General features: G+C 44.5%; 6 protein-coding genes, 1 long non-coding RNA gene and 2 pseudogenes across 25 annotated transcripts in view; 6 read left to right on the top strand and 3 right to left on the bottom strand.

Annotated features, from left to right (window-relative positions):
• Positions 1-467: 467 nt before the first annotated feature.
• On the bottom strand, positions 468-38,230 carry CCP110 (centriolar coiled-coil protein 110). 9 transcript variants are annotated; one of them, XM_075899388.2, is made up of 15 exons: positions 38,130-38,230; positions 33,560-33,709; positions 28,636-28,764; positions 25,481-27,107; positions 21,927-22,054; positions 20,025-20,223; positions 16,677-16,813; positions 16,450-16,566; positions 14,937-15,038; positions 14,559-14,675; positions 12,398-12,477; positions 11,778-11,840; positions 9,656-9,715; positions 8,975-9,057; positions 468-1,527 (listed from the first exon to the last, which is right to left on the bottom strand). In XM_075899388.2, exons 2-15 carry the CDS (start codon positions 33,695-33,697, stop codon positions 1,475-1,477), a joined length of 3,033 nt encoding a protein of 1,010 aa, XP_075755503.1. In that variant the 5' UTR covers positions 33,698-33,709; positions 38,130-38,230; the 3' UTR covers positions 468-1,474. The 9 variants fall into 9 exon arrangements, with proteins under 9 accessions (XP_075755503.1, XP_075755501.1, XP_075755505.1 ...); XM_075899386.2 differs by lacking the exon at positions 38,130-38,230 and adding an exon at positions 37,378-38,101; XM_075899390.2 differs by lacking the exon at positions 38,130-38,230 and adding an exon at positions 37,378-38,101 and having other exon boundaries at positions 20,025-20,208.
• A 2,043-nt stretch (positions 38,231-40,273) lies between these two features.
• GDE1 (glycerophosphodiester phosphodiesterase 1) lies at positions 40,274-79,017 on the top strand. Of its 4 annotated transcripts, XR_012896147.2 has the most exons (9): positions 40,274-40,611; positions 49,778-49,953; positions 50,681-50,786; positions 51,338-51,430; positions 53,609-53,820; positions 54,832-55,079; positions 62,554-62,778; positions 77,960-78,075; positions 78,785-79,017. XR_012896147.2 is itself a non-coding variant. In XM_075899400.2 (6 exons), the coding sequence occupies exons 1-6, from the start codon at positions 40,378-40,380 to the stop codon at positions 54,977-54,979; spliced, it is 969 nt and encodes a 322-aa protein (XP_075755515.2). In that variant the 5' UTR covers positions 40,274-40,377; the 3' UTR covers positions 54,980-58,948. The 4 variants fall into 4 exon arrangements, 1 of the variants encoding a protein (XP_075755515.2); XR_012896145.2 differs by lacking the exon at positions 77,960-78,075; XR_012896146.2 differs by lacking the exon at positions 77,960-78,075 and having other exon boundaries at positions 62,554-62,792.
• On the bottom strand, positions 62,624-115,123 carry TMC5 (transmembrane channel like 5). 3 transcript variants are annotated; one of them, XM_075899394.2, is made up of 23 exons: positions 114,984-115,123; positions 114,237-114,347; positions 102,655-102,819; positions 101,564-101,769; positions 99,085-99,192; positions 95,333-95,432; positions 93,515-93,605; positions 92,299-92,547; positions 90,808-90,950; positions 90,030-90,174; positions 87,922-88,077; positions 86,619-86,779; positions 86,022-86,100; positions 85,398-85,495; positions 84,930-85,025; positions 82,199-82,274; positions 80,871-81,004; positions 77,980-78,153; positions 75,171-75,249; positions 71,376-71,468; positions 65,857-65,970; positions 64,970-65,012; positions 62,624-62,760 (listed from the first exon to the last, which is right to left on the bottom strand). In XM_075899394.2, exons 3-23 carry the CDS (start codon positions 102,726-102,728, stop codon positions 62,639-62,641), a joined length of 2,541 nt encoding a protein of 846 aa, XP_075755509.2. In that variant the 5' UTR covers positions 102,729-102,819; positions 114,237-114,347; positions 114,984-115,123; the 3' UTR covers positions 62,624-62,638. The 3 variants fall into 3 exon arrangements, with proteins under 3 accessions (XP_075755509.2, XP_075755511.2, XP_075755510.2); XM_075899396.2 differs by lacking the exon at positions 114,984-115,123 and adding an exon at positions 114,817-114,952; XM_075899395.2 differs by lacking the exon at positions 114,984-115,123 and adding an exon at positions 114,729-114,874.
• Positions 115,124-115,181: 58 nt separating this feature from the next.
• Positions 115,182-125,055, top strand: LOC112545817 (uncharacterized). The gene is made up of 3 exons (XR_012896150.2): positions 115,182-115,323; positions 119,455-119,636; positions 123,578-125,055. It is a non-coding gene; the product is annotated as an uncharacterized LOC112545817 (long non-coding RNA).
• Positions 125,056-126,726: 1,671 nt separating this feature from the next.
• TMC7 (transmembrane channel like 7) lies at positions 126,727-154,124 on the top strand. Of its 3 annotated transcripts, none has more exons than XR_016350717.1 (16): positions 126,728-127,030; positions 130,138-130,390; positions 134,817-134,965; positions 138,356-138,523; positions 138,686-138,771; positions 139,327-139,472; positions 140,414-140,561; positions 142,810-142,983; positions 143,793-143,944; positions 144,803-144,917; positions 145,526-145,623; positions 145,941-146,124; positions 147,051-147,181; positions 149,325-149,480; positions 149,686-149,792; positions 151,434-151,498. XR_016350717.1 is itself a non-coding variant. In XM_089782300.1 (16 exons), the coding sequence occupies exons 1-16, from the start codon at positions 126,904-126,906 to the stop codon at positions 152,751-152,753; spliced, it is 2,226 nt and encodes a 741-aa protein (XP_089638426.1). In that variant the 5' UTR covers positions 126,731-126,903; the 3' UTR covers positions 152,754-154,124. The 3 variants fall into 3 exon arrangements, 1 of the variants encoding a protein (XP_089638426.1); XM_089782300.1 differs by lacking the exon at positions 149,686-149,792 and adding an exon at positions 152,694-154,124 and having other exon boundaries at positions 126,731-127,030; positions 151,434-151,512; XR_016350718.1 differs by lacking the exons at positions 149,686-149,792; positions 151,434-151,498 and having other exon boundaries at positions 126,727-127,030; positions 145,941-146,140; positions 149,325-149,465.
• A 3,202-nt stretch (positions 154,125-157,326) lies between these two features.
• Positions 157,327-175,014, bottom strand: LOC102449685 (uncharacterized; annotated as a pseudogene). Its single transcript, XR_016350708.1, has 5 exons — positions 174,991-175,014; positions 173,355-173,468; positions 162,453-162,610; positions 159,170-159,274; positions 157,327-157,504 (listed from the first exon to the last, which is right to left on the bottom strand). The product of XR_016350708.1 is annotated as an uncharacterized LOC102449685 (transcript).
• A 3,831-nt stretch (positions 175,015-178,845) lies between these two features.
• On the top strand, positions 178,846-185,420 carry COQ7 (coenzyme Q7, hydroxylase). 3 transcript variants are annotated; one of them, XM_075899402.2, is made up of 7 exons: positions 178,915-179,000; positions 179,702-179,741; positions 180,408-180,607; positions 181,596-181,710; positions 181,785-181,924; positions 183,604-183,672; positions 184,818-185,420. In XM_075899402.2, the coding sequence occupies exons 2-7, from the start codon at positions 179,738-179,740 to the stop codon at positions 184,893-184,895; spliced, it is 606 nt and encodes a 201-aa protein (XP_075755517.1). In that variant the 5' UTR covers positions 178,915-179,000; positions 179,702-179,737; the 3' UTR covers positions 184,896-185,420. The 3 variants fall into 3 exon arrangements, with proteins under 3 accessions (XP_006123215.2, XP_075755518.1, XP_075755517.1); XM_006123153.5 differs by lacking the exon at positions 179,702-179,741 and having other exon boundaries at positions 178,846-179,000; XM_075899403.2 differs by lacking the exon at positions 179,702-179,741 and having other exon boundaries at positions 178,870-178,996.
• Positions 185,421-214,620: 29,200 nt separating this feature from the next.
• LOC142818610 (palmitoleoyl-protein carboxylesterase notum2-like) lies at positions 214,621-220,214 on the top strand (annotated as a pseudogene).
• A 16,905-nt stretch (positions 220,215-237,119) lies between these two features.
• ITPRIPL2 (ITPRIP like 2) overlaps positions 237,120-243,793 on the top strand; it is a 6,827-nt gene continuing 153 nt past the window's right edge. Inside the window, exon 1 of the mRNA XM_006123160.5 lies at positions 237,120-243,793. This exon is cut by the window's right edge and continues 153 nt beyond it. Coding sequence (XP_006123222.3) covers positions 237,805-239,352 — 1,548 coding nt within the window. The 5' untranslated portion in view covers positions 237,120-237,804 and the 3' untranslated portion in view covers positions 239,353-243,793.

Raw genomic sequence — 243,793 nt, 5'->3', positions numbered from 1 at the left:
TAAAGTCTGCTGTTACACTAATGCCAACCTGGATTAAGGTACTGAAGTTAGGAGTTACAGCAAATGTATACTAGTGAAACAGCACAATTTGACATTTTTTCATTAAATACGTAGCGTTTATTTTTGTTTAAAAAGTCCCCCTCTACCACTCTTTAAGCTGTGGGGATACAGAAGTATGCTACTGACTGAATAATATCCATCTCAAAGGATGGGTATACACAGGCCCAAGATTTTTTCTATTTGAAAACCAAGGAAAGATTCAGGAAGCTCATTATCAAGATTAAAAGTACTAAGCAGCCTCTCCTTAAAGAATCATGTTCTTAATGGCTGAAACAACCATAAAAAACAGAGGCAAACAGGAGCATGTTTTGGAGAGTAAGTTTTGCAAAGTTTTAGGGACACAGAACTTGGAAGCATGGCTTCAGTGCTTGAGTCTGTTACTGATGACAGAAAAGAATTTGGGGGGCGGGGGGGCAAAACTGTTCCAAGTTACTTGTTTAGACAACAAAGTAGGTCGAGAAATGTCCAAACAGTAAGAAACATAATGGTGTGAAACAGTCATCTATAGGATTGCCGAGGACAATTTGTCTGAAGTGGCAAACAAAATCTTTCCTTCTGGAAATTGCTACATCTTCACAGAATTGATACATCTTAATTCATCTTCATCAAAAATGTACTTTGGATTTAGAAAATGCAGTAAACAGTAGGGAGGGAAAATTGCTTGGAATGTTTCATCATAGAGGCCTAAATTCACCATCTATGTGAACAAGTACAACTTCACTAATGTAAATAAAATTGCACATTTATGCCAGCAATTAATTGTCTGCAGAGTCAACAAAACTGAGCCTAACAATATCAGTCATTAGTATTTAAATTGAGAGGTTAGCACATTCATATATAATGATACACTCTGCAATGCTGCTCTCAAACGGAGGAAAAAAGCATAGTACTGTTACAGTTTAATAAGTTATCTTTTCTATGTGTAATTGCTCTAATTTCAGGGCAAATGGCTAAAATATGTACACAAAGGAAATCTATTATTCAAACTAATGTGTATGAACTGCAATTTTAAATATACATTTCCTATAGTACAAAAAGTGCATGATATATACAATAAGTCAGAAAGATGGTAAGATACACAAATAGACAATGTTGCACTATATTAGTCTTCTCTACAGCAGAGCATTTTGAACATGCTTGTTATGTATGCAGTAATGTGAATACCTAACAAGTTTTTCACATGCAATTTGTTTTCATGTGAGTGTAAAAATTGAACTTATTTGTAAGCCCTCTCCATTATTTTAACATCATTCCATAAAAACCTATGGTATGTCCTTAAAGTATGAAAAAAATGTTAAATGTGTACATTTGTCAATTCAAAGCATACATATAGGAGATGCAAGATCTGAACCAATGCCGAAAAGACAATTTCATTTAAATAGCCATTATTGTTATCCAAGCGAGTGCTGTCGTCTTAAATTGTCGCAACATTTGGCTTCTTTCTTTGGGTTCTTCCTGCATATACTCCTAAAAGTAAAGCAGAAATAAAATTAACATTCTGTGATTAACTTTACTGTTCTTTTTACAGAAAACTTGTCCAATAAAAAACTGAAAAATGTAGGGAGAAATACACAAACTTGTTCAAATATGCTTTTAATATATGTATTTTTAAATCAATATTTTCATAACTTAATATCTAAAATACTTAAAATGTATGAATAAAAACAGGTTATTTGAGTTGTAAAAAGGCTTATCAATAACTATACATTATAGCATTTTCTTTCTTAGTAAAAGCTCCCCTCCCTTTCCTGCTACTCCAAAACACCTATAACTGCAATATATACATTTTTAAAAGATTAGAACACTTAACATTTTCTATATTGTAGTATTACACTTGATTAAATAAAACTGGCTAAACATTTTAAGCTACTATGGATCTTTTAATTACTATTAACTGCCTAACTCTCAATTATTATACAATGAATATTATCTACCAGCATTTCAATACATTACATTGCTATAAGTCAAATATAAAACAAACTCCTTCCTCCTCACCACCGCCCAACCTCAAGGTAGAAGAATCTTAAGAACCACCCAAGAAAGAAAGACTGAGCAAGAACAAAGCAAGGCATAAATACACAGCCTAACTATATTAGCATTTTAAATTTTAATTATAGTATTTCAGTAAATTATGTGCCTGATCTTCCCCACTGTAACAGGGTGTGACTCACCACCCGGGCGCCTTCTGCTGCTCACTCTGGGAATTAGCTTCTTGAAGCTGGAGCACCCTATTCTGGCTGGTGTCTCCCCATGTCTCTGCACTCTGGGGTTCTCCCCCTCTTAGAACCCCAAACCCTCTATGCCCTCCTTGCCTCAGTGACCCACTCTCAGTCTTCATCTAGTTCCTTATCTCAGGGGCAAACTGCAGTCTGAAATGGACTCTCATCACGGACAAGGGGGTATGGACCTGCTGCCTTTGCCTATCCTCACTGCTTCTCTGCAGCCTTAGTATGCTCAGGTCTAACTTCAGGCCTGAAGCCTGGGAGCTTGCCTGGCTGGAGCTGTGCCAACTCTGCCTGCCTCTCCCAGCCCTGCTCTAACTACAGCCCTAGTATTCTCAGGCCTTGTCTCTGGAAGCCTTCGGCTTCCCCTGACAATCAGGTCCCTCCTGCTCCCCAGCCAGAACAAGAGTGTGTCTGTTTCCACCCTGCCAGGAGCCTTTATTTATATAGCCCTCAGCTGGGCCCAAATGAGCTCATACTAATCACAGCTGCTGGCTCCATAGCTCCAGCCCTCTCCCCAGGCCAGGTTTTAACCCTTAAAGGGCCAGTGTAGGGCTGATGCCCCATCACCCCCACCCCCAAATATCCATGTACTGAGGAAATTCTCTGCATGTAAAAGGAAATGCCCCTCAACAGCACCCCTTCATTCCATTACATGGAGTGGGGCTCATTATTCTCCTGATAGCTCTATTTTAGTTTCCACAAATCAACTCTCCCCTCTACTTCACCCTTTTCACCAAGGCAGCTGCAGATAAGTGGTCACCCCAGTAAAGCAGCTCCAATAGAGATGAGGGATGGGATGGAAAAAGACGCTTCATGAAGATGGCCCTGTTCTTCCTGAAATGTCATCCAGTTTATTTTAAGGGGTGAGGCAGCAAACTCTGCTCTCACCAATATTTCCAAACAGGAGAAGGATGTCTGTGATGCTAGAAAACTGCAAAAAATAAACAATACTATAAAAAGTTTCTCCTTTTCTAGTATTTCTATACATTTCCTTAAGGCTTTGGGTTTTAGTCTATAGTCCCAATCTAGATTAGGGTTGCCAGATGGTCGAAACAAAAATACTGAACACCAGCCCCTCCCCACCCCACCCCCCAAAAAAAACCACACCAGGAAAAAATTCTGTTGAAGGAAAAAAAGAGGGGGATGCCAAAGTTGCTGAGAAAAAAAAATTAAAATAAAACAGCATGTCCCCTTTAAGAATGAGTGCAGGAATAGGAACAGGGGAGCAGTTGAGCACTAAGACCCAGGGGAGTCATTGCTTCCCCTTGGTCTTTTTGCCAGCAGCCATTTTGTGCCCACAGCTTTGTGGAACCAGGTAAGCCTGGGATCGGGGGGCTGTGGGTGTGGAGGTGGGGGGAGAAGAGGCCAGGCGCTGAGTGCTTGTAGGGTTGCCAGGTGCCCGGCATTTTCACCTCCTGGCCAGAGGGGAAAAGAAAAAAAATCAGAAAATACCGGACATCTTAGGTGTCCAGTATTTTCTGAATTTTTTTTTTTTTTTTTACCAGACAGGAGGCGAAAATACCAGACTGTCCAGGTGAATACCGGACACCTGGCAACCCTAACCTAGGTAGTTGATAGAAAAATAGAAAGCTATTTATTGTTCCTCTTCTGTCAAGTGTACCAGTTATGTTTAGCAGAAGTGCAACTCTAGATTTCAAAACATACCCAGTACGTTTAGATATTCCAGTTTAAAAAACCCACACTTTTCTCTTAATTAAGACAGAAGCAGAGACATAAATCCCCTTAGAGGAGTTAAACTCACTACCAGAAGACATGGCACTTAATTTGAAATTCACCTTTGTTCCAAAGCTCAATATTAAAAACAAAATGAAGACAATAAAACAGCAGTGTTCAATTAGTGGTCCTGAATGAAAAATTATTATAGGGGAGATGATGTTTAATCAATGGTTGCATTTAAGAATGGAAGACCAAGCTTTGGGGATGGAATTTCAAATGACAAAGTCAGAAAAAAGGAAAGAGTAGATAGGCTAGTGCATAAGCATTTCACTTCTAGTGACATGCATTCAAGTTCCAATTGGGTCAGAAGTAAGATTAAGTCTAACTGTCACATCCTACACCCAACAAAGCCACCGCATCATTTGCAGTCTGTGCTAAACAGAGGTCAAAGACTGAAACAGCAAGTGTGTTGTAAGTCAGTACAGAGATGCACAAGCAGAGATATAGGAAGAAATATGCCTATGCCCTGCCTAGACCAGGGTGAGCAATAGGGGGCCATTCCAAAAATTTGGTAAGTGGTCAAGAGTTGCACTCTTGCATGATATTAATGGAGGAGATGTGAGGTCTGAGATGGAGGTTGGGATCTGGGAGGAAGTTTGAGTGAAAGAGGCCACTATGCGCTTTCTTGTGGACTGGGATGTTGGAGGGTGGGTAGGGATTTGGGTTGTGACCTTGGGCAGGAGATTGGGATACTGGGCTGGGAGGGGGTATGGCTGCAGCAGAGGAGGCAGAGAATTTGGGTTTTGTGGATTAAGGGAGCAGAAGTGGGAGGGGGCAGAGGGTTAGAGGTAGGGAAGGGCTGGGGTGCCAGAGACAGGCTGCGGTCTAAAAACGCTTACCTGGGCAACTCCTGTCCAGCAGCCCAGCAAGATCCCTGACTTCCATGCCCTGGCAGTCAGCTCAGAGCAGCCAGCTGCAGAGCCCTTTGCTTCTGTGAGCAGCTGCAAGCCCGAGAAGAGAGAGGATGGGGTACTTCAAACAGGCAGATCTATTGGCCAGAAACCACTGTTCACAGAAAAATGGGACCTGCAGCTGGCTTTTCTGAGCAATGTGCGGGGGTGGGGCACTGGGCCGGCTAGCCTGAGTCAGCCCCGGGGCTATATTTTGTCTGGTCCTGGCCTAGCTTAGGCCAGTGCTGAGCCTTCAATATACAGAGCACATTCATATTAAATAGAAGAATGAACAGGGATTTCTTTAGCTTGCAATATAAGCTAATTTAAAATCAAAGGTTTTAAGTTTATGTAGGCATGACTTCTCCCTGAAACAATTTGTTGCCTCACCCACATTAAATTGCTTACAGCTAATCTTTTCAAAAGAGTTGGTTATTTTCCAAATCCTAGTAGTGTTTTTTTTATAAGTGAATAATTATTCTGTTAGCAATCTGGTACATCTTTTCACTTTTCTATTTAGTTGGAGCATGTACATAAGGAAAGTTTCATTTACACGTATTAGTTTAAGATTTTTTTAATACTGCACAATTATTCATATTACTTCTTTTACATTTGTTAGGCCTTCTTCCAAATAGTTACTTCACAATGCACTGTTCTTAATTAAGTACAGATGGATATTGCTTGATTTATTATTTGTATTTGGAAGAACACAGAAATGCTGGCACTATAAATAACATGGAAACACACGTAATGAACTAACACGTTAGCTGAAATAAGGAGATAGTTATGCTACATTACTAAAACCACACCTCAGTATAGACAATTAGGAACAAATGTCAGAAGTTCAAAATGGCTTTTATGAGACATTCAGTAATTTTACAGCAATTCACCAAAGGGCCATAAAGGCAGGAGAGACTAAATTTGGAGCCATTGTCAAAAGTGGGATGATTTTCATCGCTGAGTATCAAAATGTCATGATATCCAAGCTTAGCTAAGTCAAGGAGGCCAGAATACATTAATGCCTCAGAACAAAGCTTCTGTAATTTTAACTGAGTGACATTACACGTCTAAACAATTCCTGCCTACCTTTGCTTGTGTTTTTGTCAGCTCTTCTTAGCTAAATAGGTAGTACAGGCAGTCCCCGGGTTACGTACAAGATAGGGACTGTAGGTTTGTTCTTAAGTTGAATCTGTATGTAAGTCGGAACTGGCATCCAGATTCAGCCGCTGCTGAAACTGACCAGCGGCTGACTACAGGAAGCCCGAGGCAGAGTTGCTGAGCCGCTGGTCAGTTTCAGCAGCAGCAGCAGCAGACTTGGGGAAGCGGCACGGAACAACTCCAATTGTCGGGCATCCAGAGGTCAATTTTAGTATTTACAGAGTTTTCTTTAGGTACATTTAGTTTACTCATTTTATCTACGTCTATCAACAATTCTCTTGAAATTTCGAGCTATTATGGAAAATGAGGTTTGCCCACATGACTGCGTGCATATTAGTGACAAGTTGAAGTAAGCAGCGTGAATGCTCTATGTAGGCTTGCCAATACCCTCCATTACTTCTAACCCTCATGGCAGGACCACATCAGACAGCAGGAAAAGGCACTTTGTATCTGTACTGGGTGGGGAGTATAAACTTGAATTTGCCCCCATACGCAATAAGCAAGGCTGGAAAGGAAAATCATACAAAGTACTATGGCTCACTTGTTGCATCCCAAAAAATTATGGTTGCTCTTTCTAAATAGGTTCCCAGATCTTCCTCATTTTAATAGGAATCTTACAAATGCATCACTTTTAGAATGAATTGAGTTCCTAAATCATATTTCCGTAGGAGATGACAAAGACCAAAGATTTTGTTCCAACTCATTTGAACTGTTTACATTCAGGCTACGTCTGCACTGCTCTGTTTTGCGCAAGAAATATGCAAATGAAGCAAAGTGTGGAACCGTCAAGCCTCATTTGCATAATTAATGAGCGCCCGCTTTTTGCACAAGAGGCTCTTGCGCAAAAAGGAGCCATCTACACAGCTCCTTTTTGTGCAAAACCCCCCTCTTGCGCAAGAGTCGTTCTTCCTGGAAAAAAAGGGACCACTAAATAATTATGCAAATGAGGAACAGCGATATTCCACGCTTTGCCTCATTTGCATATTTCTTGTGCAAAACAGTGCAGTGTAGACGTAGCCTCACTTTTAAAGTGGAAAAAGTATCAGAAAATGTTTACTTCAACTAATGTTTTAAGGCATGGAATGGATAAAACCACACCTATGAATAACTGGGCAGTCTGTCCAAACCCCTTCTTAATTTTTTTTTAAGTCAACTACTAGACTCCATGGCTATGTCTAGACTGCAAGCCTCTTTCGAAAGAGCCTCTTTCGAAAGAGAGCGTCTAGACTGCACGTTGAACTTTCGAAAAAGCGGCTTGCTTTTTCGAAAGAAAGCATCCAGTGAGTCTGGATGCTCTCTTTCGAAGAAGCCCTATTTACATTCAAGAACGCCTTCTTTCGAAAGAGGAACTTTCGAAAGAAGGCGTTCTTCCTCGTAAATTGAGGTTTACCGCCATCGAAAGAAAAGCCGCGTTCTTTCGATTTAATTTCGAAAGAACGCAGCTGCAGTCTAGACGCAGGTGAGGTTTTTTCGAAAAAAGGCTACTTTTTTCGAAAAACCCCTGAGTCTGGACACAGCCCATATGTGGACCTTGGTCTGCCCCTCATCTAAAATTGGGATGTACAGCATTGCGTGTATCAGAGGAAAAAGGGTCATAAATCTTCCTTATTAATATCTAATATACAGCATCATTCATATATATATATATATATATATATATATATATATATATATATATAGTAGCCCAATATCTGTCAGTCTATAACACTGACATACACGACCCCGCCCCCTGGCCGTGTACATCAGCGCCCTGCCCCTTTCCCATCCCTCCGTGGTGGCTCAGCTGAGTGCTGCGCCGCTCAGCTGGGCCGCGGTGGGGTAGCAAGCAACGGCAAGCGGCCGTTTGGGGTCCCCTGCAGCGGCCCAGCTGAGCGCACAGCATTCAGCTGAGCGCCACAGCAGGAGGGAAAGGTGGGCGGGGCACTGACGTGATGTACACAGCCAGGGGGCAGGGCCGTGTACGTCACCGCCCCCACCTTTCCCTCCCGCTGTGGCGCTTGGCTGAGTGCTGCGCCCCTCTGCCGGGCCGCCGCGGGGGAGGAGGGGCAGGGCGGTGACATACGTGGCCCCGCCCCCTGGCCGTGTATGTCACCGCCCCGCCCCCCTCCCTCACGGTGGCCCAGCTGAGCAGGCAGCACTCAGCAGAGCACCACAGTGGGAGGGGAAGGGGAAGGGAAAGGGGAAGGGGAGAGACGGACGGGAGGGAGAGGCAGGAGGGGGAGAAGAGAAAGAAAGAGACGGAGAGAGAGGCAGAAGGCGAAGGAGAGCTGAGAGAGAGAGGGGAAGGCAGTAGGAAGGGGAAGAGAGACCAGAGGCTCAGGAGAGAAGACCAATGTGGAGGAGAGACCTGAAAATCCCATCTTATGACGTGCTAATTGGCTAGTATACAGCATAGAATCCTAACAAGATATTTTAAAGCAATGAAGTCATGTAATATTACTGCAGGTAAATCTTCTGATCCATGTCATGTCCTCTGAGTTTTTCTTTCTTGAGGACAAGTCTTACATAGCTTAAAAAAATAGGAATGACATAAAAGAATAAGTGTCCTGGTTAGAATCTAGGTCAAGCTATTTTACCCCTGAAGAAATTATGACTGGTGTTTTTTTACATATGCTACTAAAATTGGGTCTTTTTGGCTATTGGGCATTTGGTCAGAGAAGGAATTTAAGCACTAATCTTAAACTGTACAAGCCTTTTACAGAATGTATTTGGAAAATGAACTATTAAGTTACCCATATTTTTATGTTTATAAACATATATAGGAAGATAGTTAATTTAGTGTATTATAGCAAAGCTACTGCAGCAAGAAAAGGAAAACAAGATCCCATTTCAATTTTCTTGATACTAGTAACTCACTCATATCTTCATTATAAAAAAAGATTCAAGAACCCATTTTCTACACACCTGAAATTGCCTTGTTAGGCATTCTGCTTTCTGAGGACTTCTTTCTATTTTGCTCAACCCCCTTCATTGAGGTCTTAGGGGTTCTAATTAAATATAAAAGAATTAATAAGTCACTTGCATCAAAAACCAAAGATTGTATCCAATTAAAAACACTACTAAACTGTTCTTGGTATGAAAAACATCTGTATGTGACACACTAGAGTCCCCTCAAGAATGTGCACTGAAACTGCTATTAACATTAGCAGAAGTTATGCATATATATTAAAAGGAGACTCTCTCCATGCACACTTTTTTCCTTACTACTCTATTCAAGAGATGGATCGAATGCACATGTTGCATTATTTAGGACATATGTGTCCTGTATAATGATATTTCATTTTCATGGAGTGAAAGCAAAACAAGGGAATGAATGTAGCAAATGCAGATGTCAGAAAACAATGTAAATGAAAAATGGTACACAACAGGGTAAGAGACCACTGCATTTTTTCCCTTGTAGTATAAGATTTTTAAAAAGCTAGGAAATTTAAGACTTGTCTCATAATGAATTGTAAGTTAGCCATTTTGCATTTGAACAGTATTTGCACTGTTGCATATAGATCTTACTTGGAAATTATTTGACTCAATCATTGCATTTGCTTGTAACCTTTAAGTTGTGCATTAAAGTGCATATTATATTCTTACCCTTGCCTGCAAAAAAGCCTATGGAATGGAGTATTTTGTCCTTGATTTGGCTGAAGTACTCTGTTAAAAACAAAATCTGTATTAGTTTGATTTTTATATTCCTTCTATAGCCCAAGTATCCCAAAAAAGTAAGCACAGTGTTTGATTATATTATTGTTAATGAGGAGAGCATTCAGATATTCGTTGCAATCATTAAAACCTCAAGAAAAGCATTGAAAGAGCCTTAGAGACAGAAAGAAGGAATCTATTTTGCAAGTGTCTGTATGAAAGGACTGAACTACAGGCTGGACCTCCCTCGTCCCAGATGAGGGATTTGCTGGACCAGGGGAGGTTATTTCCGGGCCCCCCTGCTGCCAGCCCCATCCCCTGCCCTGCCACTCCACCAGGCTTCCCAGCTTCCCCAGCAGTTCAGCTGGGTTGTGCAAGAGGCTTCCTGCTCCCTTCCCCGAATCTCCTCCCAGCCCAGCTGGGTCACATACCAGCAGTCCCAGCCCTCTCCCCCAAACCCAGCAACTCAGCTGAACCGAGCACCGGGCCCCTCTCTCCCGTCCCCCCATACATTGCGCCAGGCCCCACCACCCACTGCAGCACGCTGGGACACTCTGATCCTGGAACATCCATGGCCCTGTTGGACCACGGATGTTGCCAGACCAGAGAGTTCCAGTTTATAGAGGTGCAACCTATATTCAATTTAGAGACATAGCAGGTATGCAATTCTCGTGCCAATTGTTACTGCAACAGTTGGCTGTGCGTACACTTTATTACCCTGGTACAATGGATCAACACACAGCACTTCCTCCAACTTTTGCTATGGCTCCAGAGTTGTGGTACTTATCCCAAGGCTTGCAGTAAGAAACTTGGAACAGGTTTACAGAAGTAATAAACATTTTCACCTTTTACTATTATGGTGACCTGCCCCTACTAGGGATGTGAATGGTTAACCAGTAAGCTTATGTTATCCAGTGGTCCAGTTAACCGCGCCAACACGCCCCCATTTAAGAGATTAAACATAACGTTTAACTTGTTAACAGATTAAACAGAATTTTAAATTGCTAACCCCCCACAGTATTTATTTTGATTATTCGGTTCTGCCTATAGATTAACATCCATGCAATGAAGGCAGGATTACACAGAGACCATAATTTGCCCTGGAACCTGCTGCTCAACAGACTCTGGCCTGAGGTTCACAATAAATAGCATCACCAACTTCATATATTGGTACTTGGGAGACAGATCTCGCTTTTATCATTTTTATAATTTTTTTAATGAAATTTGTTGTATAATTATTTTTGTTTGGGAATGACAGGCCCAAGGGCTCTTAAATTGTCATCATGGGATTTTACTTTGAAGCTAAAATGAAACAGTGTGGCTGCAGTGCTTCAGGTTTCTGATCATACTAACACTGACAGGCACTGTTTGAAATTAAGAGAGCAGAGCTATTTATAAGATTTGGTCAGAAATGATGAAATCATGCCAGTAGAGGGCATACATGTGAAATGTTTTGTGTACTGATGTATGCACACTATTTTACAAACATTCAAGGCATATGAGCTGTAATAGCCGATATGGTCTAGCGTAGACTGGCCTCATCAGAAAGGCAGCACCACTAACAGTTTATTATTAGAGAGTGTAAGATAGTGGCCAGGTGTGAGGTGCAAGGCATGAATCTCTTTTTCCGATGTAGAGAAAAGAATGCTACTGAAGTTTGAGGATCTCTTTAAATGACACCCAAGTGGACAAATTTCTACAGATTGTTACATGAAGGATCATGTCTGGAGAAGAGGAGGGGTCATCATTATACTGTTTTAAAAACAGCATCAAGCCATTTGCTTAAACTACACTTAACACTTGAGAAACTTGGGAAGTGAGTGAAACACACACAGACAGGAAGGATCATGTTTGAGGATATTAATCTTGGGAAACTGAAGCAGTACTATTTATTAACTATACACAAGTTAATAACTTTTCATGTACTAGTTTAGCCCTCTGCATTCTTCATTACCTAGGAGCAATACATAGATGAGTAGTTGATGGCAATCAAGCAAATCAGTCAACAGGCCTAGCATTATAAAATGGTTAAGAACAGTTTAATGTAAATTACAAGCGTGTAATTTTCACTGACCTTGTTTCAGGAGTATTTTGTTTTACAATAATTTTTTTATTTGGCATTCCCATTTCTGAAGCCCTAATGAAACAAAAAAGTGTAAGTATCTGAATTCATTTTTAAACCTTTCTCAAAAATAAAATAAAATTGTCAGAAAGGAATGGGGAGGGAGCCTCCTGAACAGTATTTATTGCCATTATTCTGGCAAAATGATTTATAGTACAGACTTCACTATCCAAATGCAACACAAACAGAAGCAATGGTCTCTATTATGCCATTCGGCACTTCTACTAATATGCATGTATCTCTTATCATTAGGGATGTTAACAGATTACAGCCATGGTATGGCATTAGGTCATTACTACTAACTTAGCAGGAATTAGGGATGTGACTGTTTTCTGGTTAAGGTTAACTGGTGGGGGCTGGAGCAGTTCCCTGCCTGCCACAGAGCTGTTCCAGCCCTGTCAGGCCCCTCCGCAGACAGGAAACCTCACATATAAAATCTTCCTAGTAAAGATAATCATCTTCCAAAATCCGTAAGAAGCTATTTTGCTAAAAGATTAAGATGTGCATGACAAAGTAATAAACTTCCTTTCTTTCTTTCCAATTTTCTCTACCAAGAAATATTAAATACACACTTCAAATACTTCTTCCTATCCAGAGACTTCTGTGTAGCTGTCGAAAGTGTCACCCTCTCTCGTGGAGTCTTTATTTTATCCTACAAAAACACAGAAGTAGATATTAATATTTGCTACTATTTTTTATTACAGCTGTCCCATTTGACCCACTTTAATTAACAGATTTGTCCCTTTTCATTACAAAATTCCCTTTTAAAGATTTAATTCAACTTTAAGTTTATATGGTGATATAATTTCGTATTTATAACAACAAAAACAAAGAAAGAAGTTAGTTTTATTTGCACTTTTTTTCTTGCTGTCAAAATAATTCCATAATTTTTCTCCTCCCACTCACACACACACACAAAGTATCCAGGTACCTAGTTCCTACTGTACATTGGAGTCTATCTGAACACGTTTAATTTCTGGAGCCACAAAATTATCAGGAAGATAACTTTTGAAAACAAGCTTTTTATTATTTTACTGGGTCAGGAAAAAAATAGTATCTTACTCCAATCATTAGCAAAAGATACTGAACTACAGGGTGACCAAATTTCCCTATGCTGCATATGGGAAGTCTGATAAAATTACACACATTCAAGTGAGTTCAACTACAGTCAAAACTATGCAATACAAATGTTCAAATGAAATGTTCAAGCTGACTGAGCCCCTGATAAAAATAAATACCGTGTCATTAGATTTATTTACCTGCTTATCTTTAATACTTTAAGGTTTATGTGGGGAGAGGTGACACACACTCCCGTACTCCACCCTGACACAGGGAGGTGACCAACCAATCCTCCCTTGTAGTCACTCTCCATGCTTGGCTGGGCTCCTCAGATGGATTCACCTCTCCCAGTACCTGGTGCTAGGACTTCCCAAGGCAACATATATGGGGGGAAGAAGTGCAAGGTAACATACCTCACCCCTAAATTTCTTCCAGGGTTCACACACTAATGTGGCCAGAAGCCGGCTTTTGGCACCATGCAGGAGGGAAGAGAACTGCTTCCAGCCACAGAGAAGGAGTGACCTAGCCTTTGTCTTTGCAGAGCTCATCTCTTCCTTTCTACTCAGTGTCAAAAGGCAGCTAACACCTCCTGGCTGCTGCTGGCCACTGACATTATCCAGCTGCCTCTCCTCTCCTGACTACAGTAGGGTTTAACCCCTTCCTGCCCACAAGGTTATATTATGCATCAGGGCTCAGGGAGCCTGATTGCAAGGATTTCAGCAGCCACAGAGCCTGACCAAAGAAATATCAGGGGAGGTTCCTAGGGGATGTAGCAGTCCCATGCTCCCTATGGGAGAACCCCATGATTATGGATGGGAGGGCAAAGAGGGTGGGTACTAAGCCCCTGCCCAGGGCTGCTGTGGAGCCTGCAGGTCTGGGGTGGGAACAGACTGGAAATCACTTTTCCAATCCACTCCAGAGTTTAGCTGAGCGGCACAGAGGCTTCCCTGTGGCCAGTGCTACTTGGGGTTTTGGCATATGCAACGCTCAGCTCCTCCTGACCAACACCTTGGGCTGGTGGGTCTTTAGCTGTGCTGGTGCCCTGGGAAAGCCAGAGGCAGTAGAGGAAGGAACGAGTCTGCTGGTGAGCTGAACACTCTGACGAGGGGCTAATTCTCTGCACAGTGCTGGGAGTGTGACACTTCCACCAGAGGGAATATAAAGCAGCAGCAGAGATGGAGGGAGGAGCAAAGCAAGGAGGGGACAGCAAGACAGGGAGCACATAAAGGGCAGATGAATGTGCAACAGAGGAGACACGTAATCAGCCACTGCCTAGCACCTGCCACTGTAGCTCACAGCCAGTGCTGGCCCAAAGTAAGATGGAGCCCTGCTGGCGGAGAGTTGGCACGCAGTGGGAGCTGCGCTGATGGACCAGCTGGTCCCATATGCTGCATCTTTGCCCCATCACTAGACTTGCACAACCATCTCCGTTGTCAGCCATTGGACTCACCTCACTCACTGCTGATAAGTTTTGCTGCTGGCCAGCTACCTGCCTAACAGTACTGATGGGGGGGGACAGAGAGTTGGTGGAGGGGGGGAGAAGGGAGAGACAGAAAATATAAAGTTGGGACACCTGCATGAGGACTTAAATACAGGACCGAACTAACTAGTAACAGTAGCATACATATTCCTAGTTTTAAGTGTTTCTTTACTAGATAAAAGCTGGGAACATACCATTTGCCTGAGCATTTTTTCTTTGCGAACTTCACGATCATGACGCAGGATATTCATTCTTTCAGATACTTCCATTATAAAGAATATGTCATGGATGTCATACAGCGCAGCTCGCAGCTGAAATAAAAAATTTCATGAAGTATTCACAGTTAATGTTTTCATACTTTCAGCAATATAGTGCAGTGTGTTTTGCAAAGACAGAGTGAAAGTATCTTGGTGAAACTTTAAAACCCTCCAATATTAGCAGAAAATGGTCATAGTTAAAATTTTCATTTCAAATATTGCCCTTCTGAATTTTTTGGATATTTCTGCTAAGAATAAAATACATTTGCTTTAGAGTGATGAAGTAATAGAGTAAAAGCCTGGCATATACATTACTTGAGCTATCACTCTTTCTTGTAGGGATGCATCTTGGGCTGAAACAGTTCCTTTCTTTAAGGGAGCTTCAGATTGAAAATTTGTTATGAACTCCATAGTATCCTAAAAAATAAAAAGAAAGATTAAGCATTGTACATTCTATTTCACATTCAGTGGAAGTAAATCTCAAACCATTAATACATCTGATCTCGGCCATCCTTTTCCTTGAAACTTGAGAGATTATGAGACGAGGAGTAACTAAACTGATATGTGTTTAACTATAATCCTCTAGACAATCTCTTCCTTAGTCTTACTCCTGTAGCTAAGCAGAAGTAATTTAGCATTCTTTATTGTAAGATCAGGTTTCATCATCTTTCCTATTGCTGCCTTCTCAAGCAACAAGCATGACAATGATAAATCATTCCTCTCTCTTTTCCATTCTCCCTTCCCATGTTCTTAGAATCCTCTCCTCATATGAAATTAATCAGACACAGAAGGGATATCGCAAACATTAATAGAATATTGTAGATGATGCCTCTAACTTTAGCATCTAACTATATGAATATTTAGGAAGCCACCAAATCACAGCATAAATTTGACACAGGAAACCTCAGTACTAAATCAGGATCCAGAAAAAATACCATTAGATTAAAAAAAAAAAAAAAAAAAAAAAAAAAAGAGAACAGATTTCCAAATTTCATAAGGTATATTCTGCCATGCAAGGTTCATTTCAACTAGAAACCTGACTCTAAACAATTAGTAACAGTTTAAAAAATTATCCAGCTTCACAGTCTGTAAGTCACTTCAAAAAAGCACAGAAAGAGGTACTGTTGGGATACTATAAAGTGGTGTGTGCACAAAGCATGCAATAATGAACACAACTATGTTTTGAAGTAAAATCATACTCTGAATAGGACAAAACTATATTACTTATGGGCTGTGTCTACATTGGCACCCCTTTCCGGAAAAGGGATGCTAATGAGACACTTCGGAATTGCAAATTCCACAGGGGATTTAAATATCCCCCGCGACGTTTGCATTTACATGGCTGCCGCTTTTTTCCGGCTCGGGGTTATGCCGGAAAAAAGCGCCAGTCTAGACGCGATTTTCCGGAAAATAAACCCTTTTCCAGAAGATCCCTTATTCCTACTTTCAAGGAATAAGGGATCTTCTGGAAAAGGGTTTATTTTCCGGAAAATCGCGTCTAGACTGGCGCTTTTCTCCGGCATAACCCCGAGCCGGAAAAAAGCGGCAGCCATGTAAATGCAAACGCCGCGGGGGATATTTAAATACCCCGTGGAATTTGCAATTCCGAAGTGTCTCATTAGCATCCCTTTTCCGGAAAGGGGTGCCAATGTAGACACAGCTATGCAGTAAACCTAATTAATTAACACTGAAAGTAAAATGAGTTTTGTGCTCAGGAGAAAAGTCTACATCTTTTTTGTCAGTTAAAAGAGGGTGGCAGAAACCAACAAGAGGATGGGAGGGAGGGGAAATGTACAATACAAATACATCTTTACACTTATTTCCTTACTTTCACAGTTTGCCTAAGATATTTCAGTTTTTCTGTTTGCATGAGCCTACGAGTAAGAAATCCCTTTGCCAAGGCAGTGATCTTACTGAACTTCATTTGCATCTCTGGTCCAAAGACCTTTTAAGAGAAAAAAAAGAAGAAGATATTTTTCTATGCTTTACTACAAAATCCAACAAAAGTTATGATTTTAAGTTATCAAAATAAACTAAGTCAATTTATTTTCATACCTGAGACAACCTGGTTTTGGCCCTAATAGATCTGGCTGTTGATATTTTTGACATCCCACTAACTGATGGTCCCCAGAGGTAGAACGGAGCTTCATTTGTTGAACCAAAACTATCGGGCATGGTAGTGTTGTCAAAATCTATACAAAAACAGAACGTATCATTAAACAAATGAGAATTAAACAGGAACCCTATGTACTACTATTCAAATACTTACATGTCATTGACCACAAACAAACATATTTTATGACAACATCTGCAGTGTTTTTGTTGCTTTTTTAAAATGTACAGACAGCTGAAACATTGGTTTTAAAATAAAAGTTAGGGCTGTCAATTACTTGAACTTTAACTCACGACCAAAAAAAAGTAATCTCACTGCTAAACAATTGACATTACATATTTTTGGATGGTTTTCTACACTTTCAAATGCAATTGAATCAATTGCAACACAATGCAAAGTGCACAGTGCTCCCTTTATATTTTTAAATTAAAATATTTACACTGTAAAAAGGTTTTTTCAATTCACCTTATGCAAATACTGTAGCAATCTCTTTATAGTTAAAGTGCAACTTAGAAATGAAGACTTTTTGGTTACATAACTGAAATCAAAGGCAAAACAATGCAAAACCGTAGTAGGGATAGAGAACTTTTTTTGGATCAGGGCCAATAATGCATAGAAAAATCAGTAGGGGGTTACGCAAGTGAGAAGCAAAACACAAACACAAAACCCTGCAGTCCTCACTGACCTGGCACCTGGGGAGAAGAAGGGAAAAAAACCAAAAAACCTTCATAGATGTGGCCCTCAACTGAGAAGCATGAAAAAAAAAAAAAAAAAAAAGACGACACTCCCCTCAAGTTCCAACCCCATTGGGAGGGAGGTGTTGCTGAGGCTCAGGGCTTCCCCCAAGTCTGAATTAATTTTTCTGGAAGCTCAAAGCTAGTGGATGTTTTGGGAATACCAGGCTCCGGAGTGGGGACAAAAAGAAGGGGTTCAGTGTGTGGGAGGGGTTTGCCAGGGAACGGGCTGGGAGGATAAGGGTGTGGGCTCTAGGCGGGAGGTAAAGTGCAGGAGCAGGCTGGGGATGTGGGGTCTGGGCAGGAGGGAGGTATAGGAGCAGGCTGGGGGTGGAGATACAGGCTCTGGGCAGGAGGACGACGCTAGAGCATGGTGTGGGGTCTAGCTAGGGAGGGCACAGAAGATAGGGTCACCTACACCTGGTGCAGCTCCGGGGAGGGAGAACACAGGATTTCCACACATCTCCACACACTGCTGGGAAGCACTCTCTGCAGGCATCACCCACTTGCCGCTCCCACTGGCCGTGATTCCCTGCCAATGGGAGAGACAGGGTGGCGATGACTGCTGAGAGCATTTCTCTGACATGCACAGAGCAGCTTCCTTCCCCTGCTGGGCAAGGTTCACAGACTTGATGCTATCTGCATTTTGCCTTGATCAGTACTACAAGGCTCAAGGCTCTCCTATCCCTGCTGCAGAAAGCCGGTGCTGATACTCCAGCCACAGTGCCCTCCACATGACTGGAGGGCCAGCTCACACCACTGGGGGGACCCAATCCCTGAATCTCAGGCTAGATCAAGGCAAGATATGGGTCTTCCGTGCCCTGTTTTAGAACCTACAAGTCCACTCAGTCCTACTTGTTGTTCAACCAATTGCTAAGAGAAACACATTTGCTTACATTTACAGGAGATAATGCTATTTGCTTCTTATTTACAATGTCATCTGAAAACGAGAACAAGTATTTGCATGGCTTTTGTAGCCTACCCTGCAAGATACTAACGTGTCAGATATGCTAAACATTCATAGGCCCCTTTATGCTTTGACCATCATTCCAGAGGACATGTGTCCATGCTGATTACATTTGTTTAAAAAAAAAAAAAAAAGTGTGTGTTAATTAAATACTCCTTAGGGGAGAATTTTATGTTTCTTATTCTGTTTTACCCACATTCTGCCATATATTTCATGTTATAGTAGTCTTGGATGATGACCCAGCATGTGTTGTTCATTTTAAGAACACTTACACTACAAATCTGACAAAATGCAAAGAAGGTACTAATGTGAGATTTCTCAAGCTAGCTACAGCATTTGACCCAGTACTTCAGGTTCTGAAAGTACCTTCTAAAATCTGAGAGGTACAGGGTGTGCAGCATCTTTTCGGAAGTCTTAAAAGAGCAACACTCCAACATGTAAACTTCTGAACCCAAACCACCAAAAATCAACCTGCTGGTGGGATACAACTCAGATGATGAAAAAGAATTTGTTCTTGTCTGCACTGCTTTGGATCATTATCAAGTGGAACCTGTCAGCATGGACACATATCCTCTTGAATGGTAGTTGAAACATGAAGGAACATATGAATATGCATCTTGCAACACCATCTAAACAATGCCATATGAATGCCTGGCCTTTACTTTCAGAGGACGTTGTAAACAAGAAGAAGGCAGTATTATTTCCTGCAAATGTAACCAAACGTATTTGTCTGAGCAACTGTCTGAACTACAACAAGGCCTAAGTGGATTTGTATGCTCTGAAGTTTTGCACTGTTTTATTCTTGAATACAATTATTTTTTGTACATCATTCTACATTTCTAAGTTCAACTTTCATGATAAAGAGACTGCACCATAGTACTTGTATAACTGAATTAAAAATTTTATTTATTTTTAGTGAAAATATTTATAATAAGATATAAAGTGGCCACTGCAAACTTTGTATTCTGTATTGTAACTGAAATTAATATATTTGAAAATGTGAAAAATAACCCAACATATTTATATAAACAGTATTGTTATTAAGAGCACAATTAATTGCAATTAACTTTAACGGCTTGACGGCTCTAATAGAAATCTTTCTTGGTTTTACTATATATATGCCCATGTATAGTAAAATTGACTAAAATTGCTGCCAGCACTTTCCTTTTGGTTACATACACTATTTTCTACATTCTGAACAAATATAGGTGACATAAGAAATATCATAATCTAAGTGAAAAAAGGTCTACTACTGTGTGAAAAAGTCCCTAGTAGAAGACATGTCAGATAGTAAAGTTATACCTATACCAGGTCTTAGCTAAAAGACATATGATCAAGGAAGGTACTTTCAGAATTTTATTACAGTAGTATTTCTGCAAAGTGGATGCAAGTCTGCTAAGACCACTGATGAATTTTACTTAGACTGCCAAACAGCTGTAAGGTGCTAACTTTCAGTACTACTGGCTTCCAATCAGTGAATATACAGAAATGTTGCCATTACCGTCATCATGAGCCAGACAGTACATTTAGTATATCCTGTTTTAAAGTGGTCAGTAAACTTTTAATAAACAGTTGCCCCCAACTTTTACCAGTGCTGTTTGAGTTTGTGTTATAGATTTTCTCCACTTGAGTCAGCATTGTTTCTAACAAGCCACTTTCGCTTATTTTTCTCCACTCCAGTTCCATCCCACTGCTAATGGTCATTTTGGGTATTTCTCTTTCTGCTGTAGAGCTCTTCTTTCCTTTTAACCTTCTCTCCTGCTCTTCAATCTCCTGCAGATTAAAAGTCTGAAATAAAACCAGATCTTTGATTCTATGTAATGGAATTTAAATACATTTTGATAAGCAATCATATCTTGGCATGAACTTCAATGCAACACATGCAGTCTATTTACCGCTGAAAGCAGAAGTTTCCAACTTTTTGCCATTTGTGGACCCTAAAAATTGCATATGAAGGAGCAAACCTTTTTGGAAATCTTAGGCATAGTCTGTAGACATCCCCACCAGAAAGCCATGAACCACAGATTGAAAAAAAAAAAAAATCACTGATCTAAAATTAATCTTAATTTCCACTAATCTCCATGTAAAAAGCAATATATTTACTCTTAAAACACATGTGCTGGAAAAAATATACTATAAGAAACCCAGCAGCTCAGCCTTTTCAAAATAATATATACAGGCAGTCCCCAGGTTATGTGGATCCGACTTATGTCGGATCCCTACTTACGAATGGGGCTTTTCTCGCCACAGAGGACGCGGGCGGCAGGACCGCGGCGCGTCTCGGCGTCCTCCGCGGCTTTGCTCTGCGTCTCCCTGGTCTGCTGGGGGCCCCCCCCAGCAGACCAGGAAGACGCAGAGCAAAGCCGCGGAGGACGCGGGCAGCGGGACTGGGGCGCGTCTCGGCGGTCCCGCTGCCCACCCGCCCGTGTCTCCCTGGTCTGCTGGGGGCATGCACCTAGTGCACGCCCCCCCCCCCAAGCAGACCAGGCTTTTCTCGCCGCTGGTCAGTTTCAGCAGCAGCTGAATCAGGACGCCTGGGTTAGAGCAGCTGGGGGGCTGCCGGGTTGGTTCCACAGTGCCGAGGAGCGGCGCTACTGGATCAACCCAGCAGCACCCCAGCTGCTCTGCCCCGGGCTTCCTGGAATCAGCCACTGATCAGTTTCAGCAGCAGCTGACTTGGGGACACCTGGGGTAGAGCAGCTGGGGTGCTGCCGGGTTGGTCCCGCCGCGCCAAGGGTCGGTGCTACCAGACCAACCCAGCAGCACTCCAGCTGCTCTACCCCAGGTGTCCTCAAGACAGCTGCTGCTGAAACTGATCAGCAGCTGATTCCAGGAAGCCCCGGGGCAAAGCAGCTCTGCCTCAGGCTTCCTGTAGTCAGCCGCTGGTCAGTTTCAGCAACAGCTGAATGGGGACACCTGGGGTACAATATGTACCAGTTCCGACTTACATACAAATTCAACTTAAGAACAAACCTACAGTCCCTATCTTGTACGTAACCCGGGGACTGCCTGTACACCTCGCTCCTTCTCTCTTTTGGGTATTTTAATAGCTCCAAGATGCTATGCAAGCTAATACCTGTGGACTGGGCAGTAACTGTCTAGTTTTTCCAGGATGTCTAATTCCACATTGCATCTCTTGTCTTTTGAAATCTGATATGAAAGCATGCATTAATTATACATCTCCCTCCTGGGAATACCCTTTCATCTCTACGCTAAAACAGAGTAGTTCTAGTCTCCTGTTTTTGTTTTAGGAGGGTTTTTTTGGCTGTTAGCCAAACCGAAATGGAAACTCAACTGAGGTTTTGCACAACATATTCTTCAAAGAGCTCCCACAAATTCAGCCAGTTTTATTACAAATATTCGTCTTGAGTAGGATATGCAGAGAAAGAACATATTGCTTCAGTCTCTTTTGCTAACTTTTACTTAAATAGCAAGTTGAGCAGTTAACCCTAAACACCTCATTTTAGTATTTTCCTATTTTATTCCCTCACCTTCTGCAACTTTTCCTGTTCCCTCTCTTGTTCAGCTATCAGTACTGATAGCTGTTGTGCATGCTGTTCTTCAAGTCTCTTCCTCATTTCTTCAAAAGCCAACAATTTATTTTTCAAAATGTCATCTTCTGGAAAGAAAAAAAAATACATGCATCACAAAGCAGTAGTCATATATTCTTACTTTTTTAAAGTATCCTGCACACTAGACAAACAGACCTCTATATTTTCAATACAGCTTCCACTGGCATTATCCAGCACTGTTGATATAGCCACAAAACATGAAGTAAAATATTTTTCTTTTATTTCTGATGCCCATTACGTATTTAGATATTGTTTAATTGAATAATCATGTAACCGCAACATGATTATTGGATGGTCCCCCAGGGGTGAGGCCAGCAGCCAGTGCACTCCTGGCACCACTTGTGGGGAGCCCCCTGCCACCTTATGCAGCTGTCTATCAGAGGCAGCAGTGCAGAGCAGGAGCAGAACTTTGTCTGTGGGGGGGGGGGAATGGACAAGGTCCCTGCAGACACAGGCTATGCCAGCATCCTGCTTGCCCCCCTCACCCACGCTGCTGCCTCCTTCTGAGCACCGGCTCCCATCTGCCCCCTTGCTGCCTCTGTGGGAGAGAACAAAGGGGGAGGGGGAACAGGTGGCTCCACGGCTTTCTGCATGTACCAGCTCCTGCCTGCCCCCCTCACATTCCATGTTGCTGCCTCTCTATCAGAGGCAACAGCCCAGGAATGGTGGGGGGGCAGGCAGCTCCACAGAGCCAGTGCTTGTGGGAGGCATCTTAAAAGCTGGCTTTCCATGGGCACCAGCTCCCGCCTCCCCACCTCCTTGCTGCCTTTACATCAAAGGCATTAAGGGGGGGAAGGAAGTGCATGTTGGTACCAGTCTTATTGGTTAATCACTTTACATGACTATACGCCAGCATCGCTAATGCCCAATAATGTACTACAGGTTGAACCTCTCTAGTCTGGTGTCTTTGGGACCTGACCAGTGCCAAACCAGAGAATCTGTCCAACCATAGGAGGTCAATATTGTCTAGCACCATTACCCACACTTACACTGCTTATTAGGCTCTTAGTTGACATTTAGAATACTGAGAGCCAGTACTGGTGTCTGTAAACATACTTTATGGGACCATGGGAAACTTGGGCACACCCATGGTAAGTGGATATTTGGCTAACTAATCTCATGCCGGACCATAGATATTGCCAGACAAGAGAGTGCTGGATTAGAGAAGTTCAACCTGTACAAAGAATAATTGCTTTTATGGAATTGCAGTTACTCGTAAGTGCTTTATGTTTGCATTCACATTTGTGAGATCAGTATATCCATGGATGGGATGGCATAAACAGCACTGACCAATCCCAGATTCAAGAGGTAACATGCAGTCTAGCTGAGAAAAACATGACTAGATGCTTGAGTGAACAAAACATTTATTCTGCTCAGTCTGATAGTTTTCTCTAATGAACTCTGTAAAAAACTAAGCAGACATACATGATACTATTCTTGAATTGGAAGAACACCAATCATAGTAATAATGAAGTTACTTGCAGCTTATATTTTAATGCATTTAAATTTTTATTTGTAGTGTGCATTTGTTCGCTTACATTTTAAGGACTCAAAACTGCTCTACCTTAATTTTGTCACCTCACTCACGCTAGAAGTCCCATAAAGTTAGGAATTCACTAGGTTTTCCTTGTGTTATTAAAAATGCCTCAGGTGTGTCCCCCTACAGCAGAGATGGGCAATAATTTTTAATGGAGATGTACTCCAAGATTCTGTTAAGTGGTCACGGGCCATTTTTCTATAGAAGGAGTACAGTGTTTAGGATGGAGATTGGGTGCAGAAGGGAGTTCGGGTAGAGGACTGTGGTGCAGGAGAGGGTGTGAGGTCTGAGAGAATTTGGGTGAATGAGGTTGTGATCTCAGGCAGGAGATTGTGGTGCAGAGTTTGGGAGGGGGCATGGGTGCAGGAGAGGATTCTTACCTGGTAGAGGAGTGTAGGAAGGGATTCAGCATCTGGCGGGGCGGGGGGGGGGGGAGATGCAGAGGGTTGGAGCAAGAGAGGGTGGTGATCTGAGACAGGGAGTTGGGGTATGGGAGGAGATGGGGGGGTGCCAGATGGAGGCTCTGGCCAGGAGGCACTTGCTTGCATAGGCAGTTCACAGCCAGCAGCCCAACGGGACTCTCAGGCAGGCTCACTGCCTGACGCAGCCCCAGACTATTCAAAGCATCTGGCTGCTGAGGCCATGAGCCTCTCCGTACCATGTGCTCTGTGGTAAGGAGGGTACACTGTGTGCGCTGCCCCCACGCCTCGCACAATCATTGCAGTTCCCATTGGAATGGATTATGAGCTGTAATGATTGTGCTGGCGCAGCGCACAAAGTCTCTCCCCCACTGCAAGGAACGTGCGAGGTCTAGAGGCACGTGACCCCAGCAGCTGACCGCTATGTGCAGTTTGGGGCTGTGATGGACAGGGAGCCATACCTGAGGGACTGCAGGCTGAATCAAAAAGCTAGGTGGACCAGATCCAGCCCATAGGCTGTAAAGTGCCCGCCCCTGCTCTACAGGCACAGTGAGTCTGTACTGCTAGAATCTCTCCAGTTTCTTTGGAGGTTTCAGATTAAAACTGGGTGAATGTTTAACACACAGCCCACAAACCCATGCATGCTCTTATGAAAATGTCTTTGCATTATTTTTCAACTAAGTTTTCCTCCTTATGTTCCACCAGGAACATGTTTATTGACATGATTGTTTCATTTCTGTTCATTGGCTTTTCATTTTTTTACTCTCTCTGATCTAATTAGAGACTGCTCTATGGAAAACAGTTGTATTAAAACTTCGTAATACAAATAGGAAAGACCGGTTAAAGCAGCAAATGGTGATTCTGAGCAATTGGATTAGATACAAAATGTTTTATATAACAGGAAAACGAATACCTTTACTGGTATGACAGTGTCTTCGCTTACGGGAAGACTGACACTATGGCAGTTGATCTTCCGGCATTCGATTTAGTAGGTCTAATGAAGACCTGCTAAATCGAACTCTGAGGGCATCCTCATTGGCACCAGTACTCCTAATCTTCATGAGGAGTAAGGGAAGTTGATGGAAATGTTGACTCCAGTTACCTTTTCACATAGCTGGAAATGTAAATCTTAAAGCCAACCTTCCCTCATAGTGTGGACTTGGCCTATATGCTATATGAAAATGTTTAAGCATATACTCCTTTATTATTCAACAAATAAGAGGTATAAGGTTTTTGTCTCTAAATGAGGCAATTTTCAAATACAGAAGATCTCTTTGATCATTCTGTAGCAGCTTTCAGAAACTTGGTTTGTTATTTACTTAATGTTCAGTAGATTAAAAATACAGAAGTGTATCCTGCCATTTTAGCATAAATGATGAATAAACTAGGGGAATAATCCTAAAACTAAGGTGCCGATAAAAGACAGTGGCCTATCTTCTAAAACTGAAATTTCTAACTAAAAATAACTTTGACTTCCAACTCTGAAAAAGGATGACCAGAGAAAAATGTTCTCTCACCATTTGTACCACTGCCTGAGGTTTCATTCTTGTTACCATCAACAGATCCTATGGGGCACTTTCGGTCTTGCAACTTCCACTTCTCTTGTTCTTCTGTTCCAACTGATAAAATATATGGATTGTTCTCTTTCTGTGAACTAGCACTATCCAAATCAAGCCTACGTTTCACTTTTTCAAAACCATTTTCTACAAACTGTTCATTTCCAGAAGAAACATTTGGAGTATCCAGCTGCTGATGCTTATTCTGGCTTTGCATCAGTAATGGAGATGGATTTTCTACATCATAAGATTTATTGAGTTCCACTGGTGAATTACTTTTGGTCTTTTCTACTAAACTAACTGCCTTGTTTCCATTTATAGTTACTAGCTTTTGAGTCACCACTGACTGATTGGCTGCACATGACTCAAGCAATTTTGGAGTTGCAGTACAAGTAGTACTATCCATTTTGTATGGCCTTCTACCATCCAACTTTGGGTCCATTACAGAAGATACCACTGCTCCTTTGCTCTCTAGTTGACTAATGGAACGCTGGCACACATGATCTGAAGTCTCTGAAGAATTGTGGTTGACAACATGAGCTTTGCTAGAACAAGCTGTGGTGAAGTCAGCAGTGAATTTTGGCACAGGTTCAGATGCATTGGTTTGGTCAGTGACATCTTGTATGATCAAGTCAATTGCTCCTCCCTTGTTTTTAGGACTTAATTCATAGGCATTCACAGGGTTATTGATAACTATATGTCCCATTGATGAAGGTCTTGGACGTCTTCGGTGCATTTTAGGGCTCATACTTGGTTCTGGGCTAGGTAATTTGGCATAAGAACCAGTAAGGCTTCTGACACGACTACTGTCATGATCAAAGGTACAAGTGTTTTTAAATTCTTCATCTGAATCCAAATCCAAAACTGGGGATGTTCCAGCTCTTGTAGGTATATCCACTTTAGAGAAACTGGGTGAAGCTGGTGTACTTATGCTATTTATTTGGGCAGAGGCACCTTGGAGTAGAATATTTGATTTATTAAGACTTGGTTTATCAAGTGTCACAGCAGTACAACTCCTGCCTGTAAACCTTACTCTCTCTTTCCCAGAGACATCTGATTTAACTGCATCATTTTCTTTATCTGAATTACTTTCATTAAAACTTCTTTTTGAATTACCTCTCATGCTACGTCTGGTTTGCTCTCTCTCTATGTACTCCCTGGACTTTTTCAGAAGATTCTGAAGACTCATTACATAAGGATCAGGTACTTCCTCAGCAGCTGGTGGCATCTCCATATGCTCTTTATTTACATGTGCACCTGTAGTAGTCATATTTTGTGTTTTATCAGGAAACGTAACCTCAAGGCAAGAAATATTTTCTGAGAGGTTGTTCTCACTTTGTTCAGGAGGAATATGTTCTTCTGTGCCCCTAACTGAGTCTATTCCACTTGATTTAACTTGGATATCAGTGTCTGCTGGCATAATCTCCAATGTTTTCCCAAGGTCTGTAGTACCACTGCATGCAGTTGAACTTGGCAAATCGATGTCTGACAGCATTGTGAAATCATTTGAGGCTTTTGATTCTGAATTAGAATGACTGCTCTCAGCCTCCCTCTGATTCAAATCACTCTGATTGGACACTTTTCTGACCTGCAAAGAAAAATTGAAAATTATCTTATCATTTCAGTGAAATAATCTTAATTAGAAAACAGAAGAGTTGTAAGTACATATGCTATCTGTTCTATAAAGTTAGATTGCTCTCTAATCCAACATGAATTTTCCAGTTTATACAGAATGGACCTACGGCACCCACACTAATCTACAATGCAGAAGACCTTTACAACTAGCAAAGATTATCTGAGGAGAATGCATCTTAAATATATTTTAAGATTTGATAAAAACTTCTGACTAAGCCAAACATGTGATAAAATTGTATTAAAAGGAAAAGGGATATTTGAACATATATTCTTAAAGTAATTCCGTGACTGACAGTTGTCCTGAATACTGTTTTTTAATAGTTTCATAAATTCAATATCAGCATTTAGACAAGTAATTCAAATAACTTTAATGTTAATGCTAAATATACAGTACTTCAACTCAGATTAATCCAATGCCAATTGAGATGCATTACACACACAAAAGAAAGCATACAATTCCCGATGATGTTTACAGCATAAAGAAAACCTTTTTGATTTTCATTATTATATAAAAAGAGCTAAGAAATATCAACTCTTCTGTGTCAAGCAACTGTCAAAAAAAGGCATAGAACACTCAGTTTTATCTGCCACTTTGTATGAATTCTTAGTCCTTGTTAGATATAGGCAACAGAACAGCTATTGACAAGGGGGCATTTACCTAATAGAACAAAAGTTGCCAATTTTATTAACCAGCCCAGTAATTGCAGGGGGTCTAGAAGAAAACAAACCATTATTTTTGTATTCCCAACATATCCTCCTGGTCTGCCTATCAAATCCCAAGTCAGGTGATGGTCTCCATGCACACACTAGTAAACAGTGCAAGAAGCTGAATAGATTACATATGCCACCTTAGTGATGAAACTTAATGAGCACAATGCAAACAGTATTCATTTAGCTGGTGGGTTAGTTCAAGGGCTTTATTATTTCCTACTAAAAATGCAAACTATGATGTTCTTAATAATAAGCCTATTTAACTGTTTTGCCTGTCTAACCCCTGAGGACAGTCCCATCATTGCACAAGAAAACAACAGAATTACAATCTAAATTCCAAAGCATACACCAGCACTGTTATTTATTTCGCAAAGTTTACTTACTGGCCTACAGTTTTGGGGCAGGAAAGGGATGGGGGGAGAATGCTAACAGTTTTTATTGTAGAAGTCAGTTTCAATGAAATCTAGCTAGCTATTTTAAATGGCATTATGAAAACAATAGTGTATCACAAAAACTGACATCTACAAATGCCAAAGTGTGCATTGCCCACAATTGAAAACTAAATACCGATATCTAAAACTATTGCATTTATTCTATGTAATTGTTCAGCAGCTCATAAAATATAAATTACTAGCAAATGTTGGCCTAAAGAGTGTAAACTGCTAATAATTGCAAGTTTACATTAGGAAACTTGCTAGCCTTCAATGAACCTCAGAATGTTCATGAAAATGTCTTCTCTATAACAATTAAGAAACCTTGCACCAACTTGCCTGCATGTTTTCCAGGATCTCCTGAACACGATTCAGTAAAGTTCTTTTCCTGGAATTCTGTCTCCAGATCTCTACATCAAGTGCTTTTTGTTTATCCTGCTGCATTTCCTTTTTTCTCTCAAGACTCAGCTGCAAATCAAAGTATGGGTGATTTATTTTCTTTATCAAAGAGCAAAATTAAATAAGAAATATTTTTAAAACATGATCTGTAATGGGATAGTATGTTTGTTGAGATCTTATGCAGTTTGAAGTAGGGATGGGAAAGTGTAAACAAACGGTTAACAATAAGCCCAAGCTTATCTGTTAATGTTAACAGGTACATGCAGGCTTCTGCCCCGCTCCTGGGGAGCTGGCTGCCACCCATGGGGGCAGCAGGCAGAAGCCAGTGTGCCAATTACCTCCTTTTTAATATCCCTACATCAAAGATTAGCCTCTTTTTAATGGTAAGCTTTTTGAACACAACAGGGAACATTTGCTCAACTCACATGAAGCCCCAGAATTGGAGCATATGTATATGAAGTTCAGAGAATTAGCTTTACAGGGTCCAATTAACAGTGGATCATATGGACCTACTGCTGAGTAGCCTTCCATACCAAACTGTGTAGAGTTTGAATAGTGTATACAAAGTGCACAAATACCCTATATGGCTACTCTCACCCCAGTTTCCTACTTGTAAGTATTGGCTAATTGCTGTGATGTCAGATCTTCACAATGACTCTTCATACAGTAGGTGAATTTCAGATCCAAATATAAAAGTCCCTTCCAATGCCCTATAAACCACTCATCCTGCTCTTATTTACTGTCTTCTGGCTCTTTTCATTGGCCTAAAAACAGCATTTGCTGAAGTAAAAGAAGTTACTAGGCTAAATTCTATTTATACTACATCATCACATAATACAGAGGTGGGCAATAACACACAACTGGTTCGCTAGGGTTAGTCCCTGACAGGCCATTGCCACTTTAGTTACCTGCAACAGGTACAGCTACTTAACGCTCCTGTTGGCCATGGATTGCCTTCCCTGGCCAATGGGAGCTGCAAGAAGTGGTGTCCCGGTATGTGTTGCTTCTTGCCGCTCCGACTGGTTGGGAACAGCGATCCGCAGCCAATGGAAGCTTCCAGAAGCCATGTCTGTGGAGGCATAAGCAAATAAAGTGGTGGCAGCTCTCCAGGGGATAACCCTGGTGAACTGTGTCTAGCCAATAAGTCGGTAATTGCCCACCGCTGCAATAATACTGTCTTTACATTAACTCACATAAAAACGTTGATGCTGTTTTTGCAAACACTTTGTGTAATCTCATGGCTACACACACCTATATTTCTTCAAATGATCAGGGCATATCTAATCTAAGATGCTAGATAAAATAAAGATATGGTGCTATAAAAGAATGATTTAATCTCTTATGCTGAGTTACAACCAGGCATTTTAATTCCTTTTTCTAATTACATGAATTTCAAACAGAATATAAAAAAAAAAAATCTGCAAAAACTGGTCTCAAGCCAAATCAAATAAAACAAACAGATCTGAACTCAGCCTCATGTTTAAGCTATAACATTTATATTGCTTTTCATATTTCCACATATTTTTTTTAAAAAATGTACAAACTGTCACACATACATAACGTTTTCAACTGTTAAAAAGCTTCTTGTTTTATTTTAGACGTGGACAAAATATTTCAGAATAGTAGGTCTTATTCCCTTCCAAAATGCTGGAATAGGTACATTTTATACCTCACTTAAATAGATATTACATTCATATTTCAAACTACAAAAGCGAGGACGTAAGGCAAAAAACTGTCTCCCTCTTTTCCCGCTCCAACCCCGCAGGAAGCTGGTGCTGGCTCCAATTTTGCAAGAGATGGAAGGCTGTAGCGTTAGTGCAGGCTCCTCATTAAAGATTGAGGAGAGCTGGGAACACTGCCTCGAAATCAACTGTCAGTGACAATTGACTGGTTGGTGTCCCCTGGTCTAAAACATGTCACCCCAAGTATTTTCTAGAGTTGGTTGGAAATGGGTTTTCTTCTGTGGCAAATTGACAGAATTTAAATTTTCCATGCAAAATTTAAATTTTCCATCTGAAAATTTTTATTTAGAAACAAAAATTTTGATTCAGAAATAATGTCCCAGTAGTCTGTACGAATTGTAGTTCAAGTGTTATATGCCCCCATTAGCTCCTGGGCTGCACTGCTACAGTCTCCACTCTAACTGAGGCACCAGGGTAGCATTTGAAAACAAAATTCTTCAATTTTTTGATGGTTCATTTTTCCAAGATCAAAACTTACTGCTGAAAGCAAATGCTTTTAGTGAAAAAATGTGTTTATTTTTAAGAGAAAATGGGGTTTTCCAGTAGTTGACTAAAAATGTTCAATTATTCCTAGTGTTTTCCTAGAGTGTTATTTCTTATTATCCAGTTATATTTTAAATAAACCCAAATAATGTTAAATAACTGGCAAATAAGCATTTTTAATTGAAATTAAAGTGCTGTTGTAGTAATATATATTTATATGTATAGATATAGATATAGATATTAGAGATTTGTGCATCTACCTGAGTCAATTTATTCAAGAAGTTATTAATAAATATCTTATAAACCTCTCCCTTTTCCCCTCTGCTACCATGTCTCCTCCCCTCCCCTCCCCCCATCTGCTCCCCTGGTGCTTGCTGTTGCTTTCCACCTCTCACCCTCCCCTGCTGTCCTGGCTCCTGTCCCTCTTACTCCCCTCAGCCCTTTGGGGACCTGCCCTCCTCCTCATCCTCCTTGACCTCAGCACCCGCCCTTTTCTTCCCCCTGTGCCCACTCCTCCTCTAGCCCCACTCTGATCACCTGTAGCTACCCCTCCCAACACTCCCTCCTAACATCTCCTCCTATCCATCTGCCCTGCCTCTCTCCTCTGGTGCCCGTCCCTCCCCTCCACGTGTTTGCCCTTCTGCTTCACCACCACAATCCCCTTGGCACCTGCACCTTCCCAATGCCTTCCCCTTCCCTCACTGCTCCTGCCCTCATTCTCCCTAGTGCCCACCACCTCACCATCCTCTGCTCTAGTTCTCCTCATGTCCCTCTGTGCCTTCACACATGACTTGCTCCATCCCTTGCATTTCTCATGCCCATCCCTCCTTTCAATCCCTCTTCTCCTGGCACCTACTCCTCCTCTCTCCTCTTCCTCCCTCTTGCTGAGAGAGGAAAGGGGAGGCATAATGGGGGCATCACACTGTCCCCTTCCTCCCCTTCTTCCTCCTGCCCTTTTCCTGATTGTGTCCTCCTGGCCTTTGTTTCTCCTCCACCCTGCCCCTCTCCTCTTCCCTCAGCACAAGCCCCTTCCTCTCCTCACCCCCACCTTCCCTTTTGTTCTTCCTCTGTCCCTTCCCTAACTTTCTACCTTTGATGTGGAAAGCAGCTTGTGTGGGCTGAAGCCGGGGCCATAGTGCTATTTTTAGTATCATGGTCCCTGGCCCTGCGAGACTTCGATACTAAAAACAGCATCACAGGCAGTCCCAGTTCCGGCTGCAGTAAAGTGGCAGCCACATGAAGTCCATTCCAGGTAGGGCAGCCTCACCGGAATGGGCCTTGTGGGGCTGCTACTTTACTCTTGCTGGAGCAGAGGCATGAGAGGTGCGGCTGGTCCAGCTGGGGCAGCCTTACCAGAACAGCCTCATCTCATGCACCCTGGCTCCAGGTGGAGCAAAAGGGCAGCTGCCCGCCACCAGGAAACCACCAGACCACCAGCTGCTGCTGCCACCAAGCACCTTCTATTCCAGTAGGAAAGCGACTGGTGAGTGCTGCTGCACGACTCTTAAAATAACATGGGCAGTGTGACGAACCCTCTGTCCTTTATGAAATGGACTTATCGACATGAATATACATAACAGAAAAATGCTCAGAGCAAATTATTTCATGTAACCTTCAATCTTCATGTCATGATCTGCTGTTTCTGTTTATTTTACATTGTATGTATCATTTTTGTGTGCAAAATGAGACATGGAGTGGGGAATATTTGTGGGTTTTAAATATGTGAATGAGAGGCCTCGAGGGTATTACCCTTGATGAGCAACTGTTAATCTCTTTCATCCTTACGTTTGAGCAGTGGTTGGTAGGGAGTGGCCTCAATTCTTTAAATTCAATTTTTTTGGGGGTTTTCCATTTAAATTATTGCCCCGGGGTCGGACTAGGAGTCAGAGGTTCAGTAAGCAGGCTGCAACAAGCTGGGGAGGGAGGACTACCTCAGCCCTCTCTCAATGCAGCAGTTTGGTGATAGGCGAGAAGCTGGGCACAGCCGGGAGTGTGGTGCATGTCCCCCAGCTGGGGCAGGTCCAGGTGTGTCTGTCCCCTGCGCTCCCCAGTCAGATTCAGGAATGCAGCCAACTGTGCACTTTCCCCTTGATCCCTGACAAAGTGGAACAGCCAGCAATGTTCCCATACGAATAGCCCCTTTCACCTGCCTGGTGAGTCTGTCTCTTTTCTGTATGGTTTCCATGTGTCCCCATATTAACTGGCAGGTAGGAGGGGCGCTTCAGCTACACCTCCCTCCCCATTATGCACAACAAACCCTGACCTTGCTTTAAGTTTTGTAAGAGGAGGCTGCATACCAAATTTGGTGGTCCTAGCTTTTACTGTTTAGGAGTTCTTGAACAAACAGATGGACAAACAGACATACTTGTTCATTTGCTCACAAACTCACTCTCTCAAATATATAGTAGATATACTAGGATAGATATGGTAAAGAAGTAGAAAACGATTAAGTGAGGAAAGACATCAGTTAGAGAAATTAGATCAATGGGCATAGCAGGAATGGAAGAAAAAATTATCCATCCGCCAGGCATTTCCTGTGCTACGCAAAGTTGGTCGTATCAAATCTAGACAGAAATAACTAAACAAAAATGGTTGTCCTCTCCTTTTCTGAATACACTTAAACAACAAGGAAATCTTACCAGAGGCGGCAACACAGGAATGCCATGGAATTCAATAAATGATATATTCTGCTGAGAAGATGAAGAGGTTTTTCCCTGAATCAACTCTCCTTGGATCCTGGCAAGATGCTTTTCACAGAACTTCTCATAGTCCTCCATCTTAATATTGTGCTGTACAGAGAGAAATATTACTGTTAAGAATAAGAAACACAGCAATATGCATAACAATCTTGGCTTGCAGAATTAGAAAAAAATGTGTTTTCTAACGAGTTATGTTTTTGTCTCTCCTACCAAAAACAACCCCCCTCATACATATTGTTTGTCAATCTGTGCTACAGTCAACCCCAAATTATATTGTCCCTAAGAAACTGCTGTCTCATAAAAGGCTTGAAGTTAATAGCAAAACTCTGAGTCTGTAGCCATGTTTATGCAAATGAAGCAGGGGGATTTAAATCCACATTTCATTTGCAATTGGGATGTGTCTAATTTGCATCCCTTTTACGAAAAAGGGATGCAGTCTAGACACAACCTTACTGATTTCAGCGGGAGCAGGACTGGCACCGTAAGCTGCCAAAGAAGACGCTTTGAAGTACCAAGTCATTTGTAACCCTGGTTACCCTAAACTAGTGATGGGGAACCTACAGCCTGCAAGCTTAACAAGTTTAAACATGATCTGGCCTGCAGCAAGTCTTCATGTTGCAGGCTAAAAGCCGCAAGTTTCAGCAACAGTGTTCCCTCAAATTTCTCCCACTCCTGAGCAAAACGAATTTTCTTGTGTGTACCAATGTGGAGGTGACATGCAGCATGGAGCTGATGTGTCACACATCACCTTCAGACCACTGCATATGGCAAAACTATGTGATAGGCAGTCCTGAGTGTGGGAGGGCAATCACAGCTGAGGCAGAAGTTTGCTGTGCAGGAGTACGAGGGCTCTAGCTGGGAATACAGGCTCTAGGATGGAGCTGAGGGGCTCAGGATAGAGACAGAAGGTTGTGGTGCATGGGCTTTGGCTGGGGAGTGCAGGGTCTGAGTAGTTTGGGGTGCAGGATGGGCACTCTGAGTTTGGGGAGGTGCTCAGGACTGGGAGTTAACGTGCAGGAGGGTATATAGGCTCTGGGCTGAGGGCATGGGCTTCAGGATGGAGCCAGGGATGAGGGCTTTGGGGTGCAGGAGGGATTCACGGTGGGGCAGGGTGGGGGAGGTTAAGGCTCATGCTTAGATGGGTGGCTCCCTCCAGCTGCTAAGTGATCGGGCCAGTGGGGAGGGGTTCCTCCCCACCATCCCCAACAGCTTCAGGGCTTGGGAAGAAATATCCTGTGGGGCTTAATGGCAAGCTGCACAGCTGGGCAGCTTAGGGGGAACTTTGCTCAGTGTGCCCTTTCCCCCACAGGACTGAAAGGCAACACGCACCCAGTGTAAGTGAGGGGTTTTTACTGTGGGTTTTCTTGGGTTTGTTTATTTATTTTCCACCTTGGGAGCAGATTAGTAGTGAGCCGGGTTTTTTTCCATTTGTTTGTGCTTCTCACTTGGGAGCAGGTGAGTACAGTAGTGAGGTCATTTTTTTCCTTTTGTGTGGTCCCTGACTGATTTTTCTGCAGGTGAGTAGTTCCTGATTGAAAACAAGTTTCCTATCCCTGCCCTACACAGTTCTCCATTGACAGAGCCATGCTTTACAACCTTAGCAGTGCAATATAAAAAAAAAGACTAGTGCCTAAAATATGTGGGAGGCAGTGCTGTTGTTACTTGGTGAGGGTGAAGGGTCAGAAAAGAGATTCTCTCTCAAGTAATGTGGGAAAACAAATTAACATTGTAAATATGGTTTGGCTCAAACTATCTTTGCTATAAGATGATAGTTTGCATCAACTACCCTGAAGTTTTTAAAAACTAATAATTTAGAAAATTAACAAGATTTATACAAGCAGTCCCCGGGTTACATGGATCCAACTTACATCAGATCCCTACTTACAAACGGGGTGAGACAACCTCGCACTAGCTGCTTCCCCCCAGCAGACCAGGGAGACACGAAGCTAGCGCCCGCCGCCCTCTCCCCCCAGCAGACCAGGGAGACGCAGAGTGGCTTTTCTCAGCAGACACCTCAGCTTGAGAATAAAGGACTGAGGGAAGTGAGGTGCGGGAGAATAAAACTGAGCTCTGGAGAAATGTTTGGCTAGAGTTTCCCCTACAATATGTACCAGTTCCGACTTACATACAAATTCAACTTAAGAACAAACCTACAGTCCCTATCTTGTACATAACTTGGGGACTGCCTGTATTGTTTTCACCTTCAATGAGTGCAAGATGAATGCAGTAGTATTGTTTTACAAAAAAAATCACCCTCCATTGAATGCTTTTTCGAGTGAGTAAAGAAACAGGCAGCTCAATATAAATCATAATGATTTCATCACAAGAATATATGGTTCCCTTCAATTATGATGTACCATGATAAAGATTTACAGTACAGAATGCACTGTTATAAATAAGTCACTTAAGTTAACAATAGAAGGCAAAGACATATTTGCAGGTGCTGTAGTTAATCAAACACCTGTAACAATCATTTTCACTACAGGTGACTGAGAAGCACTAGTGAGGACAGAAGGGCACTTAATTACATGCCCTGATATTTACATTTGGAATTGATATAATTATTCCATTGGTGAAACCTGAAGACACCCTAAGCCCATGAAAATTAGTTCCTGAAGAATTTTTAACACCATGGCAGATTTAAAACTTGCAAAAGTCTATATACCTTGTTTAACTGAACACAAGGTTAAACAAATAAAGAATGGGGGCAATACATCTTTGATGATCTTTTTAAAATTACTTTTTATCCCATCTCTCCACTAATACACAAAATCCTCCTTCCAAACCCATGAGTACATTTATTTGACTTGTGTTCTCACAGATATTAAATATGGTTATTAAAAATCCCCACAGATTACTAGAATTCTAAAATGGCATTATAACCAACAGGTGCAATTTACTCCAGCATCCTGATGATAATGTTATCACTGCTGGAATTACAGCTTTACTGGGGGGGAGGAGGAGATACAAATCACAAAGTGTATTCTTAATCTTCTGTACAACAATTTGTGCAATTCTGAGACTGAAGGGAAAAGCCACACCAAAGTTTGGAAGTTGTGGACAGAAATAGTGTTACATTACTGTAAATTACTGATGATGTACCTAAAATTAGCAAACACATTCCTGGGTTGGTAAGTTATTAACCTTGAAGACAGTGGGGCTCTGCTTAAGACCCCCCAGCTCAACAATCTGAGCTCAGAACAAAGGAAAAGATAAGAAAATTCTGCTACTAATAGCAAAACTGCTTATTCCCCATCTTTACAGAATTGCTTTTTTCCACAGTATAAATTCACTGCCCTTCTGCACTAAGTGATAGGAAGAACTGCTATAAAAATAACCCAATCTGAAGAATGTGGGCTTTTCAGCAAAAGCCCCCAAACCATGTGCAGGAGGAAATTAAGATTTGAGTCACTGAATCTGATTGTTTTTGGAGTCTCCATAACATTCTACTTGTACTAAAAATTACTGAGCCAAGCAAAAAATCTCAGCTGGTGACGGTCTTGTGTGCTGATTTGCTTTCAGGATGGTTAGGGGTCAAGAAGTTATTGGGGGCCAGCTGTCTATCACCTCTCTCTTCTACCAGATCAGCTCTCCTTGCAGAACCCAAATGCCTATGTTCAATTTCAGGCTCTCTTGCAAACTGGATGGAAACTGGAAATTCCCTACAAATGATAAAACTGGTTCAACCTGCAAACCACCAATGTTGATATGGCAGCCCCCGTCCAAATTAAAAATTCACAGCCACGCAAGAAACTCACAAGACATGTTAGTCCTCTCTCTCCTTTGGGTTGTCTCGTTCTTGTTACTGCCTTCGTCCAAGAAGCCCCTCCCTGAAGCTTCAGTCTCCTGATTTCTACGCAGCCCCCACCCTCTCTTCATTCAAACCCCTCACTCTGGGAAGTCCACCTGCTCTAACCCCCCGCCCCAGAAGGCAGCTGCCTTCCCCGCCCCCCAAAAGAACAGCACTCAGCTCCTCCCACCCTCAACTCAAACCTTCCCCCGGAGCCTGGGCTCCGCTACAGCCGCCTCTTGGGACTGGGCCCCGTTTTATCCAGCGCCGAACACCTCACAGCTGACACCGAGGGGCAGCGGGCGGGGGGGGGGGTTTGGAGGGGGGATGGGGAGAAAGTCAGACGCCGGCGGCTTCCCCCCCCCCCCCCACACGCCGGTGAGGCAGAGGGAGTTCTGGAGGGTTCCCGCCTACGGAGGTGGCGGCCCCTCAGGTCCAGGCGGGGGGAGGAGACGCGGAATCAGCCGCAGGCCCCGGCGCGCGCGCACACTCCGCTCCGCGGCCGGGGCAGACCCCGGTACCTGCTACGGGCCCCCACGGTGGCGGATCCGTTGCTGGCGGGCCCAGCGCACCCAGGTTCCCTGCACAGAGCGCGCTGCAGCGCTCCCCGCCAGGCAGCAGCGGGCTCCTGGCAACCGCAAATCCCGCCGCACCCCGCCCCTCTCCCCAGCGCCAGCCTTCCCACTACCCCCTCAGAGCTTCCGGCTGCAGGCGACTCACCGAGCCGTTCGGCCCAAGGGCGGGACGGAGATACTACAAATCCCAGCATGCAGTGCTTCTCCGCGACCACTTCCTCTCGCCATTTGAGGGTTGCATGCTGGGAATGGTAGTCCTATTGAGCCCTAAGCAGCTTGCCTCAATAGGGAGCATTGTGCGCAAGGTTCTGTAGTTTGAGCCGGGGTGCACTGTACTGCACTTCTCAATTGAATGTGAAGATGACTTCGATTTTATATCGGGTGTAGGGAGTTTTGCTTCCCATGCTAATATTCCCAGAATCATCCCAATTCATAGGTGCTACCACACGCCTTCACTTGATGTAGTTTTCATCATACATGGGGTTTGCAGTTTGGGTCAGTGATTCTCAGCACTCCGACTGTACACATTGTTCCAGCACCTGTGCTGATTTTCAGTGGAATATATGCACCCGTCCTAATATCATTTCAAGGACCCTGAAATCAGTACCATCTTTACACTGCATCACCATAACCTTCTAGGAGAGGTGTCACCACACCACATTTCAGAGGTGATGATAGTTTGATGGACTGTAATATGTCAATGCAGCCCTAGGACAGAGGCATCACTCACACTCCAGCTTTATTCTTTTACACGAGTCATCAGACTCAAGCTTTCAGACTTTCTCAAGAATTCATCACTCCTGTCTCTTCAGCAGCCTTGGGTACACCAGCTACTAAAGTGTTCATCAAGTAGGCATTGTGGCAGGTTGGAAGAAGACACCGCTACCGCACTAAGCTCAGGCTATGTCATCTTAAAGTTGTAGAAACACTTAGTTTGGGGGGTAGGCATTAAAGTCAGGCTAATAGTTATCATCAGTAGCATGATCTTTACACCAATTATCAGTTTAAATCTTATGAGCCTGCCTTTTGTTATCTTAAAATAACACAGAACTTGTCAAAAGATTTTAAAATACTTTTCTGACTCACTTAATCATTATAAATTATTTCAGACCTATATATGTTGGACTGGTTTTCTCAGGATACAGCCAGCCAGACTTATGACCAAAACTACTCTTATTACATTGTGGGTTCAGTGAGGCAGGCATTACTTGAACTAAGCACCTTTCACACTACTTATTACTTAGAATTCCTGTGATATTACCAATGTCTGTTGATGCAGGAGAAAAAAAGATGAAAATTTAGCACAAAATCAGTTATAATCTGAGAAAAACTGTACCACTATCTGCAACATCATTGCAAAATACCTGCATCATCCAGGCTGCCAAATGCAGAATTATTATAGGCACTGTGACCAAAGTTACAAAGTTCAAATAGTACAAGCCACAATACAATTAGCCTACAATACACTGAATTGGTGGCCAAATTCTAAGAATACCAGACAGACATAATTAAACAGAATTTTATCATAGTTCTCTGGATACTTTATGGCAACAAAGGGAAGATTTTCAAAGGCATAACTAAGCATTGCTACTGCTCAGCCAAATGATTGTACAATAATCTGTTTTCGAGGAAAGCTTGATAACAAGAACAGGGTGGCCCCTTATATGTGTAGGAAACAGAAGACCAAAACAACTCTAAGTGCGTTTGAAGCTGTGATTTTAACACTAGGACAGTGTTTTCTTTTTGCGTGCTCGATTCATGGTCTATTGAACATCAGGAATTAGCTGCAAGATCCCCGGTTGCCGTTGCACCTTTGAACGTCCCCTTCTAGACACTTCCAGGAGTCAGAGCAGACTCAAAAGACAGGACTATGCATCACTTTAAAGACTAACAAGATGGTTTATTATGTGATGAGCTTTCGTGGGTCAGACCCACGAAATAAACCATCACTTAATAAACCATCTTGTTAGTCTTTAAAGTGCTGCATAGTCCTGTCTTTTGTTTCAGCAAGACCAGACTCACAGGGCTGCATCTCTATTACTACTGAACAGACTCAGGCTCTGCCAGTGCTGCTGGAGCGTCGAGACAAGCCACTACACCGAGCCACGTTGCGCCCCAGATCCTGTCAAGCGGTACTTGAGGATTGGCTGACGGATAGAGGTGCGGCGAGCGCTGGATGGTGATTGGCTGGCGATTGCCAGTGATCGATGTTGACTGGCTGGTGGCAGAGATTCGGTGGCGGCTCACTGGTCGTTGGAAATCGATTGCCGGCTTCTGATTGGCCGGTGGGTCTAAGTGAGGATCATTGTGTGATCACGGTGCAAAGGCTCTGGCTCGGCCTAGCAACTAGTGGAGGGGGGGGGTTCCCCGGCCCTCTCCCCCAGCTGGCTGCCATGTTGGGCACCTTCACGACCCTGCTGGGGGCGCTGCTGGTGCTGAGCCGCAGCCCGGCGCTCTCCTGCCTGCTCACCGCCGGCCTCTACTTGGCGCTGCGGCTCTTCAGCCTGGAGCCCGTCTCCCTGCCGCGAGCCCAGCACATCCTGCAGCCCCGCGGCACCGCCGCCCGCATCGCCCACCGCGGCGGCGGGCACGACGCGCCCGAGAACACACTGGCGGCCATCAGACAGGTCAGCCACCGGGGACCCCCCCCCCCACACACACACATTTCCCCCGGGACCCTCTGGGACTCTCCCGCTGCCCTTCCCCCGGGACCCTCTGGGACAGCCCCCCCCCCCCGAGCCTCTCCCCCCGGACAGTCCCTCCCGAGTCCTCCCTTTCCCGGCTGCCCTTCCCCCGGGACCCTCTGGGACTCTCCCCCTGCCCTTCCCCAGGGACCCTCTGGGACAGCCTCCCCCCCCCCCCTCCCCCCCCCGCCCCCCCCAGCCTCTCCCCCCGCACAGTTCCTCCCGAGTCCTCCCTTTCCCGACTGCCCTTCCGCAGGGACCCTCTGGGTCAGCCCCTCCCCCCTCGAACTTCTCCTTTGGGCTGCCCTGCCCTCCGGGACAGTCCCTCTTGAGTCCCCCCTCCAAGCTGCCCTTCCGCAGGGACCCTCTGGGACAGCCCCTCCTCCCCCCCCCCCGCGTTCTCCTTGCTGAGCCTAGGATTATTTGCGAATTGTACAAAACCAAACAGCTTTGCCACGCCCCTTTCCCTAAGGCCCCTCCCTTGCTCCCCCCTCCCTCACTGGCTTTCCCTGGGCTGCCGCAGGGGGCTGGGATGTAGGAGGGCTCCAGCTGGCTGGGTGCGCTGCTGGTGCCCACAGGGGCTGCCCCTGCCGCTCCCATTGGCTGTGGTTACAGGTCAGTAGTGGGAGCTGTGCAGGTGGAGCTGGAGGCAGAGGGCATGTAGGAGCCAGAGAGAAATGCTTCCAGGAGCTATGCGGAGTCAGGGCAGGTGCCTTAGCCCTGCTGTGCTACTGACTGGACTTTTAACAGCTGGATCAACAATGCTGACTACAGCCGTGTCAGTCCCTTTCTGACTGGGTGTTCCAGTCGAAAACTGGACACTTGGCAATCCCAACTGAGCCTGATTTACCCCACACTCTGCTTGCTGTTCCCAGGAACCCTCTGGGACAGCCTCCCTTCCTAGCACACTCTCTCCTTACTGAGCCAAGGGTTACTTGCCAATTTTCTAATTGTACAAAACCAAACAACCTTGCCACACCCCCTTCACTGAGCCCACTTCTCTTGCTTTCCCCCACCCTCATTCACTTTCACTGGGCTGGGGTAAGGGGTTTGGATGCCAGGAGGGCCCCAGTTGGAGCTGCGGGCTCTGGGATGGAGCCAGAAACATGGCATGGGTTGAGGTCCAGCCTTTGGGGTGGTGCTGAGGGATTTGGGATGCATGAGGCGGCTCTGCTCTGGGACTGAGGGATGGGGGGTTTTGGTTCAGGAGAGGGTTCAGGGTTTGGGTTGTAGAAGGGAGTTTGGGTGAGGAGAGGGGCTCAGGGCTGGGCAGGGATTGGAATGTGGGGTAGGCTCTGGGAGGGAGTTTGGGTGCTTGAAAAGATTCTGACCTGGGGCAGAGGGTTCATGGTGTAGGCTCTGAGTGAGTGGGCCATTCCCAGTTGGCAGCACAATGGGGCTGGCTCCATGCTGTTCCCAGAACCAGCTGCCATGTGCCTAGGTGGTGGTGTGGCTAGGCAGCACTGCACATCATACACTGCTGGTGCCCACAGATGCTGCCCCTGCAGCTCCCATTGGCTGTGGTTACAGGCTAGTGGGAGCTGTGAAGGTGGTGCTGGGGGCAGGGGCAGCACATGGAGTTTCCCTGGCCATCTCTCCATGTAGGAGCTGGAGAGCAATGCTTCTTGGAGGTATGTGGAACTAGGGCAGGCAGGGTGGATGCCTTATCCCTGTTGTACTGCTGACTGGACTTTTAACACCCAATCAATGATGCTGACTAGAGCCACCTAAGTCCCTTTTTGACTGGATGTTCTGGTCGAAAATTGGAAGCCTCGCAACCCTATCTGAGCCTGATTTACCCCACACTCTGTCATTGTGAGTCGTGCCAACTTTGTGCAAATAGCCAACACAACAGACTGCAAGAGAGCCCCCAAAGACCACAAAATCAGATAAGGATAGTTTATTAAATGAAATACAGTAATAGTTGTCAGTAGACTCTACCAAACCACTACATATATGCTGTACCCATGACAATGGACTCAGCTCTGACAGTGAGGGCATGTCTACACAGCATCACTATTTCAGAATAATGTCAGTTATTCTGAAATAATGTATTGCATGTCTACGCAGAAAGCCTATTATTTCAAAATAAATTCAAAATAACAGGCTTCTTACTCCAACTTCTGTGAACCTCATTGTACGAGGAGTAAGGGAAGTCAAAGGAGGAGTGCTCTGTTTTGAAATAAGTGCTGTGTAGACAAGCCCAAATTCGAAATAAGCTATTTTGACTTAAGGTATGCAATTGATGTAGCTCAAGTTGCGTAGCTTATTTTGAGTTTAGCCCTGCTGTGTAGACATGCCTTGAGAGATCTCACTGCCCCCCAGGTTGGACAAAGACAGCCCCTCCAAGACACGTCTTTATACACAGGTACAAACAAATTGAAGTATTCAGTGGTGGGGACAATATGACACTAGCACATCAGGGCTGTCCCAGCTGCTGTCAGGAGGGTACTGGGGATGGCTTTCTGCTACTCTGCTGGTCCCACAAACACCAATTTTGAATCATATTTGGTTAAATAATGCTACTTCGTTCCTCACTTTCAAAGCAGCAGCAAATTAAATGCAACCAAATTCTTGTCAGTTTCAGTGCTTCCCACGGGGGTCTGACTAATAGAAACGGAAAGAATGGTCTGTTTTCACTTCTTGAGAAAGCTCTAAGCAGCAGAAATAGGTGTGTGAAGGGTGTGCTTTCTCCTATTGTCTATTGCTCTTGTTGTTTGAAATCATCTTGGCACCGTAGCAAACAGAATAATCCAACTTTTGTTGTGAATTGGATGAGACAAAACATTCTAATCCAAAGATAATTTTATAACAACTTGTTAACCTCTTTGGTAAAGAACAACTTCACTTATCAGATCATGAAAGGGAGGGAAGTGATAGTGGCAGGCACATGTGGGCTGCGTCTAGACTGGCATGATTTTCCGGAAATGCTTTTAACAGAAAAGTTTTCCGTTAAAAGCATTTTCGGAACAGAGCGTCTAGATTGGCACGGACGCTTTTCCACAAAAGCACTTTTTGCAGAAAAGCGTCTGTGGCCAATCTAGACACGCTTTTGCGCAAAAAAGCCCCGATCGCCATTTTCGCGATCAGGGCTTTTTTGCGTAAAACAAATCTCAGCTGTCTACACTGGCCCTTTTGCGCAAAAGTTTTGCACAAAAGGGACTTTTGCCCCAACGGGAGCAGCATAGTATTTCCGCAAAAAGCACTGATTTCTTACAGTAGGAAGTCAGTGCTTTTGCGGAAATTCAAGCGGCCAGTGTAAACAGCTGGCAAGTTTTTCCGGAAAAGCGGCTGATTTTCCGGAAAAACTGGCCAGTCTAGACACAGCCTTGATGTTCCTAAAGCTCAAGCTTTGGGGCTTCAGCCAGCCACGACTGGTGGTTAGGATAGAATTTTTTCCCTCCTAGTGTACTCTAGGGATGTAGGCGACTAGCAGCTATCCGATAAGCATACACTTACAGGATAGCTGAGTAGTGACTCAACTAGTCACTTACCCTCCAGCAAGGTTGGGGAGCAGGAGTCGGTGCTGCGGAGAGCTGGCTTAAAAGCCAGTTCCCCCCAGCACTGTCTCCATGGGGGGCAGGGGAGGTAGAGACACAGTGGGGAAACGCTGAGCCACAGTGTGGGTGGCTTCCGGAGCCGGCATGAGCCAGCTCCTGGAGCTACTTCTGCTGCAACTTTGCAGAGCGGTGCTGTCAACTAATCATATAGTTGATACAAATTGTATCTATACCAGTGTTTCTCAACCTTTTTTTATAATGTACCCCTTTAAAAAAATTATAACTACCCCCAGTACCTACAGTTTTCAGATACACATTTTTTTTCTACCATTGCAACATATTTGTTTAAACAACTTAATTGTAGCAGGGCAGGCGATGAAATTTTTGGGTGTAAGAAGTACCAAAAAAAAAAAACCTGCTGTAAAACTTAAAACAAAAATTCAGTTTTTTCCAAATTGCAGTTGTGTTGATGTAGAATCATAGAATCATAGAACCATAGAGCTGAAAAAGACCTCAGAAGGTCATCAAGTCCAGCCACCTGCTCTAGGCAGGATCAATCCCAACTAAGTGGGGGGCCCAGAACTGGACACAATACTCCAGATGTGGCCTCACCAGAGCCGAATAAAGGGGAATAATGACATCTCTGGATCTGCTGGCAATGCTCCTCTTAATGCAACCTAATATGCCATTAGCCTTCTTGGCTACAAGGGCACACGTACCCCCCCCAGACTTCTCTCAGGTACCCCAAGGGTACTCGTACCACTGGTTGAGAAACACTGATCAATACAATTATAACTAGGTAACCACCATTTAACATCCTTAGTGTATTCTGGGAGGTTTGTCTCCTTCCTCTGAAGTATCAGGCATGGCTGCAGCAGTTGATAGGACACTGGGCAGGGTAGATCGGGCAGGGTGGTACTGAGCATTCTGTGTGTCTCAGATGCCTGGCTGGCTGGTTCTTGCTTTCGTGCCTCAGGTCTAACTGGTTGGTAATATCGGATCAGGAAGGAATTTCCCCCAGGTCAAATCTGCAGTGACCAGGGTGAGATTTTGCCTTCCCTGGCAAGATTATCTGGGTGTACCTCATTTAATTACTTCTGTGCTACTGCTGTGGCTTCCAGCACTGATGCACCTCATTTCCATTGCTGAGTTTAGTGTGTGGCTGCTGTTGGTGGGCTGTGTTAAAAAGGTGGTCAGAGTAGATGATCCTTTCTGGCCATAAGCTATATCACTGATTATAATTTTGTTTTGTTAAATGTTAACAGCACAAATTAATTGTATAGGAGTATTTGCAGGGAGTACACATCACCAGAAATCAAATCATAGTAGTAAAATTGCACATCAACCAACATTTCAACACTTCTGTAACCATTTAAAAAAATCATAAACAAACTGTTGCCTACAATCAAGCAAAAGATTGCAATTAAAGGTGTGATAAACAAAGAAAAGACTGCAGGCTTTACAAATGGGAGTAATTAGTGCAAACTAATCAACAAACCATAGGGATTAAGTCGAGCCGCTAAAACGAAACAAAGACAACAGGGGGGTTATACACACTTGTGAATCATTAAGTGTAAATGTAGTAACTATCTATTTCCCAAGATAATCCAGAGCAAACTTGGTATATGACAGAATGAATTTGGAAATTACAAAGTAGATGCTGTTTACTATTTTAACATCTGTGTTATTGAGCTACTCAGACTATACTTCTATCCAAGGGATAAAAGGAAGGAAATTCTAGAAATGTCAGTAGTCAAACTCCTCTCTCTAAATATCTCAAAACGTCTCCTTGTGACTGAGCTACCATGTCTTGTAAATACACCCAGCACCATTGTGCGGAAAACAGGAGATCTGTACAGGCATAGCTTTCTGGGAAAGAGGAAAAGGAGGGGTGAGAAAAAGAAGGGAAGATGGACTAGTCAAGAGGAAATGCTATGCAGCCTTCCACCCCCTGCATGGTTAAATTCAGTCTTCTGATGACTTGGGCTAGTTATTCTCTTAGGGTATGTCTACACTACCCCGCTAGTTCGAACTAGGAAGGTAATGTAGGCATACCGCACTTGCAAAGAAGCCCGGGATTTGAATTTCCCGGGCTTCATTTGCATAAGCGGGGACCCGCCATTTTTAAAACCCCGCTGGTTCGAACTCCGTGCAGCGCGGCTACACGGGGCAGAACTAGGTAGTTCGAACTAGGCTTCCTAGTTCGAACTACCGTTACTCCTCGTGAAATGAGGGGTATGCCTACATTACCCCGCTAGTTCGAACTAGTGGGGTAGTGTAGACATATCCTTACTCTTCATGGGCTGTCCTAAGACTGGGCAAGTAATAAAACAAAGAGATAAAACACGGTCATTCTAGACCAGTGGTCTCCAACCTTTTTACACCCAAGATTACTTTTTAAATGACAGAACAAGCCAAGCTCTACTGTCCCAATCCTTCCTGGAAGCCCCACCCTCTCTATTCTCCTCATCTCCATCACTTGCTATCCCCAACCCTTATACTGCTGCTTTTTCCCCCCCAATTCTTCTGTAAGAAGAGGTTTTTCCAACATTTGGCCTGTCTAGACTGGACCAAATGTCAGAAAAAACCCTTCTTTTGGAAGCTCCCTTATTCTTCATGAAAAGAGGAATACAGGGGTGACCAAAAGAGCATGTTTGCTCTTCCACTAAAAAAAGCAGAAGAACAACGCATCCCTGGATGAAGAAGAGTTTTTCTGAGATATCTCTGGAATCCTGAAAAACTCCTGCAGTCTAGCCATACCCTTGCTGGGTTGAGATAGGATGTGTAGGTTCTGGGGTAGGAATGAGGGATTTGGGTGTGAGAAGGGGTGAGAGATGCAAGCTCTGGGAGGAAATCTGAATGCAGGAAGAGGTGGAGAAGGGGACGCTGGCTTGGGGAAGGGGCTCCAGGCCGGGCAGTGTTGGGTTCAGATGTAGGGTTGGGCTGCTAAGCAAGCCACAGGCTTGTGGATGTGAGGGTTCAGGAATTTGGGTTGGGGTATGTGAGGGCAGGGGGTTTCAGTGTATGATCTAGGCTCAGATCTAGGGCCTGGGGGAAGGGAGAATGCAGGAGTGTTATGATGCCATGGCCAGATGGGGGCTTGGCCCCAATTGGGGGTTTGTTGGCCAGGCTTCATTTTTAAATAAAAAACTGTCAAACACAAAAAGTTTCTGCATTGTCTTTATTTCTGAGAAGGGCAGGGAACCTGTTTTGAGTCAGGGGTCACTGACCCACAGAAAAGTCAGTTGGAGCCACACAAGTGAGATGCAAAAAAAACCCTCCTCCAACCCCTGCCCCAAGCCTCACTAATGTGGCCCCAACTGTGCTGGTGGGAGCAGGGGACATGGTACTGGGGAAGGATGCTAGTGGATGCTGGGGCAGGGGACAGGGTGCCAGTGGGGGCAGGGTTCTGTGGCTGGAGGCAGGGGAGAGGGAACAGGGTGCTCGGAGGGCAGGGGACAGGGTTCTGTGGCAGGGTGCCAGTGGGGACAGAGAGTCCCCTGCACCAGCCTCCTCCCAGGATTCCCCCCCCCCCCAGAGGCGGGAAGCCCTGTCGCACGTCTCCTCTGGGCCTGACTCCCCCCTCCCGCGGAGCAGGGAAGCCCACGCACGCGCCCTCTCGGGGCCGACCCGCCCTCTCGCAGAGCAGGGAAGCCTGCACACATGCCCCCTCGGGGCTGCCCCCCCCCCCCCCCCGCAAAGGAAGGAAGCCCCGTCGTGCGCCTCCGCCGGGGCTTGTGTGAGCCTCTCGCAGCCCCGTCGTGTACCCCCTTCGGGCCCAACTCCCTGCTCCCACAGAACAGGGAAGCCCGCGCATGCGCCCTGTCTGGGCCTGATTCCCCCCTCCCGCAGAGAAGGGAAGCCCCAGTGTGCGCCTCGGGGGACTCACCCAGTAAGTTCCTGGCACGCCACAGAATTGGGGTAAAGAAGCAGCCAGCCCGTTTCCGGAACCCCCGAAAGAGACGCGCAGCTGCAGGACTTCTGTCCACCCCGCAGGAAGCTGCCACTACCTCCATTGTCGCTCGACGTAGGTAGTGGGGCTTCTTGGGGGTGGGGAGAAATGGGAGGCCTGGAATGGGTCAATTGCGATCGACTGGTTGGTGACCACGGTTCTAGAGCAAGGATATTCAAACTTTTTATTGTGTGGACCACCTTCCTGATCAGTCATACTCTGGCTTCCTCTCCTTAGTAACTATTGCATACAAGTTGTTTATGTGCACACTTAACATAAAGATCAAGATATCTCTCTGATGTTATGAACTTGGAAGTGTACAGTAAAAACTGATCCCAGTATTGTGGAAGAGGACACAAATTCTTATCACTTAGCCATAGGCAGCTAAAACTTGCAATCTAGTAGTCTATCTTGAAAACAATGTCCTGATTTTCTAGTTTTTATCTTGTTTCAGTTAAAATAATTTTCTTGCAGATATGATTATTTGAATTTTCTATTATTACTTCTGTTTTGGACTATTGTGTTAGACTCTTATTTCTATTCTTTTGCTTTCATAAAATGAAGTGAGAATCAGCAAATGTTTATTTTGCCTTTGTGTCCATGAGCGCCAGAACTGAAATTTATGTATTTATTTAAAATTCAAATAAATTACCAGCTGCCACAAAGCTTATTCACAAAGTTGTTTCCCCCCTTCTACCTCCCGATAAGTTTTTTTTCACTTCAATTTATAATAGAAATGTCATAAGATCTTGTATACTGTATTGGATAAAGAGAGCAGTTCAGGTTATATCATTAGGGTACGTCTACACTGTATGGCTATTTCATGGTATCCCAAAATAGCTACCCCATGTCTACACAAGCTGCCCGTTATTTCAAAATATGTTTCAATATAACAGGCATGCTATTTCGCCATCCCGGGAAACCTAATTGAAAGAGGGATAAGGAATGGCTCAGAATAACGCATTATTACAAAATTTGGCAGGGTAGACACGCCAAAATTCAAAATAAGCTATTTTGAAATAGATTCAAAATAAGATACGCAATTTACATGGTGTAAATTGCGTATCTTATTTCAAGTTTAGGGTGCTGTGTAGACACACCCTCAGAGAAGAAATAGTGTATGAAGTTTATACTTAAAATACCTGGTATTTGATAGAGTAGGATTTTTTTAGGTGAGAAAAAAAGCCACAGTGAGGTATCCTTTTCCTACCCTGTCATACCTGCTATGCATGGTGGAAAAATAAACTGCCAGAGTCTTCTCTATTACATGCCTTGGTTACTTGGCCCCAGATAATTGGTTTCCACCTTAATTCATGCAGATTCCCCCAAGTCTGGATTGCCTCCCAATTAAGATCTATTCCCCTGATTAATTTATCCATTGTCTACAACGGCTAGGCCATGATCAACCCAGACATCGCTCCATTCTTCACATGTACTTTTGCTCAGCAATTTACTATTTGGTGTATGGGACATATCTCCATATTAGATCTACAAATATAGGCCTCATAAGAATTAAGCTAAAGCCCATCGTGTTCTGTGGGCTGACAAATCTTAGAGAATATTAGTAGCTTAGCCTCTGTAATACAAAGTAAGCATTGCAGCACGCACCTTTATATTTAAATAGCTTTTGTCTTTCTTTTTTTTTTTTAAAAAAAAGGCAGCTGAGAATGGAGCCACAGGTGTGGAGCTGGATGTTGAGTTCACTGCAGATGGCATTCCCATTCTAATGCATGATGATACAGTCGAAAGGACAACTGATGGGTTTGGGAGTTTACGTGACTTGACATTTGAAGAAGTTAAGAAGCTGAATCCTTCTGCAAAACATAGACTATGGTAAATAATCAGCCATAGTCTACTAATACTTTCTACAGTGCCAAAACATCCATCATAAATAAAATTGTGACTTTGACCTAGCCATGACTAAATAATCTTTGAAACTTTCCAGACTTTCACATTCATTTGATGCCCCTTGTGGTATGGTGAGGCAGATAAGAATCTGTCTCCTTGCCCCTTGTTGGAGTAGGAACCATAAAGCCAAATATTGGGTTTAAAGAAGAGATTCTCAAATGTGTAAGCAGTGCTAACCTCAACTTAATCTTGATTAAATGCTTTTTAAGATAGGGTTTGGTCTGAAAAACATTTGATTTGAATTAGCTATTTCTAACATGAATTTTATTGACATATCTCTTGATTAAATTATTTAAGTGATCATGTCTGAATGGTGGGAAGAATAATTTTTTTTCTAGAACATACGGATTATGCTATTGGAAAGGAATTAGGTAGTATCAAGAAGATCTCAGATGAGACTTTTGACCTGGACATAAGATGTTAATTATCTCCATTCTTGCAAGATCTAGGAAAAGAAACTCACTGGGATATTTACACTGTCTCCTAAAATGTTACTGTGAATGTATCTATTTTTTTGCAAAGATGGAGCTCCATTGGTTTATATGTTTGATGTTTTTAACTACACCTAGGCAAAGTTCAAATGAAATCTTTCCTTCCTCTTTGTTCTCCTGTATTGTGTGCATTTCACTGAACTCTTCATACCTTTCTGTAGGAGAGATTTCCGGGGTGAAAAAGTGCCAACGTTGAGACAAGCTGTTATGGAATGTATGCATCATAACCTCATAATCTACTTCGATGTCAAAGGCCATGCAAATCAGGTATTCTTGCTAAGAGCGCTTCACTCACCATTTGGCTGGATTGCTCACATTGAAGTCCATGGTACTATTCCCTTTTGCTTCAACGAGAGAAGTTTTGGGCCTGTTTTTGCAGAATGTTAAGTTCAGATTAATAAAACTGAGACAAGGCTTTCATGCTTCGTTCTTTCCATTCGATTGCACAAGGACACCACCAACCATAATTAGAACGTGGTTCATTAGCATATTGGGCTTTGGTAATGTCACAAAATGCACTGACTCTTAAGTGCATGAATAACTGAGACTCCTTACCTTCTACTTGTGTGGGAGAAATCATGATGGGCTATCCTGTTTGTCATAGTTGTTAGCACCACGATCTGGGGTACTTTTGATAGGTAATGGTTTGCTTTCCTCCTTTCCAATTTAAATGTTGCTTTCCTTCTTCCACTTTCTAATTCCACCCCCCTACCTCCAGAAAAAAGCACTAAAGTGGGGTCTTTCTATTTCCTAATGTACTTCTAAAATGTTATCCATGACTACAGCATACATTCTACATATGTATCTTTCATCAACAGGCAGTTGATGCCCTAAAACTCCTCTACCTGGAATTTCCTCGTTTGTACAACAGTAGCATTGTCTGTTCTTTCATGCCAGATGTCGTCTATAAGGTAAAACTTCCTAAATGTGGGGTTTTTTTAGTATTATGTACACCACATCACAGTCATGGTAATGTGTTTAGTTTACTCTTGTGGAGACGTGCAACCCCAGAGTATGTGGGAATCATTCTTACATAATTAAAAACACACTTAAAAGTAGATGTCAAAATGAGGGGAGGATTGGGGTATTGGACTTTCAATCCTCATATACCCCCTTTCACCATTACCACCTCATCAGACCCTTCCATATAGATTAGATATGCATGTTATGAATCCTGAATAACTCTTCCCTCATAAAAATTACCCTGATAAAGGCTCATTAGCTTAAAATTGACACCTCATGATATTGACACCGAGGTACCTATTTAACAGTTTCTAAGGTGTCTATTAACAGATTGCATTCATGTCATCTTATTATGAAATTTTAGAATATGTTCAGATTATCTCCTAATGTCCATTATCTGTCAGCCCTTTCATCCATGTGCAGGGTTCCCTTGTTCAACTTCTATTTCTCTTCTCCTCTCACCTTACAGAATCATAGACATTCCTGAATTTGTTTCTTTAGCTTTGTCCTCTTCCACTGAGTCTTTCCCTTTTGGTTATCTCTTTCCAATTTCCTTTCTTCTTTCTTTGCTATCTCCTCTCTCATGTCTTGTTTTCTCAACTGCTTCTCTGTCGCAGTCAGTTGTAGCATTACTGCCCTTCTGTTCATCTTTTTGCTTCAAGTGATAAAATGAAATTAACAACACACTTGAAGTAAGCTACTAATGCTGCTTTGTGTATTGTTAATTTCCATTTTACTACTTGCTTTGCAACAGGATGGGGTAGAGCTAAAATTAAACATATCTGCCCTAATGAATAAATCCCTGACTAAAAGATTGGTAATGATGGTGACCTGTGTGCAGTCTGAGGATCAATACTTTTCAATAATGATATGGGATATTAAGATAAAATTTGTTATTAAAGCTTTGCATTTCATCTGTGTGTATAATAAAATAATTACACTACACAGACCAATTAGAATTATATATCAATCTGTAGGTCTTAGTTATTACAAAAGTTGAAGACACTAGATTTAATAAACTGCCCTTTGGAGCTCTGTATTTCATAGTGTTAAATTGGCATTTCCTGAAGTGGTCTTCAGTCTGATTAAATTAAACATAGCTTAGTCATTGAAAACACACTGCTCAAACAACCTTTCTGTAGAGAATTTACAAACGGCTCTAAATGTATTTTTACAGAGACTAAACTTGTACACTAATCAGTATCAGCAAATCAACCATTAACTTCTATCAAGCCGAAGTGTGAGACTAAAGAGCATATCTCATCTTCCTTGCACACGCATAACTACCATCGGGACAACTGCTGAAGGGGGACACAGAGGTCCACCGGTCACATGACACAAAGGAGCTGGGACAGCCTGCCCCCTTCCAGCTTCACACCCTCCCTGCTCTTGCTCCGTCCCCACCTCGCCTCCTCGCCCTCCCCAGAGTGATGGGGTTGGGAGTCTGGCACTGGCTGGTAGTGATGGTCCAGCTCCCTGCACTCGCTGGCAGTGCAGGAGAAGCAGAGCAACACAGCCCCAGCTTGCTCTGCTCCCCTGGCTGTGTCACTTCGCTTCCCATCAGTGAGTTCTGCCCCCACCCCTGAGTGACATGCCAGGAAAGAAGATTGAGCAGAGCTGCGTTGCTTCATTTCCCCTTCCGCTGTTGGTGCATGCAGGGTGGCTGGAGTCCTGCTGTGGGTGCCAGGCCCTCTGATATGCCCTGGGCCATGCAGAGGCTCTGGCCTTGCTGGCGCTAACCAGCTCTTACCCCCTTTCACCTATGACACTGTGGGGGGGAAGGCATATGCTCCCTCATGCTCCCATGCATAGCCTAGGACTCCTTTTGATTTAAATGGGAGTCTTGTGTGCACAAACAATACAGGATTCAGATCTTAACGTAAGTGTCATTCAATAAAGAGATTATTGAGGGAAACAATACAAGCAGCTGCAATAAATACTTTCAAAATAGGGTTAAAGAACATCTTGGAGGGAAAGGAACTCTGCTAGAACTGCAAATTCACAGACTAGTGCCTCTCATGTCTTCATCTTCAGAGGTTCCTTTGTTCAAATCGTATAATTTATAATATAGCCCTGGAATCTTGGCATTATCTGCTACTTACAGTTTTCTTACCTTGGTCTTCCAGATTAGGCAGTTGGATAGGAATGTCGTAACTGCGTTAACACATAGACCATGGAGCCTTAGTCATTTGGGAGATGGGAAGCCTCGTTTTGATTCTTTCTGGAAGCATTATGGGTATATAATAATGGACATCATTCTGGACTGGAGTCTACACCACTTCTTGTGGTACCTGTGTGGGGTGTCAGCTTTCCTCATGCAGAAAAATTATATTTCACAGTAAGTGATCTAGCATACATTTTCTAGATATGTTAGCTCCTCCTGAGGTAATTGTGAAATAAAATATGGAGGAAGAGGCAAGGTAGGACCATGTTTTAGAAGAGGATGATGTACGCTAACATTAAAATCTCTAGGGAGTGTACCGTAATGCCATTTTAAACAGGTCTCATTCAATAACATTCACTATTTATTTATTTTTTCATATGTATAATGTCTTGGTCTTCCCAGTGCATATTTTTACCTCCATTGCTACACCCTAAGCTAAAATGAAGAATGGAAATGTGTTGCTGTTGCCTGTTTGTAAAGGGATATTGTAGAAGCATGGCATGTGGTCACTGCAGAGCAGAGGTAGTAATAGGCAGACCGTGGGCCAAATGTGGACCTCTAGCCACGTTTGAACAGACCCAGAAATCTTTATACGGGTTGGACATCCCTGTTCCAGCATCCTCAGGGCCTGCCCAGTCCCAGATAAGGGATTTTGCCATACCAGAGGAGGTCATTTTTGGCCCTGTGCCACAGCCCTCAACCCCAAGCCAGATCCCTCTCTTTTGCCAGCCCTGCTTCCCTGCCAACCCCACCAGATTTACCATCTCCACTGAGCAGCTCCATTGCCCTGCTGGTCCCACCAGGCTTCCCAGCCCCACTGAGCAGCACTGCTGCGACATGCTGGACTTCGTCCCACAGGGCATCTCTGCTGCTGGCAGCCCACTGTCCTGCTGGCTCACAGTCTCCCAGCCACCAGCCCTCCACCGGGACTCTCTGGTCCTGGAACATTCTCTTGCTGGACCAGAGAATCCCAATTTAGAGAGGTTCAGTTATACCTACTTACAATTATTATTACGATTTTATTATTTTCTCTGGTGTCTGGACCTTGATCTAGAAATCTCAACCTTCACACAAAAATAGACTACCCATGCCGAGGAGAATGTATATTTTATAGGAAAGCTCTTTGTTTTGTCCTTGTTCATGGTAGTCTTTGTCTTCTCCTTACAGTATCTTTGTTCTTTACAGAGAGTATGTGAGGCAGTGGTCTTCACGAGGAGTTCAAGTGGTTGGCTGGACAGTGAACACGTTTACAGAAAAAATGTATTACGAGACCGTCCTTGAGACCAGTTACATCACAGACAGCTTGCTGGAGGACTGTGATCCTCACTATTAGACTTATGCTGTGCGGACTCTTAAATGTGCCATCGTGGGTCAGGGAGGTCTGAGCTCATCACCAAAGGGCTCCACAAAGGGCATATGAGGCTGCCACACAGGTTGGGTTTTTTGCTTTATGATTGTATGATTTAAACTTAAATCACAGCAGGCCTCTCTGTGACGGTACTAGACTGGCTGAGGCACTATCAGAGTGAGTGATGGGAGAAGTGTTCTGTGCCTCCGCCAGCAGAGGAAGTTGTTGTATGGTCTAAAGAGATCAGTTGATTTAGTAGTACAGGTACATGACTTATAACTCATCTAATCAAACGGTTTCTTTACTTCATTTAACTCTTCATTATAAGTCATCAGCTGCTTTGAAGGCCACATTTTAAGCTGTACATGAAACAGCCTGCTCCTCAAATAAGAAAGTTTGGGGTGCTTCTATGGCAATGTTAAGAGCATATGGTAGGTGTTTCTCCATAGCTTAAGTTTGAATACAATATGGTCAGTAAATTTTAGAGGATGAATATACTTCACTGCTGCAACTGGAAAGATGGATATTCTGTACTCTTACAGCATGGAGAGGGACTCTAGCTGTCCTTGTTCTGTGCAAATACTTTACTAAAAACTTGATGGCTGGTGGTTAAACTTGAATATCTCCTTTTATTTCGTTCTTAAACCTGACTTTAAAAGGGGTGAGGGAATATAGAAAGGTTCTTCCCCTCTTATCATTCTTCATAATAAGAGGCTGTTAGCCAGAGGCTAGCCAGTAGATGAAACACTTGTGCTGCTGCTGAGTTGTTTGCACAGCTAGAAGGGCCCTGGGTTAGAGTTCCTGTACTGCTCACGGCACCTCCTCCTGGCTACCTGGGGGATTAGTTCTGTCAGATGCTGCACCCTCCTCAGTGTTCTCTCTACCCCTCTTCTTCTCCTGCTCTTAAAGCAGCAGCTTCTGGTATGGCCCTTTGGCCAAGTCACTTAGGCTATGTCTACACTGCAGACAATAGTCAGAAAAAGATACGCAAATTGCAAACCGCAAGTTGCGTATCTTTTTCCACAAAAGGCTTTTCCGAAATTTGGCCTGTCTACACGGGGCCTAATTTCGAAAAAAACTTCTCTTTCAGAACATGCCTTATTCCTCTCACCAAGAGGAATACAGGGATGCTGAAAGAACATGTCTGCTTTTTCGGAAACCTTCCACTCGTATCCTGGAAAAGCTCTGCCGTCTAGACATAGCCTAAGTTCCTCCTCTTCTGGGGAAATTACAGTCCTCTTAGTTCAGCTGTCCAGCTGATCTCTCCAACATCCTGTGCCACTCCCTAGTGGCTGGCTCAGGCCTGCCTGTACTGTCCTGGTCCTTGCTGCTGCTGCTGCTTCCCTGGACTTCTTCCTACAACAGCCCACCACACAGGGAGTGACAGCAGACTTCCTCCCTGAAGCCCTCTTCTGCCCTCAGTGCCTAGGCTTTATACTGGCCACTTGTATTTCTGCCCAGCTGGGCCTCATTTATTCAGCTCCTGCTCCCTAGCTCTTTTCCAAGTGCAGCCTGGGGAGTTAACTGGTCCTCCATGGCATCCCTAAACTTTTCCTTTTGGAACTCCAGGTCTTCTTCAGCTCTTCACATGGCTTGCTCTACAGCTCTTTCACTTGCTCCACAAGATCCTCAAGCACCCTTTCACTAAGGACTTGAGTTCCCACCACAGCTTGCTCTGCTTCATTATTCCTATGTATGTCTGGGCCTTCTCCAGCCCAGTCACCTTACCTGTTACCTTGGTTTTACGTCCGACTGGGTGTATGGAACAACCACCTGCCAGGTTCATGATCATTGCTGCTGCGTCTGTCCTAACGTCTCCAGCATGATCTGATCCCAGCTCCCCTTCCTTATTTCCTGTTGCACTTGGACCCACACCAGGGGTGGCCTATGACTATAGGCCGAGTCGGCCGTCGCCTAGGGGGCTGTCTTCAGCGGGGCACCCAATGATGACGTCATGCCATTGACGGCAGTGCAGGCGGGGGCGCCGATCGCGCATTCCACCTGGGGCGCCAGCTGCTGCCGCCCGCCTCCAGCCACCCCTGACCCACAGCTTTCTGAAGAGGGCACTGCCTCCTTACATGGTCAGCCTCACGCACCCACAGCAAACTCTTTGCTTTGAGTCAGCAGTAGTCTTCTCATTGGGCTTCTCATCCAATGTGTTCTCCTGGGCTAGCCTTCACCTCATAGCTCATACATGCACCTCCCTCCTGTAGCCATGCAAAACATGCCCCTTCTTTTCATGTCACCCCACCCCACCCCCATTACGGCTCTTTTGGGCTTTATTTGCTGCCATGAGCTTGTGTGGTACTTCACAGCCCACTGCAGTCTCTCAACCTTATCTTGTCTTAGGGTCAGGCATCGCACAGGTCTTCACGCAGGGCCTGTGGCTGTCCTAGAGATTAGCTCTGCTGGTTGCTGGGTGCTTCTCAGCACACTCTCTACCTAGTATCTTCTCTCAGTCTGCAGCCTCTCTCCCTCTCCGAGTGGCAGCTTCCAGTTTGTGGCTTGGTCCTCCAGCCAGGTCACTAAGTTCTTCCCCTTCCAGGGAAGTCAAGAGTCCTGGACCACCTGGCTGGCTGCCATCTCCAGTGCCTTGTGACTGGTTGGAGAACTCAGGCCTGTGCTCTACACTGAGTTCCAGCCTAGGGGACCTATAACATAGCCCACAGCTGTATTGTCTTACCCCGCCTTGCTCTTTCCCTGCTCTTCTTTCTACTTATCTGGCTCAACGCTTCCAGTAATAAACAAGTCAGACTGTTCGGGCTAGTTTATAATATGGGAAATGTGCATCATGAATTCTGAATGTATCCATGAGAGTAGGTTTGATACCCTTCCTAATAGATCAAGACCTACTTTAATATTGCTCTGATTATGAATACCACTCAATGATCCAACTGTTGTAGCAGTCTCTTGGGTGGAACCTGGAGCTAGATGAGAGAATTCATGAATGGCACAGTTCTGCAAGGAAACGTGTGGGGATAGAGCTACTGTAAAATAAAGACGGTCTGATTTAAATTAGAGACAGCCCAGGGGAAATTAACCAAGTGTCTATTTTATCCCATACCTCCTGCACAAAACATCTTTTCCATGTCATTTAAAAGTAGAATCTTAAAACCAGTTGTCTACCTGCTGTTACCACTGAGCTGTAGCTGACCATCCTAACTTTTAACCAATAGATGTGTGACTCTGTATTTTCAGATCAAATGGGTAATTGCAGGCTTTAGCATGCAGGATAGCCTCTTGCATTAGTTAGGTATGAATTGCCACATCCCATGCCCTCTGTCAGGCCAGATACAGCATTGCACAAGTGGCTAGTTTTTTTGTTTGTTTTGTTTTTTTGAGACTGGGAATTGAGTAGCTAGGATAGCAGATGAAGTGGCTCAACTATCCAGTCTCTCCGTTTTGTATTTAAATGATGCCTGATATTCATATGCCACATCTCACTATTGGGTGAAATCACCATCTTCATGGTCTAAGGCACATCTCCTCTGATGAATCAGGAATTAAAATCTATCTCCATGCATTAAGTAAAGTCAGCATTTTGGGCCCACTAATGTTAGTTGAGAGTATGGTTCTATAGCATCACTTGGCTCAGATGAAAGCTGAATGAAACATAGGAACTAACAAGTAGATCAAAGGAACGATGGGCTCTGATGTGGGGGATTAATTAGAGCAGCAGAAAATAGTAGCTAATTATGTGTAATAGGGCAACAGATGTCAAACACCGCCCCCTACTGGGGAATGTCCATAGACTGATAAAGGCTGCTTATTTTCAAGAGCTGTTCTTTCTGTCTTACCAGCCTGTCTTCAACCTAGTCCTTTTTCAAACAGCCTTTGCACGGTGAGCCGAAGGCTGAAGTTGTAAGATGTATCCCAAAGAGTAGTGTGGCCGGTGGCAATACTGACATGTATGCACTAAATCTACTTTTAATAAAATATCCTCGTCAAATGGCATTGTCCTGATGTGTCTTTCATTCAGAAGGCTGTAAAATATTTATGCAGCAAGCTTCCTTCCCCCATTCAAGTTACTTCTGTGTAGCTGCTTTTAAATGGAATCTCTTGTAACACTTGACCCTTCATGAACTACTCCTAGATGGAGAATAAAGAATCTGTACTAATCTTATCTTGCAAGGTGCATTGACATGAGTTAATTCATGCACTGCTTTCTAATCAAGTCACAGAACTGAATGGCATTAACTGGAAAAAGACTAATAGTCTTTTCTTCTGCCATTATAACTAATGAGCTTCCAACTACAGCTTGCCCTACTCAAGATTGTCAGATGCTTTCTTCCGGAAGAAGTGCTTTGAAACCCTACCCTGGCTGTATACCAGGGGTGGGCAAATAGCAGGCAGAGAGTCAAATCCGGTCCTCCACGGTTAGCCCCTGGTGGACCCCCACAGCACTGTATTTAACTGTGCTTCCTCTGCTTCCATTGGCCATGAATCACTGTTCCCAGCCAATGGGAGTTACAATCACCTGTACTTGCAGAAGTGTCGGTAAATATAGCACTTCAGGTGAACTGCTGATGTTTTATTGCCTACCCTGGCCCTCCACTATGCCATTACTGTAGTGGACAAGATGATGATTCCTATACCAGCTGTACCTCAGGTAAGACATTGATGACAGCAGATCATTTGTACAACAGTCTCTTAACACAGCAGTAGCCTGGCACGGTGAAATATGCTGCCAGTTGAAATGCTAGGAACATTGTACATACTCATCATGGGGCGTTTGGCATCTTTTTGTAAATGGACCTGTGCTCAGATGAGCAAAGAGGTACAGTAGAATGAAAATAGTTCTTTCCATTAAGGCTTCTTAAACTTTGATCAAGTAAAGCACACACAGGCATGCTACTGAGAAGTTATTTTAAAGGGGACAAGCCTACTTAGTTTTGTAGTGTTAATGGTGGAGGAATAAAAGCATCTTTCCTAGTGGGCATTAAGGTCACGTACATGCATGGATTTAGCATTTGTATCTCAACTTGTACTGTAGTCAGACAGGAGACGGGTCCCTCCTCGCATCAGAACTCCAGCTGTGCGTCTTGGCTCAGGATTTTTATATTTGTTTTAATTCCAAAAACATCGTTCCATTGTGGAGGAGCAAATATAAGAATTGTAAAGTGATCTAGAAAACGCTTAGGAGAGGGTCACTAATGTTGGGAAGAGGGCTGAAAAGTTTTACGCAAAAGGGACTTTTGCCCGAACTGGATCAGCATCGTATTTCCACAAAAAGCACTGATTTTTTACAATAGGAAGTCAGTGCTTTTGCAGAAATTCAAGCGGCCACTGTAGACAGCTGGCAAGCTTTTCCGGAAAAGTGGCTGATTTTCCAGAAAAACTGGCCAGTCTAGACACAGCCCTTGTTTTGCCACTTGGATCTGAGCCATTACATGCCACCTGCTGAAACTGTTCTCCCTTGCTTGTTTCTGGAATGAACTATAAGCACAGGGTACAGAGAAAAAATATATACAATGCTGGGCCAACAGAACTGAGTTTGCGCCACAGGTTTGGTATTCTTCCCCCCTAGACTTTTCCAGTCTCTTTCTTTCTGGCTAAGTTCATCTCTCTCGAGCCAGTTGGCATCTGCCTTGGCTTTCAAACCCACAGCCTTCACTCTCTCATACTGTGAAGCTACCCACCTAGGCTACGTCTAGACTGGCATGATTTTCCGCAAATGCTTTTAACGGAAAAAGTTTTCTGTTAAAAGCATTTGCGGAAAAGAGCGTCTAGATTGGCACGGACGCTTTTCCACAAAAGCACTTTTTGCAGAAAAGCGTCCATGCCAATCTAGACGCGGTTTTGCGCAAGAAAGCCCCGATCGACATTTTCACCATTGAGGCTTTTTTGCGCAAAACAGTTTTTAGCTGTCTACACTGGCCGTCTTGCGCAAAAACATTTTAGGAAAAGGGCTTTTGCTCAAACGGGAATGTCAAAGCATTTGCGCAAGAAGCACTGATTTCGGACGGTAGAACGTCAGTGCTTTTGAGCAAAATCAAGCGGCCAGTGTAGACAGCTGGCAAATTTGTGCGCAAAAGCGGCTGCTTTTGTGGAAAAACTTGCCAGTCTAGACGCAGCCCTACTCTTTGTACTTTCTGACAAAGGTCTGTCCCTACAGCTCCTCTGAAGCCATATCCTATGTTCCAGCATTAGCCCTTGCCTTAATGTTGCAGCTTTCCAGAACTACCTTAGCAGCCCCTCGACCCGAAGCAATTTTTATCTCGTGCCATGCAGCCCGTACTTCCCATCTCTCCTCAGAAGCCCCATTCTTTTGAATAGCCTTCTATTGCTGACCCTACACCTGAGTTAACTTCCTCCACTGCACAGCAAAGCCTAGATTTAATATGTATGTATCAGATGTACTTTAATAATGCAACACTTCAGTCTTACATTGTGTAAACCTTCTCTTCCATCTCTCCAGCACTAGCTTAGAGTGTAAGCTCCTTGAGGCAGGTATTGGTCTTTTTTTCTAAAGCCTCGGGCACATTTGTGGTATTGTATTAGGTAGGGGAGGAAATATCAAGAAAAGGCCAAAAATGTAATATAGGGAAATGAATTAAGAGGAGACAGAGGAGGAGATGTGAAATGACAACAGGGGAAGAAGGAATTCCCAGAGAAACAGATGCAACAGTAACCCCACTGAAGGCTAATTCTTAAATTAGGAAAGCAGTTGGAAAACTAGAGGACAAAAGGGAGATATTTAAGAATATCTAAGAAGTGAGAACCAAGATAAGTGGAAGAAGTTAAGATGCACAGTGTAACCAGGGTAGGACTCTGCAGGTGGCAAAGACTGCTGCAATAAAAGAAGCAGTGCAGCATGCTGCCCAAAATTACAGGGATAAAATCCCCAACAGATGTTACCTATGCATGCTGGAGTAGCTAGGTGCTAGTGACCCTTTGTTTTCAATTTGGGCTTGTGACTTGACATGTCCCAGGTGGCAGCTGGAACTGCCGCAAATACGGAGAAAAAGACCTTCTGTGGCAGTTGGTGTAAGTGGTAAAATCTGCACTTGTGAAGTCATAACAAAAAAAAAAAACCCCCACAACTTACATTACAAGATTGAGTTTATTGCATTACATACAGCCATTCAAAAATGACACTGTTAAATGCTGAAAAAGTGCATAAGCGTAATTGTGAAGAGAGAGACAGAGAAGTAGGATTCACTTAGTTTTACAGTGAACTGGTTTTAAATAGGTTAGAATCCTTTATTTTATAATACTTCATTTACACTTTTAAAAAATACACCTGAGAACCACCTGATCAAAGCATGTTCATATACAAGAATACCATCAAGGATTGCAGAATCGTAATTTGCATTTGCCATCAGGCACAAATTACACTGATATAATAAACATTTCTCCCTAACTGGATGAATGGTGATCATTTGCTGTATTCCAGCAAAGAGTTCACATCAGATGCTAGAGAGATGTAATATTACCAAGCTTTCATTTAAAAAAAACAAAAACAAAATAGTACAGTGCATATACTATGAAATTAAAAAATGTAAGCTGCAACTGATAAAGTGCATTTTCTGATATGTTCTTGCTTCATTTTTCCTTAGCTTCTTATTAGAGTCATTTCCAATGGATTTCCAACCATTAGTGCAAAACAGTGAAGTTCTACCAGAAGTACTTCTAGCAATTAGTTCATGATCTATAGTGATCATCATCATCGTCGTCGTCATCTTCCATTTCCAATTCAGCCTGTTGTCTGGCTCTCAGAGCCAGTGCCAGAGTCTCCGAAATCCCTGGTCGGTGTTCCTCTGCATCTGCATGTAGCAAAGCAAGTAAGATGGCTCTAGTGAGTACATGTATAACGATGTTAGCTGGCCATTTGTAACAAAGTGCCTATGTTTTAAACCATCTCAAGTACAAGGTGTAAAGATACGTGTGTGCAGGCCAAATCAAGCTTATTAATGAGATTCTATGGCTTTATGAAGACTCTAGGCCACTATACACACTTAATAGCCCTCTTTGCATCAAATGCTAAGTGAAATTACATCCCTTAATGGGATGCAGTATTCCCTCCAGACTCCCCAAAGAGGACATAGTTTCATTTGTTGCAAGGAATTCACTTCTTGGGTACGCAGAAGTCTGCTGCCAAATTTCCAAAGAAGCCTCCGAGTTGGACACAGCTTGAGCCTGATTTTCAGTAGCACTAAGCTCACACAGAGGTGGCTTAAAGGTTTGTGGGGCCCTGGGCCAGAGAAAGCAGGGGCTGGTCCCCACCCCTTCCACGTGCAGTCCCCTTCCAACACCCCTCCCCCACTCCACAGCAGGTGGGTTGCGGAGAGGTGCCGCAAACATAGGCCCGGTTGGCTAATCCACCACTGCACACAGCTCCAAGTAGAGCTAAGAGTGTACGTCAGTCAGTGGAGCCCAAGATGTCTAGCTAAGCACGTTAAAAACTGAGGCTGTTAAGATAAGGCCTTTTCCTGTAGCCATGGTGTAAAGCTGGGGCGGGGAACCTTTTTTGGCTCAGGGGTTACTGACCCACAGAAAAAAAAAATCAGTCAGGGGCACACAAAAGTGAAAAGGAAAACACAAAAATAAAAAACCTTCATACACCATAGTCTAGGAGGGCCCCACGTTAGTAGATTTTGTGGGGCTCCTACACTCTAGGGTGGAGCCAAAAATGAAAAGTTCAGTATGCAGGAGGAGGCTGCCAGGAAGGGGGGTGGGGGCTTGCAGGACTGGAGCGCCAGCTCCACAATGCTGGGGGGATGCCCCGAGCCTCGGGGCCAGATCCAAAGAAGCTGGGGGCCAGATCCAGCCCCTGGGCTGCAGGTTCCCCACTCCTCGTGTAAAGCCTTCGTCTGAAGCCATCTTAGGAGAGCAGCAGCTGCCATTTGCTAAGAAGCAGAAAGTCATATCCTCACATTCCATCAAAATTACATTAAAACAATGTAATAGTGGGCTGTGAAAGAGATCCTGTCCTAACAGCACACACCATCAGCAGATAAAGAAACAGACCTTAAGTTGGTTAAGGAAAACTTAGAGAGCATTCTGCCAGGCAAAGAATCACTTTTCAATAGCTGTGGTTGTGAAATCCTCATTTATTTGCTTTTTTGTATTTAATGGTCCCCACTTCTCTGTTATCTGTATGATCGCTATCTGGTTCTTTGTTTCTCTCTGTTGCATAACTATTTTTTCTAGATGTAAATTAATTAGGTGGTGAGGTATGACAGGTTAGACTAGAGAATTGTGTGACAATATTTTAGGATTGGCTAGTAAAATGATTAGTTACAATATTGCTCAAAGTTTCACTATATAAAAGGAACTCCCCAAAGGAAGTTCTTGGAAACAATTCCAGGATACAGGCCCACGATCATAGCTGCCAGACGTCAACATGCTACCAAGGACACTGTGCAGAAGCTGGAGTCCCCCAGATGATCTGATTTTGATAGGCATCAAGACCAGTTCACCTGCTTTATAGGAAGTGATGAGCACTGGATGTTTAGCATGTGCACTATTGTTAATAAATAGAAGGTAAGTAGAGTATTACTGAGTAGGACTCTCTCACTGGTAAAAGACCCCACAAACCTTCAGAGTGTAAGGTTACACCAGAGCCAATAGAAAGTGAGGGTGAGTGTCTAAACTGACAAGCTTATGCCTGAACATTAGGAACAGGGTAAGGTTGTATGCCCTAGAGTGTAAAATTACATCTGAGCCCCAGTAAAAGGGTAAAGGTGGGTGCCTAAATTAACAGAGTTATGCCCTGAGTCCTAGGAAGTGGGTTAATGTGGGTGCCCCTAGAGTGTGGGAATAACAGAATTTTGTGCAAGTAATAAAGCAGGAGACACCATGGTCTCCACTTCTGGAGATACTGGCTTTAATGACTTAATCTGATTATCTATTCCTGATCTTTGGAAGACCAAAATCTGTTGCCATTACTGTACTTTGATCTTTGCATTTCAAAATCTTATGAAGCTAAACTTCTATGAGTTGTTTTCTCTGTGTTGAGCATTTATTGCTTACCAGGAGAGAAGCCAATCCCTTCTGATATCCCAGCAGAGGACAACTGAAAACAAAATTCACAGTAAATCAGAATATTTGCTTCCATATTTTCCCACCAATATGCTTGTTGCCTTATATGTAAAACAGAACTTTGTTCACAAACAAGTGTATCTTTTGCTTTTAACAATCTTATGTGGCTTTGTGAAGAACTGGCTAGGATTTTGTTCAGAAAGACTCATAGAATCCTAGAACTGGTAGGAACCTCAAAAGGTCATCAAGTCCAGTCCTCTGCCCTCAAGGCAGGACCAAGCACTGTCTAGACCAGGGTGGGCAATCATTTTTGAAAGGGAGCCACTTCCCAAGTTTGGGAAGTGGTTACGGGCTGGTGCAGAAGGGGTGGGGCCTCAGGCAGAAAGGGTGGGGCCTTCAATCACAGGAGCTGAAAGGGCTTGCACCTCCCGCACGGTTCTCAGGCAATGCATTAGCGACTGGGCTGGGAATTGAGAGCCCTTTCAGCTGTTTCTATTTAAAGGGCTTGTGCCTTAGCTGTTGCCCAGAAGGCACGAGCCCTTTAAATAGCAGGAGTTGAAAGGGCTCATGCCTCCTGGGCGGGCGGCTCCCAGGCAATGTGTTAGGGGACGAGAGCTGCCACAGGCCAGATGAAAGTGCTAGACAGGCCCGATGCAGCCCAGTGACAGCCTCTTGCCCAGCCCCGTTCTAGACCATCCCTGACAGATGTTTGTCTTTTCTTGTTACATTTTTATATCAGAAATAGTTTCTGATGGGGGTGGGGGGTGGGAGGTGTCTGCAAACTGTGGTGGTCCTGTCATCACGATCTCCAAATGAAAACTCCAGTCTTCCATACAATTACACTTTAAACCGACCCTTTTCAGGGGGGCTTATCATACCTCAGTATCGAAGTCTCTTTCATTTCTCCCAAATGGCCTTTCTAGGGAGGCTGTCACGGATACCCGCATTTGCAGAGCAGCTTGTCCAGACGGCGGGTACGAAGATGAACTCCTCTGTGGAAGAGGGCATGTCAGATGAGCAGTAATGTGAATACCCACGACTGTAGCTGCTCTGTGGATGTTGTTCCTCCCACTCCCAAATCCCATCCCCAGGCACATTAGCAAAATGTGCCACTTCTCCGTGCGCTTTGCTCCGTCTCTCCCTCACAGCTCCACATGCAGTGGGTTTTGATACCTACATTTGAAAGGGGGACTTGCTAGGCCACAGAAAAATGCACGCTTTAAAAGCTATTACATTTTTCTAGATGTTAGGGAGGGCTATAGGCTCACATCCTCACTCCAGAACTGCTCTCTCAGACAAGTCTCTGCTTATTCCCTGCAATTGCTCACTTAACCCTGAAATGCCCACATTTTGCTCTCAAATAGAGAGCATTAACTTACAGCCAGTCAGCACAAGATTTTAACAGAGTTCCTGGCTAGATTTCTACATGCCCTGAGTTCAGCTTGGCTGGAAATTCTAGAAGAATTAGCATCAAAGATGTGATTTAATAAACAAACAAACAAGCATCTTCCAAATCTCCAAAAAGCCTTAGGTTCAATTTGACTTTGGTGTGTCATCTATTCTTGTTCTTATCCAAAGAGGTTCATGCAACTCCCAGGTTGCCTATACATCCCTGTGGGCTGAGAAAGGTTCCCATGACAGTGCTCTTAGAGCTGATCAAAACAGGAAGAGCATATATCCTAGAAGAGGGAAAGCAGCTCTGAGGGAGTCAAAATGTGAGCTTACCCATCTCAGCATCCCAGGGGGGTAGCCAGAAGGGGCCCTGACTTTGGGTGGGTGGGAAAGAATGGGGGGAGAGGAGTGGGACAGGAGGAAGAAGCCCTGACCCCACTCCCAGCCAGAGTGCCAGGGCGCAACAGGCCAAGCTCTGGTCCTGCTCTCCAGCTGGAGCACTGGGCAAGATGCCATGTGGACCTGGATACAAAGTGGGTGGGCCAAAGCCCACTCAGGCCCATCCCGTGGCCTGTACCTGTCATCTACTATATATCTGAGAGAGATGGTCTGTGAGTGAGCGAGTGAGTCTGTGTGCCTGTTCCAGGACTCCTCTTAAGTGGGAAGAGCTAGGACCACTACAGTTGGTATGTGGCTTCCTTTAACCTAACTTAATGCAAGGTAAAGGTTGGTTATGTGGGGGGCAGGGAGGGGAGTGGGCTGAAGCTCTCTCCCCCTCCCCCATGCATACGTGGATGCCTAAAACCAGAAAGAAAAGAGACGGGCAGGTGAAAGGGGCTGGCTGGGGTGCAACCTTCCCATGTGGGACTACCCCAGACACAAATCTTTCTTCCCTCCTCCCCACACCCTTTAGGGAGGGCTGGGGGCACGGCAGCTCACTCCCCCATTCATACAGGAACGCTGCTGGCTGTTCCCCTACGTCAGGGAGTCAGGGGGAGGTGCACATTTTGTTCCATTCCTCACTCTGTCTGGGAAGTAGGGATGTAAAATTCTGTTTAACTAGTTAAACCCTAACCATATTGTTTAACCAGTTAACTGATTAAAAGGAGGGGGTGTGAGCAGGCCCAGCCTTTGGGCAAGGAGAGCAGGGCGGTTAGCTTGGGCCCTGCGCATTCAGGGCCCCATGCTGCCCAGCTCCCAGCTCCCAGCCCTGCCCACTCGCTGCCCTGACTGGGAGCTGCACGGCCCAGCCAAACACAACATGCTGCCTGGGGCCCCATGAACTCTTTGGCCGGGCCTGGGCATGAGGGCTGGAGCAGTTCCCCCACCGCAGGCAGGTTCTGCTCTAGATGCTGGAGCAGCCCCTGCCTGTGGGGCACCCAGGCCTGCCACAGACAGAGGCTGCTGCAGATGTCCGTGGACAGGGGCTTCTCCCTGTCTGCAGAGTCCCTCGTGGGCCTGGAGCAGCCCCTTCCCATGGCAGGTGTGGAGGGGGGGCTGCTCTAGCCTTCACTGTTAACCTTAACCGGTAAGCCTCACCTGTTAACTGGTTAACCGCTTAACCGGTCACATCCCTATTGGGAAGCGCAGGGGGCACACAAGCCTGGACATGTTCTAGCTGCAGAAGCCACGGAAAGGAGCTTCTCACCTGGCCCCAAATTGATGCAGAGAGAGAGAGAGGGCAGGGGTTGTCCTTTCTCCCCAAAGCAATCTGCACTTGAACCCCTCATCCCCACTCCCACCCCAGAACAATGATTTAAATGAAGAAAAACAAAAATTAATTGAGCAATGCCGGGTAAATCTCTAGCATATGAATAATAATAAAGCATGTGAGCAAAAGCACGTGCACTGCTGTCAGGGACAGGACTATCCAGTTCAGGCAGATGTACATGTTTTCAGAAGATCTAAAATCAATCTTGGTAGAGTCACGATTTAGCCCTAATCTAAACATGGAGGTAGATTAGATACTGAAAGCACAGCGCAGCCCCAACAGAGAATTCAATCCTACCCCAAAGTAATCTGTAGAAGTTTTACTATTTGACTTTAATGGGAACAAAGAGCACTGGGGATTAAAAAGAAAAACAATCCGTTTCTGGGTATGTCTACACTACAGAGTTTTTTTTTTTTTAAAATGGCAATTAAAAAAAAAAAAAAAAAAAACCTCACGTCCACACTGCAACTGTGTTCTTTTGAGAGAAAAAAAATGGAAAGAACAGAGGGGTTTTTCCGACATTTTGTACTAGGGATATGGATATAAACTGTTTAAGTGGTTTAAATGGTTAACTGATAAGCCTGGGTTTATTGGTTACCGTAACAGTTACATGCTGGCTCCCAGCCCTGCTCCCAGGGAGCCGGCTGCCACCCTACGCTTAGTTGCCAGGTGTCCAGTTTTGAACCGGACAGTCCCGTATTTGAGCTTTCTGTTTGGGAAACAAATTGAGAAAATATAAATGTCCGGTGTTTTCTAAACAAGATGTAATGTAGATTGTGATGTAATATCGTGTGTCCAGTATTTTTGTTGAAACCATCTGGCAACCGCTACCTTCGCTGCTGGCTCAGTATCAGAGCCTGCAGTGCAGGGCAGCAACCAGCTCCCTGGGAGTAGAGCTGGGTTACCTACTGAATTACTTTTTAGATTATTTTAGAATTAATAGATTTTTTCCTTCCTAGCTGTAATACTTTGCACTTGTCTTTATTGAATTTAATCAGTTGACTTCAAACATATTCTGAAGTTTAACAAGTTAATTTAAAACTCTAACCCCAACCTCCGAAGTGCTCAGAGTTCATTAGGGCAGGGAGAGGTACCTCCATCTGACTCGACAACATGAATACACCTGCTTAGGCCTGTTATTCAGTTGTATGTGGCTCCTTCCTCCATCTTGTGGACATACTGAGAAATAACATTAGTGCTTTTTGGCAAGCATGGCACAAAGCCTTTTGTTAAATAAGCTCAAAGACAGGTGAATCTCATAACTCCCAATTTGCAGATAGGAAAACTGAGGGGTGGATGTAAATTAGTTGCCCAACGCTACCTAGCCAGTAAGAAATACAATTTGGATCTCAGCCCCCAGTCCCTTGCTCTTACCCCTCTGATATTCTGGTGGTCTGCCTCTCGTTGTTGGATTGGCATACTTGGCCCTGTAGCATTACACTGACCATTCATCGGTTACTACAAAACTCTTTTATTGCTTTTGATACAAAATAATTAAGCGGAAGAGAAGAGCACTGTGCATTGTAGAGGAAAGATATCAGAGTGTGGGCAGCTGTGCTGAAAGCTGTAGTAAGTAGCCTGCTCTGTCTATGCTACTTGAGAATCTGGATGCACGGAGCTTCCTGAGATAAAAAGTTTATTTTCTTCTTTTTGTCTTTGGGCTCTTTTCCTTTGTTTGAGTTTTTACTATTTTTTTAGCTTTCTTCCCTTTCTTTTTGGTGGCTTTGTGGGATGTGACGTTGGAAGAAAGGGGACTCTGAAAAGAAAAGCAGAATAACTGAAATGGAGAAAGAAGTGGTCTTAGCATGAAAGCCCTTGTCCCCACTCACTGGGAGATTGATGCTGGGGAGATCAATCTCCTGGGGTTCGATTTAGTGGGTCTAGTAAGGACCCACTAACTCAACTGCTAATTGCACCCCTGTCAACTCCAATACTCTACTGGGTCATGAGGAGTAAGGGAAGTTAATGGGAGAATTTCTCCTGTCGACCTCCTGCAGTGGGAACACAGCAGAAATGTAACTTAAAGCACACTGACTCCAGCTATGCTATTCATGTAGCTGGAGTTGCGTATCTTAGGTTGATTTTCTCCCCTAGTGTAAATCTGACCAAAGAGCCCAGAAGAAAGATGTGAAGGTAGGGGGAGAATACAGCTGATTATCCAGCTCAGAACTCCATCCATCTATCCCAACAGGATACTGAGGGACAGTACGCAACTAGCAGAACACAGGACATAAACATTTTAACTCACACGGCTGAATACATTCCATGGACGGACTTATCTCAGCCTCATCTAGACTAGGAACAGGGTCCTTTTTTCAAGTCAAATTAGTTCAAATGAGCTCATTTAAAAGGTCAAAAACCTCACTTCAGGCTAATCTTGACCTGTTAATTTCAAGCCAAAAAGGTATTAAGAACTATCGGTGTTCGTGTTAATGGGGTTCTCTGTGACGTAACAGACTTGGGGGCGAAGGGGAAAGATCCTTTCCCCCTAATCTACGGGAGGCTTAAGAGTAGATGAATCCTTTGTGGCTGTCACAACACACCTATGTTAGGAAGGTTTCCTATGGCTTTGTAAACACCAGCAGGGAGGTTTGTCTTTACTGGAGGTTTTTACCTTAGGCACATCCCCTCAGTACGGTACTGCCTGGAACCAGGGCTGGATTAAGGCATGGGCTAGCCGGGCAGCTGCCCAGGGCGCCAACCTATGGAGGGCGCCTGATGGCAAGTGTAAGGGGCACACAGTGCCCCTTACAGCTGCCATCAGGTGCCACGCGCCTAGCTCCCAGCGGCCACCCTGCAGCGGCTGCCCGGGTCATGGGCCGCGTTAACCCCCTCAGCGCCAGCCAGCAGCGCCCCTCTCCCACGGGGCCCTGCACGGCCAGGCTCGGCCCATCCCGGGCGGCCCCAGGCTGTGCGCCAGCGGCAGTAGCCGGTCTGGGCCAGGCTGGGCATGTGCGTCCTGCTGTCTCCAGCTCCGAGCGCCCTCCCCCACGTGCCGGGCGGGGCTGCGCATGTGTCCTCTCCCTTGTGCTGGCGTGGGGGCGGGGCCGCACATGCACCCTCCCCCAACTCTGGGAGCAATTAAACTGTTTGCCCGGGGTGCCGGAATGGCTCGGTCCAGCCCTGCCTGGAACAAACAGTGGCATTGTTTCAGTCTAGCCTTTGCAAAGATGTTAATGAGTGTGGATGTACCCAAAAATGGTGCCTGATTTATAAAATCAGCAGTCTGTAGATAAGGCCAGAAGGGATCACTGTGCACATTTATCTAAAGAATTCAAACATGCAAACACCCACCTTTGCACTGACCACTTGTTCTTCTGGTGCATCTCGTTTCGATGTTTGCAGATGCTGTAGTTTATTAAGTAAAAACATTTTATCCTTTCCTTCCTGCAATAAAGAAGAAAAAATTAAATGTTATTAATTTGAATGTGCACATATTTCCTAATGAAATTGCAGTGTTTGTGTACACAGGGAAACTGACCAGGACAGCAATTACAATCAAAGTGGAATAAAATCACATTTATTCCAGAATATCACACAAAAGAGAGTTAATCTGGCACAGCTATAACAGAAACTGACTGGCATATGAAGAGCAAAATAATTTTCCAGAGCAGATAAGACCCAAGTTATTCTAACTCCATTAGTCAAAACTCTGCTGTCTCCAGTCGGGCTGTACCCCCAAGGTTCACAGAGGAAACAGGGAGAGAAGCAGCTTGAAGCACTAGCTTTACCAAAGCCAGCTGAAGGGATGCAGAAGAGTGACGCGCCTAGTTATATTCTCAGACCCTGCAGGAAGCTGACTAATCAGACTACATACCTACCCTGCCCCTGGAGGAGTGGGGGAGACTCTAGAGAGAGGAGAGATGAATTCATCTCCAGCAGCAGGCAGGCAGACTGGAAGCCTATAGTACTGCCAGGCCTGTGGACAGGAGGAGAGAGAGGGGCAAAGGAGGCAGTTGCCCTGTGGCCCAGCAATTATAAGGGGCCTGGGGCCGAGCCCCTTTGAATCGCTGCTAGAGTGCCACGCTGGGCGTGCCACAGGGCTCTGAGGGGAAGAGGGAGGGGCAGTGCTGCACTGAGAGTTGGCTGCCCAGCTCTGCCCCTTCTGCCAGAGGTCCCACCGCTTCCAAGGGCATGGAGTAGGCCCCCCACTGCTGAGTACAGCCCCTCTGCAGTCACTAGTCTAGCCCACAAGCTGGCTCTTTCTGTCTCCATTTGGGTGATCTTGGCCACTAAAGCAGATTCACACATCAGTAGTATGGATGTTAGCTACTGTGTAACTGAACAGGCATATAACCATGTGAAATTTTAGTGGTTAGACAGCTATTTGATAATCCGCAATGGAGGGGCTGGCAGCCAGTGTGCTCCCAGGCCCACTCCTGGTGAGCCCCTTGCCCTCACACTGCTGCCTCTCTATCAGAGGCAGCAGCAGGGGGTGGCATGTGGGAGCTGGTCTGAGAGGGGTGCTGGTTTAAAAACCAGTTCCCCTTCTGGACCAGCTGCCTGCTGCCCTGTGCTGCTGCCTCTGATACAGAGGCAGTAGCGTGGGGTGGCAGCAGCCCCTGTTTATGAGGGGTCCAAACTCCCCATGGAGAGAGGCTGCTCCGCATTCCACAGAGCCTCAGACCCCTTCTGCAGACAGAGGCTGCTGCCACAAAGTAGCCTCTGTCCAGGGTGGGCCCAGGCTCACTGCAGAGAGTCTGCTCTGTGGAATGCAGAGCAGCTTCACTAGCCCACTCCCCAGCATGGTGAGAGGCAGGTGCCACCACAGAGATGGTTTTCCCTGCTCTAGGAACACAGCAGCAGGCAGACTGCTGCTGCATGGGGAAGGCTGGAGAGACTGCTGTGCTGCTTTGACATTGCTCAGAACAGAGAGCTCATAGAGCTACTCATGATGCCTCTCACAGCAGCTGAGGAGGTTGTGGGAGAACTCAGAGGGAATCTTGGCCTTCCCACAATGCTGCACTATGGGATAAATACCCACAGTGCATTGCGCTCATTGTCAAACATGGTGCTCCCAGTGTAGATATAATCAGAGGCAGCAAGTGTGAACACCCACTGGTGATTTTTGTTTTGTTGACTTTGGGATATCGACATAAGCATTATTGACAAAACTTGGTAGTGCAGACATAGCCTGTCTTTATTGTCACAAAAGCCTTTGGGAGGATGTACTTCAGACCTCTCCTCACCCAAGCAAAAAGCATAACAATGTTAATGAAAGTTAGACTGATTCTATTTTTATTTTCACAAACAAAGCAATTGCTCAGTGGTATTTTTTGTAACATCCAGGCTTCGCTGTCAACTTAGGTCAGGAGCAGGCAAGATATGTCCAGACCACATACTGCCCTGCCAGCACCATGAGGTGTAGAGCATAAAGATATGTGATAACCTGCTTTTAGCACTGGTCTGCTCCCAGTGGCTCTCTGTTCCGGAGGCTGGAGGGGGAGGTTTTGTGTGCTGCCAAACTCCTCGCTCCCGTTGGCCAGAAATAGGAGTGGAGAGATTGGGCTTGGGGCGGGGACAGTGAGCAAAGCCTCTATCTCCCCCAACCCCCAGCACCCGGACCAGAAAGCCAAATGGAGCAGCCAGCAGTTTTGAGCAGACTGAGGCTGTGGCAGGCAGAGAGCCTACCTTGGGGTCCTGCGTAGCTGCTGGCCAGGAGCCACCTAGGTAAGTGCCTCCTGGCCACAGCCTGCCTCTAACACTTCAGCCCCATCCCACACACCATCTCCCTGCCTCAGGACACTCCCAAACCTTCTGTAGCCCCCTTTCCCCAGGTCAGAACTCCCTTCTAGAATCTGCAACCTTCCCTGCCCATGGCAGAATCCTCTCCTGCACCCCAATCCCTTGCTCCAGATCACAACTCCTTCCTTCATCCAAACTCTCTCTCAGACCCCACACTCTCTCCTGTACCACAGGGCCCTACCCCAAGCATCCTTTTGCACCCAGCCTCTGTCCCAGACCCTGCACTCTCTCCATAGAAAAGTAGCCTTTGACTACTTATCAAAATCTTGGAGTGGCCCCTCATCAAATATTATTGCCCACTGCTGTCTTCGGTATTATTAACATTAATGGGAATGGTGTTTGCACTGAGTAGACTATATCCACCAATGCAACTTCTGTCTACTTAGAAAACAAATCTAACAAAGACACACACGATTCACAGAGCCAGATCAGACTACTAATCTCAAAGGGTATGTCTAGACTACATGGCTCCATTGATGGAGCCATGTAGATGAGGTTTCTAGACATAGGGGGTATGTCTAAACTACATGGCTCCGTCGACGGAGCCATGTAGATTTGTTGTTTTGGCAAAGGCAAACGAGGAATAACGGGGCTGCCGACAAAGGGCTTTGATGTCGGCAGGGGAGCATCCAGACTAGCGCGCTGAGCCGACAAACAGCTGATCAGCTGTTTGTCGGCTCAGCGCGGCAGCCATGTAAATGTAAATGAAGCCGCGATCATTTAAATTGCGGCTTCATTTGCCTTTGCCTATGTGTCTAATCTACATGCCTCTGACGACAGAGGCATGTAGTCTAGACACAGCCAGGGAAATGAAGCGGCGATTTAAATAATCGCTTCCCTTGTCGACCATGGAGCATCCAGACTACTGCGCTGTGCCGCCAAACAGCTGATCGGCACAGCGCGGCAGCCATTTTGATGTAAATGAAGCGGCGATTATTTAAATCGCCGCTTCATTTCCCTATGTCTAGAAACCTCATCTACATAGCTCCGTCGACGGAGCCATGTAGTCTAGACATACCCAAAGAGTACAGTATTCTGGCACATATGGCAAACACTGGATACCACATCTCTGTGAAAAGCCAACCACTCTCCTCCTTACTTCAGATAATGCATCTGACCAATTGTGTGCTGCCCTGTAAAACCTTAAAACAAACTGCATAAAGGGTTGATTAGTCACGTGTACTTAGGAAGAGTTTTCTGTTCTCACTTATGCCAAATTAGAAACCTGTTTGTATGCAAGCATCCTATGCAACAGACATAAGGAAATCAGCTATCATGTTTTAAAAAAACAAAACAAAACAAAAACCAGGAAGCAAACAACAGACAGCTGAAAAACAAACTTACGTTAACAATTTGCTCACGCAGCAATTTGACCATTATCTTTCTCCCTTCTATTATCTGCCAGTAAAGATATGTGATAATTCTGAAAGGAAAAGAAAATTCAACACATGAGTATTTATATTCAGATGATGCTTTTCCTCTAAATTGCTGCCCAACGAGAAAAAAGCTTTTGTTCATTTTACACAGTTTTTACTTAAGAAGTAAAATGCAGTGTTGCTATAAAGAATAACAGCCACTTCACCCACTGTGTCTCACGTATGAGTAATGGCTGACAAACACTAAATGGATCAGAAGTTCAACTGGGAAAAACCCAAAGCTGTACGGGCTCTTACACAAATACAAGGCAGCCAGGTCAACGCCACAGTATTCTTTATAGTTTTAGACAGGAATCCATTGTTTTCAACCAACCTTGTACCACTTGTTGGCACTGACCCTCCCCTGCCAATTAATGAATCTTAGGCTATGTCTAGACTGCTCTTTTCCAGGATACTGGAAGTATCCCAGAAAAGCTATGCCGCGTCCAAAGAATGAATCCGCTTTTCCGAAAAAAAATGTGAAAAAGCAGATGCATTCTTTCGCCATTCCTGTAAACCTCATTTAAGGGATGTGTCGAAAGAGGAGGTTTTTCCAAAATTTGGCGCCGTGTAGACGTGCCCAATTTCAGAAAAGCCTCTTTCAAAAGAAAAGCGGGAAAAAATACGCATATAGCGAACTGCAATTTTCGTATCTTTTTCAGACTTTTCTTCATAGTGTAGACATAACATTAGTGACTATCACAGAGACAAATCCTAGTTCCACTGGAATCTCTTGGAGTTTTGTTACTGATTTTTAAAAGATCAGGATTTGATCCTTAGAAGGGAATGTGATTGGGCTGCGACACAGGAAGCAATGACTCCCTAATTCTATTCCCAATTTTCCTACAGACTTATGCTGTCTTGGACAAAACCCATAACTGCTTTGGGAGAAACTTAAACAACGAATGGTCCTGCAGCACCTTAGAGACTAACAAAACATGTAGATGGTACCATGAGCTTTCACGGGCACAACCCACTCCTTCAGATGAAAGAAAGCTTTGGGATTGCTTTTCAAAGTCACAAATGACAGTTGGGTGCCCATGGGAATTATGTGCCAAAGTCAGGTCTATACTCGGGCCACTTCTACATTAGAAGAGCTTTACAGGTATAAAACAGTAAAGGGCTCCTACTGCAGATGCAGCTGTACCAGCCTCACTGTGCTTTGGTCTGATACAGCAGTTACCCATGCTTTTCAGCTAAAAAGCGCAGTGTTGCAGGCACTGGAGTGGGGAGAAATGCACCGCCAACTGGCATAGCTCAACCAGAAAAACCCAATGTTAGAGGCATCTTATATTAGCAAAAGAATATAGTTAGTATCAGCTGTTGTTAGTATCAGCTGCATCTCTGGCACTAAAGGGCTTTGCAGTGCTGGGTAGCCCAGGGCCTAGGAAAGGGCTTAAGGGGTCAGCTACCTCCACAAACTCTCTCAGCATAGACACAGTGTGTACTGGCTACTCAACACGCAGCCCATGGGCCCAGAGCCAGCCTGAGCCATTTTGGCGCCCTGGGCTCGGGCGCATGGCACCGCCCCCGGGCACACGGCGCATGCACAGGCCCGCCCCTGGGGCGCACAGCGCATGTGCTGCCCAGCCTGGCCCGGCCACGGCTGCTAGCGTGCAGCCTGGGGTGGGCCGTGCGTGGGAAGGTCGCTGCTGGCCAGCGCCGCGGGAATGGAGGGGGGCTGGCGCTGCAGGAGCCAGGGACACCATGCGCCTCTTACAGCTGCCATCAGGTGCTCCCCATCAGTTGGCACCCTGGGCAGCTGCCCAGCTCACCCACCCCTTAGTCCGGCCCTGCATGGGCCACACGTGGCCTGCAGCCCGTTTGTTTGCAGCCCCTGGTGCAGTTTGGGTTTAACGCCGGGCTCAACACGTGGCCCGTGGGTGGGAGCCAAAACAAAAAAATAGTCAGTATAATGGTCTTCTGTTGCTATGCATTTTAGTAGATAAATTCCTAGACTGTCATTAGTCATTAAAAGTGCTGTCCTATGGGTGAAAATTGGGCAAATATATCAGCAGAACTGACTTACATGGAGCCTGTGTGTTGTATAGCCTTAATCTTTGTATTCATGCCCATCAGTCTGAAAGAATCTATTTGCACATATATATGCATATATATTTGGATATATATGCAACCACACTTACGCTGTGGCCATTGGCATGAGCTGTGAGTATCATTGTAGCCACTGGGGCTTCAAAAGTTGAGTAGCCCTGCTCTCACCTAAACAAAGGAAACTAGCAAAAGGATTCCACCTCCCACTCCCACCCCCACCCTAAACTGCATCTACATTTGGGCTTTTCTGGTATAAAATGGTCATAAAAATAAATCAGCCGCTAATTAACACAACTATACGGGAAAGGTTCCTAGTGTGGCTCATCTTACACCGGATGTTCTGAGTTGTTAATATTGGTTATGTAGTAAGTTGTAAGTGGACTCATGGGAAGAGGCTTTATAAACCTGGATACCAGTAAAGTGAGTGTACTTGAAGAACGGTCCCTCATTGGGCTATTGGGAGGCTGCTTTGTAAAGAGATCTGAGCTTCTCAGATAAAATGTAGCAAATTGTCTTTGTTTCTCTATTCACTTTACCATAAATTCTTTCTAAATTACAATATATGTATGTTCCCAACACTGAAGCTTTAAAGTTTTGTTTACATTTTCTTCACGGAGAATGAGAACATCATAGCGAAGTTTCCCTCACTTTCTCCATCTCCCCTAGTTTCATTCATGGACACTTACAGGACGATGATGGTGAGGATGAAGAAGAAATGCACGCTCCCAATTAAGTTGCGATAAATCCACCCCACCCATTTTGAGCCAGAATAGCTGTCCAATGTGTGTATCCACCCAGAAACGGCATCAATTACGGAGGGCAAGCCTTGGAAGGGGCCACACTGTTTTGAAGGCGTCCGCCTGGAAAAATAAAGAGAAAGTGTATGTGTGTGTGTGTATATATAGAAAGGTCTAGTTCATTTCCTCTGGGCCCCTCTACCCCCATCTGTGCAACAGTTACACCCATTGCCATACAATACTAGGTCTTCTTGGGAGACAGCATGCAGTTCAACTCACAGAAGTATAACTGACAGAGGGCTTGCTGCATGTCTGTATTTGAGCTTTTATACCGGTGACTCCTCGGTCAATAGTATGGACCTAGCTGACTATGTGAGCTGAGACACACAAGACCTTCCTACAGTAGATCGGTGACCACACTGCCTTTCTGGTGCCAATCTCCAGCTAGTTATAACAAGTCAATTGTCATGGCAGAGGCTACACAGATGTTGCAGTAAATATACAAAGTGCAAGAAACCATTGCTGTCATAGATGGATCATGCACGCTTAATGAAAACCACAACATGCACACACTTTGCTATCCCACCCCATTGTTGTATCAGAATATTCACTTAACATTTTTGGTAAAAACAGGATGTGGCTCAGCTTCTAGCAGAAGCAATAATTTCCAGACTAGAAAAACCGAAGTCTTAGCATTCATAAGGTAGGTTAATAAACTTTTATGTTAGTAATTATGTGCTTATTTGGTTGGCAGGGGTCAGAATGGAATCAAGCCATGCAAGTCAAGTTCAGTGAACCCTTCTGGTGTTTATGAAGATCTACTAGGAAACAACCCACTTGAACTCAGCTTTCTGAACCTGCCCTTGATCTTAAGGAAAAAAGAAATGGGATTGCCCCAGAAACTTTTGACAGAAAGAGAGGTGAGAGAGCCAAATTGTCACAGCAAATTCTTCACTGAATAAACAAACCAAACTCTTAACTGCCAAGTATAGGTGTGGAACTGATTTTTCTTTAAGACTTTTCTGCCTCCATACATCTTGCATTGTTTCTTGTGCCTCCTTTTGATCCTTTGGGTGGGACAGCAAGAAGTGGATGTCCATTTTGCCTACAAACAGGCATTGCAGCTTCTATCTATCATACCTACACAGCCCTCATTTCCTTGGTATCCGAGTGCCACACATGTTCTGTAGTGCATTTATCCTCACACTACTCTGAGAGACAGGGAAATTCTACTACCGTAAAATTGGGAGTATAATGCGCACCTATGTATAATGCACACCCTACCTTTTCAATGTCAGAATCATGGAAAAAACTGAACTCCTATATATAATGCACACCTATATATCTACACTCCTGCCTATATATCTACACTTGGTCCACCAGCACCAAGCCCAGCCTTGCCTGCTTCCCGGAGCCGGCCCCGGGCTGCCTGTGCACCGCGCCACGCTCGCGCCTGCCGCTGGGGCCTCCTGTCCACCTGCCCGTGTGCCGCGCCCAGCTTGCGCCGTCCGCGGGGGCTCCTGGGCATAGGTACCTCCTCCAAGAGCCTCTCCAAGCGGAGAGCAGGGGGACAGCCCATCCAGGACACCCCGGGCCAGGGAAGTTGGTGGCCCCTCGGCAGAGTGCCTCACTGCCTTCTCCTGCCATGCCCTGCTGCGCCCGGGGGACGGTGCGCTCGCTCTCCACTACCAGCCTGCCGCAGGGGCCCCCAGGTGCAGCCTGAAGGAGCCACGGCACTGCAGCCTGGCAGCCCCGCCGGCTCCTTGCCTTGTCCGGGAGCCAAAATAAAACTTTAAAAAAATAAGTGCTATGTATAAGGCGCACCCCGACTTTGACCCAGAAAAAAAAAATCAGAAAAAAGTGTGCATTATACCTGAGATTTTACAGTATTCCCTAAATGAGGAACTAAGGCAAAGAGGCACTATGTGACTTGCCTAAAATCACACAGGAAGTCTGTGGCAGAGGAGGGAAATGAATCTGGGTCTCTTATATCACAGGTCTGTGCCGGCTCTCCTTCCTTCTCATCCCTCAGTCACAGGGTGTCAACAACTCCACTCTCTTTCAGTAGCCGGCCATGGGTTTCAAGCTATTAACTTAAATTCCAGGAGTTTGTAGCAGGGATGTGATAGTGTAGTTGATTAACCGATAAGCAAAAGCTTATAGGTTAATGCTATAGACTATATGCATTCCTCCCCCCGCCTCCCTGCCAGTACATTTTTTAGCAGGATAGCTCAGTCCTGGCTTGAAACAGGTCCGGGACCTCCCCCTGCTGCAGCTTTGCATTTAAAGTGTATTAGGAGCAGACAGCCCGGTTCAGTTCTGGCTTGCACTGGATCCAGGAGCTCAGATTCACCTTAGACAGGGGCTGCTGCCACCCTATGCTGCTGTCTCTTTATCAGAGGCAGCAGCACAGGGCGACAGGCAGACAGTCCATGAGGCGAACTGGTTTTTAAACTGGCTCTCCTCGCAAACCAGCTGCCGCCTGGCACCCTGCACTGCTGCCTCTGATACAAAGGCAGCGGCATGGAGTGGCAGGGAGATCCTCAGGAATGAGGATGGAGCACACTGGCTGCGAGCCCTGCTCCCAGGGGCTACAGAATCGTTGACTAACCGATAAGAATTCTTGAGGTTACTCGATTATTCAATTAACCGATATTTAACATCCCTAGTTTGCAGTAATGTCCTTCAGAGTCCCAAACAGTTTATGAGCAACCCTCGAAACCTTTCAGTGGAAGCAATGCAGAATTCTCTTTAGGTATTAAAATATCTCCATCCTGTTTGGTTTCTGATCAAAGGTGTAATTCAATTTAGAGATAGTGAATACTGAATGCTGAGGTTACCTCCAGATAGTGACTGCCATTACAGACAGGACTCCAGAAAAGGAAGGGAAAAACAGCAGAAAAATGAAGAGTGTTGTCATCTGAGAAGCTCTCCAGACTTTGCGAGGTGGCTGACAGTTCCTCATCAGACTGACCTTTAAAAAAAGATGTGCGAACACACACAGATGGAGATGTGTTGTATGCCACTTAAATAACTGCACCTCAGTCAGTCCAACTGAAATTGCTAGCAAATTCATGGGAATCACATTCATCAACTGTTTCCAAACTACGTCCAGTAACAAACATCATTATCAAGTACAGTCTTTCAAACAGGGAGAGGAAAAACTGGATTCTGTTGGTCAGGAATTGCAGCTAGGTCAATAGAACTGTTCTTACACTGATCTAGCTACTACTGGTTGGGGAGGTGGATTACCCACCAATCAACAGAAAAACTCTGTCGATATAGATAGTGTCACAGCTGCAGTGGTAGCACCCACAGTGTGGACACAAGTGAGTGTCACAGCTGCAGTGGTAGCACCCACAGTGTGGACACAAGTGAGTGTCACAGCTGCAGTGGTAGCACCCACAGTGTGGACACAAGTGAGTGTTAAATTACTGAAAATAATACAGTCATTCATACTACAAGTGGAGGGGGGTGGGTTCTGGTTTTGGCTGGCATGTGCACATCACACCCACCTACCAAAGCTTTCATTTCATTACTTCATCCTCTCCACCTGACAGACTTTGCTCATCACCCAAAAGATGAAAGTAGGCCCAAGTGGGCACACTCGTAAGAGGCTGGATGGCTGGGTTGGGGATTTGGATGCTGCTGGCACCCTGGGACGTGGAGCCACAACATACCCAGGCTCCAATCCCAGTGATCGGGTGACTGGGCAGTGTGGTGACTGCACTCCCAGTCCTGAGCTCCATCGCCCCACATCCCAACTCCCTGCCCTGACTCCTGCACTACCTGCTCTGAGCCTCCCGTACCTCCTAATACCCTACCCTGATTCCTGCACCCTCCTGCTCGTCCCTGAGTCTCCCACACCCCCTGCCCTAAGGCTCCCCTTAGGGCTTTGCAATAGGACAATACCTGTAAGAAATGTAAGCTATTTTTCACCTCTTCCCTCCCCATCTCTTTTTGCCCCCTGACAAACTTTTTCTGCAGAGGCAAGATACAGATATAGTATCTATCATTCAGGGCTCCTGACAGTAATGATCCATATTTTAAGAAGCTGAAAGCTCCCACTTTGCTTCTAAAAATTCAGGTAAGACTATAGTCTTGCTGAGATGTAGGACTAGTCAGGGATCATGGTTATTGAAGAAAAGACCATATAAAAGTTCCTTACCTTTTTTACACAAAATATTATAAAAAATGATATAATCTGCATGGCTGGCATTAAAGGTGCAAAGAAGATGCCAATCCTAGAGGAAAAAATATAGGGGAGAAAGTATGAGAACTGAATCTTCAGTGTTTACAACTTGAAAACTGAAAGGAGACTATATCGGACTATGTGGATACAATTATTAAAATATTAATTCTGTTAAATATACCAAGAAGTAAAAACACATTCCTAGGGTAAAAATTACACTTTTAAAAATTACACTTAAAATTAAATATTCTGCTGCGCCTCGACCCTTGCAATATTAATTTAGAATCTAGAAAATGATTTCCTTTCTTATTCTGTCACTTATTGGACAGATGCCTTCCCTCCTTACTGCTACACCATTTGATATTAGAAGAGCTTCAATAGCAGTGCTACTTCAGTAGGACAGTTAAGACATAATATAAAAATTCCAGGATGCTCCTTCTACAACCTTCTGTTACCTAGCTGAAGGAAGAAAGAAGAAAACTTTGTGCAGGTCCTGCGTAAAGTCACAGTTACTAGTTTTATTTCAATTTTGCAGAGTGAGCAAAGACAAAAACAGGGGAGAGAAGTACCTTTAAGTTACAATTATAACAAAAGGTAGGTAAAATGTCTGTAAAGGCTTTTAAACCATTCTTACCATTGTGTTAGCCAAGCTCTTTTAAATGTGATCACAGTTCAGAGCAAATGCATCTGTATTCCTTAGCGCTGTCATGTCCATAGAACAAATCAGGGCAGCAGCCCCAGATCCTGCGCTTTTGGGGGGCCACACAATGGCTGCCCCAATCATCCTATAGATAGGAGGGACCTGGGAGATTACCTGGCCTGGTATGGAGTGACCCCTGCTGCCGCTCCCCTCCACCACTACGTGGGCACTACATGGAGCCTGCTCTGCTCCCCTCCACACTGCCCACTCCTGGCCCACTGAGTGTGGCTTCTCAGCGGTAGCAGGAAGCAGAGAGCTCCAGCCCCAGGGAGTGGTGGAGCGGATGGAGCAGAGCAGGTTGTCAGGCCTCTCTGGCTCCTGCTGCCCACGTGGTGAGGGTGGGGGCATCCCCTGCTGCTGCTGCACCAGGTTCCCTACAATCCCTCTTGGCCACATTGCTTGGGGAGAGAGAGAGAAAGGCTGGGGTGGGGCTTGGACAAGGAGCAGGGTGGGGCTGTCCCAGACCCTGTGCCCTCCTCCGGAAGGCCCCGGTATTCCCCTTTCATGGTTCACCAACTAAAGGACCCCCTCTAGGCTCCCAGCTCCGAACCAGTGTTCCCTGTAAGGTGAGCGGTTGGCCAGCCACCCAGGAAAGATTCAAAAGGTTGCCCAGTTGATTAGCAGAGCACCACAGCTGATATTTCTATGATGGTGCACATTTGCACATGCCTCAGTGCACATACCAAAATGTATTCTGCACATGTATGGAAAAAGTGTGAAGAAACATTATTCCTAACCACCAACTCTTTTGGGCAGAGACCCATGTGTCTCTCCCTCCTGACTGCCCCTGACACCTTCCCTCAGGCCTCACCACCATCTTGCTTCTCTCCAGGCCATGCCCCTACCACCCCACACCCTACCCCCAAAGCCCCATCCTTACCCTGCCTTCCAAAGCTTTCTGCACATTGCAAAATAACTGACTGTGGAGGGCTGGAGTCACTGGGAGGAGAGGGGAGGGGAGAGGGCTGCCAGTAGGTGCTAAGCACCCACTAATTTTTTTCCATGAGTGCTCCAGCTTCAGATTCCTCATGGAACACCTACTTCCTAGCAGCCTGGCTGTCTGAACGGGCCTCTGCCTGTGCTTTGCCTTCCTGCTGAAGGCTATGGCCAGTGTATAGCCAGCAGTTATGGGTCACCACACAGCTCTTTGTAAGCAAAGATGTTCATTCTTTAAGTGAAAGCATTACAGAGAAGACATATCAAAATAATAAAGACATTTAGACACATGCAAATAAGCTTTAACATCCTCCCTCCCCAGAGATCACTCCCAGCTTTAAGGAGGGCTCTGCTGAGAGTTAGTCATTCAAACCCCACCAGGGTGGCTGACAAAATTGCCGGGCTCCTGGGCAAGATGTGTGGGGGGGAACTTCGCTCCTAGAAGGGAGGGGGCTGGAGCAGCCATTTCTCACGGCTGCACCGTGCCTCTCCCCTCAGCCAGCCCTCAGAGCTGCCTGTAGCGTGCGGGATTGTCATTTAAAGGGCCCAATAGCAATAGCAGCCAGGACCCCCCAAGCACTTCTTAATTGCCGGGGCCTGGGGCAGTTGCCCCCTTTGCCCCGCTCCCTTCCCATCAGCAGGCATGGACCCCCATAACGGGGTTTTCCTATGCACAAGTTCATAACAGCCTCAGCTCGACACTAGCTCACCCAGGAATGAGTCAATCCTTCCCTTATACAGCTCTGACCTTGGCTCATGAGACTCAGGGAAGAGGTAATCAGCAGATGGGGCATAGTTTACAAATACTGGGTTCCATCATAATAAGAGGTGGAGAATTGGCATTCACTTCCCTTTCACGAGGTTATATACCGGCCCACATAATACATCAACCATTCATTTCATACCATGAACCATAAGCTACTTAATCTTAATTCAAAGAGTTCTGCCAGGGCAATTCCCTGCCATATCTTTATCTGTCACAAATGTCATCACTAGGCTGCCTCAGAGTGCCTCTGTAGAAATAAACACTAAATATCTCACAGCGCGTCTGAATGAAATTTCATCACTTACCAGGCCAAAGTCTGTGTGTAGATCAAGTCTAAAACATTTCGTGCAATATCAAATTCTGGCACTCCAAGCTTTTTGCAACATTTAGTTCCAATGATTCTGAAAATGACACAAAATCATTAACTACAGAACCATTCACCATCTGTAAGGGAAACTCCTGCATACAAGTAACAATAACTATACGCTGATCTACATTAATGGTGTAGTATACAAAAATGTGCACCATTTATCAGTTAGGCAGCAAATGGAAGAACAAGCACATGTCTGTGTTTGGCAAAATACTGATGTTCGTGAATATGCTGCATGTATGGCAGAAGCCATAGAACATTTTTCATTTCAGCCAAGAATACAATGAAGCAGCTGAAATCTAAATGTAAATGTACTTCTTCATCAGATAATGATTGAAACTGTGCATCAATTCAAAATGTTGACATCACATCAGTAAGTATGTAATCTAGAAATCACATTCACCTTCGTACAAATTCTCCAAAGAAAGATCCAAGCAAACAAAATATGAAGTCAACCACAATGAGACGGTAGATATCTTGGCCAATGATATTTTCCCAGCACTTTTGAGAGAGAAAAATAAAGAATGTTTAATTCAAATATCTCTGTCTAGCCTCTAGCGTATGAACTTCCAGAACCTGATCCAAAGCTCATTGAAAGACAGTTTTCTTCCCCCTCAGATAAAAAGCTCCCCCAAAAAACCCAGTGAGGATAGAACTCAAAAATGTGCTCAAACGCAGTACAACAGAGTTCATCATTGTCTGTCTATATAGCAAGTTTTGACCTAAGCTGGATGAATAAAGCCGTATGGTGATTCTCCTATCACCCCTCACAATATTTGTTTCTCTAAAGATTCCTGGATGTAACCAAAGAATGTCTAGGCCACAAGCCCTTCCCTCTCTTAAGAGGTCCCATGTAGCCCTCTGTACTGGTGAAAATTTTATCCCAACAGTCTGTCACCTTTCATATAGCTTTTCCTACACATATCTCTTGATTTTTAGGCAAAATATTATGAAAGTAGTTTAAGGCTAATTCCTGACCTCATGTTTTATGGCAGAGATTTGTACACACACGTGATTAAAACTTTACCTCTTTTTCTGATGTCGCCACATCGTTAAGCCAATAGTAGCAGAGGATTCCAATTATTGATATTTTCAGAAAAATATTTCTGCAGAGAAGAAGTAACTATATTGAGTTCTATTAATTAAAGGGGGCAGGGACATCAGTTGCACATCACTCTTTTCTAATGCACTTGATTCTGTGTAAAACGTTGCAAGTGAGATGTGTGAAATTCCATGTGGGAGAAGGCAACAGTACTTGCACATGGTCCCACATTAGGGATGTCAGCTTTAAACTACCTTGTGGCTCCATTTGGCCAGTTCTAGCAGAAACTGCTAGTGGAGTGGGGATGTTGGTACCTTGTATTGCTGTAACAACACTCCCTCCATTTTCCATCTTTCCCTCACTGTGATCTGCATCACAGGCTGAGCAATGCCCTGGGTATCAGGATACGGACGGAAGAGGGGGAAATAATATGCTTGCTTCTACTGAGGCTGTGAATGGGGCAACTGCCCTGATGCACAGCAGGCTGCTGTTTTCCATACTATTTAGTCATGGGCCTTACCATTGGCAGAAAAAGTGCAGCCAACTGCAGGCAGCTAACTAGGAGAGGATGGCTCCGGATACCTGATAACAGTGACGTAGAGCTGATGTCTGGGATACTGGAATTTCTCTAAGAGTCCAAACAAGGCAAAGCAGAAGGGGATGCAGAGGTTGAGCAGAGACACAACAACGGGCAGCACTAGGGCAGCAGCCTCATTTTCCAGCTCACTTTTACCTTCCAAAGGCTGAAAAGGAAGAGAAAAATAAAGTGCAAGGGAGACGCCCCTCGGACATCTCTGTGGAACAATCTGTACATGCCTGTGTTCTCTTGAAGAGTCACAGCTCGGTCTTTAACCAACGCAGTTACACTTGCATATGCCGATTCTGCAGTGCAATCTGCTAGGATGGATCCCTGAACCTACACAGGCAAAGGGTGGCACTTGCAGATCCAAGTAGAGCATTAGGGCCTTAGAGTGCACCAAAGAAAGGTAAAGGAAACAGACTTTTCTGTCTTTTCATTGTTTTTCTTTGTAGTACCTAGAAGAATAAGGCAACTAGAATCCAAACAAAGGAATCCTTTCTGCCTTCTCAGCATTGATTGTTACAGCAGTGAAAGTAACTTACATTTCTTACAGATGCTGTCATACCATAGACGATCATAGAATCCTAGGGCTGGAAGAGACCTCAGGAGGTCATCAAGTCCAGCCCCCTGCCCAAAGAAGGACCAACAGCAAGTGATCCTTTAGTTAAAGGATCCTTTAACTATACCTGTGTTAGCTCAAGACTCTATCCCCTGACCTGAGCTCACCACCATTCTCAATCCCCTGCCCTCACTCCTGCATCTCTACACCCCTGACCTGAGCTCCCCACCCGTCTTGACTCCATGCTGTCCTTCCTCTGCCCGTAATGTGAAGGGCAGGGGCCTGGAGTGTGTGGGGGGAAGCTCAGGGCTGGGAATGCGGCCACCACGCTGCCAGACCCTCAAGGCTGCAGGGACTGTACTTCCCAGCCACCAGATCCCCAGGTTGGCTGGGGTGGCAGGGACCACACTGCCGGATCCCCAGGGTGGTGGGGATCGTGCTGTCTGGCTTCCTGAGCATCAGAGCGAGACCCTGGGTGCACTATGGCAGCACAGTCTGAAGTGCCAGCAGCATCCAGAGCCCCATCCGTCAGTCTCCACACTGGGCCATGCCAGCTTGTTTCACCTTTGGTTATTAACTAAGTATTAGGTTATCGCAGGTTACACGAGCGTATTGGCAGAAGCAACACCTATTGCTGCCTTATTGTCTTTCAAGCCTCAATCGTGCACACTCTTAATCAAGAGTCCGGCATGCCAATGCTGAAGCCTGTGTGTTCAGGATAGCAGTTTACCAAACCTGGTCCTTACCCGTAGGTTATTTCTTGAGAGGAAGTAAACACCGGCACAACAAGCAGCTGTTGTTCCTAAGGAAGCCACCCAAACAATCAGATGAACAGCAATACGAGCAAGTTTCTGCTTCAGTGAGAGGTGCAGTACCTCAAAGGTCACTTCAGACAGGGATTCCTGCAATCAAACAATTGCTAATTAGGCATAGGCCTTAGTCAGTAGTGTAACAACATCTAGCTCCTATCTAGCGCTACCATTTTATAGCTGGGGAAACTGAAGTATAGGGAGTGGAAGTGTCTTGTCCAGCATCTCCCAGCAGACCAGTGGATAAGCTAAGAATAGAACCCAGATGTGGCACATGGCCAGAGCAGGTTACGCAGCTCAGGGGCTAACTGACCCGGATTCAACCTTTAGAGACCTGCTAGAAAAGTGAGTTAACGGTAATTCGGGTTGGGTTTCCATAAGGGAATTGTGTTCTTACTTCTGTGAAACCAGTAAGACAGCATAGAAGCTGTTTTGTGTTGGTTTGGTAAATCTGAGTATTGGAATATTCACAAGATTTGGGAATGGTCTGTCCCATTCTCTTGCAGTTTACCCTAACAGAGTAACCTCAGTGTGACCCTCGAGACCCCACTCACACCAAGTCTCCCAAATCCCAGGCCAGTGCTCTCTAAGGCTATGTCTACACTGCAGGAATTTGTCGGCAGAGGCAATGCAAATGAGGTGCTCATTAGCATTTCTCGTGCTTTCATTTGCATAGTCTCTTCCGATCCACTTTGCGGAAGAGGTTTTTGCGGGGAAAAAACCACAGTGTAGACAGGGCAAAAACCCCTTTTGAGCAAGATCCTGTATACATGCTTTTTTGAGGAATAAGGGTTCTTGTGCAAAAGGGTTTTTTGCGCAAAATGGCCCAGTCTACACTGCGTTTTTTTGCACAAAAACCTCTTCCACAAAATGGATAGGAAGAGACTATGCAAATGAGAGCATGAGAGATGCTAATGAGCGCTTCATTTGCATTGCCTCTTCCGACAAATTCCTGCAGCGTAGACGTAGCCTAAGTGACTTCTCAAAGGAGAGAATAGAGATGATCTCTTAGGGTATGTCTAGACTGCATGCCTCTGCCGACAGAGGCATATAAAATTTACTATCCGACATAGTCAATGAAGTGGGGATTTAAATATCCCCAGCTTCATTAAAATAAAAATGGCCGCCACGCTGTTCCGGCTCAGCTGATTGTCGGCACAGCACGGCAGTCAAGACGCGGATCTGTCGACGGGGCAGCCTTTGTCGACTGCTCCTGTAAACCTTGTTTCATGAGGCATAAGGAAGCGATCGACAAAGGCGTTCCCTGTCAACCGATCCACGTCTTGACTGCCGCGCTGTGCTGACAATCAGCTGAGCCAGCACAGCGCGGCGGCCATTTTTATTTTAATGAAGCCGGGGATATTTAAATCCCCACTTCATTGACTACGTCGGATAGCCAATTTTACATGCCTCTGTCAGCAAAGGCATGTAGTCTAGACATACCCCAAGTGAAGGCAGCGCAATTGTACTCACTATGTACGGGGCAGTCTCTTGTACAAGTTTCATCATACTTTGTACTTAGGATTACACCTCCCCATGGATCCTTTCCATGTAAGTGATCCACAACCAAGAAAACCAACCCCACAACGATAAAAAAGGCCAAAAATAAAGAGGAACCCCACCCCATGAACTAGGTGCAAGGGACAGAAGCATGTAATATGGAAACAATTTGTTAATTCAGCAGTGTACACGAAAATATGCCAGGCAAAGAGCTGTGTGTTCTCCCCACCTTCTAACTAAAGGACACCATTTGGTTAGAGGTCTGGAAAAAAATTAGAGCTAGGCAAATATTTGTGCCAGTTGTACAGATTCAATTGCCAGAAAAAAAAAGAAAGTAGCTAGAAAAATTGCTTTAAAAAACAACATGTTACTAAGTCAAGGACAGGTAAGTAAATGGCTCATAATAGAAAACCTGCACACAGTCCATTAGTGGGGCAGGAAGAAGTATCAGATGGCATTTTTCTTGAACAAGTTACACAGTCAAACCAAGAGTTAGATCTACTCATGTGGGGGGAGATTGCTTTCTGACCCATTTCATGCCGTACCTTTATTTGCGTACTGAGGTTGCTTTGCTTCAGTTTCACAGGTTTCTCATTGGTTATATTGAAGTCCCAGATGCAGAGAAGCTTGGCAGCACTTCCAGAGTACATCTGGGGATTAATGAAGTTCTTACGGAAGGACTCAGCCATGCTGCAGTAGAAGTTACATGCAAGGGATCAGTCTTAGCAATGCAGGGAGTCTTTGAGCCGAAAAAACCCAGCTGGTGTGGAAAAGAAATCAGGCTTGCAAAATACAGAAATCTCCCATCCTTGATTAGTGAATGTAGAGTTCAGTTACAGTCACTCTCCTTTCCCTTTATGGTCAGGTGTCCTTATATACATTGCTACTTCCTGCCTTCTTTTCTCCAGTTCCATGTCAGCAATGGCTGCGTCTGAAGGGCCATTTCAACACAGCAAATCATTCGTAGAAGTCATGGACAGTAGCATTCCTAACAGGATTACACTTAACTGACTGAGCCTGAATTCTTCTGCGGGACATAAGTGACTCTGCAGGGATTCTGCACCCCATCTGGTGGATCTGGCAGCAACTTGGACACCAAATAGCTCTAAACTGGGGAAACTTGCTGACAGCACATTTAATGTCACCAGATTCCTTTATTACCATCAGTGACTAGACACAGAGATTTGTTGTTAGCAGCATGTCTAAACTAGTGGCCGAGGATATTATTACTACTCCTAGTAGATTCTTGAAATGTTAATACTTTTTTTTTCATACAAATATATCAATTTTAAAGTGCAAAGGAGGAATATATAGTTACTGTACCTGTACACCAAGCTAAAGAAGCAGATGATGAAATAAATCCCAATAGTGAAAATATAGGCCAGCTGCATGTTATAGGAAGAGTTGTTTGTGATTGTAGAGTTGGTATAAAAACCGTAGTAGAGCACAGTTTTTCTAAAATAACCCTAAAATGATACAGAAATTGAGTTAGCTCTCAAAAGACATGCTGTTGACTGAATATGGTGGCGCACGCAAGGGTCTGATCCAGCAAATCTTGATTGTCAGGAATAGTTCTGTTCACCCCAATGAGATAAACTCTTGCTAGTAAGGTTTTTGTAGGCTTAGGCTCTCCCTTCCCACCATATTTGGTCACAATTTTATAAGTGCTTCTTGTGGCCAATGGAGCACCCCTCCTTCTGCTAGGAATCAACATGAGGAGCTGCAACTGCACCACACTTTGCAGGATGGGATTTAGTTAAGATTATTTCAACCGGGATTAGACCAAAAGTTATTTGGCCATCTTTCCCAGGAAGCACTCTGCAAATACTTGAATCCCTTATCCCAGTACTTTTACTTTGCACCCAGAAATTTAGGAGCACAACAATTTTACAATGGAAGCCTGAGAACCATTAGCTGAAATGCACAAATGTGACACTGCAAAAGAATTCCAGCAGGGATACTCAGATTTACCCTTCTTTTAAACAACATGGTATCCGCACATCGAGAAGGGTTGTTAAGATTCAGATTGGGTTGTTATTATAGACCTCCTTTGCTGTACAGTGAAAATGAGTCAACTGTCTTGTAAAGATCAGATCTGAAAAAAAAATGAACCTACCCAAAAGGGAACAGCTCCTCCTCTCTGACCAAAGAAACCAACCAAAGGTAGCTTAGTATCAGTAAAATTTTAGTACAGTATAGGATACTGAGATGTTTTCCTTTAGATTTAATCTTCTCTTAAAAAATACTTAGGTGTTTAGGCCCTGATGGTGTAGAGATTTCAGCACAAATTTAAAGGTCCACTCAAACTAAGCCCCATTGACTTCAAAAAAATTGCCAGATCCTTGTTTAAAAAAAAAAAAAAAATCAAGAATTCAGTGTTTAGGAAAAGTGCCAGATTCACAGCATTAGAAACTGAAGTCCTTATCTGCAGAGGAAGGATAGCAAGGGATAGTGTCTTGGGCTAATGCAGGAATGGTTAAAGGATAATTCATTCTTCATGTCTTTCAATCACTTTCTGAGAGGCTGTTAAACAGGCACCAGTTTTTTAATAGGACACAAATGCTCTAGGAATTACAGTAAGATCAATTAATATCATATAGGCTATTGGGCAAGCTGTTAGTTGGTTCTGAGTTTTGTTCAATAAAGAACAATAGGTCAAATGAAAAATTTTACTGTGACCCGAAGAAATTAAGAGCACAATTAAAACTTCCACCACTGTGACTAGAAAAGACTTGTGGCCGTTTTTGCCACATTAGGATGATTTTATAAATTCTCATATGCAGCACTAGTTTGGGTCCTCCTCTATATACTTACAGCCCCAGTGAGAAGCTCCAGACCGTTGAACGAAAGGTTATTTGGTCCTGGTGCTATAAGCTGTGGGATTGTTATGAAGCTGAAGTTCACAAGGAAGGAGAAGATGTTGAAAGTCAGTAACCACTTCAGAAAAACAAAATAGGAAAGAACACTGGTCCCAAACTTGCCACCGATGACTTTCAGAGTCTTCTGCCACAGTTGCAATGAGGACAAAAATCCTGACAGGACATTTTTAAATCGCCGATAGGACTAACATTAGAAGGAGATAAAAATATGAGTCTTAATAGCAATCTGATACTGTACTTCTTATATAGGAACCAAGTTAGAATCACACAAAACACAACTCCACATTTCTAGTATTTCTATTTTTAAGTTACAAACAGTTCCTTCAATTTCTTCTCATTTGTAGGATGTCTTTCCTCATTTTGAGCTCTTAAGTACTACCATAATCCAAATTCAACAAACAAACCATACAAAATGCATTGTTTCTTTGGCCTATTGGCACATGAAGGTAACATAAGGGAATATAAAATACAGGTCTATGTAGCACTTTAAAGACTAACAAGATGGTTTATTAGATGATGAGCTTTCGTGGGCCAGACCCACTTCCTCAGATCAAATAATGGGAGAAAATAGTCACAACCATATATACCAAAGGATACAATTTAAAAAAATGAACACAGATGAAAAGGACAAATCACATTACAGAACAGAAGGGGGATGTGGGGGGGGGGGGAAAGGAGGTGAATGCCAGTGAGTTAATGATATTAGAGGTGGGGAAGGGGAGATGTCTGTGAGTTAATAGAATTAGAGGTGATAATGGGGGAAGCACCCACCTCTAATATCATTAACTCACTGGCATTCACCTCCCTCCCTCCCCTACATCCCCCCCTTCTGTTCTGTAATGTGATTTGTCCTTTTCATGTGTGTTCATTTTTTAAATTGTATCCTTTGGTATATACGGTTGTGACTATTTTCTCCCATTATTTGATCTGAGGAAGTGGGTCTGGCCCACGAAAGCTCATCATCTAATAAACCATCTTGTTAGTCTTTAAAGTGCTACATAGACCTGTATTTTGTTTCAGCTACACCAGACTAACACGGCTACATTTCTACCACTATAAGGGAATATGTTATTTAATACTGGCGTTAGCAATGAGATCTTAGTTTAAAGGTGTTTAACTCAATTTGTGTGAACAAAGCAGGGTGCACTTACCAATGATGTTTTGTAGAGACACTGTGTACAACAGTTAATTTGAGTAGTGTAGCTCCCTGATTTCTTCATTTTCTCCATGAGAACTTTATTCCTGTGGAATAGCAGGGAAGATTAAAACAAAAACAATGAAGAACTTCTCATTTAATGTACCATATTCTGTTTAATGGTCGGCTGCAAACACAAATGCTATGCACATGCTCAAAGAGCACAACTGGGTAAAATATTTCTAGCATTTGCTTTTGAGAGTTTGACAATTTTTACCAATCAAAATCAGGACAAAAGTTCCATATTGCAAAAATTTTGCTAGCTGAAAAACAAACAAACAAAAAAAACAACCTTACAATTTTCAGTATGGGTCAATACAAACATTTCATTTTAACATTTTCAACAACGAAATTTGCAATATAATTAATTTCACATTTCAAAACAGAAAGCAGTTTCAAAATCAGAATTTTTCATATTAAAATAGTCAAAAAAATATTTTGCTATCTTAAAAGCGTTTTTTTAAAAAAAACTCAAGTTGGAAAATGCATCTAAAAATCAACCTGGTTCTGGAAACAGTTTTAGTTTTGACAAACCAGCATTTTTCAGGAAAAAAAAAAGATCACTGAAAAATTCCTACCCAGATTTACTCAGTAGCAGACAAAAAGTTACTTAAAATGTGGAGTTTAGGGAGAGAGATTTGCTGTTTGTCTTTCTGTTAGCTAGCAACCTGCCACAGGTCAGACGCTCTAGCCTCCTTGCATCTAACTCCAACTCATTGTTGGTGATGGGCTTTGGATATCTTCTGTAATAACACTGTGATCAGGATAAGTCAGCCATTACCTTCAAACTCTTTTGCCTAGCTTTTTCTCCATTCTCGTTGCTGAACACTCTTTAGAAAATCTTAAACACATCCACATTAAGTTGACATTTCTTATAGGAACAAAGCAGGATACTGATGTCAACGAGATGAAACCTTGCTTTCCATTCAACAAATATGCACACTGTGTCATTCATAAGAGGCAAATTAGCGTTCAATAAGATGCTACTTTAAAACAAGTTATTTTCCAGTTGCTTTGTTCCATAATTGATCAAGACTCTAGCAAGGAAATATGCTATGCAGACATCTGCATTTAAGTAGGTGCCAGAAAAAGTATGAACATTCACATCAGGGGATAAAAATTGTTCTCCTTGGCTTTTGATGACAGGACAAGAAACAATGGGCTTAAATTGCAGCAATTTAGGTTGGACATTAGGAAAAACTTCCTAACTGTCAGGCTGATTAAACCCTGGAATAAATTGCCTAAGGAGGTTGTGGAATCTCTATCACTGGAAATATTTAACAGCAGGTTGGACCAATATCTATCAGGGATGATCTAGAGATCGATGTTTCTGAAAGTGCTCCACGGAATCACTCTCAGAAACACATTAACTGACCACTCTGGTCTGTTTATTTACCAGCGCCGTGGTCACGGAGTCTCGCAGCTCTCATTGGCTCAGTTTCATCCTTTGCAGCCAATGGGAGTCACAGGAAATGGCTGGGCCGGGCCACCGCTTCCCACGGCTCCTCTTGCCTGCAAAGGATGAAACTGAGCCAATGGGAGCCATGAGGCTCTGTGAGCTGCAGCACCGGTAAACAAACAAACTGGGGCAGCCAGTTAATGCGTTTCTGAGAGTGATTCCGCGGAACACTTTCAGAAACACTGATCTAGATAGTGTTTAGTCCTGCTGTCAGGGCAGGGGACTGGACTTGATGACCTCTTGAGGTCCCTTCCAGTTCTAATATTCTGTGATTCTATTATTAGTACTAAGCTGTAATAAACATTCTGCTTTTACCTGATCTCTCTCTTTTCTTTCATGGTCTTTGGTGTCTTCTGGATTGCTTTCATTCTCTCTTTGCTGGACATGTTTGCAAGGTTTTTGATCAACTTTGCTTCTGTAGATGGGATGTACAAAAAAATTATATCTATCCAGAACTTTAAATAACATTCCAAACTTCATACAAAGAATGAGAGGAGGAAGACTGGAAATAAGACATCCAATATACATAGCTACCAAGATTTAGCTAACCAACAAGAAATTGAGAGGTAATGATAGCTAGCAGTGATATTGCATTAAATATTCTTAGTTTTTTGGAATGAATGTTTGTGTAACACAGCATCACTGGGAGAATAGAGTTTTTAATGCTTCTGAAAAATCATTCATACCCAGTGATGGTTAACTGTTAGTACAATGGTCTATAATACAAAATAAGCGCACACACTGACTTCAAGACTTCCAAAAAGGTTCTGACTTGCTGTTTTTTCTAGTGAGGTTTTGGTTGCTACATTTTTATAAAATACAAACATAGTGTACAGAAAATTAATTTTTAAAAGATTTTTAGTTAATAAAAGCGTGTATATTTAATGCCAATAGAAATAAATTGTTCTTTTGCTGAAAAAATTATATACAATCCTCATATCTGTTATTTTGAGGTTATGTTTTAATCAACTTGAGAGACACACTCAAATGTAAAATAGCATCAGCTAGGGCCATAAAAACAATGTCTACACTAAGAAAACCGCTGCTGTCTCCCTTTTAAAAATGCAGAGTGAGAATTGTCCTGAGACCCTGCGGGGGACCAGAGAATGAGCCAGTGTCTTTGCACACTGGCTCCTCTCTGTCCCTTTAAGAGTGCAGAGTGGCAGCCGGGAGTTGTGCTCAGAAGTGAGCACTCTCTTACCAACTAGTCGAGTAGCTGATGCAAATTCCATCGACTACTCGACTAGTAAATTAATCGAAACTTAACCTCCTTATTTCACCCCATAACCCTTCATTTACAGCTGGGTAGAGGGTGGGGGAATAGTTGTCATTCCCACCTACACATACATCTTTGAGAATTCAAAATTTCTATTCTGATTAAATCAGGAGGAAATGTCAAAAATCTCAAAAATATTCACAAAATCAAAAAAAGAGGTCAATGAAAACTTTGTTTCAGTTTCAATCCTCCCCTTTGAAATTAGACTAACAGACTTCAAAATTATTTCACCATTATTTCAAGATATTTTGACATTTCCCCACTGCCCTACAACAGCTATTCAAGTTGGGAGATTCCTCCAATCAAAACCTTCTTCAGGAATAGTCTCAGTTTAGGCATTTTTTTTTATAAAGAAACAATTCATCAAAAGTTTCCAACTACAGTAAAACTCTGATGGTCCGGCACTCCTGATGGTCTGGCACCATCAGGAACCTGGAAGTGCTCCGAGCAGCCGGACCATTGGAGCTGCTCTGCCCCCAGCTTTCCCGATTCAGCCGCTGCTAAAACTGACCAGCGGCTGAATCGGAGAAGCCGGGGGCAGAGCAGCTGGAGTGCCGCCGGGTAGGTCCCATAGTGCTGCCCCTCGGGGCTGCGGGACCAATCCGGCAGCACCCCAGCTTCTCTGTCCCATGTGTACCCAAGTCAGCCGCTGCTGAAACTGACCAGCGGCTGACTCCAGGAAGCCCGAGGCAGAGCTGCTCTGCCCCAGGCTGCCTCGAGTCAGCCCCTGATCAGTTTCAGCAGCAGCTGACTTGGGTACACATGGGACAGAGAAGCTGGGGTGCTGCTGGGTTGGTCCAGTAGTGCAGAGGAGCGGCACTGTGGGACCAACCCGGCAGCACCCCAGTTGCTCTGCCCCAGGCGTCCCCAAGAGCAGCTGGGGTGCTGCCGGGTTGGTCTCACCGCGCCAAGGGTCGGTGCTACTGGACCAACCAGGCAGCACTCCAGCTGCTCTGTTGCAGGTGTCCCCGATTTAGCCGCTGCTGAAACTGACCACCAGCAGCTGAATCAGGGATGCCTGGGGCAGAGCCGGACTATCGGAAGGGGGGGGCTATGAGGGGCCTGGGGTGGCATCCCCCTCCAGACTCCTCATAGCCCCCCCTTCCGATAGTCCAGCATATCTGATAATCCGGCACTCCCTGGGTCCTAAAGGTGCTGGATTATCGGAAGTTTACTGTACCTCTACTTTCATTGCCATGAGACGGGGGCCTACCATCCACAAATGGATTTGGGAAGCTCTGGTAAAATGAAGTGGTATTGTCATGACATATTTGGATATTTAATGGTGATTAGGATTCAGTGAGGACTCCTGGACAATCAACCACCTAAGCTAAATAGTGAGCCTTCCATATTTATTAACATGAAATATCTTATCAAAAGGATAAAGTCTGATTAGTTCAAGCCCAAAAAAGTTGTTATCCTCCTATGGAGGTTAAAGTTTCAATTAGGGCTATCAATGATAGCAATTAACTCATGCAATTAACTAAAATACTTAATTGGGATTAATCACACTTAAAACAATAGAATAAGAATTGAAATTTATTCCATAATTTTGGCATTATTGTACATTCTGAAAGATATTGATTTCTATTGCCACATAGAATCCAAAGGGCACAGTGCTCACTTCATACTATTTTTTATAAATAGTTGTACTGTAAAACTATAAGAAATATTTTTCAATTCACCTGGTACTCTAGTGCAATCTCTTTATCGTGAAAGTGTAACTTACAAATGTAAATTATTTTTGTTACATAACTGCACTAAAAAAAAAACCAATGTAAAACTATACAGTCTACAAGTCCATTGAGTCCTACTTCTTGTTCAGCCAGTCACTAAAACAAGTAAGTTTGTTTACATTTACAGGCTATAACGCTATATAACCTAAACGTGAGAACAGGCATTCACATGGCATTTTTGTAGTAAATTGCCAGGTATTTATGTGCCAGATACGATAAACATTCTATATTTGTAAATTCAACTTTCATGATAAAGAGCTTATACTCCAGTATTTGTATTAAGTGAACTGAAAAAATACTCTCTTGTTTTTAAGTGCAAATATTTGTAATAAAAAATAAAGTGTGCAAAGTGAGCATTGTGCACTTTATATTCTGTGTTGTAATTGAAATCAATAGATTTGAAAATGTAGAAAACATCCAAATGTCTTCTTCTTATATATTTTGAAAATGTCAGTCTGTGAGCCTGTTTGTACAAGAAGTTTTCCTAAATAGTAAGAGCTAGGAACACCAAATTTGGTATGCAGCTTCTTCTTATCATAACTTTAAACAGTCAGGGTTTGGTTGTGCCAGGATAATGGGATATGTGTGGAATGTGATTGTTTCATATCAGATGGAAATGGAGGGCTGTGATAGCAGGCGCAGTTATACTCAAACAACCATATGGGGGCAGCAAGCACCTCCATGAGCAGTGTACTGCCCTCCACACCCTGGGGAGAAGTAGGCAGGTACCTCCACCCCTCTCCTCTGAGCCCCGTCTCTTCTGAGCCCTCTCCTCCGAATCGCCTGCCCAGACTTCTTCACCCTCCACTCCTTGCCCTGAGCCCCTCCTCCTGACTCCTGTACCCCTGACCCCACACTCCCAGCCCCCCACATCCCTATGCCCCTGCATCCCCCACACCACCAGCTACCTAGTATTTAAATAAATGGGTTTCTATTGATGTTTAACAATGCAATTAATCATGCAATTACATTGCAATTCATTTTTGCAAAATCACTTGACAACTCTAATTTCAATGTTCTCATTGGCCATTCCATCTTTGTGCCTTCAGCCTTACCTTCATCAGACAAATCAGAAGATCTGCGTACATGAGGATCATCCATGGCATGGAAGATAGGGGGAGATGTGTAGTCTGCCTCGGTCTCATACTCAAAGGAAGGATTACCTGTTATACGGAAAAGCAGAAATATTAAGCCACAATGAAATGTTCATAACTGTCTGCAAAAGATTGGGTTTGTTGATACAATAACAAATACAGTGCTACTGTGCATAGCACAACAGACCCTAGAATTATGCTCTTCCCTCATCTATTGTATAGTTAAATTACACCATGCTTAGACTACTGAAAGTCAAATTTAATGAATGATGCTAGCTGCCTAAATTTTCAAGAGTGGCTAGTGATTGTGGGTGCTTCAATTTTTGGAGGCCCAGCACAAGACATCATACAGGTACCTGAGCTTCAGAAACTGCACCAAAAGACAAACAAAACAGTACAACACAACAGACCTTACTCAAGTGTCTTAAGATGGGCACATAGAAAGGAAAGCACAAATTGCTTTTTAAAATGTAGGTAACCAATGTTCAGTTTTTTCTCACCCCCAGTACAGTAAAACTCCAGTGATCTGGCATCCAATGGTCCAGCACTCCTGATGGTCCGGTACCATCTGGAACCCGGAAGTGCCCCAGGCAGCCGGAGAACTGAAGCTGCTCTGCCCCCGACTTACCCGATTCAGCCGCAGCTGAAACTGACCAGCGGCTGACTAGGGGAAGCCTGGGGCAGAGCAGCTGGGGTGCTGCCGGGCTGGTCCCCTAGTGCCACCCCTCGGCCCAAGTCAGCCGCTGCTGGGGTGCTCTGCCCCGGGCTTCCCGGAGTCAGCTGCTGGTCAGTTTCAGCAGCGTCTGACTTGGGGAAGTCTGGGGCAGAGCAGCTGGGGTGCTGCCGGGTTGGTCCTGCAGCGCCGAGGGGCGCATCCCCCCCACTCCACCCCAGACCCCTCATAGCCCCCCCTTCTGATAGTCTAGCATATCTGATAATCTGGCACCCCCTGGGTCCTAAAGGTGCCGGATTATCAGAAGTTTACTGTACAACCAGAAAAAAAAATTCTGGCATGACAGGATGGAAATAATGTTTGTTTTTTAAACTATGTGTTTTCCTCCCTCTCATTTTGCTCAAAAAGGGTGTGTCTACAATACAAGATTAGGTCAAATTAAGATACACAACTTCAGCTACATTAATTGCATAGCTGATGTTAAAGTACCTTAACTCGACTTCTGGTGCTGTCCACACTGCAGGAAGTCAAAGGTAGAACACTCTCCCTTTGACTTCCCTTACTCCTCGTGGAAACAGGACTATCAGCATCGACTGGAGTGCCACTCTCAGTTTGAAAGTTTCAGAGGGGTAGCTGTGTCTGCAACTGGAAAAACTTAAAAAAAACCCAAATAGTCCCTGCTCTGTGCTATTTATTTGAAAACTGGACCCCTTAAACTCTATTCATCTGAAGTGAGTTGTGCCCACGAAAGCTCAGGATCCTATCTACATGTTTTGTTAGTCTCTAAGGTGCTGCAAGACTCTTTGTTGTTTTTCTCTCAGTTTGAATTAACTGTCTTAACTAGACCCAGTAATCGAACCGTGGAAGATTGACAGCGGCGGCTTCAATCGTTCTCTGTAGTGAAGATGTACCCAAAGAGGTTACATTTTAGTTTTCTAAACGAGTCACTTTTGTAAAAAACATTCTGGCCTTACCCTGCCATGGATGCAGAACTCCTTTAGAAATCAAGATAAGCGGGTACCTTAAAGCTCTGTTATCAGGCACTCAATTAACAGAAAGCTCAAGTAAGTGGCATTTCTGATCTCTCTCAAGACAAATCTCCAATGTAGTAACCAGGACTAATGTATTGCCCAGTACATTATGCAATTGCATGTTCTGCCCTCCACTTCTATGCAAAAGAAGCAGAAGAGAAATACACAAGCTGAAATCAGGGATTTATTCTAAAAACAGCATCCAGGTTGTGTCATAGGGTCATTACAGATTCAGCCCAATCTCCTACACTTTCTACACCTACAATGGTAATGAATATTGATAATGATCCGTCTGAGGCACTGCAAGATCCTCAAGTGTCTTCTGAATAATCAAGGATTAAATTATATTCAGTGTAGTTTTAGTGTTAACTGTATTTTCAGTGATCTGATTGTGCACCATGTGCTGCCCATAGTGATAAGTAGCGTCATAAAAACCTATTGTATAGAAAACTATACCTGTATATATCTCAATGCTTCAAGAAACCAACCACTCTCCAATGCAGTACTACCCTGGATTTGTGAGTACCTGTACACTATTTTATAATATTCTAATTCTTTGAAAACTGGCATTTCATTGGCAAAATATAACTCTCAGTTAGCCAGAATATTCAATTAACTGGTACTCTCCACCCCCACACTTGTTGAATAAGCTTTTACTGTAACTGGATCAACCTCAGGAGTGGACCATCCCCCCCAAAATATTGTCTATTATATCTATGTGTTTAATATTACATACTATGTACACTTCCATGTGGATTCATGCTGGGCACACCCAGCCTTGATGAACTGTGGCTGTATTGGAAGTTGGGCTGCATTGAGGTCATCGGTATAGCCATAGGATAATCCTGGTTTCTCTGTCCTCTTCCTCTGCGACCTTCATAGGAATCGTACAAGGAGTCATCATACGGTGAGGAATCATGAAAGGGTTGGTGAAACCTCTCTCTACAGAGAGCAAACAAACCAAAAGGAGGGAATAACGGTGAGTGGAAAGATAAGATACGGCTATTTACCTTTGGGTCTGGATGTGCAATATTCAAAACAATTTGACAAATAAATTATGTATCATCTTATTTTAGCAGGTTTTAAAACATTTTCATAAAACACAGTGCTTCGAATCCAGACGGCCAAGTTCTGACATATGCACCAATCATCAACTGAATTAAAAAGACTAAAACTTCAGCCCCACTGAAGACAGTGGAAGGATCACTCTAGGTAAGTATATACATAAGTATTTGTAAAATCAGGCTCCAAGTGCCAATCATGCAGCAAACTTATTGACTGCATATCTGCTGAAAAGCTGACGAAACCATGATACTATCTTTTTTGTTTTTAGTTAGTCTCTAAGGTGCTATGGGACCTTTCGTTTTATTTAAGTTTTTTTTAGTTAGACTAACACGGCTACCCCCGCAAGATTTTTCAACAAATACCTGGTGCTTGCAACTATGAATCGTGGAACATATCAATCACAATCTTAGAGCCAATATGACAAATGTAGAAATGTAAAAATACAGAGTAGTTGATGTACTATCTTTCACCAACAGTAGCTGGTCCAAGACAAATTTTGAGCGACACAGAGCTCTCCTTCAGATCTGTACTTTCCACCAACAGAAGTTATCTTCTATCCTGGTACCTACATGGCTACACTACCACTGCAAAAGATAGACTCCACAGACAGACAGTCTCTGTCAAGTAGGGCTTAAAATGGCAAAAACAGAACTGGTCACCAGTTCTGCCCCCCATTTGCCCATGAGTTCTAAACATTCAATTGCCTTTATGATCAACAATACTATTGGTGAGAACTTTTATAAATTATTACTCAAAGTTTACCTATTGTCAATCTCCAATGTCTCTGAATAGTAATAATCTGGGTCTTCAAAGGCTTCATTATAGTGGTAAGACATGGTGAATCTGATGCCTTGATTATGGGTGAGAAATCTTCACTTGAAGTCTTTATTGCGTCAGTATTACTTTAGCAGGTGATTCATTTTAAACCTAAAGGAAGACAAAAGTTAGATCCAATAGATTTTCCATCTAGAAGCAAAGAACAAAAATTATAAAGGACAGCATCAGAACAAGAAAAATGGTTTTACTTTTCTTGGACTAATAATCAATAAAACAATAAGATCTGTATAAATGGAGAAAAGTCTCAAGTGAATACAGTATAGCATTCTCTGGATCCTATTTACTCTCTGGACAACATGTATTTACCGGTAGTTACAAAAATCACCTGTTTCACTATCTAGAAATACAGTCCTCGTTTAAAATTTAAAGCACTAGACTTGAGCATGAAAATTTTCTGTTGTGATAGATACATGGTCAGAAAGGGTTAAGTATCCTGTAGGATAAATGATCCAAAATCAATCCTTAGGGAAATACTGGTAGATAATGTTTGTGGCTTTGTGTGTTTACAAATATAATGCTAGAGATTAACAATGTAACCAAATGGTTCCTATTTATACTGCATTCACCTCTCTTTAAAGTATAAAGCAAATCATCTGCTAATGATGGGCAACTGTCTTATGTTAATCCATATAGCTAATTACCAATGATGCTTGAGAGATAGGCAACCAGGGAGACTTCCAAATAGACCTCTTGTTTACCCAGTAATGAATGGGCAACAGGCTGTTAGAAAACTGTATAAAAGACCATTGAGACCTGATCCTTCATCAGGGAAGTTTGAGTAGCAAGACTGAGATCTCCCAGCCTGCTTGAATTCATCCAGAATATGGACTATAACCCATGGACTAATTCTGTAAGAACTATTTGCAACTACAAAGCTCAACATCTCTACTATGCACCTGATCTCTGAACCGTGTTTGTGTCTGTATGTATGTAGATCTCTTTTAATCAATGCATTCTTTTATTTTTAATTAATTTAATTTAGTTAATAATTGACTGTGTGTCTTTTGGGTAAAATCTGAAATATTAATTAACATGGAAGGCAATGTTTTTAATCCTTTGGTTTTGGTAGAACTTTCTTATATGATGAATAAGATCTTCAGTGAGTCTCTTCCTATTTGATTTGGATGTCATGGTGGAGGCCTAAGATGGGTTGCTTAAGTTTAAGGATGATGTGTTGTTGGCTTCTGGGTAACCAGTAAAGTATCACAGAGACTGTTTTATTCTGGGTTGGTAAATCTAAGTATCGGAGGATCCACCAGCTTGTGGGAGTGGCTACTCCATTCTTTGAAGTTCACCCTAATTGAGTGATCTCAAATGGCTCCCCTGGGGACCTGAGTCACTTGTGTAAAGATTTTTCCCAGTATTTTGACAATATAAAATTTTATTTTATTTTTTACAAATGTATAACAAACCAGTGGTCTCGGACCAACTGACTGATCCTGCTTCTCTGTAGGTACATTTCACTGACATCAAACCATTGCCCAGTTCCTGCAACTGTCACATAGAGAGAGAATTTAATCCTGAATCTCAAGCATCTTGTAGAGAGGTGGTTAAGCATCGTTGGCTCATTACATCAAAAAAAAAAAAAAAAAAAAAAAAAAAGCACACTTTTACCTCAAGATGACTTGTACAGTTAGATAGTTTAATGAGACAAGGCACTGTAATTTTTTCCCCCCATGTAGGTAGACCAGGTCAACCCTGAGAGGAGAGAGTATAGTCACTGAATGCTCAGAAAGGGATAAGCCCAGCAGATAACACCCCACAAAGATATCCATGTTTATATGAAAATAAATTAGTAAAAAAGACAAGAGTGTTATACAAGTTTGTATTTGTGTATATCATGATCAAGTCACACAGCTGTATCCAGATTAACGCCTTTGAGTAATTGGCAATAAAAACGGTCCTCAGCAACTTAATATAGTCTGCAGTTGCCCATCCCACTTTGCTAACAATTACTGAATGGAATCTAATGTTTGACCAGAAGCGCTTAATGCTAAACATTCCATGTTGTTCCAGCTACAATCTCATGCATATCAAGACAGACCAAAGACTGCAAATGACTTAATATGTTACTTTAAGTCAGTAATCAGCTAACCAAAGTAATCAGTTATGCAAGTGTACATATTTTTATATATAAAACCCAGAACCTAATCTTTCTTCCTTGCAGCAGGTAAAATAGGGGTTTTGCTTGAGGAAGAATTGACTCCCAGTTAATATAATAGTGAAACTTTTTCTTTGATAGCACGTGATACATGTTTTTATGAATTGGCATGTGCTAGATAAAAATAATCTGCCTGTTTTTTGGGTCATTAACACATTTGCCCCACACCCAACTTAAAAGCATAGAGTTTAAAAGAATTGCCACGTTTACAGTATAGTTACGGTCTATAGTGGAGAGCTAGCTGCAAAAACAGAATTTCCGTTCCATAAAAACTACATTTTTAGAAAACTAAACCATTTTTGTTTTGATTCAGGACAAAAAAAGTAAAAAAAAAAAAAAGTTAATTTTTCACATAAAGAAGATTTTTGAGAATCTGATTTGAGAGAACCAAAACAGAATTTTTCAGTTTAGTCCCTGGGCTGCCTATTCCCATAAGAACTGGGAACCAGGCAGTCCACCAACTTTCTACACTAAAGTTTTGATGAATGTGTCAATTCCATCGACTCACCATTTTCCAACAAAAGAATGTTGTGTAAGAAAAGTTTTGACCAGCTCTACTTCTGAGACACGGGATGCTCTCAACAGGAGATTCTTTCACAAGAAGCCTACCTCCCCGTGGGAAACAGTCAGACAGACACAACAGCAACCTACCACCTCTCTTTCTTTTGCTAAAAAATAAAGCTCAGCCATGACGACTGGCAAAGCAACCTTGAGACACAAACTCATGCAAAATAGGTCCTATGCCCCATGGTCTCCATTCCATTCTCTTAAATTTCTTAGAATGCAGCCAGTACCATTATTTCTCTGTGATGCACTGGTGTGGGATAGGGCTTACTGGGGGAATTTTGTGTCATGACATGTGCGCAGAATTCATGTCCCCCACAGATTTCTATGCATTCCCATAGAAAAATGACTTCTTACAGGGAAACCAAAAGAGCAAGCATGCACCCTCTCCCTGGCAGTATAAACAGGTTACCTTGGGCATCCCAAGCAGCTGGTTGAGACATAAATCACTATGGGGTTTGGGTGTGAGGGTGGGCAGTCATACCTGTGTGAGAGACACACACACACACTCTCTGTCCCTCTTGTTCTCTATTGTGGCATGCTAGGCATGCCTCTTCTAAAACACTAACTAACTGCACACCCACTGGGCAGGCTTTTAAGACATGTGACTCCATTGGGAGAAAAGGGAATATAAGAACTAAAGTAAATTACTGGTGGTGGTGAGTTCTTAATCTGAGCATCTGAAGAAGCCAGTGACACTCTGCTCTGTGGCTTATTGGACTGTGAACCAGAGGGCTCTCACGGCAACCAGGGGTTTGCTTTGTGGCAACAGACCAGAAATCTGAGAAGAACAGAAGAGGAGCCATCTCTAGACTGTCCAATGTTTGTGAAAGAGAGGCTTGCTTAGAGGAATGCAGAGCTCCAACTGTATTGTTGTGTTTAATATAGGGGCTACATGCCTGCTATAACTCTTTTACCATTGCTGTAAATTCCTTCTCAATAAACTGCCATGTAGGTTTGGATTAAATTATTGTGTTTGACCTTTTTCCACTGACAGCAACACTAATCAGTTACACCAAAAGCGTTCCAAGTAAGACAAGAGAGGGAAAGAGATAGTGGAAGGGATAGATAAACCCCGTCCCCGAGAGTCCAACACATTAATTTGTCATTTAAATACATTACCAGAATAACTGAACCAGCTTGATTATATTCTGTTATTTTGATACAAAATATGTAGAATTTTAAAATATGGTGCACAGAGTTGTTAATTTTATGGCACACAATTCCTCCAGAGGTAGATGAGGCTTAGCCCCATTGTCTTTTCACTGAGGTTCATTAGAGAGGAAATGGGGGGGGGGAGGGCAGAGGGCATTGTCAGGTCATGTGATGCATGCCTCCTCTTTGACCTCTTGGTCAGCAAGAGCTAAATATTGTTACACTAGGCTCACTTCAAAAATTCTTCTTTGAATGAATCTCCATTATTGGAGATATTTAAGAGCAGGTTAGATACATATCTATCAGGGATGGTCTAGACGGTGCTTGGTCCTACTGTGCAGGCAGTAGACTGGATCGGATGACCTCTCAAGGTCCCCTCCAGTTCTGGTGTTCTGTGATTCACAGGACAACAACTACAGTTTGGAGAGAAGAGGGAAAGTTTAAAGGGGCATTTAGTTGTTGTGCAAGTCTCATCTTCAAGGAGAAGAAGGTTGGTCCAACAGATAGGGTCTTAGCCCAGGACACAAGAAACCTGAGTTTAAGTCCATTCTCCACCAAATTCCCTGTGTGACTGTCTGCAAGTCACGTACATCTCATTGCCCTAACTTCCCATGTGTAAAAAGGAGATAATAGCAATTTCTTTCCTCGCCATCCTGTTGTGAGGCTAAACAGTGGGGGACGCTCAAATACCATGATAGTGGGAGCTAAATAAGATGGATAAACAGCCAGTAGGGAGGGAACACTTTCCTTAGATCAATACAGGCAGTCCCCGGGTTACATCAATCTGACTTACGTCGGATCCCTAGTTACAAACGGCGGGGGGGGAGGGGGCGCAGCTAGTGCAGGGTGCCTCCCCCACTGTCGCCGCCTCTGGCGGTGCGGGGGCACTTCCCCCCAGCAGACCAGGGAGACGCAGAGCTAGCGCCCTCTCCCCCAGCAGACCAGGGAGACGTGGAGCGGCTTTTCTCGCCGCAGAGGACGCGGGTCTGCTGGGGGGTACAAGACACCAGCCAAAAGGGGGCACCCCAGATCGGAAAAATTAATTTCCTAGGGAACAGCAGGAGCAGCAGGCAGAGAGACCCATTGTGTTACAGTCCCCACCTTGGGAGCAACAGCTCTTTCTCTCTTCAGCACTACAGCTGCAAGTATCTTGTTAGCGTCACGTGAAATTAACAAGTCCCTTCCAGCCTGGCAGAGGTGAAGCTGAAAAATTATCCAGTGGTGTGGGTGGGCAAGAATGGGGAGGAACAGGACAGAAGGGAAGAGGGGATAAGCCCCAACCCCACACCCTGGAGCGGAGCAGGGTAAGCCCTGAGGGGATGGGTCTGGTTGCAAAGTCGGTGAGTGGACAATGAGGACCCACCTGTGGCTAAACTCCTGTTCCCAACACAGAATTTTTCTTTAAAATTAATCCTGTGGATAAATTCATACACACACACTTCACAGGAAGGGATTTCCATTTTCTGCTCAGCAGAATACAACAACAGCTTTGATTGTATCAATATTTCACTGTGCTCTCCAATGACTATTGATTACACTTAATACCCATTTCACTGAACCATCTGTAGCAAATTCTATTTGGAACAGTAACATGCATTGAATAAACTTTTTTTAGTTATAAAAAACAAAGATTCTGACTATTAAATGAATAACTGGGATCTTTCAGGTACCCCAAAAGGAAGATTTGGATATAGCATGAAACAATGAAACTTATGATCAATTTTTAATTAAAATATCAACCAAAAAAACCTTCATATCAAAACAGTATGTGTTTTTCTTAGAATAACGAAGTTGTATGAGAATCAGGGTCTTTTCCACCTAACTCCAGCTCTCCGTCCCCCCCCAAAATATGTACCAGTTCCGACTTACATACAAATTCAACTTAAGAACAAACCTACAGTCCCTATCTTGTACGTAACCCAGGGACTGCCTGTAATTAGTCTCTGAGGTTACACAGTTCAGGAACCTCAGGACTTCTGTATGCCAACTAGCTCATTTTCTCCTGGGTCAAAAGAATAGCTGTGTTTTCCTCCCTCCCTCTAAAATGTGTATGGTAAAGCAGCACCAGGAACTAGTTCTGTATTGTACACATTAATCCGCATGTACAGTGTTAATCATACAGGGAAGTCATTAGTAAATATGCACATCTAGTCTTATCAAGTTTCAAGCAAATCTGCTAGAGCATGACCTAGTGATACCATTATACTCCTAGTAGAGTCAGTATACAAATAAAGTGCCTGCTTTCCCTGAAGGAAAAAAAAAAGAATCCAGTCTTATTTTAAAGCCAACACTAGTTCTTTGAACTATAAGGAATTACTACAGTATATTTTACTTTATTGCCAAGCACAAAAGCAATGTCAGTCATCCAAGAGCCACTAGTATTTGATACAACAGGTTAAACCACACTCTTTCCCACAAGTAGGCGTTAGTTTATATAAGGCACAGCTGGTTCTTTCTTTACTGTCATCCTCTGAGTTTTTATAGTAAGGATTCCTTTCCTGTATAATATACTCTACCGAGTTCCATATGGAAAGCTCTCTCATAACTAGCCCATTTTAATTAGTTTGTCAGTCTGACATTGATATTGTGACAGGATATCAGGTTCTAGGACTCTACACTGCTCTTCTGCTGACTCACCAGATCAGGCATTCCCCATTAAATCCAACACAGTGGTATCGAACAGAGCGTCTGTCTCAGAAGCAAAATAAGCAGGGACAAGCGCAGTCAGCCCCTGTGAGATAAAACTGTTAAGAGGAAAACAGGCTCTGGTGAGACATTCTTAAGACTAAAGTTTGTGTAAGATAACCATGTAGGAACTTTATTAATTTTGTAAGTGGGTGCAGGACTAGGTCCACAGCAATAAATACTGTGACTTCACTTTCCCTCAGCATTTAGTTTTATGTAAGCTGTTTGGTGTACTTGAGATCTTGACATAATTTTCACTGGTAAACTTGACTCTTATTTCAACATAGATGCGTCTGAATTGTGTATCTGTTATGAAAGAGCCAATGACTTCACAAACAAAGAATAGTCGTATGGCACCTTAGAGTCTAGCAAATATAAATATCTAGTATCATGAGCTTCTGTGGGCAAAACCCACTTCCTCAGATGTAATGTGTGTTACTCTGCTCATCTGAGGAAGTGGGTTTTCTCCATGAAAGCTCATGTTACTATATATTTATTTTTGTTAGTCTCTAAGGTGCCACAGGACTACTCTTTATTTTTAAAGTTGCAGACTAGCGTGACTTTCCTCTGAGACTTTCCTACAAAGATAGCTAGTTTTAGTGGCAATCAATTTCATACCATGTTGGAGACAAATATCATTAGTCCTAGCCAGATGGTTTCAACAAAAATACTGGTCACACTTGACATTACACCACAATCTACATGATATCTTATTTAGAAAATACCGGATATTTATATTTTCTCAATTTGTTTCCCAAACAGAAAGCTCAAATATTGGACTATCCAGTTCAAAACCGGACACCAGGCAACCCTAATTAACACAGTTCAGTAGCCTTTCCTTATTCAAAAAAGCACTTGAATGTGGTTAACTGTAAGCATATGATTAAGCCAGGAGTGGCAATTTTTGATGAGGGTCCATTCCTAAATTTTGGAAAGTGGTCGAGGGCCGCTTTCATTATATTAATGGGGTGGGGTATGGAATGGAGGCTAGGTGCAAAAGGGAGCTTGGGATAAGAGATTGGGGTGCAGAGTGGGGGTCTGGGAGAGAGATTGGGTGAAGGAGGCAGTTGTGACTTGCCGTACTGGATGAGGTGCAGGGGTGTGAGCTGTAACCTAGGGTAGGGGATTGGGATGCGAGGTCTGGGAAGGGGTATGGGTTCAGGAGGGGGACAATTTTGAGGTGCTCACAGTAAGTCTTGAAGATTTTGCAATGCCCTGGAATGTGTATGCTTTTCCCTCTTTATACCCAGGGCTCAGTGCTATTCCATAATCCATCACTGACTGAAAATGTTTTGTTTAGAGATAAAAACAGCCTCCTCTATTGTATGGCCACTACAAATGATTAACTGCCCCTACTTTGTGGACTACTTTTCTGCCTTTCTTCCATTTTGAACCCCCATTAGTTGCCATGCTAACTTTGCTCTGTCTTGCATAATAACATCCCCCTATGAATATAAGTGAATAGCATTGAAAAATAACATTTGAATTCTATTTGTAATCACAATTTTGGTTCATCATCATCATCATCATAAAGAGCAGAGTTCATGCAACCCATTATTTTTTCTTTTATTAAACATAAATACAATAGTGTTTGATGGCAATCAACTAATTATTCCAGCCATATCTGGAATCTTCAGCACCAAGACACAGGCCTGTGTGATATGAACCAAAGAAATAATTCCAATAATCCAACTGCAGACTAGCTACTAGAGAGGGACACTGGAACCTAGCAAGTGATACGTGCTATTATTTTACCCAACCCTCCTTAAAAGAAACTCCAACAGAACCTGAGAGTTACAAATACCAGAGTTCAAACTGACATGACGGGTCACACACCTCATTTGGAGTTAGAAGTATGCAATGAGGTAGCAGCAGAGACAAAGAAAAGAAAAAGCAAATACATTAGAGTTTGGTGTTAAACATACACTACTGAAAAATAAACAAAGTTTAAAAAAGATTTGACAAAGTAAGGAAACAGTTTCTGTGCTTGTTTAGTTTAAATTAAGATGGTTATAAACAGCATTTTTTTCTTTTTCATGGTAAAGTTACATGGTAACACACAGAAACCTGTTGGGGAATATTTTAACTTGGCCAGGCACTCATTAAAGAATCTCAAAGTTTTGATATTTATTATTACAAGCTAATTTCAAAAACCAGCTTGAAAGGGAAGCTGCATGGCTTAATTTCATTTCCAAGATTAACACCTATAATAGAGGCTTAAACAAAGACTGTAACTGGATTACCTGCTACATTCCACATCCTAAAGACAAACGCTGGGTATTTAAGAGCACTTAGCACCTAGCTTTATTTAGCACGGACACTAATTGACAATATTTTCCCCCTTCCCCCCCCCTCTTCTTTTTCCTTCTCTTCCCCCCACCCAATCCCTTCTCTTTGCTATCCGTTTGGAAACTGGATCTCCTTAACTCCATTCATCTGAAGAAGTGGGTTGTGCCCATGAAAGCTCATGATACCATCTACATTTTTTGTTAGTCTCTAAGGTGCTGCAAGACTATTTCTTATTTTTAAAGCTGTAGTAAGTCAACGTTTGTTCAATTGTAAACTTTTCAAAGATCACATTCTGTTCAGATACAGACCCCTGTATTGTATCTGGCAACTACACTCTGTAAAACTACCAGTGTGTGTGAGAGGGGGAAATGGGTTCTGAAATGCAATAGCTATTAAAATTAGAAATAGCTCAATTGGAAGGTAGGGCAATGCATCAGACAGAAAAAGGAAAGATTTGAAGGAGTTAAAAAAATTGTGAATACTGCTAAAGGATAAGAAGGAAGATCTGCTGAATCTTCTGCTATGCCCCTACTTACAAAACTCCAAAGATTTTATCCAGCCCATAATTAGATCACTGAGAAACCAGCTATGTGTATTTCCAAGGCACCCATCACAGTTATTTCTAGGCTCACGTGTAAATAAGAATAGATTCTCAGCTACACACATGCATTATTCTATGATGCAGAAGACTGAGCCCACTTTTAAAAATATACACTATAGTAATCTTGCAACTCACACTTTTCATTAGCCAAAACTGACAGCTGAAGACAGAGTATTGGCGCTCAAAGAAACTAGGTTTGGACACAATAAAATGAAAGCAGTTCTAAATAAGAATATTAGTTTGGAATAATAACAATAGACAGTAAGTCACAGCATAGTACATCAATACGTTAAGAAGTCTGAAATATTGGATGCTTAATTTTTAATAGAATAGTTATTTTCCTTTATATCATCAACTTTTTTATTCTGTGCTGGTAGTGTAAAGCCATTTTGTTGACCGTTTCGGATTATAATTTAATGAGATTTATCAGTTTCAAAAACTTCATCAACTAGTCCAACTGAAAAGACTGATATAAATTAAATGAATTAATATTTTATTAGAATAAGAATGGTAAATACATTTACTCTCTTCAAGCTGAGGAGGATACTTTTTCCACCTGTAAATTTCAGATCAACATCCTTTTTAGTATGTTGTAACCTGACCACTATTTGTATACCTACCTATAGGAGCTGATTTATTTTTAAATTAAAACATCAGATACAAGAAGAGGGGAGAAACAAACACTCATGTTTTAATGCATGAGTTCAGAATTCTCAGCCTTTTGGCTAAGATGATATGTGTGTTGGGTTTTTAACAGAAATATTGTTCATTAGTCACGGCTATTTCAAACCACTCTGATCTTTCTTGTATCCCATCTCAGACAACTTCATACCAATAAAAACTAATGGCTTTTTAAGACAAGCCACGGGTACTTAAAATACAGTAACACACTGGTGAGCACCTTACCTAACCTTCCGTGTACCCAGTCTACAGAGGATACAAAGCTGTTACAGCTTCAGCTAGAAAGACTTGGCTACGTAGCTCACAGGGGAACTGCTTGTGCTTTTAACTCTGGAGCTCCACTCTAGTACAGACAGTAACCGTACTATCATACATAAGGTGTTCTCATTGCTCTAACAAATACAGTATGTTATTGCCAAAATACAGGGCTGCAGTGGCTAATCAACTTTGGCAAAGAACAGGTATGATTCCAGTGAATCGTGGTCTCAGACTAGAGCAGCCAAGCATTCACACTGGAGTCTACATATTTTTTCCTCTACTTAAGTATTTCTCAGTCTTTTCTGGTAGGTGGCCACTAGATCAAAGTCAACAAAATTCACAATCACCTTATATTTACTGTTAAACCAAAAGTTGTGTATGATTATAAATAATTTTAAAAGAGATCAGCCTAAGAAGAAGCCTGCCTAATTTATGTATGTGTGCGAGGTGAATAGAGAAGGTGTGTAGGAGTGAGCTATTTTTGCTGTCAATGCCGCCTGACCTCAGGCAGAGGATACAATTTGCAACTCACTGGCTGAGAGACCCACCTATAACTAGGGATTAAGGGGTCAGATTTCTTGTACCCTTAACACACACTGAATGGCACCTTACTCCACAAGTAGTACTACTGAAATCAGGGGGACTAATTGTGAAGTCAACTGCTAATGTATTGCAGTAAGGGTATCAGCCTCTGTCCCTTATGACTCTTTTAAAAGGAATGCACAGCAAAGGGTTAATATCTACAGCGGAGAGGAAATAATGCTGCAGCTTATTTGGCAAGGACTCAATCCTGCTCCTGATGAAGTCATTAAAAGTTTAGCCAGTAACTCCAATACAAGCAGAATCAAACCTCGGTGCTGCTCTGGAGACCTTTCATATAATTAGTGGAATCATAGCAACTAGGGCCAGAAGGGAACTAGAAGATTAGTCTGACCTCCTCTGTAAGTACCAGCTACCAACACCACCCAGCATCACATGTATGTACATTTCCACATTAGCTCCTATTGTAAGAGAGGCAACACATTTCAGTAGGATATAAGATATGGAGATTTTTTGGTCCAGCTAAGTTGATATCAAGGTTTAACAAAGTGACAGTCAGAGAATCTGTCTTACCTGTTTCATGGAGGTCTTAAATCCAGTTTTTTGCGGTGAATTAGAGAATAGACTTTGCAGCACTGAGGTAAGTTTTTGCATGAAGTTCAATAGTACTCAATATTATGTGACCTGTAAAAGAATATCCTGGTTTACACCGCACTCTAAATGCCTGCTTGCTCTCTTTCTCTCCCCTTCTCTAGCTATCCAGAGAGGGACAGCCACCCAATGCAGTGAACTTCTAAGTCACTGAAAATAGCAACAGAAATCATCTGCCCATAACAACAGCAGCGCTCAGATCCCTACAGTCTTGAGAGCCTGGTAAAATTTCCAGCTGTTTTTCTTCATTAACCTTCCCTTATCACTGTCAGTCAGAACTTTCCCCGCCAACCCATTTTATTCTTTTCACTTCCTCATGGGTCAGCAGGTGCGAAGGTTACCAGAGCCGCGCCGAGATGGGTACCGGGGGGAGGTGGGGGGAGCATGAACTGGAAGACCGTCTGAAGGCAACACCTTGGACAGAGTTTCTTCCACCCCAAGCGTTGCGGAGCTGGGCTCCTTCCCGGACACTGCCAGCTCCGAGCCAAACTGCTGCCGCTACCTGACTCCAGGGGGATGCAACTTTCTTCCACGCAGACGCCGCCGGGACTAGCCTGGGGGGCGCGAGGCAGACGGAGGCGCGTGTAAAGCCACCACACCCGGGTGCCGCCCCGCACCGCGCCGCGGGAGGCAGGGAGGGAACCAGCCCAGCGCTGGCGGCTCACTCACCTGCAGAGCCGCTACTCCCGGAAATCCAGCGGGACTTGCCGCGCGTCTCGCACCTCCCGGAGGCGGGGGGGGGTCAGTAGCCACGCAGGGCTCGGCGCCCGGCTGCGCTTTGCAGGCTCCTGCCGCGTGGCGGCTGCTGCGCTTCTGGCCCGCGGGCCGCGCTCGGCCATTCCGGGCCGGACCAGGGCTGGGAGCGGGCGTGTCTCACGCGGCTGCGACCTGCACTGGGCCGCGGCTGTTTAACCCCGAGCGGGGTTTGTTGTCTGGGGCTTGCAGCTGCTAGGGAGCCCGGGCGTGTCTGGGAAGCGCCTCCCGGCCCCCGTGCGCTGCGGGCAGAGGTGTGAGTAGCGGGCACGTGTTGGAACTCAGCCCTTTCCTAATGCCTGGGGCGGGAGGCTGAGCTTGGCTGTGGTTTGTTTTCTGCAGCGGGGGGTCCTTCCTCTTTTCTCGCCGTCTGAAGGTTTGTCCGGCCGACTGTGGCTGAAGGCGAATGCTCGTTCCGGTCCTTGCTGCCAAGCGTGCTCGGTGTTTTCTGGGGACTGCTGAACTGTATTGATTTATAACGCTGTTCAAAAAGTGCTTCTGCTACGTGCTTCTTCCCACGGTGCTTTCCATGCGATTCAGTGAGGTTGCCAGGTGTCCGGTTTTGAGCTTTCTGTTCGGGAAACAAACTGAGAAAATAGAAATGTCCGGTATTTTCTAAACAAGATGCAATGTAGCTTGTGATGCAATGTCAAGTGTGTCCCCGATTTTTGTTGAAACCATCCGGCAACCCTAGCCCTAGTCTGTCTTATTTTCTCTCTTCCTTTGAAATGTCTAGGAATGCCATTAACTCAGCCTTTCTCAAACTGAGGGTCGTGACCCCCAAGAGGGTTGCGAGCAACTTAGAGGGGGGTCGCAGGACAGTCCGGTTTTTTTGGGACAGTCAGGTAAAAAAATTGAGAAAATACCGGACATGGGCAATGTCTGGTATTTTCTAGTTTTACGGCTGGGCGCCTGATGGAAGCCTGGCAGGGGTGGGGGGCGTGGCTGGGAATCAGGGCGCGATCAGCACTGAGAGCCTTGGGGAGGAGGGGAAGCCCTGTACGTACTCCTGAGCGCTGGTCAAGCACATGGTGGAGCCACAGCCAAACTCACTCGCGCTTTGCCAGGACTGTGCATGGGACTGGCAGCGCCCTGGGATCGGCATGTGCCCGGGTCAGTCCCAGTCCCTGCCGGCCGATTCGCACTCCCCCTGACCCCCTCCCGGCCAGCTGGTTCTCCCCCACTTCTCCTCCCGATCTTCCCCTGCCAGCCCCACTGCCCCCACCAGCCCTCCTTCTGGCGGCCAGTTCTCCCCTTTTCCTCCCAGTGTCCCCCGGCCAGCTCCCACAGCATCCAACACCCCCCCAGCCCAGCCAGCCCTGCTTCCCACTTGCTGGTTCCCTTGCCCGATCTCCCCCAGCCAGCCTCGCTGCTCCTGACAACCCCCCAACTCCTCCGGCTAGCCCCACTGCCCCTAACTCCCACCCGCCCCAGCCAGCCCTGCTTCCCGCCGGCCAGTTCCCCCACTCGATCTCCCCCAGCCAGCCCTGCTGCCCTCAATGACCCCCCGGGTAGCCCCACTGCCCCCAACTCCCACCCGCCACTGCCAGCCCTGCTTCCCGCCAGCCAGTTCCCCCACCTGATCTCCCCTGGCCAGCCCCGCTGTCTCCAACTCCCCCTTTACTTGTGGAGTAGTGAGGGTGGGAGGTCACACACGTTCATTTAGAATTTTAGGGGGGTCGCAGTATTACAAAGTTTGAGAACTCCTGCATTAACACATTACTACCCTCAAAGACTTACACACTTGCATAACTTTACTGAACATTGTATTCCCAAAAAGCATCGAGGGAGTGTGGGACAAGCAGAATCAGGGAAAAGACCCAGAAATTCTGGGGAAAAAACCCATCCCTGTAGTTGTGGCAAAAAGCACATCACAGGCACAAAAACAGGTCATTCAAGTCCCAAGGGCTTTACCAAAACCAGCAGAATTAGTTATTTACTTGAAAAAATTATCCAAATAGAATGAGTTGTGTCTTCATTCAAGTTCTGTCTGTGCAGCAATATGTTCTAGACACCATTCCTGCACACACACAGACATCAACAGGAGAGTTGCCACAGACTTAAATGGGAATAAACTTTGGACCCCAAAAAAGTGTAAAATTAATACATTCTGCGTTCTTCCATATTCAAATGCATTATAGTAGAGTGATCACTTGGATGGCTGAGTTACACAGGACTAGGAGGGCAAATTTTCCTCATTCTTCCCTTAAAGCTCAAATCCACAAATATAAACTCTGAGAAGTAGGGCAAAGTAGGTTGAGAGGTGTCTTCTTTAGCTGTTTTTAAATAATATTAAAATCCAAAATTTAATCTAATCTGTATATATTACATTTCTAAAAAGATTAAAATTACAGCTCAATTTGTTTAATACACCTTTTGTGATGCCTCAGCTACTTGTATTTGATTCAGTTCTGTTTGTTCACAAAAATATGTGTGAACATGAATGACTGAAAGCATTCAATAATGAATTAGATCAAAATACTTGAAGTGGATGCTCCAGTAACATTTGGCTGCAAGGCTCTAGCTTACTCAAGATACTGACAGCAACATTTCTATGGCTCCTAGCTGTAGAATTTAGTACTGCTTCAGTTCTTCATATTATGTGTATAATGGTAATGCCTAGAGAGGCTCAGATGAGATCAGAGTTATTAGAACCCAGGTCCCCTGAGCCATGTCATGGCCTAGCCACTGCTTCCTCTGTTCTTAAACATTGTATTAATTACATTATCTTAGCTACTAGACCAGTGGTCCCCAACGTTTTGGGGCTGCTGGGCGCCTGGGGGCGGGGCCGCTCACGGGCCACGGGTCTGGGGGCGGGGCCAAGCATGCGCCACGTGCCCAGGGCTGGCACCAGCATGTGCCACAACCCCGGGCAGGGGCCGCCCATGCGCCCGGGGCCGGGGCTGCCACCGGTACCGCATTGTGCCACGACCCTGGGCAGGGGCTGTCCAGGCACCGTATGCCCGGGGCCGGGGCCGGCACCGGCATGTGCCACGCACCAGGGCTAGGGCCGGCACCGGCATGTGCTGCGACCCCGGGCAGGGGCCGCCCAGGCGCCATGCACCCGGGGCCGACACCAGCACCAGCATGTTCCGTGACCCCAGGCAGGGGCTTTCCAGGTGCCTGGGGCCAGCACCGGCATGTGCCGTGACCCCGGGGCAGGGGCCGCCCATGCACCCAGAGCTGGCACCTGCTGCATGCCCGGGGGCGGGGCCAGCGCCAGCCCAGATTGCTCCGTGGGAGCACATAAATGGCCCGGCGGGTGACATGGCGCCCGCGGGCACCACGTTGGGGACCACTGCACTAGACTTATGTTAGCACAGCAGACGGTGCCCTTTTTAACATTGAGAAAATTTTTATAAGTACCTTTGGAAAGGCTAAGGAAGAGTGAACTCATCTGAAAAACTGACATCTATAAATATTTGGATGAAAGAACACCCAGCACCCTTGAATAGTACAGAACTGCCCGACAAACATGATAAACTCTGACATGCAGTTCTAAAGGGATACTGAAGCTTTCATTAGTCTGATGGCAGAGGTTCATTATGGCTGGTTATCAACTTGTTGGTGTTTTTCCAAGCTTCTAAGGTTGTGAAGATGTTTATATTTCATTAAATGCACTTATTAAATGTACTGTTCTTGCTATAACATTGCACCTTTCTTAAGGTCACAATTTTGGAATGATTGTGCACTAGCTTGTAGCTATGCTATATCACCAAGTTTGGTCAGCATGTGAGCAATTCCCAACTACACACTAATGCAAGGTAGTGTGGGACTGAATGGAAAAAGATGTCCAATGTTGAGAAAAGCACTTGAAAGAATTTGAATTTTTTAAAAAAATGTATTGTGAAAGAACCACCAGAGAAAGAATGTCTACTGAAATCTGGTGTCTGCTGCTGAATGAAGAGCCAGCCCTGTGTTATGTGGTGACAAAGCACACAGGAGAGTTTGTGGTCAGCATTCAGCCTCTTTACAAGAGCCATTGGAGAAAAGTGTCATACCAATAATGTGGAAAGGATGAGACCCACTGTGCTCTTGGAGCTTACAGATCCATAGAGTATAATTTAAAGTGATTTCACATTCATGGCATTTCTTCTACATCCCCAGAGGGCAGAAGGTTGCTGTGGTAATTGCATAGAAGTGGGCAAAACATTTGCAATCTCTTAAGTTTTCCAATTAAAAAGGGACACATTTTCACTAAAGGGTGTTCCCTTCCAACTAACTCTGCAATTTAAAGAATTGTTTTAAAAAGGCTTTAACAAAATAATTTTTCAACATGTAGAAAGCTATTTTGCAATACAAGCAATCCCCACACTTATGACCTAATTGATTCCTAGAGAACTCTCATAAGTCGAGCCATTGTAAGTAGAATCCTTATTTCCCATAGGCGCAATGCTATAAATGACGGTTCTGTTCCTGGAAATCCATTTCATACCCTAAAAATACCAAAATTGACTATGGAAATGGAGGAAAACTAAACTAAATAGTTTAAATAATGCAGAAATATAACTAAAGAGTGAAGACCGATGTGGTGGAGACGCATGCAGTTCAAGCAGCAGCTGTAGACTGGTGAGTCTGGACTAACTTTGTATGTTTCCTGTTTTGGGATGATGCAAGGGAAATGTGGATGCAAGACAGAGGCGACCTACTGTGGGACCTGGGAGAACATCTCCCTGAGGGCCTCTCAGATGTGCACCCCATAGTGGTGGGCCTCGAACTGCCAGCCCTCGCCTGCCATCCACCCCACACAACATGCTGAGACCGCATCCAGGATATTCTGTTCACCCATGTCAAGACGGGTGAGCAGACAACGGAATCTCGCCTTCAGCCAGCCAAAGGTGCACTCCACCTGGTTGCGGGCCCTGTTTAGGTGCAGGTTGAATCGTTCCCGGCTGAGGTCCATGCGTCCGGTGTATGGCCGCATCAGCCACAACTTCGGGGGTAGGCCGCGTCCCCCACGATGCACAGTGGCATGCAGACATCCCCAACCATCAATTCCCGCTGGGGGGTAGAAAGTGCCTGCCTTCAGCCTACAAAACAGGCTGGAGTTTCGGAGGATGTGGGTGTCATGTGTCCTGCCCGACCACCCCACATTAATGTCTGTGAAGTGGCCACAATGGTCCACGAGGGCCTGGAGCACCATGGAAAAGTACCCCTTCCGGCTGATAAAGTGGGCTGTTCGATGCTCTGGTGCTCGGATGAGGATGTGGGTCCCATCCTCGGCTCCCCGCAGTTGGGGAACACCAAGACAGCAAAGCCAGCCACAGTTGCATCCATGTCACGCAGGCAGATGACCCTCGAGTAGGATGTCGTTGATGGCTCTGACAGCCTGCAGAAGGGCACACAGAATGAGACAGGGTGGATGCATGAGCCCTTGGGGGATGTCTGCCTCCCTCTGATGGCCTCTGTCCCCAAACATGCCAGGGCCCTCTTGCCCTGGAGGTTCCCCCCCACCAGCAGGCCTATGTGAGGGAGGGACGGCACAACCGCCTGGGTGATGGGGCTTCCCCCACCGCCCCCCCCCCCCAGCCTGGATTCTTCCCTTCCCCCTGGGCCCTACCTGTATCAATTTGGCACCAATTGTGGACTTGCCCACCCTGAACTGGTTTGCCACCAAACGGTAGCTGTCCAGGGAGGCCAGTTTCCACAGGGCAATGGCGAGCCTCTTATTCATGGGGATGGCGGGTCGCAGCTGGGTATCTTGTCTCCAGAGGGCAGGGGCGAGCCAGGCACTCAGCTTCAGGAATGTCTGCTTCCGCATCCTGAAGTTCGGAGCCACTGCTGGTCATCCCAATGCTTCAGGACCAGCTGGTCCCACCAGTCAGAACTGCTGTTGAGTCTCCAGTATCACCTTCCATAGTAGGGTAGGGATGCCACAGCAAAGCCACCGCATCCAGGGAGAGAAAGTCCAGATTGAGCTCGAGCTCCTGCAGGAGTAGCATGGCAGCATGGAGGAGCATCTGCATGCACTCCATTGGCCGTGTGGGGCCAGAGCAGGCACAGGGCCACCTCTGGCTTCATAGCACAAGAGGACGAAGGCAAAAGTCCCCAAAGGCACTAAGGCAAAAGCTGTGGCGTCCAAAGAGGCTGAGGGCAACCACAACAAGCACTGCTACAGCTTTCAGCCCCTAGGAGAGGTTCCAAAGCACACAGCAGCAGAGAAACAACTGACCAGGGAGATCTCTTTAAGCTTGTCTCTCAGCGGGGCTCCGACACCCGCCTGCAGAAAGGACTGGTGATCTTTTGCCCTGTCCAAAGTGGTTCCAGGGGGGAGGTATTTGCACAAGAGCATCCACTGCTTTCTGCAGTGTGGATGCGCTCTTGTGCAAGAACTCTTGTGCAAAAAGTTCTTGCACAAGAAGCCTGCAGTGTAGACATAGCCTTACTGTGCGGTCTTGGGCCCTTTAAAATATACCTCTTTCCCTAGCACACAGGCATCAGTATATTTCTCAACCAACCAAGTAACATGTTAAAGCTACAATTTACCTTGATTCCATTATGTATACATCTTTTCACCTAGCAGAGGCAATGTTTCTAGTTGTCCACATTTTAAACTGAGGAAAACCAACTGCCTTATCTACTTTATAGTGTAGCTTGAAGATTAGTTAATGTTAATAAAATGGTTTGAAACAATGCATTTAGTTGAATAAAATGGTTTGAAACCATTGCTTATTTGCTCTGCTCATTTAAGGAAGAGATTTTGCCCATGAAAGCTCATGATACACTCTCTCTCTCTCTCTATACAGGCAGTCCCCGACTTACGCGGATCCGACTTATGTCGGATCCGCACTTACGAACGGGGCTTTCTCGTCCCGGAGGTTGAGGTGGCGGATTGCTACCTGCGAGCTCCGGGGCGAGAAAGCCCCGTTCGTAAGCTGCTCCGGTGCCCCTGGTCTGCTGGAGACCGTCTCCAGCAGACCAGGGGCACCGGGCGGGTTCCCGCGCTTCTGAGGCTTTGCCAGAGCAAAGCCTCAGAAGCGCGGGGAACCGCCGCTGCTGCCGCTTCAGTCCCGATGCCTGTGGTCTGCTGGGGACCGTCCCCAGCAGACCACAGGCACCGGGACTGAAGCTGCAGCCACGGTGGGGTCCCGCGCCTCTGAGGCTTTGCCAGAGCAAAGCCTCAGAGGCGTGGCACCCCGCTGCCGCTGCGGCTCTGCTCCCCGTGTCCCTGGTCTGCTGGGGCGGAGCGCAGTTAGTGTGCCCCCCCCCCAGCAGACCAGGCTTTTGTTTTGGACCCTGGGGCAGAGCAGCTGGGGCGCTGCCGATTGGTCCTGCAGCGCCGCTCTGGGCACTACTGGACCAACCCGGCAGCACCCCAGCTGCTCTGCCCCAGGTCCTGATTCAGCCGCTGCTGGTCAGTTTCAGCAGCGGCTGAATCAGGACGCCTGGGGCAGAGCAGATGGGGTGCTGCTGGGTTGGTCCAGTAGCACCGAGGAGCGCGGCGCTACTGGAGCAACCCAGCAGCACCCAAGCTGCTCTGCCCCAGGCGTCCCCAAGTCAGCTTCTGCTGAAACTGACCAGTGCTGACTACTGGAAGCCCCAGGCAGAGTTGCTCTGCCCTGGGCTTCCTGGAATCAGCTGCTGATCAGTTTCAGCAGCAGCTGACTTGGGGACGCCTGGGGTTCTTAAGTTGATTCTGTATGTAAGTCAGAACTGGTGGTCAGTTTCAGCAGCGGCTGAATCTGGACGCCAGTTCCGACTTACATACAGATTCAACTTAAGAACAAACCTACAGTCCCTATCTTGTACGTAACCCGGGGACTGCCTGTATATATATGCAGTGCTTTTTTTGTGACAGTATGCCCCAGGATAGCATACCGCCGCCTATTTTCCCAGCATACCTTAATTGAATGGTATTCTCTTCTGGTGTACTGGCATCTATTCGCATTTTCCTTGGGCAGCTCGGGACACACAGCTTTTAAAGGGGCCGCGATCGCGTTTTGACCCCGGCACAGGCTTTTTTTTTTTTTTTTTTTTGGCTCAACAACTTTGAACCTGGAGTACTGGCACCTTTTTTCTTACCAAAAAAAGCACTGTATATATGTACATATTTGTTAGTCTCTAAAGTGCTATAGGACTACTCATTTTTAAAGTTACAACTAACGGCTACCTTTCAAAAAACAACAACAAAGAGTCTGGTAGCACTTTAAAGACTAACAAAATATGTAGATGGTATCATGAGCTTTCGTGGGCAGAGCCCACTTCTTGAGATGACCGGAGTGAGACTTTGGATTGCTTAGGTAACTAATCACAAGTAGAAGAGTTATGATGTTTCTCTTTCCACGTGTGATTCATTACCTAATCACCCTGAAAGCCTACAGCATTACTCAGTAACGACTCACTCATGTCTGCTACAGAGAATCCATCAGAGGGGCATGTGGTTTGAAGAATTTGGTTATTAGCATAGCTAATTAGAAATTCTCTGATTAGACACTCTTTCACAAATGATTACTGGATTTAGCACAAATTTCTTATTATTGAATTAATATATTTTACTTTTCCTGTTGCAGGTAACTTTCATAAATCTAATTATTAAGCTACTCCAGAAAGTAAGTTATCTGTGCAAAGCTGAGCACAGGATTAAAGGAAAACTTTCAGATCAAACCTAATATAAACATGCCTTTACCTGTTACCAACTCTAGCTTTACATTAAAACTAAAAGATATAATTTTCCAGGTTTGTTTCCTTGTATCTTTCCATCTACTGAAAACCTGTCTCACTTCTGTTTTATAGAGTTCTTACTCAGTTCCATAGACAACTCCTTTTATTCAAACCCAGTGCTGCACTGTTTCCATTGAAAACTCTCCAGGAGAACACTTTAAAGAGTCCACCTGATGAGAGTAAAATTGCAGAATCAAGAAATCATTGCCTGATAAAATCAGACCCAACATTCAGGGTTTTCAAGAATAATTTTTTTACAAACCCAAGAACTGGAAACATTGATTTCAATGGGGTTCTGCATGGGTGGGTAAACTGTCCACATTGATAGTCACGGAATCTAGGCTTTGGTATTTGTTAGGCTGTGCTATTGCAGAATAGATTTTTTTTCCTGGAATTAATGCACCTTTAAAAAAATCTGTCTGGCCTATTCTTAGTTTAATGTTTATACAGTCTGCCTCTTTGCAGTAATGTAAGCATAACTAAATTAGGTGCGCACCTACTGAGATAGTGATCACAAGCGTTTGCTCATGCCTGTAAGTACTAATCATCCTTTATAAACCCACAGCAGAACAAGGAAGTTCAGATGAATATGTAAAATACAGTCTAGGGGGTTGTTACTTCTGTACAAACACACAGAAAGTTTTCAAAGACAAAAGTTTGCAGCTATTCCTGGATACTGCTTTCCACTGTCATGGTTAAGTTAGAACAACTCTAGAAATCAAAATAGTTTACTAGAGCTTAGGAGGGTTTTTTTTTTTTGTTTCCTTATACTGTTAAAAGTTCGTGCCCTAGTACTCTTTATAAAAGCTCAGGTGTCCTTCACTATTAGAAGCAGTCTTCTTAAAATAAGCTTTCCCCGTCTCTCAGTATAATACACTGAGGCTACGTCTACACTGCAGGGTTTTTGCACAAGAAGTCTTTTGTGGAAAAGTTCTTGCGCAAAAGCGCATCCACACCTCAAAGCCCATCGCGTTTGCGATGGGCTTTTGTGCAAGAGAGCATCCACACTGCATGGATGCTCTTGCACAAGAAAGTTCTGATTGCCATTCACAGAATGGCCATTAGAGCACCTGTGCGTTTTTGGATAGGCTCTTTTTGCACAAGAACCCCCTGCAGAGTCCACACATGTCTTTTTGAGCAAGAGCTGTAGCACAAAAAGGAGTTACGCCTCATAGAAGGAGGTATACCTATCCCGCAAGAAGCCCTCTGGTTCTGTTGATTGTAGATTTTCTTGCACAAAAACGTGCTTGAGGTGTGGACGGTTTTGCACAAAAACCTTGTAGTGTAGATGTAGCCTCAGGCAAGTTTTTGTGGCAAAAAATATGCTAATGAGGGACTCATTTGCATGAGTTGTGATGTCATTAGCATATTTTCTGCCATTTCTTTTTGCGCAAGGGGTTTTTGCGCCAAAAGAAGCAGTGTGGATGTTTCCTTTTTGCGCAAAAACCCCATTTTGCACAATATCCTTATGTTTGTCCCAGAGAGGCATAAGGATCTTGCGCAAAATGGAAACATCCACACTGCTTCTTTTGGCGCAAAAACCTTCTGCGCAAAAAGAAACGGCAGAAAATATGATAATGACATCACGACTCATGCAAATGAGTCCCTCATTAGCATATTTTCTGCCACAAAAACTCACAGTGTAGACGTAGCCTAAATGAATAGTAACAAAATAAACAATTCCTTATAGTGCTTAGGATTCTTTAATCAGATTTACCTATTCTTTGAGTTAGATAGCCCAAGCCCCTTCCTTTTTGGGCCCTCTCCATAAATATGTTCTCCAGATAATGTAATCTCATTGGTCATTACTGGGGATTTTAATATACCTCAGGTAGGTCCCAGAAACCACCTTTTTAAAGAGGTAAATGCATAGGTAAATGCCCTAAGCCCCGCCCCCCCATAAAAATCATTAATAAAACTCAGAGAAAAGCTTCTCATTTTCAAGCTGTCAGTGCGTTTACTCCAGCCATGTCCAGCAGGCAGTGCTAGTGAGCTAGCTACCTACCTGTGTCAGCTGTTACTTTGTTATTCTCCTAGATTTCTGGGAAGTCCCTCAGCTCTGCTGATGGCTACCTCCCTGCTCTGATGGCTTTTAGGATCAAGGCCCACTGTCCACCTTAACTTAGCCCTATGTTTGTTGGCATGAGCTGGCTTTCTCTTTGAAGGAGGCTATAACCAGCAGAGATATGCACATTCTTAGAAGAGAAAAAATAGAGGGAGAGGCAAAGATGAAATACTGGAAACTGTGACACTTATGACAGATAGGAGACAAGGGAAAGAAGGGCTCAGATTAATCCCCCCCTCCTTGCTTTAAAAGCTTCCACTCTTGAGTTCTTTTGAGAGTCCTGAAGATCCACACTGGACCCTAAGTAGGGACCCTGATCACTTTAATTTCCCAGCCAACCCCACTGCCAATTTCATTCATAACACAACTCTTAAATCCCGAGGAAGGTGTCAGGTCTGCTAAGCGGAAAGGATATTTGGGACAATGAGTAGGAGTTTGCTGGAAAAGGTAAAGTTTGCTGCTCTGGCGATTATGGGATGTTCTTATTGTGACCTCCCTGCCGGAGAGAGAAAACCTTTCGGGTCTGAAGGAATTCAGTCCTGCCTCATTTTCACATGAGTTTGAATGTCAACATGGGGCTGCTCCGTCTGAACACACACGGTAGGGGCAGGATGCTCCTTAGGAGACAGACAGTAGAGGTCGGTCTGTGCGGACCAAGACGTGAGAGACCCAGCGCAAGGAGGCAAGCCCGGGACTGGCTGCATTTCCTCCTCCTGCTTTGAGCGGCGGGGCTTGGCTGCCACCAGTGCGCGAGGCCCCGCCCTGACTGCACAGTGGCCGCGCGCTTCTCATTGGCTCTGTGACGCACGGAAATTGGAACCCGGGGCCAAGCCGCGACTCTTGCTTCTCCGGCGGCGGCTCGCGGGCAGCATGAGCGAGCAGCAGGCCCGGCGGCTGCTCAGCTGTGGCAGCCAGGATGATGGTAAGAGGCTGGCAGGCGGCCTGGGCTCCCGGCCGCAGCGCTAGGAAAGGAGACTCGGATCCGCGCCCCGGGCCGGCTGCAGAGCGTGCGAGGCGGGGCAGGGTGGTTGTGCGTGGCCTGGGGAACAGTTGCTCGGGCCACGCACTCTGTGGCGGGCGGGGTTGTCGCCAATCCACCCCCCGTTGTAGATGAGCGCCCCGGTCTTCCCGATAAGCCCAGGGCCAAGCGAAGCCCCTAGAGCCAGGCTCTCCCTGTGCCTGGTGTGCACTCCGCCCGTGCCGCCTCTTATCGCAAGCTACCCGCAGCGTGAGGCTGGTAAGTAAACAAGGAGCCAACCGCCGTTAAGTCACGTACGCATGAAATAAGCAAAATTTCAGTTTCTTTTCTGGGGGGTTCTGGGCTCTTCATTTCAACAGCTTGAAAACAGAGAGACTCGGAGACAGGCTGGTGGGAGGAGGAGGGTTATTCTGGCAACACTGAGGCTCTGCCCACCTGTACCCCAGTGGGAAGTGCTGCAGAGGGTGGGTTTGTGCAGCACCTAGCCCAGCGGGTCTAGGGTGGGGAGTGGGGCTTCTAGATTAGGTGGTGCTGCTCTACAACCACTGATGAATCAGTATGGTGGGGTTTACACTCTTTGGCTCTGGTGTTGAACTGCTGTAACGGACTGCAAGGGGAAGCCAGGCCCTTTGTTTCTCTCTGCTGTGGGTAATATTTGCGGAAATGCTGACTAAAAGGGGTAGTTCAGGAGCTGTGCCTTTCTGTTGTTTTGGTGAAAGCTGCACATGTAAATCCGAGAACAGAATTTGGCCTGAAGAATGATGGGACAGTCCCACCTATCGAAGTTCAGCGATCACATCTGTGTTTCCCCTCTGTTTACCAACAGCACTCTCAGCTTTCTGGCTCCCAGCTGTCACCTTTTTGTGGCAGAGACCTGCATTTCTCCCCCTTTTGCCAGGGCTTTTTCCAGATTGCATGGTCCCTTGTCCAACAGTGTGATATCTCAAGGAAGTCAGACTGCCTAAACAGGCCAGTGTCTGCAGTTTGCTTCCTCTCCAGTAGCTATGAATAGATTAATAGCCAGTGGTTGAAAATTATTACACAGCCCATTCTAAGCAAGCACAGTTATTCTTAAGGTGAAAACGGAACAGAGAAAACACCTTAAAACAACAAAAGAACCTACATGCATTCTATATAGCTTATTAGGGATGTACAATCCCATTTGATTACCCAAACACACATTCTCCCACCATTCTGAACATACTCAGCCTGCATTTAAACTGCTTACTGCAGTCTAGGCTGTCTGTGTACGGCTTTGTGAGCTACAAGAGCAAGGGGTAGGCTGCCGAGGACCGTTATTGGCATTTCAATGCCTCCAATAGTAATTTTCTGGTCTAAGAAAAAAGTTCCAGTTTGCAGCTTTCTGAAGAGGCAGAATTTCCTAAAGATGTGTGTATCATGCACTTTTTGGGACCACCCCATGTTGATGTCAGTGAAACAGCCCTTGTGATTCATCAGTGCCAGCGGCATCACTGAAAGGTATCCCTTGCAGTTGATGTACTCCCTGGCAAAGTGGTCGGGTGCCAAGATGGAGATGTGTGTTCCATCTATTGCCCCACCAAAGTTAGGGAACTCAATTGGGGTAGAGCCCTACACTGTGTCCTACGTGTTTCCCAGAGTCGCTACCCTCTGTAGCAGAAGGTTATTTGATTGCCTTGGCTACTTGGATTACAACAGCTCACACTGTAGATTTCCCCACTCCAAATTTGATTCCCAAATGACCAGTAGCTGTCTGGCATTGCAAGCTTCCACAGGGCTATTGCCACTTGCTTCTCTACTGCCAGAGCAGGTCTCATTCTGATATTGCTGTGCTTCAGGATGGGGGAAAGCAATTCACAAACTTTTATGAAATTGGCTTTGCACGTGCAAAAGTTTTGCAGCCACAGCTGATTGCCCCATACCTTCATAGTTATGTGGTCCCACCATGGGTGCGTCTAGACTGGCAAGATTTTGCACAAAAGCAGTTGCTTTTGCACAAAAACTTGCCAGCTGGCTACACTAGCTGCTTAAATTTGCGTAAGAGCACTGACTTTATAATGTACAAAATCAGTGCTTCTTGCGCAAATACTTTCACGCTCCCGCTCGGGGAAAAAAGCCGTACTTGCGCAAGAGGGCCAGTGTAGACAGGGAAGAATTGTTTTGCACAAAAAAGCCCTGATGGCTAAAATGGTGATCGGGGCTTTCTTGTGCAAAATCGTGTCTAGACTGGCCATGGATCCGTGCTTATCTAGATGCTCTTTTGCGGAAATACTTTTAACGGAAAAACTTTTCCGTTAAAAGTATTTCCACAAAATCATGCCAGTCTAGACGCAGCCACTGTGTTTGTCTGATGGCAACAGAACCGGTGTTCCACCGTATCCAGAAGATCAAATGCCAGTGGCATTTGCCAGTTGTTCAACTGATGTGTGCAGAAGAGTATGTTCATGGCCTCCCAAGAGTCTTCCTCATTTAGGTGGACTCTGGATATGTTCCAGCATAAGGATCACAGTGGAAAAAGTCCTGGCAAAAGGGGGAGAAATGCAGGTCTCTGCCACAGGAAGGTGACAGCTGGGAGTGGTTAATATGATTGCCATAATGCTTTGATGCTCAATGAGATTCATGATGGTTTTCATGCTGCTATAGTGTCTGCACAGATAACCAGGGGAAAAAAGGCATGAAGAGACTGTTTGTTGTTGCTTTCAAGCAGGGGGGGGGGGGAAATAGGAGATGAGTGCATTATGGGTGGCTGACAACATGTACCCAGAACCACCTGATGCACAGTCTTGTTCCCAGTGCATGCTGGGACCATAACTCAGAATGCAAAGGGATGCAGTAACTGTGGGATAGCTATCCACAGTGCATCGCAAGTCGACAGTAGCCACCATATTGGGACGTGAAATGCCGCATGCAGCCTGGGGCCAGCTTGGGTGTCACCAGGCTGCATGAGGCGTTTCAAAGTGGCAGCACTGCATGGAGCGCAGGATCAGCTGGGAACTCCCCTGCTGACCCCAGGCTCCACATGACACTTTCGCCTTTCAAGTGTAGCAACAGCCCTATAGCATCCCCCATGCAGCTGCCTCTGATACTGTATCAGAGGCAGCAGTGCTGGGGTAGGGGGCAGGCATGTAACCATGAAGGTTAACCAATGAGCTCAGGTTCACCAGTTATCTGTATGTGTTTACACTTTTGCATCTCTAACTTTCATTGGCTAGAGTATCCATTTAACATCTTTCCGCCCTTATGGCAGTGAAAGAATTTTTGCAATTTGCAGCAGTGCTCTTTCTCTCTATGTATTATTGTACATTTCATATGTATTCCCTACCCCGGTTATTATTTTGACCATATTTTACACTTAAGTTCATTTCCTTCCTCTTCTTTTTCCTCAGAAGTTTTCTTTCCTGATGCAGATCATACATCACCACCTGTTACCTTTCTGCAAGAATTACCAAGCTATCGGTCTGTGTTGAGGCAGAGAGGTGCTGGAGGAACACAGGATAGACGACAAAACACACGTGGCTCTGTGAGACCACCTGTTGGACAGACTAGAAATCTTGCTGAAGGAACAGGAGTGGAAAATGAGGCATTGGTTCGATCAATAAGAGAATATGCATTAAATATTCCGGAGAAGAGAAGACTAAGGTTGGCTCAGTAGATTTTTTTTTTTAAATGTTCTCCTTCTCTAAATGGGTGCAGTGTGTACGCTATGGAGGGCTGAAATGGTATACGCAGGGAAGCTGACAGACTTGCCGGGCACCTGGGCAAGGTGGGAGGGGACCAGCTCTGTGCATCAGGAAGGGGTGGGACCTGAGGTAGCCAGCTACCCTGCTACCTCTCCCCAGTGAGTCCTGAGAGCCTGTCAATGCCTAGAGCGTGATGCATGGCACTCTAGCAATGAGTTAAATGTCCCAGGGCACCAGCTCCTATGATAGTAGCAGTGGAAGCCAGGAGCCATGGGCCCTTTGAATTTCTGGCTCCTCTCCCTCCTCTTCCCTCCCCCGCCCAGTCAATGAGCCTGGGTGTAAGACTTAAGTCCACTTCCGAGATCCTTGCACCAAACCAAATATTGCATTAAAAAGCAGCTGTCCAGCCTTGTATTGCCAAAATGTAGTATATTAAAATCCATTCTATCAACTAGAAATTTGAAAAGATCACTATGGGTCTGATTGTGAACTCCTTGCTCGCACTTGTGAGCAGTAATTATTCACAAGAGAAGTCCCAATAACTTCAGTCTGGCCTGATGTGAGGAATAATTGCAGGAAATTAAGGGAGTGGGTGAATCAAAGAGTAAGTGAACTATTATTACTGCCAGGTGAATATAACTCTGGCTCCCCCTGCTGCATTTCATCAAGCACAAATATTGTTCTATATTCTTAAGGCCCTTCATGGCTTAAATCTGTCCCGTCCACCATCTCTTATCTGTTTTGAGCTGTTGAGTTCTGCTCTGCCAACAGTGTTAATCTCAATAGCCTTGTTCTCACATTGTCCAATAAGCCCCTTTGTGCTTTCTCTCACGCTACCTCTTGTGCATATGGATGGAGCTCTCTGTAAGCACCTGCAAAGCTACCACATTGTCTTCCTTCAAGCCCTTCCTTGAACTTGCTTCTCTGATGGAGTCAGCAAAAAACTTGGCAGCTGGTGGGTGATAACATTGCTTATCGTACTGTTTGTAATCATTTCTTGTTTTCTTATAATTCCCCTCACCTCTGTTGTCTCTTGTCTTTCTGTGTACCATGTGAGGTCTTTAAGTTGGCACTTTTTTTGTTACATGCTTGTACAGCACTGTCACAAGATGGTTGGCCCTTTAAGGGGAGTTGTGCAACAGTCTCATCTATGACTAATAAGCTGGTTTCCAGCTGAGGCTGGGAGACCAGAGATGAACAGATAGATCCCTGGTTCCCACAAAGACCAGCGAAAGTTACAGGGAGTAGAAAGGTTCCTGCAGGAGTCTCTAGACAGGACCTAGTTTAGATATGACTCAAGATGGCTGACTTGCAGGGAACAGTCCAAGATGGAGAGGGAAGCAGGTTCCCAGGCTGATAGTCTGGGATGTGTAAGTCTGTAGGAAGTAGGTAGGTCTCTGCAGGAGAGCCTGGGGTGAGGGAAAAAGGACACGTGAGCTATGCTCTCTCTAATTTTTACATCGATGTATGGAATAATGTTTGTGCACTGAGGCATGTGTGGATGTGCATCACTAGTAGGCACACATGTTGCCAGCTGTGGATGCTCTGCTAATCAGCTGGGTGGCAGTTTAGTCTCTCCTGGGTGACTGCACAAGCACACAGCTTGCAAGTGACACTCACCTCAAGGCACTAAGAATCATAAGCCACTGTATTTCTACTCTGCCCTAGTAAGAGTGAGTTTTGCTGGAGCTTAGACTGTCAGCTGCCTGCCACCTCACCAGCAAACTCCTTGAGACTCTTCTCATCTTAACCTTACCTTGAAGTTAAGTGCGCATCCCAAGTTCCCAGAGACGTGTGTCTGCAGTGGTCAGTCCCTCTCATTGGAGACACACACAAACACAAATTACATTTGTTTAATTTGAGACTATGTACATGCTGGCCTGTTCTGTTAGCCAAGGACTTGCTCTATACCTAACAGCACTCAGTTTTAATAGAAACTAAGTTTTTTTTTAATGAAGAACAGAGATTAAGTGATACTAATCAGGAAAAAGAGAGGCATGGTTGCAAACGAAACACTTTTTTTTGTTTTCTAATGACTAAAACTTAATTCAAGTAAATTATAATCTTTGCCAAGCAGTTTTATGATTCCTTAGCACATTATTGCACTATAAAAGTGTATTAAGTATACACTCGTGGTTCAATAGCTCATTCTTTGGGGTTCTTCCCCCAGGTGTCAGAACCCATAATGTCATATCATGTTTGATGTGTTGAATTGGTGTTTGAAGAAATAAAGCAAGAACCTAAGGAAAAGGGGGACTGGCTGAGCTGGCTGCTGGGGCAATGGAGTTTATTTGGTGCTTAGGCCTATGAGTTCAACTTACAGGTGCCTGGCACACTGGGGCCCTGGTGGAGCTTTAGCACTTCCATGGTATCAGTCACTAGTAGCAACAAATTGCTCAGCGTGGCAGTTGTGCAATGATAAGTGATACTACTGTTAAGTGCCCCAGAAAACAACACCAAACTTCCATAGTGTTCATCATTGCCTGCCCCGTCTCTACAATGCAAGCCAAACACAACAATGTCATTCTCCAGAGTGCCTGTTGGAACTAGACGTGCTGGGGCCTGTCCTCTCTGCAAGCTGACATCCTGCGATGGTAACTGGAGTCACAGTTAGAGATGGGGTCAGCTGTTGTCTATTCATTTAATGCAAATTAGGTTCAACCAAACTATCAGTTCAGTGTCCAGTTGAGTAGAGAAGGGAAACTATACTGACTGCACCACACATGGGATTGTGTGTTGGTGTCTTCGGTCCCAATACTACAAACGAGCACGTGAGTAATTCAGTGGGGCTACTTGTACACAAAGCCACTCACAAGCATAGATACTTGCAAGATCAGAGCCTTTGTTTGGTACACACTGAACTGAAATTTAGACCTCTAGCTTGAAGTCTAGATGTGTCCTGCAGTGATTTTGCAGAACCAGTTTGAAAATGGTTTAGCATAAACAGGAAAGGCTACCTTAAGTTGTCTAATAATGAGTCTGTACTGTGGCTCTAACCAGTTTTAGAGCTGGTTAAGGTATCCCCAATATAGACAGGCCCCAAGTGATGCACTTGAACCTCTTTAATCTGGCAGTCCTGGGAAACAGAGTTTGCCAGGTTAAATATTTTGCTGGGCCAGGAAGGAAGCGAGGGTGATGGAGGTAGGGTGCTTACCTGGTGCTCTCTTTCCCCCAGCTGCTTCCAGCCCCTCTTCCCTCCCTGCCCCCCACTGCTATAGGAGTGGTGAGGAAAAGCTGCAGGCCGTTAGCTGGGAGGAAGGGGAGCAGCAGCATGCAGAGCTGATTCTGCCTGCTGGGGTCCATACCACAGATGTTCCTGAATTAGGGACATCTGGGGAACGGAGTCTGTGTGTGTGTCTGTCCTGCTTCTCCCCCCTTCCCGCGCAGGATGACAATGACATCATCTGTGTCCATAGGCTAGGGGGCTAGGCATGAGCCATGAAAGCCTAGCTGTGGAAGGCAAGCCCTAGCCCTGCCCCTGGAGCCAAGCTCCACACACTCCCAGCCCTGCCTTTGCTGGCAGCCATGTGGAGAGCCAGGGTTGTTGCGCTGCAGCCTGGCCCTTTCCTCCCTGGTGGCTGGATAGAGAGCCAGGGCTACTGTGTTGCGGCCTTAGACCTTTCTGGCATCCAAGGGGAGAGCCTTAGCTGCCTTGGCCTGGCTCCCTCAGCGGCTGTAGGGGGAGAGCCTGGGCTGGTGTGGCCTCAGCCTGGCCCCAGCCCAGTGGCTGGGGGCAGAAAGCCGGGTCTGCCTCAGCCCGGTCTGCCAAGACCCTGCACCCTCATATACCCCCTCCACCGAGACCCTGCACCCCCAGCCTCCTCACTCCTTCCACCAAGATCCTGCGCCCCAGCCTGCTCCTGCACCCTTCCCCCAGCCAGATACCTATTCCTGGGGCAGGGGTTGGTGAGCGTAGCAAGCAGGAGCCACAGCCCCCTAGTAGTGCATTAATCAAGAGAGAGAAGTGATGTTGGACTGTTGGAATGTTCCTACTCCAGTTTGCCTTCTCTCACAATTTGGCACTAGTTATCTTTAGATTGCTCCATTTTTATTTCACAGTAAAGGAGACAAATTATTCTGAAGTCGAATAGGAGAGATGTATTTGTCATTTTTCATTTATATTTTTAATAAATAAATTATACTGGAGCCTTTTATTATGGGTTGTTTTGCTCACTGCTCATAGGAGAGGGAACCTCTTCCTTTGCTTCCTAGGGCTATTGGCTGGAACCTGACCCTGTTCCAATATAGCTTAGGTGGGACCTGCATACATTACTATTATTTATTCATATTGTGGTGCTAGGCCCTGTGTGAATGCATGCATGCATGTACCCCGCTCCCTAAAAGCCTCTCTCTGTGACTAGGAATTTGTTAATTTATATTATTAGGGCTGTCCAGAAAGCAAATGTTAAATATCTATCTCGATGGGATCAGTGGAAGCAGAACAGGAATAGATCATGGAAAAAATTCCTAGATGAAATTAAGGAGCTGTCATCTTACTTGGAACTTTGGAGACATGACATTCGTAGCATTGAAGGTATTACCTATCCCCTTTATACTTCAATTTTCTGCTTTACCTTGCTATTAAGAGTGCAGTATTGTTAGTGTGTAGATCAGCAGATGTGTGCATTTTGCTTGGAAGATAAGTTGGCATATCTTGAAGACTGAAGTCTACAGAATAGGTACACCATGGCACAGTTGGCATCAGTGTCTCCCTGCTGCCCTGATAAGGTTTCTTTGCCCTTACTCCATGCCCATTCAAGCTTCAGCACTTCATGTGAGTCTAAGCTGATGCAGATTTCATCTACTTCTGGCCCCCTTGATATAAGTTATCTTGCCTCCGTCTTGCAACCCATCATTGTCATTTTTTGTGCAACTTTCCCTCACACATTGCCTTTCAATTTGGCACCCTGAGTTTGAGGGAATCATTTACAAGGGAGTGGAAGAGAGAGGTGTTAGAGCTGTCTTAGAAAAAGCAAGTAAATGGGTAAGTTATAGTCCCCCTGCCCTACTTATACCTGGGTTATAGCTCCCTGAAGTGTTAGTTATGCAAAATTAGATTTCTGTGTGCTCACTCAGACTCAGGACTATATTGAGAAGTGATGTGTAAGGGAATGTAAATGGCACATCAATGAGTGAGTCTGAATGGAAGAGTGTTTAAACTGATGTAATTTTGTTTACTGGCCCAGAAGAGGGTGCAAGTGACACTAGTTTCAATTCCCTTAAATGTACTTAGATTTCAAGTCAAATTCAGAGGGGACTCTGGGTTTGTCCCTTTTTTTTGCAGGTTGCTGTGATGTATGAAGGCAGTTATTAGTTAAAGGTATAGAGAAATGTCTCTAGTCAGGCTTTTAAATATAGATATAGGTATGAGTATCTATTAAATATTGTAGATATTTTTCTATGCTTTCAAATATATTGATTTCAACTACAACACAAAATACAAAGTGCACAGTGCTCACTTTATATTATTTTTTGCAAATATTTGCACTGTAAAATGATAAAAGAAATTGTATTTTTCAAGTCACCTCATACTAGTACTATTGTGCAATCTCTTTATCATGAAAGCACAACTTAAAACTGTAGATTTTTGTTACCTAACTATGCTCAAAAATGAAACCGTGTAAAACTTTAGCACCTATACATTCACTCAATTTTACTTCTTCAGCCAGTCACTAAGACAAGTTTATTTACATTTATGGAAGATAATGCTGTCTGTTGCTTATTTACAATGCCATCTGAAAATGAGAACAGGCATTCGCATGGCACTTTTGTAGCCCGCATTGCAAGGTATTTACATGCCAGATATGTTATACATTCATATGCCACTTCATGCTTTGGTCATCATTCCTGAGGACATGATTGCATGCCAGTGATGCTTGTTAAAATATTAAAGCATTAATTAAATTTGTGACTGAACTCCTTGAAGAACTGTTTTTCTCCTGCTCTGTGTTTTACCTGTATTCTGCCATATATTTCATATGATTGGATGATGATCCAGTACATGTTTAAAAAACAACAATGGTTCTGTAGCACCTTAGGGCGCATCTGTACATCAGGGCTTAGCTCAATTTGCGTAGCTTATTTCGAAATTTGGAGGGTCTACATTGCACTTATTTTCAAATAGAGCATTCTTCCTCTGACGTCCTTTACTCCTCGTACAATGAGGGCTACAGGAGTTGGAGTAAGAAGTCCTCCAGCTTGACAGTATTTCGACATTGTCAAAATAACTGCTGGCTGTGTAGATGCGGACTATATTATTTTGAAATAATGTTGCTGTGTAGACATAGCCTCAGAGACTAACCACAAAATATGTAGATCATATCATGAGCTTTTGTGAGCACAACCCACTTCTTCAGATGACAAATATGGAGCAAGAGGCACGGAGGTTAAATTATAAGCTTTGTAAACCAGAAGCAGACAGCATTATTTCCTGCAAATATAAAGAAAACCTGTTTATCTGATTAACTGAAGAAGCAGCAAGATTGAATGGACTTGTAGGCGCTAAAGTTTTACATGGCTTTTATTTCTGAATGCAGTTATTTTGTACATAATTATGCATTTGTAAGTTCAACTTTCATCCTAAAGAGATTGCACTGTAGTACAGAAGGCCCCCGAGTTGTGACGCGATTGGTTCCTGGGGAAGCACTGCAAGTTGGGGGTGTCATAACTTGAACCCTCATTTACAGTAGGCGCTGTGCGCCATCGTAAATATGGGCCGAGGACACAAGGGTGTGTGTGTGTGTGTGTGTGTGTGTGTGTGTGTGTGTGTGTGTGTTTAAAATAAAAAACAAAAAAAACCACCCCTTCCGCACTTACAACCATTTTTGTAAGTGCGGGGGGTCGGAACTCAGGGGGTCGCAAGTCGGGGCGACTATAGTATTAAATGTACTTGCACTATAGTATTAAATGAATTGAAATATACAATTTTTGGTTTTGCAGTGCAAATATTTATAATAAAAGTAAACAAAGTGAGCACTGTACACTTTGTATTCTGTTATAATTGAAATCAATATATTTGAAAATGTAAAAACATCCAATAATAATTACCGTATATTCCGGCGTACAAGACGACCTCTGATGTTAAAAAACATCCCCCCAAAATCGGGGGTCGTCTTGTACGCCGGATGCACCGCCGCCGGAGCCCCTCCGCGGCTTTGAAAGCCTCGGGGGAAGCCGGCGGCGGGGCATCCCAGGCGCGCATGGGCTGCCCCCCCGCCGGAGCCCCTCCGCGCCGCCGCGGAGGGGCTCCGGCGGGGGGGCAGCCCATGCGCGCCTGGGATGCCCCGCCGCCGGCTTCCCCCGAGGCTTTCAAAGCCGCGGAGGGGCTCCGGCGGGGGGGCAGCCCATGCGCGCCTGGGAAGCCCCGCCGCCGGCTTCCCCCGAGGCTTTCAAAGCCGCGGAGGGGCTCCGGCGGGGGGGCAGCCCCTGCGCGCCTGGGATGCCCCCCCGCCGGCTTCCCCCGAGGCTTTCAAAGCCTCGGAGGGGCTCCGGCGGGGGGGGGGGAGGGCAGCCCAGGCGCTCCTGGCGGCTTTGCTCCCGGTGCCTCTGGTCTGCTGGGGACCATCTCCAGCAGACCAGGGACACCGGGAGCAAAGGAGGCGGAGGGGCGCTGGGGTATAAGATGAAACCCTATCTTTTAATTAAAAAGATAGGGGGTCGTCTTATACACCCAGTCGCCCTATACGCCGGAAAATACGGTATATAAAAGGTATTCTATTATTGTTTTAGAGTGCAATTGACTGTGACTAATTTTTGTAATTGCGTGACTGTCCTAGTAACAGTACTAGCTTTGGTGGCATGCCTTCAGATTTACCCCTGTGTGACTGAGATCAGATTCTGGACCCTTTCCCTTTAATGTTGTCTTATAGTCGCAGTAATTTTTTTTTTTCGTTACGATTACTGACATTTTCTTTTCTATTCTCAGGGAAGTTTGGCACTGGTGTCCAGTCCTATTTCTCCTTCCTACGTTTCCTGGTCCTGTTAAACTTTATAATATTTATTCTTATGTTCAGTTTTATAACACTTCCTAGCACTGTTTCTACATATGGATTTTTCAACAGTAGCTACATTAAAGTTCTTCCAAAAAACATAGGTAAGTATCCTTATAAGTCTACTATTGTTTGTGTGAAGCATTTTAAAGGGGGGAGAACTTCAACTTCTTCAGGCAAATACTTATGTTTGAATTACCTTGGGTTCATGGTAAAGTGGAAAATTACTACTTTCTTAGTGACTTTGCTTCTGTCTTTGTTTGCAGAGCCGAAATGCACAATTTATACAATTAAGGGTACTAAAGGACTCGTTTATTTCTATAGTTACATAATAGATCTGCTCTCTGGCACTGTGAGTAATTAAATCAAATTGTTTTATTTTTCTAAATCCAAAGTTAATGCATGTAAAATACAACAAAGGGGTTTTGTTATGAGAATAATTTTTCAGATCAGTTTTGAAAATGATGCATGCTACATGCACATCATTGTAGATAAAGCTTTAACCTTTGTGTGCAACAAGCAGCAGCTTTCAAACTAAAATCTGCTTCCTGGTGGGTCAGGAGATGTTGGCTGGCCACATGCTGTAGTGCTTTCTCCTCATTTCTACCTGCTTGTCTGCAGTGAAAAAAGCTTTTAAAAATATGTCTTCTACTGCAGTATATGGAGTTCTATGGAGTTCGCAAAGGACTGTATTGTGAATAGAAGGGGAGGTAGGTGGGTACATGATATAATCTAACAAAACCTGGTTCACACTGTGCAAAAACTTAGGAACCACAAACTTGTTGCAGCTTGTCTTGGGCCCTAAATAGAAGTCTTGTCTCATTGTACTAAGCTCTTGACCATGCTTACTAGCTAGCTTAGTGGTTTATGTTATGACCAGTGTTGTGTGCATTTCATCCTGTCACAGGGTTTCCTTGAAATGACGAGTCTGTTTTATGGACATTATGCAATAGATATGGTGCAATTCAGTGGCATTAAATACAATGTACCACTTGCATACTTGCTGACTACACTTGTGTATCTCTCATTAAGTCTTATCTGGATAGTGAAAAGGTAAAGACAACTTTTGGTCTCTTCTGTTTACTGCTTGATACTGTACAGTTCACTTTTTATCCCAGTATATTGGAAACACAGTGAATTATTCTTGGACTTCACTGATATGGAAAGGGTGTAGCTTCAGCTAACTTTCTTCTGATCATTTATGGTGGTTTATACCTCCAGAGAGATATTGATGTAGAGGAAGCGGAATAAATTCCATTCTGTTGGCTGCTTTTGAAGGGGGAGGTGGTCAGCTTTTGATGGGACTGAAGCAAAAACTTTAGATCTGAGATGCAGACCCAAGTGAATGAACAAACTGAATATTGGCTATGGAGGAGGAAAACACCATAAATGATGAAAAGGGATTTAACTGAAGCTACATCCTTTCCATATCAGTGAAACTGATAATAAATTGAGCTTCTAGCTTTATGATCTTACAAGCCCTGGTATGGAGATCATGAATTAATAATGATGTTTTAGGTCCTTATCTGTGTAGTCTTGAGTTGTTAGCTCTTAGTGCATTATATTAATACAAATGCAAAGATTTTTTTTTAAATATTTTGATTGAAGTTGAAATAAGTTTTTGTGCAGAGGCCGTGTGAGTTGGAGAGGGAGGAAAACTGGCAAAACAGAAGGACTCACTGTGACCAGTCTTTGTATGTGTGGTTGCTAAGAATTGAGAGGACTTTGAACTCCATATTTGAAGTACACAAAACCTACGTTTTCATGGGTTGCAGTGACTTCAAGCTGAGGGTTTTTTCTTATCTTAGGCCTTAATGAGAGAGCTTGAATGAAAAAATTGGCAACAGATGTTTGTGCTGATTAATGTGTGTCAACTGGTAGAAATTTTGCTTTCTGCTGTATAGATTTGGAATGGGCAGAAAGGAAAAAGTATAGAAATTGCTTTTGGCAAGAATATTAATGAATGAACAAAGGACTGCAATATCTTTTATTAGGTCTGTGGAAGGATTTAAACAAAGCTTGATACGTAAGGAAGATCAATTTCAGAGTTACTGCAACAAAATCTTTGCAGGCTGGGACTTCTGCATTACAGACGTGAATGCTTCATGGCTCAAACATAGTAGTTTACAATATGAACTAAAAGTAAGTAGCTGGTTTTGGTTTTTCCTTTGTGTGCTATTTCGCCTTGGTCCGAGAAGCATGCATACAGTGTGTGAGTGAGAGAGAGCAAGATCCCACATCCTGTTACGTGCTCTCTGGACTACATAGGGATCTGTTGCAAGACGGGCAGGATCAGTACCTTCAGGGCCTTCGTCCATCCAGCACATGCTTTTTGTGTCATCTTGCTCACACTCCAGTCATTCTTCCTATGCTAGTCTCTACTTATCTCAACAGGAGAACTAGAGGTTGTGAGGTTGCAATGTTTGTAGGAAGCTGCTTGATAAGAACCTTACAGTTTACTTGCCAATTGCAGCACTGCTGCTTTAAAAAAACAGCAGCCCAGTTTTCATTCCGGTGTTTCAGTAACACTTGCATATATGAAGACAATAGGATTCAAACCTTCAGATAGGTTTTCAACAATAGAAGAGGTTTTCTGTGGACAGTAATATTTTTCTCCCCCCCCCCCCCACATTTGTGTGGTTAAAAAATGACCTTTGGAGAGAAGTCTATGGCTTATTGCCTTCCTCCTCCTATTTCTTACCCTTTTTGAATACCGAGACAGTGTGTATTAGGGATGTTAGTGTGCAATTGAATAGTTGTGTAACCGCACAAACTATTACTGGTTACACAACTATTCAGTAGTCCCTGGGGGTGAGGAGCTGGCTGCCAGTGCATTCCTGGTCCCACTTCTGGGGAGCCCCCTGCCACCCTGTGCTACTGCCTCTGTATTGGAGGCAGCAGTGCGGGGTGGCAGGTGGGAGCTGGTTTAAAAACCAGCTCTTCGAGCAGACTAACTCCTCGCCTTTCTCCCTGTGCTGCTGCCTCTGATACAGAGGGAGCAGTGCTGGGTAACACCAGCCTCTGTCCACAGGGTACCCGAGCTCCCCGCATACAGAGGCTGCTCCTCTGTAGAAGACAGCGGGGGTGGGGTGGGGAGAGAGGCGGATCTGCCGTAGGGATGTAAGCAAGTAGTCCAACAGCTTACTACACGATAAGCCTAGGCTTATCGGGTAGTCGAGTCAACTGCTCCACTACTCACATTTCCTCTCCCACTTTCGGTGTTTCTATCTGAGAGCAGGAGCTTATAAGCTGGGTCCCCCCAGCATCATCTCCTCAGTGCTTCTTTTAGAGGCAGAAGTGCGGTGGGTGCCGAAGAGCCCAAGACCCCCTCCGGACAGGAGCTGCTGGACCCGGCATGAGCCGGAACTCAGCCTGGCTTGGTTTCGGCTCTCACTGGGTCTGGCACCTACCCCTGTTGTGACTCTGCAGTGTAAATGTAGCGTTCCCGGCTCCCACTTAACCTAATGTTTAACCAGTTAACCCAGTCATACACCCTTTGCAGCAAAGGGGCACCGCGGGAAGTGGCAAACCGGAGCCAGTGGAAGCCACGAGGCACTGGCTATGGAGCCTTTAGGTAAACAAACTGATACTGGCCTGATAGCAGCTTTCCCATTGTTGCACATCAAGGTTTATGCGTGAATACTGTACTTGTTCTGGGGATGCAAAGAGAACTTCACTGAAGCAGTGAACTTACCTGCCTTAAATTCCCATTGGGTTTTAATATATTACATCAAGTATAAATGAAAGGGTTCTTGTTAGTGAGTATATCTTTTATATTCAAATATAACTCCCACTGATGCGATCAGGTTTTAAGATTATTATAATACCTGGTTTTGAAATGCCCCAAAGTTTGTTTTCAGAGAGTAAATTAAAAACCCAGCTTCTTGCCGCAGAGAGCATACCATTTAATTATCTGATGAGATGGTGTAGATGAGTTATTGTCACCCAGTGGGTTTTGAGTTTGACCCCCTAGACTAGGTCACAAGGCATTGCAATTTTATCACTATCTAAGGCGAAGAACTTCACTTCCCATTCTCCACACACCTTTATAGGTTGTTTTTTCATGTCAACCTCTTGAAACCCACACTATAGACATGTTATCATTGGTAGTTTTTGTTATAGTAAATTTAAAGGGGCTGCAAAGATTTTTTTACTTTGAAGAAGGGATTGCCAACCTGAAAGGATGAAAATCACTGGATTAGGGGATTTGCATTGAGAGAGACCCATTCAGAACCCACTGAATAATGGAAAAACTTCATGAGTAAGTTTTGATTCAGACTGTAAATATGTGAACCTCAAGAACAAGATAGACCTCTTTGTCTTAATCATATTCATTTCCCTCTGCATCAGAGGGCTGTTCATTTCAATATGAATTTTCTTTGGTTTGTAGACAGACTTGGAAGAAGAAAGACTAAAGCAAAAAATAGCTGGAAGGAGAACAGAAGAAAAATTACGCATCTACTGTCTAAGAATATTTGTAAATATCATTGTTCTTGCAGTTTTGTCAGGATTCTTTTACTCTATCTACTGTGCAACCAAGTACTCACAAGAAAATATTTGCACTGTAAGTCTAAGAAAGTGAAAATAAAGCCTAGTAGTGTGCTAATCATCAACATATGCTTGGCAGAGTAAGGTGAAGAATTGTAAAGGAATGGAGGGGTTTGGTGTGATGCAACATCCTCTTGCATAGCATCTTCCATAGAAAGAGAATCCCCATTCACTTTTCAGCTCACTGATTAGTTAGCAGCAAATGGGGAGCAAAATCCAAGAGGTATATGCAGGAGAGAAAAGTAGTTACAGATGTGGGGAGATGCAGGAAGGTTGTTCCACAGGTAGGTCCACCATAGAAAATAAAAAGTTTCTTGCAGTAATAGTGCCCAGATGTTTTTGACTAGATTGAGAGAAGGCACCACACACAGTAGAGGGAATGAGGCTTTAAATATAAGGGTTGAAATCCCAGCCTTTTGAGTTTTGCTTTTGTCTTCTGTAGGGCCAGGATTTCACCCAAGGAGTGCAGGATCCTAAAGTGATGGGGAAGCCAAGGGGTGTGAGAAGCCGGAGAGGGGAAAGAGCTGAGACACAGTTGTGTGTGTGTGTACACTCGGGCTTAGGGAGGCCTTGGAGGAGCAGTCATATGTTCCAAGTGTGCAGAGGTGAAGGTTTGGGTGCCCATTATGGAAGGGATGGGGACAAGGCGATGGTGTGTATTGACAGCACTGCAGAGGTGAGGGAGGTGTGGGTGGAGGAGGAGGAATCAGAGTGAAAGATGATGCCAGAGTTCTGGACAGCTGAGGCCAATGGGAAGCCTGAGCAGAGAACAGGCATAGAGAGGTTTATTTGCGTGTATTACACTCTTACCTTCATTCCATGTAGGACAGTAACACATGTGATGGTAATCTCTTGGTGCAATACTTGCCTTCTATCGTGATCACCCTGGTCAACTTTATTGCTCCTCTGTTTTTTTCAAATCTAATCAGATTTGAAGAGTATTCACCAGCCTTTGAGATCAGATTTACACTGATGCGGTAAGTGTGTTTATTATTATTGTCACTAGATTTTCCACAGTGCTGATTGTGATGGCACATGGCTGCTTGTTTCATAGATTAAAATGGTCACAAGCAGCAACATCCCAAATCAGGGAGCAAATGCATTGTGGCTCCCTACAGCAGCCAACTGGCTTCCTTGCCCAGGATAGCAGAGAGCAGCCACTGCTGGATTTCCCTGACTGCATTTTTTTCATTTCTGGAATATGGTCATTTCCTCCTCTTCACACCCTTAGTGGTGTGGTCTATGGCAAGGTTGGCTGAGCCCACCGATATAAATGGATGGTGGACAAAGACACTGTCCTGGCAGAGTTCTCGGCAGTGCAGGAGAGGTTCACGCTGTCTCTCTGGACAGCAGCTATTGCATGGGATAACAACAGTGTGCAGTCATCAGCTTCACTTATGTTACTGTCTTGTCCTGCTCTAGCCCTATTATCACAAGAACGCAGCCCAAAGTGGAACAGGACAAAGTGGTACTTTGTGCCAAAAGGTATTGTGGGATAAGAAACAGCAAAGGGTTGGAGACCCAAGGCAGTTAGAGAATGGCAGCCCTAGGAATGTTACTGTCTAAAGCCTACATTTGAAACAGCTGTGGTCTAGGACATTGACCATACTGCCATCTGAAGTGGGAAGACTTAAAGAAGCTTAACGTTGTTGAAACTGAAATGAATATATATACATTCAGTGGCTTATTCTATAGTTAAAACTGTTGAATGCTTTTTTATTAAGGGCCTGATCCAACATTCTGTTACATTTAATAGCTTCCCATTGCCAGTTGGATCAGACTCAACTGTTGTGAGTTTTGAGGGGTAAGAGTGTGGGGTTTTGTCGTTTCTCCAGGTGTGTCTTTGTGCGGCTGGCCAACATTGGTGTTCTCTTGTTTTCCCTGGGGACTCAAATCTTAACCTGTGCTGACAAGTGTAAGGCATGTGGATACAATCATGAGCTCTACCCAGTAAGCTGATTTTGTGTTGAAACATTTGGCTCATCCACATAAAGATATTTTGTATGTGCTTCGCTTGACTGTCATGTATTCAGAATTGATGTTCCCTTTGTGATCTACTTCTCTTTAATGTCCCTGAGGAGAGGCATTAGTTTTCCTTGCTGTATATCTCCTGCATCAACTGGGAGCTGCCTCCCCTTTTTAGTGGTAGGCTAGGTCTTGAGAGGCTGTTGGGGAGAGATACGGTTAGCACTGTGTAAATTAGTGAAGTTCTTGACTCTATGTATGGCTTGTTTTCTTTTTGGGGCAAAATTGGAGTTCCATTGGAGCTAGTGGGACAAATCTTCAGCTGGGGTAGATCCATCTCATTGGAGCTATGACCATTAATACCAGTTAAGGCTCAGACCCAACAGCATTATTATATTTGATGTAATTGGGACCAACAGTTGGTCTTTAAAATGTTTATGGGCTTTAGGGCAATAATCAAAATAATCAAAATTTGGAAACATGGCTAGGAGTTCTTTATCATCATAGTGATTTTGAAGTTACTTGTGTTCTGACCGATCTGGGTGGTTGCTGTTTGTTCTGCTAATCCTGTTTTTCCTCTTTATTTTGGTCAGTGCTGGGAATCCCGAGTTGGACAGGAGATGTATAAGCTGATGATTTTTGATTTCATAATCATTTTTGCTGAGACAGTGTTTGTTCATTTTCCTAGAAAGTGAGTGTCTGTTCCTGTTGAACATTCTTTTGCTGAAAAAATTTAAGATGGCTCCTTTTACTATTACTTCTATTTATCTACTTTTCTCACCAGATCTTACATTTTAAAATAAAACAGCAATTATAAAAATACTATATAGCTTGATACAATCCATTGCACACTTGCCTGCCAATGGAATTTGGTTTCTTCAGACTTCATTATGTTAAACATGGTTTTTAAATGTTACTTTTTCTCTTTACTCTGAATGTATATTTAAAAGTTAGGGAATTCGGTTCATTCTGCCTGGTTGAAAGCTAGTGCTTTGTTTTGTTTTTTAGGTTGCTAGTTACCTATTGTTCTTGGAAAGTGATTAAGTGGTGCGGGCTACAGGAATTTGCAATTCCTGAGAATGTACTGGAAATTGTGTATGGGCAAACAATCTGCTGGATTGGTGCCTTTTATTCACCACTTCTTCCTGCCATAGCAACTATAAAGTATTTTATCGTCTTTTACATAAAAAAGGTAATGAAGGTTTGTGGTAAGTGGAAGTAAATTGTCTACTTCTCTGTGGTTTTTGTACTTGCATAAGATAGAAATATAATTGATTAAAAATACTAAGGATGCAGCATACTAGAAATGAGGGCACCATGTTATTTCTTTGAGGTGCTTTTATGGTGGTGATTTTTTTTTTTTTTTTTGTTTAAAAACAATAAAAGTAGATAGTTAACTTTGAAAGGATTTAGAAACTGACAATTTAATGGCATGCTCATCAGTTATTTGTCCATTTCATAAGAAACCATTGCTTTGACGCACAATTAATTTGCAACACTTTTTTGCTGTGGCTTATTTACCAACCTGAGATTTCAGACCTCAGAAGGAATTTTGTCAAGCTGGCATGTATTCAGTTCAGTCAACAAAATGGAAATCCAAGACCTTCCTTAAGAAGGGTCAGTTCTACGTGTCCTTTATCTCAGAAGTTGTGAAATCTGACTACACCAGCTTAGATTAATTAATTTTGAGCAGCAAATCTATGCTGGCATTTTAATATTTTGCAAGGGTTTAAGTGACTTGTTGGGGCTTTTGGATTCAAACCGTAAGGCCCCGATCCTGCAAGCTGTTCCACACGGGCAGAATCCCATTGCAGTTGGTGGGACTGTAGGCAGTTCTAGGGATCTCCCGTTGGATTGGGGCCCTGGCTCTAAAAATAACTGTAGGAATTTTCTCTTGAGAAGATGTAAACCTAAGGTGGTGGATAGTATTTGGCTTCATCTGGAATATGAAACATTCTGATCTCAGCCCCAATAGTCCATTGACATCAAAGGGAGTACAGTCGAGCCCTTAATATTTGTGACCAGAGGAAGGGGATGGGCTAGGTTAGGATAGAGATCAACTTACTGGAAAAATAAGTGGTTGAGATCTGTTCCCTCCTCCCTTCTCTCCTCCTCCAGATAAGTTTAATGCATACATGTAGACCTTCATCGAGACCCTTCAGAGCATCAAGCTCTAATTTCTTCTTCCTGGTGGTGCTGCTGATTGGACTTGTATTGGCTTTCATTCCTCTGGGACTCAGCATGACACAGTAAATAATGGTTTCATATTTACAAAGTGTATTATTTTGCTTTAATTTAAAGGGTTTTTTAACTTGAGTTTTTTAACTCTCAGTTGATGGGTCTGCCTTTCATAAAACAAGTCATGGTTGCTTTCTCTCCCTTGTTCTGGGGTAGGGGGAGGAGAGGAGTCAAAGTTAATTTACTCTCCCCTTGCTGGGACAGGACATTCTATTGAAAGATTTCACCCTAAAGTCAAAATTCAGGTTCTCCAGACAGGGTTTGCCCACTTTCCAGTGCTCCAGGGTTTTTAGCCTCCACTCAGGAAGCTTAATTGGGCTTGGGGGGGGGGGGCTGGTAGCTTCCAGTGTTTGAATTACATCCCTCTTGCCTAAACCTCAGAAGAGCTTTTCTTTTAAAATTTGGCTCTTCTCTGATTTTGGTTGGTCTCAAACTCTACCTTTTTCAAGAAACTTCACTGGCCTTACAGGATTACACCAGGGCAATGAATCCTTGGCTATTCAGACTATTTAAGACAATCCAAGGACTCCCTGATGTCTGCACTGTTGAATGCTCATTTGATGTTGTAAAGGAAGTGAAAGAGAAAAAATGCTGCCACATAGACCAGTGGTTCCCAACCTTTTTGATTCTGGGGACTGGCAAATCCATTCACAAACTTTTGACAGACTGGCAATATCTTATTTGCATGTTTGCATATTCATTATGCAGATGATGAATATGCAAAAACACATTTCCAGTCCACCAAAAGTCCAGTCCCCAGAGTCCCCAGTGCCAACCCAACCCCTAGAGCCCCTACCCCTCTGCTACATCCCAGCACCAGCCAGTGACCCCAGAGTTTCCTGCATTCAACCCCTTCTGTGCCATCATCCTGCCCTCAGAGCCCCCCAGTGCCAGCCCCCTCCCCTTCAGAGTCCCTCACCACCAGACCCCCCCCCCCAGTACCAGCCTCCTGTTTCTAGAGCCCCATTGCACCCAAATCCCCCAGAACCTCCTCCAGTGCCAGCCCCCAATATTAGCCCCATGCCCAGAGTCCCTACCCCCCTAGTCCTCCTCACTATGGCTACGTCTACACTGTAGCTTTTTCTGATTGCTTTTCTGGAAGACGCTTTTCTGCCATTTGGCCCCATCTAAATGGGGCCAAATGGTGGAAAAGCCTCCTCTTTCGGAGGAGCCCTTATTCCTCGTGAAGTGAGATATACAGGGCTCCCTGAAAGAGTTCATTTGCTCTTCCGCAAAAAAAAAGTGGAAGAGCAAATGTGTTCCCTTGACGTGGCGGAGTTTTTCCAGAATACCTCCAGTATCCTGGAAAACCCCGCAGTGTAGACGTACCTTGCTAGTTGAGCCTCTAGAGCCACCCAGCACTAGACCTGCCCTTGGAGTCCCCAGTGCCTGTCCCACCCCCCCATACCTTGCACTGCTGTCTGCATCGCAGCAGCTCAGGGAGCCAGGGCTGGGGTACACCGCCCAGCACCTCCTGTCCTAACGTGGCTGTTGGGAGAAGAATGTACTGCTCCGCCTGTCAGCCAATCAGCGCCGGGCAGGGGTGGGGTCTCTTCCAGCCATGGAAGAGCGCTTCCCTGCACAGCAGGAGGGCTGCGCGGAGCAGGGAAGTGCTCTTCCCCAGCTGGGAGGAGACTCCACCCCTGCCTGGCGCTGGTTGGCTGAGAGGTGGGGCAGGACACGCCTCTCCCAATAGCCACCTCAAGAGCGGTGTACCCCAGAGCTGCCGAAGCCTAGCAGCCAGAGGTTGGGAACCGCTAGCATAGACAAATAAAGCAAACGGAAGAAAGGTGGACGAGAGGAGGAAGACATAATGCAAATTGAGTACGAAAGATCTTTTTAACAACTCACTTAATCATACTATATGCAACATAATGAGTTTTCTAGACTAGAAACCTCTGTGAAAGTACATACCGCACAACGCACCAGACCTGCTACCTACCATTTTGGAAATGCAAGTTAAAAGAAAATATACCTGCATATAATTAAAAATTAAATAATGACTTGTGCATGAAGAGCTTTTTTGTTTTAAAATAATATATTTTAAAATAAACTGAGGGCACTGTGACTTGTGGAAACTAATAAGAATGGGATCCCCTGTTGCTTTGTTATCACTTTCTGTGTCACATCTCTTTTGTGTCGCCTTTTCAACAGCATCAACTCCTCTAAAGCTTGCGGGCCATTCATTAACTTTAATCGTATATGGGATGTTGTTCCACATACAATAGATGGATTTCCAGTAGCTCTGCGGAAGGTTCTTTATGGCATAGCTTCAGAAGCGTTCGCAGTGCCTTTCTTTATGGTTACCTGGTAAGTGCTACTGAGGGCAGTGGGGCCCTTTGTGTTTTCTTGTCCCTATGTAGTTGTATGATTTAGTCTCTGTTAATTAAATGGACATGAAACATTTATTAAATCCAATTTTCTTTGCCCGGGGAAGCCATAGGCATCAGATCTTGTGTTAGAACTTTCAGCTTTTGTTTCTCTTTATTATTTGTATTCTTCTCTTGTTTCCTAGTTATCCAGAGGACCAACATTGCAGCTTCTTATCTCCCTTGCCAGAACATTAGCTGCCATGCTGGCTGGCATGTTGTAACAGTGGTATAGCCAGAAGGGCCCATGTAGGTCAGTCTTGATTTTGGGTGGGTGGACAAAAATGGGGGAGGGTGGAGAAGTGGAACAGGAGGGATGGGAAGTAAACCCCAACCCTGCTCCCCGGCCGGAGTGCAAGACCCAGCTGAGCATCCCAGTCCCTCTCCCTGGTAAGAGTACCAGAGCAGAACAAGCCCTGGCTCCCCACTGTGGCTGGAGCACTGGGCATGCTGGAGGGGGTTGGGCCTGAGTGCAAAGTGCATGGGGCATGGCCTACTCACACCCACTTATGGCTAAGCCTGTGCTGTAAGCAGTGGGTGGAATTGCAGCTGTGTAATATGTCTTGCTTTCCAGTAGGGATGTCAGTGTATAGTTTACTGCAGCCTGGGCTTATCGGTTAATCCTATCGACTATATGCATTCCTCCCTTGCCGCCTCTGTATCCCCATCACCAGTAGTTCCATGGAGGCAGCAGTGGGTTGGTGGCAGGAGAGTCTACTCCATAGGATGCAGGTTTTAAACTGGCTCCGCTTGTGGACTGACTCCCGCCTGCCACCCTGTACTGTTGCCTAGAGTGGCAGGGGGCTCCCTGGATGTAGGGCCCGGAGGGCACTGGCTGCCGGCCTGCCCCTGGGGACTATCAAACAATGGTGGAACTGCTAAGTTTGCTGCGGTTACATGACTATTAAATTAATCGATATCTTACATTCCTACTTTCTAGTTAAGGAAACTGAAGTGTCAGGGTTGCTGTTTGGTTTCTACCTAGGCCAGACCAAAAAATGTTCTCACTGTTTCAGTGTCTGGAGAGTCTTGTACTCCGAGGTTCTGTATAACTTTTGCACTTTTTAAAGCTACCAAGTTCATTTGAATTTTCTCCGCAGGCCCTGATTATTGAAGTTTTTATTTTAAGCTCATGCTTATGTGCTTTACTGAATAGGGTCTGCAGTTTTGTATCCCCAAGACTTCAAATCTTATTTTTCATATCCTTAATACCCAGAGAATGTTTTTAATACCTGGTCGCTAACTCCTTATGGCATGTTTACTAGTACAAGATGTTCACAAATTGTAATTTTGGAAGAAAAACCATTACAATTCTCTGATAGGCAAACAGTTTCAGCATCCAGTTTCCTGTCACCTCCTTTGCTCCTTTCACAGCATGATTCTGAGTCATTTACAAGGGCAGTATCTGTAGCAAAACCACAGGAAATAATATAAAGTTGATGTAACTACAGATTGAGGGCTAAACATTGCAGAAAAGGGAAATTAGAGAACTACTTGTTCAAAGTCAGATTCTCAGGGAGCACAGCCTGAGGGTGCGGAAAGGTGCTGATAGTCCACGAGGGAGGGGCAGAGGCCCTCTAACCACACAACGGTCTAGAGAATGCAAGGGCAGAAGCACCACAGATCTCAGAACTGCAGCAAGAGCCCACGCCTTCTGTGTACTCGGAGTGTCTCTTCCTGCTGACAGGCAAAATGTTGTTTTGTAGCAGGCTGCTTCAGCCTTTCTGGTGCCTACCTATCCCAGCTGTATGTTGATTCTTCAGTAGTTTGGGTTTTCCCTCACAATGGTTAGTTTGGTGTGTGGTGTGTGACTGTGGGTTTTTTCCTAATAGTTCTCTGTCTATGTTGGTGTGCATATGATGGTAACATATTATATGGATTCCCTGTTTTGCAGCCTCATTATGTTCTATTTCATTGCCTTGGCTGGAGCACATAAACGGGTTATCGTTCAGCTCAGGGAACAATTGATTATGGTAAGATCTGGTACAGTATCTATATTTCTTCCCCTCTCCGTAAGTTTTTCAGCTGTGTTGCACTAGAAGTCAAGCATGAAAAGAAACAAGTTCTCTTCTTGCTCTCTTTTATTTGTCTATTATATAGCCAGGTACAATGAGAACAACAATGTAAGTACTGGAAAAAATACAGGGTAATAATGGGCTCCTGAATCTTGCATAGTTCAAAAAAGTTTGGAGCTAGACAAATTCAAATCTGCTACATATTTGAGAGAGTTTGTGTATCTGTCTGTGTGTCCATCCATTTGTGAGTCTGTTCAAGAACCCCTCCTAAACGGTAACAGCTAGGACCACCAAATTTGTATGCAGCTTTCTCTTATAACTTAAAGCAAGGTCTGGGTTAGGTTGTGCCAGGACTATAGAATTTGCCTTGAATTCTGATGGTTCCTCATAAAATAGAAGGGGGGGGAGGGCTGGTGGGAGGGACAGTTATACTGTGTAATGACCTCAGGGGGACCAGTAAGGGACCAGAGTCTATAAAGAGTCACAGGACTTCTCATTGTTCTTGCAGATTCAGACTAACATGGCTAACTCTCTGATACTTGTCACAAAACCCCTGTGTAATTGAGGAGCACACATGCCATTGCAGTCGATAGGATTTGTGCTTCCTGGTCATATAAGTGCTTTAGAAAAGGAAAGAGGTTGGGATTTAATTTATTACAGTTACTGAAGCTCTTGGAGCAGCTGCGATTGGTTACAGTACTCTCTGGGGTTTTTTTTTTTAAATGCAGATTTGGGTGCATCTTCAGTAGGAAAAAAGATATGTTCTTACCTGCTAACTCATGTTAAAATTACAACTACTTTGTCTTCACTAGGGTTATACCATGTGTTCTTTACCACATGGTAACAACCCACCTTTTTTCCTATTGAAGACAAAATGAGTGTGACCAAACTTCCCTCTAATCTTTTCTGTCCAGGTGTGAATACATTTATGTGCACTGAGTGTGTGCATGTAGAAACAAAAAACCAGCTGTGGGCACTCTACTAATCAGCTGGACAGCATTTGATACTCTCCTGAGTGGCCACTGAAGCACACAGCTTACAGAGAACACTGTGTGTGACTTATATGTCTAGATACATTGGAAAAACGGCTTTTCTCTCTTCAAATATATTTATTGTGGATATTTTTACTGTCTTTTTAGGAGAGTCGTGACAAACTCTTCTTAATCAGGAAGCTGACAGAAGCTCAGACGCATAGTTGAAAAACCTCCAAAAGCAAATTGTATGTGAGATGGGCTTTGAGTCTGAAACTTTACAGAACCACTAGAGACTGCAGACACAAACATAACAATCTGTAGCTTACAAGCTGAATCACTAACTAGGGCCTTGATCTGTCAAACCATTTTCTGCATGCTTAACTTTAAGAACACAGATAATCTTAAATCTTCAAGGGGACTACTTGTGCTTAAAGCTAAGAATATGTGCAATTGTTCTCAGGATTGGGACCGTAATGTGTCTATTATATTAATTCTGTATAGAAACTCACTGATAGGACTATTTATGCTGCTAGAGTTTAAGATTGTCATTGTTTACATTAGACCCCTATTTTTCAGGGAGTTCTACACTGCTGTAAAAATGTGCTCTGAGCTGAAACTTTTCTCAGGAAGTGTGCTCTGAGCTGAAACTTTGCTCAGGAAGGATCTTAAGCCAGAAACCATGTGAAATACCAGTTCTTCTGTTTATAAATTATGCTGTAGGAGTAGGGAGCTGGGGGAAAAATAGGAATTGCTAGTTGTACACTTCTTTAACTAAGTTCTTTTAAAACTGAAGTGTTGGAGGCATCTAAATTTCTATTCTGAACTAGCACATTCGTGGGGAACAAATAAAATCTATATTCATTTAAGTCGATTTTTCTAAATATTTTTAGTATGTTGACTTAGAACTTTTGCTTTGAAACCACTATTATGGTTAGTCTTGTGTATGATCTGCTGGAAATTTGGTACTAAGTGTTTCAGAAGCAAAATACAAAGAGAGAATCTTGAGCAAACACTGGAAAAAAAGCCACTTGGGGTTAGATCCTCAGTTGGTGTACAAATTAGTGTAATGAAACTGAAATAAAATGAGTCAAACTAATTTATACCAGCTGGGGATCTAGCCCTTATTTTATGCCTGTAATGTCCTATTACTCAAACAAAATGTCCTATTTTGTTCTGAACAAGTTTAGAATGTTGTTGTGCCTTTCTTGATGAATACTCAGGTGTACATATTTCAAAGCATATTAATTGCAATTTTGAAATGCAGCATTTGGAAACTTTTATATTTGTATATGCCAGTACCTCTTAAATGAACTATTTGTTCAAATATACATGGAATTCTATTTCTATAAGAATAGTTTACAAATATTCTACCAGATTTTCTGGTGGAAGATTGTACTTCCATTATTTAGAGTTTCTGTAGTGTGTTGTATGTATGCGTATGTTACTTGCACTCTGCAGAGGCTACGCCTGGACATAGTAGTAATAAAGTATTTATGCAAGCCTCTGGTATATTGTTAGTTTATAACAGAGATTCTGTATCTTTATGAATGTTTAGTTTAATTTTTTTAAAAGTGCATTAAACAACTCTGAATTTTATCTAGTGTATGAACATTTTTTAAATAATAATTTGTTTTATTGAACGTTTCAGGGCCAATTTACATCAGACCAGATCCTGTTTCTTCTTTTTTTTTCTTAAGCTTTTAAAATATACTTTGATTTAAATAATTTGATTACATTGCTTTTTGTGAACAATTTTTTTCTTTATTTCCTAACTGCTGGCTCTGTAAACTCATCATGGGATCTGAGAGTATATCTGCTATATTTTGCAATAGCGGATGCATTCAAAAGACGCAGGATATCCCAAAATAGTACTGCAGTGTTAGACGTACCCTGATACTCAACCCTGATAAGACTGTGATAATGCCTGTATAGAGGGAGAATCAATCTGAAGAAGTGGCAGAAATTATATCAGTATCTTTGACTAATAGGGCATGTCATCGGTTGGTTGGTGAATCTGTTGGATCCTGAGGTGTTTCTAAATGTCCAGAGAACAATGTAAATTGTAAATTTTTTGGAGCAGAATAAGGAACATTCATTCTTATCCTGCACTTGAGGGATATTACATTTTCTCTTGTGTATTTCAACCATCTCATTGTTTACTCATGATTTTGTTACCCTTGTGTTAGACTACTGCAGTGCTATAAAAGGAAGGCATCATCAGGTCCCTGATATTTAATATCTACTCACAGATGTGGATCCCTGAAATGGAAACTAAAAACCTATTCCCAGCTCTTTTCAGGTAGAATAAATATTAATACCTGAAATGCAAGGAGTTTGTCTGAGAGCGCCCCCCTGAAGTGTTAATCTTCTGCATTTTCTCTGGAAGTCTTTGATCAAAATGGCCTATGCTGGGGCCTAAACATTTATTCAACCTATGAGCTCAACTGTAAAAACTATGTGAAAGTTATGTCATAATCTTATATATGTGTGAGATTTTGTCTGTCTTATCAAGGACTCCTAAATGGTGAGAGCTAGAATCACCAAATTCAGTATACAGCTTTCTCTTACCATAACTTAAAGTAACATAAAGGTTTAGTTGTGCCAGGAAAATGGGATGGGCCTGCTTCTTAAAAATCAAACAGAAAAGAAACAGAAATCACCAAATCAAGTGCAGTCCTCAAAATTGACATAACTAAGTGAATGTTGAAAGAGACTGAACCAGAGCAAGAACAAATAGGATGAACTTGGAATAGGAGTGCTTCTTAATAAGCCTTACAGAAAAGAGATAAAATGGAGAAATTTTAAGTAGTGCTCTGTTTTGGCATAGCTAAATCAATGCTTAAGATTTGAAAACTAGAAGTCAGTGTTATTGGAAACCAAATTGACGATGACCCCTTTTTGTTAAAACATAGCGAATAAGAATTTATAGGGATGAAGAAAAAAATATACTTGATGGAATTCCCATTTTTAAAAATGTACTAAAAATAATTGAACAAAACAATTGTAACAATCCTTTTAAGAAATTCAAAACAAAAATTAATTTAATAAAAATAACACTTCTTGAAAAATGCAATCATTTAAATGAAACGTACATTTTATGTTTATTTAAGAAAAAATACCACCTTAATTGAGTAAAGGACCAGAACAAGGCCGGGCAAATCTGCTAATAACATATAAGAAATATTGATGGGAAAAGATACGAAAAGGAGACAAATTAAAGCCAAAATAAAAGAGCCTACTGATACGGTTTGAGGAGTGTTCACCTCTCTTTTAACCAAGCATAATTTTGAGCCAAAAATTAATTAACTATGCTTGATGTGTCAGGTACTAGGCCTAAATTAAGGTCCTTAAAGAAAGAGATGTTGGGGTGAGAACATAGAAGAACAGACAGAGACTAATGGAGTGAGCTTGAATGTAAGGCTGCTATTCCCACCATCTCTTGGGACTCTGAAGTCTCCTCCCGCCCTGCCAGCAGCGTGTGGCGCTTCTAAGCGCCAAGTGCTTGCAGGGCGGAAGAAACTTCATGCACTTCCTTCTGCCCCCAAGCTCTGATTGGCTTGGGAGCAGGGTAGTGGCAGGGCCTCTGCAGGCCGGATCAAGCTGCTTGGCAGGCCAGATCCAGCCCGCGGAGGCCCTTTTGCCCATTCCTGATCTAGATGGTGCTTGGTCCTGCTGTGAGTAGGAGACTGAACTTGGGGTCCCTTCCAGTTCTAGTGTTCTATGATTCTAAGCAAGCCGAGGTCTCTATAAACCAAGCCCTGAACCTTATTTAATACCGTTTAATATCGACACCTTTAGCCAATATGTCCTATCTACCTTAATACAACAGTTATAAATCTTCTAGATGCACTATCAAACTAATGGAATATCATTTCATTGAACTATGTCAATAGAAGTTCATGGGACTGCATCAAAGTTTCTTTGTATAGGAGGTACTGTTCGCTGAAATTGTATCTGCCATTCAGAATAAGTGTGAAGGCTAACAATGCTGCTGTATGTGAGCACTTTTCATTTTTTTCTGGGTGGATTTTATGGTAATAGTACTAATAAGGGCAGATTTTGGTCAAACTTCCATTACATATGATTTGCCAGTTCAGCTTGAGTCCTGACTAGTAATGCTTCTATTATTCCAATCCTAAACCTTTGGAGCAAATTGCCACTCATGCTAAATTATGTTGCTTTTTGAGATTTGTCTCAAGTCTCCATGATGGTGTGTGTAGATGAGGAAACCGCTTGGCCAGAATTCATTATCCAATGGCAGCAACAGTGAAAGCTGTTATATAGACAGGACTCAGGAGTTTTGACTACTGTGTCATCTGACTCTAGCATGTACTGGTGGTGAATTAATGCTATAGAGTTTGCTAATATAGACAGACAGTTGAAACTAGCATGAGAAACTTTTTCTAATAATCTTACTAATCTAAGTATACCAGGAAGCCCGGGGCAGAGCATCTGTACCCCGGGCTTCCTGGAGTCAGCCACTGATCAGTTTCAGCAGCGGCTGAATCAGGGATGCCTGGGGCAGAGCAGCTAGGGTGCTGCAGGGTTGGTCTCGTAGGTCTGAGGGGCGGCGCTTCTGGACCAACCCGGCAGCACCCCAGCTGCTCTGCCGCAGGCGTCCCCGATTCAGCCACTGCTGAAACTGACCAGCAGCGGCTGAATCGGGGACACCTGGAGCAGAGCCAGACTATCGGAAGGGGGGGCTATGAGGGTTCTGGGGTGGCATCCCACCCCAGACCCCTCATAGCCCCCTCTTCCAATAGTCCTGCATATTTGATAATCTGGCACCCCCTGGGTCCTAAAGGTGCCGGATTATCAGAAGTTTACTGTACAATGACTTTAAATCAGATGCTCGTGTAGAAGTTTTAGAAAGTACACTCTTACGTTTAGATAAGTTACTGGAAATGTTAGATGATCTCTCAAATCTGAGCAGTCCATTTACACTTCTCGTGTTATTTCCTTTATTGCCTTAATAGCTAAAGTAGACACTGTGCTTTTAATGACTAATTTAATATTTAACAAAAATATCCCTTGTCCAAGTACTTTAGTGTTATTTTAAAACAACAATAAAATGGATCAAACAAATATAGCCTACTAAAATGAATGGGAAAATCACAGGACGAGGGCAAATTGTAAAGTAGGTAATTAAAAGTCATGACAAAGAACAGTAAGGGTCTGTCAGATGAAATCAAGAAAAGAATGAACTTTCAGAAGAGATTGAAAGGGGAGATATGAGAGAATGAATCAGAAGAGGGAGTAGTACAAAGAACCAGAGTTTGTATTAGGAAGTAACAGAACAGGAAAAGAATCTCTTGCAATATGAAATGTAGATAGTACAGTGTCAGACCAAGATGTGTGTGTGTTTGTCAGAAGATTGGCAACAAAGGGTGTTGTATCTACATGGCAGTGGGGAGGACAATGCTTAGTACAGGTAGCATAATGATTCTCAAACTTTTTGGTCCTTGACCAACCCTTTTCAACGCAAACCATTCCATGGACTACCTGCCAACCCCCACAGATGACAAAATGGACACAGGAGAGGTTGGGGTTTTGGGCCCAGAGCGGGGGAATAGCGGGGGGGGAGGGGGGAGGAGAAGAGTCCTGCCTAGGAGAATGGGTGTGGGCTGATGGTCTGGTCAGAAGGGAGAATGTAGGAGCAAATGGGGATGTGGGGTTTGTGGGAGGAGAGGTATATGAAGTGTGTGGCGTCTAGGTATGAGGGAGATGGGGGGGCTGGCCTGCCTCTGCACCCCCAGGCACTGCTCCCTGCTGTTACAATTGGCCAGAATCCTGGCCAATGGCAACAGCAGGAAAAGCCTCCCAGTGAGCTGTTTCCTGCACTGCTATTCCCCTAGCTGGGTGGGGGGAGCAGGAGTGCGGGGAGCCCTTTCTGCCTGCGAGCTAGATCTGCCCTGTGAGGCTGAGGATTCCCCCTCCCCTCCTTGAGTAGAGAGCCCGTGCTGGCACTAACCTTGGGGAGGAGGAGCTGGAATGCCAGTGCGGGCTCCCTGCTGCACAGGACGAACTCATGGACCACCTGCAAGACTGTCGCATGCCACTAGTGGTCCATGGGTGACATTTACAGAAATAGTAAGACACACTGACTCTGGTGAAGCAAGCATTCTAAAAATAGCAGTGTGGTCACAGCAGTATAGACAACAACTAGAGCTAGATACCTGAATATGTACCCAGGAGGCTGGGGAGGGTTGTACTTCAATGGCTAACCCAAGTTGCTGCCCATGCCACCATGGCTTCACTGCCATTTTGTAGTGCACTAGCTCAAGCAGAGACTGTGTGTTTATCCACAGTTGGAAGCATGCTCCCAGTTGCTGTGTAGACACATTCCAAAATAAAAAAGACAGTTTCTCTTCCTCTGCTGTTTATCTGAGAACACTGTACCTACAATGTTATTCTTTTATCAGTAAAGGTATAAAAAGAACACCTGGAAAACTTAATCATTTGCAAACATGCAGTTGTGTTTAGAAACCATTTCAGTACTGTACCATCCTTTTAAGACCAACCGCCACAATAACTTAGTCCTGAAAAAAATCCAGGAGTCGGCTGTGCATTTACAAATGGCTTACTTGGTTAGTCTGATAAGACATGGTAAAAAGGATTTAAAAGTATATTAAGAATGCAACTTACTTTTTCCATAATAATTCCTTGAATCTTCTTGGATAAAATTAGCACTTGATTCTTTTAATGTGTTAGTTTCCTGTGTACTTTTAAAACAGAAAACATCAGTGCTATGAGAAGTATAAAATAACTACTTTAAAATAAAATCAAGACGACTTGTCAGTACGTAATGAGATTTATAGCCTTGCTCATTATTTTTCCAGTCTTTTCTAATGTGCCTATTCTCACTATCAGACAGTCTTCTCCTTATATATTACTATACATTGACTGTCAATGCCTTTATTAGGGCAGAAAAGTCATTACATATAAGACTTTCTATTATTAGGTTTTCTAACTTGTACTGCACTGCATGGTAGCTATAATACACAGCATAACAAAAATAAGCAATTTGGCCTGTTAATTATTTCTCAGTGTCTAGATAGGAACAGTAACTTCCCTTGAGTTTGGGAGGGCAAGTTTGGTTCTTCGCTTTCCATTAAGAAAATTGTTTTCCTAAAATCAAAAGCTCATTTAATTATAATGATTTTATTTTTATGTAATCAGACTAGACTGACTTCAGTTTCTAACTATAACTAGGAATTACAGTAGGATGAAAAGTAGTGATTGTGAATTGATCAGGCCAGATCAAATATTTCTCTGCCACTGTCAAAGAGAAAAGAGCGTGAATTCTAAATAGGACTCAGGTTAGATGACACACATCACAAACTGCATACAAATACAATTTAGCCAAATAATTTGGGGACCTGACAGTATTTCAGTAAATGGCCATTTGGACAGTGAGGGATAAACTTACAACATGGGAAAGATCCCCCGGTAATAAATGTCCTGATTCAGTGAATAATTTAATAATCCCAATGATTTCTGTACATCCTAAAAACTATATAAATATACCCACTCAGGCAGCATATGAGATCACACCAGGCATGCGCAGCTTTGTAGCACATATGGATAGGTCCTATACTAAGTATAACATGTTTAATATCATGTATTTAATGTTACGTAGCCTGCTTCTCCTCTCTTTATCTAGTGTAAACAGGCATAGTTTCAAGGAAGTTGATTGCTCAAAATGAAAGCAGAATCAAGCCAGTGATCACCATTTTTAAAAGAAATGAAAATGTGGACATTTACTACTAAAATACTAAGGTATGTCTGTGGCAGTCCCCTGGGCACGAGCACTCCGTCCGGGTCCGGGACCCTGTGAGCCCAACTGCCACTCATCCCCCTTACAGCAGTCCGTTCTGGGGTTCCATACCCCAGTTGCCTGAGATCCTCGTACTCCCTCCCAGGTTTCGTCTGGTCCACTCTTCGCAGGGATGGGTGTGAAGGGAGACCTGGGCCATCCCTCTCCACCGGGTCCCAGCCCAGGGCTCTAAGTGCAGGGTCAACGCTTCTCTGCATGGCTGACGGGGTGCATTCCCGAAACGTGTCAGCCCATGGGCACCACAAGTACCCTGCCTCGGGCTGCTTCCTTCCCCACACTGATCCCTGGGTGGCACCTCCAGCTCCCCAGTGCCTACTGCGGTTCCAGGGGCCAGGCACTCACTCTGTCCTCCAGCGCCTCTCCTGGGGTCTCTCTCGCCGGCGACGTTCCTCGCTTGGGACTCACCGCTCTCCCTCCGGGGACACCCTGCCATCCCCAGTCTCCGATGCTGGCAGGACTTTTTGAGACGGCCCGCTGGCCACAACGCTGACTGGCAGCCCTGCCCACTCCATGATGCGGGGTCTTCCCCCGTCACTTCTGGGCAGCCGCCTGCCACTTCTGCTCGGTCCGGCCAGGGGCCAGGCTCACGGCATTGGTGCTGCCCCAGCGGGGAGAAGGGTCTCCACTGTGCTCCAGGTTGGTGGCAGTGCTGTGCCCCTCAGGCTCCCTGCGCGTCTTCCCCACGCCCCCTTTCTGGCCGGCCGGCATGCGGGCCGTTGGCGGCCCGTCACAATGTAAAACACAGGGCCTACAGAATGTAAGCAAGTTCTTTTAAACTCCTACTGTGTCTAATCCCATGCCAAAATTTTCTGACAGACCCCCTCCCAAATAAAACCTAATATCTTTTCCTGCAACAAAGTCACAATTGCATCCACAGCAAACAGTTCGTCACATAACCCTGTTTCTAGTGCCTAGTTTTTCTATTTTCTTTGCACGACTTGCTGTAAATGACTGTGCACCACTGTGTTGTTTGCAACCACCAGTATTTGACCAACATATAATTACTGTCTCAGGGTGTGATTTGTTTTCAAGTAATATTGGTATCTGAGACATGAAGTTAGACTACCAGTCTTTTAGATCTATTATGCTTTCCCAATAGGTCTAGACACTGAGCATTCGAAACTTCTATTAATAAAAGCTTGTGTTTCAGAAATGTGCGAAAGTAGAAGTTACCTAGTTTCAAAAGGGAAACAGTGGGGTCTATATAAAGATTCCCTCTAACACACACATTTGATATTAAAAAAAACTCTGGACCTCTAAGACTTTCAAGAAGAGAAAAGTCTTCTGCATTATATTTGACATAATCTACCATGTTTGGAAAGATTTATGGTTTTGAGAATCTCTCTCAGTAATGCTGCCTTTCCACAGCTGGCCTTTTTATTATTTATAAGAAATTTACGGGTTAAATATTTTTCTTCCTATTGTTTTGATAAAGTTTAGGTGGCGCAAATGTCATGAAGTCAGATAATACAAATAGGGACATTCAAAAGAAAAAGTTCAGCTAACTTTAAAAATGAGAGTTATAAAGAGATTCTGTTCTAACATCTGATACAAATTTCCAATCTGATCACAGGATACATCTACACTGCACTGTTATTTCAAGATAACTAGTGTTATTTCGAAATAACTACGTGAACATCTACACAGCCATTCTGTTATTTCGAAATAACGGATGGCTTATTCTGAAATCTGTAAGCCTCATTCTATGAGGAATAATGCCTATTCCAAAATAGCTAAATAAGGTGTGTGTAGACGCTTCACTGCTGCTATTTCAAAATAGCCCCTCACCAGGGCCATTCTAAGTTATTCCTCCCCATTGCCTCTTAGGGTTTCCCTAATGTAGACGTGCTGCCTCAGACTAATTTTGAGGCTTCCCTGCAGTACAGACATACAATTTTGAAATACGTTATTTTGGAATAACTATTCCAGAATAACTTATTTTGAAATAAGTGTGTAGTGATGTACCCTAAAATATGAAAGTGCTGTAAATATGAAACCAGCGTAAAAAGCCACAGAATAGAAAATTATAGGCTATCACAGTTTCAAACAGCTGTACTGCTGAAAATCTCTCTGAACTTTTCTCACACCTCTTATCTTCATATTCCTGGGGATCTGCAGAGATCACAAGGGGAGGTGTATGCTGCTTGTCACAACAGTCCAATCTTTGAATATGTTTAGCTTCTTTCCTTTTCTGGTGTGAGGCACAGTCTGGCTTCTTCATTCCCTCTGAAGAGATTTCACAAGTCTGAGCAGAAGATAAGTGTAATTATATTAATAAAATCTTTACACATTGAGTTTGCTACCGGTAAGGTATTAATTCACAAACAATTCCCCATTACATTAGTAGTCCGCAAGAGCAATAATAATATTAACCACTTTTCCTCTTCTAAGGTTTACATGTTATCTGTTTAATCCTCACAGAATCCCAGTAAAATAGAAACAATGAATAGTCTTGTGGCAGTGTTCCTTCTAAGATGCATGGCAGCACAGCTTCATAGGTGATTAATCAGTCCCACCCAGTCAGTCAGCTCTGAGCCTCTGACTGGGTGGGGCTGATTAATCATCTGTGAAGCTGTGCTGCCATGCAGCTTGGAGGAAATACTGTCCTGTGGCATTTTAGAGACTAACAAATATATAGGATCATGAGCTTTCCTGGGAAAAAACACACTACGTCAGATGAGTTGGAGTGGAAATAATGGAATCCAAGGTGTATATAACAGCAAAAGCAGTTATCTGTCAATTGAAGGACCCGTTAATGAAGCTAATTAAGTAGGCTGGATGTGTCCCATTCATAGCTTTTGATGTGAAAATGCAAACATCAAAGGCAGGGAAAATTGACTTTGTAGTGTGTTAACCAGTTAATATCTTTATTCAAGCTCAGGTTGACAGTGTCAAATTTATAGATTAATTCCATTTCAGCAGTCTCTCTCTGTAATTGGTAAAATTCCTTTGTAGAAGAATGGCTACTTTTAAAATCAATATTGAGTGCCCAGGTAGGTTAAAATGTTCCCCTACAGCAGGAGTCGGCAACCTTTTCAAACCAAAGAGCCAAACTACATAAAAATTCAGAAGAAGTGGTCAATAAAGAGCCGTATAAGAATGCCCATTTGAATGACAAACTATACAACTAATTATTGATAATTGACATAATGACGGTGGAAGCAGGAATAAGGGAATTTGTGTGCAGCCATCTTAGTCTTGTCAGTAGTAGAGTAAGAGTTAGGCTAAGTTTGTAGCCTGACAACACGAGAGCTGTAACAAGACGCTGCCTTCACCTCTCGCCTCCATATGGAGATAAGGATAGAATGCTGACTCTGGCAGGTACCTTGAGATAAGGATCATCTGGGTGGAACTAAAATAACTGTTAGCCATTGGTGTTTGTAATGGGAAGGAGACTAATTGTTATTGTTATTATATTTAATGGACAGTATATAAACTGCTTCATAATTGCTTGTATTCGAAGATCTGCCTTTGGGGGTCTGCCCCCTCTTCACCCTCCCCCCCCCTCCATCCGAATCAGTTTTTCCCTTGCTGCAGCTCATAATAAAACTGTCTCTGACTACTTGTTGCTTATAAACGCAGAATGAGGACAATGTTTTCTTCCGCTTGACTAATAACAACAGCATAAATTAAACGTACTCACAGACTTTATTTAATGGGACTTCTGCTGCTGCATCTTTTTGCATGTTTCTTTGAAGTTTACATTATAACTGGTCAAATCCAGCTTCATGCATGTATTGAGGCTGTCTTCTGCCAATCTTATGGCAGGGGGCTGGGGATGAGGGAGGGCAGGAGTCTGGGGTAGATTGTATGAGGAGCTCAGAGCAGGGGGTTTGGGTGTATGATGAACTCAGGGCACAAGGTTGGGATGTTTGCAGGTAGGGGAGTGTAATGGCTGGGGATGTGAGGGTGTAGGAGTCTAGGTTGGGGTGTATGAAAGGCTCAGGGCAGGGGGCTTGGGTGTATGATGGATTCAGGGAACAAGGTTGGTGACGGGGGGGTGCAGGAGTGTTATGGTAGGAGACTGGAGCGGTGGTGATACAGGAGTTTGAGGATGTGGTGGTATGGGGGGCTCAGGGCAGGGGGCTCAGGTATATGATGGGCTCAGAGATAGGATGTGGGGGGTGGTGCAGGAGTGTAATGACACTGCTGGCAGATGGGGGCTGAGACCCAATTCGGGGTTTGTTGGCCAGGCTTCATGTTTAAATTAAATAAAGTAAAATATTATGTCCAACACAAAAGGTTTCAACATTGTCTTTATTTATGGCAGGAGTGGGGAACCTTTTTTTGGTTGGGGGCCACTGACCCTCAGAAAAATTAACTGGGGCCCACACAAGTGAGAAAAAACCCCTCCAACACCCCCAACGCTCACTGATGTGGCCTCCAAATGAAATACCTTACTCCCCTGGTACTCCAGCCCCATGCGTGGGGGGACGGGAAGAGAGGACTGAGGTTTGAGGCCTTAGGCTAGATTTATTCTTCTGGCGTTTTAGGGTGAGTGGATTTTGTGGCCCACCCCTATAGTCTGGGGTGGAGCCGGCCAAAAATGAGGGATTAAGTGTGTGGGACAGAGCTGCCAATGAGTGGGATAGGGATGGAGGTACAGGATCATTGCAGAGTCTTTGGCCATTATCTTTGAAAACTGATGGAGATCGGGAGAAATCCCAGATGATTGGAAAAAGGCAAATGTAGTGCCCATCTTCAAAAAAGGGAAGAAGGATGATCCAGGGAACTACAGACCAGTCAGCCTTACCTTAGTCCCTGGAAAAATCATGGAGGGGATCCTCAAGGAATCCATTTTGAAGCACTTGGAAGAAGGGAAAGTGATCAGGAATAGTCAGCATGAATTCACCAAGGGCAAGTCATGCCTGACCAATCTGATTAGCTTCCATGATGATGTAACTGGCTCTGTGGATATGGGAAAGTCAGTGGATGTGATACACCTTGACTTTAGCAAGGCTTTTGATACAGTCTCCCACAATATTCTTGCCAGCAAGTTAAGGAAGTATGGATCATATAAATGGGCTGTAAGATGGATAAAAAGCTGGCTAGACTGTCTGGCCCAATGAGTAGTGATTAATGGCTTGATGTCAGGTTTGCAGCCAGTTTCTAGCAGAGTGCCCCAAGGATCAGTTCTAGGGCCAGTTCTGTTCAACATCTTTATGAATGACCTGGATGAGGGGATGTATTGCACCCTCAGGAAGTTTGTGGATGACACTAAGCTAGGGGGAGAGGTAGATACATTGGAGGACAGAGATAGGGTCCAGAGTGACCTAGACAGATTAGAGGATTGGGCCAAAAGAAATCTGATGAGGTTCAACAAGGACAACTATAGAGTCTGAAGAATCCCAAGCATTGTTACAGGTTGGGGACCGAATGGCTAAGTAGCAGTTCCGCAGAAAAGGACCTGGGGATTACAGTGGATGAGAAGCTGGATATGAGTCAACAGTGTGCCCTTGTAGCCAAGAAGGTGAATGGAATATTAGGTTCGAATAGGAGGAGCATTGCCAGCAGATATAGAGAAGTGATTATTCCCCTTTATTTGCACTGGTGAGGCCACATCTGGAGTACTGCATCCAGTTCTGGGCCCCCCACTACAGAAAGGATGTGGATGCACTGGAGAGGGTCCAGCAGAGGGCAACCAAAATGATTAGGGGGTGAAGCACATAACCTATGAAGAGAGACTGAGGGATTTGGGCTTATTTAGTCTGAAGAAGCATTAGTGAGGGGGGATTTGATAGCAGCCTTCAACTTCCTGAAGGGAGGTTCCGAAGAGGATGCAGAGAGGCTGTTCTGAATAGTAATGGATGGCAGAACAAGGAGCAATGGTCTCAAATTACAGTGGGAGAGGTCTAGGTTGGATATTGGAATCTTCATCCCTAGAGGTTTTTAAGTCTCAGCTTGACAAAGCCCTGGCTGGGTTGATTTAGTTGGGATTGCTCCTGCCTTGGGCAGGGGGCTGGACTTGATGACCTCCTGAGGTCTCTTCCAGCCCTACGATTCTCTGATCTGGGAGGGAGGTGAGGTGCATGAAGAAGTGAGAGTGCAAGGTCTGGGTGGGAGGTAGGGTGCAGGAGAAGGCTGGGGGCAGGGTATCTGGCTGGGAGGGAGGGAACAGGAGTGGACTGGGGGCAGGGTGCTTGGCCGGGGGGAGGGGCCAAAAGCAAGGGAAAGGGCTGGAGGAGGCTGAGGGCAGGAACGGGCTGGGAGTGCAGGGCCTCAGCAGGGGAGGATAAGTGAGGGGGTTTGGGGTCTGGGCATGAGGGATGGGGTCCACTTACTAGCTTCCATGTCATGTCATGGGCACCGTGTAACACAGCCTCCCACTGCTTCCATTCCCTGGATTCTGGCCAGTGGGAGCAAAAGAGAAGCCTTTGTCCCTTTGATGCTATCTCCTAGCCGGGGGAAGGAAAATGGCAGCATGTGGAGCTTATCCCCCATATGCTGGATCTGACACAGAAACTCAGGGCTTTCTTCCTCCTGCTCCCCCTCTCACCCTGCAGGAAGCTGGTGCTGGTGTTCTAATTGTACAGGGGACCACAAGGCTGTAGTGCCGGTGCTGGCTCCCTGCTGTAGGGCCATAACAAGGGCGAGGCAAGTGCAGCACTTGCCTCAGGTGCATAGATGGGGGGGAGGGGGAGCGCAAAAAAGATAGCTACTCCGCTGTCTTCGCTCATGCCTCCCTTCACGTCAGCACCCCCATCCGCACTGAGGATAGTCTTGCCTCAGGTGCCAAATTAGCTATTTATGACTCTGCCCTGCTGTTGGAGGAGCTAAGCTGGAGCTCCAAACGAGCCATCTCTGGCTCCCTTGTGAGCTATATTTGACTCGTGAGAGTGAGACATAGGTTGCCAACCCCTGCCCCCCACAGGTTTATGTGTGTTACCATTCCTGATATCTTTGTCCATTTAGAAGAGCGACAAGAATGATTAAAGGTCTAGAGAACATGACCTATGAAGCCAGGCTTCATGAACTGGGCTTGTTTAGTTTGGAAAAAAGAAGATTAAGGGGGGACATGATAGCGGTTTTCAAATATCTAAAAGGGTGTCACAAGGAGGAAGGAGAAAATTTGTTCCTCTTGGTTTCTGAGGACAGGACAAGGAGTAATGGCTTAAAGTGCAGCAGGGGAGGTTTAGATTGGACATTAGGAAAAAATTCCTAACTGTCAGGGTGGTCAAATATTGGAATAAATTGCCAAGGGAGGTGGTGGAATCTCCCTCTCTGGAGATATTTAAGAACAGGTTAGATAGACATCTGTCAGGGATGGTGTAGGTGGAGCTTGGTCCTGCCTTGAGGGCGGGGGGCTGGACTCGATGACCTCTTGAGGTCCCTTCCAGTCCTATTATTCTATGATTCTATGATTCTTTGATGCAGAGACTTTCTGTTTGACCAATACATATAAATATGCACAAGCTAAATATGAATCGCATATAAATATGCACCACAAGCTAAATATGAATCAACATTGTAACACTGTTGCAAAAAAGTGAACATTCTGGGAGTATCACCAGGAATATTGTAAGCAATACACAAGAAGTAATTCTTGTGCCCTAGTCTGCTGAGATAGCCTCAGTTGGAGTGTGGTATCCAACTCTCTGTATCACCTTTCAGGAAAGATGTTGGCAAACTGGTGAAAGTGCGTAGGAAAGCAACAAAAATAAAGATTTAGAAAATATGAACTATTAGGGAACGTTGAAAAAACTGAGCTTAGTCTGCAGAAGAGAAGACTGAAGATGGACGTAACAGTTTTCAAGTACATGAAAGATTGTTACAAGAAGGAAGGAGAAAATTTTTTAAAAATAGGAAAAGAAACAATGGGCTTAAATTGAAGAAAAGAAGGTTTAGAAAATGTCAAGGTAGTTAATCAATTAAACAAATTGCCTAGAGAAGTTGTGGAATCTCCATCATTGGAAATTTTTAAGAGCAGGTTAGATAAATTCCTGCCTGGGATGTTTTAGTTATCACTTATGCTACGTCTAGACTGCAGGTTTCTGAAAAACCTTCTTCCAAAAGAGAGCATCCACACTACCAAAGCGTATCGAAAAAGGGATGTGCTTTTTCAAAAGATAGCGTCCACACTGAATGGATGCTAGCTCACATTTAAGCTGTGATGGATGGAGTGGCAACCAAGGCACCTGTGCTTTTTTCTCTTTCCTCTTCTTTCAAAAGAATTCCCCCTCTCTATCCACACACACCTTTTTCTGAAGGAGCTCTTTTGGGAAAAGGCTCCACATAGAAAGAGGTTTACCAAGTTGGAAAAACCCCTCTGTTCCTTTGATTTTTTTCCCAAAAGAACATGATTGCAGTGTGGACATAATGTTTTTCCGATGAAACTCTGTAGTGTAGACACAGCCTTTGTCCTGCCTTAAGGGCAGGGGACTGGACTAGATGACCTATTGAGCATCCTTCCTGTTTGACTCTGTGTGCCACAGGCAGAGAATTGGAGGGACCATGGTGCGCCAGTGCCTGTGTCCTTCGCAGAGGCAGGGAAATGATAGTCAGACATACATGGGTAATCCTAGCAAGTGATCTGCACCCACACATACAAATAAAAATTAGGCCCTCTGTGTTACATGCATACAAAATATTCTACATTGGTCAATCTGTTTGCTCAGAACATGAACTGTGGTTTCACATACAAGTCCCTCACATAGAAGCATAGAACCACAGAGCTGGAAGAGACCTCAGAAGGTCATCAAGTCCAGCCCCCTGCCCTAGGCAGGACCAATCCCAACTAAATCAACCCAGCCAGGCTTTGTCAAGCCGAGACTTAAAAATCTCTAGGGACGGAGACTGCACTACTTCCCTAAGTAACCGATTCCAGTGTTTCACCACTCTCCTAGTGAAATAGTTTTTCCTAATATCCAACCTGGACCTCTCCCACCACAACTTGAGACCATTGTTCCTTGTTCTGCCATCCATCACTACTGAGAACAGCCTTTCTCCAGGCTCTTTGGAGCCTCCCTTCAGGAAGTTGAAGGCTGCTATCAAATCCCCCCTCACTCTTCACTTCTGCAGACTAAACAGACCCAACTCCCTCAGCCTCTCCTCGTAGGTCATATGTTCCAGCCCCCTAATCATTTTGATTGCCCTCCGCTGGACCCTCTCCAATGCGTCCACATCCTTTTTGTAGTGGGGACCCCAGAACTGGACACAATACTCCAGGGCTATGGCTACATTGGCACCCCTTTCTGGAAAAGGGATGATAATGAGTCCAGTCCTACTTGAAAGTAGGAATAAGGGATCTTCCGGAAAAGGGTTTATTTTCCGCAAGATCGCATCTAGACTGGCGCTTTTCTCCGGCAAAACCCCGAGCCGGAAAAAAGTGGCAGCCATGTTCATGCAAATGCCTCGGGGGATATTTAAATCCCCCGCGGCATTTGCAATTCCGACTGGTCTCATTAGCATCCCTTTTCCCGAAAGGGGTGCCAATGTAGACACAGCCCAGATGTGGCCTCACCAGAGCCGAATAAAGGGGAATAATCACATCTCTGGATCTGCTGGCAATGCTCCTCTTAATACAACCTTATATGCCATTCGCCTTCTTGGCTACAAGGGCACACTGTTGACTCATATTCAGTTTCTCATCCACTGTAATCCTCAGGTCCTTTTCTGCAGAACTACTACTTAGCTGGTTGGTCCCCAGCCTGTAACAATGCTTGGGATTCTTCCGTCCCAAGTGCAGGACTCTACACTTGTGCTTGTTGAACCTCATCAGATTTCTTGTGGCCCAATCCTCCAATTTGTCAAGTAACTCTGGACCCTATCTCTACCCTCGAGTGTATCTACCTTTCCCCCTAGTTTAGTGTCATCTGCAAACTTGCTGAGGGTGCAATCCATCCCCTCATCCAGCTCATTAATAAAGATACTGAACAAAACCGGTTCTAGAACTGAACCTTGGGGCACTCTGCTAGAAACTGACCACCATCCTGACATCAAGCCGATGATCACTACCCGCTGGGCCCGACCATCTAGGCAGCTTTCTATCCATCTTACCATCCATTTATCTAATCCACATTCCCTTAACTTGCTGGCAAGAATATTGTGGGAGACTGTATCAAAAGCCTTGCTAAAGTCAAGGTGTATCACATCCACTGACTTTCCCACGTCTACAGAGCCAGTTGCCTCATCATAGAAGCTAATCAGATTGGTCAGGTATGACTTGCCCTTTGTAAATCCATGCTGACTATTCTTGATCACTTTCCCCCTTTCCAAGTGCCTCAAAATGGATTCCTTAAAGATCCCTTCCATGATTTTTCCTGGGACCGAGGTAAGACTGACTGGCCTATAGTTCCCTGGATAGTCCTTCTTCCCTTTTTTGAAGATGGGCACTACATTTGACTTTTTCCAATCATCCGGGATCTCTCCTGATCTCCACGACTTTTCAAAGATAATGCCCAAAGGCTCCTCAATGACATTTACCAACTCCCTCAGCACCCTCGGATGCATGAAGTCCGGACCCATGGATTTGTGTACGTTTAGCTTTTCTAAATAGTTCCTAACCTGTTCTTTGCCCACCAAGGGCTGCCCAACTTCATCCCATCTTGCGTCACTTAGCACATTAGTCTGGGAGCTGACCTTGTCAGTGAAGACAGAGGCAAAGAAAGCATTGACTATTTCAGCTTTCCCCACATCATCAGCCTCTAGGTCACCTCCTTCATCCAGTAGGGGCCCCACACCTTCTCTGATCACCTTCTTCTTGCTAACATGCCTGTATAAACCTTTCTTGTTATCCTTCACATCTTTTGCCAGTCGCAATTCCAATTGCGCTTTCGCCTTCCACTTTTTGTAAGCTCCCTTTTTGTGCTTAAGGTCACCAAGGATTTCCCCTGTAAGCCAATCCAGTCTCCTACCATGTTTGCTTCTCTTGCTATGCATCGGGATGGTATCTGTGCCATTAATAAGGCTTCTTTAAAATACTGCCAGCTCTCCTGGGCTCCTTTCCCCTTCATGTTAGCATCCCAGGGGATTCTGCCCATCAGGTCTCTGAGGGTATGTCTACACTACCCTCCTAGTTCGAACTAGGAGGGTAATGTATGCATACCGCACTTGCTAATGAAGCCCGGGATTTGAATTTCCCGGGCTTCATTAGCATAAGCGGGGAGCCGCCATTTTTAAATCCCCGCTGCTTCGAACCCCGTGTAGCGCGGCTACACGGGGCTCGAACTAGGTAGTTCGGACTAGGGTGCCTATTCCGAACTACCGGTACACCTCGTTTCACGAGGAGTACCGGTAGTTCGGAATAGGACCCTAGTCCGAACTACCTAGTTCGAGCCCCGTGTAGCCGCGCTACACGGGGTTCGAAGCAGCGGGGATTTAAAAATGGCGGCTCCCCGCTTATGCTAATGAAGCCCGGGAAATTCAAATCCCGGGCTTCATTAGCAAGTGCGGTATGCATACATTACCCCGCTAGTTCGAACTAGCGGGGTAGTGTAGACATACCCTGAGGGAGTTAAAGTCTGCTTTTCTGAGTCCAGGCTGTGTATTTTACTATTCTCTTTTCTTCCTTTGGCCAGAATCCTGAAATCTACCATCTCATGATCACTGCTTCCAAGGTTGTCACCCACCTCTACTTCCCTTATTAGTCACTCCCTGTTTGTGAGCAGAAGGTCAAGCTGTGCATGGCCCCTGGTTGGATCCTTCAGCTCTTGTACCAAGAAGTTATTTCCAACATTCTCTAAAAACTTCCTTATGCAATTAAATAATGAACTGATTGATAAAGTGCCAGCTTCAAATGTCAGCAGCTCTGAGCATCAGTTCACTTATTTAGATACCTAACTTCCTATATTTATTGGATTGATCAAAAAATCCATTAAATAAACTGAAAAACTCAGATTAATGTCAACAGACTCTTATCAGACCTATGCTTTAAAAGTGTGGTTTTGCTTCTGTTGTACAGCCAGTAGCTTGTTCATGACTTGATTTGAAATCAATACTGTACAGACATAAAAGCATTGATAGAATTTGTATAATGTTCTTTATATAAGCTGTAACTCCAATCATAGGTGGTTGGTGAAGGTAGGGCTGTGGGAAGCAAGCTCCCAGCCCCATCCCCTCTGCTGAGGCCCCACCCACTTCCCACCCCCCCAACCACAGGGAGTGGGCTGGTGGATGGGCACTTGCCGCAGCCCAAGACCACAGGGGAGTGAGGAGGGTGTGTGGCACAGCCCCAGCCTCTCCAGCCCCAGAGATCCAGGGAGGAAGAAGTGCATGCAGCCCCAGAACACTAGAGGAGGGAGAAGGGCACATGGCGTGGCCCCGGCCTCCCCAACTCAGGAACACTGAGGAGGGAGGAGGATGTGTGGCTCGGCCCCAGCCCTGGAGCACCAGGGAGGAAGGAGGGTGTGCAGTTCCAGCCTCCCCACCCTGGAACACAGGGAGGACAGGCACTGGGGCTGCAACCGTCTGCTCCCAGAATGCCTGCAGCAGGTGTTCTGGGAGTGGAGTGTGGGCGAGGCCATGCCTATCAGCTTGGGATGGCAAAGCCTTCTCCCACCTTGGCTACAGGAAACCCATGATTCCAGTGTTGAATTTCTGGAATTCTGCAGAATGACAGATCTGAGAATCAGGGAAGATGAGGGTTATTGATCATAAAAGAATCTCTCCTTGGGATTTGGGGGATTTCTTGATTTTGATGCAAGCTAACCATTCCTTTTCCTTGGTAAGAGGGCTCCTGTCCAATTAATCTGTTTATTTGAAGGGAGTGGAAGTTCATGGGTATTTTCAACTGGAGGTAATTTTATTATTTTGGTCTGATATGATTTTATGAAGCAGCAAAATACTTTGCTAAATTCTGGCTCAAGTACCATGGTTGTATATCCACATTAATTCTATTAAAGTTGGAGCAGTTACTGTGCATTTACAGCCAGAATGTATAATTTGATCCTTTATCATCGCAATTTATGGGGAACTTGTTGTGAAAGTGCAACGGTGGGAAAATGTTCTATTACTTCCTTACTGATTAAAGCAATCTGACCTGTATTACTTACAGCTGCAACAATTAGTTTGAAGCTGATGAAATGAGCCTCATGACTTCTTCTTGTGATACCTATGGGGGAGGAAGCTGAGGTAGTCTGGAAGGGAAGCTGTGCAACTTCTTTGTTCTAGTTAAAACATGAGAGAATGTATTTTAAACTGTGTTGAAATAAAATTATGTCCATATAAATAGGAAATAATATACCAGAGGTGTATGTGAATATCAGGAATGTACATAAATGCCCATGATTTCAAAACAAGCAGACTGCTGTGAATACAGTGAAATATATTAGACTATTCTATTAGCTGTTATGATATAAGCTGTCTGTATGTGGGGCATTTTGAAGCTGTGGTATAAACTAATTCGCTTCTCAACAGTTTCTGTTTTTTTAACAGAATTACAGTCATAGAAAAGATTTTTTTTTACCTGGAGTTATAAATTGGATTTCTGTGCTATGTTTTCAGAGACTACTTTTACATGAAAATTGCACTATGCAAATTGTGTAGCTTATTCCGAGTCTAAATCGAAAGAGCTTATTTTTGAAATTTGGTGTTGTATAGACAGCGCCAAATTTCAAAATAAGGTGGTATTCCGACAAATCCCTTAACCCTTGCGGAACGAAGGTTACAGGGACGCTGGGATAGCGTGCCCGCTATTTCGGTAAATAGCGTGAGCTTTTAAAGATGCAGCGTTGCTATTTCTGGATACTTCCGGTATCCCAAAACAACAACGCAGTCTAAATGTATCCTAAATTTCTGTTGGGAAAAGAATAGGGAAAGCCCAGCATTTGATTTGATCCTTATGGAGAGAGGTTTGTTTTGTATTTCTGTACGTGATAATCTATATCTCTTCTTTCTGTCCTTTTAGAGATTGCCAGCACACTTCCTGTTTGCAGTTGTCTATTGGAGCTTAGGTTCATGAAAGAATTATGCTCCATAAAGTAATACCAATTTAAAGACTCCTCCATGCAATTTTCAGATTTTTCTCTCACCCCGTTATTCTATGCTCACCTTTTCCTTCATACATATACTTCTCAAACCTCCCCACAATCACCACAATACTTCTCTTCCAGCAAACAGAATGGGTACATCTAGACTACATTCTTCTTTCGAAAGAAGATATGCAAATTTGGCACTCATTTACATATCTTCTTCCGATCGCTTTTTCGACAGCGTTTTTTTTTAAAGTGAAAGCAGTTTAGACGTGGTTCTTCCGGGGAAAAAAAACCCTTTTTCGAAAGAACCCCTCTTCCTCACAAAATGAGGTATGCAGGGTTCTTTCGAAAAAGTGGGGTCTTTCGAAAAAAAATCCCCTGTCTAAACTGCTTTCACTTTAGAAAAAAATGCTTTTGAAAAAGCAATCGGAAGATATGCAAATTAGCACCAAATTTGCATATCTCCTTTAGAAAAAAGAACGTAGTCTAGATGTCAGTGGCACTACTATTTCATCTATAGGTCAGAGAAGTCCATCTGGATTGTGGAAATGCATTGACCTGACTTTCTTGCACTAGTTATCCCATAGCATACTCAAGTTCCAGTGACTTAGGAGTCATGCTTGGATCTCCTGTGTAGCAGTATATTGCACTGCTGATGCATGTGGCCTAGCCAAGGACGAATGCTTAGTAGAATTCACTGTGTTTTATACATTACCTTTTTGCTGTACTCCTTATTAAGACCAGGCAATGTTTGTCAGTTACAAAATCCTTGAAAACAAACGAACACATAATTACATCTACTTACAGTAACTCTGACTGTAATTGTTATCTTCTTCAGAGAGACTTTAGTAAAACAGCAAAATGGCTCACGTCTCTCCACTGCACCCCAGAAACAGTCTGCCAGCTCCCAGGAGCCTGCCAGGGCCCGGAGAAGGCAGGCGCTTTCCTGATCTAGGACGGAGATCAGGGTGGATCATAATCAGGTTTGGGGGGATGCCCCCAACGTCCATGATCTCCGCGCTAGATGGAGAAATGCAGCCATCTATGGCAGGAAAGCTGCCAGCCTGGCCACCAAAGGCCACATCAAACCCAGGAGCATGTTTTCATTAAAATCAAGTTGGTCCGGCAAGACCCCCAACCCTGAGCTTTTCCTGACCTTTCCTCCCCCTTCCAACTCCCTTCTTCCAGGTTTCCCCCTCCGCTCTCCCACCCTCATTCTGACCCCAGTTTTGGTCAATAAAGAGAGTTTGTTTTTGACAAGAAATGTGTTTTCATTTGACATCAGGAAGGGGGGTTAGGGAGGGGTAAGTGGAAGGAGGGAGGAATGAGGCACAAGCTCCCAGTGGGGCACACCAGGGAGGCTCCTTAGTGCTCCTCTTAGTGCTCCTGCAGGGCCTCCTGGATACTGATAGCCACCCGATGGACCTCCGGGATGACAGCCTACAGAAAGTGCAGTCAGGCTCACAGTAACACGTCCATGAGAAGCACCAGAGTGCGCAGGGGCAGCTCCGGCTCCATGTTGCAGAGTGCTGTGGGTCCCGAGGGCAACCAGAGCACGCAGACACACAAATGCTTTGCTGTCCCTCATCGAGGCAGGCAAGCAAGCAGGGACACCTGAGAACCGGCTGCCCGGAGGGCGGGGGGAGGTGTCCTTTAAGTACAGGTGTCAGGCAGCAGCTACACACAAACACTCCTGATCTGATGCCCTGCCTGACCTGGTTCTGGCTGGCCTTAAATCCGATTCTGTGTCCAGTCAGCGTGGATGCAGTATTTTGAATTAGCAAAATGCTAATTTGAGCTGCATTTTGTGTGTAGACATGTTAATTCGAATTAGCTTAATTCGAAATAGTTAATGCGAATTAAGATAACTCGAATTAACGCTGTAGTGTAGACATACCCTTAGTAACTTTATATATGCATGTCATTCTATTGCACTCAGTGGACATATTTGTGCATATACTCATGCCCAGGGCTCGACAAATAACACAGGCAAGTAGATTGCAACCCGGAAGAGCTGGGTTTGGGTGATCTGTGCATGCACGGCTGGTGAGCAGGGCTCGCCGCGGTTCAGCGAGCCCTGCTCATGCCCACGATAAGTTTGTGATATCTGAGCCTGCCTTTGTGTTTCTGCATAGCAGATGAGAGATGAATGCAGATAATTCATATTAACATAAAGTGTGCATGTAAATCTCTATACAGCAGTGGAAAAACAAATGTCACTCTACGGCAGTAAAATATTTGAACAGGTTCACAGGAAAAGTAATGTATTTTTTCTCTAGCTTTGTAGAGATTTCCTCATTGTACAGCCAAGAGGGTGTGACAACCTATCAAATAATTCAGCATGCAAAATACACTTCTACATTAAAATAAAATACAGTGGAAAAACCTGTTTGTCTGACTTCTTAGAACTCTAAGCAGCATCAATTTACAAATTGGCAAATTTGGCAAAATTGGATGATTAGGTTTTCTGTTTGTTTAAAGACTCTCAGAAATGTTTTATATAAGCTAGCAAACCTGCAACACAAGTTGTAACCCAAGGGAGGAAATTAATAAAAAATGCAGCTTCCAAACCACATTTGGAATTGTGGATCCTTAAAAAGTCCAATCATTCCACTAGCATCAGTGGCTAGTTATTAGTATTTTAACTGTAGCGTAGTCATAACCTGCTCAGAAGAATCTCTGAGACATGGTGGATCAAATGCCAGTGGCAACTTTTACCTATTATTACCACTGTCAGGCTAGGTCTACACTACAGAGTTTTTGTGCAAAAATGGTTTTTTTTGCGGAAAAATTTGCAGAGCATCCACAACTCAAGCACATTTTTGCGCAAGTAAAACGAATGAACAGAGGGGGTTTTCTGGTGTAGGTATTCCTCCTTCTACAAGAAATAACTCCTTTTTGTGCAAGACTTCTTGCACAAAAAGGTGGGTGTGGACAGGCAACAGGCTTTTTTGTGCAAATACAGGAAAGAGGAAAAAGCACAGGTGCCCTGGTGGCCATTCTGTGGATAGCTATCAGCGCTTTCTTTCGAGAGAGTGTCCATGCAGTGTGGACACTCTCTTGCGCAAGAAGTTTTTGTGGAAGATCTCTGCCGCAAAAAGCTTCCTGAGCAAGAAGCCTGTAGTGTAGACACAGCCATAGAGTTTACTAGTGCTAATGCTAACAAAAGAAAATAGTAAGAAAAAATAAGGCTCTACTATTTATTAGAGACAGACGAACTCACTTCTTTAAGGTATTTGTCAACAACCAACAAAAAAGTTAAGATGGCATGAACACGAGCCCCTGTATAATACATACATACAGGGAGGCGGTGTTAGTATTGGATTCTTACACTTTGTCCCATTTTAAACTGCTCTTTAAGCAAAATGTTAACTCAGTAACATTTTATTTTGAGCTGAACTATTGAACAATGCTAGAGACATTTTGCCCTATGCCATTACTCCCCCCATCCCTGTTCACCCTTAGCCATTTACTCCCCCCATCCCTGTTCACCCTTCTCCTAATCACCACTCACTATTTGCCTTCTACTAGGGATGTAAAAAGTGATTTAAAACAGTAACCATTACATATCCTATTGGTTACACAGCTAAGGATTAGTTTTGCTTGGGGATGGACTACAGCCCGCTGGCAAGCAGGCTCAGTCCTGATGTATGCCTGTGGCTGCAAATTTAAATGCAGAGCTTGCAGTAGGGAGCAGGGGGGAGCTGCTTCCTAAGCAGGAGGAGTTTAACCAGTAACATTAAGTGATAAACATCAGCTTATTGATTACCCAGTTAAACTCTAACATCCCTGCCTTCTACCAGGCACTAACCACCCTTTCCCACTCAACTTCCCCCCTCCATACTCATACACATTTGTACGCTTCCCATACACGCTCCTATAGCTATACATTCCCTATGTACTCCATGTTCATGCACAAATCCCATACCCATCCACTGTTCACCTGAACACACCTCCACCTATCTACATGCTGCCCATGCACTAAGTGTAATGGTCCCTCTCCGCACTCGGAGTAACTGCGGGGTCACTGTGCCAATGCAACTATCATACTCATAAGCCTGCGATCTCATCCCCATGCATCCCTGGGCAACCCCGTATCCACTCACCATGTATCCCACACCCCCTCCTACTCCAATGCCCCTCTGTGCCCTTGTGCCCTCCATGTACCGCCCGTACCCCTGCAATCTCCGGTCTCCCTGGCCCTTCCCTCCCCGTGGCACCCCCTGAAATCGCATCCTATCCATGCACCCCAAGCCCATCCTCCCCCATGTACTGCCCATGCCCCCGCACTCTCGAGTTCTCCATATCCACGCAGCCCTCCCCCCGTGCTCCTCCCAAGCGCCGCCCATTCCGTGCCATACCATGCACGGGGCACCCGCGAGTCCCGTCCCGCGCACCGACCTCCCCCCTTTACAGTCTATGAACCACCGAGCGGGCGAGGCGCCTGCGAGAGACCCGCGCTGTTGTCATGGCAGCCACAGGGACGCTCGCCTGTGACTGACAGCACCTCTCCCCAGTGGGGTGGGGCCCGTCGGCGCCGAGGAGCCAATCGGGGCGGTTGAGGGGCGGGAAGTCTGTGCGCCATCTTGAGCGAGACTGCGGCCTGCGTCATCGCTCCGCGCCGTAGTGAGGCGGTTCGGGCCCGGCTCAGGGTTATGGAAGCGGCCGCAGCTTCGGCCGTGAGGGGGCTGCGCGCGGGCTGCCAGCGTCTCCGCTACGGGGCAGGTTCGGCTTCGTGCGGGGGTCACCCCCACGCTTTTCGGTGTCGCAGCCCCAGGTCCTCCCTGTCCCTGGGGCACCCTCAGGCCCCGCCCTCTCCCCCCGTGTCCCGACACTTTCCGAGGTCACAGCTGCCCCCCTCTCATGGTGGCAGTGGGGTGTCATCGGCCCCAGATCCCACCCCTTCGCGGGGTATTTTCCCCTCCCCCATATCCGTTACCTTCCGGGGCATTCCATGCGCTGCCACTGTCTGTGGTCACCCACCTCCATAGGCCCTCCCACCCCTGGGTTCACCCCTTCCTTGTCATCTGTTTTCAGCGATCACTCCCCTGCCCTCTTCCAGGGGCACCCCTTCCTGCCGCACTCAGTCCCCTTGCAGGGTTACAGCTATCGCCACCCTCTCGTACCCCCACTCTAGGGATGTGAATGGTTAACGCAGTGATTCCCAACCTTTTTCCCATGGAGGAACCCCTACAATAATTTTTCATATCCCAAGGAACCCTCCTTACCTATGAAAACATTTGCTTGGCCAGAAAAATTTGACAGCAGGGAGCGCAATTCAATTACTGCTAAATTATTGTCAAGAAAATGTAGTTGTAAAGAGCTGTTATATATTGTTAGCTTACATTGTAAGAAATTTTTTTTTATTTATTTATTTATTCCACGATTTCTCGCGGATCCTCTGATGATGGTGTGCGGAATCCCAGGGTTCTGCGGAACCCTGGTTGGGAAACACTGGGTTAATGGGTAAGCATTACTCTTGCCGGATGATGCTTACCATTTACAGTTAACCCGCAGTTGGGCTGGAGCAGCCCAGTGCGGCCTCCCACCCCTTTTTAAGTGATTAACGGGTTAAACATAACTTTTAACTAATTAAACGGGATTTTACATCCCTACTCTGGAGTAGAGGTGGATTAACCTTTTGTGAGCCCAGCACCAGATGGATTTATGGGCCCCCAGGGAGGGAGGGTAGCATGGTGTAGGAAGGTTAGTTCCTGGAGCAAGGGACTGGCCAGGGACAATGGGCCATAGCATGGTGGTAGTGGCCCTGCTCATGGATCAGGTACCATTGTAAAGCCGATACTGCCCTAGAATCACCTCCCACCAGGCCATCTCTTTCCAGGGTCATTCATCACCTCTCTGCTTCATCTCCAGTCCTAGGTAATCTGGTTTCCTTTGAGGCTAATCCCCCGTATCCACTTAGGACCACTTGTCATGTATTTCCCTTTTTCCCATTTCTGACTCAGAGTCCTTCCCGTGTATCACAAAGGGATAAGTAAGTAGGCACAACATTGAGTAAATGGTGTGTGCATTCCTTGTTAAGTGCTTGTATAGATATTTCACTGAGATTTTCCTTGTTTTGAGTGATGGTAGAGTATTATAGCTCACAACAGTTGTTCCTCTGTTTGACAGGTTATGAAAGAAAATGGAATTTACAGACAGAACAGACTTCTTTAAGATTTTATAGTACTGGAATGACCTTGGACAACATCAACAAACCAGACATAGATCGCATTATCAGGGTGGATCATGCAGGGGAATATGGGGCAAATCGTATTTATGCTGGGCAAATGGCTGTACTAGGTAGAACTACAGTAGGACCAGTCATTCAGGTTAGTGTGTGTGGCTCTAACTCAGTGGTCCCCAACCATTGGATGTTGCTGGGCACCAGGGGGCGTGGCCATTTGCCGCCGGGTGCCAGAGGGAGGGGACACTTGCGCTCCCGGGGGCGGGCCCCCGCCATGCACCGCGTGCGCCATGCGCCGGCAGCCCCCCCCCAGCACTGCGCACACGGGGCCGGCGCGCCCCCCCCAAGTGCCACACGCTCGGGGCCAGCATCCCCCCCCTGCCAAGCGCCGCGCGCCCAGGGCCGGAGCGCCCCCACAAGTGCCACGCGCCGGGGCCAGCACCCCCTCCAAGCGCCGCGCACCCAGAGCGCGGGCGGCCATTCTGCGGCGCTCCTGGGGCCGGCGCTCACAGTGCGCCTGGGGCCAGCTGCGGCACCATACATGCGCCACGTGCCCGGGGCCAGGCCAGCCCCGAGTACTTGGCGGGCGCACCGTGTTGGGGACCACTGCTCTAACTTAATCTTATCTTTGTTTCTTATGTAGTCAAAGGCATGCTCTTTAGCTGAAGAACAACAACACAAATTACAGAGCCATCTATAATGTAAAGTTTGCAATGTTTACTTTAAAATCACTGGTCTTACAAAAGCTCTTCCTATGGTATAGCATAAGTATGGCACATAACATAGTGATTAGATTGAATGATGAGTGAATCATAAACATGCAGTTGTTGCAGTGGTATGGCAAAGATTTCATCATGTTTTAGATATCAAGAATCTTTATAAAATAAAACTTAACATGGAAAAAAAAGAAATTAGGGAAAGCTATGAAATAACAGTTTATTCCCTTTCTCCAAAATGTTAACTAATTATTGACTATAAATAGGGGTATTAATTAGGGATGCAAAGGGTTAACTGGTTACCCAGTAAGCATTTGCCTTACAAGCATGCTTACCGGGGTAACCAGTTAACCGGCACCTTACCCAGCTAAATGCCTTTTTTTAATATGTTTTTCTGTAATTTTATTTCTCTTGCAGCAAATGTGGAATCAAGAAAAGGACCACCTGAAAAAGTTTAATGAGTTAATGGTCACATTTAGAGTTCGACCTACTATTTTATTGCCTTTCTGGAATGTTGCAGGGTTTGCTTTAGGTGAGTGCATGGTCTTATTAATATTATTAATGTGGGTTTGGAATATGTTGTTTGAATTAATTTGATAATTATAGGTGCTGGAACTGCTTTACTTGGAAAAGAAGGTGCAATGGCTTGCACTGTGGCAGTGGAAGAGAGCATATCAGCGCATTATAACAATCAGATGAGAACACTAATGGAGGAGGATCCAGAAAAATACAAAGAATTATTGCAGGTATGTGAATGTTGTTAAAAGGTATTTAACATATTATCTGAATAGGATTTTGAGAGAGTATTTTTAAAATGACATAAATATGACATTTGGATTTGAAGCAGATTAATTTATCGTTTCTAGTTCAGAACACTACAGGCAGTGAAACATTTAAGATGAAAAATGTTGTTTCAGTTGGATTTTCTCTTCGATGTATATTAAATTGAAATATCTGAGACAACAGCCCTGGAGTCCATTTCTAGTAGTTGTAATCTGTTTTGTGTTGGGGGCAGAAGAAGCAGCCGAAGATTGTAATTTAATGGGAGGCACTAAAGAAAAGAAAAGAAACAAATTGTAATAACGTACCGTGTGTGCGTGCTGTGGTTATAACAGTATCATTGCAACTTGAGATATCTTACAGACTTTGGGAGAAGCTGATCTCTCACCTTCACTTAGACTCAGACACCAGTCTGATAGTCCCCAGACTGTAATTTGAAGTAGTCCAAACTGTGTTGCTGATTAGCATCTTCATGGCTGAGTAAGAACTGAGCTGTGAGCACAATGGTATCATGTACCACTAAAAATACCAGACAAAACTACACTGAATACAAGAGCAATAGAGAGCGAGTATCAGGACCTGAAATTGTGCAGCAAAATAACTGTTGTTCCAACTTTGATGTCTGAAGACCCTGAGCAAAAGTGTATTTTTCTTTTGATTATACAAATATAAAAAGAGACTATGCAAAGCCCTACATGAGGAACATTTATCACGTATCATAGCAGAATCTTGTACCATTAATTCACATGTTTTGATTAAAGGAATTTGGTGTTTAATAATTTCTACAGTCTGTAATTCACAAAGAAAATTATCTTCTATTTTATACTCAGCTCATAGGTTGAGTCCTAGTTCTTTCTGTTCTGTTCAAGTTGTTCCATAGTGAAGGATATTATAGATCCACTGGAGCTTCTTGGATGTGCAGATGGATGCCCTCATGGAACAATTTGCAGGATTGGGGTCCTACTTTGTAAATGTAATAATATCGGAATGGCTGTTGTTAATTAGACTTAGCATTATATAAGTTTCCTTTACAAAATTTGAAAAAGAAATTGTGATTTGCTAATTACCACCTCAGTTTTCTAGAGAGGTTTTTCAGAATGCCATAGTAACCTCAGATTCAGGAAGTCCTCCAAATATGAGTGGAAAATGTTCCAGCCTGGTTTATTGGCTAAGGCCAAGAGTATTATTGTTGTAGTATCTGATAACTCTCCCTTGGGGTCTTAACCCCCTACTGTTTGCAGTGGCATGGCATCTGTGATCTGTCTCGTGTCATTACTGTGATCCTGGTTATAATCAACATATTCATGATAGGGTTATAGCATTCATGAATATTGCCTGTCCCTGTGAGGCTCAGGAAGAGAATACACGTATAATTTTCTATATCGGGCCAAGAACATAGCATGAGCTTCTTTTATTTCATACGTTCTTTCCTCATATATTATGGGTTTTTCTAATTGGAATTGTGGGGAAGGGGAGGAGAAGGATTTTTCAAAAGCACACATCTTCCTAGAGGTCTTGACCTTAGGTATATTGTTTCTCAAGTGATGATGTGAGCAGAAGTATGTAGTTTGTACAGTTTTGTCATCTTGATGATTGATATGTAGGTAAAAACTGTTACTAATCTGCTACCATTTCTTTTAAAAAGATAATAAAGAAATTCCGGGATGATGAGTTGGAGCACCACGATATAGGGCTTGACCACGATGCAGAATTGGTAGGCACAGAGTATTAATTCATTGTTGTTGAACTTTGCTATGCATTTGCTTCTGATGGTGTCTCCTTTGTGCAAATGAAAGTATAGGAGATGGGTGGAAAATAAAGAATTATTATACTGTTATGCTTTCTTGGAAAGCACATATAAGATAACATGGAAAGCATCTTCATCAGAATCTGAAATGAGGCTTAATTTTTTTCACGTTGACATTTCCTGTTTTTTTCCAGTAACTGAGGAGCATCCTGTTATGCTAATATTAGTTCTTTTTTCCTATTTAAAGTATTGCACTCAACTCTCCTTTTGGTTTTTTTTTCAAATAATTTTTTCAAAATTTGAGTTTTCTTAAAAGATCAGAAAAATAAGCCTTTTGTTAGAGTAAACTATCCCTTTCAGTCTTGGGAATCCAGATAGCACCCTGATATACCAAACAGAGTTTACCATATTGATTTAGGATGGAAGTGGGAAGCTTTTTTTCGGTCAGAGGCCACTGACCCACAGAAAAATCAGTCGGGGGCTACACACAAGCGAAAAACAAAACCAAACCCAACCCTTGCTACTCACCTGCTTCCAATGTTCCCAAGGTGGGTAGTGAATCCTCTACTCCCAAACAAAAAAATCCCACCCCTCATTCATACTTAGCACGTGCCAAGGCTCCCTCAAGGCAGAGCAAACTGGAGCTTGTGGTCCAGCAGTGGGGGGGGGGTGCCAAGGCTCTAGGCTTCCAGCTTGCATCACAGAGAGTTGCCTGGATGCATCACATTAAACTGGGGCTGGATATGGCCCACAGACCATAGGTTCCTCACCCCTGATTTAGAATAGAACTGGACCAATTTTCCCCATGTTGTACTTGCTTTGTGAGGTCTGTGTGTCCCTCTACTGTTTTTCCACCTCTGTGTGAGGAACTGCAAGACTTCTGTCATGTGGAGGGAAGGAACGTACTTTTTTTACATACAATATATTTTAGTGCAGGGTAATGCTCTTTTAAAAAAAGGGCATTTTGTCATTTTCTGGGAAAGCAATATTGTTCCTCTGATGTGGATGAAAATAAATATTTAAAAAATGTAACGTACATTTATTATCACAAATCAATTTTTTTAAAATTATGACTTCATCCAATGCCTAATTATTATCTTTTTTTTTAATAGGCACCAGCTTACTCACTTTTGAAGACTGCTATACAAATTGGATGTAAAGCTGCAATATTTTTATCAGAGCGAATTTAGAACTCTATTTTTCAATAAGATAAAAGATTATGGTATTAACTTAAGACTTAACTAGTCCACTTGTGAAATTATGTGAAACTAAGATATTTTATACAGTAACTGACTTTTTTTTCTTGTTCTTTTTATAAAGGATCTGATTCTGCCAGTATTACTTGTTCAAAAAGTGTTTTCCTCAAAATGAGTGGGGCTATATGTGGAGTATCATACTTACAATGTGAGTATGGATGGTAGAATTGGTCCTTATTGACTAATTCTAAAGTGAAATTAAAAGTCTGGTTTTTAACCAAAAAAATCTGCTGGTTTTGCAAATATTCACAAGGTGACAGTAAAGCATGTATCTATGTAATGGTACATACATTTAGTATTAGCCCTCTGTACTTGTATAGACTTTTATAAATGAGCTAATCCTTAAGTTTAATTTAAAACAACATATTTACCACAGTTTTATTTTCAGGGGAAATAAATCAAATTCTGTTAAGAATGTTTCCCTCAAATATGTCTCAAATAAAGATCTGTTATTACAGGGCTCTGTTTCATTGATATAACTTTCAACTTTGTATTCTTCTTGAACCTAATTCTGAAATTATGTAGTGAAAAAAATCCCTTTGTCCTGTACGTGTACAGAAAAGGTAGGCCCTATATGTTTGACTTAAAGCAGGAAGTAGATACTAGCTGCAATTAGCAACTGTGTTTCTTTTCACAAGGATTAGCTCTTTCTGTCCTCTCTTTTCTGGGCCTTCTATGGCATTGATTGGTTAGGGAGGTGCCAGCTTTCACTGTGCAAGGAAGTAGGTTTCCTTAAATCTCTTACAAGCACCCTGGCATTAGAGCAACTAGACTCAATTCTGACTGCGTCTTTCACAAGAAGTACATATTGTCATTGCCTGGTGATGACAAAGAAGTATGGACTGCACTGAGAAGTATCGACTGGCTCTAACTCATTTGTAAAAAATAATTCCTTGCTAGACCTTAGCATTTAAAGCTTCCGCAAAAGGATGATTTCCCCACTCCCTTTTTTTTCCCTTAAATTTGGTCAAAAAACTAGGTCTTCAAATAGAAACTTTTGTACACTCTCTTCACTAGTCACAACAACTCAAAAAGATCACCAAAACCATCTAACTTCACAGGCAGTGGGATAAATTCTGTTCTCAGTTACATTAGTATAAATCTAGATAAAATCCACTGACTTCCAATGAGTTGAAGTGGACACCTGTGAAGTCATTTACACTGTTTAAACAAAGTATAATTTGGTTCCACTCAACCCGTGTACTTTAACCCTTCTAAATCACTGAGTTGATGGGAAGTGGGAGTACAGGGAAGTGTAAACTGTTCCAAGTTACTTGTGGTGGAACCCCAGGAAGCTGAGAAAAGCACAGCTGTGACTTACATTAGTATTGAGCTAATGGTGTTCTCTGCCCTGGTTACTGCATTGATTTGATGTAAATGTGTGCCTAGAATAGAAGGTAGATCTTCTGGTCCCATTTTCTATCCGCTGGCCCATCTTCTTTTTTACTTGGTGTGCTAATCTTTTCAGTAGGAAGAGGATTTTTTTTTACCACTTGCTCATTGGCAGTCTTGTTGGATCAGTAAAGCAGCATGGGGCAATAGGTATTCTTGACATGTTCCATATTATACCTTCAGAGGGGTAGCTGTGCTAGTCTGTAACTTTAAAAACTGCAAGTTGACCTGTGCTACTTTAGAGACTAACCAAAATATATAGAATCTTCAATGTTCATGAGTATAATTCACTTCAGATGAATTGGAGTGGAAATAACAGAAACCATTGTATAACTATAACAGCAGAAGTACCTGTCAATTGAAGAACTTGTTAATAAAAATAATTAAGTGGGCTGGATGTGTCCCATACATAGCTTTTGATGTGGAAATGCAGATGTTAAAGTCAGGAGAAATACCCTGTACATGCCACATGCATTCATTAACCTATTTTTCTTAAGACTCTTAGCTAAAGGCTTACTTTTGCTTGGAAATTTACTGAATAGCAATTGTGAAATCATTATTTTGGTGTAAGATCCTGTTTAAACACTTTTATTCTGGAATAAGAGGGATTTTATTTCTGATTTCACTTAATCCAATATAATCCTTTTTCCAGCCTGATCAGCTCTAAACCTATTATTATTTAAGAGGCCTGTGAAGTCACAAAGCAGAACACTTGTGGATTTTTGAACATATGAAATGTGTGGGCATTATTCACCGTAAACCCTGTAGGCTAATAGTTTAATTTTGGGAAGGCTAAACCAGATTTCCCAGCAGTTCATGGAAATTTTTTGATTTAACAGAAAGTGACTTTTCCATTGGAAAATCATTCTAACAGAAGATTCCCAGCCAGCAGTAGAGATTGCCTTTTCAGGTGTTAGATGATCATTATAAGTAAGTCCATGAAATAGTAATATTCCTCAATCTGATGTATGTATATTGAGAGTGGTTAAATCTGCCTTTTGTCATAGATCAGGGGTGTCCAAACTTTTTTCAAAAAGGGCCAGATTTGATGAAGTGAACATGCGTGAGGGCCGACCATTTTGCCTGACATTCTTTGAACCATTAAAATTAAATGCAAATTAACTATTTTATGCAAAGTTTATTGCAAACAGCATACTTTTCATTTCGTCACATATCTAAACAGGTGTTAAATCACTCTGCCTTTCATATCTGAAGGCCAGATGAAAAAAAAATCCAGGAAGCTGAAATATATGTCAGGAACATTGTAAAGTACATTACATATTATTGGTAATAAATGTTGTCTGTCAACTTTTAAGTTCAAAAAATATGAACAGGAACATAACACCAAGTATACATGTTGTGTCCAAATATATTTATAACTGATTTAGACCGACTGACATTAACTGAGATTTTACAATGTATTCATCTCAATACATATGGATTTGTTGGGGGCCATAAAAGATAGATATTGCCAAATTACCTGTGGGGCCGTATTAAACCAGAACACGGGCCGCAATTGGCCCGCGGGCCGGACTTTGGACATGCCTGTCATAGATAGTTTTAACAGGTATTTTGGCGTGAAGGAGTTAAATTATTATGGGCTCTTCTTAATACTCTAACAAACTGCAACATTCTTTACTTGTAGGCATGTATCACTTTTATAGATACAGAGTTCTTTGTTACTTGTCAAACCTTCAAAGACTCTTGCAAATGTAATCTCCAATTTGATCCTTACAGCTGAAAGCCTGTTTGGTGTAAAGGATGGGTGATAACCTCAGTCAATAGAGACTGGCTGCTGAGATTTTTGCATTTTTTATGGCTGCCATATGGTAGTTCTACTCAGAGGTAGGCAGGCATACACTGAGTTTGGTGGTTTATTTTATTAATAGAGATTATAATTTCTTTTTGGAATGCTGATTATAGATGGAAGTGTTGGTTAGGAAATTTCAGTTCTTCAAAACCCTATATTTTTAGTGATGTAAGGTTGTTCTTGGAAGTGATTCACTGTACATCACAACCTGGATAATTCCTACACAGATGCAGGGTTACCAGCTACCCAATTATTTTATTGGGGCATTAGTCCTGCTTTGATGGCTCACTCTGTAAGGGCTGATAAAATAATATGAACCACCAAGCAGCTTTGAGGGAGAATGTTGGTCAACAGACCACTCTATTGACAGCATGGTAGGATTTCATAATTGTCTTTTGTTCTCAACTACTGGTAATGGCATTAAAACACTCTTTCCTCTGTCACTTCAGAATTCACAACCTCTTGATTGCTCAACCCCAGACTTTTTAATCATTTGTACATGTTGCAAAGCCTATCTTTTCTCTTTACCTTTTGGGAAAGAGGCAAGTTAATAGGATGGTGTATGTTGGGCTTGGGTGCAACTTGTCAAGCTTTTCATAGATATGTACAAAGCTATATTAACTATTTAAAAATGGTGGTGTACTTACAGTTTGGGTTAGGAGCTGATTAAAATACATTTTGGAAAATGAGCTTGGATCCATGTGACAAAATGGTTGCTAACATGGTCAGTCAGAGAAGTAAAATTCTACTATGCTATAAGCAGCTCTGCTGTCAGTTATGTTGATCAAAATTTCCTTGCTTTTAAAGATTATTCTTGCAATAGATCATTTACTATAAAATAAAATTACATAAAGTACTCTTGTTAAAATGTAAAATCAAAAATATACCTGTAAATATCTTAAGAATTCCAGAACAAAAGATTTATGGTATCACAACATATATATCTACTTATCTATGCAAAAAATATATACAGCTTTTAAAAAATGATCATATTGAATACTCTAAAAGCTTATAAATACTGGATATCAAGGCCTTTATGTTATCAACCATAATCTAGAAATTGTTGCAGGCAAATAATGTTAGGGGGAAAAAGAGAAAAAAGAAGTTAGGAATTTACAAAGAAGCTTATTATTAATATAAAAGTGATAGCTCCCCTGAGTCAGTCTCCTGATCCCTCAGCCATTACTTCAGGACTTAAAGCTAGACAAGGCATGGTGTAGTGTTTTCATAGGTATTATTCTTTTCTAAGAGCAATGATGCAGGTTTGTCCAGAGAGCCTCTGAACATGTTTGTGTTATAACGTGGTCATGCAGTTTGTTTCTGAATTATACAGACAACCTGATGTTCTGGTCACCCTTGATGTGGGTGGTCTCTCAGGACATTGCACACTGCCCCCTTATAGCAAAAACATGACTGAGACAAAACTAATTTTTAAACATATTTGGGTTGATTGAGGGATGGAAAACATCAAAGGACAGGAAACCTCAGCACAAAGCCAGTCTTTGTCCATATCTGTGCTAACTGTGGAAGAATTCACACCAAATACATTGTCACGAATGGCTGAAAATATACAAAATTCAATTTAACATAGTGCATTAAAGACCATTGCTGTCAGACAGTAAAATAATTTATCTAGGAAGGAATCTAAATAGTAAACAGAACTCAGAGTGATGTAATGTGAATAACTGCTGTTTTATGTGCCATAGCAGGATTTGTATGCCTGTGGTTTAGAGCGGAGCATTTGCACCAGTATATTTAGTACTATGGTGATTCTGCTCTCTTTCACACAGGTTTTCATACTTTATGCATCCTAGTTTATTTCAGCGGAATAACTCCTGATTCTCTGTTGTGAGTGAGAGAAGAACCAGGCTCTGTTTTTAGACTTTTGTTATTAAAAACCTGAGTGTGGGATTGTAACATGGCTATATGAAAGGTTAAGGATGGTGCCAGGGGAAATGCTGTAGAGTGGGACTCAGATGCATTTAATTTGATCTGTGCCTCAGACTGGATTTTGTGATAATTATACAGATGGCATGATGCTGTGATGTTTTCTGCTTGTCAGAAGTTGACTAGTGCTAGCTGTTCAGCCTTCAATGGCAGGCAGAGGCCAAATAGATCTGTAAGCCCTTGTCATGTACCACACAATGCTGTTATGCACAAGCGGACTTCATGGTCAGGCTCATCCTTTGTTAACAGAGCAAAACAGATTTGGATACCTCCCAAACATCTGAAAAATGGAGGGGAATTTTTAGGCATTAGCTTGGGTGATTGGCCATTGTTTCACTTCATGTGGCTACATTCAGTTGTCTCTGAAGTCACAGAATATACACCACTTTGGGTCTTGTAATAAAGTTAGAAGGACCTATGCAAATATGCCATTTGATCACAACCCCGACATTTAAAATACATATGGTTTCTGTGAGGACAAGGCAACTGGACACTCTTATAATAAGCTAGGGCCTGGTCATCATTCTCCCCTTAAATGGGAAGGTTTATCTTTCTTCAGTGGGGAGAAGGAGCATAGTTTATAAAACCCTGACTGCACAGCATGCATGGGTTCGGGCAGCTTAGTTGCTGCATTCCTTATTTGCTGTCAGCTCAGTTTCTTGCCAGCCATTGCTGCTTTTCACCATCATCAGTGGGAGTGGATATCTGGTCCCCACTCTCTAATGGTGCTCCACAAACCATAAGCTTAACTAGCACGATCAGTGAGAGCGCTAATTACAGATCCTAATGTTGCTGTTGTGTCAACAAGTGTTCTGATGTATCCTGCTCCTAAGCTGTCAAAATATGCCTTCACTGCAGCCATGCTGTTGACTCTGCAAGAGAAAGACCCAGCCAAGGAAAGCACAGGATTCTGAGATGGATATTGTGAATAGGGAAGGATGATTTTTAAGAACTTAGAACAACTCCTGGGCCTTAACTCATTTTTGCTTCTGAGGAGAGGCATTTACAATACTCATAGGACACTGCCTGGTCTAGTAGTTTGTCTTGTCATGTGCACGCCTGGGAAAATAACATGGTTATTTGAGATACTAGCTTGATGTCTGTGATTTTTGTCATCTCTGATAAAAATGATATATAAGGGGCCTAATTCTTAGCTGGTATAAGTTGGCTTCATTCCTCTGGCTTTAGTGGCACTTAAGTTTATACGACCTGAGATAGAATTTACTATGTGTGATATTTAAAGTATGGTGATGATTACTTACATACAGTCAGAACCTTATGTACTCACTCTGTGATCAAAGTTATACCTGTTGCAGTAGCCTTTTGGCTGCAGACCAGCCTACTAATTTCAGTTAATTTTATTACGTTACACAAATGGATGCAATTTTTCTGTGTCAATGAAGAGCACCCAGATCCTGTAAGAGTTACCAAAGAAGAATTACAACTAATGAGAACTTTTTTTTATGATGCATAGAAAATGAGTGTCTCATTCTGTTTAATGCCTCCAAACTTGTTCAGCACAAAAGTGGTCAAAATGTACCCAGTAAATATCTTGAAAGAAATCTTGTCTAGTAAGTCTCTTTGATGAAAAGTCCATAGCTGTAATTTAAAATATTATTGCACCGTTGGTGGCAACAGTTATATGGCTTCATCTAGGAACATCTTGCTCTTATTTTAAGTATATTTCTTGTGATCTTTTTTGTTCTTCTTCCATCAGTCTTATCTAGATGTATCTAATTTATTTATCCTATGCTTTTCACCACAGTAACTCAATCAATAGAAGTCTTGCTATTGGTTTTAACAGAAACAAGCCAGGCCTTATGATTTGTTTGTATTTTCCTAAAGGATTTGGAAAATCATCTGCTACAAAACCAAATTCTACACTGACTGGGCAAAACTCCCATTATATTCTTATGAGGTGTAACTCAGGGTAGAATGTAAGGAAAATTTTACTCAAGAAGTTCATTGGCTTATTTACTATACTGTTTATATGAGGCTAGTGTTTGTGACTTGGCCTATTGGTTCTCCAGTTTGTCTGACATATGTACATTGGAACTTGTAGCCAGTGTGGGCAAAGGGGTGGAGAAAAATAATCTCCTAATAAACACTTTTCCTAGTAGATGAGATTCTGTCCACTGTGCTCCTGCTGCAGGTTAGAAACCAAGCAGTGTGTTACCATGGCTGGCCTTTTCTAAGATGGTGCATGAATGGAGGTTTCATACATAACTGTATAGGGGCCCTCTACTGTCCTGACAATGGAAGGTTTGTAAATACAATGGAGATGTAAGGGCCACATTGTGGTTGACTCCTGAATGGGTATCTGTGAGACAAGGAGAGTGCAGTTTTTCCCTTTTTTAATACCCTCCCACAGTGGCCAGCCATCATTGCAGCCCCAATGTTTTCTGGGGGGGGGGGCACTGGTGCCAGATAAGGCACTCTGGTGGCACAAGGAGGCATGGAAAGGAGGCTAAGACATCACATCTTCTGCAAAACTAGTAAGGGGAGCTGTGGAGAGCAGCACATGTACAATAGACACATTTCCCTATATGATAGATTGATCCAGGAGACATGGTCTGAGCTTGAGACTGGAACCTAGAAAGCCTTAGGTTTTAATCCTGACTCTGCTACAGGTTGCTTTGTGACCTTGTACAAATTGTGTAGCTGCACCACGCCATCAGGGACACCAGACAGACATGCCTCCTTGGTCTCTCCAGCATTCAGAGAGCATGCAGTCACTACTTATACCCGTTTATGGTGCTGCAAACTTCTTGCAAGGCAGCCACCAAGAGCTTGAAATGTATGCCAACATTTTTTTGCCACTGGGTTCAGAGCTATGGCATTCAACCTACGTGAATTCCTCAGGCGTTTTCAGTTCATGTAAGCAACAATGTCTAAAATGGAGCAGCTCAAAATAGAGACCAATTCCAAAGAGAGATGTGAGAGGGGTGTACATTGAACAAACAGAAAAAGGGAGTCTTGAATTAATTTTCTCTGCAGTGCATTAGAACCCGAGTATGAAGTCAGGATCAGAAAGTGCTGTCAGCTTTACAGCAGCAGTTACAGACAAGCAGCCAGACCTTCAATTTAATGCTCTAAAGAATTTTTTGTGTTTTTGAGTTCTGCATTTAGAGCTGTGATCCCAATCCATTGATTGATTGACTTCACTGGGTATTGGAACTAGATTGAGAGATGGAATTTTTCAAAAGTGTCTAAGGAAATCGAGAGCACAAACCCCAGTAGAGGTCTATAGAATTTGTGCTTCTAAGACACTTAGGTGTTTTTGAAAATTCCATCTTATATAACTGTCTTACCGCAGAGTACCCATGTCTGCTTAGAACCCTATGCTTCATGGAAAATGTAAGCAGAGCAAGACAATATGTGTATCCATGTCCAATAACCCTGCTTATATGACATAATTTGACTTAGTCAATGTGCAGGTTAAAATTCAAGTACTGATTAATAACATTTAAATTAATTATCACTTACTATTATTTTTGTGCTAAATCTCTTCATTTTACAAATTAAGGCCCTGATCCTGCATACACTTGTGCTCTATAATTAACTTTAAGCACATAAGGGGTATTGTCTGACCTCTGATACAGTTACTACACTACGGCATATGTTTTCCCGTAGAAGTTAATGATACTTAAAGTCAAACATGTTTGTGAGGCTTTGGAGGCTCAAAGTTAAAGGCCTCCAGCCTTCATATGGCTATATAGGACCTTACTATTGCATTTAGCCCTATCAAATTTAATGGGACTCCTTGGAAATGTATCCCTTTGCTATTCCAGGCCTACTGTACCAAGAGAAGATCTCTGCCTGGAAAACTGTAAGCGAAACCAGCACTCCTCTTGTTATGCCCAACTCACCACTTGTGCATAATAAAACACTGACCAATAATTTATGGTAGGGAGCAATTTCAATTGAAATGAAGTGAGAAGTGCTACCCCTAAATGATCTCCCAAGGCATATTCAGCTAATTGTCTCCTACTTCCTTTTGCAGTCCACTGTTGCAGGCTATGTTCAGAAGCTACAGGAGACGGTGGCAGATTGATTTATTTGGGTGTTCCTGTGCCTCATTTATTCCCTGCTTCGTGGCTGAGAAAATATTGAAGCTCAGATCAGTTCATGGGGATCTGCACATTCAGGAAACACTCTGTGCTTGGATCCTCACCTTCCTTTTGTGCATACATGTGCTCAATCTCTCTCTCACGCAAACACACTCACCCGCACATGCCTACACTGAGGGAGCTTGATAGGGCTGGGGACTTGGATAGGCTGTGCATAGAACTGTGCAGAGATGCTGTTCTTCGGGGCAGCATACCTGTTCTCCTGTTATGGATGTGTCCTCTTTCACTGTGCCCTCTCCCCAGCTATTACTTTGACTTTCTCAGCCAGTGGCAAGGCAGCTTCTGCTGGTACTCTCCTGTGCTACCAGGGATGAGGGGTCTGGCAGAGCCATGAGCTATGGTTGCAGGATGGTTCCTGTTGCAGCACAGAGATAAGGTTCCTGCAGCTTCCAAAATTTACAGTTCTCAAGAACCTCTCAACAGAGGGAACAAAGGAAGGGAATTTACGAGTTCTCCTGTTGTGCCTTAGCCCTTCCTGTGAGTTTTTGTGGGGGCAGATAGCGATTAACCACATGTAAATAAATGTGTCACTGCCAGGAGCTCTACACGATCACTAAAAGAAACAGGCGGCTCTTAAACAACAGAAGTGCCAACACTGTTCATTTTAAATAATCACTTTCAGATTCACACTTTCTGTCCCTTAATGGTGCTCTCTGCACAAAGGTTACATTGAGAAGATTTAGTTTAATGTTACATGTGCCCAGTTTACTTGGGTTTGTTGGACAGACAGTGCAGTCAGGCACGCGTCCCAGGTATTAATGAAACAGCAAGTGCAAGTCACAAGCACTGGTGTTTCCCAGTTGTTTAAAACACCTTCTCCAGACCTCAGACTATAAACTTTAAATGCATTTATGTTCTTCATAAGGCCACTGACAAGCCACCTGCCAGCCGCTACTCAGCTTGGAGGCAAGGGGATGAATTTATCCTGGTGTGTTCTAAAAGGAGAATCATCGAATCATAGGACTAAAATGGACCTCAAGAGATCATCTAATCCAGTCAGCTATACTCAGGGCAGGACTAAGTAGTATCTAGGCCATTCTTGACAGGTGTTTGTCTAACCTGCTTTTAAAAATCTTCAGTGATAGAGATTCTATAACCTCTTACTTTTCAACCACCCTGAGACTTAGGACATTTTTCCTAATATACAACCTAAATGTCCCCTGCTGCTATTTAAGCCTCTTGTCTTATCCTTGAGGTTAATGAGAATTTTTCTCCCTCCTTGTAACAGTCTTTTATGTATTTGACAGTTGTTAAAATCGTGTCCCCTCTCCATATTCTCTGCTCCAGACCAGTGTTCCCTCTAAGATGTGGGGCAGCACAGCTTCCCAGGTGATTAATTAGCCCTGCCCAGTTAGTCAGCTCAGTGCACAGAGCCCTGAGCCTCTGATTGGGTGCGGCTGATTAATCACCTGTGAAGCTACCCAGTTTAGAGGAAACTCTGCTCCAGACTAAACAAACACAATTTTTTTTCCAGTTTTCCCTCATAGGTCATGTTTTCTAGACCTTTAATAGTTTTTATTGCTCTTCTTTGGACCTTCTGCAATTTGTCCACAGTTAACATGTGATGCTTAAACAATATCCTTGCAGCTCTAATGAACTTTTATACTAACTTGGTTGAGTCTATTAGATTTTGACTTTGCTAAGGCTTTTCTACACTTTCAGTGAGAATGAAAATAGAGTATTACCATGTTGCTATGATTGTATGCTCACTTCGGTTAAATGTAAAACACAATCCAGTTTTAATGCCAAAGCTGCAGCTGGGGCCTCCACAGAATTGTTTAGTTCAGTGTTTCTCAACTTTGTTTTTTATAAAGTACCCCTTTAAAAAAATTATAAGTACCTACAGTTTTCAGACGCAAAATTTTTTCTACTGTTGCAAAACATTTGTTTAAACAACTTATTCGTAGCCAGGCGGGCGATGATATTTTGGGGTGTAAAAAGTACAAAAACAATAAAACGCTGCAAAACTTAACATAAAAATTCAGTTCTCAAAATTTTAATTGTATTGATGTACCCCCCAGACTTCTCTCGAGTACCCCTCAGGGTACTTGTACCACTGGTTGAGAAACACTAATGTTAAATGGTCTCCAGTACTAATTCATGGAATAGCCCCTTCATTCTGAGGATCTCAAAATGCTTTGTATTAGCCAGGGTTAATTATGTGTCTCAGCATTCCCAGGAAGGAAGAGGAATTATTCTCCTTATTTTACAGATGGGTAAAGTGAGGCAAAGTGCTATGTATAAGCCCTGGACCTAGCAAAACATTTAAGCACGTTTGATTCCATTGACATCAGTAGGGCAATTTGCCTGCTTAAAATTAGGCATATATTTAAGTGCTTTGCTGAATCAGGGCCTAAATGCCTTGCCTGAGGTCACACATTAAGTTAGTGGCATAGCTGGAAACTGATCTCAGGAGCGAGCCTGACTTCTCTGTTAGCTTAGTTAGTCTTCTTTGCTTGCTGTGGTAACTCTGCATTATGCTCAGAAGCTGGGGAATCAAGGGCACCATCTGGGGCATGGCCCAGCCACTCTTTGGCCCATACAGCCTGACTCCAGGAAGCTTGTTGAGCCAGGGCTAGGAAGAGGATTTTGAAAGGTGACTTGAAGGCTTTTGTGGTATCTGAAAGTAATTTTTACAACATGATTACTGTCATGTTGTCACTTCCTTCTGCTCTGTTTATGTGAGAATCGGACTCTATGGGATATTTGCTATATAAGAAAGCTTTATTTTAGCTTTTAAAACTAAGTGACAAAAATAATTTTATTCATAAATAATGTGAGAATCGGATAAGATAACAAGCATCAAGATTTAATGTGTCAGAAAGAAATTCTCTTTTGTTGGGGAGCTGAGCCTTGGAAGAATAAAAAAGTCTCCCAAATTAGTTCATAGGCACACTGCTTGTATTTGCTTATCACTTGTCATAAAACCCACAGTGCACAAGCTACTAATTTGTCAGAATTCAGAACATATGTTTCTGTCTTGCAGATGTTACATGAACAACAGTGTTTATTGAAGGTCTGAGATTGCAACTCACACAGAATTTTGTCTTGTCAGCAATATTTTATGAGTAACCTTGAACATCCATGTGTATTGTTACATAATCCAGGGAAGAATTTCAGACAGAATAGGTGAAAGATTTTCAATCCGCATCTAACAACTATTAACTGCTTAAGCAATCATCAGCATCAACCTCATGTATTATATGAATGGATGGGTTATACAAATACTAGGATAGAAGGGTATACTCTTGAAAACACTTTACCTTTGTAAACCAGAAAAATTAAAAAGACAAACTGCATCACTGAGCTATTGTCTGGTGTGTGGAAAAGGTAGATTTAAATTAAGGGAGAAAAACTTAATGCATGAGATTTTCACCTCTGGAGACCAGGGATTAAATCATGAATGTGGCCATTTCATTTTAGTTTATACAGAGCATTTATTTACATCACAAACCTACTAGCAATCTGGTAAAATTTGCTGCTATTGGCAATTATTATTAGTAATGTATTATGTATTATTATGCCAAATTCTGAAGATCTTGCTCAGTGTTTAATCAGACAAAATTTTCATTGACTCATAAATTGCCTTACATTTAAGATCTTATTGACTGTTTCAGACTCAAATGCAGTAATTTGCTATTAAAACAATCTGAATTGAAAAGGCATTAATATAGTTAATATGCCACAACATATCTCCATTACTGTCCTTTGGTGAAGTGATTGGCACATGTTGGCTTGTTTTCCTTCGGTAACAATTAAGGATAGATATGAGCTGAACAATACACTCGATCCAAATCCCTTTAATGTTTGGAGAATTTTGGACCCGCCCAAGATCCAAATATTGCAGCTCATGCTCACTTCTGATTAAAATGCAAAGACTTTGTCATCACAGAAATGTTAAGCACTGTCTCCCCTTTCCAGCTGTTTGATTTGAGTTGTCCTAAGAACAATGATGTGTTCTGTTTCTTTCGACTTTGCTGGGCACATGTTGAGCACAATTTTTGTAGAATTCATATTACTTTGCTTTCTTTAGCTTCAAGAATCATGTGCTTTACCGTGTAGCTCTGTAGCTTCTGAGGGAAACAAACATGCTTATGTTGATGGACATGTACAGTTGTTATGATATTATATAGGGTTGTGCTCTTGTATTCTTTCTATAACCACTTTGAAGACTAGTGCAGGCATTATTGCAGCAATTGCTTTGTTCGCATATAAATGGATGGAAGGATCTGTGCTTAAGATCAGGATGTTTGTGTGTCTCTTAAATAATGCCATGCAGCTTTATCATTGCTGCACAATATGCCTTTTATTTAAACTAATATGTATTCTTAAAAATTAAAATGTAAGAAGTCTCAGAGGGGTAGCTGTGTTAGTCTGTAACTTTAAAAACAACAAGTAGCCGTATGGCCCCTTAGGGTATGTCTACACTGCCACTCTAGTTCGAACTAGGGTGGCTAATGTAGGCATTCAAATTTACAAATTTAAATATCTTGGGCTTCATTTGCATGTTCCCGGGCGCCGCCATTTTTAAATGCCCCATAGTTCAAACCACCTGCACGCGGCATGGACTAGGTAGTTTGAATTAAAGCTCCTGATTTGAACTACCGTTAAACCTCCCGGGCTTCATTTGCAAGTTCGAATGCCTAGGGTCGCAGTGTAGACATACCCTTAGAGACTAACAAAAAATACATAGGATCATGTAAAACCCACTTCATCAGGTTGAGTGATGAGTGTGTATTTGTTAATCTTTAAGGGGCCACAGGACTACTCATTTTATATACAAAGTGTTGGGATCCATGAGAAATCTACAACAGACTTCACATGAATGTACATAGAGCCATGGGCAATCAATCAACTAAACCACATGTAATTAATTATGAATTATATGTAAATCTATATAGAAACACATGCAGTCTAGGACAGATTAAATGCCACTGTACAAAGAGCCATGTGGAATCTATGACAGATTATGACTGTAATATTTCACTAAACTGATCCAAGTGCAAAGTTCCCTTTGACTTTCCCACAGTGCAATTGCCAATACGGACAGTAGTCCAGTACATAATAAAAAGGCCAGTTTGTGCCCAGAGTTATGTCCTATGTGATTCTGTTTGAGCCAATGGGTTTGAATGGGATGCTAGTCAGGGCAGAATTGGGTCTGGTGTAGTCAGACCATCAATCACTGACTGATAGAGGTCCCTCGTACACGTTTCTCTTAGAGTCACTCAATCTAGAAATCTAGATCTGGCCCTGGCACAAGCAGAGAACTGGCCTGATTTATGGACTCAAAACTCAGCCCAGGTTTTGGTGAAAGGCTGAAGGTTCAACAGCCTGCTAAGTGAGTCTTGGCCCAGCCTTGAGTGAACCTGGGATGATTTATGGGGCCAGACCCTGACTGGCTCCAGACTCTCTGTGCTGCTCTGATGCACTTTGGCCGTGGAATGGCCCCTTCTATGCAGTTGCTGTAATTTAGAGCAGCCATGATGAACCCAGCAAGCCCCAGCTTCAGAGACAAGCAAAGATTGGAAGCTGCCTTTGTCCACTCATGCTCCTTTCTCATCCTCCGCATTAGACTGTGCTGGGGGAGCTCAGGTGCATCTGAAAGTCTGGGCCTCTGGGTCTCTCACTGCAATATGTTCAGCAGAACAAAGCACGTGGCTGACGTGCTCCTGTTAGATGCAGTGGTTCGCTACTCACCGCCATACAGTTTCACGCAGTTCTGAGAATGCTGGTTCCATTTTCACCTGAATGTCAAGCCTTCCCCTCATTTTGCTGAGTACCCTGGATGTGGGCAGCTTCTGGATTGCTCCAGAGCAGCAAACACAAGCAGAAACAGGACTCAGAGCAAATGAGAATTACGTGTAAGTCCAGCTAAATCAATAAAATTGTAACTTGGATTTTAAAATATCACTTATAATCCCCCTAGGCTGAAGAATTCCTTCATGATTGAGCCCTGAATGACCTTGTTCAAATACATGGCATTTTTAACAGCCCAGATTGAGCAGTACAAAAGGCTCAACCAGAGATCCACAGAGACCAATAAATCACTCAAAGAACTTGACAAAAAAACAATCTAGAGACTTATAACAAGAATGAATCCTTAAAATTGCTGTGTTGTTTGCATGTTTTAGACAGATTCTAAAGTTCAAGAGGGACTAAGAGTTTGCCCAAATATATGTATGAGACTTTAACCAAAACCTTTTTATGCTTTCGCCAACTATGAGTCATATCTTTATTTCAGTGAACATAGATCTGTTTTCTTTCATATTTTTTGCACTTGGTGGTGATTTATGCTCATTGTTTTACGCTTCAAATTTGCACAGCTCAAAGATAAACCACTCAGTTACATTAAACGATGATGAAACCTTTATTTCACATAGGGTATGTCTATACAGCAAAGTTAATTCGAAATAACAGCCATTATTTTGAATTAACTTTAATAGCGTTGTGACGGGGTGAGGCAACCCCGCACTAAGGGTGCCCCCCCAGCGAGGCAGGGAGAAGCGGCGCAGCTTTTCTCGCCACCACCAAGGATGCGGGTGGTGGGGCAGCCGGGACGTGCCGCTCGGCAGGCGGCTTAACCGGCGCGGCCCTGAGCACCGCGGGGGAAGTGCCCCCCGCGCCGGGAGAGACGGTGGCAACGGGGGAGGAACGCCACGTCGCCAGCCTTGGAGCGGGCTGCCCCGCAGATGCCCCCAGTCAGCCCTATTCCCCACTGATGCCGGTGACAAGGAGGACGCTGGGGGTGAGTGGAGACAGCTGGGGAGGAGAGGGTGGAGCTGCGGGCGAACGCCGGTGCAGGCGTTCTGGAGGGGAGGGGGTGGCACCCTCCCCAGGTATAAAACCCGCAGAGTCAGGAGGGAAAGAAAAGGCGAGGAGGAGAACGCCGGATGAAGGGACTGAGAGGCACGAGGAAGCAGCGGGACAAGCCGACTGGTGAGCAGACGAGCGAGGGCATGAGGAAGCAGCCCAGGGCAGGTGCATACTGGAGTCCACGGGCTGATGTGTTGAGGCTCTGTGCCCCATCAGCCAGGTTGGGGGAGAGAGGTTAGTCTCCCTCGCCTTAGGACCCTGGGCTGGGGTCTGGAGAAAGGGAGGGCCCGGACCCCGCTCATTTCCTCGCTTGAGGGATTGTCTGGGCAACCGAAGGGAGGGTTGACCGGACACCGTTTAATGAAGACCGGGAGTGGCTGACACAGAGAACGGGGCGGCCGGCCTGCCCGGGGCGGGGTGAGCCCGTGGACCCGTTACAAGCGTCTATGCCAGGGGTGTCCAAACTTTTTTCAAAGAGGGCCAGACTTGATGAAGTGAACATGCCTGAGGGCCGACCATTTTGCCTGACATTCTTTGAACCATTAAAATTAAATGCAAATTAACTATTTTATGCAAAGTTTATTGCAAATGGCATACTTTTCATTTCCTCACATGGATGACAAATCTAAACAGGTGTTAAATCACTCTGCCTTTCATATCTCAAGGCCAGATGAAAAAAAAATCCAGGAAGCTGAAATATATGTCAGGAACATTGTAAAGTACATTACATATTATTGGTAATAAAGGTTGTCTGTCAACTTTTAAGTTCAAAAAATATGAACAGGAACATAACACCAAGTATACATGTTGTGTCCAAATATATTTATAATTGATTTAGACCAACTAACATTAACTGAGATTTTACAATGTATTCATCTCAATACATATGGATTCGTTGGGGGCCATAAAAGATAGATATTGCCAAATTACCTGGGGGGCCGTATTAAACCAGAACATGGGCCGCAATTGGCCCGCGGGCCGGACTTTGGACATGCCTGGTCTATGCATTCAAACTGCTATTTCAAAATTAATTCGGAATAGCAGAGCGCTTATTTCGAATTTGGTAAACCTCATTCTATGAGGAATAACGCCAAATTCGAAATAGCTATTTTGAATTAGTGCTGTGTAGACACTTAATTCGAAATAGGGGGCCTCCAGCCCTTCCCAGGGTGCCCTGGTGGCCATTCTGGGCACAACCAGGAAAACTCCTCTCCTCTCCCCCAGCCCAGGGGCCCTTAAAGGGGTAGAGTCTGGCTACTGGGCATGTGCGAGCCAGAGACCTGCCTGCAGAGAGCCAGCACTGCCAGCCCCACACCCAGTAGCGGAGATCATGGACCTCATTGAGGTTTGGGGAGCAATCTATGGCCGCATAGCGGCCACCATGGCCAGAAAGGGCCACAGGCGCACCCAGGAGCAGGTGCACTTCAAAATAAAGGAGCTGTGGCAGGCATATACCAGGGCCACCGGGGCAACGCCATAGCAGGGGCTGACACCTACTTCCCCACCCTCAAGTGCATCGGGGGGGGGAGGATGGTCTGTGCCACCCCGGGGGGCAGTGATCTGGGACCAGAGGGCCCTGACCCAGGTGCGGCAGAGGGACCAGCATGGAGGGTGCCACGCCAGCGGGACCCCTGAGCTGTCTCAGCACTGGAGTCAGCAGGGTCGTCAGAGGAGGCCACACCAGGTAAGTGCCATCACTGTCCCCTACCCAGGGGCGGGGGAGGGAGACCAGGGTTTGCGCTGTGGGCCGTGCCTCCCACGGATCACACAGCCACCTGTGCACATATGGGCACATGCGGTGCCACCCTTGGGCAGGTGGCTGCAGCTGCGTGCCACACAGGGGCTGTGGCCCGATAGCCACACGTGTGTGTGAAGAGACCTGACACACTCCCGACCCTGGGGCAGGACCTAGCAGGACGCCCTCCCTTCACACTCCCCTCTACACAGAGGCAGGGGACATCTCCCCCTTCCCCCCCACCTCAGCCACACTATATTTGGCACAGAGGCATGGGTGCGATCTTGGGGCAGCTCCCACTCCCAGGGAGAGCCAGACATCCCAACCATGGCCTCTGTGCAAGCACATCGGCTCTGATGGTGCAGGGCATGGTCATCCTTACCTTGCAGGGGATGCTGGGCATAATCCACTGCTTCCTCAGGGAGAACTGACCACTCCCCTTCTTTCTCCACAGCCGCACCAGCTGCACGTGCAGGGTGCACCACCCCGCTCGTGACAGCCTCTCGCACCCAAGGGCTCCTCCGGAGCATGCGGCAGGGGTACCAGAACCAGCACCTAGGGGCCCTGTGAGCCCTGTACCACACCATCCAGGTCTGGGTGCAGGAAGACCGGGAGCAGCTTGCCCCGTGCCGCCCCAGTGCCTGCTGCCCCCCCAGCTACTGTTCCTCCTCCCTCTCCTGCCCCCCTCCCACCTCTCCCTCCTCAACCTCCACACCCCCCACCTCAACCTCTGCACCCTCCTCCCCATTCCTCCGGGGACGCCGAGGCCCCATCCCCCGTGGTGCTGGGAGGCAGTTGGCCTGGCAAGACCTCCACCTCTGAGCGCTGAGCTTCCCCTCTCCCTTCTTCCCCTCGCTTCCTCCTTCCAGTTCCCTCCTTCAAGTTTTCCCCTCCCCTCTCCTGCCACCCTTCCCCGGTCTCCCCAGAGGTTCATCCCCCCCCCCCAGTTTTGTACAATAAACCCAGTTCATATTTTTGAACATACGTGTCTTTTATTTGACATCAGGAAGGGGGGCTAGGGAGGGGTCAGTGGGAGGACATGAGGGAGAAATGGGGCATGAGCCCCTGGTGGGGAGGACCGGGGGAGGCTCTTAGTGCTCCTTGAGGTGGACTCTCTCCCGCAGGGCCTCCTGAATCCTGACAGGCCCCCAATGGACCCCCCAGATGGCAGCCTGCAGCGAGTGCAGCCAGGCTGATGGCAACAACCCAACGGGATGCACTGGTGTGCCCAGGGGCAGCTCTGGCTCCATGTGGCTGAGTGCTTTGCTGGCCCTCGACAAGGTAGCAGGGAACCCTGAGAACTGTCTTTCTGGGGTGGGGGTAGGGTCCCTTTAAGCCGGGAGCTCAGTTAGCCTCAGGCAGCTGCCCCACACGCTAAGTCCTAACCTGATGCCCTGCCAGCATTAGTTCCAGCCAGCCTTAACTTTGGTTCAGGGTCCAGTCAGTATGGACGTGCTATTTTGAAATAGCAAAATGCCGTTTCAAAATAGTTTTGTGTATAGATGCGTTATTTCAAATGATCTTATTTCAAATTAACTATTTCAAAATAAGATAATTCGAAATAGCGCTGTAGTGTAGACATACCTTCTGTGTACAAACATTTGTGAACAAGAGGTTGTGGCTACATTTGAAAAATGGGATGATGGATTTACAGCCATTGGTTCATTCCTTAGATATGCTAAGTATCTGCTGAACAATAGATCCGTAGTTTCAGGGAAACAAACAGGAGTTTTTCATGCAGACATGATTAGCCTGCCTGCTAATATCTTCAGGTTTCAGGAGATCAAACCTAGAAATGAGATGAATTGGTTGATTTCTAGGAACTACCCCGAATATACAGCATCCCAGAGCAGTTTCTCATGTGAAGTTTGTAGTTGGCAGCACTTCAAGCATATCATCCTAGCAGAATTTAATATTTCATTTTTCTAACCAATCATGACCAAAATAGAGGCACAAAAGCTGATTGATCTACAAAAGTACAGAGGCACCTCATACAATTTATGCTTTTTAGGTAATGCTTTTCCCTTGCTATAGCGTGCAGAGTGGAGCACAACAGGGGCCCAAACTGTCTTGGGGGATCTGCACATTATTGCAATACCTATAAATACATCATAATAGTTTGTAATAAAGATTCAGATGGGATTTTCAAAAGGAGCTTAAGGGAATTAAGCACTCAACGCCTATGGAAATTCAATGCAGATGGGAGCCTCATTCCCTTAGTGCTGACCTGATGTTGTGCTGCCCGTGGAGGGAGTAAACTGAGCTGTGTGCAGCATATGCTCCCTGGTGCACTGGCACCAGGCTTCTGGCGTGGCTGGTGCAGGAATGGGGGTAGAGCCAATGCTCTGACTTTTCCCTTCTAACCCCTTTCATTCATCTGTACATGTGCAAGGGGGAATAGAGTATTTGTGATGTCTGCTTCCCCTCCTATGAGCTACCCAGCGTGCAGGTAAGGCAGTGGTCTTCAACCTTGTTACACCCAAAATTACTTTTTAAATGTCAGAACAAGCCAAGATCTACCACTCCATCCTTCCCCCAAGACCCCACCCCTTCCTTGAAGCCCCACCCTATTTATTCACTTCCTCTCCATCATTTGCTATCCCCAGCCCTTATACACGCTACACTGCTGCTTTTTTTTAGATTCTTCTGTAGGAAGAGGTTTTTCCAACATTTGACCTGTCTAGACTGGGCCAAATGTCAGAAAAAACCCTTCTTTCGAAAGCCCCTTTATTCCTCGTGGAACAAGGAATACAGGGGTTACCAAAAGAGCATGTTTGTTCTTTCACTAAAAAAAGTGGAAGTACAAATGTGTCCCTGGACACAAAAAAGTTTTTCCGGGATATCTTTGGAATCATGGAAAAACTCCTGCAGTCTAGCCGTACCCTCACTGGGTTGAGACAGGATGTATGGGCTCTGGGATGGGAATGAGAGATTTGGGTGTGGGAAGGGGTGAGTGGTGTAAGCTCTGGGAGGATATTTGGATGCAGGAGGAGGTGGAGAAGGGACACTGGCTTGGGAAGGGGACTCCAGCCTGGGGAGTGTTGGGGTCAGATGGAGGGTTGGGGTACTAAGTAAGCCACAGGCTTGTGGTTGTGAGGGTGCAGGAATTTGGGTTGGGGTATGTGAGGGGCTCAGGGCAGGGGGTTCCGGTGTATGATAGGCTCAGATCTAGGGTCTGGGGGTGTGTGCAGGAGTGTTATGATGCTGCAGCCAGATGGAGGCTTGGCACCAACTGGGGGCTTGTTGGCTGAGCTTTTTTTTAAAATAAAATACTGTGTCAAACACAAAAAGGTTCTGCATTGTCTTTATGAGAAGGGCAGGGAACCTGTTTTGCATCTGGGTCACTGACCCACAGAAAAGTCAGTTGGGGCCACACAAGTGAGATGCAATAACTCCTCCAAAACCCCCACAAGCCTCATTAATGTGGCCCCAACTATGCTGGTGGGAGCAGAGGCCATGAGACTGGGGAAGGGTGCTAGTGGGTGCTGGGGAAGGGGACAGGGTGCTGGGGTGGGGGTGGGGTACCAGTGGGAGACAGAGGAGAGGAGACAGGGTGCTGGGAGGAGACAGGGAACAGGGTTCCAATGGGGACAGGTTGTGCATTAGGGGACAGGGTGTTGCAGGGAGTCTCCTGCACCTGCCTCCTGCCGGGACTCCTCAAGGGACGACTCCCCCCTCACCCTGAAGAGGAGGGAAGCCCTGTGCACCTCATTTGGGGACTCCCCCTCCCCCCCCCCCCCGGCCCCGCATGCTCCCGGCACACCACAGACCTCGGGGGGAAGCAGCCAGCGCACTTCCAGAACCCCTGGAAGTGGTGCACAGCTGCCGGACTTCCATCCACCCCGCAGGAAGCTGGTGCTACCTCCATTGTCACTGGAGGTAGGTAATGGGGCTTTTTGAGAGTGGGGGGAAAACGGGGGGGGGGGGGCCCGAACGTCTCATGAAGACTGGTTGAGTCCTCGCGATCGACGGGTTGGTGACCATGGAGGTAAGGTGTCCGGCACTTGTTCTCTTGCATCATGCTATTGGGGTCTCAGTCTGGACTTTAGGCTGTTTTGAAAATCCCAGGATGCATGCAGATGGGTGAACTGGCTTGATTAGCTGTTAAGTTATAGCACTAAATATTCCACTGATATGACTAAGCATGAAGGGCTTCATGTCTCTCTTAATCCCATAAAGAAATAACGAGTAGTCCTGTGGCACCTGAGGGTACATCTATACTGCATGGCTATTTTGGGATACCAGAGGAATCCCGAAATAGTTACCTTGTGTCTACACAAGCCACCCATTATTTCAAAATATTTTTCGAAATAATGGGCGTGCTATTCCACCATATCGGTAAACCTCATTGCACGAGGGATAAGGGATGGCTCAAAATAGCACGTTATTTCAAAATTTGGCATTGTGTAGACATGCCAAATTTCAAAATAAGCTTTTTCTAAATAGATTCAAAATAAGATATGCAATTTGTGTAGCGCAACCTGCATATCTTATTTTGAGTTTAGGGTGCTTTGTAGACACACCCTGAGAGACTAACAAAAATATAAACAATATCATGAGCTTTTGTGGGCAAATCCCACTTCTTCAGATGAGCTTAAGTGGAGAAAAAATAAATGTTTACTTTAATTTTTGATAGTTTGTTTACAAAAGCGACAATACAAACTAAAAGTCCAATACTCCAGTCTGCACTTGGGCAAAATTGCCACTAAAAGCAACACTGCCAAAGAAGCCACCGTTGACAGGTCTGGCTGAACAAGGCCCCTAGACATTTCTAAAATGATGGGGCAAGTCAGCATAGTCAGCTGGAGCAGGATGTGCACATCAAAGGGTAAACTGAGTCCAAAGTTTGGTTCTCCCTGCTGGTTTAGCACCAGTACTTAACTCCTGAACCTGTGCTCAAAACTGTACTGCTGTCATCATCAAGGAAATGTGCACACAAATATTTTAACCAGATGTTTTGGTTATTATGTAAACCAGCCTGTTCCTTCCCTATGCTGCAGGAAGAAGTGAAAATGACACTGAGTGAAGAGGAAAAATATCTATAATGAGGATGACGTTTTATTATATATTATAACCTCATTAGACCTTGAATGGGGCTAGATTTTATGCTGAACATGGAAACCTAACAAATGCATACAGACCGCTAGACCAAAGTAGTAGCAAAATCAAGAAGGGAGCTAGGTGCAATGCTTTAATGCAAAAAGCATTAAGATCCCAACAGCTCCACAAAGAACTGTGTTCATAAAGCATAATGCTGAATGTGTCAGTGTGCCAGTAAAGAACTGTCTGTAAGAGGACACTGATGGATAGCAGGCATTAACAAATTTAGAGCCAGCTCCTAACTCAAAAAGTATGCCTCGCTGACAGGTCATAGATAACAGTCCTGAATAAACAGATGACAGATAAAGATAGGTGCAGAAAAGCCACCCACAGAAGGAATGACAGCGTGTGAAAAGGGTTTGAGTGAGTGTGTTTCAAGAAATGACTGCTTGCATGTGATCGTCTCCCGTGTAGCCCTGAGCTCTTGCTAAAGGATGAGGAGCTAGGGATCAGAGCCCACCATTATCAGAATACAGCCATCTAGAGAGGAGTCTGCATGGGAGAAAAACAGTTTCTCCTCCAATGGAAACCTCCCCAGAGCCCAATGAAGATGACATGACACTGACGTATGTTTGAAGGGCTTACAGTGGTGGGGAACTTTTTTGGAGTCCGGAGTCACTGACTCACAAAAAATCAGTTGGGGGGCCACACACAAGTGAGAAGCAAAAACCAAACCAACCAACCAAACAAAAACAAAAACCCAACCCTCGCTAACGTGGCCCCTGTTTGAGAAGGAGAAAGGCACTCCCACATTCCCTCCCACACCAGAGCCTAGGGGGACCAACCCTAATAGATTTTGTGTGCTCTAGCTCTGCAGGGTGGTAGTGGGGGTGCTGGAGCTTTAGTGTGATCTCCCCAATGCTGGGTGTAGGCCTGAGCCTCAGAGGCCAAATCCAAGCAAGCTGGGGTCCTGCAGTTCCGCACTTCTGGCTCACGTAGTTCAACAGATAACCACAAATTAAAGTAAATGTTTCTTCATGGGATATAGAGAGACATATGGAACCATTTAATGCTTAGTGGTATTAATGAAATACCTAGTGCTATAACTTAATAGGAATCAAGTCAGCCAGCCCCTCTGCATGCCGCCTGGGATTTTCAAGACAGCCTAAGGACCAATGCATGCCTTTGTGCAGGCGTGGATTTCACACTAAGTTGTTTCTTCAGGTCTGATGAAGAGAGAACTAGACTGGGGTTTCAGGAGACAAGGAACCTATTCCTAGCTCTGCCCCTACATTGCTAGTCATAGAGCAAGTCATTTTCCCCTGTACCTCAGTTTCCCCATCTATAAAATGAAAATGATAATATTGAGCACTTTTGTACGGTGCTTTGCCATCTAGGTGTAGAAAGCTACTTTTATTAGCTATTTTTATTATTTTATTATTCCACTGAGTATTGGCTGAATAAAGACTATGTAAGAACTGCAGTATATGACCTTTTATTTGATGGCTCATGGGAAAATAATGAGACTAACCACCTTTCCTGGGAAGAGATCTTTATATTGGTCTGTCTTTATTCAGAACCCTTTATGAACATGTCTCTCTCTTTGTTCAGTCTGTGATTTCAGTGTGCATTCTTTATTTAAGGAGACAATCTTTGGAACACTTTGATATTTTGGAATCCATCTGTATCTGGGATATTATAGATGTTAATCCTGGACAGCCCATTAGAGCAGAGACTGGACTAATGCATCATGGCTGTTGAAAAACCTCTTCTCCAAGTGCTCCTGCCCCGGAGTGAATATCCCGATAAAATGCAAGGTGATGCTCTCCAAATACAGCAGCAGTGCTTGGAGTCAGACCCAGCAGAAGATGCTCTGTGGTACCCCACACTGTGCGGGGGAGTGCCTGCAGCAAGCTCAGAGGAGCTATGGAGGCTACTGCACGGGGGCTGAAGTTGGCTCCATTATGCAAGGATTTTGAAACTGAGCTGGTTTAATCAATGGACATTTGATTTTTCATCTCAATTCCTGGTTGCAAGGGGGGCTGTTGTTGACAGGGGGATCCCTTTGTCAGTGGAGCTAGCCTGGCCTTCCCTCCTTTTCCAATTACTGCTGGGTGTGGGAGAAAGTAAATCTTTAACAAACCTCAGGGAGCCACTTGCTGCTGTCTGCTTTTCTTTGGCTGATAAGGACAAAGCTGTTTCCCAGGGAGAAAGCAGCTAAGTCAGGTCATGCCTCTCTTTAAAAGTCTCTCTCAGGGACTGGATGTCATTCATCCACAGACATCTAGCTCCCCTCACAACATCCCTATGCTCAGTGGAATCTGAAAATCAGAACACATAGCCAGCCCTGTAATACTCATCACTTACTCTGGGACAGAGTAAGAAGTCTCCCCTTGGAGTCATGCACATCACTACAGCTTCAGAGCATGGGAAGCTCATGGAGTTTTCATAGGCTAGATGGCAAGGTGTCTCTGGGGACACCCTTTGATTTTTAATCTGCTTCTTTTGCTGATTGGGAGCTTTCTGTTTATCTGGAGTGGCAGCTTTTAGACTCTCTTTTTATTCCCAAGTTCGTGAGCTAAATGCATGTGAGGGTGCAAACTCTGCTAGCAGGACTGCAGCCAGCCTGGAGGTGAGTACTGCAGCCATGGGATCTTGAATTAGGAGTGTACTTGACACACCTATACAAATGTGTTAATTCTGTTATTGTTATTATTTCTCCACATGTCCCAGTCAGCATCAGCACCCCATTGTGTTAACAAATGAAAAGCACAGCACATGCTCAGAGTGCCCACATGTGGAAATGCGTTTTGCAAATATCAGTGCATGGGCACAAAGTGACACGTGAAACAGGCATGAAAGCTCATTTCTCTCTCATTATGTGTGTGATTCCATGGCTAACCTCTGGCATATATTCCATAGCTGCTTTTCCCATCCCCCTCAGCTTTTCTGTTGAGATCTTTTTACTTTGTTTTTCAAATGGCATTTAAGATGATGCAAAGAAAACAAACCATGGTGATTTCCTCTACCAAAGAGAAATGACATCCGCCTTTGGAGGAGGTGATTAGTTTGAAGGCCTAGGTTTGCATTCTGCTGCCAGAGTTGTAAAAATGTCATTCTGGCAACCATAAAACAAAATCAGAAGATCGAGAGTAAATTCCCAGCTCCCTTTGTGTCTTCTGCCTTAACATTAATAAAGTGCAGCTGTAGTGTATATGGTGTACAAAGCCCTGGGATTTTAGTATGCAAAATGCAGTGATACTGCTTGTGTTATGATCAGGAAGAAAATACTGTATCAGTGAAATTATCAAACCAGCAGCATCCAAAATTAAATAAAAAAATTAATGGGGATTGCCTATCTCCTAGAACTGGATGGGGGACCTTGAAAGATCATTGAGTCCAGTCCACTGCCTTCACAACAGGACCAACTACCACCCCTGAAGAACTTTTGCCCTAAATGGCTTCTGCAAGGATTGAACTCACAAACCCTGGGTTTAGCAGGTCAATGCTTAAACCACTGAGCTATACCTCCCCTGTGGACAATAGAGCAGTGGGTGGAAGTAATTTTGCATGTACATTGACTGCACGTACAGTCAGGCAGGTTTGGGTCTGTGAATGACTCTTCCTCAGCACCCTTTCATTTCTGAGCACCAGCTTGCTGTAAATCTCTACAGGGCAGCCCATGTCACATCCTACAGTAGTTGAGTTCAGCCCCTAACATACTTCAGTGAACTTCAGTGAGCCTCAGGAAAGTTGCTGCTTTCCCAGGAGAGAACTCTTCAGCCATGGACAGCGCATTTGTTCCATTCAATTATTAGCATATTGAGAGAATGAAGGGCCATATTTTGAGATGTCCAGGCATGAAGACAACTAAGATATTCCGTCCAGGCATCAATCTGATCACCAGAACTCAATAGAAGTTGCCTAAGAGAGACACCTCAGGGCTCTAGCTAGGCTTGTAGGTAAAGGGATAATGTTTATGGAACAAGGGAGTGGGGAGATTGTATCAGCTTGTCAGTGATATTATGTGAAGGCGGTTTGGGGGACCTTGTGTTCTGACTTCCCTTGCAGGGACCACTCCTGTGAAAGTGAAAAAATTGCATCTGTTGCATCCTTAGCTTCTCTGTGCCAGTTGCATGGGAGGATTTTGTAATGTCAATACCTGTTACCAAGACCCACACTGACCCTTTCGCAGCACAACTCATTTCTCTTAGACCACAAAACAACCATCAGGGGAAGTGTCCCCCCTGTTGGAACAAACCTGGGCTGGTGAGACAAACATGAATTAGGCGCATTTGCCCCTTTCCAGACTCTGAAGCCTTTTAGTCTCTTCTTGGCTCATTAGCTTTTTTGGTGACCGATTGCCAGGTCATACACTTGAGCAAGAGGGTAGCTTCACTGAAGCCAGCAGAGCTGTTGTTAAAAATGCAGTTGAAGCTCCCCATCGTGCTGTCTATGGCAGCCTGTGTGCTCATCTGAACTGCAGTGTGGGGAGATGAAACACCTCATCTTTGGAGATACCTGAATTTCATAAACTGTTTCAGCCTATCTAGCTCCAGGTAGCATCTGACACATCACTCCCCGAGGGTACGTCTACACAGCAGGGCTAAAGTTGAATTATGCAACGCAACTTCAGCTCCATCAATTGCATAGTTGAAGTCGAATTAGTTTAATTCAGCTTTTGGCACTGTCTACATAGCAGGAAGTCGAAGGAAGAACAACACTCTTCCTTCAACTCCTTTTGCTCTTTGTGAAATGAGGGTTACCATGAGTCGGAGTAAGAAGTCCTCCAGCTCTCCATTATTTCGAAATAATGGCTTGCAATATAGACATGCGCTTTGTTATTTCAGAATAACATCAGTTATTCTGAAATAATACTGCTGTGTAGATGTACCCTGAGGGAGGATTCTCAAGAAAAAGCCACCTAATGAAATTAATGATGTGATTGCTCCAGCTAAGCATCTCACCACTGTCCCAGCAAGTCCCTTTGATAGATGTGGCTGGGCTGCATTTCATAAATGAGTGAGGAGAGAAAGCTGCATTTGTAATTCCCTTTAGGGACCAGTGAGTCACTCTGTAACTATCTGAAAAATACGTCTGCTAGTTTCAAACAGACTGTATTTTCTTTTGCAACGTTCATCCCCTATCTAGTCAGTGATGATTATTTCCTGTGTGTTCCATGGGGGATACGTTTTTCCATCCCAGCTAACAGTAAGGGCCCAAAATTTTCTTTTCTTTTTCCAATTCAATGAATGGAAAGGAGGAAGAAAAATTTACAGTGGACTAGAAGTTTAGCTTACAACGTAGAATTTTACAATCAGTTGGGGCTGTAACGTGCAACTCTTTTTTCTATGTTGATCTTCCATGTGATCAAGGATCATAATCAGTATTTTACAAAATGAAAGAAAACAGAGGTTAGGGTATGTTCTGATATTCTTTTTTATTAGGTCTCTGACCATATTACTTGATTCTGATCTCACTCCAATTTTACACTGTATTTCTACTGAATTCAATAGTAACTATATTAGCAAACCTTCATTCAATTATGAGTGGCTGTTTGACTATGTTCCCATCCTTTATTTTGAATTATTTGTAGATAGGGTTTTTTGAAAACACATTTTTTGGGGCTGGCTGTTTCCCATGCAAATGCCTGTATTTATGTGCATTCAGCATTATTCATCAGTATTTGTTATTTAGAATTCATTATTCTGTTTTAAAACTTTCAGTCATCCAATCAGGAAGCTCAAGCAATACCGTGTCACATACATGGCACAGCCCAGTGAACAAATGATTAGCAAATATTGGAAGTGATGAGTACTGGAGTTACCTTTTTGTTCAAAGTTGTTCATCCAAAGTATGTGATGAAGAGTTATAAATAACAAATATATTTGCAGAAATCTGAACTGGTTTATGACTGATTCATTTTAAAAAAAGGAATAACTTCATAAGAGCATTTATTTATAATGAGTAATTCAGCTAGCTCTGATATATTTAAGATCACTATTTTATTATTTCTATACTAATACTCTATAAATCTGACAAAAACATGAATTAGGGACAGATACAGTATTTATTGGTTCTGCGGTTGTTTGATGAGACAACAAACTGAAAGTTCTTACCAAGTCCAAATGTAGCCTCTAGAATTTCTTATTCATGAAACAACAAAGAAATCATCCACCAAAGTAAATTGCCAAAGCTTATATAATCAGATCAGACACCGCCACCTCCCCAGCCTCCAAAAAGCAGTACATACAATGAGGATAAAATTATAGAAATTTTAAATATGTATCTTTCAGGATCAGAGTTGCCAGGAAGTCTTGAAACTTTTTCAGCATAGAGTGTGGTTTCATTTCTCCAGCCCCTGTCTTCTGCTCAACCCTGGCAGTAGTTCCAAGAAAAAAAAAAGAGGGAAGAAATGTGTTCCATATGAGGACAGTTCACTTGAGAGCTGATCTAAGCACATGTATTATTTCTGGCTGAGTAACAACTCCTCTTGGGCTTTCAATCCAAGCTCTTTATTCTTTTGCCATCAGGGACTTACCTTACCTATGATATTGCACTTGTTAGAATACTTCCATTGAAGTTCAGCAATTGACCAGCATTCTTAAAGGTATATATCATGTTAGTTCAGCTTTGTGGTGTCATTTCTATAGTGTAGTAACATGCCTGGGTGCATGGCTGTGTCTGTTCCTTGCTGGTTTCATTTTTCCCAACACTGTCTATATTAAATCTTGCTTTCTCTGACAGCATGGATTTGTTCTTTGCCTGTTCAGTCAGGAGAAGGCAGTCGCTATGAAGATCTCAGGGGCACTGGTGGCTTTGTTGCTCCTGGGAGAAGTGTTGTCTCAAAGCAAACGTAACTCCAAAGCAAATGTGAAGACTCCTGCCCACAATCAAAAGAGTCCTAACCCCAGTGCTGCTGAAGAAGATGCCTTTGTGGGAGTTCTTCCTCTTCTTGAAGATGACTTGGCATTACAGCTCAGAGGTACCTCACTTGTACTGCTGTGGCATGTTCAGAAGGCACCTGAGGACATGAAACTTTTCTTTCTGAAGAATCCCCTGGACACTTGCAATGATGGGACAAGAGCTGGGTAATGGTCACTTCAGAACTCACCTGCTTTTCACAAAGAGGGTAACAGGAAAAAATAGTCTGATTTGTGTTTACTCTCCTTCTTCACCAGTTGCAGGTATTACTTAAGGGAGCACGAAGGCAGCAAGAGATAGATCATATTCTTGGCAGGTACAGTATGAAATGACAGTAGAGTAAAGAATCAATATATTGTGAAGACAACTTGGGCTTAATTTTCAATGCACTTAACACTGATCAGTGTAACTCCAGTGATTTCAGTGGAGTGACATCTGATTTACATCTTCGTGAGATGAAAATAAACACCCAGCTTTTAGTGTGTGACGAATCAAAGATGACATTGATTGAATGGTAGAGTCAAAAATAAACTCTAATGGAAAGGTTTAAGACAGTTTTCTTGCTCGCATTTAGGTGGTTGGTGCTGTTATAGTAAAGAAACATGTGATACCAGATATAAAAATATTTGGCGCTTAATGAGTTCATCAGGGTAGCCTCAAACAAAGAAAGGTAGGCGCAGCAGTTACTGTACTATTCCTTTCTTTCACACAGCTCAAAAGACAAGGGAATGGATTCTGCTCTCAGCTAAATAGGTGCAAGTCTGGAGTGACTGCACTGAAGTGAGTGGAGTCACTTTGAGTTTATACGGAGTCTGAACAGAGAGAAAATCAGGCTTTATATTCCTGGCTGTGATTTTAGAATGTAATGCTTCTCGCTGTGATATCAGGACGTATTTCCATTGGAAGCAGGTAATGGAGCCTCATTGGCAGGGAAGCCTCTGAAGAAACCTGCAGGAGAGAGATTAGGTTTTTAGGCAGGATTTGAAGGCGGAGAGGGAGGGTATGTCTACACTACCACCCTAGTTCGAACTAGGGTGGTAATGTAGACAACCGGAGTTGCAAATGAAGCCCGGGATTTGAATTTCCCGGGCTTCATTTGCATAAAGCCGGGCGCCGCCATTTTTAAATGTCCGCTAGTGCGGACTCCGTGCCGCGCGGCTACACGCGGCACAGACTAGATAGCTCGGACTAGGCTTCCTATTCCAAACTACCGTTACTCCTCGTTTCACCCTCGTTCGAACTAGGGTGGTAGTGTAGACATACCCGGAGTGTGTTATCAGCAGGTGAGGCATGGACATGTCCCTAGAACAAGGGGTGGTGTGGCCAGGAGAGCCAACAGGATCACCGGGCCCCTGGGCAATGTGAGGAGGGACCTGAGGCAGAAAGGGCAGGGTGGGGGCAGTTAGCCTCCAGTGCCACCCAAACGGCGCAGCACCCGTCCCCGCCAGCCCTAAGAGCCAGCCAGAGCATGCAGCGTGGGGCTCTGGAATGTGCCTTGTGGCGCTCCAGCTGCAATTTTAAAGGGTCTGGCACAACTGCCCCTCTTTGCATCTCCATTGGCGGTCCTGGGCACAGCCTAAAAGAAGGTCAAAGACAGAGTGGAAGGAGACAAAGGGCTGCTGAGCACCATGGCTAAGCACTCCAACACTGGCTTCACTTAAAGCTGGTGCGTAGGTCTGTTGAGGTACAGGAACATGGGAAGACTTGAGCACTTGAAACTGGACTGGGGCCTGATGGTTGAAATCAATGGGAGTCAGGCACATTTAGTCCTTCAGAACCCTTCGCAGTTCACAGGGTGGTCTCTTCAGAGAGGCTATGGAGTGAATAGGCATGAAGCTGGAGATAGTTCTTTTCCCCCAGGCCTGTAGCACATTAACAAGGCCATGTGAGGAAGCTGGAGCCATTGCTACCTAGGTAGCATCTTTTCTTCAGAGAAGCAAAGGGTGCTGGTGTCCTGGGCTGTCTATTGGGCACTATACAAGGGCCAGAGTTTTAGCAAAAGGAATTAAATAAAAGCAGAAGGAAAAAGAGGCAAAGCCTTCACCTCCCTTAGTTTTCCTGTTAACGTCAAATACTTCCATCCCAAAGCCCTTTATTTCTACCTCTTGGATGGATACTCTTGAGGTAACATTTAAGCAGGAGGTGGAATGACAGTAATAGTGGGCTTTGAAGCAACTATGGTACACGGCTTCTATTTCCTGTATTTGCCATGGAACGGGCTGGCAAAGAGCACTTTTAGCATGAGCAGGACTTCTTCTGGAGACCCAGAGAACTGGTGCCTGTCTTCTCGTCAGTGCTGGTGGGACTGGTATGCTACTGAACCTGGAGAGGGTGGTGACCCTTCTAGAGATGCTGGGGGCTGAGGCAGTCCAGGTCAGAGGACCTGTTGACCTTGGCTGGTTCCTGGATCTTAAACATCCAAGACAATCTGACTGTTCAGATGCTGCTTCATCTGCCCCAGCAGGTGCAATCAAGAAAGGACTCAGGTATTGAACCTGCAGGTTTGTAATCTTGGGAGTGGTTTTTGTTATGCTTGCAAAATGAACTGAAGATACAAACACAGCTTCTTGTACTTCTGGCTCTCTGATCCATGCCTTCAGTAGATAGCGAGGGGCACACGCACTTCGACTGGAATTAAACTGTGAGTGTAAATCCTGAAGCTGCATCTTGGAACACCAAAAGGAAAAATAAGCTGCTGCTTAATGTACCTCTCTGTGAAGTGTACCTCTCTGTGAAGGCCTTATAGAGATCATTATTGTGAATGGAAAGTTACCTGGCTTTACCGGCCATCATATCTTTAGGAAGTAAACAGGCATTGTTATGTTGAAAAGAAGAGTGCTTCCTTCTGATTGAACAATATGCTATATATTTCTTGTGCTGGATGTGTTGTATTCTTTTCACACCAACAATTGGTTTTATTTGGGACAAGACACAGCTTTTTTTATATGTTAGCTTAAGGTAACACTACCTCCCTCTTTTCCACTAATGTATTCTGGCCTTTTTTTTTTTTAAAAGGATGTGGAAAGGAATCCTTCTAGAAAAATGTAAACTGAAGTTCAAGAGAGTTGACGAGAGGCAGTGCTTCCTTGGGTATAGGCTGTATTCATCCTTGAAATGTAAGTTCAGAGTTTGGCTCTGTTTCTGCACTGGAATTAATTGGAGCTAGATTTTCAGAGGTGGCATCCATCTGCTATCATGGTGCATATGGGATTTGAGCGCTTCTGAAGTTCTTTGGAGCTGAGGCAATGTCTTTGTTCTGGGTTTAAACAGTGCCTAGAACAATGGGAAGCTGGTCTATGAGTGGGGCTCATAGACACTTGGGTAATCAACGTCAGCAGCTGGCTACTGGTGGCTTTTTGAAGCTGCAGGATCTGGCCATGTAATGGTAATGTCAAATACTGTCTTACTCTACAACTTCCTAGGATGTCTTCCTTTCTTTTTCAGCTCCAGTTTTTGTGGTTCAATGGGTGTTCGACAAAGAACTGCTGAGATTAGAAAACATCCATCTTGGAAGTCAGTCCCTAACAGAAATTCAGTGGAACTACCTAAAAAACCTTGGTCGAGAACTTAGCAACTCTCAATGTGCTGTCTCATCAGTATTATGTTGCTGATTGTGTTAAATAAAATACTAAAGGTTAACCATCACAGGGGGCAACTACGAACAGACTTTGGTCCTTTAAAATAAAATGAGATTACATATCCTTGTAATCTAACACTCCTACTAATGACTGAGCTCCTGCAATGTAATTCTTGTTAGATGAGCTAACTTGGGCACCGAATATTAGCATTCCATTCAAATCTTATTTTATGTGTGTTTCTAAAAATCTGAGCTTGCATGCAGTTGTGATACAACTGGATAGTACCTGACAACCACTGGACTACTTGTAGGATAAAGCTTGTCTATGTGATGAGGTAATGCATTTTATCGGGAGGAGGGGGAGAGAATGTGATTTCTAAAGCACACTAATGTGTTTCCCATTAATTGATCATTGTAGACCCTTCTAGCATGCTTTAAATAGTGCTGTTTAGACAGCAATATGCTGAAGTGCACTAGGGAACATTTAGTGCACAGCAGCAGGGTCTGCATGAACTAATTCATGTACAACATGTGAATGTGCTTTAGAAGTCACTCCCCCATCGAGCACATTACCCCACTATGTATTTAAGACTTAAAGAGGGTCCTACTCAAAGGGGAAAATGCTCAGCTAGTGCAAACAGTTCATTATTCAAATAGTTCAGGGTCCAAAAAAAACCTAGATAAGTTCAAGGAAGATGGGTCCATTGTTAGCTATTGGCCAGGATAGGCAGGGTAGGTGTCCCTAACCTCTGTTTGCAAGAAGCTGGGATGCATCATGTGGTGATGACCTGTTCAATTCATTCCCCGTGGGGCACCTGGCATTGGCCACTGTCAGAAGACAGGATACTGGGCTAGGTGGACCTTTGCTTTGACCAGTACGACCATTCTTATATAGTCCTGGTTTCATGGAGCTCTGACAATTTATACTAGGTGAGAATCTGTCCCTCTGTGAGCAAGGGTGTCACACTCCTGTCCACAGAAGTTAATGGCAGTGGGCTGGTCCCTTTAAAATCCGATATCACTAAAGGAAAGGATGTTTTCACTAGGATGTACAGAGAGTAATTTGTATCCCTTGTCTGTGATTTTCCACAGAGCCGTGTTTGCACCTGCATGTCTGTCTCACATGCTGATTACAAAAAGGCGAGCAAAAATGTTTACTTCCATTTCCTTGCCCTATTAGCTATCACCTAAGGGGATGAAATGTCTGTTCATCTTTCAAGTATTAGGTCATGTTGTTAGATCTCAGTGTGACTCTAACAAATATTGTCTGGCTGTGCACGTCTTCAGCACGCCCGTCAGCCTGCTGTCCCTGTATGTGGTGCCTGCATGGGTCACATTGCCAGGTAGATTTCTGCAGCTGCTCAGCTAAAGGAAACAAATCAGTGCTGATGCATTATAATGAGTGCTGTCCCTAATTGTGATTGCAGGATCAGGCCCCAATTTAATATTCCTAGATTTACTATTTAATATGAATTATTTAACAAAGATTGATGAAGGAAAATCAGAACAAGTCACCTTTCTACTGGTTTTCTGTCAATTTAATCACTTTTTGATAATCATTTTCCTCTGCTTAAATTGCAGCTATTGGCTGGAATTTCAAGTGAAGGGCATTTCTTTGGCCAGAGCCTTGCAGTGCTGGGAGAAGAGCCTTCAGAGCAGCAATAAAGCCCCAAAGATCCGCATGAGAAGTTGTCCCTTCCATCTGATTGATAACTGTCCATGGCCCCATTGCAACCCCACCTGCTCAGCTCTGCATGATCACAGCATAGGCCATGAAGTGAACTTCCAGCAGGCTTTATTCAGGATGCGACCTGATGTCCACAGGAAAGCTCACGACCTCAAACCAGACCCCAGTTAACTGGGAATGTTAAGCAATGATGGCTAATGCATAAGCCTGACATCCATGTGGAATAATTGTAGGTCAGTGTCAAACAGTGTTGAAGTTGAGAAAAAATCAGTTGTTTCCTCGGGGTTAGGCACGTATTGGGATGTTAGGGTTCTGCCAATCACATGGCTGGAATGACTGAGGTTTATGTTAGTTTTATCTTGTACTGCTGCTGTTCCAATCATGTGAACTCTCTTGGGTTTGACATAAGCCCTACACCCATTTGGAGGGTGCTACACATTTTAGGGGGTTTTGAGGATGGGGAGGTGAGCTAAACAAAGATGATTGTTGGAACAATCTTCATTCCCTTCCTTTTGCACTTGGCCTGAATACCACCAGGCTTAGCTGAGTAGAGTCTTCAATTTGCATGATACCCTAAGCAAGCCTGACTTCCTGTTTTCATGTTAGCTCCATTTGCTGTTGCTGAGATTATTAATAAAATGAGGGATATGAACAAAATATTGACCCAGCTTTTGAGCATTGACTCATTAAGATGAATAACTTCAGCAGATTGATCCCTCCTGCAGAAAAGCCCAGGAGAGCAGCCCATTCAGAGTGGGCAGTTTCTCCACTCAGTTCCCTCACGCTGCCCAGTCAAGGGAGGAGGTTCTGGAAGGAACATGGACTCCCCACACAGGTGCAGCGAGCCACACAAAGTGGGGTTGTATAACGCCTCCAGGGCTTTCCACGTGGAAGCCTTGTGTCTCGACACCAGCTCTGGCTGATTGAGAGATCTGACATTCCCATACTCCCAGGACTTGTCCTGAAAATCCTTCCTGAAATAGCTGAAACAAAAAACAGGACTATGTAGCACTTTAAAGTGGTTTTAAGATGGTTTATTAGATGATGAGCTTTCGTGGGCCAGACCCATTTCCTCAGATCAGGTCTGGCCCATGAAAGCTCATCATCTAATAAACCATCTTGATAGTCTTTAAAGTGCTACATAGTCCTGTTTTTTGTTTCAGCTAGACTAGACTAACACGGCTACATCTTTATTACTTCCTGAAATAGGTGCGTGTGCACTCAGAACTCATAGGGGCTTTGTAACAAAATAAAAGTAGCTTTTGATACTATGATGTAGTCATGGCTTACTGAAGCTCCTTCCTCAATAACCTTTGCATTCCTCCTAACTTCCCAGTGCAGGGTTTCCCTGTAATGAGAACTCTCTGCCCAGCATGCCTTTCTGAGTTTGGCCCTTTACATTTGTTAGAGCCAACCAGCTGCAACCCCAGTGCCCCACAGTGGCCGTTTTGCTAATGACCTCACTTCTCTTCATCTCTTCTGGTTGATAAGTACTTGGTGTTCCTCTTGTGTTTTTCCTTCAGTTCTGTCTAGTTCCTAATGACCAGTAGGCTCTGAGACCACTAGGGAGACTGAAGTCTTCTCTATAGCCTTAGCTAAGTACCAATAGAGGCTTGTGGCTTTAGCCCCTAAAGTTCCAAGTTCAGTCCTACCTGCTGACAACCTGGGTCTGTCTGTGCTACAAGTGGGGGTTCATCTATAATAAAAAGCTTGGGATATGCTTCTTCAGCTGGGGGAGGTGTATATAACCTTTCTGCCAGGTGAAGCCAGAAGCAGTCTGGGCTAGGTTCAGTATCTTGGAGTTCCTCTTCATCCCTCCAACACAGAACCAGCTCAAGCCTGTACCCAGTAATCTGGGAAATTCACATGCCACCCCTGAGCATCTCTGAGAGGCAATGCTTCCTCACTTGCAAGCACAGAGCCTGAGCATAGAAAAGAAACATTTAATAAAAGGGAGGGAAGTAACTTGGGAAAACACCACCCAGAGGATTCATAAACATAAACCACGAGTAAGCGTCCCAGCGGGCAATGTCCTTTTCCTCTCAGGTTCTTAAGTCCAGCAACGTAAATGTCCCCTTCACATGCCCAACCCTTCTCTGCACCCTACTCACAGTCGCTGCCCTTGGTCAGCACAGACCCAGAGTTCAGAGATGCATCCGCAGAGTTCACCTCTCCTCCTGGTTTGGGGGAGGTAAAGAGGCATCTTACCCACTCTGCTGGTCACTCACCAGCCACCTGCTGGCTGCTTTCTGGTGCTGCCCTGCTGGCTGCTTGTCACACTTCTCCATCACCACCCTGCTGGCCAATTATCATGTTGCTGCCATACTGCTGGCTGCTTATTACATAGTCCAGCGCCACCCTGCTGGCCTCTCATTGCATCTCTCCACCGCCACCCTGTTGCTGCCATGTTGCTGGGTGCTTAGCACATCATTCCTCCCCAAGCGGGTGCATGGGGAGGAATGGGGCTAGAGGATTCTGTACTATGCCCCTCTCCCGGTCCTTGCAAAAATACTGGGAAAAGTTAATACTGGATCCAGGCTCTTAATATTTCTGCATTTAGCTGCCTGCCCTTCCTCCCAAGGCCTTTTGCGTGTGTGTCATTAGATGTGGAGACGCAGGGGGCCAGGAGTCAGTGTGGAAGCTTAGGGCCTTCGTGCAGGCCTTCCGAGCTATCCAGATTCCATGGTGTCCTTGAGAGCTGGGGGCATAATGGAAGAATGTGCAAGACGCTAGAGGAGCATGACTTCCTGTCATTTCTTACTTCCCCAGGCTCACTCCCAGGGGTTTCCAATGGGGAGCGAGTGATCTGGCCCAGAATTATGATGCTAATTGTTATTCATGATAGCAGAGTTGGGATCATCTTAGGATGCATTACAGACTGCTAACCGCTTGTTCGTCACAGCGCGTGTTCTGTCTCCATTTGTGTGCTTTGGTTCAATGAAGTCTCATATTTTTAACCTGCCAACAATCTCGGGCTCCAATCTAATGGCCAATCTAATGGCACAAAGCAAACCTAACAGACTCGACTATTCTAATGACCAACCCTCTCTCAATCACTGCCAGTTCTGGCACAGAGAGTCCTCTGCAGATGAGAGACAGCCTACTGCTGCTGCCATCTCTGCTCTGCCGTGGCAGCCAAGGCCAAGGTGGAAGTTAACAGAAGGCTGAAATGCTGGTGAAACCAGTGGAAACTCGGACCTCAGAGATTGTGCGGCAAGAGTGAGGTCTTTTCTCCATTCTCCTGGAGTTTGCTTTTCAAAGGGGAAGGCAATTTTTGTTGTGGTTAAGGTGATGGCGCTCCTTGAAGAGCAGTTTGAATTTAATAAATCATGAGATAGAGTCACAAACGTGTGTGCATTGAATTTTTACACATGCTGGTGAAAATGATGACACTCTGCCCTGAAGTAACTATTGTACTTGTGGATACTTGGGAAGGAGAAGTGGATCAGGAGAGGGGTGCCAGGGACTTTCCTTAGACCAATCTGCTCTGAAGAATAGCCTGGGAGCAGTTCAGGCTGATGAAGGACTACGTCTGGTGGCTAGAGTAGAGGGATTGAGAAATAGCAATATTGGCTTTTACTCCAAACTCTACTGCTGATTCCTTCTCTAATCTGTGTGGAATCCCAAATGCTTGACCATCTGCAATATAAAATAATAACAGTCATAAGAACTCTGGCCTCAGATTCAAACATCTCTTTTCCATTCGGACAGGCCACTAATCCCTCCTGACAATGAGAGTTGTGACATCAGAAAGCCGGATCCTGTGAATACTGGGTGCCTTCCATTCCCAGTGAGTTCATAAATGTGATACACTGATGAATATCTTTGACATGTGACCATATTCCTCCGATTTCCAGACTCCCCTGGGGAGGAGGTCAAACAGCACCTCCCACGATTGGGCCCTGAAACCACATTGATGAGAGAAAAATTGATCTGTCATTAACAGCATTGTCAACTGAAATTGAACCATTGCCAGAAGTGGTTGTGATGAAAAACAGTGCAGCCCAGACCCTGTCAGCTGATGGTCAGGGCAGTGCGTGGTATGTGTGTGTGTGTGTGCGTGCGTGTGTGTTATACACCCGAGTCTTCAACTGTTAGGCTTGAGATCCCTTCGCAGCGGGCAGCCTAGGGAAGGCTGATGGGCGCCCCCGAGAGTTTGCAGGGAGAGTGTCACATCCAAGTCTTCAACTGCTAGGACCGGGGTCCCTATGCAGCGGGCAGCCCAGAGAAGGCTGACGGATGCCCCAAGGGTGTGCAGGGAGAGCTTATTTCATCCGTGTCTTTAGCTGCTAGGACTGGGGTCCCTTCACAGAGGGCAGCCTAGGGGAGGCTGACGGATGCCCTAAAAGGCCTGTCCCGTGGAGGTGACAGAACCCAAATGCCCAGCTCTCCCTCACTGTGTCTTCCCTATGACCGGCTGGAGTTCTTTTAAATTGTGCTTGGTTCTGTTACAGCAACTGAAGGAGTCAGGTTAAAGCTTAAACAGTTACAGGTTTATTAAAGAAGCTTATAAATCATATGGTTACAATGGCTATTGCTCTATTTCTTAACTGCTAGCAAATATAGATCTTAAACGTGGTTACAAAAAAATAAAGATAGAAAATAGAAATAAAAATGGTACCAAGTGACAGCTTAATCTTTAAAGAGCTCTAAGTCTATGTGTACACTTAAGACAAAGGACACATCCAGGTACAATTTTTACCCCCTTCTGTGCCTCTCAACTCTAGCGTATCAGGCCAGGGCCAGTCCCTCAATTCCTAGGAAAGACGAATACAAGGTGGGCATCCCCGTGGAACCTCGGGAGGCCAATCACCTAACCCGACCAGCAGATAGATGGTAGATTGACGCTCAGAGTAAGTATGCTGCTGGACCCATCTTTATACCCATAGGGGCCCATATCCTCTTTCTTATCTAAGATGCCAAATTGTGTTGGTCCGTCTTTGTGACGCCAGTTCTTACAAGGGAGTTTCAACTTCATTTACACTTGCAAGAGAGATAACTAAATTGTGAGTACTGGACATTCTTTACTGGGTGGGAGATTCCTCCCCCCATGGACGAGTGTGTGATCGTATCAATATGGGTTTCAGTCAAGGGCACTCCTCTGCAGCCTCTTGGTCAGCAATTAGCTCGATCACCCTCATATCTCTGCATATCAGTTGTCCAGGGTCACTGTGAGTTAGCATATCTGGGCCTCCTGTCAAGGCTTCAAAGACTATGCTGATTTTACTGCTCTGTGTGTGCACTGTATGCTCCAGGCAAGCAAGATGGATGTTACAGGGGGAGTTCCTGTCTGGCTACAGACCCACAGGCCTTGTATGACCAAGGGTGCTCTGTGGATTCATGCTGCCCCAGGGAAATTTAAAGTAAAACTTCCCATCCATTTCAAGGCTGCTTTTCACTCTTGTTGCCCTGTTTCTCAGCAGGCAGGTTAATGCACAGCTGCATGGCTCTATGAGCACAAACTAGCCCAAAGGGTATGTGGTTGTTTATTCCCAGGTCATCTTGCCCAAATACCTTGTAATTTCAGCCCAGCGGTAGTGCTGTGGTTTCTATACACACTGGAGCATTGCAGGATCACTCAGCTGAGAATCATGGTAATGTGTGTGGAGGGTAGGTTGCCTAGCAGCTGGGGAGCATCATATTCATGTGTAGATGGGAGTAGCCTTGAATTTCAACTCACAGGACTGAACTAACTCATCAGATGTAGCAACTTTCAGTGTCTTGCTTTCTCCCCTTCTTCCTTTTCCTTAGCTACAATATTCCCTAATATTGTCAGCTAGCTGTGGCACTGGCTTTGGTCCCTTAGCCAGCTTTGCATTTAAAACTGCTCCTAGCATAGTGATGTCCATTGATGTGTGATTTGTTTGACATTTCCATCTCAGCAAAAGCCTAGTATAGATGCAGTTATACTGTGACAAATGCATTGTTTTTCTAAGTATAGATTATTTTGTTGAGGGAACCAGTTTAAGCTGCATCTACCCTAGAAGATTTTGCCAATATAGCTATACTGGCAAACCCTTTCTAGCAGGAATGTGTGCAGGAATTTAAATTTGACTGCTTTTGGAGGAGCACATACTGTGTCCCCACTGTGACTCACTCTCCCTGCCCCGCTAGTTATTGGGGGAGCTCATGTCCCTGCTTCCTGTATTTGTGCATGCCTCTGCTGTCTATCATAGACGAGGCCTTAAGTATACATGAATTACTTCAAGACAGGTGATGAGAATTGTTTTCATCAAATGAGGAATGTGTGTTACTATCAAGAGAACTGGGGGCATGTTAGTTGTACACAAGGGTCACTGGTGAACACATGCAGTCAGCCAAAGAGCATCACTTCCATGAAGAAGTCGGGACAAACTTTGAGCCTGATTCTACTGTTACATGTAGCAATGAAAGTCAAGAGAAACTTCTTTGAGGCAGGTGAAATTGGCGTAAAGCCAGTGTGAGAGGTGACTTGGACTCTGTTTGTGGGAGAGGTCTGCTTTTCAAAGATACCGCTTCTTCTGTAAAATGTTCTAGTAAGGCTGAAGTTGGGCAACAAGCCAGAAAAAGCAGGAAGTTGAGAACAAAGTCAATCTAGTTAAACAATATAAACTCCTAAAGTAGATGAATGTAAACTGGTTTAACCTTCACTTAAATTGCTTCAATTTTCATCAGCAAATTGCTGTACTAAGATCAATTGATTTGAGCAGTGGTTAAACTGGTTTAACTGCATCTACATTTACACTGCTTTAGAGTAATTTTAAATTGGTCTAGTTAAACCAGTTTACTTTTTTTTTTTTAAAGTTTAGACAAGGCTTTAGTTTTAACTTTACATTTCCTGGTTTTAAAATTTCTTTGGCTTGTCAAATGTTACTCATCATGTCTTTATGTACTAGAGATCAGTAATAACCATGATCTGAACCAACTATTGTGTTTCTGTATTTCCCATAAAAGTTTCCATGATCCCTGAAGCAAAAACCTCTATTTGCAATTACTGTTAATCTCCCCTTTCTGTGTGTGACAGCTGTATATTTGCTCCTCTGGGTTTTTTCCTTCTCCTGCGGCAGCATTTAACTTTTCTCCAGCTTTCAGCACCTTAAGCTTTAAAAGGGTCACGCTGATCATATTCCACCATGCCTAGGGTTTTGAAAATGGTTTCCAAGTTTTATTTAAGTAGATATTGTCTGTTTCTTGTCCCTTTGTACAGTTAATTGCTTAGGACAGCTAGAAATAAGTGGGCAGTGCTTCTTGCCCTGTAACAATAGATAACAATTAAATATCTCACATTCAGGTCTGTAGGAGGAGAGGAGTCTTTTTTTACTCTAGAGTTTCCATGTATAGCTTCTTAGAGGGTTTATTTAAAATTAAACAGTAAGTGCTGGCTGGGAGGTGAGTGCTGTTTGCACTGTTCATCTGTGCATGGCACTGAAGTAGGTAAGGATACCTTCGGACAAGGGATCAAGTATGAATTGCTCATCAAACCTGTGCTTATAAACCAAGGCAATATTGGATAGAGTTATCCATGATTTATAGAAGAAACCAGGTCCTGTTATGAGCAAGTGTGAGCCTTTGTGAATAGGCATTATAAGGCCAGTGAAATCTGGAGCATCATAGACAACTAGTGAACAAACAGACTAAGTGTGTGGCAAGAATATACCATTTTATTAAACAGGAGGATGAGTTAAAAGAAAAATGGCACTAACCTTGCTCCCAAGAGAGGTACTGTCCATTCAACAGACTGACCCTCTTCAGCCCCACCGACAGAACACCCTACTCACTATAATTCTGTTTTAGTTCAAGTCATGAGAAATGGAGCTCAATGTGAGTTTGAGCTCTGCAGATGAAGTGATTATTTACTTCTCCACTAGCACAGAATGTAAGTAGCATCCCTGGATAAACTATAGTTCTTGTAATGTATGATACCATGTTGTATAAAGTCATGAGTTAAAAACAACCCCCAACACAGAACTGCAGAATTACATGAACAAATGATGCCATTAAAAAAGATGGGCAAAGTGACAGTCTGAAATAAAGAGATGGAGTTTTTCACTTTGCATCAAAATGAGAGTGGTCATAGGGTATGTCTACACTACCCCGCTAGTTCGAACTAGCGGGGTAATGTAGGCATACCGCACTTGCAAATGAAGCCCAGGATTTGAATTTCCCGAGCTTCATTTGCATAAGCGGGGCGCTGCCATTTTTAAAACCCCGCTCGTTCGAATGCCGTGCAGCGCGGCTACACGGGGCACGAACTAGGTAGTTCGAACTAGGCTTCCTAGTTTGAACTACCGTTACGCCTCGTGGAATGAGCTATCCTGCCCTAGACGGCCACTTTCCTGTGCCTAGTGCGGAGGTCGTGGATGAGGTCCACGATGTTCGCACTAGACCAGGTGGGCGCCCGCCTCTTGCGGACCTGTGCAGGCTCCTGGGAGCCGCCAGCCTGGTCCCGGGAAGAGGCGGAGGGCTGGGTGGCAGCGGGTGGCTGGCTCAAGCTATGCCAGGTGCAGGGTCTGCTGGCTGGGTGCTGGCAGGCTTGCACCTGGCATGGGCACTGTAGCCAGCCCGTGCCCCTTTAAGGGCTCCGGGGCCGGGAGGGGGGCAATAGAGTTTCCCTGGTGGTGCCCAGAGTGGCCACCAGGGAAAGTTGGGGAGGGCTAGCCTCCCACTAGTTCGAATTAAGTGGCTACACAGCCCTTAATTCGAACTACTTAATTCGAACTAGGCATTAGTCCTTGTGGAATGAGGTTTACCTAGTTCGAATTAAGCGCTCCGCTAGTTCGAATTAAGTTTGAACTAGCGGTTTGCATGTGTAGCGCCTATCAAAGTTAATTCGAACTAACGTCTGTTAGTTCGAATTAACTTTGTAGCGTAGACATACCCCAGGGTAGCGTCTATACCAGTGATGCCTGTGGTCCATCAGGGTAATCTGATTGTGAGCTGAGAGACATTTTGCTGACATTAACTGTCCACAGGCATCACCCCATGCAGCTCCCAGTGGCTGTGATTCTCTGTTCCTAGCCACTGGGAGCTATGAAAGGGCAGTCAGCATGTCCCAATAGCTCCTTTCCTTGTAGGTATCCCCTCCACAGCTTCCATTAGCCAGGAACAGAGAACCACGGTCAACATCAGCAAAGTGCTGCATGGGCTGCAGTCAAATTACCTGGATGGGCTGCAAGGTCTACACCATTTGTTGAGGGGGCACGAGTGCGTTTTGCCAAAATGATCCATTGCCTTGGGGCCCTATTGAATTCACTGCTGCTCCTCGATTCTCTGCTTGGTCCATAATGCCTTTTGTTTATGGCTGGCTTGGAAGCAGCGGCCTTTCCCCTTCATCTAGTTGCCAACCTTTTCCAGATGAGGAACCATTTTGACAATTCAGGAAGACTTGGTGACCCAAGGCAATTCAAAAACGGGGGGAGGAGAGGAGGCAGAGCCACCTGGGGAGACACTTGGTGACCCTTTTGAAATGGAATGGCGACCCATATTTAGGTCCCAACCCATAGGTTGGAAAACCCTGGTCTAGATACTGCAGTGACAACCAACACCTCATTCTGTGCTAGGCTGGGATAATGCAGTTTCCTCCACTTTTGGTTTCCTGTAAAGCAGGGGTGGGTAATAATTTTTGGCCAGGGGGAACTTCAAAAATTTTTGAAGTGGCCCCAGGCCGCCCCGGAAGAGGCAGGGCCTAAACCAGAAGGGGCGGGGACAGGATACTTCTGGGCTACCCCACCCCCAGACCATGATTGGTCTGGGGGTGGGGGAGCTCTGCTCTGCCCTATATCCGCCCCTTTGCCCCCTCCTTCCCACTAGGCACCCATGCCTCTGGCAGGGCAGGAAAAGGCTTTGCATGCTCCCCCACCCCTAGCCCAGTCAGGGCCTGGGGAACGCACGAAGCCTCTTCCCACCCTGCGAGAAGCATGTGGCACTTTGAAGTGCTGCGTGTTCCTCACAGGGCCGAGGCAGGGTGAAGGAAGCGTTGTGCAGCTTCTCCACTCCTGTGCCCAGATTGGTCTAGGGGTGGGGGAGCGTGCAAAGCCTCCTCCCGCCGTACTCCCACCCTGCGAGGCCCATGCGGCACTTCAAAGTGCTACACGCTCCTCACAGGGTGGGAGGAGGTTCGTGCGCTTCCCCCACCCCCAGGCCAGTCAGGTCCTGGGGGTGGGGGAGCTGAGCGAAGCTTCCTTTGCTCTGCCTCCGCCTTGTGTGAGTGCCACATGCTCCTCGCAGGCTGGGGGGGGGGAGGGCGGAGGAAACTAATTGGCCTGGGGCCAGGGGAGCAGCAGGGCCTTCATGGGCCCGGCCCCCGAAGGCCCTTTTGCCCACCCCTGCTGTAAAGTCTACCAAAAGTTCCCACTATTGCAGCTGATCTGTGGATTAGCCACCAGGGGCAGATGACCATTTCATGGGGCCCCCCTTTGCCACAGCACGTGCGCGGGGCTTCTTGAAGCGCGGGGCCCGGGAAGGCCGCCCCGCTCGCTCTGCCCTATATCCGCCCGTTAGCCACTCATGGAAAGTTACCCAAAGCTGCTTTGAAATGCTGTTTGCAAACTTCTTAGTGAGCATTTGCCCAGGTTTCAGGCCTCTGGCAAAACCTTAACACAGATGAAATGCGTTTGAGGATGCAAGTTTTGTTCAACTATTTTATTACCTCTTGAAAAAGTAAAAGCTCCTGTAGTCTGAGCCTGCAGCTGGCCAGTTATTCAGTAGCAGGGTAGTCAAGTGGGATCATCCAAAACAGTACCAAAAGGGCTCAGTTTTAGACAATGGAGCTAGCCAAACAATGGCATGTTTGCTTTTCTAGGGCTGATTAGTTTTGCTATCTGCTGGGCATGGTGCAAGAATGGGAGCTGTTTGAAGGCAGGGGGCCTAGGCAATAAGCAGCATGATTAGTTATTACCATGTTTGTAAAGAGCTGTGTCAATTTACCATGCGATTAGTGTTAATAATTAATGTAGGTTACGGTTGTGCCTGAGATGTTATCCTGGGGGAGGTGGGGAAAGTCAGAGGCTGCAGGATAAGGAGAAGGGAGGGTAGACAACAAAGAAGACCCCAGGGCTCAATTGTCAAGGTTTCAGATGAGGCATTGCAGCCTACTAGGCTCTGGTTGTGTGCTGGGAAGAAGTGCTGACCAGGTAGGATTCCCAAAAAGCAGGACCTATTCAGGCTGCAGAGTTGACACAGAGTCCTGCATATGGAGGCATATATTTGTCTGCATGTTTTATTTTTATTCTAAAAGTGTCACAGAGAATGCAGAATTTGGTTTCATGCAGTGTATTTTGTAGGTAGCCTTTTGCCCTGTCATCTGGTCTGCTGCATGCATGCAACTCTCAGTAAGAAAGGAATATAAACAATGAGATCGAAAGAAGGTCTGATGCCTGCTGAGATGGGTACATATTCTGCTTCACAAGTTTTCTGGACTTGTGTTTTATATTTTTGAGAGCGATCACAAGATTTAACATGAAAACTAGGTTCTTATTATGCAGAATATCCCACTGCTCTCCTAGATACAGATTGGCCCTCTTTGGCCTAGCATCACTGGGACCCGAGTGGTTCCAAACAAGAGAATCTGCCCAGACCAAGGGAAATCTCCTGCCACCAGCTCCCAAGCCCTTCATCCACTGCTGGCAGGCTGCCCCAGCAGGCAACCCTGCCTCGCCCTCCCCAGCCAACCTGGCTGGGCTGCTTGCCCAGCTACTGCTGGCTCCCTGGGTCGCACAGGCTCCGGCTCCTGCTGCAGGGCTCCATTCCTGGGCAACTGGGAGCAGCCCCAGCCCTGGCCCTGCGAAGCCAGGGAAAGCCGTGCTCTGGCTCGGCGCCACACAGCCCCAGCCCAGCCATGCACAATTGGGGGAGGTCACAAGGCACTGTGACCCCAAGCAGCCTCATTCCATCCCTGCACAGCTGGGGGAAGCCATGAGGCACCGACCCTGTCCCTGCGCTCCTGGGGGCTGCTGGAGGTCTTTGGCCCCGGTCCCACACTGGCCCCAACTGGGCTGCTGACTCTGATGTCCTGTCCAGCTGGCCCTCCTGCCCTTAGGCTCCTGGACTCTGCTTCAGGAGCATCTGTGGTCTGGATGTTGCTGGACCAGAGAATCCCAGGAAGTACAACCTTTTTTTTTTTTTTTGGGGGGTAGATGCTGCTTTGTAGAGAAATGCAGGAAAATGTGAAACAAGCAGGAAAAAAAAATCCATAGATGCTTTTTCATTTCCAGTTTGGTTTCAAGACTTGTCAATAGATCAGGTACCATAACTTCCATGCCACATACTCTTGACTGTACTGCATTGGCATATTACTGTTTTGGGGTTTTTTGGTATGATTTAAGCAGGGTCTGAATCAATGCTTCCATTACAGCCCGCTGGAATGGGAAAGAAATCCTGGGTGTGATTTTGTAAATATAGTTTGCTCCTGCTTCGCTTAGATCTGTTAGATATTCGGCTGTTACAATGGTGTTTTGCTCATTGTAATCAGCTTGGCTGGTGTTGGGTCACAAATTGTGTTAACACTAATTGCAATGTCTTTAATTATTAGGGGAATACAAAAAAGAAATTCTGTGTTTAACCTGGCACAAATTCTCAGTTTAAAGAATGAAACTTTGGGTATGTGAAACGTTAAGTACAGTTCACTTAGCTTGCTTAGGCCTGCTAGATATTCAATTGTTACAATGGTGTTTTGCCCATTGTAATCAGTTTGGCTGTTGTGGGGTCAGTAATGATGTTAACACTAAATGCAGGAATTGTGAGATATGATCTCCAGTGCTTGCGGTTATTGTGGAAATGCAGAAAAGTAAGACCGTGTTTAACTCAGTTCAAAAGGAGAGACCCGGTCAGTGTAAATACACTTGGATGGACAGAGGCTCCACTACCAGAGTGCTGTGAGATTAATCTGGAGAGGGAGAACTCTGAATCAGCAGGCTGTATGCCCTCCCGGTGTAAACTGTAAGACTGGTTCAACCTCTTTCTCCCCACAGTTTCAATTATAGAGCTAAAGAAATTCTCCATGAGGAATCTCTTTTAGTATTTAAATTTACTCCAGTGGATGCTGGAATCTCTTGTGTGCTTTGGTGTAGGACAGGGGACGGCAGTGGTGTGCCGAGATTTAACTTATTCATTTGTAGGTTCAGGTCCGAGTGCCGGTGATACTTCTGAAAGTCAGTAATAATCCTACTTACAGCAGCGTCATTAATAAAGCATTTAGTGTGATCCTTGACCTTGCTTTGCCTAGCTGAGTTCTCCAATCTCAGGCTCATAGTTTGATACTTTAAGCAGCACACAAGCCTCTGAGTGTTCAGTCAGAGACCCCAAATAAACTGTCCCCTGCTTCCACCTCACCACACAGATGCCAGTACCCATTGCTGGGGGTAGGCAATCCCTATTCTCCCTCCAGCCACTGGGAAGAGAGAGCCTGCAGCCTCACCAGCCCGAGTCCCTTCTCCCTCCCTTGTCGTGCCAGCCAAGACCCCTTCTCCTTTCCCCCCCACCAGCACAGGCTCTGCTTCTCCCTCCTCCCCCTGCTGGGCCAGCGCAGACGCCTTCTCCCCCATCAGCCTGGAATCCCTTCTTCCTCCTCCTGCCACGCCAGCCTAGGCCGCCCTTCTCCCTCCTCCCCCGGCTGTGCCAGCCCAGCCCACTTCTCGCCACTCCTCACCCCCTGCCAGGCAGCCCCGGCCCTTCTCCCTCCCCACCCCACCAGCCCAGACCACTTGTCCCTCCCCCTCCCCTGCGAGCCAGGTCACTTCTCCCTTCCCACCCCGCATGCTAGCCCAGGCCCTTTCTCTCCCCCGCATTCCGCCTCCTGGCCATGGCGTGCACCAGGCCCAGCTCTAACCCTGGTGGCCGGGGAGGCACAGGTAGCGCTGTGTGGGTACTCTGGGGCACTGTAGCCTGACAAGGTGGGGAAAGCAGCAGTGCGGGGGGGGGGGGGAAGGGACGAGAGGATGCTGTCCCCTCCCCCGTGCAGTCCTGCCTGCGCAGCTCACTGCCCCAGCCCTTTCCACAGAGCCCAGGGCTGCGCACCCACCTGATGGGAGCGGAAGGGAAGGGAGCAGACAGGTCAGTGCAGCGGCTCCCCCGGGAGGCTTGGGAGTGCTCTGGCAGCTGCGGTAAGTGCAGCCTCTGGGGTGGGGGTGGTTGGGTACCACGCTCCAGCTCCCCAAGATCCTGGTGGCGAGGGAGCCCCCAAGAGTCTGCTGCTGTCACGTAAGTCCAGCTGGGAGTCCTGCTCCTAGCTCCAGTCCCCAGGCTACTGTCAGGAACACGGTACCCTCCCTTCTACCCTGGGCTGTCACAGCCGCAATGTGGGGTCTGCTGGCGACTGTGCCATGTTTCTTGGCGTTGAAAGCCCTGGGGAGTAGGGGGTGGAAGAAGGGGAGCAGGGGCTTGGTTTAAAATAGCAATTCCAAGTGTTGAGGGGAAGCAGTGAGGTCAGGCTCCAGCTCGGAAAGGGGGGAGGAGGGAGAAAGGGAGGAGGCAGGCAGGACACAGAGTGACGTGATGATGTCACTGTCGTCCCACAGGATTTTTTTTTTAATATATAGAGAGATTAAAGCCGCTCAGCTCTAATACTAACATGTTTTGGCATCTTCTGACAAGTCATCTAAGGGACACTGGTTAGGCTTAAAATTGCAATACATATTCTTGTAATAAACTCTGCAGAAAGAGAGAAAGAGAGAAGCCACATGAGGTGAATCAGCTCCCCTAAGCATGGCTCTCTTCTTCCACACCTTCTCGTTCTGAATTGCAAGTAGCTGTGCAAGGTGACTCCCCACCACGCTCTGCGACTGCTCCAGACTTCCTTGTTGTATAACTTCCTGTATCAAGTTCTGAGGACCTATCTTTGCTGAATCAAAGGTGGAGTTAGCTCAAATGGTTCTTTCAGACAGCTATTGTTGAATTCAGTGCTGCAGGCACAAATGTCCCAGGGGTTTCTATAGCAATTGATCATGTATGAGGCTTGCAGCCCTCAAGCCTACAAAAGGCAGGGAAAGGATCATAATTAAGGCGATGATTTAATCGGGTACTTAGTAAAAGTCACAGCCAGGTAATGGGCAAGAAACCAAGCAATCACTGCCCATGACTTGTACCATAAATACCCAGATAGAATCTTGGGGAGGAGAGCTCAGGGGGCCCACAGCACCATCTGCAGGGGAAGCCCTGGGAGGCCTGCTGTTGCTCCAGCCAGTCAGTACTGGGGTTGGGGGGAAGAGGGGGAGGGAGAGAAGCTGGGCAATCTTTACCAGTCTTGGTGCCCTATGCAGCCCGAGCACCTGCACGACCCATGGGGGAGAGGGAGCCACTCCACAGGAAAGGGCTGTCCTCAAGGGGTGCAGGACCATGCAAGCAGCAGTTGTGGGAGGGGCATGCCTAGAGCTGGGGGAGGGGGGGCAGACAGGAGCAGGGCAGAGAGGCTCAAGAAGGAGCAGGTGGTAGGCGCAGGTGCCAGGCAGCGAGTGGTGAGTTGCAGGCCAGAGGTGGAGCAGTGGGCACCTACGCAGCCAGCTGGAGACAAGTGTCATTTTCCCCTTCTGCTTGAAGAGGAAACAGCTGGTGAGTAGTGGCTGTGGGCAGCCCATGGTGGGGGCAGCCAGGGGATGGGCTGGCTGCTAGAACTGGAATCGCATACACGGCTGCCTAGAGTACTACAAAATTTGGGGCAATGATGCTGCAGATTTTGTGGTGCTCTATGCAACTACATATTCTGCATATGTCTTTGGATGGCCTGGGAGGGAAATCCTGCTGCCACTCCAGCCACCAGTGGAGGGGACCGGGAGGAAGTCCTGAAGGGCCAGCTGCTACTCTGACTTCCCTGGGACCGCTGCTTGGAGCCACTGAGCTCCGGCTGCTCCTGCCAACCTTGGGGCCAGCTGTATTGGCTGCTGCTCAGGCATTCCCTAGGTCCAAATGCCCAGAGTCACAATAGCAGTGACTGGTGCAGCTGGCCCTGGGCCATTCCCACAGTCACTGGTGCAACTGCTCCAAGCTGCTTGGGCAGCGCTAGAGTTAGCGACACTGGCCATTGCAGAAGTAAGAGAGATCACAGGAAATAATGGAATCCATGACTTCTGCAACCTTCATGACAGACATGGAGTCCTATTCATAATATAAAGTATGAACTAGTCAAATTAATAACTGCTTCCAAAGTCATTTCCTTTCTCTTCAGGACATCTGCATGTGAGCAGTTTGGCATGATAAAAAACAGAGAGCAAGTCTTGTGTCACCCAGACTGAGGATGAACAAGGATGTGACAAGAGGCATTGTCAGGAGCAGTTATTAATACTGTAATAAATGTGGAGCTACCTAGGAACAGCTGCTGTCACTGTGCTGCACATCAACCACTGAAACCTTCATCATGGTAGCACAGATAGAACTCAGTGTCTTCTATTGGAAAAGCACAGGCCTCTAACTTCTGAAGTTAAGCAGAATCACCATTAGCTAATAGTAGAGCCTATGATGGGAAGACTTTTGAGGTAAGGCAATAGTGACAGTTTGCACACTTCTAGTTCATGAAACACTATGTAGTGATCTGCCAAGTTTGAATTTATTTTGAATGTTTGAATGTTAACTAAATACATTTTTTTCTGAGCATGATGCACAATATCAAACCAGAACTAAAATATTATTTTGACAGCTTGTCCTGGTACTGATTTTCACCCAGATTCTGCAGATCAAACTCCATTATTTTTCTGTAAGAATGGTCATAATTTAATTTCATTACATCAGCTGAGGATCTGGCTGTTGATTTTATTTCAGTGCTCTTGTTTTACATCCTTGTTGAGAAGGAAGTCTGGCCTGATAGCTTCATGACAGTAAAATGCACTGATTAGCAAGGCTCTTGCTGTACCTAGGTATGGGCTAGATGGATTATTTGAACAAATCTGAGCTTCCTCTAAGAAAAAGGCATAGGTGATAAAAGTACATTTATCTGAAAGCCCACAGTAAATTATGAAAAAATAGATTAAATGGCATAAAAAATATTGCACTGAGTTCCCACTATGAATCTTTCCCTGTCTTATTTTTGGTTTAGTCTTAGATTCAGTGTGTTAAGAAATGGGAACAAAACCCAGTGGTGAAAATTTGAGATCAACTCCTCCTTTAAAGGTTTGAATGAATAAGCCCTAGGACAAAAACTGTCAGTGGGTCTAGCTTATAGTGCCTTCATGTGGGAGAGGCGGGGAAGGGCTGTTCCTTCTCTCCTCTCCCCCACAGCTAGATGCTGTGGGTCACTGACAGAAAAACCACGGGATTCGTGACTGGTCTCCCCCCACTCCGCCCTCCTATCCCAGACCTGATCCCGCTCTCCTCTGCCCAAAACCACTGGCATTTCCTCTGAGCTCACTCGATACATGACGCGGCCCCTTTTCCCCTCGGAAGAGGAAGCTTCGGAGCTAAGTAACGGTTGGGGGAGAAGGGCTGGACTGAGGAAGCACAAGAGCAGGGGCGAGGGGGCGGCTGAGTGCGTGTCCCGGGATAGGAGGCAGGCGGGAAGGCGGCTGGCTGCGTGTCCGGTGATAGACGGCAGGCGGGGGAAGGCGGCTGGCTGGGCGCACCCCAGGGGCTGGAGCAGGACCCAGAGAAGGAGGCGGCTGACTGGCTGTCCCGGGACTGGAGCAGGGAGCGGGGGAAGAGCCCGCTCGGTGGGAGGAGCTGGCGATCCGGGAGCGGCAGGGGTAGTGGGGCGAGCGCAGCCGGCAGGGGGCTGCCTGTCCCGCCTCCGGAGCTGGGGGAGATTGGCGAGTGGGGGGACGGGCGCCCTCTACCTGCGGGGCCCGCAGGGCGCTGCAGCCGGAACCATGGGCTGAGGCCGCGCCGCACCATGACCGTCTACACCCTGAACCTGCGCGTCTTCTGGCCGCTGGTGACTTGCCTGTGCACGGCCCTCGTCTGCCTCTACCAGGCCGTGCGGAGCAGGGCGGGCGCCCCGGACTCGGACAGCGCCTCGGACTCGGGCTCCGCGCCGCTGCTCAAGGGCTCCGCGCTGCTGCTGCTGCTGGGCTTCCTGCTGCTCCGCTACTGCGCCTCCCGCAGCGGCGCCGGAGAGTGCGGCCCGCGGCCCCGAGCCGCTTGCGGCCCGGAGGCGCCGCCCAGCAGCGCCACTCGCCGGGGCCTGCTGGAGACCTTCTACGAGCAGCAGCTGCGCCTCTCCCCCCACGTGCTGGGCCACAGCAAAGCGCACGTGAGCCGCATCGTGGGCGAGCTGGTGCGGGCGGCCAAGGTGCAGGGGCTGCAGCCGGGGGCCCTGACCCTCACCTTGCGCGGGGACTTCGTGCAGATCGGCAGCGCCTACGAGCAGCACAAGATCCGCAGCCCGGACTGCTTCGACATCCTGGTGCCGCTGAGGCTGCCGCCGCGCATGGAGCTGGAGCCCCGCTGCCTGGGCGCCGAGGAGCCCGGGCTGGCCCCGGAGCTGCGCAGTGTCTTCACCTGCGCCCTGAAGGCCCCACGGGGGGCCGGCTGGCCCCGGGGCTACCGGCCCTTCAGCGAGGGCTTCTGCGTGGAGATGCAGGGCGGGCGCTACCTGTCCTCAGCCCTGGTGCTGCGCTGGTTCCAGGGTCACCTGCAGCGGTGCCTGGGCGCCGTGCGCTACCGGCTGCAGGAGCGCTGCCGCATCAGCCTGGCCGCCTGCCCGGGCCGCCAGCTCACCCTGCACATCCTGCCCCGCTCCGACTACGTCTGCTGCCACATCTCCATGGCCGTGCGCCTCATCCCAGCCATCCCCCTGGGGGACTCGCTCTATCTCATCGCCCTCCCGCTCGGCGCCCGGCGCGCCCAGCCCGGCGCCGCCTGCCCCCCGCAGGCCCTTTGGGAGCTCAACGTTTCTAAGCAGGAGCAGCGGTTGCTGGGCTGGCTCAAGGAGCAGACCCCGGCCAACTCCTGCCACCTCAAGTGCCTGCAAATCCTCAAGGGGCTGCGGGACCTGAGCGGCCGAGGCTTGGAGCCGCCCTTCGGCGCCCAGTGGAGCCGCGTCCTCTCCTCCTATATCCTCAAGACGGCGCTTTTCTCCCTGCTGCTGCGGGGCCCCTGGCACGCCTGGGAGGAGCAGTTCCTGGTGGAGCGGCTGGAGGACCTGGTGCTGTACCTCAGGGACTGCCTGCAGAAGCAGGTGCTGATGCATTTCTTCTTGGGCAACTCCAGCCTGCCCGAGGCCGTGCCCCTGCCGAAGCTCCTGAAGGAAGCGGCTCCCGTCAATCTGCTGGCTGCCTTTGACGCGCCTACTCTAGACTTGGCCGCCTTCCAGCTGCTGAACACCTGGAACCAGGCTCCTCGGATCATCCGAATGTACAGTAATCCCCGGTACTTGAGGAAGAGTCCTGCGTTGTGTAAACACCTCACCGACACCGGCCAAGAGCCCCAAAGCAACTGAGCCATCACCTAGGGGCCTCTGGCAGTGCCTTTGAGGCATGTATTGGAAGGCCAAAGTACATACCTGTGCAGCTAGTAAACTGCCTGAGGTTCCTAAGAGAGAGAGAGCTACCTGCCTAATATCATTAGCTGTGGTTCTGTGTTTGTTTCCGAGTCCAGGTAATCGGGGAAATCCAAAGTTCAAAACTTTAAGAAATACTGAAGTTTTAAGATCTTAATAGCTTTGTTGTGATGGTTATTCATGAAGAAGTTTTGAAACTTCCAGGAAAGTGCCTTAATTAGAAAACATTACAAATTACCACTTATAAACCTAATTTTAATATCAGAGAGGGGTTCTTAATGATGAATTTGGAGTGTCATCCTTAAAGTTTAAAAGTGACCCTGTCCAGTGCCTTCTTTTAATGCAAAAGATAATCGGGATCAAAGATAAATAGCATTCAGGAAAAAACAAGTCAGTTAAGGTACTTTTTTGAGGTGGAGGAGGAGCCAGTGTGTTTCTTGCTCCTAAACACAGGTTGAAATATTTATTCAGTGAGGTATTCAGTGATTGTCCTTGTGATTTAATATACTGTGCTAAATGTAGAATAATATGCAAATTAATATAAATTAAATTATGAGGCATGAAATTAAAACATATTTGACAAAAGTATGAAGAATCTATTTGTACATTTGTGTTAAAATGAAGGTCACTCTGAAAGATTAAAATATAATTATGCAGCTCATAGATGAAAGAAGAACAATAGCACTTTATTTCCATAAAGGCCTTTATTTTCTGGTAATTGGCTGCACTATTTAGTTTGAATATAGAAGAGGCATTAATATTTTCTATTAAAAATGGATAGTTGTGTAAATCTTCAATAAGCATTCTATCTTAGTTGTTAGATCTGAAGCATTTGTTTAAGGTTGTCATACCTTAACTACCAGACCTCCCCCACATTTTGTTTGCTAGAGCTAAAATAACTCCAACATATGGTGGTATAAACTAGCTGGTGCACTCATATGTTCTTCATTGATAGATCAGTAAGGCTCTTTAGGGATCAGCTAACCAAACTCTTGAACTGTAGCAGCATTATGGTCTGCAGCAGATTTGGAGATAGCAGAAGTGAGGGGCGGTAATTGTAATGCAGCAAATATTTTTTTGTAAAAATTATTTGAGTGCCTTAAAGTTCCCAAGTTTTGGGAACAAGTTATGGTACAATAAAGGACTTTGGTGTCCCTTTAATGTAAGTACTAGCCAGATATTTCCACGTGTGGATCGGTTGAGAATACCTCATACAACAAGTTCTCAATCTGTAATGAGCACTTACTGTCTTTGAACAGTATACATTAATAGTTTCGTTTTGGATTTTAGCTGAGAAAATGCATTTGACCTTATGGGCCATAGTTGCATTAAATTAGTGTGTAGAAAAGGATCAGAACACTTCTATATGCTTTTTAAAAGTGTACTTTGTTTCCAATATAAATAGTAATACAAAATATGTTTCCACAGATTCTGAGATCACATCCTTGAACATAGAATGTATTAAGGCATCAAGCCTATAATTGATTTTTTTCATATGCATAAGGTTAAGCACAGGCCTGTTTGTAGAATTGAGTCCTATGTAGACAATCTGCTGTGCTTAATTTTAAATTAATCTGGAACAGCTGGAGATGTTTGGAATAATGTAAAACTGTTAACATTTCGGAATATTGCTCCAGATATGTTATGCTGGTGTTCTCTATCTGTAGTTGTACATGATAGAAAATAGCAAACTTTTAAAAACAGCCACAGAGCTTCATAAAGTCTAGTTTAGTAAACTAAAAACTTCTCCAGTTATAAATGCATGTTTTCATTGTATTTGGTTTTTAAACTGCTTTCACGGTCTTATTTTCAGGTAATTTACAACCTACTGTCATTTTCTCAAGTTGGGTTATTTTTATATGGAGCGTTGGTTTTCTCTTTGGGCAAATACAAAGCTGTCTATGTGTAATGTTGAGGACTGTGCTAACCATGTGGATCTAAGTGAGCTACCTTAGTGCATGTTTGTAGGCCAAAATGTTTACTGTTTTGCAGACTTGTGTCACTTGATATAGGATTGCCAGCAGTCCAGACCTAGGCACACATGCAAGGAGTGTTAGCCTGCAGTCCTTGAGTCAGTAGAATTTTGCCTGAGGGAGGTGTAGAGAATCAGGCCCAGGATATTGTGGTTGCCTGGAGCAGTTAATACACATGCAGGTCAACAGTTAATTCTGGCAATATGGTGACCTTAGTGCACTGTTTGTTTTCAACAGTGTGTAACACTTTTGTTTTCAAGTGGGACTATGTATATTTTGGTTTGTGTTCCATACAGGCTTATTTAATACATGGAAACCTATTTGATTTAATGCAGCTTTTTTGTTGCTGTTAAACTCTGATACTACAAAAAGAAAATTACAAAAAGAATTGAGATTTTGGGGGATATAAGTAGGTTGAAAAAGAAACTTGGGGCAAGGACAAATGAGGAAAAGAAACACTTGATAAAAGAACAGTGCAAGTAATCCAAAGGACACAGAGGCAGATGAAAGAAACCTGTAGAAGAGGCATGAAAGATTTGGGTTGAGGTAGAGGGAAAGTGATTTAACCATGTTAAGCCATGCTTCCAAAATGTATATAAAATAAAGATAGATTTTAGGGGTGGGGCTTCCACCCCTATGTTGCAGTCATCTGCAAAACTCCCATTGATTTAAGGTTACTAACAATTTCAAATCAAGCTGATCTTTAATGGGAGCTTTTGCTACCTAAGGCTTATGTGAGCTGATATTCTTGGTGAGATGAGCAAACCAAAGCACTGACCCTACAAATACTTACGCACCTGTTTTTACTTCAATCACATAAGTAGTTCTGTTGAAGCCAATGGAACTATTTACGTGAGTAAATTTAAGTTTACACTCAGCTGATGCAGGAAATCTCTCCACTGAACAGCTGCTCTGGTTTAGGGACTTGAATGGGTAACCAGTAAGTATTACTATTACTGGTAACCGCTTATCTTGCAACTCCATGGGCTAGAGTGGGCAATTATTTTTGACTGGGGACCACTTCAGAAATTTTTGAAGTAGCCCCAGGCTGCCCCGGAAGGGGCGGGGCCTTAGGAGGAGCGGGGTGAAGACACTTCTGTCCTTCTCCACTCATAGACCCTGATTTGGCCTATGAGAGGGGGAGTGCATGAAGTCTTTGCCCCCACACAGTCAGAGAGAACCACCAGCTGTTCTGAACAGCTGGTTGTTCCCTCTAAGTGCCAGTGCCCCTGGCGATGGGAGGAGACTTTGGGTGCTCCTGTCCCTGCCCCCAGGTCAATCAGGGCTTGGGAATGGGGAAAGCATGTGAAGTCTGCCCCCGCCCTACAGTGGAGCTCTGGGCTTAGTCACCTGCCAGCTGAGCAGCAGCTGGCAATTGACTCTTAAGTACCCAGCCCCATGGAGGGTGGGAGGAGACTTCACGCATTTATCCCCGCCCCCAGGCCCTGATTGGCCGGGGGTGGGGGAGCAACAGGCCCTCCCTAGGCCAGATCAATCCACTTAGTGGGCCGGATCTAGCCCATGGAAGCCCTTTTGCTTACCCCTGGGCTAGGGGCAGCTTCCGCAGGGCTAGGCCTCCTGCCTGTAGGATCCCACTTAATTGGTTAACTGGTTAAAAGTGATGTTTAACTGGTTAATTGATTAAACAGGATTTTACATCCCTGCTCTAGTCTGTGCATTTATAGTATTGACCGGTATTTCCTGTATCTCCTATAATGCCTACATCCATAGGTATGCATATTATGTTTGATTAAACTGACAATTGAAAATTGAGTTTGTTAGAATATTAACAGTCTATGCCAAATGAAATATGGTTGTGTGACTATTAATTTCTGGTGCTATCTTTAGGGTCTTACCTGCAAATATGCACATGAAGTATTTGACCCACATGAGTAATTTCCCTAAAGGGAGAGCTCACATGAGTAAAGTTCCATGCATGTATTTGCAGGATTGGGGCCTTACTTGTTACAATGTAATGTAGATTGAACATTATAGTTTAATTTAAAAATAAACATGTTTCTTAGACACTACTGTGTATTTTAACTACATAGCAATTTTAAGGTCTTAGTATAACCAAGGCTGTCATTCTTTTGAGAAAAGCAATGTCTAAAAGGGAATAAATTGAGATATGCATATGAATTTTTGCTACTGCATATTTATTGCCCCCATGTTCTAAAAATTAGTGTTAATTGTTAAGTTAGCATCATTTGTAAAATAAGATGTTGATTAAATGACTTTAAAGCATTCCTCTTTTCACTTTTGGATTTTCTGGCAAAACAATCCAAACTAAGTGTCTGTTTGACATGGATGTTCATGGTACAGTTATTTTTGCTGGTTAATAATCAGACCAAAGATTTAACTAAGTGTTGTTCAGCTGCTATTGTTTTAAAGTGTTTATGTGCTTAAAA

This window comes from Pelodiscus sinensis, chromosome 15 (assembly GCF_052426305.1).
Source record: "Pelodiscus sinensis isolate ZL-2025 chromosome 15, ASM5242630v1, whole genome shotgun sequence".
Taxonomy (NCBI): Eukaryota; Metazoa; Chordata; order Testudines; family Trionychidae; genus Pelodiscus; species Pelodiscus sinensis.
The sequence above is the reverse complement of the archived record's forward strand: the minus strand, read 5'-3'. Positions and strand labels throughout refer to the sequence as shown.

Excerpts from the sequence above, each read along its gene's own strand:
- CCP110 (XM_075899388.2), bottom strand. The coding sequence starts at position 33,697 with ATGGAGGACTATGAGAAGTTCTGTGAAAAGCATCTTGCCAGGATCCAA. Across the intron at positions 28,765-33,559 it reads TTCCTGTGTTGCCGCCTCTG|CTGAGTCTTGAGAGAAAAAA; the intron begins GTAAGATTTCCT and ends TTTGATTTGCAG. Across the intron at positions 20,224-21,926 it reads AACAGGAAAAGTTGCAGAAG|ACTTTTAATCTGCAGGAGAT; the intron begins GTGAGGGAATAA and ends GTTTTATTTCAG.
- GDE1 (XM_075899400.2), top strand. The coding sequence starts at position 40,378 with ATGTTGGGCACCTTCACGACCCTGCTGGGGGCGCTGCTGGTGCTGAGC. Across the intron at positions 50,787-51,337 it reads TCAAAGGCCATGCAAATCAG|GCAGTTGATGCCCTAAAACT; the intron begins GTATTCTTGCTA and ends TTTCATCAACAG. Across the intron at positions 51,431-53,608 it reads TGCCAGATGTCGTCTATAAG|ATTAGGCAGTTGGATAGGAA; the intron begins GTAAAACTTCCT and ends TTGGTCTTCCAG.
- TMC5 (XM_075899394.2), bottom strand. The coding sequence starts at position 102,728 with ATGTCTTACCACTATAATGAAGCCTTTGAAGACCCAGATTATTACTAT. Across the intron at positions 90,951-92,298 it reads TGGAGCTTCTCACTGGGGCT|GGTTATTTTAGAAAAACTGT; the intron begins GTAAGTATATAG and ends GTATCATTTTAG. Across the intron at positions 86,101-86,618 it reads CTCTACGTCACTGTTATCAG|AAATATTTTTCTGAAAATAT; the intron begins GTATCCGGAGCC and ends TCTTCTCTGCAG.
- TMC7 (XM_089782300.1), top strand. The coding sequence starts at position 126,904 with ATGAGCGCCCCGGTCTTCCCGATAAGCCCAGGGCCAAGCGAAGCCCCT. Across the intron at positions 147,182-149,324 it reads CTGGGACTCAGCATGACACA|CATCAACTCCTCTAAAGCTT; the intron begins GTAAATAATGGT and ends CCTTTTCAACAG. Across the intron at positions 151,513-152,693 it reads TCAGGGAACAATTGATTATG|GAGAGTCGTGACAAACTCTT; the intron begins GTAAGATCTGGT and ends CTGTCTTTTTAG.
- COQ7 (XM_006123153.5), top strand. The coding sequence starts at position 178,931 with ATGGAAGCGGCCGCAGCTTCGGCCGTGAGGGGGCTGCGCGCGGGCTGC. Across the intron at positions 179,001-180,407 it reads GCGTCTCCGCTACGGGGCAG|GTTATGAAAGAAAATGGAAT; the intron begins GTTCGGCTTCGT and ends TCTGTTTGACAG. Across the intron at positions 180,608-181,595 it reads CAGTAGGACCAGTCATTCAG|CAAATGTGGAATCAAGAAAA; the intron begins GTTAGTGTGTGT and ends TTTCTCTTGCAG.